Source organism: Patiria miniata, unplaced genomic scaffold (assembly GCF_015706575.1).
Source record: "Patiria miniata isolate m_02_andy unplaced genomic scaffold, ASM1570657v1 HiC_scaffold_3, whole genome shotgun sequence".
NCBI classification, from domain to species: domain Eukaryota; kingdom Metazoa; phylum Echinodermata; class Asteroidea; order Valvatida; family Asterinidae; genus Patiria; species Patiria miniata.
Window position 1 is genome coordinate 1089883 of NW_024037069.1, and position 288358 is coordinate 1378240.

A 288358-nucleotide genomic window follows, 5' to 3' on the forward strand; every position below is an offset into this window, starting at 1 on the left:
TGCTCAGAAAAAGGGGCACCTTCCGTCGGTGTGAAAGTGAAGGAAAAGTATACTATAAGGTCCCGTTCACTTCGCTATAAACCTTTATGACGAGGAACAAATTATGAATACGTTGTCCACTGGCATCTTGCTCTATGTGTTTCTTCTTCTATGTAGAGAGACCATTTTTTTTCACCGCGAGAGGGGCACTGTTGCTTTTGATGGCCAGTTCAGTGACCACTGTACGTATTCGCGTGAAGAGGGGTCAGTCCATCTTAGGGGGCACAATTTTAATGTTGCGAGCGGGGCACCGTTGTGCTTTCGAGGGGCAGGTTTCCACAGGCTCGAGAATTAGTTATCGCGAGAGGGGCACTATTGTTTTTGATGAAATTTTATTATTGCGAGAGGGTACTGCTTTCAAGGGGTAGGTTTACATCTCGAGAAGGTGCACATTCTTGTTAATGCGAGAGGGGGTACTTGACAATTTTATTTGTAGCGCGGCGATCATAGCCTACTACGTTTTTACAGTGTGAGTTTGAGGGACAGTTTTGTTTTCATCTCGAGGGGGCACATTAACTGCGAGAGAGGCACTTTTGTTGGCCTGGGAAAATCTGGGAGGGGGAGCGTGATGCCCTGCCCCAACCCCCACTGGTTCCGCCGCCCCTGACCACGGTAGCAATGAGAGAGAAGCTGACTTACTTTAATGCAGGCAATAAGGGAACGAACGCGATCAGGGCGTAAGCAGATCAAATTAAGCGGCAAACACAATTTATGCCGTACAGACGGACTTCAAATTGAGCAAAAAAGTAAAGGGTCGTCAGTGTCATACAATGTACATGTACATAACTAGCGGGTTAGCATTGAGAGCATTGACTCAGTGCCTTGGATAAGTCGGATATGCATGTTAATTTGATATTATATTATTTGGATCAAAGCATGGAGTCAAACACAGGCCACCACCACAAGTATGCACGCATGTGCATGATCAGAGCAAAGAAGCGCATGAAGTGCATAACGGGTCAAGAACACTTCCCCTTCAAATTCTGCTGGTGCTTCAAAGTTTTGCAAGGCCTAGCAATTAATGTACCAATGTACTTCCGCCTCAATTGCCCACTATGCGCATGCGTGCATTAATTATAATTACATGTACAAAAGTGTCTCGAACTAAGCAGGAAAAAACGAAGCACACACTCGCAAAAATCAAAAACAATCAACAACGGCCTTGAGAGAACGTGATGCGTGCCTTGTGGATTCATAACGGGTCAGTGCTCGCTGACAATGAATAATAACGACGCTTTCTAAGTGATCGATTTCATCCCTGCGCTACCTTTGAAATTTGAGAGAGAGAGACAAATCGAACTTTTGTTTCAGATGCGGTGCAGGGAGCAAGGTTACCTGATATATGGGGTATACGCCTTGTAATCACTTGGAAACGGACCGAGAGAGAAAAAATTACTTAAAGTGAACGGTGCGCTTGCCCCATTATTCCGCCTGATTCAGTGAAATGGTATTGAACGTTCGGGGACAAAAAAAAACAATCATAAAGGGTGCGGTGGTTTTAAAGGTATAGTCCATCGATCATTTGTAATCCACATTTTTCCCTTTGAAGCAACAAACTTGCTCAAAATCTAAAGACGGGTGCTGAACAACTAACCTAATGAAGTTTCAGCTCAGCTTCAGCTGCATATTCCGAGAAAAACAGCATTCTAGGATAATCTCGATTTCAAATCAAAAGTTGCTGAATCATGTTTTGAATTGTGCCTGAATTCAGCGTCCAAGACACGTTCTCACTTAGCATACGTGCGTTAGTAACGGAATCGAAACCCCGAACATATTGTGCATTTGTTTTCTCAAAATCTGGCATTAAGCTAAAATCGTCACCGTTTTCACAAAGAGCCACATAATGTGGATTTTGAAGAAAAAGCGTTTTCGAGATAATCGCAAATGAAGTTTATCTTATTTCAAAACTGTAAAAAAAACCTCCTCTTTCCAACAACTTTGTGCAGTAAGGAAACCTTCACATGATTTTATGAGAGCTTAAATTAGATGGTGATTTTATTCGGAGAACGTATAGAAATTTGAGAACTTTTTTTCTATAACAAATACTGGTCAATTGGGAGCGGGGTGGATAGCGATCTCAACCGCCCCCTTGTTTCGCCTTTCGGACACACGGGGAAAGACCACCTCCCTTGGGGCCAATAACTGTGTTCCTTACTCCGTCTGTCCCCCCCCCCAAAAAAAAGCTTAAAATTGGAGAAGACAAAACAAGATTAATTATTGGATTGGGGCGAGCTATAGAGGTCATCACCCCTTTCGATTTAATAGGTGACTGTCCAGGGAGTGAAGATATGCACATTTGTATGTTTTTAAATCGATGTTGTAGTCTATTTCTTTCAATCTATACGGATCCGTGCAATGATACATGTACAAGTATTAAAATAGAAAGGACCAAAATGGGACGAAAGAGCGCCCCTAACGTCAAATGAGGCCAGCCCCCTCCCCTATGGATGCACCCCGTATAAAACATTTCCTTGGACAGAAATCCCCATACTTCAAAATTATTTTTGAAATGCTCACGGAACTCTCACAGGTGTTCAGGCTGCACAGGAAAATGATGATCACCATGGCAGTCATCTTTCATTTTCTTTTCAATTTCCTGGTGATGGGTTGACTGATGACTATTTGGAGAAATTCTCACCCACAGAAGACCACCCCTAAAACGAGCGATGTTTCCCAAATTGGAAAAGTATATAGCTATTTTGAAAAAGGATCCCTCCACAACATGGCTAAATAGCGCCACTTTCGGACCCAACTGCATCCAAAATGCTCTTGGAAGCCCCATCCGATCCAGGCCAGAGGTGCAGTGTGCCAAGCTTATGTCTTCAATTCCCCAATTTCATGGCTCTCAGAATGAACTCTCTAATGTAATAATTTGAGTGAATAAGCTCGGCGGACGAATTTTTGTCCTATTTACTGGGGTGTACCCATTTTGGTTCCCGCCCTCATAATGAAGTCCGAATGTTAATGGAGGGACCGGGAACCAGTCTACCTCCTACTTTCAGAAAATTTGTTTCTGGATACAGCAACTATGTACGGTACCCGCTGCTATGTACATCAGATTCGAACCAGCCAACCGATCCCGTTAGCTCAGTGGTCGAGTGGTAAGACATCTGCACTAGAAAGCAAGAGGTCGTGGGTTCGAGTTCCACCCGAGTGATTTTTCCAAACTTTCACTCGGGAGGTAACACACTGAGTATACAGTGTTTAAACGTCGTTGAAGGGAAAAAACCTAGATGTAATTTGATGGATACAGCAACGATCAGGACCCCATACAGGGTGAGTCAAAGAAAGCGAAACCCAAATGTCTGGACCACAAAAAAGGTGTGCGTTCTTTCAGCAAAACGATCCGTGGACAGAACTTTAAAACGGTGGTTGTGTTTAAAATTCCGTAACTTGAAAAGTACATGTATGATTTGAATGATTCTTGTACTAAAAGAAAGCTTATGAATTGGGCTTTCCTATCCTAGATTTTGAAAGTGCTATCATGCAGAACTTCACTAAAAAAAAAATGGTCCCGACATTTGGATTTTTTTTTACTCGCCCTGTAGTTTCCCCACCCGCATATTGGACCGTTGGCAGTTGACCCCTGTGACGACAGTGAGTCCTACCCCATTCCATTTTAGCCTATCCTGACATAAGGAGGCGGGGTTATGCTAAATATTTTCAAATTACGATAATGCTTTAACATGAGTAAAGAAATATGATTCAAAAATTTTGTTGTGCAATGATATATTTATTGAAAAAAAAAAATCACTAAGTGTAATGTGTGTAAAATATTTCATTAATTCCGTTATAATTCAAAATGTGCAAGGCAAACTCTTTGTATCGAAATGTGGGCCGATTAAGAAGTGACTCTCCCAGTTATTATTACATCTGAAAATCAGCTGTCATTTCGTTACAAAGTTTCCAGATTTTTACTCAATTTGTTTCTCGGTCCCTATAATGTACAGGGCCCATTCCAAGACAAATATTCCTTAGAAGTCACTACAAAGTGAACAGTTTAAAAAAAAAAATACCTGTTGTGACCTCAAAAGCCATGCCATGTAGGGCCTACAAGGAATTTCGTCAGTGAAGGTAACCGAATTCGAAAGTTCTACCCTTGAATTTGGAGCAATTGCCAAAAAAACTAAAACATTTTCACCATTCATAGTGAAATCCAAGATGAGTTTGCAATCTTATAGAACCCATTAATTTTACCATTTTTTTTTTAAGTATGTAGCTACAACACGTCTATAACTATTTCACAATTAACATTTCAGATTTGTCCTTAATAAATTTAAACACATGACAAAGTACAATAAATTCACAAATTAGGACTGGTGTCGAAACCATTTCTGTACCTACTAAAAACTAAAGACAAATGCTATTTTTGTTCACTAAACACTGCATACTAAAATAGTGCTCCATCAGATTTTTTTTTTTTTTGCAGTTCCAAAAAAGTAGATAATTTCTATATGCTCTAAAATATATACTGTACTATTTCCCTGCCAAGTCAAAGTCGAGACACGAAACGATAGATAAAAACCATTAAAATTAAAATACGAAAAGTATACAGCAAAACTTCTGTAAACAAAAGGAAAAAACACCACACCAAATTCTGGGCACGGATAACGTGTACTGTATAGTGCGAATCAGATAATAGTAAAAAACGACTGTATTAATTTTGCCGAACCGCAAAATCGATTTCAAATATCTATGACTGAATATCTTGTTTAACAGTTGCATCAAAATGCACGACAGCAAACAGGAACATCTGGCTCATGTAGAACTCATTCACCACAAATATCAATTTCAAAATGAAAACCAGTTTATACGCGAACAGCCCGTCCTGTGTATACCAGTACCAACTTATTTATGAATTGAGGACCGTACAATATTTTCATATTCAATGCTATTTCTTTATCACAGGGGTCAAGGGCAGTGCAATGTCAGCCGTGTGTACAAACCATATAAACGGGCTGGGCCTACTGTGTACACGCTATGGAACAAATGAAATGCATGCATTGCACATCACTACATGTACATGTACATTTACATACCGAAATGGAAAGTTTATGCTTGTGTGGATATTGTAATAATTGTCTCCAATTCTAAGATTCATTGAAAGCAGTTTAATAATTATTGAAATACTGGGTTTAATACTTGCTAAACAGGCTATAGTTGGTTTTTTTTTTTTTTTTGCTGAAATGTTTCAGTCTCACCAAACAGCCAAAGAGGACCACTCCTATATTTATTTACGTCCGATGCCATGGGTTTTAAGGTCTTCCTCAAACCACGGGACGGTGACGACTGAAACTGATCCTTCCTGGCAGGTCATGGAATGATGCAAAAAAGTCCCGGTCGTATTGAAGACGAATTCAGATTCCAAAAGAACAGTTACTGTCCGCGCTCTTGTCTGTAGATTTCCGACGTCGAAGCTGAGCCTGGGTTGACCGATGCGATGCAATCATCGTGGTAATGCAATCATTGTGGTTATCAAAGATGATGAATTTCTTGGAGAAGCTCTTCGATCACCATGATGTCGAAGAAGATATTTATTGGTCTATAAGGGCAGATCATTGAACCATGAAGTTGAGTGGGTTCGGTGTCACGGTCTTGGCAATTGGGTGTGTATCGTGCAAGACCTTGTTGATCATTGATGTTGATATTGTTCAGGATGCAGGAGGAAGGATCCATCGGAGTTGTGGGCAGACGATGACGACTAACAGCAATGTTAGTGGGGCTGGGAGTGACTGACTTGATGCTTGGAGTTGGACTTGAGCTAGAGAGGCTCAGGTTGGATCTGGTTGATTCGTGTAGACAAGTTCAAGGTACGAATGGGCGACGGATGGCACAGCACACATGATAAACACGCCCAGAATTCAGGTTCACTCCACACGAACACTATACTAGTTCAGCCGGTAGCCCCCAACTTGTTGTAGAGAGCTGTTTACTTCTTTTTACTGGTCTTCGGCTTGGCTGCTGCCTTCTTAACACCCGCTGTTGCCTTGGATTTCTTGGCCTTTTTGACTCCCCCGGCTTTGGTAGCGCGTTTCTTAGCTGCTGGTTTCTTAGCGGGCTTCTTGGCAGAAGCTGCCTTCTTCTTACTAGCAGGCATATTGGAGTAGTCGACGTAATACCAATCAGTACCAAACGAGAGGAAAAAAATGCACCAAAACTGGTGACCGTTATTGTTCTATGGGAAGGTCCGTTCAGTTCAGCGCCGAATTTTGAACTGGCGTGTTTATTATGATCACCGAAATATTATAATAAGGGGACGCTACTACAACTTGCATGACGCTACGGTTTGGAGGTCAGTCATTTGTTGTTTACTTGCAACTGGGGAACCTCTTTTGTTCGTTGATATTGTTGACCGTACACACGCGCAGTGGCCTCCCTTGGAGATTACAGCGTCCTTGGGAAGCATGGACAACGAGTCATGGATTATAATGGTAATTCAGTTACGAAGGCGAGCGGTGGTGCGGCGGAAACCAAGCGCGGAATATTTTGGGCGGGATTGCCAACCGACATTTCCATATGCTATTTATTTGCCCGCACGGGTGGTTTATGAGTGTCATAGTGCTGGCAGTTCTTTTGAATTGAGAGGGTTTGGGTTGACGGTTAACAATTGATTGATGGATTATGAAACTGTGGGGCTGATATCGACTTGGATTCCAGAACAAACCGAGTGAAAATACAAGAAAAGTGTACGGAAAATGAAATTATGGTTGCTCTTCGAAGTAAACGATTTGCAACGAACAAAAAATATCTGGTATATCACATTTAATGAAGTAAATGATGATTATACTCTTCGAAGTTATTGCTATAAACGAAATATGGATTTTTTTGGTGCATCAAAGAGATCGACATTATGGAACCTTATGGTTTAAGCATATGGACTCGATCACTCGATGTAATCGTTGGTTTCATTTTGTGAAGAAGGCCAATATCATGCTAGAGCTTACTGTCCTGTATAATGCAGCAGAAGTTGTGAGTCGGAACATGGGCGTCGCAGGGGCCGGGGAGGGGGGGGGGAAGGAGCCGCCCCCCGGAAAAAGGGGGGGGGGGATTAAACAAAAATAGAAATGTATTCGTGCATGCCAAAATCATCTGCAACCCCGCCATCGCTCCGATTTACGAAAGTGCCAATTAAAGTGCATGGGTAGAAGAAAACCGTATGAAACATATTTGAGAGGCGTATGAAAAAGATTTTTTTTAAGGAAAAAGGAGGGCAAAATGTAACGAAAACAACAGCTGTTTCAGAATATGTACTCCGAAACAGCTTTACAAAAAAAAAGGAAAAAGAGGTGCGAAACAATATATTGCTGTTAATTTGATTGGGGGGGGGGGGGGGGCAAATGGTCCCCTGCCCACGCTCGGAAAAATGATAAATTGTGAATATGTTGAAAAAATTTAAGGAATTTTTGGGGAAAATGTACTTTGCTCCCTGGAAAAATCCTGGCGACGCCCATGACTCGGAAGTCGTATACGCATGGGCGTTGCCAGGATTTTTTCTAGAGGGGGCAATTAAAGCACATTTCCCCCGAAATCCCTGCACTTTTCCCAGCATATTCTCGATTTATCAGTAATTTCGAGGGTGGGCAGCTATAGGGACATTATACCCCCAACCCATTAGATTCACATCATTATGACTCCGCGCCTCTTGTTCTCCCCCCCCCCCCCCTTTTGGTCTTATTATTTTTTTGCTTTTTTCCCTTGCCCCTCCCCACCCCTGGCGACACCCATGCGTGTATACGGTGGGGAGGCCCCGGATATGTAGTTGGACTTGACTGCACATATCTAACCGGCCCGCCGACGGCCGTATGACGGTAGCTCACTATTTTGCTGTCAAGTATACATCCCATAATAGGCCCTATATATTATCGTGACGGAAGTGATCATTTATTCGTCTGATTTTACCAGTGCCGAAGCCTCATCAGTTTATTAAAGTAGTAATCTGTTCTCCCTTTATAGACCCTGGAGGTGACGTGAGGTGTTCATTTCTTGGCTCTTTGGGATGTTAATGGTGGTGAGAGGGCGTTATGTTCACATACCCTTGAAAGTCAGGGATTCTGCGCTCCATACACATTTGTTTTCCCGGCTCATAAGAAAATGTTACATAAAAAACTGCAGTTTGTGTGTTATGTTTCTGTTTAAATTTTTAAGTCAAACAAAGAATTTGTGTGGAGAGGGCTTTAAACCTGCGACCTCTGGATACCAACTGAAATATCCAGACATTATCTTGACGCCTGGCGGTTCCCCATTTGTTTATTATATTAAAAAATATTCTTTAAATGTTCTTTATAACATCCTGATGATGGTATTCTTAGGCCAAAAAAAAAAGGTCTCCGGTTTCTGGTATGCGCGCGCGTCGCCGTAGCCATGCGCGTCGGCAAAATGAAAAAGGTTTTTTTTTCAATGAAAGATGATGTCTCAAAACCGCCAAACTCACTGGTTTGACTGGAATCCTGCTGCTGCACAATTTTAACGTGTTTTTAGATTGGGTTATGGTCGAGAATAAGCTTTATGTGGCCTCTCTGGACTCCCATATATTTGCACTAAAGTTTAGTCGGGCACCATTTGCAGTCATCAGCCGACATTTGAAGCAAAAAAATCAGGTAAAAAAAAAAAAAGCCGCGTCGCCGCACCACTTTTTGGGCAAGCTCCATACCAGAAACCGGAGACTTTTTTTTTTGGCCTTATGGGTCTTTATACATATATCTTCATTATAATTATCTTCATTTATTCTTTTTGTGGCTAACACTGGTGTTCCTGACCACCATCCTTAGCTAGAATAGATGTATGACGGCCTGTAGGGAAAGGTGCTTTCAAAAAATTTATTCATAAAAACGGGGGGGGGGGGCAGACGAATAATTTACATGCACGCTGAATATTTGGGAGACGCTTTTCAACATCACTATTTTTCTCAAGATTTGCGCCTTTTTTCGTGCGATGTCTCATTGGAAAGCTCACAACTAATGTAATGCTAGAAAATTATCAATTCTATTTAAAAATCTTGTTTTCAAGGTGTCACACTCCATAAGCACGTACACACCAACTTTATTTTGTGTAATTTACAGAACCAATAAATAATGCACCCGATTATCTAATCGTCACAGCTGGCCCAACCGAAAGCCTCTTACCTGACTTCAGATTGCCTCCCAATTTCAGATTGCCACCCAAGTTCAGATATTCACGGCGAACCCCCAAAATGTCCAAAATTAATGTTCAATGTGTAAGATCGTAATGTTGCCCTCCAAAGATGATTTTTGGAGGTTTATCAGCTCCAGGAATGCATAGTTCTCTGTTTTTACCTGTGCGACATAATAATACAACAGACGGTTCAATTATAATTTTAAAGGAAACACGGTTCCTAAATTTATTGTAAAGAGAATTTATAAATATATCCAGTGAGATTTTTGAAATAAGTTATCCTGATGCTCAGCCCAGCCTGTTTTTGACTGGGAAAAAAATCCTCTCTAGCTCCTCAGGCTAGTAATGCACAGATGGTATCGATCATGTCCCCCTCCCTTCCCCCATGAGCTGCCCCATTCAATTGACGCCGCTCCTGCCTAGGTCTACCCCCATTTCTTTTTCTTTTAATATGTTTTTCAACTTTTGGCGAAAAGTGTGTTTAAGGAATTGGTTAAATGTGTGATTTTTTGCTCAATTATTTGATTTGTTTTGAGAACATGTTCAGTGGCGTAGCATGGTCGTTTTTAAGGGGGGGGGGACACTTGGGACAATCAGGGCGATGCATGCGCCGCTGTGCAATTTAAAAAAAAAAGTACCCGGAATGGCAGATGGCGCAAAAAAGGGCACAACTTTTCTTTAAAAAAGGCACTTGTTCAGAAAAAAAAGGCACCGTTCTTTAAAAAAGCTGCATTCTTTACAAATTATTGGAAGCTGGCCGGGGGTATAAGCGGTGGTGAAAAAAAGGGCATTTGAATGGAAAAAGGGAGACTTTACAAAATATATATTTATATTTGTTTGGGGGGGGGGGTGGGGGGGTGGGAAATACCCCTCCCCCCTCCCCCCCTCCCCCACCCGCTGGCTACGCCTATGTTGTAGTCGGTCATAGCTTGCGCGAAAAGAAATCGCTAGAAATCGGCTGATTCGGACTTAGATAAAATCTGTAGTTGGGACAGATTCAATTCTTAGTCGGGTCTATGTTGAAGTTGGGACCGGGATGAGCAGCACTGCTCCACGCTTGTGCTGCAGGGGCTGCGCTGTTGCAAGGAAACCACTTCTGCATCCAAATTGATCATGAAACGCATGCAAAGCTGAAGATTTGACGTTGACTTCGTGAAGTCAAGGTAAGTTACTCATGGCGTACCTACCATGGAGCCATAAATATTATATTGTGTTGTCTAAATTAATTAATGCTATTGCTAAACCCTGTGCTAAACTAACTAAGACCATCCGCAATGGCAATGTAATGCAATCATGGCAATGGCAATGGTAACCGCATTAGAAAATGTGTGAGGGCGCTGTTGATTTGGTGACCCTTTTTCTGAATTCTAGGAAATTGTGATTAATTTTGATTTTTGTGCACATGCATACTGTTCTATTTAATTTCAAATATCAGAATTTTTGACATCATGATTGCCGTCTGCCAAGTGCCATTTAAATTTTAATTATTGAAAATGAAATATTTAGGCTAAACATGTTAACCCTTTCATGCCCACATTGTTTATTGACTTGGCTCTCCCCAGGACCAAATTGTTTGCTCAGTCATGCGGAAATCACTAGAGCGTGAAAAAAATGAGCGCGAGTCTAAAACTCAATTTTTTCAACCCAAATGTTCACTGCCAAGGAGTGATTAAAATCATAGGTGTTGTGTGTAAAGTTTGTTCCTTGAACCTTACTCTTTGATGTGATGTAAAAATGAGGTCCATATGTGCACATATTAGAAAGTTATGCCTTTTTGTTCATCTGGTCCCAATTATCAAACTGCAAGCCATTTCACCACATGACCAAATGGCACTCCATACCTCAAATTGTGCGTGGATACTTCTGAAGCACTTTTCTCATTTTTTTGTAATAGTAACACTATAAATAAACCACACCAAAAGAAAGATCCGAAAACACTCTTTCCGCTGGTATATAGTTGATGTATGGGCAGCCAAACATATCAACATGCCGCCTTTCTGAAAAGTAGTGAATATGTCTGTGTTGAGAGTGTTTTGTGTGTGGTTTCCTGGTCAACTAAAGTCGCCCATGGGAACCAGCAGGGGTGTAGTTCTTGTCGACAAAAGTCGCCCATGGTAAGGAAAGGGTTAAAGCATGAATAAAAACCAATTTTTTGAGAAAATGTGAGTTTTGAATTTGAGCATTTCAATCATATTTCTGCACTCCTTTTTGTCTGCAAACATGGCAAAAGAATTATCCTGGAGTCACCATATTGGCGCAGGTAACGCTTGCAACCCGCGCGCGTTGTCCAACGCAAATTGAATGGGAGTGCGTCGAAATTGATCCTCGTCGTTTTCTTTTAGGTGGACTGACGATACCCTTTGCATTAAATGTACACATTTCGGTGTCTCAAAAAATCCCTGGTTTCAATCCATTTTCTTTGATAAGCAGATTCTGATGAATTTGTATTTTTACTATTATGTTTCAGTTTTTTTCCACAAAACCACATCAAAAAAACAGTGTAGAAAATATATAAATATATTCAAAAAGTATAATTTGCCGAATGTTCCCAAATTTTCATGTAATTTGCTGAGATGAAATTTAATTAAGACAATTAAATTTCTCCAAAACCATATTTATTATTTATTAGGCAGTGGATATTTAGCCGGAGACGGCAAACCTTTAGTAAATGTTAGCTTGCCGGATATGCGCTGAACATGCGCAGTTACTGTTTTTTTGTACTTAGACATTTTTCGGTGACAAATTTTAGTCTGGCTCCATGCCAACATTGTCGTTGTAACTTTGGTATTCACAAGATGGGAATCAGACCATTTTACAATTTTGGGCTTTATTTCCCTTTTAAAGAAAATCCTCCAGAGCCACAAATCTGAAAAAGAAAATGTAGGGAAATGTGGGGAAAAAAAAAAACTTAAAAATTTTGCCCTCAGGGATCGAACCCGGATCTTCCTGCTCATGAGATCCGTTGGTTATCTACTAGGCCACAGGTGCTACACAACCGTTGGTGGTAATTTAAAATATCTTATAATTCAGCCCTATCTTGGAGAGTACAGCGCCCTCTGTTGATAGGGATTGTCGCCGGCAATATATCCACTATCTATTTATTATGACTAAATGTACATGTAGGCCTACATACTTTGTTTTCAATTTCTTTTCCCCATCTTTTTTCTATAGTTAATTCTATCAGTTATTTGACATGTACATGTCCAAATGACGACCTTCAAGTTTTTAGTTGATAGTTACTTTCTGAAATTGACCTTTTTGCCTTGTGAATCATAATCACAGACTGAAAGATCGGATCTGCTCTAAAATTAAACCCCCGAATTATGCCTTAATAGCCACCGGCGGGGGGCCTATCCGTGATAATGACACAATGACTTCGTCGACCCATAATGCAAGGTCAAATTCATGTGCGCTAGCCGGCCAGGAAAGTGATTCACAGTCTGTTAATGACCCGTGGGACGTGTAGTCAATTAAGGTACCCATGATAGAACTTGAAGGGTTTACCAAACTGCGGGTTTGTTTTTGACGTTGGCTCCAGGATCTAGCATTTTGGGGCCCTTTGACTTGGTTGACACTGGCTCAGTATATGTAGGAAAATTATCTGTGAGAGAAACATCCATTTCTGCGGTGTGAAGCCAAGTTTTGTGGAATATCGCAGTTTAGATTAAAAGCTTTTGAAGCCACTTGAGTCGAAAGTCATGACTAAAACATAGCCGAGATTTGGGAAACGCCCTTGAAAGGGCGGCACATGAGTGATGGGAGGTCTCTATTCCTGTCCGTCTCAGCCGCGTTGGGAAGAAGTCGGAAATCATTGTGCTTCCTGGGAGCTGAGAGGGTCCGTTTCAGTGCAGATCTGCATGCGCTCTTGAAGCTTGGAGAAGAACAAGAGATTTCGTCGGCTTTCCATTATGCTTGGATGTACTGGATGGCGTGCCTTTAATGACTTGAGATGTACAACTGAAACAAAGTATGTGTGTTGCTTGTGGAGTGTCCGCTTTCATGCCATATTCCTTGGATTGACATGAGGATCGATGATAATTCTTCATGCCCTCTGTTGTCAAGTCCTGGGTTTGGGGACTGCATAACCTGTCTTCAAATGTGCGTTAATTTGCTGTTTGTATTTGACAGACCGAAAGAGGGCCTGATATGTGACTGAGGTATTCGCCAGTTATTGTTTTATCCATTGCTTGTACGGTAGTTCACATGCCTATTATCAACCTTACCAGGTAAGTGGAGATGAAACAAGGGCAGATCAAGTGGTTGGGGTGCCTCTCCTCTCCCCCCCACCCCCCCCCCCCCACCCCGACTTGATCAGTTTTAAATGTTAATGGAAAAAAATCCCAATTTTCATTTACCTCAGGCTTTCAAGTGTTCCTACTTTTCCTACTTTATTGCTAATTTGTATTTTATCCTTGCTCCTTCGTTTTCTACTTTCTTTCTTGAAATTGCTACTATTCCCTACTTTTTTGTCCCACAACTCTGAAAAATAAAATCTCATTGAATGCTTTTCATAATGGTGTTACACACTGTCTTCATAAATCAGAAAGTGAATTAAGGGCTTGGGCGCAGGAGTACTGCAACTGTATCCTTCCAAGAGCTTAGTTGAGGATGGCGCACAAGTGTTATGATTATAGAACAATGTAAATTGAGGCTTATGATGACCTGTGGACATGAGTGAGTACATTGTACAACAAAAACTACTCCTGAAAGCCCGCAAAAGTCCTACAAGTACTTTGATCCTGATTTTGTCAAAGTCCTACTTTTGTCCTGTTTTTTATTGTTGAAAATTTTGAACTTACTGTTCTCCTATTTCTTTCACCTGGGTCTGCTTGAAAGCCTGTTAGGCCAAAAAAAAAATAAGTCGGTCTCTGGTCAGCGCGCGCGTCGATTTTATTCATGCACGTCAATCTTTTTTTTCTTCCAAAATGTTCCGCGGTAGCTCCAACAGCGCCCTCTATTGCCACACCTCTTCAATTGTTTTTACCAAAGAGCACCAAGGAATGGGAAATTGCACCAAGGCAAATGATCGAGAGCACCAAGGCAAATTATGGAGGACACCAATGTACATGAGGACACCAAAAAAGCAAAATAGTACCCCACCTTGTCTGTACAATCCAAGCTTGAAAAAAAAAAAAAATTCCGCATCGCCGCGTCAATTCCGGAACTTTGGTCTGACCAGACACCGAATATTTTTTTTTTTTGGCCTTACCTTAATAACGTCATCACTTTATATAGCAAATATTGATTCATTGCTAAAGGAATTTGGTCAAATAGGATCATTTGCCTTTCGTGCATTTTATTTGTTTCCAATAATAACACCACTCCAAATTCAAAGAAGAACTAATGTTCAAAACCTTACCTGTTAAAGTTTCAGCTCACAGTGCATAATTAACAAAATTGTGAAAAACCACGCACAACCTTTTGATCACGAAGAACAATTTCGTGATTGATGGAAATCACCTACATTTCTTGATTTCATCTAAATGACAACAAGCCAGACAGAAAATTCCCACAGGGTGTTTATATAGCACCAGTAGGCCCACAATCTTCAATCCTACTTGTACTATATGTAAGCTTTTTGATAATAATTCAGTACATTTGTAGATTACTTTTTGGGATAAATTTATGCAAACAGTCCTAAACGCCTTTAGTGTACAATGAAAAAATCCCTCGTAACTTGGGATCCCTTGCAAGAAATTGAGCGTCGGTGGAACGTTGTGCATCACCAGCCTTTTTTATTTCAGGGAAAGGGGTGTTACTTTTGATGGAAGTTGAAATGCACTATTAACTTGATGATGTAGGCAGTGTGGGCTCAGCCTACGCAATCCAAAGCTCTTAACTGGAAATGATCTTCAACCAGTTCTTTTGTTTCCTACTTGAGTCATGTTTTAAGAAATAGAAATAGACAAGTTCATATTAGTGTAATCCTTGACATGCTACTGCTAGGATTTGCAAGTGTGCCATTTCATGGTTGTCGCCCTCGCTGCATTCAAAATAGATCATACAGCCGTGGACTAGCATCCCACCCAAGCAAAGCTGCTTTCTGGCAAGGGGCCATGCAGATATCGTGTACAAAAAATGACTACTTTGTTTTTCGTGAACATTGTTAAACCTCCACATGTAGCCTCCTTACAACAATGTTATGCACACAAATATGTGCTCTGATCTTCTTCAGGTCTCCTGAAGACGATACTGATCAGAATGTTGAGTTTGTGTACAACCAACCGGTTCAGGACCACATCTTCCCAAAAGAGATTTCCACATGGTGTTACCGTCTTACCGCAAACCTTCACAATTTTCATTCTACCACCACGCAAAGTTTCAAATCTTACTTTTGGGCCTATAGGCCCTATAGAACATACACCATTTTTTTCCTTTCTCTCAGCCTTAAGAACAACATTCATAATAACGCCTTTATTTTCCATTCGAAAACTAGGATCCAACATGACTACCCAAATTACATGTGACAAAAGAGTAACAAACAAATGCCATGTTCTATCTCACTGCCACATTATTCAAATGACAGGTCTTGTACTGTTGTCCCTTTTAATGTGATACTTCATACAGTATAAGGTCGTGATGTGAGTATATATGTAGTTCTGTTAATTGTGCTGCGTCCGTGGGCATCGCAAGGGGGGGGGGCACTTGGCCCCCCTCCTCCCCCGGGAAACGAAAAAAAGGACAAAAAAAGGATTGCTGTTAATTTGATGGGGGGGGGGGGGTGGTAGGGCAAATGCTCCCCCGCTCATGCTCGGAAAAGTGATGAATTGAGAATATACATTGTATAATGAAAAAGTTAAGGAATTTTGGGGAAAAATTTGCTTTGCGCCCCCCCCCAGAAAAAATCCTGGCGACGCCCATGGCTGCGTCCACTTTCTCCTGGCATTGCCCATAGTCTTTTGGGGCGTGTAGGGTAAATGCACTTTCTGCCACTAGAAACAAACAGGAGACAGAATTTGTGGGTGAGCTGATATGAGTAGGATTTATAACTTTCTTGATAGCAATAGTGTCAGGCCAACGGTAACCAAGTTTAATTCCAGTGTGTCAGTCAGTTTTCTGGGCTGTCATTGTGTGAGAGCTTGCTGAGCTCCACCCTGAAATGTTCCCCTTAATGTGTGAAGTTCTATGCGTCACTCCTGATAAGAAACTTCCTTGCAGAGTCTGTTGCCAATTACATGTACGTGAAAAAAAATTGCGGTTGGAGATTGAAAAGACTTGTTTTCCAAGTTGGACACTTCAATACAGGACTTGACGATAAGGCACATACCGGTACACCCCTTGCACGTCAGTGTGTGATTTTTTATTTGAAGAATATATTCTGAAAAGAAACAATTATTGTTTTTTCTTTTTTTTGCAACTTAAAATCCACAAGAAACTCATCTTTATTGGGCTGGTAAAAGAACACTTTGTCGCAGTGTGATACATGTAAGAGGAATTCTTTGCACACCTGGCTGTTATGAGTTCATTGTTTGGAGGTTTTTCATTGCTTTTGTGAGTTTCTTGAGATACACGTACATTGTATATTATTGAAATTCTTTGGTACGGTATTTTCTCTGACTGTACCTGTACAATGTATAAAAATCCATGCAACCTACATTCTTCTTTCTTCAAAAATTGCTGCTGCACACATGGGCGTCGCCAGGTTTTTTTTTTTAGAGGGGGGCAAAACATATTTTTGCCAAAAATGCATGTATTTCTCAAAATATTCTCGATTTATCAGTTTTAGAGGGGGCAGGGACATTCCCCCCCCCCCCCCCAACCCATTAAATTTACACCACTATGACTTCAAGCCTCTTTTTCTTTTCTTTTTTTCTCTTTTTTTCCTTCCTTCCTTTTTTGTTTTGTTTTTGTTTTTGTTGCTTTTCCGAGTGGGGGGGGGGGGGGGAGGCAAAGTGCCCCCCTTGCCCCCCCTCGCGACGCCCATGGCTGCACAACTGTTTTACTTTTTATACTGCATGTGTAATTATGATTTATTTTCAGAATCCCCTTCAGAAAAAGTATAGAAATCAAAAAGAGATTAAGTACTACCCATTATTCAGAAATGAGTTGAGCACTTGGGTAGGCTAATCTGTAAATCACAAATAGAAACCATTACTTAGGTCATGGGTCAGTCTGTAAATGTGATCTTTTTTTGGTGTCCCTGTAACACCTGACCTTAAATTTGTAATTGCCATACAAGTATAACTAATATTGACTTCAACCTTTTGTTTATTTGTTTGGAAGGAGATACCAGTACATGTACACGTATGTAGAAGGCCTTAAGAACGTGGCCTGAATAATTTACAAAACAGATGAAACGGGCTGTGACACAAACAAATATGGACCCCCAAATTTATGGAATGACCGTGGTACCATGTGCCCTGTCACCAACTTGTAAAAATTGTATTTGTTCCCGAATGACACGTGCCCACGAGCATGGCACTACCTCAACAATTGATGTCCTCTAAGTTCTTTGTGTTGTAGTGACCAAATAGGTCTGTCATAAAACATAGTCAAATTCAATTGTGTTTCCTCTTTGGTTCTGTTAGCGCGACATCAGGTGCGCCCAAGCGGGGCTCAGCCATGGCTGTCCATACTGAGCAACCAACGCAGCTGGCCTTCCAAGAGATATTGGGAGTCTTTAGCAACAACATCTACACGGCTGTCGCAGCGGACACATACTCCTACAGTCCGGAAGAACAAGTCATTCAGGTCGTCTCTATTGATGTTTCAAACACTGACCCACTGAGTACGACACTGGATGAGAATTTGGAGGACAATTCCGTCATGGGACCGACGACAGATAGACTGTCGGGAGAGATGGATTGCACGAGGGTTCCGGATTCGACAGTTCAGGAGGGAACGTTTTTTACGAAGCCTGAAAACTGGGACCCAATTTTAAGAAACTCGGATCCAATGTTGAGAAACTCTGATCCCTTGAGCTCTCTGGATCATCTTGAGAAAACTGACATTGACCAGGATGATTCCAGAAACTCAGGTTCATTAAGCATTGTGGATCCTCTTGATTACAATGACCCGTTAAATACTATGGAACCATATGCAGAAATACTGAAACCGCGGGGCTTGTTTTCCCAAAAGACTGAAATCGTCAGCAGTTCATCTACTGAAGCGATCGTCAACCAACCAACTTCAAACTTTCCTGATCCCACGAGGATTTGTGATGCATTGCCAGACATCCCAGCTACAAAACCGGTTCCGAACTACGTGTCTGTTCACCGAAAGCAGCCCGAGAAGTTGGCAGTGACACCGGAGAGGGACCAGCGAATCACGCGGGTCGCCGCCATCTTGCGGGGGGACTACGGGCACAGCAACACGAATCAGAGCAACCAAGATGGGCTGGGCTTGTTAGAATACATCGATGATGGCTACTCCACCATCAGCAAGTACCGCGACGACAAGGAGGATGACGGCAACGGCGATTGGCGACAGCCTCCCGAGATCTCAGGAAAACAATCCGAGTCTGTCTTGAGACAGCCCAAGAGTCACGCGTCCGGTCCCAGCAACAGCAGCAGCACAACGCGGCTCAGCTCTTGCGCATTCGGACTGGAAATCAACACTAGCAGACAGAAGCTCTTACGTGACGATAAGGTTCTCTCTTGCACCTTCTCGTATCTTGGCTCTTGTCCTTCCAATTTTTTTTTTTGGATCTGCTCCTGCATGTAGTTGCCTGCTTTCCCACAGCATTGCCTCAATCTTGTATTTTTACCACTGCCTCCTGGAACCCGCATCTTTAGGTTCTCCACTTTATTTTACGTAGTCTTGTGCACTGCCATTCTGTTTTAAATTGCTGTTACGTTGTCTGTTTAATGAACCTTAGATTATCGTTTTTGAAATGTTTCGATAAATCTCTTCTGTCCCCTTTCCCATTTCTAGAGTCTTCATTTCCAAGTCTAAGATAGATAGATAGATAGATAAACTTTATTAAAATCCAAAACTGGAAATTACATGTTGTCGTCTCTCATTAAAAATATAAAAAATTCAACATACGCTACAATATTCAGGAAATAAATACACAATCACATCAAAACATTACAATTGCACACAGTATAAAGCACTAAAAACTTTAGAGCGTAAAAAAGCACATGTGAAATTAATGCAAAACCCATTCCCAAAGTAGAACCAGAATAAAGGACTAAGTATAAAAATTATGTCAAAAACTGTGAAAACCCGTTGCTTCTCAGATACCAGAATAAATTAATCCTTTGGATAAAAATCATCTTGTAAAATCATCATTATGACACTTAATGGCCCTGCCTGTGAAAAATGAAGAATATCGGTTTGTGTGTGCAACCACTGGTCTCTGTCTTCTGCTGCGTGGAATGATGTTATCCTTAAATCGGTTGTGGAGCGGATGCTCAGCATCTCCCCACACCAGTTGTAGCTTGTCACACAGCATGCAGTGAAATAACATCAAGTATTTTATGCATTCACAAAACTGTAAAAGAAAAGTTAATTGAAATTATCAACTTTTGTCTGCATGTTACCATTATGTGACGGTGTTAAAAATGTCTTTTTCCAAGGAAGGACACATGCTGCTCAACTGTTTTGATACACAGTCCCGTTAAATCCAAAAATCGTTTGTCTTTCAGCAAGAATACCGGTTCATGTAAGTCAGCATGTTTAAGTCAGTGTTTTGTAAAAAAAAGGTTAAAAGTTGAGAGGTGGAAAGATATCCACAGTTTTTTGGGATCACCTCTTCCGTGTTTTCTGTTCAGGTCCCAGTTTGAATAAATTATGAATAAAATTGCATGTTGGTGTATGTACAAATGTATGATATGTTTATTTGAGCATGTCTTGGCATGCAACTTTGTGTTTATGTAGAAATAATTGCTAAATTATAATTTTTTTACCCTTGCCCTAATACGTGTTTTTATATATGCCCTATATACAGGGTGAGTAAAAAAAACCCAACGAATCCCCATTGTTTTAGTGAAGTTCTGCATGTAGCACTTTCAAAATCTAGGATATGAATTAAAGCCCCATTCATGTCATAAGCTTTCTTTTAGTACAAGAATCATCATTCAAATGACTCATGTACTTTTCAATATAGGGATATGTGTGAATTGTTTTTGTTTTGCTGAAAGAACGCACACCTTTTTTGTGATCCGTGGACAGAACTTTCAAACGGTGGTTGTGTTTAAAATTCTGTAACTTGAAAAGTACATGTGTCATTTGAATGATTCTTGTACTAAAAGAAAGCCTTTAAATTGGGCTTTCATGTCCTAGATTTTGAACGTACTACATGCAGAACTTCAATAAAAGTAAAACAATAGTCTCGACATTTGGGTTTCGTTTTTTTTTTACTCACCCTGTACATGACCCCTCAGAAAATTTCCAGTTGTCATGAAAACAGACTTTTTGTTGATATGCATGATTGTCTCTTATGGACCGTTCCGGTACATGCACATACATACTGGTACATGTACATATATGTATTTGGCTACATGTACATGTAATAAATAACACAAACAAGGAATGTGATGGAAAAACCTGCACAATTCTGTTAAAATATGTACGTTTTTCTGTTTGCTTTATTTTTTTATGGGGGGGGGGGGTGGCAGTAAAAAAATGCCCGTGTCATATTTTAGTAACCTGCCAACTGAAGTGTCAACAGTTAGTGCTTATCACATTCCATTGTATCATGGAGGAAGTGTTCTTATTCCGCCATGAATGATGATTGTATATAGCTCCATTCATCATTGTACGGGTTCATTTTTAATGCGGACTACGTCATGGGGAATTCCTAGTTGTTGCAACACTCGGTTATTCCCAGTGTAAACATAATCCTATACCAATAACCATGCTCAGTGTTCCCAGTGTAAACATAATCCTATACCAATAACCATGCTCAGTGTTCCCAGTGTAAACATAATCCTATACCAATAACCATGCTCAGTGTTCGTGTATACTCACCACAATTGTACCGTTGTACTTGGAGCCGTTTTACAGATGATTTACATGTACATGTAGACTTTGGCATTAATTGAAAGCAGAAAGGTTGTCAGTGTGTACTGGTTCAACAAAATAAATTGTGGTTTCAAGTGATTTTCGAAAGGTAGGAATTACTAGGGTAATGTACGTACATGTACGTGTTCATGTATTTGTACATGTACTGTGTACATGTACCGGTTGGTGTACATGTACATGTACATGTATTTCATAGATAGAGCACAGAAAGAACAAGAAATATTTGCTTAGCAGTGCAGTAAATAAGCAACTAGCTTATATTGTATGCAGTTTGGAATGCTTAAGACTGGTTCACAGTAGTGCACAAATCCGCTAATAGCTGATCTGCTTATCACAGGAAATTAATTAATTAGTGAAATTACACGCATGTCTACGGTAGCGGCTGCATGCAGCCACTTCCCATAGACTCATGTGTAATTTTAAGCCGTCATCCAAATAATTTGGACATAGCCCTACATTGTAATTTTTGTGCAGTTTAGATGTATGCTTGTGACTGGTTCCCAGTGGAATTTGCTGAGAGCACAGAAAATACATATGTAATTTGCTTTACAAAAACAGCTGGGAACCATGCAGCCAAAATGTTAGATTACGAGTCGTGCATTAATAGACAACCTACATGTAGCTAGACCTGCCATTTGGCTGAAATTTCCGTTATTAAAAACAATGCGTCCTATCCAATTCGTTAGTGTGACATTTAACCCACGCCCACTACACATTACATGTAAGTAGCATTGGAACCAATGCAATTGGAAGTAAACTTGAGGGTTTATTCCATGGGCGTTAGTAATCAGTGGTACGTGCCCGTGTGTATGACAAAGTCACTAACGAACCGGATAACTGTTATGTTACGCAAACGCTCATTGTTAGCATGTGAACGCGTAAGGGGACAGCCGCACGGCGGGCGCGGGTTATTACAAACCAAATGAGTGTTCAGGTACATTTGTAACATTGACATGTGTATTATTTTTCTATCGGAAACAAAATGCAACGGAAAAGTATACTGCAGGTCTAGATTGTTAGATGTCTGTGGTTGCAACATTGGCTGCAGAACTCAACCGTGCCTTTCACTTGCACGTACATGTACAAAAAAAAGTACTACGTCACCATGCATAATTTTTTTGTTTAGGTCCGCTTTGGCACCCTGGATCCGCGTAAGATGGAGGACGTTACAAGCTCGGTGTTACGTAATGGATGTTACGTGAACCCATGGGACACGTGGAAGGAACCGTCTTGCGGCAGTGGTTTCAAGTTCATGTGCACGCGCAGTGAAAGACTGCCTTCTAAACAGGTAGGATTGGGAGGGGGGGGGGGTGGGGGGTGACGGATTGACACAAACCGCTATTGAAGTATTTCAGCCGAAGAATGTTCTATTTGAAGCTTTATGCAATGTGCAAACACGGTTAATTTCATTCAGTCAGTAGGGTCAGTGATGAGTGTAATTATGTTAACCTGCAACATACAACATACACATGTTTAGGACTAGTTGCCAACGTTAAAAAAACATCGGTAGTCACTTTCTAAATAATCTACTAGTCTCGTTATGCTGCGACTAGTCATTCCACTTGGCCGTGACTCACAGTTACAGTGTGACTACCGATCTTTGCCCTGTGACTTACCGGTAGTAGTTGCACTGCACTGCACGGTAACTTGTAAGTCCGAATGACCAAAGAAAATGACCAGAAAGTTTGTACCCCCATGCATTTGCAATACATGTAGACTGCTTTCACTTCTTGCCGCCAGTCAAGATGCATCGTCACGCTAACAATACGGCATCGTCAAGCAAACAAGCAGAAACGAAAGTCAACCAAATGCTTCTAATAATGGGGTAATAATGATGTAGCGCCTTGAGCACCAGTCCTGGTGGATACCGTACGTGCGCTTTATAAATATCCACTATTATTATTATTCCCTATGCAGATAGGATTTTAAACTGTACTTCATAAATACCTCAGACAGTTTAGCCATTCCCATTGGTCGAGAGCCCGTCACGTGGCCGGTATTAAACGGATGATAAAGACATGGCTAGCTGGTCTTAAACACTTTTCCAGTGTCACAATAAAATGTGGACTCCTAAAAATCCAGTGCCTCTTACCGTTTCATTGGTTGAACGTTCACAATCCTCACGTAGGCATGCGCAACACTACAAGCGAGACAGAATTTTATAGTTCTAAATTCAAAACGCAACACCCCAGGTGCGTTCTGCGTGACATCGCGCAGAACATGCTACGCGCGCGTCAATCTCCATAAAAGGGTTGTTTACATCTTACTCGCCAGCTGAACACTCCATTATTTTGCTAGAGGGGTTTTTCAAAAAGCATGAAGTGAACTTGTTGAACAAAATCGGGATTTTTTGAACGAATTATTTGATATTTTATTACGGATAAGGTATTTATGAATGGGAATAAATAGGTGCTCGGTCGGTATTTATCACTCTGTTTAATACCGCTTAGAGTCTGGGTGCTGATAATTACCCTCGCCTCCGGCTCGGGTAATTATCAGCACCCAGACTCTAAGCGATATTAAACGAGTGATAAAAACCTCCGGAGCACACATTTATTCCCTTATTGAATGTGCCAAGTGAATTTGAAAGTCTAACAGTTTCAGGTAGGGAATTAGCTTGAGAAAGTGATTTTTTTGTAAATCAGTGATTTAAATCATAGTGATTTAAATCAAACAAACAGAGTACGTAGTTGTGTACTCAAAATGAAATAGTTTTTAATACAACATTCCTGCCAACATTAGGCAAACATGGAAGACATTTGCGATGGCCTTTAATTCAAAACATCCCTTGGTGAACGGTGGCTTGTGACTCATTTCCGAAAGCTTGGTCACATCATCGTCAGCTCATGTTATTTCTTGACAGTACATTTGTGTAACTACCGTCTTAGTAAGCTGCTCAGTCAAAAGTAAAAAAAATAAAAACCCTGATAACCAACCACCTACACATATTTCAGTTTAACCAAACAATTAGTGCATGTACCTACCGGGGTAGTATAGCACTTAGTATTTTCCATCATAAATTAATAAAACCATAGAGTACGCCTTTGGGAGGTAGAGGCAGTATTACAGGCAGGGCAGTTTGGGGCGGTACAGGGTTGAACCCTTTAACGTTCCAGAATCGGCAAAGCTCCTAGGTTTTGCAGGAGTTGTGATGGATTCAGTCTGAATGGCAAAGTTCTCATTGCTTGTCAAGCATACGCTTACATTGTACGTTCTACTTGTAGTGAGAGACCAAGTTTTATGTTAATCACGTGTGGAATGCGCATTGGAAGAAATTTACACAAAAACGAAATAGGGATTCAAATTAAATAGTGTTCCAGCTTCTGAAAATACACCAGCAAGATTCAAGAATGTGAATTTAATATACACTTTGCCCTTCACCAACATGATTTTTATAAAAACTGTACGCTCTGTATTGTCTGAGAACTCATGAGGAAAAATTGACAAGCTTAAATACTTGGGCAGGACATGAGCCCATGATCCTCAAGGTGCCTGCTGCTACATGTACATGTAACTAAATGAGACTGGTGCAGAGGCCTAGCAAAATGAGCTAAGTGATCAGGTGGTAAGACGTCTGCACTTGTAAGCAGAAGGTCATGGCTTGGAGTCCCACCTGAATTTAGCTAAAGCCATGAAAGCCCTCGGACAACACCAAATGTACATTGTTTATAAAGTGATGTTGGTGAAGGGCAAAACCCAATATTAAATTTATATCACCATTATGCAAAGCTTCAGCCTACAGTTGTGATTCATGAATCTGTTTTAAATCTTACAGGAGCTTGATCTGAATCTACCCGTGGTGACCCCTGACTTTAATAAGATTTGTGCCCCGCCCAGCTCTGGCATCAACGTCACATGGTTTGGGCATGCGAGCCTCCTGGTCCAATTCGACGGCGTCTCCATCCTGACCGACCCCATCTTCAGTAGCTTCTGCGGGCCGGCTTCCCTAGTGGGCTACCAGCGCTACCGACCGGCGCCCTGCACAGTCGACCAGCTGCCCAAGATCCACGCCGTGGTCATCAGCCATTCTCACTACGACCACTTGGACCTACCGACGGTGAAGCAGCTCAACAACCGCTTTGGCAAGGACCTGAGATGGTTCGTCCCCATCGGTTTGAAGGACTGGTTCATTAAGACTGGCGTAGAGGACGTTATCGAGCTGGACTGGTGGCAGGCGAACTGCATCCCGTCCCACAGTAAGGTCGCTTTCACCTTCACCCCAGCCCAACACTGGTCCATGCGCAAGGGCTATGACAGGAACAAGAGTCTGTGGGGGAGCTGGTCTATCATTGGACCCAATCACAGCTTCTTCTTCGCAGGAGACACGGGCTACTGCGAAGCATTCAAGGAGATCGGGCAGAGGTACGGCCCATTTGACTTGGCTGCCATCCCCATCGGAGCTTACAAGCCTAGGTAATGTACAAGTTTTTCATTCCCATTTCATTAACCGTAACCAGCTAGGGTACGACATTTTGGCTGAAAAAACCTGCAGCGACATGCAACACTTGTCAAAATGACGAGCCTGTTCAGAGAAGTGAGATCCATCAGGTCAAAAGTCTCTAGGCCAAACTGCCTCAGAGTCTGTGGTTGCTAACTGCAACATGATAAACCTGTTACATTGTTAAATGAGACTAGCTTTTCAGAATTGGCCGTTTATGGGCTGGTGTCGATGGCTCAATGCAGCAAGGTCCCACAGACAATTACTCCTGATGATGGACTGTGTTGAATCTGGTAGGGTTAGGGTTAACAGCTGTTCATTCTGTGATCCACAGGTTTTAGAAGTTGGAATTTTTATGCCCCGCGGCGAAGCCGAAGGGGCATTCTGTTTCCGCCTTGTCCTTCCGTGGGTGGGTGTGTGTGTGGGTGGGTGGGTGAGCTTGTCTTACATACGCAGTGTGGACTTCCGAACAAAAGACGTCCACATAATGTAGGTAGCAGCGACGAAGTGTGGACTTGCCCACGTCCACACAGTGTTTCCCCATTTCTGGAAAACAGGTTTAGAGGCATTTTTGGGTTAGGTTTATCTGTAGCAGAATGAAGAGAAACACTAAAGGGAATCATTGAAAAAAAATTGGGTTGTAAGAGTTTTCACAGTTTGAGAAAAATTAGTTTTTCCACTGGTGTTCCTTAACTACACGAAAAGAAAGGAAAGTCCACACTAGGTATGTGAAACAAGTCTGGGTGTGTGGGTGGGTGTGTGTGTCCGGACAAATCTTGTCAGCGCGTTAACTTGAGAAATACTTAACATATGAACTTCAAATTTGGTTTGTGTATTGTTCTTGGTAATCCTAACAACCCTTTTGCATTTGGGGCCGAAAGGTCAAGGGTCAAGGTCACAGTGACTAAAACAAAAGAAATTTTGTCAGCGCGATAACTTGAGAAATACTTTACATATGAACTTCAAATTTGGTTTGTGGATTGTCCTTGGCAATCCTAAGAAGCCTTTTGCATTTGGGGCCAAAAGGTCAAGGGTCAAGGTCACAGTGGCAAAAACAAAAGAAATTTTGTCAGCGTGATAACTTGAGATATACTTTACATATGAACTTCAAATTTGGTTTGTGGATTGTCCTTGGCAATCCTAAGAAGCCTATTGCATTTGGGGCCAAAAGGTCAAGGGTCAAGGTCACAGTGGCTAAAACAAAAGAATTTTTGTCAGCGCGATAACTTGAGAAATACTTTACATGTGGACTTCAAATTTGTGGATCGTTCTTGGTAATCCAAATAGGCCTATTGCATTGGGGGTCGAAAGGTCAAGGGTTAAGGTCACAGTGGCTAAAACAATAGAAATCTTGTATTCTGAGATCATAGGGATTAGGGATTAATTCATATAAAACCTACAGAAGACACTAATGCTGTCAATGAACGTTTCATGTGACCAAGGTACATGTAAGTTGATGTTAAAAGAGTGTTGTTATGTCATGGAAACAGTCACGGTTGCGGGGCATTTGTGTTTGTAAACACACCTGACTTGTTTTTCAAATAATGTTGCCGCAAAGTTTTTGTCATAGATTTTGGACGGACTAGTTTGAAGTTGGTTATGTTGGTGGTGCCATTTACACAGTTGTAATAGGTCACATGCAACCACGGTCAAATCCTGGGACTAAAAAACAAATGGGAGGGCTCAAGCCTTGACGTAAAAAACATATGACACGTAACCATGACTGAATTTCTGAGCTGCACCTTCGCTAAACATTCACAAAACACGAAGTCAGTTTGGAATGCAGATTAGAGTTTTAGTGCCCACAACACTCTTTATTTTCCTCAGAGCTTTCTTGAGCCCCCAGCATGTCAACCCGCCCGAAGCCGTGCAGCTCCATTTGGACATTCATGCAAAGCAATCCGTGGGCATCCATTGGGGAACATTCCAGCTGGGAAAGGAGGTAGGTACCAGACCACCGATATGTATGGACTTGGTGCAGGACGAGTAGATGGTGCCTCGTCACCGCTCGCGGCACGTTGCGTGTTCATATAAGTTTGAGCATGCATGGCACAAAGTAGGCATCATTAATTTCATTATTATGCGCAGATGTCATATCGTCTTGGTTTGAGTGCTAGGCATACAGCCGCAACGCGTTCCAGTCGCTCTCTCAGGACAGTGTAAATTGTAGACCTTTCCTTCCTTTGTTAGATTTGAGCGCCATTTTGTATGGGTTGCCACAGAGTCATAAATTCAAACTGTGGTTCGCAAAAGATTTGGCCTAAAAAGTCAATAATGTACTTTAATAATTATACTTTTTTCTTCAATGTTGACATTCCGTAATATGCCAACCTTTCAAAAAGAGTCTATATGGACAGTTTGCTTTTCCTATCATCAGAAGACTCCAAAAACATTGAGTTTCCACCTTCCAAAACGTTGAGTTTCCATCGGTTCTTCTCAGAACAACACAAACTCACAAAAGCGGGTTTACTTAGATGCTGTGCATGTCACCACGATGTCATCCTTCTTTCAAAGACTTTGTGATTGATCCATCATCCATCTCATGTCTTGGCAGGGTTACTTGGCCCCACTTGAGGACCTCAAGATTGCCCTGGATGAGGCCCGTCTGACGGACCAGGACTTCTTCACCCTGAAGCACGGGGAGACCAGACTGTTGGCAGAAGAAGAGGATCAAAGAGGAGAGTGAATCCACCTGATGAGATCCCGATAGCCACGTTTTTGGTTATGGCTAAGGACAATGGCGCTCTCATAACGCACAGCCATGGTCAAATGAGACAACATACTCATTGCGACATGGCTTTTATTGACACATTGACACATTATTAACAGTTTTTGTTCAACAGTTTACTTAATGTATGGTATGTGCCTCTTGCGCAAAGTGCTCAAAATCTCCTTATATGGAAATTATCACGTGCAATGTGGTGCAGAATGCAGTAATTGTGTTTTTAAAAGTGGCCGGTATTTTATCAGCCATTTAAAACCACCCACGTGACAGGCTCATTACCAATAGGAAATGGGTAAACTGTCGCAGGGATTTATGTATGTATATTATCAGTCAGCATATATATCTCACAATTCTCAAAATGTACACATGTAAATACATCCTGTTCTTGGAATGGATATTATTTTTTTTACCCTGACTTTTCCGTACCTTATTACAAAACTATAATTGTGACTTTGTACGTTTTTTATTCTTTTTCTTCGAAGTTTATGTTTTTGATCTTGAAGGAACAACAATTGAAGCAAGTTATTGTGGTAGCTTTAAATTTTGTAAACTTAAATAAGATACTATTAATTAAACAATCACAGTAACCCTTTCAGTTAAAAAAAATACCCTAAAGATAGTCCACCTCCATATTCTACACCCCTAAATACTACCCGTTTTTTTTTTACAGGGCAATAAAAATAGCATCAGGCATTTGTTTGCATAAATTACTATCTGTTAATATTTGCCATGACAATTGGAAAAGCAAGGTACATTTGTTTGTAACAAAAAATCTAAAATGACTTGAAGACTGCAACATTAGCTAAAATACAACCATGATTTTAGAGAAACACTAAAAATTCAATTAGAATGAGCAAAAACCTACTTTTCGCAATCGAGAGATTCAAAAAAATGACCAAAAACAAGTGCCAAAACTTAAACAAATCCAAATGCCACAAATGAAACATGTGTACCATTTTGAAGCATCTTCCTGTATTTGGTTTTGTTTGAAATATAGTTTATTTCTTATAATGTTCAACATAGCTGTTACTTTCAAGTTAAAAAAAAAGAGAGTTTATTTGAGTATGCCGGGCACCATGGTGTTCCGAGCCAGTTTCTGCTAGAGCAATACAAATTGATGAACAATTTGACTTTATAAATTATTGTAGTGACTAACTGATTCATTTTATGAGAATTGAAATTCACTTTACTATTAATCATAGCTTTTACGAACACTAATGAGTTGTCTAAAATATTCATCTATACGGATCCGGTACCTCCACAAACTGCCTAATTCTAACTATTTCTTAGCATTAAAGCCATATTTTTGTGCGATTCAAAAGAGCCCACCTTTTTGATGCTCAATATGTTACTCATTTAAATATGTACAGAAAAAAATCAACAAGAGTTTAAAATGAACCTGTTTTAAAATAGTCCTTATTAAAATGTGTGTTTGTGAATGTATATATTTTGTGGAATTTCCAAAATATGCAGTTTGTGAATTGAAAACTGGTTGTAAATGCCAGAATGTTGCTTAAGCTATGGGCAGCTGTGCAATTACAGAATGTTTTCAATTATCTGTCGAAAATGCTGTTTACAGAAACTTTAATTGTGAAGCTATGCTAATCAATTGCAGCTAAACTATTAAAAATAAACTATGTTGATTCAGTTGCATAATTAAAGCTTGTTCCTATGATGATATGTGTTCAGTTCATTAAGGTAACCCCTCATTTGTGCAGGAACTAGATCTGAAGGGGATTCGTACATTTCAGTGTGTGTTTTTTTTTGTCAACAGTTTTTTTGTAACAGCTCAGTGGAAGTATTCAAAACTTGTCTCGAAAGTGGCATTAAAAGTCGCTATCATTCTAATTGCCCATACTACGGGGTTTTTTTGGGGGGGGGGGGTGTAGGGGGCGCACCCCCATAAGAAATCCCCCTAGCTGGCTATTTTAATGCCCAGTGTTTTATTTGTTTAACTCATTCCAAAAAAAATTATGAGCAAATAAAAAAAACCCCTAGAGACTCCTTATTTCTTAAAGTATGGTATCTGAACTGTGTATTATTGTATTGGTACATGCTTACTTATACCATAGAGCAAGGACCTTGCTCTATGCTTATACTGCTATAAAAATCAAATCAAAGTGGTTAAAGATATAGTCCATCATTTGTAAATGTGCATTTTGTTCGTTTGAAGCAACAAAAGGGCTCAAGATCTAAAGAAGGGTGCTGAACAACTAACCGGATGAAGTTTCAGCTCAGCTTCAGCTGTATATTCCGAGAAAAACGGCATTCTAGGATCTCAATTTCAAATCAAAAGTTACTGAATCATGTTTTGAATTGTTTTGAATTGCAGCTTTACACGCGACGTCGCGCACTGATCCGACGAATTATAGCAACCGCGCGCGCGTGTGCGTCTTGCCAAGTTGCGCGCGCTTCGCCGAATAACAGGCGAACTACTAATTTAAATTTTCCTGGAAAGGCCTTCTTTCGTTGATTACTTCAAAATGACAGCTTTCCAGAAAGAATAATTTCACAGGGAGTTTAGTTCCCTTACTATCTTTTAACCTAGTTTGTTTTTCAACAATAATTACGCCAGTTACTTTTCGGATGGCTGCAAATGATGGACTATTATCTTTAATGAAAATAACGTCAGCTGGTAATACAAGTACGTTGTGCCTAGTCTGATATTTCCACAAATGTAACAATGCCTTTAAATTGACTAGTGGTTTGAAGTAAGATAAGATACAGTCGAGACAATCACAAGGAATGTCTGAATTAACAGGAGATGAACAATGACAAAGGAGTATTGTTATTCATTGGAGTAGGCTGACTTGAGATTGGCATTGTTGACTACTATAGGAAGGACTCGATTTTGACCGACAAGAAATTCAAACAAATGCCCGTTTTTGTGTGTCATTTCATTTTTGGGAGTATGAATTATTACCATATACTTTTCAGTTGACTTGCAAGCTTGAAATTCCTGGGGGAGCACGTTTTGTGTAAATTTAATACCCACGGGGTCCAATAACAAAATGATTGTAAATGTGACGTTTTCTGAATGTAATAGCAGACCTAAAGTCCTTACTTCTCATTCGGGTTTGTCCGGTAAATAATAAGGGAATAAATGTGTGCTCGAGAGGTTTTTATCACTCTGTTTAATACCGCTTAGAGTCTGGGTGCTGATAATTACCCGAGCCGGAGGCGAGGGTAATTATCAGCACCCAGACTCTAAGCGGTATTAAACAGAGTGATAAATACCGACCGAGCACATATTTATTCCCATTCATAAATACCTTATCCGTAAAAAAATATCAAATAATTCTTTCAAAAAATCCCGATTTTGTTCAACAAGTTCACTTCATGCTTTTTGAAACATCCCTCTAGCAAAATAATGGAGTGTTCAGCTGGCGAGTAAGATGTAAACAACCCTTTTATGGAGATTGACGCGCGCGTTGCATGTTCTGCGCGATGTCACGCAGAACGCACCTGGGGCGTTGCGTTTTGAATTTAGAACTATAAAATTCTGACTCGCATGTAGTGTTGCGCATGCCTACGTGAGGATTGTGAACGTTCAACCAATGAAACGGTAAGAGGCACTGGATTTTTAGGAGTCCACATTTTATTGTGACACTGGAAAAGTGTTTAAGACCAGCTAGCCATGTCTTTATCATCCGTTTAAGACCGGCCACGTGACGGGCTCTCGACCAATAGGAATAGCTAAACTGTCTGAGGTATTTATGAATGTTTCATAGAAGATCATGACCTAGTTATAATTAATACGCCCTCTAGCTGTCTACAGATAGCAATGGACCGATCCAGTAAGCTCCGCCCAGTGCGCGCGTGGGCAAATTAACACGTGCTCCTCTCCAATGCCACACTGCATTTTCCTTCCGCGCGCATCATACGCGCGTGCACGCATGTCGGACTTTAGTGCACGCACGTCGGACATAAATCACGGCTGTGATTGGTCAGAACACCATGGGGCGGTGCTTACTGGATCGGTCCATTAGTCATCGTCACGCGACACACTGCGCGCGCATAAACAAAGGGGATTTCCCGCACCAGTTAAAATTGCAAAGCTTCCTTCATTTTACAGGACAAATCTTGACGAAAACGATAGAAAAATGGTAAGCAATGTGAATATTTCTCAAGAAACTAAGTACTCTCGGTCTTCGTCGTGCTCTACATGGCAATAAAGATTGAACAGATTTGCTTTCCTTCACGCCAACTTTAACTTTGATTCATTGGAGCATTGTGGTTGTAATCAACTCCCTAACTTATTGACATCTTATCTTCATTGTCCTCCGACTTTATTAGTCCACGTTGTATGTTGGTCCATGTTTTTCGTTATTAAGTTTGATTGTTGTTTGTTGTATTATGCCTATTAAATTTCCCTGTAGTGTTTGCTGTAACCCCGTGAAAAACAACCAAAATAGTATTTATTGTGATTGTTGTACTCTTTGGACTCACCTGAAATGTACTAGTCTCGATCTTATTGATCACTTTAATTTAGCCCAGGATGATGGAAATTGGTTTTGTCCCCAGTGTCTTAGCACTGCCCTCCCATTCAATTGGCTTGATTCTCATGAATTTGATTCAGTGATCACTGACTTGAATTCAAGTACAAATTATTCAATGAGCTTTGAGACCTTGATCGACCTTGATCTTGATTCACTTGAATTACCAATCGATGAAGATCCGGACAACCCTATTATCAGAAATTCGTGCTATTATTCACTTGATAATTTTATTAGTCATTTTAATCATGACCCTACAGATAATTTCTCACTTTTGCATCTAAATATTCGAAGTTTAACTAAACACGTTGATCAACTTAAGACTTGTCTCCATCCCTTAAATCATAATTTTTCTGTTATTGGATTGACTGAAACCTGGTTAAACGAAAGATCATGTATGAATCAATGTAATATACCTGGTTATTCGTTAATATGCAAAAACAGAGACGCCAGGATTGGTGGTGGGGTCGCAATGTACCTATCCACAGATTTACACTTTATTCCCAGATCGGATTTGAATGATATAGGTAATGATTCTTTTGAATGTACATTTGCTGAGATTATTACTTCATGCAATACCAAGAACATAATTATTGGAGTTGTTTACAAAGCCCCGAATGCCAACGCTGAAATTTCTTAACATGTTCTCAAACTTTATTTAACCAACTTACTAATGCAAATAAACACTGTTTTATTACCGGTGACTTTAATTTAAATTTACTTAGTTCAGACAATAGTAGACAACCGCAAGAATTTCTTGATATAATTTACTCTTCTTCTTACTTACCATTAATCCACAAAACCCACTAGGGTAACAACCACATCTGCCACACTCATTGACAACATCTTTTCAAACATCTTACCCCAACCAAAATCTGGAATTATTATCACTGATTTGTCTGATCATTTTCCAATATTTACATCTTTTCCATTTAAACTAAAACGCTTTAACCCCCAGCATATAATGACTCGTGATTATTCAAGTGAAAATCTTGCTAACTTTAAACATGAACTTTCCTCATCTGATTGGAGTTTAGTTTTAAATGCCAGGGAAGCGAATTCAGCCTTCAACAATTTTATAGATATTTTTAATGGTGGTTTAGACAAACATATAACTTCTAAACCGTATAAATCTAAATCATCTAAATTAACTCCCAAGTGCCCTTGGATCACTGTCAGTTTATGCAAATCAATTTGCCACAAGAATAAGCTTTATCGTAGATACATTGCCAGTCCCTCCAATTTTAATCGTTCCAGGTACGTACGCTATAAGAACATACTTACTAACGTTCTTCGTATTGCTAAGCACAACTATTATAATAAACAGTTTCAAAAAGTTAAAGGTAATATTAAAAACACATGGAAAATTATCAATAGTGTAATTCATAATAAGCAGCAATCCAAAATAAATACCATTCATATTGATGGTGCTAACATCAATAATCCTCAGTTTATTGCCGACCACTTTAACAATTACTTCATAAATATCGGGAAAAACCTTTCTAGTGTAATTAATTCTAGTGGCCTGAACTTTACTGATTACTTATCAAATCCAAACTCTAACTCTATTTTTTTATCTCCTGTTACAGAAGAAGAAATAGATGATATTGTTAGTAATTTGCCCAACAAAACAAGTGCCGGCTTTGATCTAATTAGCAGTACATTGATTAAACAAGTGATTCTGGCAATCTCCTGTCCTCTGACCTTCATTATCAACTTTTCTATTTCAACTGGTGTTGTGCCTGAGAAAATGAAGATTGCTAGAATCACTCCCATTTTTAAAAGTGGCAATCCCACAATGGCAAGTAATTATCGACCAATTTCAGTTCTTTCTTCATTTTCTAAGATTATAGAACGTGTTGTTTATAAACGTACCATAGAATTCTTTGACAAACACTGTATAATTTCGGATAATCAATATGGATTTCGAGCACAACATTCCACTACACATGCTATTATTAAATTAATTGACAAAATAACAACTGGTTTAGACGCATCCTTTTCTACTATTGGTATCTTCCTGGACCTGTCCAAGGCCTTCGACACAGTTGATCATGACATCCTTTTATCTAAACTGGAACATTATGGAATCAGAGGAGTTGCCTTGGACTGGTTCAGGAGTTATCTTTAGGCTAACCGTCAGCAATTTGTATCTATCAGTGGAACCTAGTCTACTTATTGTGAAATATCTTGTGGAGTCCCACAGGGTTCTATTTTGGGTCCCCTTTTATTCTCTATATACATTAATGATTTTGATAAGTCCTCAGATGTATTTTCCTTTATTCTTTTTGCTGCTGACAGTAATTTATTTTATAGCCCCAATGATGTAAATGTACTTTTTGATACGACAAATTATGAGTTGAAAAAAGTATCTGCCTGGATTAAAGCAAACAAGTTGTCTCTTAATATTAAAAAAAACAACTATATGTTATTCAGTAATAGGAAGTACCGTCAGCCGTTTCCAATCCGTATTGATGATACTTATATTATAAAAACTGATTGTTTAAAGTTCCTAGGTTTGTATATTGATGACACTCTTTCTTGGAACAAACATATCAATCACATTTCTACTGTTATTTCTAGAAACATTGGTATTATATCCAAGCTAAAATGTACTTTTCCCCAGGATATCTTAATAATGTTGTATAATACCCTTACTGTACCTTATATTACATATGGAATTCTTGCATGGGGTAATAGTGGTACTGGTCAAATTAATAGAATCCTCAAATTACAGAAAAAAGTATTACGTATCATTAACAACGTTGACTTTCATGAGCATAGTAATCCACTTTTTTATAATTGCAATACTCTAAAAGTTCATGACATTTACTCTCTTCAGCTGGGCTCCTTCATGCATCAACTTAACACTAACAGTTTACCCAATTCGATTTGTTCTATGTTTTCAAAAAATTATGATACGCACCTTTATTTTACAAGACAGTTCAATGAATTTCATCGGTCTCACGCACGTACTGCAATCTCTAAGGCAACTGTAAAGCATGAGGGTCCCAAGCTGTGGAGCTCGGTTGATTTTTCCCTAAAAAATATCTCCAGTCTCTCGCTCTTTAAGCACAAATACAAAAATTAATTATTGGAAAAATATTTAAGTACTTAAACATTTTTTTTCACGGGGTTGCAGCTGCATGTTATTCGAATATTCATGTCTGGTGTTATGTCCTTATGTTTTAGTTTGTGTGTGTAACTTGTAATATTTTTGTATGATTGTAACTGGGGATCTCTACTCGACAAGCATTGCTTTTTAGGGATCCCCATCCACATATTTTGTATACATTTAACTCTAATCGTCTTTTTTTTTTTATGTGGAAAATAAAGTGAATTGAATTGAAATCTTCAACGCTTGAAATTACTCAACTGAGCCACTATAACGTTACATGCTGCACTAATAAGGGAATAACATAGCCCAGGTGGACTCCCTTTCCTCCCTACGTAACGTAACGGAGGGAGTCCAGGGTATGAAGTGCTCAAAACTGGCCAATATGACCAATATTTTCAATATTTTTATCTTGTTGGAGAAGCCAATTTGTACGTCGTAGTATTCTATGTGTCATTAATTATTGGGCCGCTGGGTTCAGGAATTCCATATGCGATGCTGACCGACCTTAATCAGGAAAATAAACTCTAAAGCAACGGTAAACTTGTACGTGTTTGTAGACTCTTTTCATCAGTTTCTCACCGCCGGTTCTGAACTACGTGTCTGTTCACCGAAAGCAGCCCGAGAAGTTGGCGGTGACGCCGGAGAAGGACCAGCGAATCACGCGGGTAGCCGCCATCTTGCGGGGGGACTACGGGCACAGCAACACGAATCAGAGCAACCAAGATGGGCTGGGCTGCTTAGATTACATCGATGATGGCTACTCCACCATCAGCAAGTACCGCGATGACAAGGAGGATGACGGCAACGACGATTGGCGACAGTCTCCCGAGATCTCAGGAAAACAATCCGAGCCCGTCTTGAGACAGCCCAAGAGTCACGCGTCCGGTCCCAGCCAAGGGCGGATCCAGAACACAATTTGGGGGGGGGGGGGGCCAAAACAAATTTTGGTCCCCCAAAAAAGTGGGTCAAAAAAATTACGGCGTGGGGTTCGGGGCCCGCTTAAGGGCCCCGAAAATTTTTTTGATTCTAGATGCTCTGTGGTGCGATCTGAGGCAATTTCTGACCACTTTAACCAATGTTTTTTTGAGGAAAAGATGGTGGTGTACTCATTGCCTGCCTTTATTGCGATGTCACCAAAAAAAAATTGGTTTCGTTTTTTTTTTTTTTTTTTGGGGGGGGGGGGGGCATGGCCCCCTTTGGCCCCCCCCCCCCCCTGGATCCGCCCTTGGTCCCAGCAACAGCAGCAGCACGACGCGGCACAGCTCTTGTGCATTCGGACTGGAAATCAACACTAGCAGACAGAAGCTCTTACGTGACGATAAGGTTCTCTCTTGCACCTTCTTGTATCTTGGCTCTTGTCCTTCCAATCTTTTTTTCAGATCTGCTCCTGCATGTAGTTGCCTGCTTTTCCACAGCACTGCCTCAATCTTGTAGTTTTACCACTACCTCCTGGAACCCGCATCTTTAGGTTCTCCACTTTATTTCATGCGGTCTTGTGCATTGCCATTCTGTTTTAAATTGCTGTTACTTTGTCCGTTTCATGAACCTTAGATTTTCGTTTTTTAATTTTTTTTTATTATCTCTTCTGTCCCCTGCCCCATTTCTAGAGTCTTCATTTCCAAGTATTTATGCAGTGAAATAACATAAAGTATTTTATGCATTCACAAAACTGTAAAAGAAAAGATAATTGAAATTATCAACTTTTGTCTGCATTTTACCATTATGTATAACACTGTTAAAGCTATAGTCCATCATTTGCAGCCATCCGAAAAGTACCTGGCGTAATTACTGTTGAAAAACAAACTTGGTTGAAAGATAGTAAGCTAAAGGGAACTAAACTCCCTGTGAAATTATTCTTTCTGGGAAGCTGTCATTTTGAAGTAATCAACGAAAGAAGGCATTTCCAACGGTGATTCTTAAGAAGCACCGTAGGAAAATTCAAATTAGTTGTTCGTTTTGTTATTCGGCGCAGCGCGCACAAGTATTGGAACGACGCACACGTGCGCGCGGTTGTTATAATTCGTCGGATCAGTGCGCGACGCCACGTAGGCCCCCTATAGCTGCAATTCAAAACAATTCAAAACATGATTCTGTAACTTTTGATTTGAAATTGAGATCTTATAATGCTGCTTTTCTCGGAATGTACAGCTGAAGCTTAGCTGAAACTTCATCAGGTTAGTCATTAGTTGCTCAGTATCCTTCATTAGATTTTGAACACTTTTGTTGCTTCAAACGAACAAAATGCACTAATTACAAATGATGGACTAGGCCTGTAGCTTTAAAATGTCTTTGTCCAAGGAAGGACACACATACATGTACATGCTGCTCGACTGTTTTGATACACACTCTCGTTCAATAAAAAAAACAACAGTTGAATTTCAGCAATCTTTGTACATGTCAGCATGTTTAAGTCGGTGTTTTGTAAAAGGAAGTTTAAAAGTTGAGAGGTGGAAAGATATCCACAGTTTTTCGGGATCACCTCTTCCGTGTTTTCTGTTCAGGTCCCAATTTGAATGAATTACAAAATTGCATGTTGGTGTATGCGTTTATTTGAGCATGTCTTGGCATGCAACTTTGTGTTAATGATTTAAGTAGAATTCATAAATACCTCAGACAGTTTAGCTATTCCTATTGGTCGAGAGCCCGTCACGTGGCCGGTCTTAAACGGATGATAAAGACATGGCTAGCTGGTCTTAAACACTTTTCCAGTGTCACAATAAAATGTGGACTCCTAAAAATCCAGTGCCTCATACCGTTTCATTGGTTGAACGTTCACAATCCTCACGTAGGCATGCGCAACACTACAAGCGAGTCAGAACTTTATAGTTCTAAATTCAAAACGCAACGCCCCAGGTGCGTTCTGCGTGACATCGCGCAGAACATGTTACGCGCGCGTCAATCTCCATAAAAGGGTTGTTTACATCTTACTCGCCAGCTGAACACTCCATTATTTTGCTAGAGGGATGTTTCAAAAAGCATGAAGTGAACTTGTTGAACAAAATCGGGATTTTTTGAACGAATTATTTGATATTTTTTACGGATAAGGTATTTATGAATGGGAATAAATATGTGCTCGGTCGGTATTTATCACTCTGTTTAATACCGCTCAGAGTCTGGGTGCTGATAATTACCCTCGCCTCCGGCTCGGGTAATTATCAGCACCCAGACTCTAAGCGGTATTAAACGAGTGATAAAAACCTCCGGAGCACATATTTATTCCCTTAATAATTGCTAAATTATAATTTTTTTACCCTTGCTCTTATACATGTATGTATGTTTTTTATATGCCCTATACAGGGGTGAGTAAAAATCCGAAACGCCATTGTTGGGACCATTGTTTTAGTGAAGTTCTGCATGTAGCACTTTCAAAATCTAGGATATGAAAGCCCCATTCATAATTATAAGCTTTCTTTTAGTACAAGAATCATCATTCAAATGACTCATCTACTTTTCAATATAGGGATATGTGTGAATTGTTTTTGTTTTGCTGAAAGAACGCACACCTTTTTTGGGATCCGTGGACAGAACTTTAAAACGGTGGTTGTGTTTAAAATTCTGTAACTTGAAAAGTACATGAGTCATTTGAATGATTCTTGTACTAAAAGAAAGCCTTTAAATTGGGCTTTCATGTCCTAGATTTTGAAAGTGCTACATGCAGAACTTCGATAAAACAATAGTCCTGACATTTTGGTTTCGTTTTTTTTTTTACTCACCCTGTACCGGTACATGACCCCTCAGAAAATTTCCAGTTCAGTGTCATGAAAACAGACTTTTTGTTGATATGCGTGATTGTCTCATATGGACCGTACCGGTACATGCACGTACACACTGGTACATTTGGCTACATGTACATGTAATAAATAACACAAACAAGGAATGTGATGGAAAATCCCGCACAATTGTATTAAAATATGTACGTTTTTCTGTTTGCTTTATTTTTTTATTGGGGGGGGGGGCACGGCAGTAAAAAAAATGCCTGTGTCATATTTTGGTAACCTGTCAACAGTCATGACATCGACAGTTAGTGCTTATCACATTCCATTGTATATACCGTAGCTCCGTTGTATGGGTTCATTTTTAATGTGGTACGTCATGGGGAATTCCTAGTTGTTGCAACACTGGGTTATTCCCAGTGTAAACATAATCCTATACCAATAACCATGCTCAGTGTTCCCAGTGTAAACATAATCCTATACCAATAACCATGCTCAGTGTTCCCAGTGTAAACATAATCCTATACCAATAACCATGCTCAGTCATGTCAGTGTTCGTGTACTCATCACCACAAATGTACATTGTACTTGGAGCCGTTTTACAGATGATTTACATGTACATGTAGACTTTAATTGAAAGCAGAAAGGTTGTCAGCGTGTACTGGTTCAAGAAATAAATTGTGGTTTCAAGTGGTTTTCGAAAGGTAGGAATTACTAGGTTATCACAGTACGTGTTCACTGTTACATGTAAGTTCGACGTGTACATACACTGTACACAGGTACATGTACATTTACATGCACATGTATTTCATAGAGCACAAAAATTAGCCAAGCACAGGAAATATTTGGTTAGCGCAGTAAATAAGCAACTAGTAGCTTATATTGTATGCAGTTTGGAATGCTTAAGACTGGTTCACAGTAGTGCACAAATCCGCTAATAGCTGATCTGCTTATCACAGGAAATTCATTAATTAGTGAAATTACACACGTCTACGGTAGCGGCCGCATGCAGCCACTTACCATAGACTCATGTGTAATTTTAAGCCGTCATCCAAATAATTTGGATGACATAGCCAGTAATTTTTGTGCAGTTTAGACTATACATGTATGCTTGTGACTGAATTTGCTGAGAGCACAGAAAATACATATGTAATTTGCTTTGCAAAAACAGCTGGGAACCATGCAGCCAAAATGTTAAGCATTTTAGATTGCTTACGACGAGTCTTGCATTAATAGACAACCTGCTAGACCGGCCATTTGCCTGAAATTTCCGTTATTAAAACAATGCGTCCTATCCGGTTCGTTAGTGTTCACTTCAGTTTAACCCACGCCCACTACACATTAAGTAGCATTGGAACCATTGGAATTGGAATTAAGTTGAGTATTTATTCAATGGGCGCTATTAATCAGTGGTGCGTATGTGTATGACGAAGTCACTAACGAACTTGATAACTGTTATGTAACTTACGCGAACGCTCATTGTTAGCACGTGAACGCGTAAGGGGACAGTCGCACGGCGCGCGCGCGTTATTACAAGCCAAATGAGTGTTCCAGGTACATTTGTAACATTGACATGTGTATTATTTTTCTATCAGAAGCAAAATGCAACGTATGCAGGTCTAGATTGTTACATACATGTCTGTGGTACGTTGCAACATTGGCTGCAGAACTCAACCGTGCATGTCACTTGTCACGTACAAAAAAAAAGGTACTACGTCACCATGCATAATTTTTTTTGTTTAGGTCCGCTTTGGCACCCTGGATCCGCGTAAGATGGAGGACGTTACAAGCTCGGTGTTACGTAATGGATGTTACGTGAACCCATGGACCACGTGGAGGGAACTGTCTTTCGGCAGTGGTTTGAAGTTCATGTGCACGCGCAGTGAAAGACTGCCTTCTGCACAGGTAGGATTGGGGGGGGGGGGTGGGGGGGGGGACGGATTGACACAAACAGCTATTGAAGTATTTCAGACGAAGAATTTCCTATTTGAAGCTTTATGCAGTGTGCAAACACGGTTAATTTCATTCAGTCAGTAGGGTCAGTGATGAGTGTAATTATGTTAACCTGCAAACATACACATGTTTAGGACTAGTCGCCAATGCTAAAAAGCATCAGTAGTCACCACTCTCAATTTCTAAATAATCTACTACTCGTTATGCCGCGCTAGACATTCTACTTGGCTGCGACTAGTAACAGTTGCACTGTGACTTCTGATCTTTGCCCTGCGACTTACTAGTTGTTGGTTGTCGTGGTTGTACTGCACTGCACGGTGTGTAAGTCCGAAGCAACTCCATGTATACATACATGTAGTCCGTGAATACATGTGCTTGTGTAATGCAGCACGCGCCAACGGTCACACAGTGTGACAGCATCAACACACTGTATGCCAGTTGTACATGTAATAATGGTACACGTGCAGTGGGCAGTGTGGTTTCACACAAAGACATTTTGTAGGCATACCTGTACAGATCGAGCAGTCTTTGAATTTCTTAAAAAACCCCAAAAACAACAAATCTTGGAGAAATTAAGAAAAAAAGGCCAGAAAGTTGGTACCCCCACGCATTTTCAATACATGTACCGGTAGACTGCTTCCACTGCCGCCAGGCCCATTTATGCGAGTGCGCACATACATTGGAATAAATTTATAAGTATGAACAGGTCCGTTGACTAGAGGTGTATTACTGGACAAATACCGGTAGTGTTACTAAAAGTCGCAACTACCGCTAGTCATGACTATTAAAATTCGCTTGTCGCCCATGCCTACACAAAGTGACATGTTGAATACCTTTTGTTGCCCCAGCTATTTTTATTACAAGTCAGTGAGTAAAACATTTCAGTGGGGATTAGGAGGATAAGTTTTGCCAACTACATGTACATGTACATGTATGTAAGCTCAAAACTGTAAGGAACATTAGAAAAAGGTTCAGGTACACGATCTAAACAAATTATGCCTTGTTTTTTCTAAATGCACATACCGAAAATGTACTTTGTATGGAAATTTGGACGAAAAATCCATGCCGATGTAATTTGGGGATTAAAATATTAAACTGGGATTTAGCTTCATAATATTACCATCAATTGTTTAACTACGAAAAAGAAGAATAGGTAATAATAATAATAATACTACTTAATAATGAAAATTTATAAAGCGCTGGTGTGTGATGTACTTCTAAAACTGAACACCGCCCTCTGTTGGTTACATTAAAGTTGACCTTTCGGGGTTCACCAGCTTGTTCTGAAATGATCGTGTTTGTGTGAAGTTACTCTAGTTAACTAGACATTTGTGGCTGCTCGTCAGCGAATAACTTTACATGGTGTCAGAAAACGGATCATAAAAGTTGCAATGTCAGGCCTGAAACCACCGGGACAGTTGCAGCTGGAAGGGAACTTGGCGAAAAACTGGAAGGAATGGGTGCGTTCATTTGAACTGTACGCTATGGCAACGGAACTGCAGAAGAAACCGGAGCCAGTGCAGTGTGCAACGTTTCTGCACGTGGCGGGCCCAGCGGCACAGCGTGTATATGCGACACTGACGTTCGCGGACGATGAGAAGGACAAACTGCAAGTACTTAAAGCCAAGTTCAAACAATACTGTGAACCAAGAGAAACCCGTCAGTACTGCGATACATGTTCAACTCGAGAAACCAGAAAGTGGATGAGCCGTTCGACACATACTTGACAAACGTGAAATGCCTGGTGAGGGAATGTGAATTTGGTGACATTGAGAATTCCCTCCTTCGAGACAGAGTTGTGTGTGGTGTAAAGGACACAAAAACACGAGAAAAACTGCTTCAGGAAGATAATTTGACTCTGGAAAAGTGCATCAATATCTGCCAGGTCAGTGAAATGAGCGCCACACATGTGAAAGCCCTACAGGCTGAACTGGATTTGACCCAGCAAAGACAGGAGGTTAACCGGGTGACGTCCACTAAAGCCAGACTTCCGACCAGAGCTGCAAGTCGCAAGGAAATGTCAAATAACAACGCAGAAAATGGGACAAAGTCACGGTGTGACTTCTGTACTTACGTACACTTCACAAACCGCTGTCCTGCAAAGTATGAGCAGTGCAACTCGTGCCATAAAGTTGGACATTTCAGCAAATCGAGAATATGCAAAGCCCAGCACAAGTCGCGACCAAAGATGGTCAGGGAAGTCAACGAAAGCAGTGATGATGATGAGGACAACACCCAGTATGATGTCGCCGGTGTCAACCTACAGGAACCAAGGAAACAACTCGAGGACCTCATGATAGACTACATCGCTGGACAAGAATCAGGCGACTGGACTGAAACCTGTCAAATTGGGAGAAACAAGGTGGACTTCAAGCTTGATTCAGGATCTCAAGCGGACATTCTACCAGAAGACTGTTTCAAAAACACTGGACTGGCATTGCTTCCCAGTAATGCATCTCTCAAATCCTATTCAGGGCACAAGATTAAGGCATTAGGAAAGACCATAGCCAATTTGAAGGTTGGTACAGGTACCGGTTGCACCACACAACAAGTTGTTTTTCAAGTGGTAAGCGGAAATGTAAAACCTATCTTAGGTCTGAAAACATGTCAAAGGCTAGGATTGATTAAGAGAGTAAGAGTAGATGAAGTGGTTAGTGGTAGTGCGCAAAATGTGCCAGTGCATAGCAACATCACGTTCACAGAACACAATGATTTGTATGAAGGGCTAGGGAAACTGCAAAACCACGAATATGAGATTGAATTGAATGTAGATGCCGCACCAGTTCAGAACCCTCCACGCACTATTCCTTACACATTGCACGACAAAGTGAAGGCTGAATTAGAGCGTATGGAAAAACTAGGGGTCATTGCGCGTGTGGAAGAGCCCACAGACTGGGTCAGTTCCATGTCAATAGTTGGTAAACCGGATGGCAGTGTGCGCATTTGTCTTGACCCGCGAGAGCTCAATAATGCCATAAAGAGAGCCCATTACCCTATGCCCACCCTCCGAGATGTTGCAGCGCGCATGCCACAGGCTAAGGTGTTTTCAAAGTTTGACGCTACAAGTGGTTATTGGCAACTTCCTCTCACACAAAGAAGCTCGTACTTGACAACATTTAACACACCCTTTGGAAGATTTCGATATATGGTTCTACCATTCGGCATTTCGTCGGCAAGTGAAATTTGGCAGCGCGCCATGGTCACTGAATTTGGGGCACTTGAAGGGGTTGAAATTGTTGTCGATGATATCCTAGTTTGGGGGGAAAACACAACTGAGCATGATGAGCGAGTAGCTAAGTTCCTGGAAAAAGTCAGAGAATCAGGACTTAAACTCAATAGGAAAAAGTCTGTCATTGGCACAGACAAACTTGAATATGTGGGTCATGTGATTTCTGCAGAAGGACTCTCACCAAGTCCAGCGCGTATCCAGTCTGTATTGGAAATGCCAATCCCCACTAACAAACATGAGCTTGAAACCTTTCTCGGCATGATCACATACGTTAGTAAGTTCATTCCCAATCTTTCTGAAATCACTGCGCCGTTGCGACAGCTTACCGAAAAGCAAATAGCTTGGCACTGGGATGAAAAACACACAAAAGCCGTGGAAACACTCAAGCATATTATAACATCAGCACCAGTACTGATGTTATATGATGTGAATAAGCCGGTCAGCTTGGCCACTGATGCATCCAAGCATGGGTTTGGATCTGTATTGATGCAAGATAATAACAGACCAGTGGCATATGCATCGCGTAGTACTAGTCCTGCTGAAAAAAATTACGCGACTATTGAAAAGGAGATGTGCGCCATTCTCTTTGCGTGCCACAAATTCCATGACTATATCTTTGGAAAACAGACAACAGTGATCACAGATCATAAGCCATTGGTAGGAGTGTTCCAAAAGCCATTGCATAAGTTGAGCCCACGATTGCAGCGTATGCGCATGCACCTACTGAGATATGACCTCAGTGTACAATGGCAACCAGGTAACACAATGTTTGTGCCAGATGCGTTAAGCCGCATAATAAATAGCAGAGGCGACAACATCTCAGAGTTTGATGACTCGCGGGAAATCAACATGATTTCAAGACAACTCCCAATTACTGAGTTACGATTGCAGCAATTCCGTGAAGAAACAGCCGCGGACCCCACACTTGCGAAGGTCAAAGGTCACATTATGAATGGCTGGCCTGTTGATAAACACCACTTGACAAGTGATGTTGGCCCATACTACGCAGTCCACAATGAATTAGTGTTCTGTGATGGCATTCTTTTTCTTGGCAACCGGGTTGTAGTTCCGCGAAGCATGCAGAAGGACATGCTTAAGAAAATCCATGAGTCTCACCTAGGGATAGTGAAACTCAAACAGAGAGCACGAGCCATCTTATACTGGCCGGGCATGAATTCGCAAATTGAAGACACGGTAGCCAAGTGTGCTATCTGTCAGTCAAGTAGGAAAACTCAACCTGCTGAACCAATGATACAACATGACATACCTGACAGACCATGGTCTAAACTAGGTGCAGATGTGTTCCACTTAGGAGGAGTGAACTATCTGCTTGTAGTTGACTACTACTCCAAATTTCCAGAAGTACAGGCCTTGCAAGATCTCACAGCCCATTCGGTCATACATGAATTGAAAATTATATTTGCCCGCTCCGGTACACCAGATCTGTTGATTACTGATAATGCAAGCCAATTTGTATGCGAAGACTTCAGAACTTTCCAAAACATGTGGGAGTTCAGGCATGTCACGTCTAGCCCCAGGTACCCACAAAGCAACGGGCAAGCCGAGCGCTGTATTCAAACAGTGAAAACACTCATGAAAAAGGCTAAGGTGTCTGGCAGGGACCCTTATATGGCACTGCTGGAATATCGCAACACACCCCTCGATGGCACAGAGGGTTATGCACCAGCACAATTACTCAATAGTCGCTTGCTCAAAAGCCGACTTCCCACTTCATCGACTCTTCTTCAACCACAAGTAGTCCCACCCATGAAAGCCAAACTCAAAGAGAGACAGACTGTGCAAAAACACTACTATGACGCAAAATGTAGTAAGCCAAAGCGCACACTACACACTGGGGAACAAGTTAGATTCCAATATCCGCACAGCCAATGGGTGTTAGGGAAGGTGACAGAAAAACATGATAACCCTAGAAGCTATATGGTTGCGACACCAACTGGACAGGTGTATAGAAGAAATAGGCGTCACATTGTTCACTCCAAAGAACATGCTGACATTGAAGGGAATTCATTGTCTCAGCCCAACCTAGTCTCTCCTAGCACACAGAATGAAAATATCCATCTGACTGCAGAACCTGAAGAACCAAGTGAGACAAAACAACATAGTGTAAAATATGATAGCGTGACTGTAGGTCAGACTACTACTACTAGAAGTGGCAGGGTAGTAAGACCAACTCAAAAACTTGACCTGTAAGCTGAAGTTGTGCACCAAATTGCATGGACAGTAAATAACAGATTTGTGGCTTTTTCAAGATGGTCTAAATTCATGTACAAACGCTTGTGCTTTTTTCAAATTTGCTTTATTTGCTTTATTCAAACACCTTCCATAGTTCTCTAATCCTCCCTTTTGTAAATCACATTTTGCAGTATTCCCTTATAAAGTTCAGTAACACTTTGCTCAAGCTTATTGTTTGTTTCCTACATGTACATGTAAGTTCCCAAAGTTCAACTTGTTTAATGTTTACTTAATTTGTATGGGGGAGATGTGATGTACTTCTAAAACTGAACACCGCCCTCTGTTGGTTACATTAAAGTTGACCTTTCGGGGTTCACCAGCTTGTTCTGAAATGATCGTGTCTTGTGTGAAGTTACTCTAGTTAACTAGACATTTGTGGCTGCTCGTCAGCGAATAACTTTACATGGTGTCCGCCACAAGTGGCGCTCATGGCGCTGCACTGCATAGCAACCAAAAAAACCAATAAGAATAGAGAAGCACCTGGTTGACTTGACCCTCTACCCGTCACGATGCATCGTCACGCTAACAATACGGCATCGTCAAGCAAACAAGCAGAAACAAAAGTCATCCAAATGCTTCCCTATGCAGATACATGTAGGATTTTAAACTTTTCTTGAATGTACGAAGTGAATTTGAAAGTCTAACAGTTTCAGGTAGGGAATTAGCTGGAGAAAGTGATTTTTTTTTTAAATCAGTGATTAAAAGAAATCATCCATAGTGATTTAAATCAAACAACCAGAGTGCATGTACATGTGTACTCAATATGAAATAGTTTTTAATACAACATTCCTGCCAACATTAAGCAAACATGGAAGACATTTGCGATGGCCATTAATTCAAAACATCCCTTGGTGAACGGTGACTTGTGACTCATTTCCGAAAACCTGGTCACATTTATTCCGGGGGCAAAAGGTCACGTTCATCAGTCATCGTCAGCTCATGTTATTTCTTGACAGTACATTTGTGTAACTACCGTCTTAGTAAGCTGCTCAGTAAAAATTTAAAAAAATAAAAACCTTGATAACCAACCACCTACACATATTTCAGTTTAACCAAATCATTAGTACATGTACCTAGTATTACACTTAGTATTTTGATAAATTAGTAAAACCATATAGTACGCTTTTGGGAGGTAGAGGCAGTATTACAGGCAGGGCAGTACAGGGTTGAACCCTTTAACGTTCCAGAATCCGCAAAGCTCCTAGGTTTTGCAGTAGTTGTGATGGATTCAGTCTGAATGGCATCGACACATCGCCTTCTCAAGCTTCTCAAGATAGCTAGGGATTCAAATTAAAGAGTTGCCGGCTTCAGAACCCCCCCCAGCAAATGTCAAGAATGTCAATTAAATATTACCCATCACCGATCGTAGGATGGAGCTGGGAGTGCGCGCTCACCTACCTGCCGCCTCGAGGAAGGATCGAAATTGGAAACGGTCGAGGGCAGGATAGTGGAGAGGGAATACGCACAGGAACGCTAGAGGCGCACGGTTCACGGGATTCAAAGGCTTTTCCCCAGCCAGGCATCGCCGTGCTGCCCAGCACTGCCTTACAATAGAGCCTAATGCGAAGCTACCTATATAATTAAGAGGCTCATAGACCAAAACTTACTTATTAGCGGCTAACATTATAATTTAACGAGAGGTCCATCAAATGACATGATTCTGTGTAAATAAATCAATCAGTAATTGAGATCAATGACTGTTTGTGTAGTGTCTGTCCTTGTCCATTTTGGAGGTTGAGAGGCGTGGGTAAGTGCCGCTACGCATATAGGGCGGTATATTTCCATCAAAATGGGCCTGCATTCCCGGTTGCTGGGGGTACTGATCCTAAGCTAGGTTGTCCGGGTAAAGGGCAGATCGGGTCACAGATATTCCCGCCACAATGCTGTATGCGCTTAATTGTCCGAGAGCTTGTTAGGAACACTTCACAAGCTACCCAGGCAGGGCTCGAACCCATTATATCAAGGTGCCTGCTGCTAATTAAATCAGATTCGAGCAGACCCTGGCAAAAGGAGTTCATTTCAGTGGTCAGGTTGTAAAGACGTCTGCACTTGTAAGCAGAAGATCATGGAATGGAGTCCCACCTGAACGCCCCCGATAACACTTAGTATACCACAGTGTTTATATAGTGACGTTGGTGAAGGGCAAAGCCCAATATCAACTTTACATCCCCGTTATGCAAAGCTTCTGCCTACAGTTGTGATTCAAGAATCTGTTTTAAATTTTACAGGAGCTTGATCAAATTCTACCCGTGTTGACCCCTGACTTTAGTGCCCCACCCAGCTCCGGCATCAAGGTGACATGGCTCGGGCATGCGAGCCTCCTGGTTCAATTCGACGGAGTCTCCATCCTGACCGACCCCATCTTCAGTAGCTTCTGCGGGCCGGCTTCCCTAGTGGGCCACCAGCGCTACCGACCGGCGCCCTGCACCGTCGAAGAGCTGCCCGAGATCCACGCCGTGGTCATCAGCCATTCTCACTATGACCACTTGGACCTACCGACGGTGAAGCAGCTCAACAACCGCTTCGGAAGGGACCTGAGATGGTTCGTCCCCATCGGTTTGAAGGACTGGTTCACCGAGACCGTAGAGGAGGTTATCGAGCTGGACTGGTGGCAGGCGAACTGCATCCCGTCCCACAGTAAGGTCGCTTTCACCTTCACCCCAGCCCAACACTGGTCCGGGCGCAACTACTTCGACTGGAACAAGAGTCTGTGGGGGAGCTGGTCTATCATTGGACCCAATCACAGCTTCTTCTTTGCAGGAGACACGGGTTACTGCAAAGCATTCGAGGAGATCGGGCGGAGGTATGGCCCATTTGACTTGGCTGCCATCCCCATCGGAGCTTACAAGCCTAGGTAATGTACAAGTTTTTCATTCCCATTTCATTAAACCTAACCGGCTAGAATCGGTATATATTTTGGCTGGAAAACATGCAGCAACATGCAACACTTGTCAAAATGACAAGCCTGTTCAGAAAAGTGAGACCCATCAGGTCAAAAGTCTCTAGGCCAAACTGCCTCAGAGTCTGTGGTCGCCAACTGCAACATGATAAACCTGTTACATTGTTAAATGAGACTAGCTTTTCAGAATTGGCCGTTTATGGGCTGGTGTTGATGGCTCAATGAAGCAAGGTCCCGCAGACTATTACTCCTGATAATGGACTGTGTTGAATCTGGTAGGGTTAGGGTTAACAGCTGTTCATTCTGTGATCCACAGGTTTTAGAAGTTTCATTTTTTTTTTTCAAAAAATGTTGCCGCAAAGTTTTGGTCATGGATTTTGGACGGACTAGTTTGAAGTTGGATATGTTGGTGGCGCCATTTACACCTCTATTGTAATTCTCGAAAATAGGTCACATACAACCACGGTCAAATCCTGGGACTAAAAAACAAATGGGAGGGCTCAAGCCTTGACGTAAAAAACATATGACATGTAACCATGACTGAATTTCTGAGCTTCACCTTCGCTAAACATTCACAAAACACGAAGTCAGTTATGAATGCAGATTAGAGTTTTAGTGCCCACAACACTCTTTATTTTCCTCAGAGCCGTCTTGGGCCCCCAGCATGTCGACCCGCCCGAAGCCGTGCAGATCCATTTGGACATTCAGGCGAAGCAATCCGTGGGCATCCATTGGGGAACGTTCCAGCTGGGATTGGAGGTAGGTACCAGACCATCGATATGTATGGACTTGGTGCAGGACGAGTAGATGGTGCCTCGTCACCGCTCGCGGCACGTTGCGTGTTCGTATAAGTTTGAGCATGCATGGCACAAAGTAGGCATCATTAATTTCATTATTATGCGCAGAAGTCGTATCGTCTTGGTTTGAGTGCTAGGCATACAGCTGCAATGCGTTCCAGTCGTTCTGCAGTGTAAATTGTAGACCTTTCTTTCCTTTGTTAGGTTTGAGCGCCATTTTGTATGGGTTGCCACAGATCATAGTCATAAATTTAAACTGTGGTTGGCAAATGATTTTGCCTAAAAAGTCAAATATGTAACTTAATAATTATATTTTTTTCTTCACGCAATGTTGACATTCCATAGTATGCCAACCTTTGGCAAAAAAGAGTCTATACGGGCATTTTGCTCTTCCTATCATCAGTAGACTCCAAAAACATTGAGTTTCCACCTTCCAAAACGTTGAGTTTCCATCGGTTCTTCTCAGAACAACACAAACTCACAAAAGGGGATTACTTTCACACGATGCATGTCACCATGATGTCACCATTCTTCATATTTCAAGGACTTTGTGATTGATCCATCATCCATCTCATGTCTTGGCAGGGTTACTTGGCCCCACTTGAGGACCTCAAGATTGCCCTGGATAATGCCCGTCTGACGGACCAGGACTTCTTCACCTTGAAGCACGGGGAGACCAAACTGTTGGCAGAAGAAGAGGATCAAAGAGGAGAGTGAATCCACCTAATGAGATCCCGATAGCCACGTTTTTGGTTATGGCTAAGGACAATGGCGCTCTCATAACGCACAGCCATGGTCAAATGAGACAAAATACTCATTGAGACATGCTCTTTATTGACACATTTGGCTATGGATATGATTATGACTGTGGCTATGTTAATTTGGTGGTGCTCTAATACATGAACAGCTGTAGCAAGATGAGACAAACCTCATTGAGATATGGCCTGACACCGTGACCATTATCGACACTCTCACTTGGCTAATAATGACTATCGCTGTAGTGGGGCGCTTATAATGCAAAACCATATCCAAACTGAAACAACAAAATTATGCATTCAGACACACCCAGAAACACTCCATCATTATGAGCACTTTACCCACTCAGATCCTCCAGGAGTTCTAGTAGGATTTTTAAGACTCAAATATTTTTGTCTTTGGAAAAAAAGCTATGGTTTGCAAATAAAATGCCCGTGGTGCTGTGAAGAAGGTGCCGTGCAGAAATGCCCAGGGTAGGGTTAAAGTTCATTGCAACAGTGATGATATTCTTGAAAATGTACGCATAAGCTCTTTGATTTTTTTACCCTTGTAGGATACTTTTGTCTGAACCCAAAAGGCATTGTTTGCTCTTCATGCATTTTGTTCTTTTCCAATATTAATACCACTCAAAATCCAGAGACGAATGTTCAAAACCTGACCTGTTGAAGTTTCAGCTCAGTGGATATTACACTTTCTATGAAAACAGTAAAAAAGAAAAGAAAAAAAAGAAAGCTGTTGCACAACATTTTGATCAAAGAACATGGTTTTGTCCATAGAGTCTCTGTATTTCCTAAAATCAGTCAATTGACTGAGCGTTGCACATCACCTACATTTCTTGGTTTCACATTGTGTGTAGTGCTGGTATTAATGCAAGTTAGCTTTTTGATAAATGTTTGATAGATTAATTACTTTTGGGATAAGTGCAAATGAACCTATATGCCTTGAAGTCTGAGTTTAAATTACTCTCACTGTGTTTGTTTGATAAACTCGAAAATTCAAATGTGTTGCTAGTCAGAACCAGTTTGAATGTTTACTTGGTTAACCAGTATTTACTTGGTGTGAAGTTTGTGAAACATGTATTTCAAAAATGAGTGTATTGTCTTCACTTTAGACTTAGCACTAGCAAAGGCACACATTTTTACGATACATTTTGTACCTAGTGTGGACATTCCTTTGTTTTCGTGTAAATAAGAAAAACCTGTGAGAAAAATTTGTATTACTCACACTGTCAACACTCTTTCCACCCAATTTTTTTCTATGATTCCCTTGAGTGTTTCTCTTCATTTTGCAACGGATATACCTAATCCAAAAATGCCTCTAAACCTGTTTTCCAGAGAGGGGAAACCTTGTGTGGACGTGGGCAAGTCCACACAACGTCGCTGCTACCTGGTTTATGTGGACCTCTTTTGTTTAGAAGTCCACACAGTGAATGTAAGGCCAGACAATAAAAATTAATTCTGCTTCCGGTTTCCCTACCTACCCTATTCTGACAGCCCCCCCTTTTTTTTTTACGGGAAAAATGAGAAAAAAAAACCCAAACCAGCAATTTCTACCTTTTACCTTTGACACACAGACGCCTCCATATGATCGTGCACAAAAAAACGATGGCCAAAAAAACAAATTCCCTTCCTACCTAGCTATGCTATTTTATAATATCATGTAATCGGAAGCAGAACTATTTTGTTTTGGCCTTTTGCTTGTACACAGAAAAAGTACGCACAAAAATGTCAAACAAACATGGTTTAATTGATCCATTGGTGTTAAAAAAGTCCTGATCCTTGACCAGTCTGGGAAATTCACAGGTTTATGCCTTATTTATCCACACAGCAAGGAACCTGGCTGTATGGTTTGTCCAAACCACTTTTTTAATGGGAATAAATATGTGCTTGGCCTGTTTAAATAACAAGTACGTACATCTACGTTTAAAACCGGTTAGAGGCCTGGTCATTCGGCTTGGGTCGTTATCCACGGCCAGGGCCTAATTTCATAGAGCTGCTTAAGCAGAAAATTTGCTGAAGCACGAAAAACATTGCTTAGTAAAATTAGGTTACCGGCCAAAACTCCATGTGATGTACAATGCTTGTGACTGGTATTTAGCTGTTGTTTACTTAGCATAACAATCGCATGGAGTTTTGGCCGGTAACTAACCTGATTTTATTAAGCAAGACGTTTTTGTGCTTAAGCAAATTTTGTGCTTAAGCAGCTTTATGAAATTGGCCCCAGGCCCCTAGCCGGTTTTAACATACTTTGTTTAAAACCGGCCAGGCCCATATTTATTCCTATTTATAAATACTGTTCAGTCAAAAAGTCAAAACAAGTCAAAAATTCACAAATCTCTTTAACAGTTTTGTTCAACAGTTTACTTAATGTTTATGGTATGTGCCTCTTGCGCGAAGTGCTCAAAAACTTATATTGAAATTATGGCGTGCGATGTGGTGCAGAATGCAGTAATTGTGTTTTTAAAAGCGGCCTGTATTTTATCAGCCATTTAAACCACCCACGTGACGGGCTCATTACCAATAGGAAATTGGTAAACTGTCTCAGGTTTTTATGTATGCATATTATCAGTCAGCATATATCTCACAATTCTCAAAAATTTACACATGTAAATACATCCTGTTCTTGGAATGGATATTATTTTTTTACCCTGACTTTTCCGTACCTTATTACAAAACTATAATTGTGACTTTGTACGTTTTTTATTCTTTTTCTTCGAAGTTAATGTTTTTGATCTTGAAGGAACAACAATTGAAGCAAGTTATTGTGGTAGCTTTAAATTTTGTAAACTTAGATATTAAAGTTACTATTAATTAAACAATCACAGTAACCCTTTCAGTTAAAAAAATACCCCAAAGATAGTCCACCTCCATGTTCTACACCCCTAAATATTACCCGGGTTTTTTACAGGGCCATAAAAATAACATCAGGCATTTGTTTGCATAAATTACTATCTGTTAATATTTGTCACGACAATTGGAAAAGCAAGGTACATGTAGCACATTAACAACTCAACATTTGCATAAGCTTTCGTAGCTTCAAATACTTCACTCTTCCAGTTGTTGTTTTTTTGGCCAGACTATGACAGCTGCCCGCCACTTGTTTGTAACAAAAAAATCTAAAATGACTTGAAGACTGCAGCATTAGCTAAAATACAACCATGATTTTAAAGAAACACTAACAATTCAAATAGAATGAGCAAAAACCTACTTTTCGCAATCGAGAGATTCCAAAAAATGACCAAAAACAAGTGCCAAAACTTAAACAAATCCAAATGCCACAAATGAAACGTGTGTACCATTTTGAAGCATCTACCTGTATTTTATTTTGTTTGAAATATAGTTTATTTCTTATAATGTTCAACATAGCTCTTACTTTCAAGTTAAAAAAGAGAGTTTATTTGAGTATACCGGGCACCACGGTGTTCCGAGCCAGTTTCTGCTAGAGCAATACAAATTGATGAACAATTTGACTTTATAAATTATTGTAGTAACTAACTGATTCATTTTATGAGAATTGAAATTCATTTTTTTTTAATCATAGCTTTTATGAACACTAATGAGTTGTCTAAAATATACATCTACTATGATCCGGTACCTCCACAAACTGCCTAATTTTAACTATTTCTTAGCATTAAAGCCATATTTTTGTGGGATTCAAAAGAGCCCACCTTTTTGATGCTCAATATATGTTACTCATTTAAATATGTACAGAAAAAAAAATCGACAAGAGTTTAAAATGAACCTGTTTTAAAATAGTCCATATTAAAATGTGTGTTTGTGAATGTATATATTTTGTGGAATTTCCAAAATATGCAGTTTGTGAATTGAAAACTGGTTGTAAATGCCAGAACGTTGCTTAAGTTATGGGCAGCTGTGCAATTACAGAATGTTTTCAATTATCTGCCAAAAATGCTGTTTACAGAAAGTTTAATTGTGAAGCTACGCTAATCAATTGCAGCTAAACTATTAAAAATAAACTATGTTGATTCAGTTGCATAATTAAAGCTTGTTCCTGATGATCTGTGTTCAGTTCATTAAGGTAATCCTCATTTGTGCAGGAACTAGATCTGAAGGGGACTCGTACACACATTTCATTTTAGTGTGTGTTTTTCTTGTCAACAATTTTTTTAAAACAGTTCAGTGGAAGTATTCAAAACTTGTCTCGAAAGTGGTATTAAAAAAGTTGCTATCATTCTAAGCCTATACTACGGGGTTGCGGGGGGGGGGGGGTGTAGCTCCCATGGTAGAAAAACATCGGTGGAATAGAAAAACCAAGCCAGCCTGCTATGGTCTCAAAATATATCGTCAGACCCCCTAAAATGACGAGGATATGTTTTGACGCACTTGCATTCAATTTGCGTTGGACAACGCGCGCGCCTTGCAAGCGTTATCTATGGTGACTCTTCGCTCGTACCCCCGCCTCCGCTCGTACCCCCCGCCCTGCAAACAGGACGCTGGTCAGGGCTGACGTCATCTGAGCTCTCACAGCCGCTTACTGCAATAAACAATATAGGGCCGAGTTGGTTGCACGTGTACGATACGCACCATTATTTACGAAAAACAGCCGTTCGTACACCCCAAGAAGCACGCATTTTCCAGCTTAAATCATTAAGCCATTCAGCTTAAAGTAACCCCATCGGAAGGAATAAACGATAAACTTACTTCTGGTATCCAGTCAGGATGCCTATCATCCCTCAAAAAGAGACAATTTTACCCGCAAATTCCAGCAACCATCACCCTCTTTCAGGCACATCGACAGCAAAAAGCGGAGAGAGCGAGCGCGAAAACCTTGACAAGTTGTTACCAAGGACGAGCGCGTAACAACCAAAGATCCCATAGCGCCGTAAGGATCTTCATTTTAATTAACCAAAAGTATAAGATGCCCCCAAAACTATTCAAACAGATTTAAGAATCTATTATGTATATAAAGCCAAATTTCCCTTTTAATATGAAGTACCGGTATAATATTTTCCAAAGCTTGCAAAAGCAGGTACTATATTCTAATGGTTGAGAATGGATACAGTTGTTTACATGGGTGGCATCTGCCCTGCCAGATAATAACATTAAAGTATGGACACAAAAATCAATGAAGTCTAATCCAATGTGTTAAAGGGGAAAATACCCCGTTCTCCCACAGAGCCTAGTCTGATATTTCCACAAATGTAACACTGCCTTTAAATATTGACTAGTGGTTTGAAGTAAGATAAGATAATAGTTGAGACAATCACAAGGAATGTCAGAGAACAGGAGATGAACAATGATAAAGGAGTATTGTTAAAGTCATTGGAGTAGTTTGACTTGATCGAGATTGGCATTGTTGACTATTTAGGAGTAAGGACTCGATTTTGACCTACAAGAAATGCAAACATTAGCCCGTTTTTGTGTGTCATTTTATTTTTGGGAGTATGAATTATTACCATACTTTTCGATTGACTTGCAAGCTGGAAATAATTCCTAGGGGAGCACGTTTTGTGTAAAATTAATATTCACGGGGTCCAAAAACAAAATGATTGTAAATGTGACGTTTTCTGAATGTAATAACAGACCTTGAGTCCTCACTTCTCATTTGGGTTTGTCCGGTAAGTAATGTTTTATAGAAGATCATGACCTTGAATAATTATTAACCTTGTAAAAACGCCCTTTGTGCTGTCTACATGATAATCAGTGACGCCATCGTCACGCGACACACTGCGCGCGCATAAACAAAGGGGATTTCCCGCACCAGTTAAAATTGCGACGCTTCCTTCATTTCCACGGCGAATGCCGAGTAAGAGAGAGAGAGAGAGAGAGTACTTATTTCCAGACACTTACGCGTACTGTACTGCATAATTTTTGTTTAGGTCCGCTTTGGTACCCTGGATCCGCGTAAGATGGAGGACGTTACAAGCTCGGTGTTACGTGATGGATGTTTCGTGAACCCATGGGACACGTGGAGGGAACCATCTTTCGGCACCGGTCTCAAGTTCATGTTCACGCGCAGTGAGAGTAGACTGCCTTCTAAACAGGTAGGATTGGGAGGGGGAAGGTGGCCGGGGGCGGGGGAGGAATAAGGGAGACAGCCTGGGGAGAATTTGAGAGAAACTGACCAGAAAGTTTGTATCCCCGTACATTTTCATTTGACTGCTTTTGCTTCTTGTCGCCAGGCCCATTGATGCGCATGTGCACGTAAAGTTGAATTTAAAATAGGTCCATAATTGACCAGAGGTATATTTCTGGATAATTGAATGTGGTATACTACATGTCACAACTATTTTGTTTCGTGACTATTGAAATTCATGAGTCACCACCCCTACACAATGTTGCCCCAGATATTTCCGTGCCAGTTTAGTGTACATGTACATGTTAAAAGATTTCAGAGGGGATTAGGTTGATAAATTATGTCAATTAAGCTCAAAACTGAAACTGAAAGGAAGGTTAAAGGTTCAAATACATGTACCTTATGATTTAAACAAATTATGCCCTCCCCCTAAATGTACATATACTGAAAAACTGAAACTGAAAGGAAGGTTAAAGGTTCAAATACATGTACCTTATGATTTAAACAAATTATGCCCTCCCCCTAAATGTACATATATTTACTTTGCATACTTATCATGTTGACAAAAAATCCATGCTGATGAAATGTGGGGTTTAAAATGTTAAATTCGGATTTAGTGTCACTAACAAAATAAATTGGTTAACTACAAAAAAGAAGAAGAAATAGCTAGAAGAAGTGATTAAAATCGGTGATTAAAAGAAATCATATAGTGATTTAAATCAAGCAACCAGAGTACATGTACATCAATATGAAATATGTTTTAAACACAACATTCCTACCAACATTAAGCAATTAACATCATTTGGAAGACAATTAATTGTGATGGCCATTAATTCAAAACATCATTTGGTGAACGATGACTCGTGAATCATTTCCGAAAGCTTGGAAACATTTATTCTGGGTGCGAAAGGTAATGTTCAATCATCAATAATTCATCAATCAGCGTCAGCTCATGTTATTTCTTGACAGTACATGTAGTAAGCTGCTTAGTAAAAACTTTAAAAAAAAAATTAAAACCCTGATATAACCGACCACCTACATGCATTTCAATTTAACCAAACGTACGTACGTATCCCTCGTCAAAATAAAACTGGAATAAAACATGTTTGGATCCTGTTGCAAACATGTTTTAAAAAAAAAACATGGTTTGAAACGATTGTATTTGGAACGGCTAAAAACAGGAACAAAACATGATTTGAACAGGCTAAAAACAGAGTACAAGAAAATAGTTTTCAAACAGTTTACTGTTTTCTTGAAAACAGGATCCCTCTTCTAGAAAACAGGATTAAAACATGTTTCATTCCTGTTTTAAGAAAACAGTGTGAATGCATAATTATGTACAACAAACATGTATATACAAAACAGATACAAAACATGTTTTATTCCTGTTGTAAGGATATATCCTTTTTGAAAATTTTAAGGCTTTCTTTAAGAAACAAAATTAAACTGTTTACTCAAAAGAGGTCAAAATATGACATAAAATCTGGCTCAAACATGTATTTCAAAATTCAAATGCAAAATAAACCTGCTATCACGATCATCATATTTTCTGTACAATTGGATCCACCATTTCCAATACTTGTTAGCAAAATTATCAAAAAGATTACTATGTAATACGCAGTGTGTATATCGTACAGGTAAATGAAACTCCTTTAGATTTCCTCTTAAAAGGTCCTAAAAAGGAGAAGTACACCGAATCCAATTAAATAGAGCCTGAAAGAATGCCGTTTTGACTTTGAGCTTCCGGACCCCTCTCGCGACCCGCCTATTGGCATTTTACTGGGTTGGCCTCTTTTTTTTTTGCAACATTGTTGATCAATTATTTCTAACCGCTAATCACAGCAAGAAGCACAATAGACTTTGGAATTTTATCTTGGCATTCCACATGAAAAAAAAAAAAATATATGAGAAATCAAGTGGAGATTGGTAAAACGAACTTACGTACGACCTCTCACATCCGGCATTTTCGTACCGGTCTCTTTGTGATGGTATAAACCATCTGATTTTCAATGTACCAAAAACTATTCAAAATTTTAGATTGTTTACATGTTATAATTTTCGTGTTCACTCAAAGGGGTCCGGAAGCGCGCCACTAGGAAGTCATGTGGTTGCTGAGGCAAAGCGTCTGCCGTTGACAAGGGCGGATCCAGAACACAATTTTTGGGGGGGCCAAAAAAAATTTTGGTCCCCCCCAAAAAGTGGGTCAAAAAAATTACGGCGTGGGGTTCGGGGCCCGCTTAAGGGCCCCGAAAAAATTTTGGATTCTAGATGCTCTGTGGTGCGATCTGAGGCAATTTCTGACCACTTTAACCAATGTTTTTTTGAGGAAAAGATGGTGGTGTACTCATTGCCTGCCTTTATTGCGATGTCACCAAAAAAAAAAAAAATTGGTTTCGTTTTGGGGGGGCCATGGCCCCCTTTGGCCCCCCCCCCTGGATCCGCCCTTGGCCGTTGATCACGTACTTAGAAGCTATAGCAGAGCAGTGAAATTCATGCAACACAAAAAAACATGGCCTTTTGAACGTTGTGTTTCTCAGAAAATATGCACAGCATGATTGAAAAGTTAAATTGTAACGGAAGAAGAAATTCTAAACTTCATGTCAGTGAAAAAAAATCGCCGTCATCGATTCCGAAATGTCAATACTGGTTACTGGTATAGCTGACCTTCAAGTCTGGAAGAAATCGTTCGAAAACTTCCCCAAATCTGTGTATTTATATCAATTTCTAGGAATTTTTCAAAATAGTTATTTCATGAGTACTTGAACACTTAAATCATCTTCAGTATATTCCGAATTTCAGCTTAATCTGTTGTTGCAAACGCTAGTGTTACAATTTGAACCATCTCCATGGACAATTTGCCAATTGCCAACATAAAGTAGCGTGGGACCTCATCAACGAGGTTAGTGGTCGTAAAACTGCAAAAAAAGAGAGGTCAGATTAAAGGGAAAACACAAAATGAAAGACTGGATGCTTGGCACTCTCACTTCCAGCAACTACTTGGAAATCCACCAACAATCACAGATGTAAATGAAATTCCTGACCAAGTGTATGATGAATTTAACATGAGAATAGATGCCTTCGATCACGAGGAATACAATGCCGCAAAGAAGGACATCCTTGAGGGTAAGAGTCCAGGAGAGGATGATATCCCTCCAGAAGTACTCAAAAGGTGTGGTCTGGATGATATCATTCTCAACTTCTGCAATATGCTGAAAGGCAGAAAACCAGATCAGTGGTCACTTCTCAACCTCATAGAAAACAGGTCAGCATGCTTCAATAAAATCTAAGAAAACAGGTTGCTCAGGATAAAACAGAAAAAAACAGCTGGGGCCACAATTACTAGGTTTTTTTTAATCTAAACAGGATAAAAACATGTTTTTATGCTGTTTTATAATACAAAAACAAAATAAAAACATGTTTGAAACAGGTATAAAACAGGAATTTGTTCAGAAATTTCCGCAAGGTATAGTCCCAAGTACTACACTGTATTTTCCCCCTGATTAATTCACAAAATCATATAGTAATTAGGGGCGCTTTTGGGAGGCAGTGGGCGGTACAGGGTTGAATCCTTTAACTTTCCAGAATCCGCAAAGGTCCTAGATTTTGCAGGAGTTTGATGGATTCAGTCTGAATGGCAAAGTTCTCATCGCTTCTCAAGCATACGCTTATTGTACGTTCTGCTTGTAGTGAGAGACGATGGAAGTCAGTGTTTTATTTTAACCACATGCGGATTGCGCATTTGAAGAAATTCACAAGATAGTAAGGGATTCAAATTAAAGAGTTGCCGGCTTCAGAAAAAAAAACCCCAGCAAAAGTCAAGAAGGTAAATTTAATATTACCCATCACCGATCGTAGGACGGAGCTGGGAGTGCGCGCTCACCTACCTGCCGCCTCGAGGAAGGATCGAAATTGAAAACGGTCGAGGGCAGGATAGTGGAGAGGCAATACGCACAGGAACGCTAGAGGCGCACGGTTCACGGGATTCAAAGGCTTTTCCCCAGCCAGGCATCGCCGTGCTGCCCAGCACTGCCTTACAATAGAGCCTAATGCGAAGCTACCTATATAATTAAGAGGCTCATAGACCAAAACTTACTTATTAGCGGCTAACATTATAATTTAACGAGAGGTCCATCAAATGACATGATTCTGTGTAAATAAATCAATCAGTAATTGAGATCAATGACTGTTTGTGTAGTGTCTGTCCTTGTCCATCTTGGAGGTTGAGAGGCGTGGGTAAGTGCCGCTACGCATATAGGGCGGTATATTTCCATCAAAATGGGCCTGCATTCCCGGTTGCTGGGGGTACTGATCCTAAACTAGGTTGTCCGGGTAAAGGGACTACAGATCGGGTCACAGATATTCCCGCCACAATGCTGTATGCGCTGAATTGTCCGAGAGCTTGTTAGGAACACTTCACAAGCTACCCAGGCAGGGCTCGAACCCATTATCTCAAGATGCCTGCTGCTAATTAAATCAGATTCGAGCAGACCCTGGCAAAAGGAGTTCAGTTCAGTGGTCAGGTGGTAAAGACGTCTGCACTTGTAAGCAGAAGATCATGGGATGGAGTCCCACCTGAACGCCCCCGATAACACTTAGTATACCACAGTGTTTATATAGTGACGTTGGTGAAGGGCAAAACCCAATATCAACTTTACATCTTCGTTATGCAAAGCTTCTGCCTACAGTTGTGATTCAAGAATCTGTTTTAAATCTTACAGGAGCTTGATCAAATTCTACCCGTGTTGACCCCTGACTTTAGTGCCCCACCCAACTCCGGCATCAAGGTGACATGGCTCGGGCATGCGAGCCTCCTGGTTCAATTCGACGGAGTCTCCATCCTGACCGACCCCATCTTCAGTAGCTTCTGCGGGCCGGCTTCCCTAGTGGGCTACAAACGCTACCGGCCGGCGCCCTGCACCGTCCAAGAGCTGCCCAAGATCCACGCCGTCGTCATCAGCAATTCTCACTACGACAACTTGGACCTGCCGACGGTGGAGCAGCTCAACAATCGCTTCGGAAGGAACCTGAGATGGTTCGTCCCCCTCGGCATGAAGGACTGGTTCACCAAGACTGGCGTGGAGGACGTTATCGAGCTGGACTGGTGGCAGGAGAACAACATCCCATCCCACAGTGAGGTCACTTTCGCCTTCACCCCAGCCCAATACTGGTCCATGCGCAACTACATCGACAGGAACAAGAGTCTGTGGGGGAGCTGGTCTATCATCGGACCCTATCACAGCTTCTTCTTTGCAGGAGACACGGGCTACTGCAAAGCATTCAAGGATATCGGGCGGAGGTACGGCCCATTTGACTTGGCTGCCATCCCCATCGGAGCTTACAAGCCAAGGTAATGTACAAGTTTTCATTCCCATATCTTTTAGCCTAACCCGCTTGGGTACGGTATTTTGGCTGGAAAACCTGCAACATGCAACCCTTGTCAAAATGACAAGCCTGCCCAGTGTAGCAAGATCCATCAGTTTAAAAATCTCAAGGCCAGACTGCCTCAGAGTCTGCGGTCGCCAACCGCAAGATGATAAACCTGTTAATACATTGTTCAATATGTGGCTAGCTCTCGTTGTTTTAGAATTGAAAGTTTATACGCTGATGTTGATGGCACAATGCAGCAAGGTCCCACAGACTTACTCCCGATGGACTGTGTTGAGTCTGGCAGGTTATGGCTATGAGCTGTATATTGGGCAATCCACAGTTGCCATTTCTGAGGTTTGCAGCATTGCTAGGACTGGCCATGTCAGACAAACAGGTTTAAGGCTGCTGACTGGCATTCTTAAGACATTGACTAATTGGGAGACGACCAACAAAATCATGACAGGGGGCTGTGTAGTTCAGTTGGCAGAGTGCTGCTTGAGTGCTTAGACGATCTCAGGTTGAAATCCTGCTCAAGCCAGAATTTGATGACCTCATAAGTTCATATTCAACTGAACCTAGACAGTTTCACTTTCTGGTCTGTTTGAAAGTTTCGATTCCAAGTAAAGTCTTCTATGGTCATAAATAAATACGAAACAAGTTGCAGTGTTAAGTAAACATTTGGTAATTTTTTCAGATTCATTTTTAAAACATCTATTCAGGGTAGATATAGATTTAAGGAATTGGATCTGTACAAAATGTATATGTCTTGAGAAGGCTGTAAAAAAGAAAGAAAGAAAGAAGATATTGCACTCTGAACACTTTTTGAACTGAGAGTTTTGGTTATTATATTTCCCTTAATACCAGGGATGTAAGTGAGTCCATCACAAGTCCCTGCAAGTCTATCACAAAGTCCTCCGGCCTGTCCCAATTTAAATCAATAGCTATTGAAATGAGCTTTCCTTTGTTATTGTTCATCCACTGTTACTTGTGACCGGACTTGTGATGGACTGGTACATGTACATCCCTGCCTTAAACAGATTTGGCCATTCCTTGACGTAAAAAACAATTTCTGAGCTGCACCTTGGCTAAACATTCACAAAACACGAAGTCAATTTGGAATTCAGATAAGAGTTTTAGTGCCCACAACACTCTTTATTTTCCTCAGAGCTTTGTTGAGCCCTCAGCATGTCGACCCGCCCGAAGCCGTGCAGATCCATTCGGACATTCAGGCCAGGCAATCCGTGGGCATCCACTGGGGAACGTTCCAGCTGGGAAAGGAGGTAGGTACCAGACCACCGATGTGTATTGACTTGGTGCAGGACGAGTAGATGGTGACTTGTCACCGCTTGCAGGAGCTTTTTGGAAGGGACACGTTGCGTGTGTGTATAAGTTTGAGCATGCATGCCACAAAGTAGGCATCATTAATTTCATAATTATGCGCAGAAGTCGTATCGTCTTGGTTTGAGTGCTAGGCATACAGCCGCAACGCGTTCCAGTCGCTCTCTAAGGACAGTGTAAATTGTAGACCTTTCCTTCCTTTGTTATAGATTTGAGCGCCATTTTGTATGGGTTGCCACAGAGTCATAAATTTAAACTGTGGTTGGCAAAAGATTTGGCCTAAAAAGTCAATAATGTACCTTAACAATTATACTTTTTTCTTCACGCAGTGTTGACATTCCATAGTATGCCAACCTTTGGCAAAAAAGAGTCTATATGGGGAGTTTGCTCTTCCAATCATCAGAAGACTCCAAAAACATTGAGTTTCCACCTTCCAAAACGTTGAGTTTCCACCGGTTCTTCTCAGAACAACACAAACTCACAAAAGGGCATTACTTTCACACGATGCATGTCATCATGACGTCACCATTCTTCATATTTCAAGGACTTTGTGATTGATCCGTCATCCATCTCATGTCTTGGCAGGGTTACTTGGCCCCACTTGAGGACCTCAAGATTGCCCTGGATAAGGTCCGTCTGACGGACCAGGACTTCTTCACCCTGAAGCACGGGGAGACCAGACTATTGGCAGAAGAAGAGGATCAAAGAGGAGAGTGAATCCACCTGATGAGATCCCGATAGCTACGTTTTTGGTTATGGCTAAGGACAATGGCGCTCTCATAACGCACAGCCATGGTCAAATGAGACAAAATACTCATTGAGACATGGTCTTTATTGACACATTTGGCTATCGATATGATTATGACTGTGGCTATGTTAATTTGGTGGTGCTGTAATACATGAACAGCCGTAGCAAGATGAGACAAACCTCATTGAGATATGGCCTGACACCGTGACCATTATCGACACTCTCACTTGGCTAATGACTACTGCTGTAGTGGGGCTCTTATAATGCAAGACCATATCTAAACTGACACAAAAATAAGGCATTGAGACACACACAGAAACACTCTATCATTATGAGCACATAATCCGCTCAGATCCTTCAGGAGTTTTAGTAAGATTTTTAAGAAATTCACAGGTTTTTGCTATGTTTGTCCATACAGCAAGGAAGCTGGCTGTATAGTTTGTCTAAACCAGTTTTTCTAACGGGAATAAAGTGACTTGGCCTATTTTAAACAAGTTCGAAATAGGTTAGTGGCCTGGTCATTCGGCTTGGGTCATTATCCGCGGCCAGGCCCCTAGCCGGTTAAACCGGCCGGACCCATATTTATTCCTATTTATAAATACTGTTCCGTCAAAAAGTCAATAATTCACAAATCGCTAATGATTTTGTTCAACAGTTTACTTAATGTTTATGAAACGCCCCTCTTGTCATGTCTATGGCATGTGCCTCTTGCGCGAAGTGCTCAAAATCTCCTTACATGGAAATTATCGAGTGCGGTGTGGTGCAAAATGCAGTAATTGTGTTGAAAAGCGGCTGGTATTTTATCAGCCGTTTAAAACCACCCACATGACGGGCCCTTGAATAATAGGAATGGGTAAACTGTCTCAGTTATTTACAAATATATTTTATCAGTCAGCATATACCCCACAATTCTCAAAAAATGTATAAACACATCCTGTTCTTGGAATGGAAATTTTCGTTTACCCTGACTTTTCCGCACCTCATTACAAAACTACAATGGTGACTTTGTACGTTTTGAATTTTTTCTTCAAAATGTTGTTTTGAATCTTGAAATAAAACAACAACAATTACAACACGTTATTGCGGTAGCTTTACATTTTGTAAAATTTGACAAGCTATGTTTGATTAAACTGCTTATGTTTATGGTCGAGAATAAGCTTATGTGGCCTCTCTGGACTCCCATATTATTTGCACTAAGTTTAGTCGGGCACCATTTGCAGTCATCAGCCGACATTTGAAGCAAAAAAATCAGGTAAAAAAACCCAAAAAAGCCGCGTCGCCGCACCACTTTTTGGGCAAGCTCCATACCAGAAACCGGAGACTTTTTTTTGGCCTTAGGTAACACTTAATCAAAACGAATAAAAGTTTGCATAAGCTTTCGTAGCTACAACTACAGGGTGACACTAAACAAGCGGAACCCAAACCCCCCAAAATATATTTCATATTTTAGAAAAGTATGTAGCACCAAACATAATGACTGGAAAGCCATTTTCATAAGTTACTTCTATATGAAAAAAAAATACTGAAATTGCCCAATCCGTTCAAAGAATATCACAATTTAAACGCAATGACCCTAAAACCTGTTTCGTCCAAAAAAAAAAAAAAGCAGTTTATTGTGTAATCCGATTGCTTGGAACTTCAAAGAAAATGACACGGAATACTTGTTTCAACAACAATCAACAACTGTAGTACACAGAATCCTTATTCACAACCATGGTAGGCAAACAATATATGATTTATAAAATCCACTTAAAAAAAGACGTTCCTTCAAAAGGACTTTGTGGAATAATTTTTACTTTTAAACTGAGGTTTAATTGCTGGTGACAATTGTGACGGCGATTCTTGAAATCCGACATTTTTGGACGAAAGAGGTTTTAGGGTCATTGCGTTTAAATGGTGATATTCTTTGAAGGGATTGAGCAATTTCAGTAATTTTTTTTTATCTTAAAGTAGCTTATGAAATTGGCTTTCCAGTCATGACTGTGTTTGGTACTACATATTTTTTTTACATATGAAATATAATTTTGGGGGTTTGGGTTCCGCTTTTTTGACTCGCCCTGTTCTTCACTTTTCCATGTGTTTTTGCCAGACTATACCACGGCTGCCCTGCACTAATTTTGTAACGAAAAAACGACATGAAAATTGAGAAGAGCAGCACTAAAGTATGTTGCAGCATAGAGTAATGCCAGAACTGAAAAAAACTTCCTTTATGACTAGAAGACTGTGCACCACTTTCGATGCTAAAATACAATCAGGATTGTAGAGAAACACTCTGCAAAATGAGATGAACAAAACCCCTTCATTTCGAAGTTGGGCAATTCCACTGATCGGAATTATATACCCCAGTGCCAAAACTTAAACCAAAAAATTAAAATGCTACCAATGAAACATGTATCATTTTTGAAGCATCTATGATGTTACTTTTATTAAACTGACAATTAGTTCATAAGGATACCAAAAATGAGTCTATTTGAGCTCGCCAGGCACCATGGTGTTTCGAGCCGTTTTCTACTAGAGCAAAACAATTGGATGAATAATTTCTCTTCATAGGCCTAACTTATTTTGGTAATTAACTGATTAATTTGAAATCCACTTGATGATTATAACTTTTATGAACACTGTTGAGTTGTCTGAAATGTCCATCTATGTCAGGTACCGCCATGGAACTTCCCAATTCTAACTATTTCTTAGCATAAAAACCACGTGTTTTAGTGATTGAAACGTAACCATCATTTTGATGCTCTAGATTTTACTCATTTAAATATGTGCAGAAAACTCTAAAAATCGACATGAGTTTCAGATGAACCTGTTTTGAAATAAGTCCTTATGAAGATGTATGTTTTTGAATGTGAATATTTTGTGCAATTGATTCTATTTCTGCAATTTGTGAATTGAAAACTCATTGTTAATGTCAGACCAATGCTTTCGCTATGGGTAGCTGTGCAATTAGAGAATGTTTTTAATTATCTGCTAAAAATGCTGTGCAGAAACTTTAATTGTGAAGCAATGCTAATCAATTGCAGAAAAACTATTTAAAATAAACTATGTGCCTTCAGTTGCCGAATTAAAGCATATTCCTGATGTGAATAGATCTGTGTACGTTTTTATTACGGTAACCCTCATTTGTGCAGGAACTAGATCTGAAGTGGACTCGTACATTTCAGTGTCTTTTTCTTGTCAACAGTAGTTTAAACAGCTCAGTGGAAGTATTCAAAACCTAATTGTCTTGAAAGTGTCATTAAAAGTTGCTAGAATTATAATTGCTCATCTCTCTTTTCGTATGCACGCATGCGGCGTAGGTACGGGGGGTGGGGGTGGGGGGTTGGGGGTTGTAGCTACGGGGGGTGGGGGGGGGGGGTGCACCCCCATGAAAAATCGCCCCCAACTGGAAATTTGGCAACCGGAAACAAGTACATGCCTTTAAATCACCATTATTAGCGGGTTGTTCATAATTCAGGTTTGACACATTTTGTTTCTGAAACCCTGCCGTTTTTCGCGATTGGCTGTCTTATAATGTCGGTGGAAATAGCGCCGCCTATTGTCTGAAATTGACCATGATTTCGGTTTTGAACAGCGCCCCATGGGAAAATGTTGTCCAGCCCCCCCCCCCCCAGCCGCCAGCACACTTTTTGATTTTTACGGAGGCCTGGTGTCTGGTCAAAAAAACCTGTCTACCTTTTCGCACGGATTAAATTGGGCGCCCCTCCACTGTAACATCCAGTCCAGAATGATTGATAAATTGGGTAAATAGGGCCGGTTGGGAGGGGGTCATGCAGATTGGTACTTGTTCTACCCCCGAAGACAGACTCACAAAGGGAGAACAACAGATCCTTTCAGTCCTCGGGAGTTGGGTCTTTTGTTCAAAACAGTCATCTGTAATAGGTTTATATGCCTAGTCCGTGGGAGAGTGTTATATTACAGGGACAAAGGAAAACACAATGCATTGTCCTCGGGAGTATAGTAAAACGAGAGCATTTGTTTATGGTGTAAATCGAGGACACACACACGCATCATCATTGGTGAATCGAGGACAGGAACCAAATCGAGGACGACCAACGAGAGCTGTTGCGAAAAAAGTACCAAACCAAGGAAAAGGGAAGAGGAACAAAATAAAATCCTCGATTTACACCATAAACAAACGTGCTAATGCTGGTGGGGGTGTGGGTGTGTTTGTTTTATGGCACACTGTTGTACTTTCGTAGGCCCTCATTTTTTTTGTTGGCCCCTAAATTTTCCGTAGTCCCGGATTAGATAATCCGGGCCTGCCTATAGGCTATGTTAGAAAGAGAAACTGATCTTTTCCATTCGGCCTTTGGGTTGAAGACTTTTAATGCTAACTGTTGAGAACCAAGTCAATAAGTACATGTATAAATACAATGAAGTAGCAATAATACAATGTTTATAACGCATGCAATTTCCCTGGAAGCCATGTAAAGGCGTCGGATTTGATGTACCGCGGGGTAGGCTAAGAACCAATTTAAATTGTTGGCAAAAGCCGGCATAAAGAGCTATGTCTTTTGAATTGTGTGAAAGTGTGATCTGAATGATAATATGAAAACTATACAGTTATACTTTTATCAAAAAAACGAAAAGAATAAGCTATGCTAAAAGTAATTAATATCACAATTAATATGGATAAGTTTGATGTGTGGATAAAATAAACAGATAAATCAAGAGGGTGCTATACATGTCATCAGTGGGTTACCAGTTGAAAGTTTTTTTTAGGAACAACTTGATGTACACACTGTAACTGGTAACTGAAGCGTCAAGAGTTCTTGTGCTCAGGCGCGGTTCTAGAACCAATATTTTGGGAGGGCTAGCACGGTGGATCCAGAATTTTTTTCCAGGGAGGCGTGCTGAAATGTTGACCGGTTATTTTCCAGACACTAAGGCCTCCGAAAATCAATAGGGGGGGGGGGGGGGGGGGGGGGGGCTCTTGCCATATTTTCAATGTGGAGCGCCAATAATCATCATTCATTCACAATATATTAACTAATGCACCCGGCTATTTCTTCTTTAGGTGGAGACTGTTCGCATGTACATCATAATCCTTCTTTTTGCTAATGCATTTTATTTTTTACGGAATTTATTTTTTTGGGGGGGGGGGGGGGGGCTAGACAAAATTTTTGGGGGGCTACAGCCCCCCTAGCCCCCCCCCCCCCCCCGTAGAACCGCGCCTGCTTGTGCTTATCTCATTCCATTGTATACGTATAGCTCCAATCGTCAGTACAAAGGTCAATTTATATTTTAACACTCGGGTATTCCCAGTGTAAAAAAGAAGAATGCTCTACCGATGACCATATACATCTAGCTGTTTTTGCACTCACCACAAATACTCTTGGAGTTGTTTCTTCATAGCATATCGCATGGTAGCTGAGAAACCTTGAATACTGGCAACCCGTGGTTCAAGAGTAATTAGTTGTGGTTTCACGTGACTTTGGAAAGGTAGGTATTGTGATGATTGTGTAGTACCGTTGCCATTAGACTCGTAAACATTATGGCCCACATAGCCATTATGTGTCGTCATGCACTGTCTGGATTTTCGACAGCCCCGAAGAGACCCATTTACAGTTCCCAAATGTAACAAGCACACGGCTGGTCTTACGTACCTACGTACAAGAGGTTACCCAAGAAATCCCGTTGGCTCAGGAACTGTCATTCCCCAGAGATTAGAGGGGAAAATGGAGCCATTTGCCTGAAATTTCTGTGATAAATACGTTGCGCCATATGAATTATAACCGTCATGTTATGCGCCGACGTTCATGGTCAACGCATGAACGCGTAATGAATGAGGGGACAGTCGCACAATGCACGCGAATTATTTACGACAAAGACGGTTTAGGCCTATAGGGGAAAAATCGGACAGTCCTCTGACGAAAAATAAAAAAAATGAAAGGGAAGTGTACAGCAAGTATTGCTCAGAGGTCATGGTGGGGCGCCCTGCCGCTTTAGCTAGGTAAACGCCCAATTTAATAATGATGTCGTCGTGTTTCAGAGGTCACTGTATAAAAAGATACCCAGTGTTTGCTATCTGGTTCGCGTAAAGCCCGGTTCATACTTCATGCGAAAGCATAAGCGAAGCGAAATTTGTGACGTCAACAATACATTCGAAGCGCGTCTACCATTGTTGACGACATGAATTTCGCTTTCGCGTGAAGTATGAACCGGGCTTAACATGGCGGTTAAAAATACACGCGCGCTCACCACTGATAACTAGCGCCATTATTGGCCGAACACTCCCCAGTTGCACTTACCTTCGGTTCCACTGGTTCCAATGCTATATACGCCGTGTGCAGTACACATGGTTAAGATGAAATGACGTCACACTTAGTACAAACTGGATTTTGCTATTGGAAATTATATAAATGGCAGATCTACATTTTTAAAGATGTCTATGGTTGCCAGGGGGGGGGGGGGGATTTAAATGCCCTTTTTTCAACGGGCTTACCCCCCCCCCAAATAATCTGTAAAGAGTGCCCTTTTTTACGAAGTGCCTTTTTTCTGAACAAGTGCCCTTTTTAAAAAAGAAGCTTGCCCTTTTTTGTGGCATCTGCCGTTTTTGGTGCCTTTTTCAGAATTTCGCACATGCATCGCCCTGAAAAGCACCATATATTGGCCATTTGTGGGTACATAATTGTCGGTTTGGAAGAGCGCCCCCCCCCTTCCCCCGCTTTTTGATTTTACGGAGGCCAAGTGTCCGCAAAAAAACCAAACCTGTCTACATTTCACAACGGATGTGCAAGTGCCCTTTTCAAAAAATGTTACCCCCCCCCAATAAAAATGACCGTGCTATGCCCCTGGTTACAATATTCGTTGCAGAACTCACCCGTACTTATTTCTAGTCACTTACTACTGCACATTTTGTTGTTGTTGTTATAGGTTCGTTTTGGCACCCTGGATCCGCGCAAAGTAGAGGACGTTACGAAGTCGGTGCTCGAACATGGACGTTACAGGAACCCACGTTCATGGGACACATGGAGGCAACCGTCATTTATCACCGCTATCAAGCTCATGTTCACGCGCAGTCAGAATGGACTGCCTTCTAAACAGGTAAGATTTGGGAGTTGGATCGGGATTGGGTTGGGGTTTGGAGGGTTGGTATGGGGGGGGGGATTGTTATTGGAATGTCAGATTTAGGGGTACGTAAATGTACATACCGGCAGCGGCGGCGGAACTGGACTTCCAACTGGCAGGAATACTAAGTCACCAGCGCGGTTCTGCTAAGCGTCTTTCACCACATTTTCGGCAGTAAATTCCAATGGAAACATGGCTGATGGACATACTCAACGTACAAGCCGCGATTTAGCTGTGTTTTTCCGGGCGGTTAATGTGACTAGTTACAGCGGGACATCGGAGAGTATGTTAGTTTTAACTGAACAGCAACCCGATCCCCGCCACTTCAAAACGTCCAACTGATTTTGTCAGTCACATCCTGGTAAGTCACAGGGCCACTCTCATCGACTCGACTATCGCCCATTTACTTGGCCTTATTTTCCACACGATCCTCGCCAATGTGAACCAGTGCATATCGGACAACGGATCCGCGGTTTCCTTGTGTGGTATCTCCCGGAAACTTTCCACATCGTACCCACTGGATCCTCCTAGCTGCCGGAACAAACCCGGTGGAAGGTTATGTTTCCCTGTCTACGGAGCATTACGAAACTTATAGGGACGCGAATGCTGAACACCAATTGTTCCCCTCGTCGGGCTAAAGCACACGACAGCTTTACATTGACATGTCTTCGCTCATTAGGACAGGGACCATGCTCCAGCTTTGTCCCGGGATTCTTCACGCTCCCGCTCCCGTTCCAATTTCCGAATTTGGGTGCGTTCCGGGACTCCGTCGAAATTCTACATTGCTCGGACCACGGGCAACTGCATGCAGGGTAATGCTACCTGGCTATTTAAGAATCCATTCTAGCAGTCCAAATACCTCCGCGGCCGCTGGCATCTAATCAACCTGGTGAGTCACATAACAGCCTGGCACCTCAGATCAACTATGTGAAGATCAATCAGCTTCCCGAAGACCGAGCGAGCCGCTAACGTTTCGCTAAGCATCTCAGGCTCATAACCATGCAGCCGCCACAGATGCGCCTAGCATCTTCCCATACATGCAGCCTGAGGCACAACCTGTCCTACAAGCACATCATGCACCAGGAGATTCGCTTACCTTGCGCCTAGCATCTCAGGCTCAGCCCCACAGATGCACCTATAGCTCCTTCCCAGGCTGAATCACGACCGGTCCTACAAGCACCTCTATAGCTGCTTTCTTTGCGCCTAGCATCTTATATGCTCATAACCAGCCCCACAGATGCGCCTAGTATCACAGATGCGCCCAGCATCTTCCAAGGCTGAAGCACGGGAATGTCCCACAAGCACCAGGAGACCAGGAGCACCGCCAACGGTGTGCCTAGTATCTCAGGTTTTACATCAAGCCCACCAAACCAGAATCATAATAACACCGAGGGTTCTCTGCCAGGGTGTGGCTCTAACAGAGATCATGCATGTTGGAAAAACATATCCACCTTCAATCATGACTTGTGATCGGTCTGCAGCCAACAGATCCCGTGAGCCATCCTCTTAGGGCATATCTTAGCAGCCTTATTTGATCGTAGCTAGGTTCAGTTACGACATTAACTCCTAGGCTTCACACTGCATGCCCCATCGCCTTGTCTAAGCCCATTCCGGTGCTACTCTGCATTCGTATGTATAAGAGGGACCGTTTTTCTGTAATGGAATGTCCAAAATATGTGGGGATTTGTTTTTTATTCTAATAAGAAAAACTCACCTCCGACACCATTCCACCCAAAAAGGGGGCGAGTTACCGTTATTATTCTGGGACATGCAGTGTGTATGTGAGGTGACGCAATGTTCTGTTGTCAACGGTGCAGTTCATCATTTGTAATTTGTGGATTTTGTTCGTTTGAAGCAACAAACGTGCTCAAAATCTAAAGAAGGATGATGAACAACTAACCTGATGAAGCTTCAGTTCAGCTTCAGCTGTATATTTCGAGAAGAACATCTAGGATCTCGATTTCAAATCAAAAGTGTTTATTTTGTTTGCTGTTGAGCAAAGGCATTCCAGCTGACTTGAGTGCTGGACATGGAAGACATCTGCGATGACTATCTATAATTCAGAACAACCTCAGTGGTGAACGGTGACTCGTGACTCGTTTTTGTTTTTAATCGGGCCGTTAATTCGGACGTACTTTAATAATGAGCTGCTGTTAAAAAATGAATGTGATACATGCGCATCACTAATAATCTGGCATATGTAATGAGTAGCTAACAATAATATTGACAGACAAAACTAGGTATCGCCGCCCTATTTATTGTGGTCGGACTAACGTTACAGATTGCTCAATAGAGATTTAAAGGTAGAGTCCATCATTTGCAGCCATCCGAAAAGTAACTGGCGTAATTATTGTTGAAAAACTAACTTGGTTGAAAGATAGTAAGGAGACTAAACTCCCTGTGAAATTATTCTTTCTGGGAAGCTGTCATTTTGATGTAATCAACGAAAGAAGGCATTTCCAACGGTGATTCTTAAGAAGCACCGTAGGAAAATTTAAATTAGTAGTTCGTTTTGTTATTCAGCGCAGCGCGCACAAGTATTCGAACGACGCACACGCGCGCGCGGTTGTTATAATTCGTCGGATCAGTGCGCGACGTCGCGTATAGTTGCAATTCAAAACAATTCAAAAACATGATTCAGCAACTTTTGATTTGAAATTGAGATCTTAGAATGCTGTTTTTCTCAGAATGTACAGCTGAAGCTTAGCTGAAACTTCATCAGGTTAGTTGCTCAGTATCCTTCATTAGATTTTGAACTTTTTTGTTGCTTCAAACGAACAAAATGCACAAATTACAAATGATGGACTCTACCTTTAAGATTGTGTTTTGAATTTTGCAGGAGCTTGAACGGACGCTTCCTATGAATGTCACTAACGGCACTGTGATCGGTAGCCCGCCCGACTCAGGCATCAAGGTGACATGGTTTGGCCACGCAAGTCTCCTGGTCCAATTCGACGGCGTCTCCATCCTAACCGACCCCATCTTCAGTAGCTTCTGCGGGCCGGCTTCCCTAGTGGGCTACAAGCGCTACCGGCCGGCGCCCTGCACCGTCGAAGAGCTACCCAAGGTCCACGCCGTGGTCATCAGCCATTCTCACTTCGACCACTTGGACCTACCGACGGTGAAGCAGCTCAACCGCAAATTCAAAAGTGACCTGAGGTGGTTCGTCCCCAGCGGCATGAAGAGCTGGTTCACTAGAGCCGGCGTGGAGGACGTCGTTGAGCTGATCTGGTGGGAAGATACCTGTAATTACATCCAGTTAGGCCGAGACACTAGTACGCGGGTCAGGTTCTTCTTCACCCCGGCCCAACACTGGTCCATGCGCAACGGCATTGACACGAACAAGAGCCTGTGGGGAAGCTGGTCTATCTTGGGACCCAATAACAGGTTCTTCTTCGCAGGAGACACGGGCTACTGCAGCAACGTCTTCAAGGAGATTGGGCAGAAGTTCGGCCCATTTGACGTGGCTGCAATCCCCATCGGAGCTTACAAGCCTAAGTAATCTTTATATTGTACCAATGTTTTTTTTTATTACCAATACGTAGGAGATGAATGGGCGATCCGCAGTTGCCATTTCAGAGGTTTGCAGCATTTCTATAGGATTATGACTAGCCCTGGCCATGTCAAACAAACAGGCTTATGGCTTCTGACTGGCACCCTAAAGACATAGATTAATTACGAAGCCACCAACATAGCGGGCTACAGTAGCTCAGTTTGCAGAGTGCTCAGGCGCGGATCCGGAGGGGGGGGGGGGGGTTCAACCCCCCTGCTCTGGCACAGACACAAACAATTATGTAACAAATATGGTAAAAATAAAAAAGGAAATTCTGCGTTTCCGCAACAATCGGAAATAAAACAATCTGACGGGCCTGAACCCCCCTCCAAAAATTCCTGAATCCGCCCCTGGTGCTGCTGGAGTGCTTAAATGATCTCAGGTTGAAATCCTGCTCATCCCAAGCCACTTTCTGTTGCTGAAGTTCGTGACCTCATATTTATTAAAATTGAACCCAGACAGTTTACTCTCTTTCTGCATCGTTTGAAAGATTAAATTCCATTCATTTAGAGTTTTCTGCTTTCATAATTAATATTAAACAAGTTGCAATGCTAAGTAAAGATTTGGCAATTTGTACGGAATTTTTTTTTTCTACACTGTATTACAGAAGGGTCGAAACGGATTTGCTGCATTTGGTTCTGTCATGAAACAAACCATCGAAATAATTTACGTGGAATTCAGATCGGGGTTATAGTGCTTATTTTCAACACTCTATATTTTCCTTAGGGCTTTGTTGAGCCCCCAGCATGTCGACCCATCCGAAGCTGTGCAGATCCATTCGGACATTCAGGCGAGGCATTCCGTGGGCATCCACTGGGGAACATTCGAGCTGGGAAAGGAGGTAGGTACCAGACCACTTATTTATGTAGACTCGGTGCATTAGATGGTGCCTCGACACAATGTAAGAGTTCTTGGTATCCGCTCCGTTCACAAGTACCCCCTCACCGGCAAAGAAAGTATAGTTGGGGGTGACCGACAGACGCCATCTTGCCTGACTGCAATTTTGCCACTGCGTGTACATAGTACAAATCCCCTGGTGTTCATCAGTACGTGCGGCAGGCATAAGGAACGGTGCGCGTCAACCAGCTAAATGTCCCGCCCATGGGACGTCGTTGCTAGGTAAAGGGGCGCCCCCTTTGTTGGCGCACGGAGCCCATAGGGAAACATTGTGTGTGTGTTTAGCTTGAGCCTGCATGACACAAGTAGGCATCATTAATTACATTATGAATATGCACGAATTCGTTTTGTATTGTGAGCACTATAGGCATACAGCTGCTAAGTCGCTCTCTACAGACAGTGGAGACCTTTTGTTTGTCAACATCGAGCGCCATTTAAATCCGGATTTTCCAAAACGAATCACACTTTTCGGTTTCAATTTGGAAAACCGGATATTCGAAACCAACCTTTATAAAAGTTGAGGCTTTCAAGAAACCAACAGGAACTTCCCCCAACTTTGCTGTTTCACTGTTTGTTCGTATAACTGTGAGCTGAATGGTAATTTCCTTTGAAATCGGATGACAATCATTCAATTTGAAAATAAAAAATAGAACCGGGTTTTGAATTTCTCCCATCACTATTCCTGACATCAGCATTCTTTTCGATTAAAAGATTATATTCATTTAAATAATTTCTTACTGGCTCTTGTGTCTTGTCAGCATTACTTGGCCCCACGAGAGGACCTCAAGAAGGCCTTGGAGAAGGCCCGTCTGGACGGCCACAATATCGACTTCTTCACTCTGCAGCATGGCGAGACCATGCTTTTGGCAGACAAGAAGACGGGCAACAGAGAGGGTGGTGGCGAATCCAACTGACAAGACCACGATATACGTTTTTGCCTGTGGCTATGCTTGATGACACTGGCACGCTGATGCACAGTCGTAGCCAGTGATATGAATGATGCTCATCGAGACGCCATAGAAATATCTAAATAAAGTACTGGAGAGGTATAACTTGTTGACACAATAATGTAACATGCTATGGGCAGCTGTGCAATTAGAGAATGTTTTTAATTATCTGCTAAAAAGGCTGCCCAGAAAACCTTTAATTGTGAATACATTTTAAATGGTTGCAGATAAAGGTGCTTGAATTCAATAATTGTTGAAAATCATTAAGCACATCAAAACGTTAAGTCCGGATGTAAATTTCTTTACGGTAACGCTCATGATTGTGTGCAGGAGCTATAGGTCTGAAGTAAACGGAAATTGTAGTGTGTCTATGCTTGTCAGCATTATTTAAACTGGAAATATTCTACAACTTGTTTTTGAGTGTCAATTAAACGTTGCCAGAATCCTAATCGTGAATCTCTGTGTGCGTAGTTTGATTCACCCGGATCCTTAAAAGAACAATAGTTGAAAAAAATAAATAAATAAGGTTCCCCGGTTTCGTTAGGTAGCTGTTTCTTACAGTGGTGCGGGTGTATTAATTATGAAAATCGGAAGCCTTTACCCTTATGATCGATTTAACTCTCTCACGTGACCGGTCACTCTCCTAATGATCATTACTTAGGCATGCGCAATACTACCAATGATTTCGTATTCCATAGAGTCCTAAATTCATACTACACCGGACTGGTTTTTAAAAACTAGTCGGTATATTATCAATCGTTTAAAACCACCCACGTGACGGGCTAGGAATGGGTAAACTGTCTAAGGAATTTGTAAATGTATTTTTCAATGCCTCCTTATTGAGCCCGCCCACTGCGCACGTGGGCAATTAACATGTGTTCCTCTCCAATGCCACACTGCATATTCCAGCCGCGCGCGTCATAGTTTACGAGCGTGCTTGCGATCGGACATTTTGTGCATAATCACGGTTAGCTATGATTGGTCAAAACACCATGGGGCGGGGCTTACTGAATCGGTCAATTCAGTGCAATTAACCTATCGCGGTAGAATCGCGTCAACGCAGCTTGTGAAATATTGTTCAACTACATGGACGCGGAACGCGCACATTCTGAGACAAATAATATACAAATATAACATGGTTTGAGGGTGAACAATCGATATTCGCTCCCCGAGGTATTGGAAGTTGACAAACTTGTTCCCGAGGCGAAACTAGTTTGTCAACTTCCAATACCGAGGGGAGCGAATATCGGCTGTCCACCCGAAATAAACCATGTTATATTTGTTTTATAGGTTTTCCCGGCTATTTTAACACTTGTATCACACGAATTCCCTATATCGATACTTTAATTTCGTCCTCGAACATCGCCAAGCTCAATTCTCAATTTGAATTTCAAAAAGCCACCACTAGATTTCATTCAATGTTCAGTATAATTCAAATTGTAAGCATTCCGATTCGTCCGAAATCTTTGAAATTCGTCTCGTGAAGCAATCGGCGTTGAATTGACAAAGCAAATTCGTTTTTTGTCAAAATTAATAAACAAGGATAAATCGCAACATAAACATACTTATAAAAGGCCTTTTTGCCAAGTCCAATGCTAAGCAAAAATACTAGATTGTGTACCAATAATTTACATGCAGGGCCCCCAGGGAGAACAGATCCTTGACAACTGATGGAGCTACCCTGGTAAAATAACACGAAATAAATAAAATAAATAAATACAAAGACGCATAAAATGGTCTAATTCGAGATGATCCTTGTTTTAAAAGTCGAAAGAAGAACCGCGAAAAAGAAGAAAATATATAGCGGCTTACGTAGTCGTACATTGAAATGCACTTCGCTGCGAGAATACTGCACATTTTAAATAGAATGAAAAGATAAGGGGTACTTCAAAATTATACATGTAATATTGCGATGAAAGTTTCACGAAATGAAAAAAGAAACGATATTACAATTGAAAACAACACTGTTAATAACTTTATACAATGTACATGTACTAGGAAAAACGTTATTCTGTATACACACTAGGGAAATCTAAACACATTAAAAAGCGGTCATGAATACATTCTTGACTATTGTTATATAAAAAAGGTATAAATGTCATAAATATTATATGTAAAATATGTTTTAGAACATCAATATTGAAATACTTTTTTACGTATGAATGTGTAAAGATTAATAAATTAAGATTGCAGTTTAGGCTGAACGTGTTAAATTCGTGACAGCAAAATGCAATACTTCTACGGATGTTTACAATTTATACTAAAATTGCTCCTCATATAAAAAAAACCCCAAACTGTTGAGAACCTTTTTTTCTCGGCAACAATAGAATACTACTGTGAATCCTGCACTCAATGAAAAGCTTGTTAAGGTGCGTGGGCGCACTTAGATGCTGCATATTCAGCTTCATTGGTAATCCGCAGTATGCGTGAAAAATAGCGGGTACCAATAACACTCAGGTCCAAAATCTTGTTCTGAAGCAGGTGCAATAATTCGAACAATCTGGACTGTACACCATTTGTTTTTTTAGTAGACTTGGCGCGCCTTTTTATCTTCAAATTTGGTATCGCCGTTTTCTTTGAAAGAAAATCGCAGCTAGTTAGTTTTTTAGTATGTTGTCTTTTTCATTGAGAACTTTGTTCCTTTTTGTAAAGTGCGTCCTCAGATACCCTTTGGTTGGCAGGTAACTCTTCGGAGCCCTCTGGGTTAATGAAGTCCTCGGAACACTCTGGGGTCGATTCCTCATTGGAATCCATACGGCTAAATACACCCTCGGAGCCCCATGAGTTGGAACCCTCTTTAGGTACGTCGGAACCCTTCGAGGAAGATATATCTTCAGATGCCCTTTTGTTTGATACGTCTTCGTAAGTTTTGTCCTCAGATCCTCTTTGGTTTTGTTCTTTCTTTGATAATGATATTTTGGCCCTGGTTCCTGATGCTGTTTCACTCGGGATTTCCAATGAGGGGTCATCTTCAGTTTCCCTCTGGTTAGGTGGTGCTCCTTCCTCGCTTGCCGGCCTGGAATGTGTTCCAAATGAAGATGGTTCGTCATCCGGAGTCCCTTGATCCATACATGAATTGGAAGAGTCATCCCTACCGATCTCACAATCGCAGTTCAACCCTCGAGTTGCTCCTATCTGACTTGGAAGCTCGTCGGGGACCTCGGAGTCCTCATTTTGGTCGCTCTGAGTTTGAGGTCCGCCTCTCAACCTCCTGGGCTCTCCTGTCAAAGTCTCCAAATCCCCCACGGGCCTCGAACATTCCCCGGCCTCAGCAGGCTCCATCTGTATTATCACCGGAGTCGGCATGTCCTCGGTTGATTTGATTGCGTTGATGAGGTCCTCGTAGTGTGGTGGGAGCTCCAAGTAGTTGCTTGGAGGAGTAGTCCAATCGGGGTTTTCGCCCAGACCAGTGACCACGGGGTTCTCGTACACGGCCTGGTAGTATCCGGGTGGGTCATCGTCTACAGGCGCGTTTGCCTCTGCGTCCGGGGCACTGCCAGCTCTTGCCCGACGCCGGCGCCTTCTCCTGACCCTTGCACGGTCTGGGGAAACGAAAAATCTCAAATTAAACATGGCAGGTGTTCAGGAGTTTCTAAGTGAAAAAGCTCCTCATGGTTGCTCGACTATTTTTTCACGAATCGGGCTCTGTGTTTCTAACTGTGCACGCAGTCAACTAAAGCTTTCTTAACCCAACAATCCCATCCACTCTAAAACCAAGACTTGGGTTTGTTGGAATATGTTAGGATGAGTACTGCACTAGTAAACTGATTATGCTTTACATGGGGTTTGGCATACCACGAAAATGAGTCCGAGAGTTGTTGTGTACACTTTACCATAATGTTGGAAGTGGCCTGAGTGAGGAAGGTTCCTAGCAAATCATTATAGGGGGTGAGGTTTCAATAAAGCACACATGATAAGACGAGATGCCATTGCGTCCCATGACTACACGTACATTGTATACCATTCAGAGATGTTTCAAACTTACAACTTCTCCATCCGTAGCCACAGATGATGGTCCACGTTATCATGGGCATGATGCATACCAGAACCAGAATGGCCACGCTCACAACTGTGTTTAGGAAAGAAAACAGCAACATTTTATTGATCCCGTCCTGCAAGGCACGTATTCATAGCGTGCCAGCGAAGGTTAAGCGAAGGTATATTCACACTATTTGCACGTCGGTAACATCATTCGACGCTTAGGGGCGCTGTCCAACATAATGCATGCTATATACTGTATAGCAATACTTTCAAGGTATCGTTTCGGTTTGCGGTAACACCATGTGGCAATAACTACTGCTTATAAGATATTAGTTCTGAAAAGAACTTGTCCTGCTTATTATCAACTTCGCTAAGTAGTTTTTTGTTCTGATTAGAACAGTCCTGATAAGAACAGTCTCCTGACGATGACTAGAGCAGGCTAGTCGAAACGTTGAGACCAAAGACAATTTCGTTTAGAACTTACAGCAGGACTGTTCTTATCAGAACAAAAAACTACTTAGCAAAGTTGATAATAAGCAGGACAAGTTCTTTTCAGAACTAATATCTTCTAAGCAGTAGTTATTACCACATGGTGTTACCGCAAACCGAAACGATACCGATACCCCACCATGCAAAGCCTCAAATCTTATAATTTCAAGGTATCTTTCCTATAGCTTTATCATTACAATATTTACTTAGATCGTCTTCCTATTTCCCCTCCCCGCTTTGCGACTGCCATTTGTTTTGGAGGGGTGGTATCAGGGGTGCGTGGGGGAGGGTACGTGCCCCCTTGCCCCTCCCCTCGCGACGGCCATGCTAGCACAGGAGCTTTTTATGATGCCCTCAATATGTTTAGTAATTTCGGGCTAAACAAACGCGTAATCTTCCGCTGTTGGGTAGGAATATTTTTTTTATCATAAATAATATCTGGACTTCGTGTTAAACCAATACAGGTCCTTCTCAGAACCACACAAGTCACACAGATAATCATTGACATGGTGTTACCGCAAATCTAGCTCCCATTAATTTACCATGTCGACCATGTACATTTTTATGTAAACCCTAAAATCTCATTCTTACCCGCAGTTTCGCACTTCGGACCGGCGTATCCACCTGGGCATTCACACGTTCCATCCCCAAGACACACCCCGTCGTTCTTGCAGTCGGTCAAGGTAGAATTACCACACACCTCTGGAAAAAGGGCAACAGTGTAAGTATGAAAAGGAGAGAAAAAATTAATGTACAAGGGAGATGCTTAATTTTTTGTTTGTTTAGAATTTTGCAACTATCTCTCTCTCTGATTTGCTGATGGATTGGCAAGGTGCTATAGCTAAACGCTCTTCAATTAAGACACGTTTAGTTCAGCATTGATGTAACCACGAGCATTATGGCAGGTGTGCCGTCCAGTATCAGCACCCTGTGCACCCACTTTTTGTCTTTTAAGACGGCATTTCTTAAGTCGGCACTTTAAACATTTTTCATTCATAGGTATAGAATTGAATTTTAGAACTTTTTAAATTTTTTTTAATTAAAATGCATTGACCATTTCATTTTTAAGTCAGCACGTTAACATAATTTGTCCATCCAGTTATTATTAACTATTCATAAATACCTCAGACAGTTTAGCCATTCCTATTGGTCGAGAGCCCGTCACGTGGCCGGTATTAAACGGATGATAAAGACATGGCTAGCTGGTCTTAAACACTTTTCCAGTGTCACAATAAAATGTGGACTCCTAAAAATCCAGTGCCTCTTATCGTTTAATTGGTTGAACGTTCACAATCCTCACGTAGGCATGCGCAACACTACCAGGGAGTTAGAATTTTATAGTTCTAAATTCAAAACGCAACGCGCCAGGTGCGTTCTGCGCGACATCGCATAGAACATCATACGCGCGCGTCAATCTCCATAAAAGGGTTGTTTTCATCTTACTCGCCAGCTGAACACTCCATTATTTTGCAGGAGGGATGATTCAAAAAGCATAAAGTGAATTTGTTGAAAATCGGGATGTTTTGCACGAATTATATGATTTTTTTTTACCGAAAAGGTATTTATGAATGGGAATAAATATGTACTCCGTCGGTATTTATCACTCTGTTTAATGCCACTTAGAGTCTGGGTGCTGATAATTACCCTCGCCTCCGGCTCGGGTAATTATCAGCACCCAGACTCTAAGTGGTATTAAACAGAGTGATAAAAACCTCCGGAGCACACATTTATTCCCTTATTTAAGAATTTGCTTGATTTTGTTTAATGACTTTCTTGAGTTATTGTTAAGATGATTTCGTATTTGTTTATTAGATGATTTTAACAATTTGTATTTTACACTTAAAGCGCGTTGAGTTTGTATGACTATCAAACAGCTGTGTAACTTGTGAGAATGAATTGGTATTATTTTCATTATGATAACAGACCGAACAGTCTGGACAGGTGTCAACAGATGATTGGGCGTGGTTGTGAAATATAATCATGCGTTCATTTGGTAATAAACTGTGATTGTAAGAGAATATGGGCGCTGTAACGACTTTGTGTTGGGGGGGTGCCGTGTTGGGGGGGGGGTGCCGTGTTGGGGGGGGGGGGTGCCCTGTTGGGGGGTGCCCTGTTGGGGGGGTGCCGTGTTGGGGGGGGGGGTGCCGTGTTGGGGGGGGTGCCGTGTTGGGGGGGTGCCGTGTTGGGGGGGTGCCGTGTTGGGGGGGTGCCGTGTTGGGGGGGTGCCGTGTTGGGGGGGTGCCGTGTGGGGGGGGGGTGCCGTGTTGGGGGGTGCCGTGTTGGAGGGGTGCCGTGTTGGGGGGGTGCCGTGTTGGGGGGGTGCCGTGTTGGGGGGTGCCGTGTTGGGGTGGTGCCGTGTTGGGGGGGTGCCGTGTTGGGGGGGTGCCGTGTTGGGGGGGTGCCGTGTTGGGGGGGTGCCGTGTTTGGGGGGTGCCGTGTTGGGGGGTGCCGTGTTGGGGGGGTGCCGTGTTGGGGGGGTGCCGTGTTGGGGGGGTGCCGTGTTGGGGGGGTGCCGTGTTGGGGGGTGCCGTGTTGGGGGGGTGCCGTGTTGGGGGGGTGCCGTGTTGGGGGGGTGCCGTGTTGGGGGGTGCCGTGTTGGGGGGTGCCGTGTTGGGGGGTGCCGTGTTGGGGGGTGCCGTGTTGGGGGGTGCCGTGTTGGGGGGTGCCGTGTTGGGGGGTGCCGTGTTGGGGGGTGCCGTCTATGCCTACACAAAACTCAGCTTTTAATCTAGCTTTGTTTAAATTCACTGACCCAACTACGGTAAGAACACCCCCCCCCCCCCCCCCCCCCCCCCCCCCCCCCCCGTTTTCGCTGTAAAAATATAGACTGTTTTAAAACTTTATTTTTGGTTTTGAAGCACACTTACCTGGTTCCAAACACAGATAACGTGCAGTTAGGTGTTTCTTAATGTTTAGTTCTGTGTTTTTTTGTCTCAAAATGCCAAAGCATTAGTTTTTATTTAAAAAAAAATAAATAAGATAGTGTGCTGCTTCAACTTTATCCCAAAAGAGGTGTAAAACAGTCAATATTTCAAAGCCAAAAATGCAAAGTTTCCATACATTTGTCTGTGGGTGGCTAATAGAGGCTAACTCTTTGTAATTTAACTCATGTTACCTGTGGCGGATGACTGAGGGTAGAGTAGCAGCAGAAACAGGAAAGCGTTGAGTATCGAGGGTGTACGGCCAATGCACGATAGTGACATCATACAAGTAACGGTATTACCAGTAACTGAGACAGGAATTATGGTGGGTGCCCTAAGCACCTTTGCCTAACAAATTATGAATTTCCGTGTGCTGATTTTCAAGAATACAGGTCAACTCGTACGCGAACCAACTCGTACGCGACCAACTCGTACGCGGGACAATTCGTACGCGAACCGACTCGTACGCGGACCGACTTGTACGCGGACCGACTCGTACGCGGACCAACTCGTACGCGAGTCAACTCGTACGCGTGAGTTTAGACTGTTGGTTTGGCTCACATGGACAGACGAAATTAGGTTCGGTACGGTAGGTCAGCATAATTTTACCTTTTCTGAAAGGTTGAGATTTTCAAATTAAATGTAATTGATTTTTGAATCCGCCAGTGCTACCTACATTCGCGTTTTTTTAAGAAGAATTCTGCGTTTAATTGTTTGTTTGTTTTTTACAAGTTCGCTTGATTGATTGGGAAGTTGTCTTCGCGATAACCAGTATGATTGGTTCACAACATAATACCCCTAATTGATAAAAGATACCAACAAAACCGCTACTATACTAGCGGCAAACATGAAAGCTTTAACACACCCTTGTTACCACGTTTACGAAACAATACCCGAGCGCAACATAACACGTACGCGGCGTCACAATCACACTTCAGTGATTCTAGCTGTTGGCTTTCTGTGGCAGCGGGAAAGCGCACCAGGCATAGGGTGAAGTGGACTCGGGGAAAGCACTGAAGTTAGATAACAGTTTGACATTTTTGAAATCAAGGGGAAAATAATGATAGACACAATGTTTTTTTCATCTTTTTCTAGCTCGTAAAAATAGTTTTCATTTTATCCCGGACCATCGCACCAAATTAATACTGGCCATCATATATTTTGTTATGCTGCAAACAGATTTAACATGGCTCAAAGGATAGAATAAAAAAAAGGAGAGGAAAGACAATGGAGAGGGCAAGGAAGGCTGGGGAAGAACAATAATTAAAAAAAAAAGGAGAGAACAATTACATTGGGGCGGAATGTGCAGGGTTCGACCTCAACTTCTTGCACTAGCCAGCCGGGCTACTGGCCCACGGGCATTTCTACTAGCCCGCATTTTTTTCTTATCTCAGATACAAAATGGCGTATTTTCAAGCGCAATTCTGAGGGAATTTTGTCGGTGTTTTTGATTAACAGATCAGATAATTTAACCCTTTACAATAGTTGATAATTAGACACAAATTAAAGGGGTTTCCTTTTTGAATTTTATGATTTTTTTCTTTCTGTACGTTGATCTTTGCCGTATCCCAATAATTTTTCACTCGCACGCGCGCCGGCCTGGTTAAGGAATAGTTTGACTAGCCCCGGCCGCCGCTGTTTTGACAAGCATTTGGTTAGCGGGTTCACGGGTTCACTCCCAATCACACACAACGGTCACACATTGAACTACGGACTACCCATTCTTCCGTCACACTATTCCCAATTCTTCCCAACCATGCCAACCCAATCCTCGAAACCACTCCTATTTCGGCCCGCGTACGAGTTGGTTCGCGTACGAGTTTTCTTGCGTACGAGTTGGCTCGCGTACGAGTTGGCACGCGTACGAGTTGGTTCGCGTACGAGTTGGCTCGCGTACGAGTTGACCAATCCGCGTACGAGTTGACTCGCGTACGAGTTGGTTCGCGTACGAGTTGACCTGTTTCCATTTTCAACATGGACGCCAGGTTATGGTCTTGTCGCTGGTTGTGTTGTGTGTGTTTACGTGAGGGTTTGAGCATAACCAGCGGCAGCATGCCATTGTTTGACTATCCTCGAGACAACAAAAGGGGTTAAGGCCCACCATGGAATGCATCAGTGCACACACTGAATGCCAACACTACAGATCGTTTTTTCGTTGGATCTCCTTTATGTAGCTTACATGTACGTAATACTCATGGGCGTTGCGAGGGGAGGGGCAAGGGGGTACTTGCCCCCCCCCCCCTGGAAAAGGGGGGGAAAAAAAAGGAAGAAAAAAAAAAAAGAGAAAAAGAAAAGAAAAGAAAAAGAGGCGCGAAGACAAAGTGGTGTAAATTTAATGAGGGGGGGGGGCAAAATGTCCATGCCCCCCTCTAAAACTGCTATATCGAGAATGTGTTGAGAAATACAAGCATTTTTTGGCAAAAATTTGTTTTGCCCCCCTCTAGAAAAAAATTCTGGCGACGCTCATGGTAATACTCTCTAATTTATACCTACTTTTGCCTGAACCGGAATAACCATTCTACTTCTCTAACTGACTTTACTGACTGAATGACTGACTGACTCCCCAACTGACTCCCCGACTGACTAACTGACTCCCCTAGTGACTGACTGACTCCCCTATTGACTGACTGACTCCCCAACTGACTCCCCGACTGACTAACTGACTCCCCTAGTGACTGACTGACTCCCCTATTGACTGACTGACTCCCCAACTGACTCCCCGACTGACTCCCCGACTCCCCTATTGACTGACTGACTTCCCGACTCCCCTAGTGACTGACTGACTAAGTGACTGACTGACCATAACCGACAGGCCATCATCGATGTCGTATAGGATACTTGGTTGGCAGGGTAATTTGGAGACGGATCTGGAATTTCCCCATGTTTTTTCCCCCAATTTTTTTTTTGGCGGGGTTCCATCAGTGGCGTATCCAGAAAGGGGGGGGGGGGCACTTTTCCCCCTGGCGGATTTTTTTGACAAATATTTTTGTGTCAGCAATTATTTCAATAAAATGGTTAGAGAGTTCTGACATTAGTCCCAAATCCCCCCAAAAGAAAAGAAAACCCGCTCAAAAAACATTACAATGCGCCGTGAAAATGGGCAGAATTTGCAGCTAGTATGCATAAAAATGATAAGTTTTGAAGAACGCCCCCATTTGGAAGATGGGTACCAAACCCGCCCGCTTTTTGATTTTACGGAGGCCAAGTGTCCGGAGAAAAAAATATGTCTACATTTCGGCGCGGATGTGCGCCCCCCTACCGGAATCAACAGCTGGATACGCTACTTGTTTCCGCCCATCCCGTTTATCACTAAATCATGCCTTATATTGAATGTTCAAATGTTACTAGTGGATTTCCAAAACGCGACATGCCCATTGGAGAAAATGTGACAATTTGTACGGTTTTGAAACTTTAAAGAAAAAAAATCCCTGTATGTTCTGCTTTATTGTATTCTTAAGTTGTATTTATATAACAGCCGTCGAAATTGTTTTTGGAAATAAAACATAATCGCGTTTTGGAAAAAAACTCCTCGTTTATATATATGTGTACTATTTCCAAAGTACCTGTATTTGTATGTGTTAATGTTCGTCGTCAGTTTCACCAATGATGCACTTTTCCCTTGTGAGTTTTACTTTGCCCAACATTATTTAATACTTTATAATTTTGGCAGAGCTCCAATGGAAACCGGTTTTAATGGGAATGAACAACATTTGCTTTTGCTGCAATTTCAGAAATAAATGGATTTGGAGGATAAGTACGTTATTGCAAATATTGTTAAACTCACTTGTTTCACATCTTGGGCTTGTAGATGCTGGAAAAAAAACACAAGAAAACCAATCACGTTCTCGTAGTCTGGTTCCTGAACCTACTTAAGATGAAACTGAGCAATTTATAGACATAGGGGAATTGTAAGGTAAGAGAATCAGTCTAGCAGGTTTGTAACCCTTCACGGGTATGTAATCAATTGCAAAGAAAATGCGCAATATCTAAATACGAAAAATTAGGAGTAGTTTTTGAAAAAAAACACAGTTTTTTCCCACGCTGGTCGGCCGACCAGCGTTGGAAAAATACGATTTTTCTTAAAAATGTCAGCACACAGGAGCCACGATTTTGCAGGATGCTTTAGACTGTCTTTCCCTAACAATCCAGTGAGATATTGCGTGATAATTTTTATCATTTTGATTTTTTTTGTGCTTGCAAATGTTGTATCTTCCCTTTAAACAGCTTGGGCATACTCTTGGTAAAGTGTAATAAATTGATACTTTGGGGTCCAGCTCGACCAGCAAGTAAGCCTGGGAAGCCTGGTCCCGGCCGGATAGACAATAAACCGCATTCGAATCAGTTTTTTGGTTTATTTTAAATTTGGGTTTATTTCCACTTCTTAGCACATTAATTAACAATGAAAACTGGCATGAAAAGGAATCCAGTATACTGCAAGACGTAAAACATTAACAAATAAATAAATCATTTCTTTGGACAAAATGCATTCTCAAATTAAACCCTTAAGAAGATAAACAATATTACAATAAACCAATAATATAAAAATTAAGTTGTTGCGTACGATTAAGAGTAGGAGTATTACACCATCGGCATGGCTAGAGGCCTAGTTGGGCAATAGAATTATCACATAAATCCCTAGAAATAAACTTTTTCATTAAATGGCCGAAACACTTTGGGTTCGATCGAAAATGCGACGATGGGTATTACACATTATTTACAACATAACTATGGAGGTAACACAAAATGTATACAACTTTGCATCAATATAATGTCAAAAAAAAAATACTCGGTCTCTGGTCAGCGCGCGCGTCGATTTAAATCATGCGCGTCAACCTTTTTTTCTTCTTTAAATTAACACGGAAGGTACAACAGCGCCCTCTATTGCCGCACCTCCTCAAATTTTTGCACCAAGGAGCACCAAGGAATGGGGAAATTGCACCAAGGCAAATGGTAAAGGGCACCAAGGCAAATTATGGAGGACACCAATGTATAATGAAGACACAAAAGAGCAAAATAGTACCCACCTTGTCTGTACAATTCAAGCTTGAAAAAAAAAAGCCACCAAAAAAAAAAAAAAAAAATTGAAATTCCTAAGAGTCATCCAGTAAAAATCCCAAGAATTCCCAAGGCAATGGAGAACATTGTACAAAATGAATTTAACAGAGCACGCAGTGGCCTAAAACTATATAGAATTATGATATTGTAACAACCAAAAATCCCAAGATCTTGGGATAAATTGCAAGAGGTGCCTGCCTAATAGTGTCCTCTTCGCACCTATCTCACTGACTCCCTGACTGTCACTTTTATTTATTTATTCATTTATTATTGGGCGAACAAGATATGAACATTAAAAGCAAACAGACCCGAGGATTTCTCAAAAGCAAAACAAATCACTATTTTTAAGGGATCTCCAGACAACAGGTACAATACAGACATTAAACAAATATACTTACATATACATAAATAGACAAAAAACATTGACATAGGACAATTTTAAAACAACATCCAGTCATTCAACGTATAAAAAATATTAAACAAAAATATATTTATTCATGTACCGGTGTACGCATAAAAAGTCTCAAGTTCAAAATTTCACAAGAGGAGGGTGCCACACAATAAAAATAACTAGATACATGTATATTTAAAAATGCAGAGATAAAATTACATGGATAGACCATTATCTTGATGCGGCCATCTTGATTTCCTCCCACCCAAATCAACGCAACCAAAAACGAGGCCGGAAGGGGAAAAAAACCGGTTACCCTTTGCACAAAAAACATCACCACTCAGCACTGTGAGCTCAGCACTTGTGGGAGGGCAGTGCTATCGTATAGGATTACCCTGTTACGTCAATGAATGGGCTAAATCCGAGTAATTATAGGCATATGAATCAATTGAGTATAATTTTGTGCGCTCTCGAACCATGTTTACTAAGTTTGGCTTGTCTTCAGGGTGACCGTAAGGTAATGGCAAAATTCTGCTAGATGCACTTCAAAAATCTGCTAGATTTAACGAATATCTGCTAAATCACCTATTATTACGCGAAATACATTATAAACATTTATACTCACATGCAAATGTTATGAAAAATGCCCTTCAACTCAACAAAACAAAAATCAATTTTAAATGGTATAAAAAAAGTTATAAAAAACGGTTTCAACAAAACAAAAATCATAAAATTTCCATAACAATTCTGTCAAATCTAGCCGAAATTCGGCTAAAACGGTCACCTTGCTTGCCTTGTCTTGGTTGCAGTTTGCTCTCTAGGCCGGAGCACTCTCGGTCAAATATATGAAGAACAAAATACCAGAGATTTCAATCTTTCTATTGAAACGAAAACAAAAGTGTATGTGTTTACTTGATGTCGCAAATGAAAGTAATCCACAGAGGACATTCTGAGGAGGATCTCTAATTGATTAAACGGAAATTCGACGAGAGATTCGCCAATTGGGCTGCACACCATTCGTTGCAGCCTGCATGAATGTATATAGACTGTGCAGTCAGTACGATTGGGTCGATGAAAGCTCAATGATTGCCTCAGTATCGCAAGCCGAGGCAAACTAATGAATTGGAGAGATTTTCTTGCAGATTTGATTATCCGGAGTGTTAACTGAAATAAAAAAAACACATTGGCAGTCTTTGAAAGATACGCTTATTGACTCACCAAGATTATTGTCTTGTTTTGAATGCTGAATGAGGTTTATTAGGTTTTTGGAGGAATTTGAAGTCAAGAAACCATTTTTCTTGTCCTGATATAATAACTTTCTTGTACATCTTCTATCAATAGTGCAACCGTTTCGACCTTTAATACCGATTTCAGCGCAACCTTTTCGACGTTGTTTTTTCCTGTCGGTCTTTTTCTTTGATTTTTTTTTTTTTAGGGGGGGGGGAGGGTGAGCTACAACTTTAAAGTCCCATTTTTTGTAAAGGTCTATTTGGGAACAGTAGCACGAACAACAAGCACCCCAATGAGCACCATCAAACAAAAATATCAGGATTAAAGAGTAATGGACCTTTTGCGTTTCACAAGAGGCAAATGGTTTGTGTCACCTGGGTGGGCATGAGTAAACATTCTGCGCATTCATTGATACTTCATGTAAATTGAAACAACAAAGAATACCCTCTGATGCATATTCCAATATTCAAATCCAACTTTTAATATTGAATTATTCGGTTGAGTACCGGGCGAATTAGAACAAATCAACTTTAGCATTGATATGCAAATGAGACACGGTAGAGCGGTTAAGGGCGGGTAACTTGAATAGGGAGTGGCACATGCGCGTTTACGTGTTTGGATTGAAGCTAGATTACTACACGCTTGCGAGCAGCAACGACAACACGCAATTTTGTAACACCGGCAGTTGTCAAGTTTTGTTGTAAAATCAAAGTTGTTTAACGTCTCAAACAGTTTATTATAAGATATGAACATTGCTACCCTTGCCAGAAGGAGTTGTCTTTAGCTCGGGTGTACGTTTCCACTTTTCCAAATATGGTTTTTAGTGTTTTTTTTGTATCTGGCTGACTGCCAGATACAAAAAAAACCCACTAAAAAACACAGCAAATCTCTAAATTCCAAAGAGTGAAATTAGAGACTAGACGTTTTAGGGTGAAAATCACTCTCATTTAAGATTGAAAAAGTCTGAAAAAAAGAACCACTTCAGTCTTGAGTCGAGTGAAAACTCGCTCTTTACGATTGAAGGAATTTCACTCTAAAACGTCTAGTCCCTAGTTTCCGACTGTGGGAGTGAATCTTTACTCGAATGGAGTGAATTTCCACTCTTTGGACTTTAGAGTATCAAACGTTGTACAAATTCAGAAACAGCCATACCAAATGTAAAAGACGAGTGTTATCTCATGATTATTTAATTGAATGGATAAAGGCTTTGACGCCTAAAGAATAGTTCTGTAAAGCTTGCTTAGGCCTATATCAAGACCTTTAAGGTTCAAATTATTGAACGATCGCACCGTAATTAAAACACTGACATACCTGGTATAGTCATCACAGCAATGAGATTAAATGTATAAATGTGGTACAAATATTTATAAATAACCATAACAAGTGCAAAGACGAGTGTCGTCTCATGGTTACTTCTGTATAATTAATTGATTACTCAAATATACCTAATCAGAGGCTCTTACGCCTAAATGATACACTCTAGTTCTGTAAATATTGTCTCTATCAAGTCTTTAAGGCTCAAATTAGTGAACAATTGTAATTAAAACAATGGGTGATCATACCCGGTTGCTGTGGCATGCACAAATACCAAAATCAAAAGTCCAGATCAGAAATTTGATTTTTGAACAGGACAGCATTAGCACGGAAAAATATGGAAAGAAAGTGTAAAAAGTTCGCCAATTCTGTACCGCAACAGGAAGAGACCCACAGTTTCAGACGTAAGTAATGTATTACCGTGGTATAACGAAACAATAATTGCCTGCTTTGACGGAGTCCATGGGATGTTGAACACACCCTCGGGGCAAATGTCACCCTCGGCTTCGCCTCGGGGGCCATTTGCTTCCTCGGGGCGTACAAAACACAATTTGACCCTGTCACAACAGGGTTACAATAATAATGGCGCTACGTGATCACTTGTGCGAGTTAGTTGTGCAGAACACGTGCCCTGTGCCCGTTCCAATTAGAAATGAAAACGCGTATCGGGATACGCATGCGACTCGCATAATAGATTTCAATTACAAAAAAAAATAAAAAAAAAATAAAATAAAATATAATTCCCGATGAAATAACAACGTAAATGGGGATTGAACAGGCGACTTTTTCTCCAAAGCCGCAAACGTATCTCGGACTCGTACAATTTGTAATAGTCCCTTATTACTTGCCCTTTGTAAAGGCCCTGTCAGACTGTCTGCGATCATTATATGCGCTCCCACTGCGTCCTGGAAAATGGCGGGGGCGCAAAAACAACTACTAGATCGCAGCGACAACTACATGTTAGGTTGCCTGAGGGGCGCCGGAGGGTCTTAATGGTCTCCGATGAGCGCCAAGGTTTTCAAGCAAGCTCAGAACAATCACAACACCTCTGCACTCAAGCCAGGGCGCCGTAATGACGCAACTCGGGCGCTGTGTGAGCGTGAATCGTGCGACATCGACGTGGCATTGACGCAGCTTAGGCGCGAGGCAGTCGATGTAGTCTCCATGAGAGAGTAACTCGACTGTGATGAACTTACAATAAATAATTTTGAAACTGGACTGTGTATTGACCGTTTTGTCTTGGTATTTAAACAGCGCAAGTGACGTCACGTGAGCGTATTCTGGTCGGATAGAGAGCGTGACGCGAGCTACTAGGACGTATCAATATTGTAGACGCAGTGACTGCGCAGCAGCAACGACTAGATCGAGTAATTGGGCTTGACAGGGGCCATGGGCGTCGCCAGGATTTTTTTCTAGAGGGGGGCAAATTTTTTTTTTGCCAAAAAAAGCTTGCATTCCTCAACACATTCTCGATTTATCAGTTTTAGAGGGGGGCAGGGACATTTTGCCCCACCCCCCAACTCATTAAATTTACACCACTTTGTCTTCGCGCCTCTTTTTTTTTTTTTTTTGCTATTCCGGGGGGGGGGGGGGGGGAGGGGGCAAGTGCCCCCTTGCCCCCCCCCAGGGCGCATACAGAGCGAGTTGAGCGCATCGTAAGCGCGGGATGAGCGCAATATGAGCGTAGCTTGAGCTCAGTCAGTCAAGGTATTTTTTCTCAAAAAAAGGATTTTTATGCATTTTGACGATATTATTTCACGGACAAATCGACTAAAAATTAGGTCATGAAATTTCCGGTTTTTTTCGAGAACGACGAAAGTCTCCCAAATGTTGAGGTAATCAAATGAAAGAGTGAACCTTCATCTACAAAAAGCTCGTGAGCGTAATGTCTATAATATTTTAAGAATTCGATGTATACCTAATGTTTCCAACAACTTCCATTTTTCACAACGCGAAAAGATCGTCGCCATTGTAAAGCATAAAACGAGGAACCCAAACACGGTGTGACCTCGTGACCCATACGCCCACTGATTGGTCGAGCTCGCGCTCGAGTATGGCCTGCTTAATATTCATAAGTCATTCATTGCGCGAATAGCGCGTGCTATTCACAATGTTTTCAGGCCAACGTACGTCGGCGTACGTTTACACGCGTACATTGTGATTGCAAATCATGAAATCTCGCAAAAGTCTTCATTTTTCAACTGGCGATTTGGACCAAACATTAGAAGTCTCCTGCGCGTGTTTCACATGAAAATGAAGCGTATACTTTCCTCTATCCACTAAGCCTTGTCATTTGTTTTGGCCTTTTTTAAGAATCGAATGTACACCTAAAAACTATCGGTCCTCGATTTTGTTGATAAAAAAATATGATTTTGTTTGACAGTTATTTTTGTTATCAAAATAAACACACGATTTCAACTTTTCACTTATTTAGCCATCTTGGCCAAACAGTGCATGTATCGAGGCACTTTTTGTGTTTTTATGTAGTCTCGAATAAATCTCGTAAAATCTCGCGTACGCTTTAGGGCCATGCATGCTTGACCTCGGGACGAGAAACTGAGGTCAAACAAGGCTGTGTGCGTGACACGGCTACTGACTGAGCTATTTTCTGGCCACTCAATAAAGATTGTTAAATTTATTAAATATTTTTGGTCGCCGTAAGGTCTCCTATGAGAGCGCATATAATGTGACAGGCCCTTAACCATTGACGATGTACTTGAGCATGTGGTCAACAGTGGAACGTCTACGTTTGGCCTTAGAGTCTACTTTGCAGAGTATTTGTGCAGACACCCCATACTACACTCAAAAAGCTGTTCCAAATAAGTTGGAAGGTGGTATGAAGTTGAAACCAGAAACTGACTGCAGCAGGATTTGAACCAGTTTTGGCCAAAGACGCTAGTGATCGAAAGTCGATCGTGCATGCATATCTAAAGGCACGACTAGACCAGCGTGCCTGCTCGCACATAAGGGCCTGTCACATTATATGCGCTCTCATAGGAGACCTTACGGCGATCAATTTTTTGTTCATAAATTTAACAATCGTAGCGAGGACGCAAGAAAATGACAATTTTCTGTCTCAAAGAAGCTCAAGCTACGCTCATACTGTGCTCTTCCCGCGCTTGCGATGCGTTCAACTCGCTCTCTATGCGCCCATGTCAAGTCCAATTGCTCGATCTGGTCGCTCCCGCTGAGCTGTCACTACGCTCTGCTCGCTGTTGATACGTCCTAGTAGCTCGCGTCGCGCTCTCTATTCGACCAAAATACGTTCATGTGACGTCACTTGCGCTGTATAAATACCACGACAAAACGGTCTATACAAAGTCCAGTTTAAAAAATTATTCATCGCAGTCGAGTTACTTTCTCATGGAGACTACGTCGCCTGCCTTGCGCCTAAGCTGCCTCAATGCCTTTACAATATCGCACGATTAACGCTCGCACAACGCCCGAGTTGCGTCATTACGGCGCCCTGGCCAGAGCGCAGAGGTGTTGCGATTGTTTTGAGCATCTTCAAAGACCTTTGCGCTCATCGGAGACCATTAAGACCCTCTGGCGCCCATTTGGCGACCTATGTAGTTGTCGTTGCGATCTAGTAGTTGTTGTTGCGCCCCAGCTATTTTTCAAGGACGCAGTGACAGCGCATATAAGATGGCAGACAGTGTGACAGGGCCTTAACGTCTTGGGAACCCTGTTAGTAGCCGTTTAACCTTTTCTTATTTTTTCCCCATAGCTTTCCAAAGGGAACCAATCAGCGATCGCGATATGGTTTATAGTCAGTCATGCGCGCAATAATGAACGTTCGGCGCTGAACACTCAGCCTTTTCTTGGGAAAGTTTATAGTCCGAGCGACAGTTGTAACCATACGCGCTACGTGCGGTGATCGAGCATCGCTATATTAGATATGCAACGCAGTGATACTACTGCTACTACTACTAATAAGATCAAAATCTTACAGCGCAAAACATAACCGATGGAAATATCGATGCGCTTTACAAAAGAAACAAACAATGCTATAAACAAAATAACTATGGAGGTCATAAGCCTGATAAAATAGATGAAATGTGAGAGCAGTTTTGAACCGGTCCAGTGTGTCCACAGTTCTAAGAGGGATAGAAACACTAGGCGTTCCATAGCCTAAGTGCAATGTGTGAAAATGCCTTGGAGCCATATGACTTGGTTCTGTGTGTTGTTGTAGTGAGGAGCCCCTGATGAGATGACCCGAGCGCTCGTGCAGGTTGGTATTGAAGGAGCAGGTCGCAGATGTAGCTTGGAGCTTGTCCCTTGAGGGCCTTGAAGGTGAGCAGGAGAAGTTTGTATTGTATGCGCTGTTTAATGGGTAACCAATACTACCGGTATCAAATGGGAAACCGCCGCTTTGCTCGAATATATTAATATTTACACCAACGGTCTAATTTAAATAAAACGGCCACGCCCCCATTGCTGCAAGATTCCCAAGACGTTAGTGCGAGAAATTAAAAAAGCAAAACAAAAACAATTGTGCAAGGGCGCTCTACAACAATGCAACTATCGCTATTGATCACTCAGGTCTTGGGCCAAGACCAGATTTAAGCCTGCGACCTATGGAACACCATTTCGACTTCCTATCAGAAGAGCTATCCAGCTTCAGATTCAGGCGTCTCCAAACTTGTCTATGTTGACTTTCGAGGGTCGTGAGTTAGGAGGTTATGTGATGTATTTAATTATGAGATGGAAACTGTTCAGCAAAATTATTATTTGTATAAAACTCACGTCAGTTCATGGCAACAGGTCTCATCCTCTGCTTGAAAGTACGCGTCGGAGTAGCGACGATTTCATGGGTATCTTCGACAGTCTACACAGCACGATGCAACGGATAACTGTCTTGAAATCTGGGTGACGGGACGCATAAATCATAGGATTCATGCAGCTGTTGGAGACACAGATCATGCCCAAGAAGGGAATGAACTTCTTGGAAATGTCTGAGATGACGGAGACTGTCACGAAGTAGGGTGCGACGAGCACAAAGAACACCAAAACGACCAGAAACAAGCTGCGCGTGATGCCGACACTTCGGCGAGACAGGTGCCTCCGATTGGCCGGCTGTTCCCGGGTGGCGTGGGAAGCTGAAGAGGACGGACTGCTTCCTCTCGGCACTGGGTTGTTTGCAGTAGATACCGACAAATGGTTGTTTGCTGGAGGAGGTTCATCGGCTGGTAGATGTGGCTGCCGGGGTGTTCCTGGTCTTGCAGGTAGCCTCATGACTCCACCAACCACAGCGAGGGGCTGGTTGGGAATGACGTTCACTCTCCTTCCTTGTCTTCGAACTTTGAAGAAGATGGACGCGTAACTTGTAAGGATACACAAGACTTGTAACGGGTAGTAGAGGGACACCGTGATTTTGGAGAATGTACCGGAGCCCTGGGCTGTCGGGTTGAAGGAACATGTGCTCAACTTATCATCGTACTCGTAAGAGCCAAACTCAGATACAATCGGCAAGAGTCCGACTACCAGGGGGATGAGCCAGGTTAAAGCGACCATTGCTGCCAGACGATAATGATTGCACAACCAGACCCGGTCACCCCGGCTTTTCCGGCGGGTAATCAAAGCGCGATAGACGGCGATTGACGCAATGTTATTTAGGCTGCATCCGATGCAGACGATGGCTGTAAATCCCTGCAAAGCGCAGAGACTATGTGAAACGAGAAGCCTTTCCCTGTTCTCGCTCAGCACTGCCAAGACCATGATGGGCAAACTCAGACAAGTGAAGAGGTCTGCCACGGCCAAGTTGACCACAAAAACGTTGGTGGTTGTGCGAGGTTTACGGGAGAGAACCACGGCCAGCAAGACAGAGCTGTTACCCAGCACACCGGCGATCGAGATGAGACTGTACAAGGCGGCTAACAGCTGCTTTTCGGCGTAACTGTCATAAACCGATAACACGGAACTCACATTGTCGGCTGAAGCTGGCCTAACGCTTGCCATTCTGTTTTCTTGTGCTTACTTGCAGCAACTTGGATCAGTACAGTACATTACATCATATCTTGAGTTGTGGCTAGGCAATGTCGTATCCGTCGAATATAAATGCATCTTAGTTACAATAAAAGCCTGAAATTCGACAAGGCACCTCTGGTCAACTCAGTGATTCGTGATGTGTCTTGCGCCTGCGCGCTAAGCGCGAACGCGCTCTGGCTGAAATTACGGATACTGTCAACTCAACATTCAGTTATATATCTAAGGTTGAAATACGGTCAAACGTCGTTACGAGCAGCTCGCATTTATAACACGTCATACACAATTTACTTACTGTTCCTACGTGTCTGAGAAATAGAAATAGAAGTAGCTACCCGCACGCTCGGCGCACATAGAGGCCTACTACTACCCGCAATTGCTTTTCTACAACCAAGTACAGCCCTGTCCATAATGTGCGCATGCGTCAGTTGGTAATGGAATGGTTCTCGGGCTTAACTTCCCTTAAAAAAAGTAAATCTATATAAGAAAGTATATATGGCTCCCCTGGCTCCGCCAATGTTCCTGAATTCAAGTCATTGCAGCTACAGTTTATTCATATGTAAACTTTGGCATGTCGTCAACTGGCAATGGATCTGATGATTGATCGTTTAGATCCTTGTGGGACAAAGGCCGTTTTATTGATTCAATCTTTATTGAATGGATTATGTGAATTCAAAGAATCGTGCATAACCCTCGCACTAATGGTGCACTTGGCCAACCACTTAGTAGTGTTCGTGTCCAATGTTCCTCAGACTGTCACAATAGACAATATCTCATTCCACTCACACTTTTTAACATCAGGCCGTAGGCTTTAAGACAGTTGTTTGTATTAAATGTCAATTTTTCAAATGTCATACGGTGTTGTCCCGTCCATTTCAATGTCTATTGTTAACTGCATGGGCTTCATTTGAGTCTGCAGTCCGCAGTTATGACACATTAGACTCTGATGATCCGATCAAAGCGTCATTTCTGTAGCTGCTTTTATTTTTAAAGTTGTATATAGTTCCTGTCGTGTCTCGTGAAAAAAAGAGTATGAGCAAGCCTAGTGAGGCTGGTCCCACTAGTCTAAGTCACAAGTGACGGGGAGTCGGGCAGTCAGTCGGGGAGTCAGTCAGTCAGTCAGTCAGGCTTGCTTTAAACGTCGAGCTTCTGCCGTGTCTAATTCAAATAATGACCCAAAATGTGAAATTATTTGAATTAGACAAAAATCCAACGTTGCTTTAAAGTTGACCTTTAAAGCAACTGCCAGCTTTCTGCCAAAAGTTCGTAAAAAAATATATCAAGGGTGATATATTTGAACAGATTTAGCAATTTCAGTAATGTTTTTTCGTCTAAAAGTAGCTTATGAAATTGGCTTTCCAGTCATTGTTTTGAAGCTACACATTTTATTAAATATGAAATACAATTTTTGGGGTTGGGTTCCGCTTTTTTTTGACTCACCCGGTATGTGAATGGTTTCCATTTTGTCAATATCTTTGTTTAAAGGGTACCCATCAAAGTTTCGTTGATTAGATGTTTTGATCCCGGCGCGGCCCACGCGTAGTTTTGTCCACTGAACTCGATCATCCTCTACTTGAAAGTACGCGTCGCAGGAACGATGATTTCATGGGCATCTTTGAGAGTACAGCGGATAAACTAACTGTCTTGTAATCCTAGCATTATTTGAACTACATGTATTCTTAAAAACCCTTGGGCATTCACTAATACAGACAGGCCTATAAAAACATGTTGCCTGTGGATACGTGTATGTCTGTGATGATATAGTACATAAGCCTACATGAAATATTCATGGTAGCGAACGGTGTACCTGTGCTATTTTGTTTTCCATCAATGTCTATTTTTACGAAACGAGGAATAACAAATTACCATGGAGATCGAGTGAACTCCTTTATGTTGGGGATTAGAAACGAGAACGTCTCCAATCTTATTGAAAAGCTGATTAGAACGGAAAGCTTCGGCTCTATGTAAGATAAATATAAATATTTTAACCGAGCGTTAGTTGAATTTGTATTATGGGATGAAATCTTGCTTAAGCCGTTTGGATTCCCATGCGGTTTGCACTGTCGTATCTGGCCCGCGAATCTTTTTTCCCAAACGACATCCGTTTCCCATCTTCTATTTGGTCCGTTACATGCATATCTGATGCCTTGTTCTCTACAACACAAACCCAAGATAGGCTTTACGTCTTGTGAGAAAGGTAAAACGAGAAGAAGTGAAAAACGCTCACTGAGATTCGAGCTCGGATCATCTGATTAGAAGTCAGGACTACAATGTACTTCCAACCATTCCACGAATCAGCTTGCAATCGCCGGTGATTTAAACACCATTATTCCTTGTTATATAACTTCTATACTATAATTCCAAGAATCTCTGTCTGTCTGTTTGTCTGTCTGTACTTCGATTATCTCCAGAACTCGGCACTGTATGAAGTTGAAAATCGGCGGGTGTATTGCTCGGGACCCCAGAATGTGCAGTGGCAAGTTTGAAGTTGTTTGTAAGAGCGGTTCTCGAAAAAGATGCATAAAAGCTGTACATTGGCCCCATGCATGATTTGGCCTGCTTGTGACGTCGCAATTAACACTACGCGCGTAAAGTTTTGTAGACAAAAGAGACGCGTATTGCCCCATTTATATTAGTCTCATAAACCTCTGTGTGTCTGTGCCATAGCATAGAGATAGCTAGCTGACCTCCACTGGGGGACTTTTCCATTATCAACAATGGATACTTCACTGGGAGGGGGGGGGGGGCGGCGCTATTCCATCATCACTAATGGGTAAATAAACTATAGCACACTTTTCTTCCTCATGTTTTCCTACTATAATTCGAGGAATGTCTTTGTGTCTGTCCACATGTATAAACAAATATGCGTTCAACCTGTGACATCTCTAAAGCCCTGGACATCATGAATATGCATAACGCAGTGGGAGCGCCCTCTTTTGATATTGTCCGATCTCGTTTTGGAAACAAAATGTCGCGGCCCTGTCAAATGCTCGTAGGGGGGATTTTTCTGAGGGGTCATTTGCCTGCACTTGCCTTCAAATCAATGAAAAGCTCTTTTTTGTCTACTCAAAATTCTAAATTTGGGAAAGCGCTGGGGAGACTTCCAGTGGGGGATCGAAGGATGGATGTGCCCCTCTGTCTCTCTTCAGGGACGAACCAAGGTATGCAAGGTGGCCATGGACCCCACTCGAGGAGCACGAGTATGCCATTGAACCCCTCCGCTCAGGATTTTGGGAGAAGCAAAAACTTGCTTTTTGTAGTATAAAGTTTAGAGAAACCATTCAGAAAGTGAGGCTCAAAGAACTCCTTTATTTCCGCAATTTGAACCAGGGTAAAGCAGCTGTTGTCCCTCTCTTCGTAAAGTCAAACTTCCCTGGAACAGAATGATGCAGAACAAAATACAGACTGGTCCCTGCATCCACCCCCTAAAAATCATGGGGACCGGTAGCTACTAGTTCCCATTCAGTGGCGCACCCAAATGGGGGGGGGGGGGGGGGGGGGAAGCTCGGGGGGCTTGAGTACCCCCAAGAGGTTGTCAATTTGTAGTCCCACGATTTAACCTTGGTGATATGTATTTCCTATTTTCGAGTAGTATAATAGGGTTGTCAATGGCGCCACCAATGTCAAAATATCCACTCCCCGCCGCCCCCCCCCCCGAAAAAAACCCCAATTTTTATTCTGCGGCCAAAACTTTTGGGCAGCATTTTTATAAAAGAATTCAAATTTCTAAAAAAAAAATTGAAAAAAAAATTGTGAGCCCCCTCCCCAATGCCAAATCCTGGGTGCGCCACTTGTTCCCATTTGAAGCCATGGATTGGATCATCTCTGCGCGTGTGCAACATTACTGTTTGTTTTTCAAAAACGATGTGCGCAACTTTGTGCGTGGGTGACATTTTTTCAACACACGGGTATAAAAAAGCCAGTGTCTCCACGTAGGCAACTTTCAAGCATTTCAACTGCATAGGCATGTTAGGTTTCGAATACTGAAAAGTAGCGCCCCTCTCTTCAATTTAGAGTTGCCAGAGACACTTTCAAATTTGACGAGAAGGGAAGCTCATCACTGCAGGACGTGTCGTGCATGTGCAACGCGTCGTATATACAGCCGCCGTGCGCCCCAAGGGTCATCAGCTCCGAGTCAGAACAGTCCGAACCAGTGGAGTTGTAGTGATGATGATGCATCTGCTATTTCCGACCTCAAAATGTCCGTCAGCCATTCAATGGCCTTTTCCTCAGCTTGGTGCACTGCCTCCCCTATTCAGGCGGGTGAGTAGGGCTGTGATCCGGACTAAGACATATTGAGGGCGCCCTTTACAAACTCTAAATTTGAGGGCGTGGTCTCCCAATCAGTTCATCAGGGTGGTCAAATTTATCAAATTCCCGTTAATTTCCATAAAGCGATTGCGCGTGTGTGGCCGAGGGCCCTATTTTAAGGAACCTATTCGTGACCAGGGTTTTTGCTTCCCGAGGAGAACTGCACGGCGCGTGTGGGCGAGCCTAGAAACTATATACGACTCGTTATCTGAAATTTGTGAATCCGTATAGTACTTGAACGGCTTAATAGGGCAACGATGTGTAATTATAACCTCACGTATTCATATGTCTACATTGATTGAAAACTTTGACCCTTGTTGTCTTTTCGCAGGGTGAGGTCAAGATAATGCTTGCTTTTATTATGAATCGAACTCGATTTCGTTAGCACTCACCCCTATTTAAGGGAGGTGGTGACCTCGACTTTCTATAACGTCTCATAGGACAGAGTGCGCAGGGTCAACACTTCAGCTTGGGCACGACGCATGCGCAGGGAATGTACGTGCAACGACCATGGCGGCGACCCACAGTGCTTAATGCGGTTCCTAACGAATGTGGGTGAAATAGATCAGCGGTCACTGATCGTGCCTTAACCAGGGCGCTATGTTAGAGCAAAGTATTTAATGTCATGGGAACAATACTGTATTTCCAATCTTGTCGGCTGAGGCAAACTCAACACATGGTGCCAGATTAAAGATTGAAATGATACTTAACTGCATATCACAGGCTATAAGAAGGTTCTCGATATAACTACCCTTTAAGATTGAGTCACTTAACTTGACATACTATACTTAACCATTTTTTTTTTTGGGATTAACCTTTGTATACACCCTGCACATCGATGATTTCTATTTGATTTTCACATTGCCTTGTTCAGTTTCGATCACTGAGTTTAAAAGCTCGACACCCCCCCCCAAACCCGCCCATCTGAATACGGAGGTAAAAGGAAAACAGACAACGCTTAAATTAACACTCATAAAATTTCACAGTCCAGCAGCTTTACTTATGGGAAATAATATATATTAATGAAAAATAAAAAAAAGGAAACGATACAGTGAAAGACATTATTGTAATTTAACCTATTGAGAATCGTCTATATACAAAAACCACTATAGCACTACTTAAATAACCATGTTTTAAGAATTAATAAGTCTTCAAGAGTTGTAGTTATTGCTATGCTTATTGTCGACGACTGTTGTCTTTTGTGTGTTGTAAAGCTTGTAAGAAAATCTGACCTTTTAAAAACCTACTTCAGGGACTGATTAAAAGTTTGCAATCACTGATTATGGCGCTCCATACCTTGTACTTTTATCTGCAGTTAACTATTTAGCAGTAACTGCGCAGCAAACAAATGTGGGAAATAATTGTATAAACTGCGGCCTTTGGAATCATAATTACCACGGAAGTAGATTACGGAGACAGAAATCAGGCCGTTTGCCAAATATTTGTGGTCGTTTATTTACTTTGGCTCAGGTAACAAGTGGTCATGCCCTGTTACCTTGATAGCACTTTGCGTTCTTTTTGTAATTGTGTAAGATCTCCGAAACAATTTGTGTTTGGAGTTTGTATCAAACCTGAGTCTGTGCTTTCAAGGGACATTGATGTGGTCTCTGACTTAAACTTGTGATTTTCCATTCTGAAGGTTTAGGGCCATGTCAGTGGGGTTAGAACTACCCGTCATTCTGAATCATAACAGATATTTTGAATAGACACTAAATGTGACGATCTTCGAGGAAAAGTTGGACTTTTTCAAATAGTAATAACATTTGAAGCCCAATATGCGTTCGCGTATACCAAGGAAACGTTTGTCATGCCTTTTTTTTCAGGCTGTGCCAGAAAACTGAAAGATTTCATCCCAATATGACGCATTTAAGCAGAGCCGCTCACGAGGTTTAACGGCAGTTGGGTATAAAGGGATTATTTCCAAAAGCCCGAATGCTGTTTTCTCTCATAATTTGCGTAATAAACATAGATCGTCTTCTAATAATCGCCCTTCTAGCAAGATGGCGGCTTTTTACGCCAAGTCGCCCTCTTTTGAAGTTGGCTAACTCTCTCGTTCAATTCACGCTCTGAATTCACGTTATGGAACCTGTATGTGGAAATTGCTGGCCGAGATGTTTCCCTTGTATTAGCTGTAAAAGGAATTAAAGATACAGTTTTCTTTTTCCTCCCTTCGCAAGTGCAAGCTTCAAGTAAAGCCCAGCTGGAATATAATAATTTTCTGTCAGTGTCGCTAACAAGAAAAAAATGGAATGAAATATTTTATAGAGGATGGAATTTTGCGTCGGAGAGATGTAAATTATATATTTGGTTTTTGCTCCTCGTCGACTTCTAATCTTCGCCCGAGGTCCTACATAGCAAGATGCGATGATTAGAACTTTTTTTGCAAGCCCTCGAAAAACACTAAGTATACCGTATTTATAAAATAATGTACAAAGTGATGTTTTGGTAAGGCGGCGTCAGAATTGGGTTCGACTGGCATTAACCGGCAATAGCAAGTGGCTTTAGACGCCCCTTAAGTCGCATAATCTTGTAAGCCGTAGCCTCTTTATAAAGCCCCAAACCCATTCAATGTACAATTGAATGGCGCACACTTGGTAGTAGCACATCTTTTGCCATAAATTGTGTTCGGTATGAAAGCCCGTAGCAAACCGAACGCTAACTAATACCCAGGCATGTAATCGGAAGCAGAAATATTGATCTTTTTTGGCCTAACCATGGTCCAAAATAAATTCCGTAAAAACCCCCAAATTGTATTAGCAAAAAGAAGGATTGTGATGTACATGTGTACATGCGAACGGTCTCCCCCTAAAGAAATAGTCGTGACAAGGGTGCATTTGTAGTTAATATAGTGTGAATGATTTTAGGATTTTATTGGCGCTCCCCACCTATTGATTTTCGGAGGCCTAAGTGTCTGGAGAAAATAACCGGTCTACATTTCAGCACGCCTCCCTGAAAAAATTCTGGATCCACCCTGCTAGCCCCCAAAAATATTGGTTCTAGAACCGCGCCTGGTAATACCCCATTTTCTATATTCACCCTTAACCTTACTCATGGTTTTGCTGTCCAAAACGGTAAGTACAAATATAAACATTGTTTGGTCCATACCACACTTGTAGAAAACAAACAAACAGAACACAAGTTTTGAAATTCACGACATACCACCCAATGGCCACGCGAAAAGTATGGTAAAGTTCACTCTCCATTGTTCACTTGCCTCTAATGATGATAAACTGACAAGATTTGGTTGCCTCAATTATCAACAGCCTGACTTTTGAACGTTGTTCAGGGAGATAAAGAATAAAAAAAACCGAGCAGATTGTTCAAAGTTCGGTGCCGGTTGAGATCAGTAACTTGCTGCACCCGAAGTGATTGGTTCAGTTGCGTCCCCAGGTCAGCACGGTGACAAGCTCCCGTGGATGGTAGCAGCTTAAAACAAACTTTAAGGGTTTAAGGCATAGTGGCCGATTTTGGGGTGGGCGTGCCCTACTTAGGCCTTTGTGACTTTTCTCCCTTCGTGGCTGCTACGGGAGAACTTCAACATTTGATTGTTTGGATTTGCTTTCGTGTGACTTTCAGCCACTCCATTTTGCATCTGATGCTGTAGGGAGAACGCCAGAGACATTCAGTGGAGAGAGAGAGCACATCAGATGTAAGTTGAAAGTTATTGTTAAAGATTATGTAAGCCTACCTTGAGTGATAGGTTGGATAACGGGAAAGCACCGCGCGAAAGTGATATTTGAAAGCCATGCCGTGTTGCGTTCGTTTATGGAGTGAATCGAGGACACACACGTGCAACATCATCGGTGAATCGAGGACAGGAACCAAATCGAGGACGACCTCGATTAGAAAACGCGTACAAAACCAATGAGAGCGGTTGCGAAAAACTTACAAACAAAGGAAAAGGGAAGAGGAACAAAAGAAAATCCTCGTTCTACGCCATAAACAAACGTGTATGTATAGGTAAAGGTTTGCTCTATGTGGTAACGTCGCCATGGCTTGCTCAATGACCGTTTTTACCAAAGATGGTAGGACCACGGATGAACAGGCCTATTCCTCGGACAATATAAAGGATTCGTAAGGCATCGTATTGAGCCAATTGGAGCTTATTATCAAGACTCAAAGAACTTTTGTGATTCGCCGACGTGCTTCCGGTGGTGAATTCTGCTTCAAAATGGACTTTCCGACGAAAAGAATGGCTATGACATCAAACAAGTAAAAATCATAACTCTCAAGTTTTCGCGTTTGTGTAAGATTTTTGTGCAATGAACTAGAAGGCTGCATAGCTGAAATCATAAAAATAGCGGATAACAAAAATTGAGAGTTACAGCTATCGTTGCTGTTGTATTTACGAGAATGTGTTCAAGGCTTTGGAATATAAAACAAAAAACGTAATATAGGCCTAATCTTATTAAAATATCAGGAAGGGGTTGAACTGCACACAAAGTAATATAATACATGTACATGTACAAGAGTTGGTTAAATAAATTACAACCAGTTTACTTACACATTATTTCGGTTGTCCATGTTATCTTTGTTTAAAATTAATAATTTTCGGAAAGCTAAACTAATTCAATGTGACACTTCCCTTTTGTAAACTACATGATACAGGGGCAGCGGAACCGGGGGGGGGGGGGGGGGGGGGGGGGGGGGGGGCTCGGGGGCAGACGTGCACGGACGTGCCCCCCCCCCCCCCAAAAAAAACAATCCCAAAATGCTGGATACGCTGCTGCACCGACGGAAGACGCCTTTTACTAAGCAAGTGCTCTTTTATGATTATGCCTCCCATCGTTTGAAAACAGTTCCGCCGCCGCTGTATAAATGACTTTGATCTTTTCTTGCCACAAGTGTTCCTCCTGCTTGAATTAAAGGGATTTGAATTGACTTTACGTTATTAAGCGGCTCTCTCCCATAAGCCCTTGTAGTATACGGAGTCAATTATCTGCTCTGAATATGCCTTCGAATTCCTTTTGGAAGTTAAGCTTATTCCATGGAGAGATGAGTTTTCAAAAACACCGTCGCTTGGAATGTCTATGAAAGTGGGAGAGGTTTGAAAGCATTTGTACATGGGATTACCAATTCTAAATGCGATACAAAAATATAACTTGAAAAGATTTATCGATTGAAATCCCAACGAATTAATGGTGAACCTTCTATCCAACTACAAAATGCCGCCTTCGCTTTCAACACGGTTCACATTTTGTAACCCTCACCTCATTTTAATCAGTCCTAGACCAAGTTTGCAGTTATTGTTTGTAAGTCATTTTTTGCCGTCAACTATGACTACAGTAATGGAGGTAAGGTATACTGTTGGAAGCTGATAGACAGTATACCATTTAGTTCTAATATTATAATGTGGAATTTCTTTCACGATATATAATATACTTAATCCACTTTAACAAAAAATAAAACCCGAGCCCTCCTGCCTCCCCTCTAAATGGTTCAGGATCCGCCCTTAATTATTATGTAACAAAACAAGTTTAAGGTTCTTGCATTTACCATTAATTTTAACGATAATGTTAGACTTTCCATTTCTGATACATCCAGGAAGAAGGAGCTAGTTACATTCATTGTAGCACTGTTGTCCGCAAACTAGGCGGTTATGTTTTATTTGCTATTCTTGTCCCGTCTGATTATTTGGAAAAGGGAAAAGAAAGAAAATGATCCATCTTCACGCGTGGTTACAACTTCGGATTACAAGTGATGGACATCATCTGCAAATATACAAAAATAAAATTGTCAACATAATTATGGTGAACTATATCCCACTTGATGTCAGCTAAAATAGCATCATGCATCCAGTGAAATCGTCGCGCCTAGTCTGCTGTCATTTTCGAGAGAAAGCAAAAAAGGAATTCCCGTCATTTCCTTGCGATGGTTAGCACCAAATACTGCCCCAAATTGACCGAATTTAGTTAATTTGCGTTTGATTTCATAAAGTGAATGAGACTTATTATTTTTCTGAATGATAAACCAGGGATCGTACCACAAGAATGTGTAAATCCAAATGTATTGATAAACAGTTTGAAGGGAAGGTCACTAAAAATGTAGATGTTTTTTGTGCGTGTGTGTTTTGTAAACAGTTTTCTCAAAAAGTGTGATATCTACTGAGCTGAAATTTCGGCAGATCATTTTTAATAATAATATTGAATTGTTGTTCCCTGAATCGGGGAAAAATATACATTCCTGCACTAGGTGTCCAAGACATTTGAACACAAATATCATAATATTAAGGTCTAGAATCATTTATTCCTTTACTGAATATCTAATATGTTTGTCATGATTTACAAAGTCAGATATACTCTTTTTCAGCTTTAAGGTTTTAGGAACAACTTGATGTTTATTTTGCATTCTATCGCATACGCCGATGGGTCAGACTGATACCCAGATTGCCAGCTTTGATTTCTTCGTCTTTTGCTTCGAATAAAATTGTAACAATTACGGTTAGTGTTTGAGCTTCCTTATCTTAAAACCTCTGAATGGGCGAAATCAACCTAGGTCCTAACCCGGACTTTGTTTGTTTCCAACCTCAGATAAGATAATGTTACCCATTGCCGAGCAAATCTGGTTCCTTTTGTCAGAGGCTACATAATTGATACAACTTTGGTTTTTACCAAAGAGAACGTAAGCGGGGGCAAGATAGTTTCAGATCTCAACGCTAGATCTCAGGTTCACTGGCACAAAGGTTAGCCGCTTGAGTAAACAGTTTTCATTTTGAAACAGGTGAAGTCTAGAATGGTTCACGTGCCGTGTGTTTCGGTACACCAGGCTAGAGGTCAAAAGCTAACGGCTTTTCTGTGCTTCTGTGCACTGTGCACTTTGTCAGGCGGAAAACACTAACTGATATTGTGTATCTTCGAAACTGCTAATTTTAAAGGGAAAATACAAAATTTGGAAACATCGAAAAATAAAACTATTAAGTTTTTATTTTTACAAAATACCTTACTAGGATGTTGGTAAATGACAGTCTAAAGCATCCTGTAAAATATTATGGCACCTGGTGTGAAGTCATTTTCAAGAAAATTGTTATTTTTGTGTACATTTCCAACAGTGGTCGGCCGACCACCATTGGAAAAACCTAACTATTTTCAACTACTGCTCCAAATTTACCATTTTTTTTTCAGTCCAAATTTTGTTTGCTATTGGTCACATGTTCGTGAACGGGTGCAGGCCAGCTAGACTGGTTCCCTTACTTTACAATTTTCCGGCATCAATACATTGATCCATTTCATCTTAAGTGGAGTCAGGGAACCAGACAACTTGAACAACTTGAACACAAAACTTCAAACATGTCAGTGTAACAATATTTGAGCTATTATATTAACCCCTCAAATAGTTCATTTCTGAAAATTACAGCAAAAGCCAATGATGTGCATTCCCTTTAATAATGCATCCAGGAAAAAAGAAATTCTAGAATGTTGGTATTTCTCTATAATTTTCTTTAACTGTACCTTGAAGGTCCAGTCACTTGTCGTTGGTTAAAGAGATGAACTCTCTGTCATGCCAATTTTCTTTGAGTGAACAATTAACAACCCAAGTAATTGCTTGGAAATGAAAACAAAAAAGGAAGACAAATAATTCCTTAAGATTTGGAAACAAAGATATGTTGCTCTCTGAGCATTATCTGACGGGACACTCCATCTCCAAGATTGCTTTATCAAAACTTGACGATACTAATTACGTGACCAGAAAAAAAGTCCAGTGCTTCCACATAAATTCTCCGAATCGAGGGTACTCTCATGCAGTGGCTGAGGGTGCATTAGCCTCCCTCATCCCTGCTTTTGCGGAATCAGCCCCCAGCCCCTTCCCTAAATCAGGAAAATAACATAACCACTGATGCCCCGATGAAGACAAACTTGACATTATACAGGGCGACCCCTCAAAAAAATGCAACTCCGAAACGTTTGAATTTTTTTTCTGAACTGTGATCAGTGATGTTTGTTTTGTTACATGAAAACAGCACGTCGGCTTGCTGAGAATATGCTAATCATGTAACACAACTCAATTTCGGTCCATTCCAATGGCGTTACCACTGTTAAGGGATTTACGCAGACAGCTGTACATATTTGTGCATGAAATGCATGTAGCGCATTATTCATGTCCTAATCCTTATAAACAACACGGCATATAGTGTGACCATAGTACAATGAAATTGATGGAAACACCTTATATTACCACCTGAACAGATATCTCGTCCTTGTAAGTTATATTTGAAACTTTTCAAGTGAAAGCCAATTGCACAGCGGGCAGCAACATGTTTCATTGTTTGAAGCACCCTCGGAAAGATGAAAAATCACTTCTTTTACCTAATTAACATTTTTTTCAGTAACCCCATATGCTGCCTTAATGATCTTTTCAGTACTTGAAAGAAAAAAAATTAATCTGATATCCAAAACATAAACATTCACCGATCACGTTTTGTAAAAAAAAAGGGCAAATGTTTTAGTGTTGCAATTTTTTGGGTCACCTTGTTCACCTTGTGTTTATTCAAACTTTATTCTTCCTTTTTTACTTGTTACCAGATTTGACTTGAAATTGTATTAGAAAATAATATTTCAATGTGATTATTATTTTTTTACTGATATCCTGCAGTCATATTCGCCATGGATCCGATGTGGGAATGGTTCTGCGGCAAGAACACCTCTTACATCTTGGGCTCCTCGCCCACCCCGATCGAGCAGGGGATCAACAACACCTGTTTCGTGAACGCTCTGGCCACCATCCCCCATGCCGGTTTCGTGGTCGTGGCCTCCCTGATCCTGCTTGGGGTCGGGGTCTGCTCCAGCTACCGGGGCTACAACACCCGTTACCTGCTTCGAATGCCGGGCCACACCTTCCGATGGATTGTGAGCGTCTTCCTGATCTACATCCTCCTGGCAGGGTTGGGTGAGGGGCTGCTCTCCGATGCCACGTACCAGGCCTGGGACCTGCCGACCCAGCCCCACCTGTACGCCGGCTCTGCCCTGGCCATCGTCACCACTGTGATATCCCTGATCTACTACCACCACATGGAGCTGTGGGAGCTACCCGGCATGGACTTCCTCCTTCTCCTCTATTGGATCTTGGGGTTGATGGTAGAGTTGCTGCGAGTCATGAACCTCTACCAGATGGATTTGGTTGACGTTACCATCATCCGGTTCGACCTCTGCTGCCTGACCATCCTCGGGTACACCATCTTGATTTTGATTGATCTCAACATCATCCGAGTCAAGGTAGGCCTGAAAACACTTTAGACAAAAAGGGGCAAATGACTACACAATGGCGTTACAATATGTTTCTATTTTTTGGGGAGCTTTAAAATTTACTTCAGTGAACAAACAATAATTAATCAACTTTGACAAGAATCAATTTATTTCTTTAGTGACAGTAGAGTTTAACACTAGCAGCTCCTATACGCTAGTAAACCCAGAGTGCACCCGATTTGCTTGTTAAAATAACAATTCTGTTTTGAGTTACTAACTATCAGTGCACTGACAAGAAAGTGCACAAGAATAACACACGAAGCACAACCCCAGGCTGGACTCGGACCAGCTGATCCACAACCTGCGGAATCTGAGGCCGATCTTGAGTTTAATGCTCCAGACGCGCCGTGCATTTAGGTTGGACACGTAGACCCTTCCTAGCACGCTATCACCTTACATTAACGGGGAGTCGGAGACACCCTTCAATGGTAAAGCACTGTAGGAGCTACTGCACAAAAGTATAGCTGTTATAATGCATTAGCTATTGAAATGGGCCTCCATGTATGTTCAGCGGTAGCGTGCATTGAATGGTCTATCCTTACGCCAGACCAAAACGTCCTTTTCCAACCACCCATTTTTCACTGAACAGGTCTTCGGATTGTGTCAGAGCGGCCCGGTCGAGTTCCCGAAGGATCTGATGAACCCTGATGTTGAGTACATGTACTACTACGTCAACTTCATGTCACAGCAGTTCTTCTGGTGGGTCAACTGGCTACTGTCCCTGGGCTATAAGCGACCCTTGGAGCTGGACGACCTAGGAGATGTTCCTGAGCGGCACGAAGCCAAGTACAATTTTTATAAGTTAAAGAAGGCACTGAAGGTTGAATTGGTAGGTGGTTTTCCGTTTAGTTACCGTCTCAAATAATTGTGCTACCAACCCAACCCACCCTACACCATCCCATTCCAACCCAACCCAACCCAACCCAACCCAGCCCAACCCAACCCAACCCAGCCCAACCCAACCCAACCCAACCCAACCCAACCCAACCCAACCCAACCCAACGCAACCCAACCCAACCCAACCCAACCCAACCCAACCCAACCCAACCCAACCCAACCCAACCCAACCCAACCCAACCCAACCCAACCCAACCCAACCCAACCCAACCAAACCCAACCCAACCAAACCCATCTAAACCATCTCCTTGTTCCTCCTGGTTCGTTAGGAAAAATGCGCCAAGAATCCTGGGACGATTCCCGCAATGTGGAAGCTCTACTTCAAAGTCTACGGCGTGAAACTGATCGGGGCTGGCGCCTTGAAGCTGGCATCGGACTTCTGCGAGTTTGTTGGACCACTTGTCATCGGAGGCCTGACGAAATACGTCTCTACTCTTTCCTACCCATCGGACGGGCCACCGGTATGAAATTCTATCGCAAATTAGTAAACAGCAGTAAAAATTACAACAAATAAGGGGAACATCGTGGTTAGACCATGTTATAATCTTTTATATATAATACGGTACCGGTATGTGTTTTTCCGAGAAGACCCTGGTTGCACCGCAAAGTTCCTTTTAATAAAAAGCAAAAACAAATTGAAAACACCTTTGTCAGTCTTCGGTTAGACATGTAGGTTGTTGCCAAATGCATGGGTCCACACAGCTTAACAAAATCTCATGCTAGAGTAAATTTTAGGGTGGAATTTGTTGTTGATCTGAATAAAAGGAAATACAATATGGATGCATAGGTCTAATCAGGCTTGAGCACTCGTTGCCTTCTATATAGTATCTGTTTTAAAAGTATTCCTATATAGACATGGGCCTTTGGGAGTCATTTTACATATACATCCCAAATCAGGATAAGAGATAAGTAGAAATATCGACTCGAAATTCAGAGAAATCCTCTAAAGGGTGATTTCATGCGTGAATGCCCCTTTTAAGGACTACCCCTGTAAAGTGGCGATTTTAGAGACACGGGCGTCTGCAAAAGTAAGGAAACAGGTTCTAGTTCCAATCAAGCAATCCTGTGAATTCTCCCAAGCAAGGTCATCTCGGGCAGCACTGTGTATGTATAAACAGTGAATAAGAAAAAATTACGTCCATGAACGGCTAAACCTTTTAAACTGAAGAATTGATCATTGTCTATGTTGTCATAGGATCCGCCTCACCGTGTAACGTTCAATGAATTCTTCGGCAACGGTTTCGTCTTGGTGGTCTTGCTGTTCTGCGCCTACTGCATCAAGATTGTCTGCCTGCAGGGCCACATGCACCGAGCTATCCTGCAGAGTATCAACGTGCGGGCTGCGCTGCAGGTAGGCTTCATTACCAAATTTATGTTCCGTGGGCCTTAGGCACCAGTGTTCCGTAGGCCCTACTCCGAACTAGGCACCAGCACAAATTCCATGTCTATGCCAAGCTGTATTGAAACAAGCCAGTCCAAAATGGTAGCTCTTAAAACCTGCTGGCACACAGTGGTATGTTTCGTAGGCCCTCAATTTTTTCGTAGCCCACCGTATTGGATAATACGGGCCTGCTGTTGAGGAGAAGACAGAAGACAATGAAGAAAATAATGCTGGGGGGGGGGGGGGAACCTCGGAAGAATACTTTAGGGAAAACCCACGGAATCAGTTAGGACCAGTAAACCCAATCCACATGTGGACCAGGGCAGTGCTCGCGTTCATTTTTATACCGGCTTGATTTAGGTGGGACAAATTTTATTAAAGAAGCTTTGGAGTGCATAACTTTCAGGTAAATCTTGTTTATGTGATACTAAACATGATCGATGCAGACTATTGGTGGCGCTCTTTATTGCTAATGTTTTATATCCCTATTTAAAAAGTGCACGCGTTTCTCTTTCGTTGTTTTCCCAGGGACTGGTGTACGAGAAGTCCTTGCGCCTGTCTACCTACGCCACCACTGGAGGCATGATGACGGTGGGACAGATCACAAATCACATGTCGACCGACGCCATGAACATACTCTTCATGTTCCAAACCATCAATTACATGTGGTCCATACCCATGCAGGTAGGTCGACAGAGGACACCCTTTCTCACTCTCAGTTGGAACAGTATGGGTATATGTCGTGTCGGTGACTAGCCCCGCTCCATGGTGTTTTGTCCAATCACAGCCGTAATGTATGTCTGGCATGCGCGCACGCACAACTGGAACATGCAGTCTTCATAAGCATTGGGGAACATACATTGGGAAAGCGCACATGATTTATGACCCACGTGTATAGTGGGCGTGGCCTAATGGATCAATCTACAGGGTGTATCAAAAAGGAAACCCAGATGTAAATGTGAATTATAAAAAATCTAATAAATATTTTCAAATATGTTAAAGATCATGTAAAACGCCACTGTGTCCTTTTAAAAGATACCTTGATTGTGTGTCTGTGGCCACCGGATGATTGAGCATTCGTTGTTGATCCGTCAAGGGTCAAAACCTGTACTGGGCCAAGTTTTACCTGGCTTGTTATGCACAGGTTGAAATGGACTAGACTTCGTGCGGAGCTTTGTGTGGAAACTGGAAAGAGTTGGCCACGTTGAAGGCATTGGGCCATGAGGGGTCAACCTCAACAATAAGAGTGGTTAAATCACAGTTTTGAATCAAAGGACTTCTTCCTTCTTTAAATTGAGCCATTCCACGTGCACAGAGTGCCAGTTACCCTTTTGAACAAAATTGGCCCAGGGCAGGTTTTGACCCTTGACAGAAAAACAACAAATGCTCAGTCATCCGTTTCCACAGACACACAATCTAGGTATTATTTTAAAGAGGACACATTTTGTCATACTGTGAACCCTTATGATTAGGCTGTATCTTTGGTCATAAATGCTCTCATTGATATGGGCAGTTCCAAGACTTGGAGACCAAACATTAAACAGTACGTTGCTTTTCGGCAAGGAAAATTCACACCAAAAATATGTGAGTTTGATGGGCTGTGTGCTGTGACTTGATGTCGTCTCAACCTCAGTCTGAAGTTTTGATGAGGGGACAATTATATGTTTGTATTTCCTGAATTTTCATTAGCGTCAAAACAACCCATCAAAGTAAGGATGAAAGTGATATGAAAACTTATAATATATCGAGTGCTTACAGATTAATTCATAACCATCATCTTATAGGTCAGACGTGTGACTCATCTCTTTTGATCAGGCCTCAGTGTTTTGACGAAGAGGACACATTTTGAAATGCCGCATTATGCATTTATGTAGATTCCCACGTCACGTGGAATCTCTCCTATACAATGGACCCATCCAATTTCGGCCGTAACCCCGCCCACCGTTGGTTTAGGCGCAGTAGATGTTTTGCAAGATTATAATTCCTGTTGATTTGTAAAACAAAAAATGTTTTGCTTGATTTCTCAGGTGATAATCATCTTGATCCTGCTGTACGTGCAGATGGGAGCGGCCGCTCTGATTGGTGCTGCCTTGTTTTTAATAGTTTTCCCCATCCAGGTTAAGATCGCTACGATCATCAGCAGAAGCCAGAAACAACTCCTGGTAAGCTTGGAATACCGTATCAATAACTCCCGTCAAATATTGTTGGTGAAATGATGAACGTTTGCATTGGCGTTCTTTTATATTATTTCGTCCTTTTATATTATTTCGCCCTTTGGACACAATAAGATGGCGTTTTTTGTTCTAACACAAATTTTATTCAGTATAGCGCCCCATTAATGTCCGACATATCTCAAAAAGGCTAATGGATGAGTTGAATGACAGTGATCAACATACTATATTTTACCAACATTTACATTTTTTTTTTTACAATCACATTATAAGCGTCATCTTGTAGAATAGTCCAAATTCTATATAAGTAACCTTACCGAGAGATCTCGTCAATGTGAGCGAGATCTCGAGAGGAGTCCATGAATTCCAATGGGCTGATGACCTCCTTTTAATCTATGTGTTTTAAAAGACACACTCTGACGAGCGCATGAAGCAAGTCAACGAGCTGCTGCAGGGCATCAAGTTGCTCAAGATGTACGCCTGGGAGGATCTGTACTGCAAAGGCGTAGAAGTCATCCGTGAGAAGCAGCTGCGCTCCTTGCTCAACGTCAGCGCTGGCCTAGTCTTCACTAGTAAGTCGTGAGAAACATTACCGGTAGAGGGCGCTAACAATATAATGCCATAGTGCTGTAAACAGTGCCATTGCAGAACTGTCAGCCGTACTAGTAGTACATGTATTGGCTTCGTTGCACTCTCTGTTTTTCGAAACCTTTAATTTATTGAAAAATTTAATGGTACATGCAAGTTTTACTCACCAGGTATTCAAAGTGTAATAGCAGAGAGAAAAGTAAAGAAGATGTAATTATAAAGTTTGCGGGTAACACCATGTGGAAAGAGATTTCTTCTTGGAAGAAGTGTGGTTCTGAAAAAAACCCCGGTTGGTTAAGTGTAGGACTCGACGTTTCGGACAGTGTGCTCTGTCCGTCCTCAGGAGGTTAACTCAAGTCTCCGCCATGCAATGCTTCAAGTCATATATAAAGAAGATGCACCATTGGACGGGAAGTAGATATTGAATTTAAATTTGACATGCAAATTTATGCCCCTCGGATATTTAAGAACTTCATTTTCTGAAAATGAATGGGCAGGAATGCAGTGTAATATTTGGTAAGCAGCCCCATGCTAAGCAAGAAGTGTGCTAAGTGCAGCCAATTATTTGGTTTGTTAAAAAGGAAAATACCAGATTAATTGTCAGTCAATGTATATCCGAGATTCTCCCTTGACTTTTTGGATAATACATTTGGCCCAGAGCTGTTGGTTGATGAATGAAATTGATTATTATCATGTATTTGTCTTACAGTATTCTTCACGGCTGGCACTCCGGTTGTCGTCACCCTTGTTGTAAGTAACTGTTCGCAGAAAGCGAATTTCATTTTTTCTAAGGATGTTTTCTGAAGGTTTACTTGAGTGAGAGACGCCATACTTGGACATATCATGTCAACATATATTTCGAGACACTCTCCGCAATGCACGCCTTGTAAGTCTAGCACACCATTTAGCTCATTCCAAAAGGTTCTCAGATGATACACTCAAAATCCGCAATAAGCCAAAATGTGGTAAGAGTTCATTTAGGGTTAGTCAGATGGCATAAATGGTAGTCCAAATAACGATATTTTCAACTCAGGTTAAGTGACAAAACTATTTGAAAAACAAAACCACGGCTGGCATTTTCCTTTGCGACTAGACTTACAGTCAGCTTCCAGAGCTAGAAAAAAAAATCGGAATTTTGATGTACTATGACGAAATACTAAATTAATATAGCCTACAAAAGCGAAGCAGATTGCATTTGAAATTTTGTATTTAACCCTGTGTTTTGTTTTGTGTTGTCTTGAGGTCCGACGTCAAGTACACTCTAAAATCTGTGTTTAGCAATTACACACAATCTTGCTGTCACTTTGTAAATATGTTTAGAAGCTAAAATTTAAGTGTTCAATTGCTAAACAACAATGTTAAATCGCTAAACACTATCCATCCTTACTCTAAACAAGTCATCTTTAGTTTTTAAACATTTTTACAAACTGAAAGCAAGAAAGTGTTTAGAAAGGTGTTCAATTGCGAAATACAGTATTTTGCAGTTTAGATCTGGTACACGGTACCCTCTGGAAACATGTGCACAATAGGGAACAAAAGATTGTATACGTCTCCACACAGCAATTTCTATAGGTGAATACGTCTCCACAAGGTTATCACGAAAAAGATAAATGGATTTTACTCAAAAACTAGGAATTTCCAAGGTGTGTTGATTTCCAAGGTGTGTTGAAATTAATTCTGGTTAGGAGCATTTCGAAAGTACACTTTAAAACTCAATAACTTTAGTACACAAGAAAAAGAAATGACTCCACAACTATAAACATTTCAGTATTTGTGTTTTTGTGCATTCCAATTCATTATTATTATTTCTTACAGGCCTTCGGCATCTACACCCCTCTGACCGGCAACACCCTGACTCCAGACATCACCTTCTCGTCACTGTCTCTCTTCAACCAGCTAGCCGTGCCGCTCTTCCTGCTCCCATTCTCCCTCTTCCTCCTCGTCAATGCCATCGTCAGCACCAAGCGACTGGCCGAGTTCTTCGTGGCGCCCGAGGTGGAGGGGATTGGCGAAGACACTGATGAGCTGGAGGAAGGCGAGGAGTGCCAAGAGGTAGCGACAAGTTTGATGTATAGATTGAATTTTTTGACTGTCTGGCTTACTAAAGTGATGAGGGATTAATTGATTATTGATTGATTGATTAAATGATTGATTTATCGACCGATTACCGATAAATTGATTGCTTAATGATTTATTGATCTATCGATAAATCGGTCAATTGATCGATCAACTGATTGAAACATTAATTGATTAATTTATCAACCAACTAATCGATCGATCGATTGATTGATAGTTCGATTGACCGGACAATTGATCAGTACATCGATTGATCGATTGATTAAACATTGATTGAGTGAACATTATTGGCCGATTAGCTGAACGTACTGGTAAATTTTCCGGCTGACTGAATGACTAATTAATCGGTTTGTTGATTGATCAATGACTGACATTTAATAGACAAACGAGATATCCAATGACCGGGTAATTGCACGATTGACTGAATAATTATTGATTGATTGATGAAAGATCGATCAGGGATGGAAAGATGAGTGGATTGATCGTTTAATTGATAACTTTGATCAATCAATGCATTCATTCATTCATTAAATGGTTTATTGAATCAACTCATGTCTCGCAGCTAAGGGCTGAATTGAACATGATTTACAGTAACGGGACAAAAAAATAGTAATCCCATAAAATACCATTAGGCCTATTAACATTAAAATAGTAAGAAGTCGAATCATGTAAATACCACATATAAATCCAGCTTAACCTTTACATGAGTAGTAACAGACAAACAACGGGCAGACTTCAGAACTAATAAACTATATAAATGAACAAACTACTTAAAATGAACAAAGACTTAACTTTCGGAAGACTTTCTAAGGCATTCAATGTTTATTTTCTATTTTTTTCCCCGCCAGAACGGCGAGACCAAGAAACTACCGATCGAGTCTGCCCGGCAAGCCAACTTTCACCAGACCAGCAGCGCGGACGAGGCCGACGAGGAAGAAAAAGACGAGAAGTCGGGGCTCCTCGACGGCTCTAAGAAGCCCCCAAAGACCGACTATGGCTCCAACGCCCTGCGTAAAGCAATGGGACTGGAGAAAGAAGAGCCACTGGATCCTAAAGTGGCCTTCAAGGTATAGACTATAAGGCTATATTTTTGTGAGCGTATGAGGGCACTGTATATTTGTAAGTTAAATGTGCCAAAGAGTGGCACATTTAAATTAGGACTGCAATCGATGTATCTAACGCGCGACACAGTGCTTAAATTTTGAAAGTTTCTTTTTGTAAAATCAATCCTCGCGGCCAAGGGTTAGTAAAAGAAGGCGCACGCGCCTGTGGAGTAGAGGGTACGTTTTACCACTAGGGCTGCTGCGGTTCGCGCGCCTCGACTTGTGAGTGTGGTACCACCTCAGTATGGCTTCTAATTAATGATGTCCGCCAAACTGGCGAATAAAGGTACCTCTCATGACCAAAGGAGCCATTTCCTCATCGCGGCGTAGGCCTCGGCTCCACCTCTAGTTCTCGCTGCAGAATTATTCCATGGTTTTTAATGTCCAACAGCATGGATGAAAGTCATCCTGCATCAATATGTTTTTCAGATTTTTATTAAATTGCAGATGATTTGTGTCATTAATTATTGGTGAATTTAACTTAGTTAGGCTGAGCTGCCATTGTCTTAAAAAAATAATAGGTGGAGTTAGATGTACGTTCCATTGTGCAGGTTTACACTTGTTATTGGTACTAAAGTGTTGATCGGTTTTCCACCTAGGTCTCAAGGGGTAATTTCCTGTGGGATCCGCAAGGCGCTCAGCCTTGTCTGACCGACATCGATGTTGAGATACCGAAAGGTAATTTCTGATGTTTTCTTCAAGGGCTATTATTTTTCTTATTAGGGACAGAATTTTTTTAACAAACCACCGTTGGATATGCATACATATAATTACCTCTTTGTTTCAATTTTTTTGTAATGAATTACCGAACATTGTACCAAAAGAGAGACGTTCCCATAGACTTGTGCACAAACATAAACCCTCTCATAACTAATTTGAAAATACTCTCCTGCCTTCCAAAACTATTCAATGTTACCTTTAACGAGCCAGGGATTCGTTTTAATAGCTAGAGCCACTTGCGACAACAATTTTTGTTCAAGATATGGTCGTTAAAACCTTAGAGAGACACTAAATGCCTTCCTAATGACCAATGTCTCACTATAATGTGTAGTAATTTACCAGACGGTGTGTGTTTCCCTAGCAGTCTATATATGTATAACTTTGCTACCTATTTGTGACTCAAATGTTATTTTGTCTCTCAGGTAAACTGACCATGGTGGTAGGCTCCGTAGGTAGCGGCAAGTCATCCCTGCTTGCTTCCATGCTGGGTGAAATGACAACCGTCTCCGGTCGGGTTCAAGTCGGGTAGGTCCAAAAAGATGTTGGTAGTAAAAAGGCGGCACTGATCCAAAAGGCCGGAGTTGCAATCGATGTCAGGCGCGAGGCACTAGTCATTCAGACCCAAGTCAAGTTACAGGGTTTTTAAATGAACAGTGACAATGATAATAATGTACTACTTTTTGACGTGACTTGTGACCTGGGGCCAATTTCACGGCGCTGCTAAGCACAAAAATTTGCTTTGCACAAAAAAGTCTGGCTTATAAAAGCAGGTTACCAGCCAAAACTTTACGTGCTGTATATTGCTCGTGATTAGTATCCAGCTGTTGTTTGCTTAGCATGAAAATCCCATGGAGTTTTGGCTGGTCACCTGCTTTTATAAGCCAGACTTTTTTTGTGCTAAGCAAATTTTGGTGGTTAGCAGCGCTGTGAAATTGGGCCCGGTTTGTGACCTGTCTTTTGACCTGACTTGTGAATTGACTTGCGATTGGCTTGTGATTGACTCGAATGTAACTCGAAAGGCTCACAATTTTAAGGATATTTTTTTTTACAGGGGTGAAGAAGTGTACACCACACACAAGAAAACTATTCCAAGGAACAGATTGAATCAAATTAATAGAATGTTGGGCGCCCTGGGACAAACTATTTTTCGTTTTTGTATCTCCTTATTTTGCTTTCGGGGGAAGGGCAAGTGCCCCCGTTTCCCCACACCCTAGCTACGCCCATGAGTGGAAGAACGTTGTTCGAACGAGTTCCCCGATGGACATTCCTACTGAAGCAGCTCTTGCTGACGCCATTCCCATATCACGCAACTTTTTCTGAACAATCACCCTATCCTGGGTTTCTGTGTCTCAGCTGAACAAATTATTCTCAACGAGACAACTATTATTAGTAGAATTATTAATAATATGCACCTGTTTGAATATATTTTGTACAGCGAGAATGAGACGATTGCTTATGCAGGACAGAAGGCCTGGCTTCTGAACGCCACGATGCGTGACAATATACTGTTTGCAGAGAAATACAGTGCCAACAGGTAAGTTAAGTGTTACCAAAGTGGAAAAGAACCGATCACTGAGAGTTGAGCAACATAATTGGAATCGTATGGTCTAACACAGTTTGGACAAGTCAAGAGGGTAAATTCAGACCTCGTTAGTCGGTCTTCAGAAAACGCTGTATCCCACAAATCAAAACGTTGATATTTCAACAGAAACAACAGAGAACAAAAGGAGGAAAGTGGTATATATTGGTACCCCATGTAATGTGTAAAAGAGTTCACAAATGAGTTAAAATTCTTCACAAGAACCGGCAATTGTTGCTCTACTCTGTTTTCTATGAAAGATTGGACAAAATATAGACTGCATGCGCTGTGGGGCCTATTCTTGTCAAAATATGTAAAATTCTACATTATATGTTAATTGTCGGCCGGGACAACATTGCTCAACATGAACATGTTTACCAAGGTGGAGCAATGGAGATACCAAGGTGGAGCAATGGAGATACAATACATGTACCAGAATTGGGAGTTTATCTGGAAACCATTTCCTCTTAATCATGCAGGTACAAACGTGTGATCGAGGCATGCGCCCTAAAGCCGGACATTGATATCTTACCTGCTGGCGATCAGACAGAGATTGGAGAGAAAGGAATCAACCTGAGCGGTGGACAGAAGCAACGAGTCAGCGTAGCCAGGACCATGTATTCCAGCAAAAGCGTCATCGTGCTGGTAATGCTGGATTTGAATATTCCTTCGTATTTTATCTGAAATAACAGAAAACTGCGTATACAGGGTGTACTAAAAAGGAAACCAGATGTAACTGTAGATGATAATTATCTTGTAAGATCGTGGCTTCCGGTCACATCGAAACTATTGGCAATTTCAAAGTCAGTCGGTAAGAGTCAAAACTTTTTTCATTACACTTATATAGCTGTTAAGATATTCCACTTCTGCAAACTGCCTACTAGTACTGACGTCAGTCAATCAACCTTATAAAAATTACTACTATTGATTTTATTCTGTTTTTTTAAAACTGAAATTGAACATAGTACCCATTACAGCGTCAAATCCATCTCCGGTGACAATTTCTTGATACTTTGATTTTTTTTTGTTTATTACTCTTTTTCCTTGAACAGGACGATCCCTTGTCTGCCTTGGACGTGCATGTGGGCCGTACTCTCCTGGAGGAAGGTATCAGCAAGTGGCTGATAGGACACAAGAAGACGGTCATCCTGGTGACTCATCAGCTGCAGTATCTCAACAGAGCCGACCTGGTAAGTAGGCCACACCAGCAATCTTCAATACACTTTCTGCATAAAGCAGTATCTTGAACCCCCCCATAAATGCAGTTACATTGAAAGGTCCCCTCATGCGTATCCCTACATGATGGCTGCCGCGCACAAGGTCTATACAGGGTGCACTGAACTAATTCAAGTGAGAATTTCTACGCGAGTCATTAGCATAAAAAGTGCCCACACAATTTCTTTTGAAAACGGAGACCGTTTGGCTTTAAAAACGGTGGAATTGTGTAAATATACCCAAGGATCAACTCCCTGGTTTTTGGGCTTCCATCTGAGGGCAGGCTTGATAACATTACGGATGAAAAATGGGTCCTATTTGCCTGTGAAAGTGGAAGGATGCCACTTGTAAAATGGCTACATGCAGGCTTGGGAACTATCACTTTTCGGGAGGTGATTTTATTTGGGTGTGAATATTTAAAAATGTTATTGGCTAATGTACCTAAAATTGAAAAGAAATGAAAAGATGAAAGACAAGACAATATTTTAACTTTTGTTTGAGAAACCTCAGTGATGTTGGCTTGCAACTTATTTGGCCCTGAACTTTGTTGATTTTACACTGTTTTCAATGGGGCTTAAATTAGTACAGAAAAGCTGGAGTTGGCGCTGCAGGTCGATCTTTCTTTTCCGCAATGCATCGTGGGAAAAGTTGACATCCGATTGTTCATGTTGTGTCAGGCTACAAGGGTTTAATAATGATTTGCTTGAATTAAGCCTTTTTCTCAAAAACGAAGAAGGCATAATAAGAGCATTCTTTGTATTTTTCTTTGGTTCTCATTTTTGACCGACCCTATTTTGGGCTTACGACCAAGGGGAAAAACCTTTATATTACCGCCGACCCTGTCTGGGACCACATTAACAAAAATAAATGGTTTTATAATTATTTTCAGTGGATTGATTCTAACTCATGAGAAAGTCATCACAATAACAAATGTAGAGACAATGCACACTTGGCATCGTTTAAGTTGGCCATCTGTACGGGTGCAACTGCAATTGTTGTCTTCAGATTTATTTTTTAACCGACCAATTCTAATTCAGAAGCAAACAAAATATGACAACCCTTGAAATAAAAAGGAAAGCCCTAACGCAGAAGAATGGAGTGTTTGTGCTACCACAAGTATTGGTCATAAGTCATAATGACGTAGGTTTGTGCTTGACAATAGTGACGTGAAGTGTCGTCACCTTTTCGAAGGGAAAAGTATCGATCGTATTTCATAGGTATCATTCTTGAGAAAGGTTTGTTATATTTTTATATGCCATTGTTGCGTTTATACAGATCATAGTCATGAAGGACGGACGGATCGCAGCCCAAGGCGACCTGGATGCCATCATTGCCGCCGACCCGGACATGTACAGCGAGTACGACCAGGCCGTCAAAGCCGTCAGCGACATGGAGTCCGAGAGCGAGAGCGGCACGGAGACGCTGCTGGAACGGGAGGCCCTGCGCCGCAAGTCGGCCCAGCTCATCCGGCGCGTGTCCGCTCAGAACGTGGTCGTCCAGCCGGCCGGCAAGTTTGAAGGAGTGGGTGAGTACAAATGGCGACAAAGGCGGTCGCGTGCACCTTATCAATTTCTCTTTCTTAAGATAACACTGTAGTAATTAAAATTTTCAAGCCCATCACGACTTAATTTACAAGCCAATACTTAATACAAGTAAAAGGGATTACCCTTAACCTCCAAGGCATTTTTTTTTTAGCTAAGATGCAACCTCAATCCTGCAAAATCCTCCAAATACCTCCATGTAAAAAATGTATACAGCCTGTTGTGTAATTGCATACAATCCTCTATTATTTTTTGAATGTGGTCCTTGGAAGGGTGACCACTGCCTCAATCCTGCAAAAACCCAAGCAACTACTGTCATGTTGAGGCAGAACCAGTGACATCCTGGAGCAGTGGGGACTGGGGATGATTTTAAATGTAACTAAGTATAACATGATACGGTTAAATGCAAGATATCGGCAGTTTAGTCTGCGAATGTCTACTTGGTCTACATAGGTGAAAACTGATTAATATGGACAAACAAATAATAAACTTGTCCTTGTATTAAAAAAGAATTCGGAATTGACCTTGAATATCAAAATTATGAGCGACTGGACTAAAGATCGACTGCTGGTACTACCGTTCGGAACGACTTCACAGTTAATAATGTTCAATCGATACATTACGTTCGTCTGTCTGCAACCTAATTCTACTTAAAACCAAATATTTTGTTCCACTCGAACCTCTCCGAATACATTTTCGGATTGGCGCGAATTTGGAAGGCTAAAATTTGGAAGGAAAACTAAAACGGGAGTGTGTCCAATTTTTTTTGGGAAATTAATATGTACATTGTTTTATAATAACAATCATAGCGGGTTCTTATAAAGCGCTTTTAATTGAGATTAAAGAGCTTTACATCATTATTACCCCTGATCATTGGGCCTTTGAAACATTCCAAATACAATCTCAGCTCCCTGGGGAGTATATACTCCCGGTATGCAGCTCGATGCTGCCATATCAGCGCAAGACAGCTAAAATCAATCGCAGTTACCATCTCTGCCCTCACAGGTCCCCATAGACTCCTGGGTAGGGAGAAGCGATGAGTGCCAAAGTGCCTGGCCAAAAGACACACGCACCACAACCCCAGACCGAAATTGAACCCACAACCTGCAGAAATTACCCGCCGACCACGAATTCAATGTCCCAGACCACGAGGGCCACAACACTCCACTCTATTGTTTTAAACTTGCGTCGGCCAACAGCGTATTTGTACACATACTAGGCATATCTTGGTACAACACTTTTAAAGATGAACAATTGTTGGCTTTGAACGTATTTCCCTCAATTTTTTTCCTTCTTCAGATGACAAGGAGTCGGGTGTCTTGATTGAGAAGGAGGAGATGGAACGCGGCTCGGTCTCCTTCAAGGTCTACGGCTACTACTTCCGGAACGTGGGCATCCTGCTGAGCCTGGTGACTTTCTGCTCCGTCCTGCTCCTGTCCGGTCTTCAGATCGGCACCAACTTCTGGCTCTCAGCTTGGTCCGAGGCAGGCTTGAGTAACGAAGTAAATGTTCATTTTCAATTATTTTCAAAACATTTATTTCCTCTTCTCTGCGAAAAAAAACCCCCAATTAAAGGTATAGTGAAGGCCTAATAAATAACATGGACAAGTAGCGGTTGCAGCACATACAAAGCACAATTTGTGTGAAGTTTGCTGAATTACTAAGGACAAAGAAGCATCTAGTATTTTCAAGAACAAGCAAAATTATTTTCTATCCGAATTTAACAAACTTGGATTACCACAACTCCCTTAATGATTGAAATAAAAGCACGTGCAAATATTGCCTACACTTAATCAACACAACCATATTGATCTATTTTTAATAAACCGAGCCATTCCGGTGTGATATGAATATCGGACTCCTGTGAAAATCGGACTCCTTTTTCCTTTTATTGGTTAAACCCTCTCACGTCCCTCTCCTTATTATTCAATTCAATTGGACATTTATTCTCATATTGGTGAAAATCAAAGGAAAATAAACAATTACAGATCACCTATTTAAATCAGAGATAATCAAGGACTTATTGAAGAAAAGAAATATGATATGAATCTTTTATTACATTAAAGCCAAATCACAAGTTATATTGCAAGCGAAATCAAAAGTCATGACACAAGTCTAGTCACAACTCACAAATAACATGAGACGGACTACGACAAGGGGATACCTTTAGTTCTAACCAACAGTGAACTGGAGTTGGGTTGACTTATGATCGACTTGATACTGACGCGAGATGACTTGTGTGGCAGTGTTGTTGTCAAGTCAATCACGAGTCCATCACAAGTCCCGCCAAGGACAGCTCAGTTTAGATTCAAGTAAACCCAGGAATGCATTTGCCACAGTACGGTTCATTTGAAAAGCTTGAGACTTGACTTGTGAAGGACTTGTTAGGACTTGTGAGGACTTGTGATTGACTGGGCTACAGCAATGGTGTAAAGACTTGACCGCAACTCTTGTAAAACAAGTGATGGACTTGCGAGGACTTGTAATGGACTCGTTATAAAGACTTGACCACAACTCTTGTAAAACCTGTGATGGACTTGTGAGGACTTGTGAGGGACTGGACTACATATACAACACTGTTGTAAAGACTTGACCACAACTCTTGTATAAATTCCATATTTGAGTTAATTGGCTGAAAATGGCCTTCAATTTCCAGACTGGATCCAGCAACACGAAGTACCTGGCCGGCTATGCAGGTCTGTCCGCCTCCCTGCTCTTAGTCCGTTTGATCTCCTCGACCTCGCTGATTGCGGCATCCCTAGTGGCCGCAAAAACCATCCATCAGCGGATGCTTCGGAATCTCATCAAGGCCCCTCTCAGGTAAGCCTGGAATTTTGTTATCATTTTAAAGTGTTATCAGGAAAACAGAATGAACACTTTATAATGGTCGTACTCTTACAAAGATGTAGTCGGATTTGAATAGAACAAAGTCATACTTGACTAGCAACTCATGGTCTGCTGAGAAATTTTGTATATACAAAGTCAGACATATAATTGACGATTATTCAGCTGAAGACCAGCGTTTTTTTTTTTACGTAGTGACTACCTAATCACTATGGAGTACCATGGAAACCAGTCAGGACCTGTGTTACCTGTGGTATATTGCCATTGTCTTAACAGTGTTCTGATTATTGTTTAATACAAAAAAATTCTTTTCAACGAAAAGAGGGTATACGTAGGCCATGCCTCTAAAAACTTGAGATATAAATACTGTTAATTCATTAGTGTGGGAAAAGGTTTCTATGGAAGCTCGAAAATCAGTAATTTTGAGTATTTTTTTTAAAAATGTATATTCAGTCTTTTAAGCTATACTTTAATACGCAGAGAAAAAATAATGTTAAATTTTGATTGTTTTCCCCCAGATTCTTCGACACTACACCAATTGGCCGCATCCTGAACCGTTTTTCCAATGATACCACCATGATCGATTCGGTAAACATTACAGATTTAAGCTAGGTCGGCATTCCCACTTCGCATGCGCACAGGTCGATTGGACGATTTTCATTTTGTGCTAAATAATTTCGCCATATGCGTGCAAAATCAAAGTGGGTACCAGCGAAATTGAAGTAAAGTTGTTCATCGGACGTTAGTACAATGAAAGAAAATATAGAGACAACTACTTTTGCAGTAAATGGTTCCGACATATTTTGCGAACTACCTTTCTCATTGCATGAATTCATTTTTGCAAATTGTAGGTTCAGTTACCAATGTGCATCAACTGATGTACATATTTAGGCCGACTTTGGTGTCTACCCTGATTTGAAAATCATCAACTTGCGATGTTCACTACTGAGTTGGAATATCAATCAACCTTATATGGGACACTTTCCAAAACTTAGGTGACGACAGACTAATAGTCCCTTTGGAAGGAGTCATGGGCATGCGTAAATATCGTGCAAAACAAACCCAGGGTGTCTCTCTGAAAAAAAAGCATCCATCGAACGTACGGCTACATGCCCCTTGGTAGCTTTTATGTTTCAATGACGGGCGCACCGATTGTTTTTCAAATTCAACCTAAGAACTTTTATTCACTGTTGTTCACCATATACACGAAGGTTCTGTCTTGAAACTTACTTTTTTTTTCTGGATTCCATCCTGCAGAAACTAGCCCAGACATTCAACTCAACCATGGGCAGTTTCATGGCGTGTTTCTCCGCGGTGATAGTCAACACTATCGTCATGCCCTACTTCTTACTGTTCTTCACCCCCATCGCCATCGCCTATTACTTCTTGCAGAGTTACTTTCTGTCATCCTCCAGGTAAAGACAAAGATGATAAATCTTAACCAAACTAAACACGGGCAATTCATGGAGTTGCTGACCCCATCAATATTGCTAAACATTAGAAATCATTTGAATTAGCAAAATAAGGTGATGAGCTCATTTGCCGTAAGATTTTACTCGATATCACGGAGCTGCCTACCGCAGGGATATATTGGTATCAGAAGGTTGCTAAGCAGAAAGAAGATATGAAATAAATTTTCTTGGTAGTGAAAATGAAATGGAGAGCTGCTTAGTTAGAGACCTTTGCTTGAATGTACTTAGTTTAGCCTTGTCATGTGAGTGAATTTGATTGTGATTGTTTCTTATAGCTGATATTTGCTAACCAAGCCATATATCTTCTTAGCAGTATTTTCTGCTCAGCATCTCCTTGCAATTAGGATAAAGATCAATCTTGACTTTTGCGGACGCTGAAAAAAAATTAATTTTGATACAAAATTCTATGTTGTTTTATATTGTTTATGTTTTATATACATTTATACATTTAATAATTGAAAAGGCTGAGGCAGAATTGCTGGAAGAGATTTGGTGAAACCTTTTGGTTTACGGTACCTCATGGCTTTTTAATGCCTGGGCAACCAGACGATGCAGGCGTAAAGTTACAGCAAGTCCAAGGGCCTCTTCTAAAACATTGAATGTTCTTAATCTAGATTGACAAAACTGTTTTTCCATACTAGGGAAATGCAGCGTCTTGACAACACCAGCAGATCGCCCATATTCGCCTACTTCTCGGAGACCCTGAACGGACTGACCACCATCCGTGCTTACAAGTAGGATTCATTGAAAATTTCGAAATTGCTTCGTGTTTTTAAAACAGCCTCACTTAATCCAAGCTTCTATTGTTTTCTACCATTGTTCTCGTTATATATTTTTTTTTAATGATTTTTGTTTTTCGCTTGCTTGTTTGATTACAAGTTTTCCTTTCAGCTGTTAGATCTGTTCACTGGTCTTCATTCGCTTTTGTTCATTATATTGTTGTAGTTTTGTCTCCAGTTTTGTTTAAAAAAAGGAATGCCCCAGCATCGAATCCCACCGATCTTATGCCACCTTTTTCCCAAAACGTAAATCGTGTTTAATCAAGTCTTCCAATGGAAATGAGATTCACCATTTCTTTCTGATTCTTGGCTCTGGAGAATTTGTTTTAAAGAGGTCTGAAATCAGAGAAACACTTTTTGAAAGCTGATGCATGCGTGCTATGGTCAGTGACTATGCTTGGTTGCAGAACAAAATTGCCTCTGACACTGATTTTGTCTTGCTCCAAAGATATTTCGTCTTTGCGGCTTTCGTCATTCATTCACAGTAACGATTTTCCTTTACGTTACTCTTTTTAGCCCAATCCCTTGTCAGCACCTTCCTCTTTAAATACGAATGTGACTGAACTCCCCCACTCCCCCTGCAAAAAAAGGAAAGAAAAAAACCCACTCACAACTTGTCAGAGCTACTCCTGAGTAATGGGCCATTCAACAGAAATTTTAACGGAAATCAAGAAGGGATACAATATTTACACTGGGAGATGTAGCAAAGTAGAGCAAATGCCTACATGTTTGCTACAGCATGTAAACAAACAATAAGAAAAGAAAAATAAAAACCGCCCAAAAAATATAATTCCACACTCATTGCAGGGTTCATAATTTTCAATCTGATCGTCTTATGATGCCGTCATGTATATAGACATTTAGGGAATTTTGCTAGCTACATTTTGTTACCCCTTTTGCTACCGAAGACTGTTAATCGTCCAAGAAAGACAACAGTTTATAAAAATTGATGCAGTTTGAAAAGATTCAAATTTAAAGAGTAGGGGAAATTGCTAAGCGTTAACACACACGCCCGTAATTGGCCCCTTTCTAACAAAGCGCGGGTATTTCAATCGCGTGCTCCCATCGGTATTCCTTGTCGTACGTTTCATGCAGTGTGACATTGTCACGCAGCAATTTCCACTCGCGTACTCTATAATTTCCAACTTTTCAAACTGCATCATTTTTCACAAACCGTTGCCAATGTTGGAACAATTTACAGACTTTGGGGTATCAAAATGTAGCTAACGACATTCCCCAAAGGTATATATCAATGATGTTATCATAAGACGATCATATTCAAAAAGATGACCCCTCCAATGAGTGTGGACTGTTTTTTTTGCGGTGTTTATATCCATCTCGTCTTTCCTATTAGGAGTCAGAAGCGTTTCTTCAACACCATCATCGAGCGCATCAATAAGAACCAAGTGGCCTACCTGTATCTGCAGACCGCCAACCGATGGCTTGGAGTTCGTCTGGTAAGATAATGGACCGTCCCGATATGGACCGTTCCAGTCATAAGCACCTCCCACTTTTACTTCGTACACATTTCTTTCAGTGCTTTGGATGGAACTCGGACCGAGCTATCGCAGTCACATGACAAAAGGTCTTGATCTGATTGGTCAATGCGCACTGTAGCTCAATAGCGGCCCTTAACTTTTCCGAACATTGTATTGAATATGGCTGTATTTGCACATAAATATATACATCAACTTCGCATTAGTTGTTCAAGTGTTCAAAAGTTTCAAATATTGTAATGTTCGAGCTTTCTTTATAAAATGCAAAACCAGGCACCAAGTCTTCTTTAAGATAAATCAAATCGTTTGTACTGTGAAGTAATCAAGCCTTTAAAATGTTTAGTTAAGTCAATATATTTACAACGTTTAATTTGTCTTAATACATTGTGTAAAAATCCACTTAGAGTCATCAATGTGTAAAACAGCCTTATAACTATAACGATTTTGAAATCGCTATTTTGTTTTCTCAATTAGGATTTCATTGGTTCCCTGATCGTGTTTACTGCCGGTATGACAACCTTAGTTGGTGCCCTGACTCTGGGCTTGGAGCCCAGTCTTGTCGGACTGGCTATCACCTACTCGCTCCAGGTAAATATTCAAAAGTAAATAAAACAAAAATGTCCTGGATGGACATTTTTATGCCTAACGTAAAATGACCAGCCTACATTTATAGAACAGATACCTTTTAAAGGTAGAGTATATCATTTGCAGCTATCCAAAAAGTAACTGACGAAATTATAGTTCAAAAACATAATTGGTTTAAAGATAGTAATGGCATTAAACTACCTGTGAAATGAATCTTTCTGGCATGCTGACATTTTGAAGAAAACAATAGAAGAAGGTCTTTTCCAAACACGCGTCTAAAGATGCATTTTGAAAATGTCCGTCAGTAGTTCGTCCTTCATTCGGCCAAGCCGTGAATGTGTGCGCGCAAGTGTTGACACGACTCGCGCGCAGTTGCTATAATCCGACGGTTCAGTGCTTGACACTGCGAAGCTGCAATCGGCTGAATATACGGGCGCAATTCAAAACATGATTCGGCAAGTTTTGAATGAAAATCGAGATCCTAGAATATTGTTTTCTCGGTATATACAGCATTCACTGAGCTGAAACTTCACCAGGTTAGTTGTAAAGCACTCTTCATTAGATTTTGAGCACTTTTGTTGCTTCAACCGAAAAAAACCCATTAGTAACAAATGATATAGTCAACCCTTTAAATGGTGACTATTTTGAGTAAGGTTTTACCTATTTTAGGCTGAAGTTGAATCGCTGCTTACATTTAGATTTCATTAACTTTGATCTTACAAATGTAGACATTCCCCTTTACACATGAAAACAATTAGACAAGATTAGGTAAGATACTGCCGTTAGTTTTGTGGTAGTTTTTTAAACAGTTATCTGTAAATAATAATCATTCGGAGTTCTCCCGGGACACATTCCTTATGCATGGCAAAACATAGTAAATGGTGCATTCCCACTTACTCGTCATCAAACATGAATTTCTTGGATAAATGCACAATGCAGCACCTGTTGTATGATTGATTTGACTTCTTTTATAGATTGCCGGCTTCCTCAACCTCCTCGTCCGAGGCGTGGCAGACACGGAGATGCAGATGAACTCAGTGGAACGGGTTGCTTTCTACTCCAACGTAGACAATGAGCAGTATGAAGGTAAACATGAAGCACCAGACGCGGTTCTACGGGGGGGGGGGGGGGGGGGGGGGGGGGGGGGCCTGGGGCTGTATCCCCCTCCAAAAATGTGTGTAGCCCCCCCATCAAAAAAATCAGTAAAAAAATGGCAGTAGCCAATTTTAAAAGTTGACGTGCGAATTATCTCGCCCCCCCCCAAAAAAACCCCGTATCCACCGGGACAGGTCCTCAAGGCGCTACATCAATATTACCCCTGCTCATTGGGCCCATGAAACATTCCAAATACCATCTCAGCTCCGTAGGAGTATACAGCTCGATGCAGCCTGTTAGGCGCAAGGACGCTTCACAATAACCATACATATCACAATATCACAATAACACAATAACCATACATGGTATTATAGTGTGCATGATTGTAGGATTTTATCAGCGCTTCTCATTGAAAATGTGGTAAGAGACCCCCCCCTCCACCTATTTAGTTTTGGAGGCCTAAGTGTCCGGAGAAAAAAACCGGTCTACATTTCACCCCTGCTAGCCCCCCCCCCCCCCCCCCCCCCCCCAAAAAAAAAATAAATAAATAAATAAATAAATAAATAAAAAAAAAAAAAAATATATAGGCTATAAAACCGCGCCTGTGAAGCACCTAACATTCGGGTAATTTCTATCAATGTTTTCCTGTCCCTGTTACATCTGACATCTATGACTTTATAATTCTGATGCGCTCCTTATTCCAGTCGTCCTCCACGAGTGATTACGAACACAAAACCAACAAATAAAACAACATTTGAAGTACTTCTTAATGATACTTGAATGGCAAATTACAAAGTACCCAGGTAATAAGGGACAGAAAAAAATACAACAATTTGGATCCTCAATTTATAGTATGACCCATCTATAAATAATAATGCAACATAAACAATTATGCATAATACTGAAAACCCACACAAAAGCAATGATGTATTTCAGTACAGCTTTCCTAACTGTTTTATTCCACAAAAAAAAAACCCACCCCAAAACAAACAACCGAACCACATAACCCCGCGAGGTCGGCACCAAGAATGGAATTGTCAACCAGATAAATACATTGTACTTAATTGGCCGGATGTGCTTAGAAAAGTAAAACAAGAAGTGTATCGATAATATTTGTAGCTCTAAGAAGAACCTACGGAAGAAATGAACTTTCGGGAAAAAATATACACCGCCTGTCGCACGTGACTTTTGTGGTAACTTATAGTGTAGCAACTTCCAACACGTTTTGGGCGAATTCGTCCAAAATGATGTAACATTTTACTAGAATTCATAAACAGAGTTTCCGGTAATTTTTTTCCTGTGGGATGCGGTTGTCTACAATGCACCATCTTTGTGCTTTGCAGAAAACTATGTATAGTCTAATATAAAAATGATACAACAATTTGTCACATTCAAGCCTTTTGTAATTATTGAGCAACACACAGAGAAACAGAACCTATGTTCACAGTGATTGTACAACAAGTTATAATAAATGTTAACAATGAGTATATATGCTTCATGTAAAATTAATATCTGTTCATTACTTTTTTCAGGGAGGGAACCCCCTGACGATTGGCCCAAGAATGGCCGGATTCAGTTCGACCGGGCGTCCGTCCGCTACTCGGCCGATACCGACCCCGTGCTTCGAGCCGTGACGGTGGATATCGCGCCTGGAGAAAAGGTTAGATTTACCGGTCCAATAAGTCTCGATTCATCACTGTTCTCAGCCAAATATAATCCCCTTGGCAAATTTTTGCGAATCAAATTATCTTTCCATAATGATTGGTAATTAAAGAAAACCCGGACAATACTTGCCTACGTTGCTTTCACAATTCAATTCAATTCAATTCAATTAATTTATTTTCATCATGTAAAACATAAAACTCGACTCCTCGTTCTGCTTTGTTAAAACATTTACATGTAGAAAGACACACAAATCGCATAAAAGAGTAACCGAGTAAGAGCAAGGGTAAAGATTACAACCGGGAAAAGGGAACAGTAAGAACTATAGAAAGACTGGAGGAGAACAAAACAGGCAGAAGGGAAAGGGGAAACAGAACTTATGAGAGGTATGGTAGAAATTGGAAAAATAAAAAGGGATGTGTGAGGAGGGCTGGATAAGTACAGGAAATTGGGAGAAATGAAACGTGATAATCTGGCTACACTATAAAATCACATTTACAGCACAGCATAAAAAGGCATTTATCTAATATAAGTCTGATTAAAATATGATATGAAAAGGAACTGTGTAAAAAGGAATGATTGTGTCGTGTTGTATTAGAGTTCGATTCACCTAGCTTTTTTTCGCGTTTCACCCGTACATTGTTATTTTTTAGCACTACACAATATATTTACTTTTGAATGAGACACCAAGCAAAAAAAAATCACCAGCGTTTATTAATGGAATAATTAAATAAAAAGTTCAATTATTTGTTGCCCGGTAATAACTCAGGCCATTTTTTTTGCGTCGTAGGGGCAAAGGCAAGCCAAAATGAAACGTCCAAAAATACGTAAACAAGTAGTTTTCTCGTTGAGATGTTCAATACAAATTGCATATTCGTTCATTAGGGGGACCCCCCCCAAATGTTTTGAAGAGCACAGGTACGGACCTTTAAACAATCCGTAAAATATATCTGGATTTTGCTTGAACGTCCTGAGTGGATTGAGTTAGTGACGATTTTTTTTCGCTGGATCAAACTTTAAAGTTTCAGATTCTGGGTGTACTAATGTCCAGAAATAGTACTTTGATTATATCGCCAAAACAGGAAACAGGACAACAATAAACCTAACTATGAATACATTAATTTGTTTTAGGTTGGAATCTGTGGCCGTACGGGAGCTGGTAAATCTTCCCTGACTCTTGCTCTACTACGTGTCATCGACATATTTGGAGGTATGAGAAACATTGTAATCGTCAATCAGAATTCTTTTTTGGGAGTAAACGGTATTGATGTCTTAATAATCAACCCATATTGTTTTTCATAGTAAAAAAAAACCAACTGTCCCTTGCGGTTTTTGTGCCAAGTAATAATTATAAAATCTTGGGATAAACAGATATGTGTACCAATTTCCTTACTTGTATGTATTATTTTGTCTGTCTATATAGGCCTATATACAGGTAGTTATTATAAAATGTTTGAGATCGTGTTGGTTATCGGCAAATGCGAATGATGTCTTTCAAAAAGAATCTTGTTTTGCAGTATCAACCCTTCTAATTGCATGATATAAGAATGGGTGCCTTAATCATTTATAACAAGAATGTTGAGTTCAAGTTATATTTCCTATGGCATTCATTCAAAGTTCAAACTTGTCCAGGCGCGGACCCAGCCAGCTTGGTTAGGGGTTATTGTACACTATTCTGTAATATAGTGTTAATAATCGTCGGATTTGAACAGCGCCCCCATTGAAGTTATGGTACGAGCCCCCTCCCCCCAAAACTATTGATTTTCGGAGGCCCAGTGTCCTGAGAAAAACAAACAAACAAACAAACAAACGTGTTTACATTTCAACATTTTTGGCTGTTGAACCCACCCCACCCCCTCCCCGCGAAAATTCCTGGATCACCATTTGTCAGAAGTGGAGAGTGTACAGTCAGACGGAAATGAGAGTATTATTATTTCATGTTTTCAGTTTTCTTGATATATTCCTTTTCCTTGCTTTGACCTTCTACCTTTGCTTGAATTTCAACAAACTAGGCCTACATTTATTACACTTGATTACGCCCCGCAGGTCGCATTGTCGTCGACGGTATTGACATCAAATCGGTCCCGCTGAAGACACTCCGAAGCAAGCTGTCCATCATTCCCCAGGATCCCGTGCTGTTTACTGGTACCATCAGGTAATCACCAATTCACATTACGAAACCGAGGATAATATGTAAAGATTGCAGTGTTCAAATATCCTCTTTTTACTCAATGATAGGTTCGCCCGTTACGTCATTTTCATAAAGAGATTTCCTTTTTTGTTTTTGTTTTTTAAATTATAACAACATGTTAATTGCAGTGTTGTAACTATCTGGGCCTCAACAGGATGCCCGTGCCTTTGCGGGTGCCCGGTAAGAAAAAATTGAATTGAACTAAATTATATATATCATTTGCCTTCAGTGGTCCCCCTTGAAAAAAAAAATGATGCACCCCAAGTGGCCCCCCCCCCAAGATTAACCCTAGTTATTAACCCTGGTTAACTAACATCCGTAGTATGTGATTCACGTTGTTTGAGTCATTTATACAGCCTCATCAATCGCTCAAATATATGGAATATCGACCATGGTCGAGGGTTCGAATTAGCATTTGACCTCTGTCTACTTTTCTATATTCCAGTATAGAATGTGGCTGGAGTCTGTATCAATGTTGTACTAACCACTATCATGTTTTTAATTTTTTTTTCATCGACAGGGGAAATTTGGACCCACTTCACGAGAAGACCGATAGTCAGTTGTGGGAATCCCTCGAGATATCTCAGCTCAAAGACGTTGTGGCTGAGTTGGACGGTGGACTGGGTAAGGACTCAAGTTAGAAGAAAGATGGCGATTGAAAGTGGAGCGCGCAACCAAGAGGTTTCAGAGTGGCAAAAGCAGAGAGTTTGAGGCCAACGCATTGGAAAAAAACCAACACAAAAACAGGCCATCGGCCTTTAATAAGGTGTTTTCATTTCTGTTTTGGTCGTACGGTAGGATTTTTTTTGGTGGTCACAGGTTACTTTAGGACAATGAAGGAAGATGTAAACCTCGGGTTTCTGTAGATAATTGTCTTCTTGCTGATGTTTCTTTCTTAATGTTTGGTTCGCCATTCTGTTTTTGATTGTGTATTACAGATGCCCTGGTGACTGAGGGTGGTGAGAATTTCAGCGTTGGTCAGCGGCAGCTGTTCTGTCTGGCTCGTGCCTTCCTGCGCAAGTCCCGCATCCTCATCATGGACGAAGCCACCGCCTCCATCGACTTGGAGACGGTAAGATTTACTACAAGGAAGCCTAGCTGTGCATATAACGATCGTTCTGGTCCAAGACTACAAAATCAAATCGTGGTATAGAGGTATATCAAAACAATAAGGAAACTGTAATCACCATTCAGGCGAAGTCATGTTTCTAGTCCTGAAAAAGAAATGCACGAAATCTCAGTTACTTTAAGCATAGTGTCCAATTTCGTTGAGCTGCTAAGCATTGGTTAGTTCTTTCATCAGCAAAGCAGAAAAAACGGAAAATCAGTCAACAGTATTACACATGACTTTAATTTTGTCTTGTGTCTTATTTGTGCAAAGCAAAAACATTTGTGCACTTTTGCGTATCAGCTCCATCGAAATTGGCCCTGGTCTCTTCCCTCCTTTTGTTTATCTCGTTTACCGATGGCTTACCAATGTGACACTGAGCACAAGTAATGATGTGGCATTGCACTTGGGAAAAACTGATTGAAAGAATAACCAAAATTGAACTGTTGGAGAAAACATAAACATTGGTGATGCAAGCATGGTGTTCCCGACCTTTCTTTGTACATGCAGTTATACAATAGGTTGAGTCTAATTTCCCATTCCGTTTTGCTTGATTTGCAGGACAAGCTACTACAGAAGGTGGTCATCACTGCCTTTGCTGACAGAACCGTCCTGACTATTGCAGTAAGACATTCCGTTTTTATACTTTAATATTTACTGAACGGGAAAGAATTTCAACCAAAAAATAGCCTCACATAGTGTGTGTATAGGAGACGCCGCACCGACATATTGTTCCTTGATTTCTTCGAGCGTTTTGTACACAAATTGTAAACAGTGTTCATGCGTCGGTGAAGGGTAAAAAACCTAATATTGATTTACATCAGCCCGACGAACATTTTATGAAGTGTCAAAAAATGGTTAATTTAAACATGTGAAAACTTAATGAGTAGTTAAGTGTCATCGACGAAAGATTATGCTTCCTTGTTTTGCAATCACGTCGGAAACTAGACAGGATTCCAGTGTTTGATATCAGACCACTGAAAATCTAAGCCATTCGTGTGTTGCCAATTGCAAGTTATAACACATGAATCACAGTTCAATCACAAATCGCCAAATCTCAATCGAGTGCCGATAAGCTGTTCAAACGGTGACAGCCTTATAGTCCGAAGGTTCGATAGTCCGAAGGACCCATTAGTCCGAAAATAGAATAAGGTTAATTAATCCGAAGGCTCGATAGTCCGAATAGAAGATAGGTTCATTTTCGGAAGAACGAACCCCCTCTTATGGGAAATGTGTGCATTCGGATTATCGAACCTTCGGACTAAAGAACCTTCGGACTATCGGGCGGCCCCCGTTCAAACAAATTTGACAAGACTTTGTCGCTGTTCACATCTTGTCTCTTGTGGCCAGACTTGCGATTGACTCTGTTAATGATGTAATAATGAAGAGAGTAAAAATAGTGTTTCTAGTTACAGCATTTTTTCTTCTTTGTCTTCAGCACCGAATCGCCACCATCCTGAACTCCGACAAGATCCTGGTCTTGGACGAGGGCAAGGTGGCCGAGTTCGACTCACCCGACAACCTGATGCAATTGGACGGCAGTCTCTTCGCGTCCTTCGTCAGAGACAAACAATAGAGTGTCGACGAATCTCCCTGTACCCCCGGGGCCGGGGGAGACTTAGGTTGCCGGAAAAGAATCTCAACATTTTCCGGCCGTCGCAAATTTGAAAAAGTGGGAGACACTAGAGGGCGTTTTACATAAACAAAACTTGTACTTACATGTACATAGCCCTTTCAACCCTCTACCACCATTTTCTGCCGTGGAATTTACTTTAGATGCACACTACAATCTTTGTTGCAATACTTCTCTTTTTAGCTGTTTCGGCACGCCAGCCGAAACATCTCTTGTTTAAACTCGCTTTTGGTCGTTGGCCGTTCCACCACCACCACTGCCCTGTTGCTACGCCACCAGAAACAGTTAGAAATGCATACGGTAGTAAGAATGAGCGCGGTTAGAGCTTAGTTGAACAATCGATTTGTACATATTTCACCCATTTCACGGCCATCGAATCAGTTTTTTCGGTTGTTTTGTTTCCTTTCTTTGTTTTTCTTACATTTATATCAGTGTTAAACATATATATTCAAAGTAAAATAAGTATAAAGGAAACTGAAATGCATGTACGTATACAAACTGAAATTGCCAGATATTCCAAAACTTTATATAAAATTGAAAATATTACAAACGTGAAAAAAAGATAAATTTGATTTTGTTTTTAACGGTTGTTTACATAAGGTCCAACATGCTCTTCTGCGGTCTGCAGTTGATTGAATATTTAACCATGTTAACATGAGAATTATTTTGCCGGATTTATTACAATGTAGGTTACAAAAAAAGTGTTGATAATTTTTAAGATATAACGGCTTTGTCCGTAAAATACGCTTAAGGCTGTGACGTCACGAAGTTTAAATTTCACCGAGATTGCTCTGAACCTTAAAGTGCATTTAACAAGTGTCAATTGTAATCAATTATTCATATGCTATTGTGCTGTATATTCCGAGTATGACTAACCGATAGCTTTGGACTCTATGCATGAGTACCCCCTCAACGGTGAGAATGAGGATGAGCGCAAGACCAAAGGACCAGTTCGTGCAAGCTGGTACGCATACATATTAAAGATAAGTTTTGAGTAACGCGTGTGAACCAGCGAAATGTCCTTCGCAGACTCAGCTTCTTTCGATTCACAGCGCGCCCTCCTTCGTCCAATGCATGGAGTCCTTAGAGGTGACGTCACGTTTCTCAGTATTGTTGTGGTAGTTTAGTTTATTAACTCCGCCAAGGAGGTTATGTTTTCATCGGATTTGGTTAGTCTGTTGGTTGGTTGGTTTGTCTGTTAACAAGATAACTAAGAAAGTTATGGACGGAAATGCATAAAAATTTTTTTTTTACAAGTGGTCCTTGGTGCAAGTACAAATCGGTTCGATTTTGGAAGTGATCCGGATCTGGGTCCGGATCCAGGATTTTTTTTTAAAGGATTCTTCACCATTTATGCGAGCATTTCTGTTGGGTGCACTGACAACATGGCGGCGAATTGTTAGCCTTTGCAGAGGTTTGCGCTCTCTGAGTGCTTTGTAGCTTCATCATGTAGTAAAAAAGTTGGAACTTAGAAGTTTCAAAAGGATCCATTCGTACGTTTTAGTTTAATGTAAGTTACTTTGCTATATTTAAAGGAAAAAGCTCAATGTAATACATGTACTTAAGAAGATGCTTATTTGAGTGAATAATTCAACAAAGTAATAAAAAAAGGCATTTCAAGTTAAAGGTAAAGGTTTTGATTTTAGGATATCGATTATACTATAAACGTTTAATTGTTGAATCTCTTTCTTGAAAGAAATCATACTGCAATAACGTTTGCAAAATGCAATGATATTAACAACAATATTTGCTAGGACTATTTGAACCGCATGAGTGTTTTTGTTTTCAAATCGATTTCAAAAGCCGCAGCAAGCTGCTGCCCATATAATTGATTTTTTTGTCACTATTTACATCGACAAACATTTTTTTAAAAGCAAATTACGTCATTAAAAACAGTGTTCAGCACCTGCATCACAGGAATTTATGTAGAAGCTGTTATTAACGTTGAGATTAGTTTTTTCCTGCAATCGTTTACTTAAAATTAACGTTTAATTGACAATTTGTAACTTAGGATGAGGTTTAAATGAAAAGAAAAGTGTCACTGGTTGGAATTAATAGCGTTATCAACAAGATACACTTTTGGATTGTAGTGAGCATTGTCTTATACGCATTTGTCTGTCACTATCAAATGTTAAGAACTAACCTGTTCAGTTTTCAGCTCGTAAGAGTTTGAGGTATAGAATATCACTTAGTGGATGAAAATTCGCAACTTGGGACTTTCAAAATTATGATTCTTTTGGAGACCATACAATTGGTTACAGGTTTGAGTACGCAGTTTTCAAGTAAACAGGCACACAACGCATAATGATAGCCCTAACCTTGTGTTAATGTAATTAGCTTTTAAATACTTAAAATTATAATTTGATCGTTGCTTCGAATAAGGGAAATCAATAAAGAATGTTTAAAAATCACATATTTGTTTTCGTTGTCCCTCTGTGTATATGTCAACGTTTACAATCGCAAGTATATAGTCCTGTTTTATATGCCCATACCTTGCTGAAAAATTCACACAATCAATATCCCCCTTTGGTGCCGAATTGTGGCAGAGATATATTTGAACAACCTTTAAAAAGTACTGTTATCTTTAACCTAAAAAATGTTTTATAAGGTAATGTGTGCGAAGGTTCACGTGGGCCCACATTAAACTGCTGAAATTCGGACTTTGAAAAGTTAGTTTTAAGTACCGCGATACGTAACGTAAATAAATCTGTAACGTATCCTGGTCCGTTACATGTAATGGCTCATAACTTGTATAATGAAACTTTTTGTTTTTTTATTGTGTATTCTTCTGAGATATATTTAGGGTTGAAGCTCCGCGTTTGTTTAATGGTGAGGGGTAACAAATCAGTTATATGAAATGGAGTATTGGGGAACGCTTATGTGAGTTTTCATGGACAACCTCGTCCACAAACATTGGGTTATGAAACATTGTCAAAAATGTGAAGCGATGCGTAATATTCAGTAGAGCTTGTTATTGTCAAAACGTTTGTCAGGTCCTGGTCAGGGTCCTTTTTTTTATTGAAATAGAGGTTACTTCTGTTTCATTTTCGGGAAGGTTGAAAATATTCTAATCCCTTTGAAAATCAAGCTTTGAAAACACTATGTGATAGTTGATATTGTGTAATACCAGGGGCTATTAATCCAGGTCTGGATCAAGAGGGGGGGGGGGGGGATTATAGCTACCAAGAGGGGTTTTTAGCAGTCATTTGCTGTGTTATTCTGCATGATTTTGCTATTTTTGTTTTGCGGCCAAGATGGGGTTCAGACTCCCTAATATCCCGCGTCGGAATAGTGGAATAGGGTTCGTGGCTCACGATCAGAGCTAGAGGGTCAGGCATTTGAATCCAGCTGCTGGCCATATGTTGTGTCCTTTGACAAGCCACTTCACCCCCATTTGCCTTTCTCCACAAGAAGTATAAATGGGGACCGGGATTTGCTGGGCAGTAGCCCAGTTATGGACGGAAATGCATAAAAAACCAAAAGTTTTTACAAGTGGTCCTTGGTACAAGTACAAATCGGTTCTATTTTGGAGGGTGATCCGGATCTGGGTCCGGATCCAGGATTTTTTTAAAAGGATTTTTCACCATTTATGCGAGCATTTCTTTTGGGTGTACTGACAATATGGCGGCGAATTGTTAGCTTTTGCAGAGGTTTGCGCTCTCTGAGTGCTTTGTAGCTTCATCATGTAGTAAAAAAGTTGGAACTTAGAAGTTTCAAAAGGATCCATTCGTACGTTTTAGTTTAATGTAAGTTACTTTGCTATATTTAAAGGAAAAAGCTCAATGTAATACATGTACTTAAGAAGATGCTTATTTGAGTGAATAATTCAACAAAGTAATAAAAAAAGGCATTTCAAGTTAAAGGAAAAGGTTTTGATTTTAGGATATCGATTATACTATAAACGTTTAATTGATGAATCTCTTTCTTGACACAAATCATACTGCAATAACGTTTACAAAATGCAACAATATTAACAAAAACGTTTGCTAGGACTATTTGAACTGCATGAGTGTTTTTGTTTTCAGATCGATTTCAAAAGCCGCAGCAAGCTGCTGCCCATATAATTGACTTTTTGTCACTATTTACATCGACAAACATTTTTTTAAAAGCAAATTACGTCATTAAAAACAGTGTTCAGCACCTGCATCACAGGAATTTATGTAGAAGCTGTTATTAACGTTGAGATTAGTTTTTTCCTGCAATCGTTTACTTAAAATTAACGTTTTATTGACAATTTGTAACTTAGGATGAGGTTTAAATGAAAAGAAAAGTGTCACTGGTTGGAATTAATAGCGTTAACAACAAGATGCACTTTTGGACTGAAGTGAGCATTGTCTTATACGCATTTGTCTGTCACTATCAAATGTTAAGAACTAACCTGTTCAGTTTTCAGCTCGTAAGAGTTTGAGGTATAGAATATCACTTAGTGGATGAAAATACGCAACTTGGGACTTTCAAAATTATGTTTCCTTTTGAGAGCAAACAATTGGTTTCAGCTTTGAGTACGCATTTTTCAAGTAAACAGGCACACAACGCATAATGATAGCCCCAACCTTGTGTTAATGTAATTACCTTTTAAATACTTATTATATATTATATTATAATTTGATCGTTGCTTCGAACAAGGGAAATCAATAAATAATGTTTCAAAATCACATTTTTGTTTTCGTTGTCCCTTTGTGTATTCATTCATTCATTCATTACGGTTTATTACACATCTAAAATATCAAACAGCAATCAAAAACTAACAATGTCTGATTTACAAGTTAAAAACAAATTTATTTACAAAATAAAACAGAAAAAGTTGGCTTACAAACATAGGTCAACGTTTACAATCGCAAGTATATAGTTCTGTTTTATATGCCCATACCTTGCTGAAAAATTCACACAATCAATATCCCCCTTTGTTGCCGAAATGTGGCAGAAACTATATTTGAACAACCTTTAATAAGTACTGTTATCTTTGACCTAAAAAATGTTTTATAAGGTAATGTGTGCGAAGGTTCACGTGGGCCCACAATAAACTGATGAAATTCGGACTTTGAAAGTTAGTTATAAGTACCGCGATATGTTTTTTTTTATTGTGTATTCTTCTGCTATATATTTAGGGTTGAAGTTCCGCGTTTGTATAATGGTGAGGGGTAACGATGAATTTATATTAAATAGAGTATTGGGGAATGCAGATGGAAGTTTCAGGGACATCCACAAACATTGGGTAATGAAACATTGTCAAAAATGTGAAGCGATGCGTAATATTCAGTAGAGCTTGTTATTGTTAAAACATTTGTCAGGTCCTGGTCAGGGTCCTTTTTATAAAATTAAAATAGAGGTTTCTTTCTGTTTCATTTTGGGGAAGGTTCAAAATATTCTAATCCCTTTGAAAATCAAGCTTTGAAAACACTATGTGGTAGTTAATATTGTGTAATAGGGGCTATTAATCCAGGTCTGGATCAAGAGGGGGGGGGGGATTATAGCTACCAAGAGGGGTTTTTAGCAGTCATTTGCTGTGTTATTCTGCATGATTTTGCTATTTTTGTTTTGCGGCCAAGATGGGGTTCAGACTCCCTAATATCCCGCGTCGGAATAGTGGAATAGGGTTCGTGGCTCACGATCAGAGCTAGAGGGTCAGGCATTTGAATCCAGCTGCTGCAGTGGCGTAACCAGACTTTTCAGTCTGGGGGGGCACAGGGGGGGCACCAGCATTTGATGGGGGGCACTTAAGTGGATACGGATCGCCGTCCTGGGGGAGGGGTCTAAGGGGAGGGGGTGGAAAATTTTCGCATACGGAGGATGGGCTAGATGCAAAATGGTGCCACATTTGCAGCTCATTTGAAGAAAATACGAATTACTGTGCTTCTTTGTCCTTATGAAAAACCAACTCAGATGATGGGAGTTGAATATAACAAAATATATATATATTTTTTTACCAACCCAAATCTCAGATGGAGGGGCACTCGGGGGGGGGGGGGCACTAGGTTTTCCAGGGGGGGCACGTGCCCCCCCCCTGGCCCCCCCCCTTGGCGACGCCACTGAGCTGCTGGCCATATGTTGTGTCCTTTGACAAGCCACTTCACCCCCATTTGCCTTTCTCCACAAGAAGTATAAATGGGACCGGGATTTGCTGGGCAGTAGCCTGCGGTGGAGTGGCATCCCAGCCAGGGGGACACAACTATTCTCAGTCGTTTCATGCAAAGGAAACCAGAGCTAAACGAAATCCTGATGGGCCACATTGGCTCCCCACAGGCTACTCCGCCGTACATCCGCCATTGGATAACGTGGATAAAGTTGGGGGAGGGGCCAATGAGGTTCAAACGTCCACACAGACTTCCAGCCATAGCCCGGTCTGTTAATTGACTTTAATATGAGTTCACCACTCCTCTGTCAAGTCTGCAAGTTGGCAAAAAGGGCCCACAGACATTTCCTACGCTATTTTAAAAAGGTGGTTAATTCTTTTGCGACCGACCGCCACCTGTAAATGCTACCCTCAAAGCCTACATTTCTTTCAAAGGTTATTTGTGGAAGTTACACAACTTTTTGTGTGTAATCTACGGGTCAGCTTGTCATGTGAACCCACGCACCATTGTTTCCCGACACTTGAACGTCAAACCTGTATACCGAAGTCCAAGGTTGTTTTGTCCTTCGACGTGGAGGATAGGACCACACAGACGCAAACCAAATGCTCAAGCTACCACAGAATGCTGGGCTGCACTATCAGTAATGCATACGTTTCAGTAGTTCAAGCCAAATTGAAACTACCTGAATAGAAGTAACCACTCTGTGCTCCCTACTCGTACTACAGTCACATGCTTTGGTAAGATTTTTTTTGCATAGCCTGCAGTGATACTTGTATTCTCTGTTAATCGTTTTGTTAGAGATAATCCTTCTGAACGAAGGCATAATTTTGAAGGTTTCTTTTGCAGGTTTAGAAATGTTACCTTGGTCCAGACAAAATGTAAGATGTCTTCAGTTATATTTGCATTGTGTATCACACACATTTTCCTCTTGTTTCTCTGTACTTGATTTAATCTCGAAACCAAAATTTGTTGTCGAAATTCATTGTATATTTTTTTTAAAATATATTGCAGAGACAGAAAAATGCAATATAAAAGTTGTATTTTGAAGTCATCATATTTTACAATGTGCAATGATTGCTAAACTTGTGCCAATTGCTCTGTTGCAGCAATACAGGGTTATTTTTGAGAACCTATAGGTGTCATGAAACTTTGTTCGCTAGTTGCACTTTATATACTGAGATAATTCAAAGATCTGTTGATATTTTTATTGACAAGGTAGTCTGGCATTTGGCATTGCTTCTACATCATTCATCACCTATCTGTCGAAACTGTTTTCTGCAACTGCACCGCCTTTTGTGTGTTCATAAAAAAAGCTTTTTTATAGAGAACGAACTTCATGTTTGATTTAGAATAAGTATTTAACAGTGTGTCAAATGGTTTTCTCCACATCTCTTTGTAATTTACATAAGCAGAGCCTTTACTGAGTAATCCTGCACTGTAAAACCCACCTGTCGGTCATAATGTAGGTCCGGAGACAGATAAAAAATTCTCCCAAATTCTTCAGGAAACATCAAAGACTGACATTGACGCTGTTCTTTTACGCCTCCTCGCCCCGCCTCGCCGGTTCTTGAGTGTAATGAATTCCAACGTTTGGAATGTTAGACCACGTATGAGATAATTATCTTAGTTTTATTATTAGAATGATGCTACTTTGCCACTTATTATACATCATTTCATTATTTTGATATCTGTTTCAAGCTGAACAAAGTATGGATGAGAAGTGGGAGTGGTTCTGCGGAGTAAACTCCTCGTACATCGAAGAGCCGTTGGATTGGTACGACGACGTACGCAACAACACGTGTTTTGTGGACGGTCTGGTAACCATCCCTCACGCCGCTTTCCTCCTCCTATCATCGCTCATTCTTCTCGTCTTAGGATGCTGCACCAGCTACCGCCGAGTCCACACCAAATATCTCTTAGTCTATCCGGGCCACAGCCTGAGATGGCTGGTATCCGTCCTCCTTCTTGTCATGATTATTGCCTCCATCGGTGAAGGCATCATGACGGATGAGACCTACCAGGCCTGGAAGCAGCCCACCCAGCCTCATCTCTACATTCACAGCATTGTGGCCTTCGTAGCTGTTGGTGTTTCGTTGATTTACTACCATCACATGGAGCTATGGCAAGTACCGGCCATGTCTGGTGTGCTGCTGGTTTACTGGCTGTTCTCACTTTTCAATGAAGTCCTCCGTATCTTGAGTTTGGAGTATCAGCATGAAGTCGACGTTCACATCGTCATCTTTGATGTCACCCTCATCAAACTTGTCGGCTATATCGTCTTGATACTAATCGAGGCTAACGTCATCAGAACAAAGGTAAGATATTGAAAAGATTATACAGTGTTTAGGGATAAACTGTTCGCGTGAACAAAATCAGTGTCGAAGAGCTCCAAGAAGCTTTTTCTTCTTCAAGTGAAACATTACACCTAGCTTTTAGGCTTTAAAACATTTGGTTGTATTGTATATTGCAGTTTGACGACTGAACAAAATATTCCCGCCCATTTATTTTAAAAGAGTGACATTTTGAAGAAACTTTGTATCGGTGATTGAACGACTACGTTTGTGACCAATTTGAAATCGTACATGAAACGGCCGTTGAAGAAGCTGTTGTCATCCTCGTCCAAGGAGATAATAACACTTGAAACATTGCATAGTATACTGCATGGCAACTACTCAGGCAATGTTTATCGAGCCGGTAATGATAAAGTGCAAGATATTGCGGAGCTGCGCAACAAAATTTGTTGTAAAATCTTAGTCATTGAAACCGTCTGAAAAAATTGTGCTGCGAAAACTGCCTCTCTTGCAACTCTTGTTTCGCTTGCTTTTCCCGAAGCTTTTCGGATGCTGTGCCATTACGGCTCCCTTACCAGAGGAACTGAAGAAACCCGACATGCTGTTCATGCACTACTACGTCAGTCTGTTCTCCTCACTGGCCTTCTGGTGGGTGAACTGGCTCCTGAACTTGGGCTACAAGAAGCACCTGGAACTGAGCGACCTGGGCGTGGTACCAGACAAACACGAGGCCAGGTTCAACCACGAAAGGTTCCGGAAAGCCTACAGGGAAGAAATGGTATGTGCGTGGGGCTATTACGGGTACCGTAGTCTAGGCTTTTTGGTATTTAGACAATTATAGCAAAGCACTTTTTTGTACAGGCATGTGCAAACACGTGACGACCCATAGCCATACGGAAAGGTATGGTCAAAATTGGATTGTAATCATGTTTGTTATAGTTCATCCAAATTCTGGAATACCATAAATGTACCTCTGTTTATAAGAAAGATTCTAGCTATACAACAAATATGGTCACCCAAACTGAGGGGTTTACCTCACTAAATAGGCCAAATATCCCCCGCCGAGCTCACGAATTAAAGTTATACACTCAAATATTACACAGTTCTGAGGGTCATGGAATTGAGATATTTGGCAACTTATGCATGGCCTGCACGTATGGCCTGGACTTGGGGCTTCCAATTCATTCTTTATTCTGAGCATTTTGGACTCGCTTGGGTCCTAAATTGGCGCTATTTAGCTATTTAGCCATCTTTCAAAATGGCTTCTTTTCGAGTTTGGGAAAAATCGTTTATTTAGGGTTGGTGTTCCTTGGGTGAGAATTTCTCCAAAAAGTCATTGGTCAACCCACCAAAATTCGAAAATAAAATAAAAGATGACATGTTGATCATAATTTGTGTGCAGCCTGAACACCTGTTAGAATTCTGAGTAGTTTAAAAAGAATTTGAACCATTGGGGTTTAGCACGGGTGTCTATGGGACTGTTATACTGGGGTGGACCCTGAGGAGGTCGAGTATAATGTGGCCTTCGTGTACCTACAAGTTGATGAAGTTTCAAGCGATTAGGTGGTTTTGAAGAATGAAGCTTGAAACTAGACAGCCAAGCACTTTTGCCTTTTTTTTTTAACTATTGGTATAGATGTGAGTGTTATTACAAAGAATCTCCAAAGGGACACTGATTTAAGCTCGAATGCGAGTGCAGATCCTTTTGAAAACTTTTGAACACTTTTATATATCCGGGCCGTGTCAACTGCTTATCCAAAAAAGCTTAAATTTCTCAGCAAACATATACATTTTTCAGCAAACCTTGGAATATTGGATTTGTTTGACATTTACGTCAATTTAGTCAATATACATAATAGAGGTCCTGAATACAACACTGCCTGTTGGTCATTCCAAACTAGATTTGATAAAAATTACAATTTAATTTCTCAAAAATAATAAGCAAGTCTTCACCGAAAATTGCTGCTTCTTTCTGCATGGCAAATTAAATTTGGGGACTGCACTGGACAACATTAATAGTTACAGGTTTGTATACAGCGATTAGGTGATTGTGATGAGAAGCATTCTTAAACTGTCCAAAACAGTAATCAGGAGATTTCAAATGAATATTAAAGGGGGAAAAAACTGATTTCAAACCGTAAACAAAATTTCGGCAGGTGAAAGCTGAGAGCAAAGGTAAGAAGGCGTCCCTGTACAAGGTATACGTGAAGGTCTACGGACGGCGGCTCGTAGGCGCGGCGGTGCTGAAACTCATCGGCGAGATGTTCTTCTTCATCAACCCACTGGCCGTCGGGGCGCTGACGGCCTACGTCACTAAACTCCAGTATCCACCGGAAGAGACGCAAGTAAGTCCGAGTTTGAAAAGGTCACTGGGATCAGTTGCAGCTACCAATAACAATGAACCACCAAATTAAATTCAAATTTTGCGAATAATGCCCCATTTGCTCAGGATCGAATTGTTAAAAAACACACGCATGTTTTCAAAGTTTGTCCGAACTACAATTCCTATATTTATAGCTGTTGATAGTAAAATCAGTTTAAAAAAATCGTCTTAAAAATGATCTTTATTGCTTTGAAAAGGCAATAAAGATCAAGCTCTTGAGGCTAGATGCATTGAAGGCGATTTCTTAGACGCTGGCATAGACCACGTCAGGAATTGACAAAGTAGCATGTTAAGGTCACGTGACACTGCCTTTTGATACAGAATGAACCTTAGCAAAACCCGAAGTTCCCAATGACAATAACGCTAGGGCCAGCTTATAATGTATAAATATGCGTAGATTTTAGCATCACTACTAGTCAACAAAACAAACGACACTGGTAATGATCAAGATTTGTTCACTGACCCAAAATGAAGTTTAGGTTTTCTTTTAACAGACCGCAGCACCACATCACATCAAAGTGGAGGAGTACTTCGAGAATGGTTTCGTGCTGGTCGTAGTCATGTTCCTGGCTTCCATGGTCAACTTCATCTGTTTGCAGACGCACTTTTACATCGCCATCATCGAGGGTCTCAACGTGCGAGCTGCTATCCAGGTTCTTTGCTTTAGTAGTTGGTCATAAACAATAGGAAAAGTAGCAATTTACAATACCCAAACGACACAAAGAATGGGACAAAGATCAAGAACAGACCATCTGTCTTGAAGGTTGACACAAGAAATTGACAGATTTGGTTGAGGTAGATGGAATGCTTTTCTGCCCGCGTCCGAATTCGGAAGCTGTCGCTCTATTTTGAAAAAAAAAAGTCGGCAAACATTTTTTTCAAAATGGTGGTCGGAGCAGATTGAACGGCTGTTTTGTAACCAATTTGAAATCGTATCGTACATGAAACGGCCGTTGTAGAAGTTGTTATCATCCTCGTCTAAGACTTTTATAATATATGAAATATTGCATAGTATATCGCATGGCAACTACTCATACAATGTTCAATTATGGTAAAGTGCGAGATATGGCGGAGCTGCGCAACCAAATTTTGTGTGTGAAATCTTAGTTTTGATGCGAAGACTGCCTCTGTTGTAACTCTTGGCGGTGCGCTTTATGTGAATCCAATTCAAAATATTTCAATATATTTCAAAATCCAGACAATGGTGTACGAGAAATCGCTGCGCCTGTCCACTGTGGCTACAACGGGAGGCAAGATGAACATGGGCCAGATCACCAACCACATGTCGACCGATCCCAACGCCATACAGTTCATGTTTCAGATGTTTAACAACCTGTGGGCTATCCCAGTGCAGGTAAATGCTTTCATACAGTTTTCCTCCAAAATCTGTTCTGTTCTGTTGTATTGGCCTATATCATTTGTATATCATTATCATTTGCATTCCGGCGGTCATCGTTGTTTTTGGTATTATTTAAGTAAGTGAATACAGATACACAATAGGCTTAATACTTATGCAAATCACCAGTTGTAATTAGTTGTAATACAAAAGATCCTTCATGAATAATTCACGTTTGCGGTTGATCATTTCACACTCTTGTGGCCAATCAAAGTCCATTTATTAAGCATGCAGCTAAATACGGCATACTTTATGTCCTAGCCGTGAACTAAGACATGATTTATGTCCAGATGGGTTACCCTGCTGTGATAGGTGCATCGGCACATCATGCATTAACTTTTAATGAGCCAAATTCAGATTATTAAGCGCTTAACAACGTTCGTTAATTAATCACGTGCGAACGTAACTTATGAATAATTCAACTCCTGTATATTACGCGCAGCTGACCGTGAACCTGGTGCTGCTCTACGTCCAGATGGGCTACCCTGCTCTGATTGGTGCATCGCTCTTCCTCGTGTTGAGTCCGGTCCAGTTTAAGATCGCCGCTCTGATCGGCAAGCAACAGAAGAAACTCTTGGTAAACGAAGAGAAAAAAATCAACATTTTGATCACAAAACTAGCGGTTACAACTAGATTCGAAAGTGTGATTGGATCCCGGGAAATAGGTCTTACAGAAATTTGTATTGCGCTTTTGTTGGAGACAGCATTCAATGTAAATAAGCTTTTAAAACTTTTTTTGCGTTATCCTTGCTTTTTCCACTGTATGAGGAATTCCTATGTTTTATTCTTATTTTTATACGATTTCAGATTTATTTTGTTGTGTTTTGTTAAATTTTAAATTATATTAAATCTGCATCATCATTGTGTGGAAATTGCGAACAAATCGAATCGAATCAAATCGAATCAAATCGAATCAAATCGAATCGAATCGAATCGATTTTGCTTATTTCGATATATCACACAGAATTTTGCAAAAACTATATGTACAAAAATTGGAGGGTCCAAAAAACCCTCAAATGCTCCTCCTTTGAAAATAAAACTTCAACGTAAGGACGGTTTTCCTGGCACAAAAATTAAGACAATTGAGTAAGAATCAAAATATGATCTGCAGGTTTCATTTGTAACTATTACCTATTTCAGCAATGCTCCGACGAACGCCTAAAGAAGACCAATGAGTTACTGCAAGGGATCAAGCTGCTGAAGCTGTACGCCTGGGAAGGACTGTACTGCAAGGCCATTGAAGTCATCAGGGGAAACGAACTCAGACGGTTGCTCAATATCAACATGGGCTTTGTATCCACCAGTAAGATTGAACTATGATTTATCTATTAATTGAGTTATTTTCTAAGACAAGTCCTCTTTATACGGAGGGCCCACATGTATGCCTACACACAGAATGTAGCTGAAAAACATTTTGTTACTCATATTAATTAGTTAAAATTCACATCCGTTTTTTTTTCTTTCAGTCCTTCTGACGTTGTCTACGCCCGTATTTGTCACAATTGTGGTAAGTGAATTTTTTTCGCTTAACCAAACCAACCAACCAATCCAAAGTTTATTTTATTCACGTCTTTTTGTCGTGCTGGTGGTGACTCAAAATTCTGAAATGGTTTCCTTTTTCTGTTTCATTTGGTTGTTTTCTTTGCCGTAATTCATCTTGTCATTATGATGTGATATTTCCCTTTTTATTACGTTTTATGAAAGCCATAGTCGGTTGTTCTTGCAGTGTTGAGCTTGAATCTGCACATTCTCTTCGTTGTTTGGTGGGAATTCCTCAATGACTTGCTGTCATGTACTGAAACCACAATGAATTCTGAAGGAATCTACCAACCGTTTCTACTGAAGTAGCTGTAACACTGAGCTTTATGTCTAAAATGACAATATCGTTTTGCTCATGAATATAATAATTTTCATTAGAATAAAAAAAAGGCATCAAAACATCCTATAAAATGGCAGTATGAAGACACAAAGGTGCCTTTTCAAAGAGTTCTTTAAAAGAATTATACTGCATGCACCCGTTCAAGCATAGCTTGCCTAAAAAGAATTTTTGCTTCATTTTCGATTCTTATCTTAATCCAGGGTTTCGGAACCTACACCGCCCTAACCGGTGACAAATTGACCCCGGAAGTGACCTTCTCGGCCCTGTCCCTCTTCAACATGCTGACCATGCCGCTAATGATGCTCCCAATGAGCCTGCTGATGTTCATCAATGGCGTCGTCAGCACCAACCGAGTCCAGCAGTTTTTGGCGGGTCCCGAGGTGGAAGGTGAAGACGATCAACTGGAAAACGGCGCCGGAAAACCGCAAGTAGGGCTGTTACGTATTTTCAGTTAAGCACTTTTAAGCAACCGACAATAGGGAGGTACAGTTGGAAAAAAACAACAACACATGCTATAGAGCGACCTTTCATAATTTGTAATGGATTATGGAAAGCCATTTGACTTAATACTAGAAGTTGCAGTTGTGATTCAATGCATTCGTCAGAAAGAAGTAGGCCTATCTGTGAGTTTTTTGGTACGCAACAAAGCGCCATGATATTATCTATACAAAATATATTTGTGTGTCCACTTCATAAGAAGGGTTCCAATATAGTATTCAAATTTGATATTACTGCCTCTTTAACATTTTTTCCCTATAGGATTCCTCGCATTACAGTTCGGGCCCATTTAGCTTTTTTGGTTTTTGTAGTGCAATTTGTTAGTATGCATTTTTCATGCCATTTCTTGCTGCATTACAATTGTATGTATGTGTGTCGCTTTCTTTGGGACTATACAGTAAATCGTTATGCATAAATAGTTTAAGTAATCAACATCATTAGGTTCAATTTTTCATACTCCATACATTACAAAATCCTTTAACCAATAAAGTGAACGCTTCAAATGACATCCGATGAACATTTGCCTTAAATATTGAAGGTATGGAGATAGAGTAAAACTCTGAGCTCATGAAGAGGCGTATATATCTACAAAAAATCCTAATGTAGAGTTATTTCCAAAAGTATGGAACTTAAAAAAGAAATTGGAGCCAATGTTTTCATGTTTTAGAGGTGTGGCTCACTTTCTAAATATATTTATTAGGTTGATACGGCAGTAAGATACCGGAAGCCAGACCTCGTGATGATCCCCAGCAGCGCCAGCGAGTTGGAGGATGAGAAACCGGGCACGGAAAGGTCGAGTTTGCTCAGTACAGACGCCAAGGAACGGAAAGCGGCTAGAGGCAGCAGGGAGCCCAAGTACGGATCGGCCGCCCATCAGGCAAAGCCGTCTCAGAACGGATCGAGCAGCAGGAGACTGCCACATGGTGTTGCGATCAAGGTACATGTAGTTGCGTTAAAATGACGATGTCTTAAGCGGATAAATTCGGATAGTGGCCTATTATAGGATGGTCCAAGGTATTGTTAAAGTGCTTTATTCTGCATAATCTTAGAGTTTTCACGCTTGTATTATAGCAAATGTGTGCAAAACGTTAGAAGTGCACATTTTGAATAATTGAACATTATATAGGGATCACTAATGCCGTAAATTTTTCAAACGTTTGACGTGAAATCCGAATGTTTTTCCCCCAAACTATTTCAAAGGCATAATATATCTGAGTTTTGTTTTTCACTGAAGCATCTTTTCTATACGGCTATTTCTTCAAGCAGCACTGATTTTCAAAATGTGGACAGTGAAATGATATGCCTACACTCAAGGCGCAGTGAAAGGCTAAACGTAATATCAAAATTAACACCTAAAGTTATATACGAAAGGTAATAATGATAGCTCTAAGAAATGCATAAAGATAAATATAGTTTCAATACTGGTGTAATGTGAAATTTGGACTCTATGAAACACGGACTTATTGACTGCGGTGCGCATGCCTCAGTGGACAGAATTAGAACAGGGACAAGTTACGGGTGAGAGTTGTGGTAAAAGAGACCACATTTCACAGGAGTAAAAATTCATACAACAACTCTTCGTGACTCCTCTGTTAGCCTTATGGCACCCAAAACCCGCATAAAGGTACTGATACAAATGCATATATTCCAGTTTTCCTAATTGATTTTCAATACTGATTTATCTGTTGAAGATTTCCAATGGCAGTTTTCTGTGGGATCCCGATTCCGGTACGACGATATTGTCGGATATCAATGTGGAGATACCGGAAGGTAGGACTTGAATCTCTCAAAACTCAGATTGTAAAGTCACTCAACAGTCTTCACCAAGAAATTCTGTTTATCGAAACGAAATCGCCTGGGATATGGATAAATATTATTTGAATAACTGTTTATAATAATCGTTCCTGAAAAGCCCCAGATAGTTGTTTCAAAACTCGGTTTTGCTAAGCGCACGGATGCTGTTGATTCTAAAAGCCTTTCAGTAGTGGCGATGTCAAACGAAATAGATCACAAATTGTAATCATCAAGGTGTTATTAATCTGCAGGAAAACTGACGATTGTCACAGGACAAGTTGGCAGCGGGAAATCATCTTTGCTGTCCGCCATCTTGGGAGAAATGACGACTGTATCTGGAACGGTCCAGGTCAAGTAAGCACTCTTCCTGACCGTACTTTGTTTTGAACTTTGAAGATTTTTTTGTATCTTGTGATGATTTGGCAGTACCAATTTACCTTTCATCTTTGATGATTGAGGCGACTTTATCATTTTTTTGTATGACAGGGATAGGAATCAGATAGCCCTAGCCGCTCAGAAACCCTGGCTACTGAACGGCTCGCTTCAAGACAATGTTCTCTTCTCGCTGCCTTTGGAGGCCAAGAGGTAGGGCAGCCATTATCCCAATTGGTATGAGAACAATGGGGCATCCACCAACCATAACTGATTGAAACATGCACACACCACCCAGCGTTGATTAAACCCACACAAAATATTTTGAGATTTCATTATAGACATGTCACACGAGTGGTTATGGGCACTTACGGGAGACGGTTATCAACAGGCAAAAATCTAAATCCGGGGCCATGCTGTTTGTGAAAATTACAAAATGTTTAAAAGAACAGCTACATTTTACAAGCTCACGAAAATCAAGGAAAAGGAAGAAACATCGGTTAATCTCTCTGGGCTAGTGCGGTGTATTTAACATGCTATAATAACCTAGAATACTACGTCTTGAACTGAGGTTCGTTTGCTGAACTCAATTAGCTCAATTAGCTCCGACCTCTGCCAGTTAAACCTCACGTGATGACTCCCAGTATAGCAAAATTGCAATGTGCTCATTGGAACCAACCTCAACAAGTCGTACATTAAACCTCAAGACAATGAACCTCAGCTGTGCTGACAAACAGTGAGATCCATAGCAGTAAATAACAGAAACTCAATTACTATAAGTTCAGAGGAGCCAACCTCAGAAAATGTAAGTTCCCATTGCCGCCAAAGTAACAATGGGTTTAATCACACCTGTGTTAAAATCCTACAAGATTATTATACTCAAATCCTGATAATCTATTGAAACCACTGAATAAATTATTAAGTGACACTAATGCAGGTATAGGCGCGTCATAGACGCTTGCTGCTTGAAGCCGGACATTGACATCTTACCTGCCGGTGATCAGACAGAGATTGGGGAGAAAGGGATCAACCTGAGCGGTGGACAGAAGCAACGAGTCAGCGTGGCCAGAGCCATGTACTCTGAAAGGGATATCATCATAATGGTAGGCTATAACTTCATCTTAGATTTGTAGCAGAGGTGGTGGCAAGTATTCACGAGCCAGAACAAGCCATTACAAGTATCAAAATCAAATAGTATTGTAGTCGAGGTGCTTGTGATTGATCATATGTCATCACAAGTCCCTCTTACCTGCTGGCGATAAGTCTCAAAGTCAAATAATATTGTATTTGAGGTGCTTCTGATCGATCATAAGTCATTACAAGTCCATTAAAAAATCTCGAAGTCAAAAAGTGTTGTATTCAATGTGCTTGTGATTGCTCACAAGTCATCACAAGTCTCAAAATGTGATCGAGGTGTTTGTGATTAATCGTAGTCCATCACAAGTCCATCGCAAGTCTAAAAGTCAAGCAGCATTGCATTTGAGTTGCTTGCCATCGATCACAAATCAACACAAGTCCATCACAAGTCTTAAAGTCAAAAAGTGTTGTGATCCAGGTGCTTGTGATCGATCACAATTTATTAAAAGTCTATCATAAGTCTCAAATCAAATAGTGTTGTAGACGGGGTGATGCTTGTGATGGATCAAAGGTAAGTTAAGACCATTACAAGTTTATCAAAAGTCATCCAGCCCCAAGTCAAACCACAAGCGGATTCTTGCAGAGTCTTTTCTGTGCCGTTGCTCTTCCCCTACATACCTGGTTCTTGTGACTGATTTAAGACTGGACCCGGATTTACTTGACTTTATAGTCTCGACTGCAACTTTGGCTTGTCATAAGCCAGTCTGAGATTTTTAACCAATATAAGTCATATCTTTTCAGCAAGTGAGGGCGCTGTATAAACGACGCCATTTTCTGGGTACAATCTAAATAAAAAATGAAACAATTTATTACTTTTACTCCAATCTCAATTTTAAATATTGTTAAAATAAAATTGATGTTGAATTACAGTAACTTCAATTGACGTAAAATACATGTTTATTCCCTGAAAAGATTGCGTCGTTACCAGTGCTCCCATTTGATCAAACTGTGATCTAATGGTATTTCTATTTGTTCTCACTTTCAGGATGATCCATTGTCTGCTCTTGACGTCCACGTAGGGAGTCATCTATTGAAAGAAGGCATCATGAAACTCCTGGTCAACCACCGACAGACCGTGTTGTTGGTGACTCATCAGCTGCAGTATCTCAACAGGGCTGATATGGTAGGTTAATACCGACTCAAGGCTGGAAGCAACAGCCGTTTCATCATCGAGGTAGTTTAGACTTTGGTATTAGAATAAATGTCACAAATGCAAAAAATATCCTTGTATTACCAAGAAGACGATAGTTGTTGGCCAAGCAAAGGACATGTACGATGTTCTCATGCATGCATGCTACCTGCAAACATGCAGAGTTGTATGAATCGTGACTCGGGCTCGGACTCGGACCGAGTCCGGATTGAGTCCCATTTTCCGTGACTCGGACTCGGACTCGAGTCAGGATGACACATGATGCAGACTCCGACTCGACCTGCCTGAATCGGGACTCTACCAAAATCACAATTTAATTACAGTACAAATACAACTTATTTGAAGACGACCCTTTAACGAGCAGGCGAGTCAGTGCGTTGCAGGAGACACATCTAATTTCTTTACATACACAGCGCGTGCGGCTCATTTTTTTCTCTCCGATAGTACTGAACTGTGACTCGTTACTAGTACTCCGACTCGACCTTTGTGACTCGTGACTCGGACCCGGACTCGGACTAGATGTTTGGTGTGACTCAAATACAAGTCTACCAAAAATGTCATGCTTACTTGCTAACTTGCTTACCGATTTTCTTAAAGCAAGAACCTCACACATGAGATGAGTAGAGGTTTGAAGATGTGTACGTTAATGCCAATCTTTTGTGATGATATGATATCCTCCGGAATAACCGTTTGTAAGAGTTTCTTGATATTTCGGGCAGGATATTCTACGGAAAATGCATTCAGAAAGCAACACCAAGTCTTTACACAAGAGACCAATATTCTCATTACGTCATCCGCAAACCTTAATTTGGTATTCTTTCCGTAATGTAGATAGTATCTTTTTTGACAGATTATCGAGATGAAAAACGGCAAGATAGCTGCCATGGGGACATTGGATGACATTATAGCCGCGGACCCGGAGATGTACAGCGAGTACAACAAGGCCGTCAAGGCCGTCAGCGAGTCCGAGGCCGAGGCAGAGCTGTCTGGGTACGAGTCCGAGGCCACACGGGAGGAACGACTGCGTCTCCAACAGCAAGTGAAGACAGCGGTCCTAAAAAAGCAGCCGTCCGTAACAGGTAAGGCACGGAGGTGGTGGTATGGCTGGTCTGGATTGGCTTTCACAAGGAATTGCTAGACACTGGGTAAGTTTTGGGCACTCGGCCTTCAAACGCTCCATCTGGCAGCCCTCACTGTCAACACTGACTCGATTGAGAACTCGGATAAATTTTGTTTAACTTATAATTTTGAATAAGGCGCTCAGGAGAGCTGCTGTTGGCGCACGTTCGAGTAACAAAAGAAAGAGTAACGTCTGTCACAAGCCGATGTGGCCCATCAGGCCGACGTTTATCTCCGGTTTCAGTAGCATGAAACGAATGAGAATATTTCTAATCCTCCTGAATGGGAGGCGAGTCCATCGCAGGTTACTTCCCAGCTAATGCCGGTACCCATTTATACTCCTGGGTGGAGAGAGGCAAGTGGGGTGAAGTGGCCTGCCCAAGGACACAACATATGACCAACAGGTGGATTCGAACCCCTGACCCTCTGATCATGAGTCACGATTCCATACCACTAGACCACACTCCCCACATTCGAGTACCCGTGAAAAGTCAATATAGGTTGATCCAGTGTTGTAGTGGAGGTCAGCAGTCCATCAAAAATCAATACCAAGACAGCAAGTCGCAAATAAGTATTTACTTTCTTTGAGTTTAGGCACTCTCCTGAAGACGGTCAGAGCATATCGACCGGAACGTCGAGTTTATTCCTCTGGTTCTTTTCAGAACCATTCTCTTAGTTGAGAAAATTATTCGCACATGGTGTTTCCGCAAACCTTTCATTATTAAGTCTCAAATCAATTTACAAGTTATTCAGATGAATTTTGAAAAGCCAGTCACAAGTCTTCCAATCCAATTTCTTCCCTATTGCTCATCCCTGTAATACACGCAGCCAAAGAAGAAGTTTCTCCCTTCCAATATTTTTTTGTCTAACTCAAAAACTAATGTGCCCTCTCGCTCAAATAATGACTAATCAGTACACAAGTTCAAGTACAGACATTCCTCAGCAATCCAGCCATACTCTTTGTTTGGCCCAAAACAGTGATAATGTGTACGAATGTATGCAATTTGTTACAAATCATACCGGAAACGATTGCACTTTTGTAAACGTGCAAGTTGTGGTTCACACTCACCTTGCACGTATACAAAAGTGCAACTTTTTTTCCCCAGTACTATTTATAATAAATTGCATAAGTTTGTACACATTATTGAACTGTTTTGGGCCAAACAAAGAGTATGGCTGGATTATTAAGGAATTTCTATACTGATTAGTTGTAATTTGAGCAAGATGTGCCTAGTAGTTTTTGAGTTGGACAATAAAGTATTAAGGGGGTACTTTCTTTTTTGGTGAGTGTACTTGTGACTGGACTTGACTTGTAATTTAGTTGTAACCAGAATGGTGGTAAACTTGTATAAGGGAAGTAAAGTCCGAGATCCGTCAACAGCAACACGCAAGCCCGTTATGGTCAATGATTAGACTGGATTGCAGTACCCGCATACAGGGTGGAATTCGAACCTGGGTCGATGGATCGCCGGTAAGTGACTTAAATCTTTAAATAAGATTTGTTTGTTCTTTTCCACAGGGCAAAAGGGTGTACTCATGGAGAAGGAAGAGATCGAGCGAGGCTCGGTATCCTACCGCATGTACATTCACTACGCCAAGAATTTCGGCGTGCTTGCCCTGATTCTTGCGTTTACCTTTGCGGGGCTGTACACGGGCTTCGCCATCGCTACCAACTTCCAGCTGTCCGCGTGGTCCGAGTCCGGCCTCGGGGTCTCGGTGAGTGAGAAAGAATTCAGGAGAAGTTGTATCGGAGGGCAAGTTGATAACACCCGTGGCCTATTACTAAGGGGGTTGTCAACGGTGGAGCATGAGGGAGTCCTCGCTTGAGAGCTGTTCCCGGTTGTGCACCGTCGTGTAAGAACTTGAAGCATAGCAAAGATCAGACAGGGACCTTAAGTGCTCAAAACGAAGCAAAAGAAGATCAGGCCAACTTAACTCACTCTTTAGACAGCACATTTTAAATCGGCAAAGAAAAGGTCCTCAGTATTTCACCAACCAAGTTTGAATCCTAACTTCAATTATTAAAAGAGACTTTTCTTCTATATTTGACAGTGGCTTGCACATGAGAGGGAAGTAAAGTGATTTCAAAATGAGGCAAAAGACTAGACTTGTACATGATGTCCATCCATGGTCCAACTAATTGACAAGACTGACTTCTTCATTCATTGCCATTAGTCTGGTGCCTGACTATGGATAAATGTGTAGAAGTAGTGACATAGTACCCGATATCCTGGATATTTCTTTTGGCACAGTCAGCTGACAGTTGATTGATGCAGTTCTGAAGAGTTGTTGGACTGGTTGTTCTAGATGTCAAGTCTATTTTTTTGTATTGTATCATTTCAGTACCTTCACTTTTGGGACTCCCATACACATGTATTTAGAGTCCCAAATTTTTGGACTTGGTGCAGAGTAAGAGCACCCCCCGACGTGCCCCTCCCCAGCAAAGGGGATTCAGTTATGCCATTGGATAACACTGACAGTAATTTTGGCATCTCGTACTGGCTGACCTCAATTGACTTGAATGTGGCCGAATTTAGTAATGATATACCTTAATGACGCAGAATTCAATCTAGACCGAAAAACGATTTAATCTGATGATTGAAGATGCGTTGTTAACGTTAGAGTGTTCTTTTATTGCGTCATAACAGATTTGTTATAAAAAGATATGCCCTAATTAATGTTTGAGTGATCTAACACTTTCTCGTACAAGGAGTTGCTATGCAATTTTAATAGTCCCTGGTGAGACTGACCTAGAATGTGGATGTTATTTGGCCAAATACTGTTCCGGGTCAAAAATGACAACTTTCCGGGTCAAAATGGTCCTACTATGAATCATTTTGGATCACACACGTTACCAACGTGGTACAAAGTGTCACTTTCAGTAAGAAAAGTAGTAATTTGTGACGCTGAAAGTAATCCTATCGGGCTAAATTGGGCCCATATTCCACGTCATATCGGACCAGGCACCCTGTGGAGTGTAAGCAAGTATTAAAAGATACGAAAACGATCAATACAAAATGTATTATGATGTAACAGACATCGCTCCATACCCGGGGATACAGTTAAGTTGGGCTGAACAATAATTAATGAACCTTCCCATTAATCCCGCGCTTAAAAAGTGCATCCGTTTACTTGAAAATGTACAGACAAATAAAGAAAAACCAATCATGTCGTTTTCCCACAGAATAGCACCATTTCACAGCTTGACGAATTCTTCGGAGTCTACGTTGCTCTTGCTGTATCCAATTTACTCTGTCGACTGATATCGACTGCCATCATCGTCTATGGCGTGCTGCGAGCGGCCCGGATGTTCCATGAGGGTATGCTTCGGAATATCATCAAAGTGCCGCTTAGGTAGGACAACACTGCACATAGTAGAGTTTTTGCTTTTTTTGTTTCTATTTAAAATTTCCATAATATTTTACTTGTTGGATACTGAGATTTCCGTAGACCGAATTGCGGGTTAACATTGTCCATCTTGTAGCGCATAAGGCTACACGGCGTGTCTCAAAAATGTAGTAGTAAAACAACATTTTTTTCGACAAAGTATTTCTTTGCCCTTTAAATTTGTTCTGTGTAATTTTGACCTTTCGCTTAAAAGTTACGGCAAAGCAGGCAAAGACTGTCAAACTATGTTTTGACCACACTTCATGCTTGGTATCTGATGAAAAGCTTTCACATACCTTCTTTGTATGCGAATGCCCTTATAATCTGGTATACACCAACTTGAAATTTAAGTTATTTCATTTAATAAGCTGAATCTCTGGACTGGGGTTTCCAAATGAGATGGGATAAAAACCCGTTGTGTAGAGTAGTTGGGTCATTCTATAAATTTGGGGTCCAAAAGTGTGACATTTCGGCGTCCCTGTTATACCCGACCTGTGTGTGATATCTTTGAAATTGACTTCAAACTATTTCAAATTGTTTAGCATTAATTTGCATTACATTATCACTCTTGGAGGTACAAGGCATGAAAAAAACTGATGTCAGATGTAACAGGGATACCACAACAAATTGGACCCCGAATTTAGAGAATTACCCATTTACTAAATCTTTAGACTCTATACATACGTTTTGTAAAAAGAGAGTGCTATTATTTTTTGTAATATTTATGGATTGACTGCAACTTTTTTTTATTGACACACGTTGTCAACGCCATCAGAGGTCTACATACGATTCACGCTTGTTGTATATCAATCAGTGGCGAGTAAAACTTGGGTTCAATTTGTAGGGGCCACATTTGGGTGCCTCATCTTCTGGGAGAGGCACTCATTGGGTAGAGAACAATGACACAATCCTTTGGATTTCCCTAAAAAAGAGTGAACATTATTTTTTTCTGTTGTGATTTATTGTCATCAAATCATGGGGTAGTATGAAGCGAACCGCTGTTGGTTGGAGTCATCATTCATTGCCATTACAAACCCACATTCCGGTTCAAAGTTAGGATGCAACATTTCGTTTGATGACAATGTGCCCCATGCACCGATGCGGACACCAGATGTCGCTGAATACCCATCCGTTGACATTGACTGATAATGCAGTAACTAACTGATAACGTATCACTAACCGATAATGTCACACAAATTGACCGATATTGTATCACTAACAGATAGTGTAACAAAAAATGACCGATAGTGTAGCAAAGTGTTACTACACTATCCGTCAATTTTTTGTTACGTTATCGGTTAGGACTGATAATGTATCAACAATTGACTGATAGTGTAGTACATTTTACTACACCTAGGTCAATTTTGTGTTACATTATCAGTTAGTGATACAGTATCGATTAATTTATGCGACATAATCGGTTGGTGATACATTAGCCATTAGTTACTACATTATCAGTTGTAACAGACTCCATCATCATCACATTCAAATTAAAAATGGGCTCTGACACAACTAGATAACATAACACTGACTTTCTCATTTTCTTTGTGGCAGGAAAAATGAGCTTTTGGATGTCGTGCTGAGGATTTTGTTAACGGGTGCTACTTTAATCTTCTTTTATTTTTTTTTTCTTCAGATTTTTTGACACAACCCCAATTGGGCGCGTTCTGAATCGGTTCTCCAGTGACACATCACTAGTTGACATGGCAAGTCTAAAATATCCATCCTCTTAGAAGATTGTCTTAATAATATTTTGCTATGGGCCTACTGCAGATTTTTGTTAATATCTGAATTAAGCACATGAAAAAAAAAACCCACACGCTGACGCAAGTGGAAGCGACTACAACAACAAGCAATCGAAATATCAACTTTTGCAGTTGTTTAGAATACAATGTACTAATAATATTGATACACAGCATTGCAAGGCGCACAATATCTGAAAAAGTATTCATTCAAAGACGCTGGTTAGAGAAAAGTCAATGTATGTGAAAGTAAAGGTCATGGTTGAGAGAAAAACCGATTAAGGAGGTTGGTCTTTAGGTGGCGTGTGAAGAGAGATAGTTCCTGTATTGCACTGAACTCGTCTGGTTGTGAGATCCAGAGACGTGGTGCAAATCTGGAAAATGCCAAAAGGAGTCCTCTGGACAAAGAGTATTGGATGATGAACTCAGACCTGCTCTCAGTTAATAATCATAATAATTATAACAATAATTATAATAATAATAATCGGCATTTAAAAACGCTCTTATTAGTATACTAAATCACAGCGCTGACAGTATTATTATTACCCCTGATCATTGAGCCAATTAAACATTCCAAATACCATCTCAGCTCGATCCCTGGGGAGTATACAGCTCGATGCCGCCTGTTAGGCGCAAGCAAGCTTATTCAATCACAATAACCATCTCTGCCCTCGCAGGTACCCATTTACTCCTGGGTGGAGAGAAGCAATGAGTGACAAAGTACCTTGCTCAAGAGCACACGCACAATGACCCCGGCTGGATTCGAACCCACAACCGGCAGCTTTACCCACAGACCACAAATCCAGTGCCATTGACCACGATAAAGTGGAGCTAAGCCATGAAGAGCTTTGAATGTGTGTAGGAGAACTTGGTAGTGCAAGCGGGGCTGCACTGGTAACCAATAAAGTTTGCACAAGATGGGTCAGGCCTTTGAGGCGTTGTGTGAGTGTGTGAGCGGCAGCGTTCTGGATAAGTTGGAGGCGTTTTATCGTAGACCTAAAAATGGGCTGTTGCAAATATCGAAGTTGGATAGTATATGAAAGCATGAATGAGTTGTTCTGCAGCAAACGATTTAAGTTAGTTTCTGACTGATGCTATACTTTATAGATGTATGTATGGAAGAGACCCGTTAGTCAAAGTTCATTCACTTGTCAAGAATGACACCAAGAGGGCTTCAGAACAAGGAGTCATCTGTGTAACTTCTATGTGTATGTAAGAGTGGTTTTACTTTGCGTCTCAGGAAAGACTCCAAAGTCTAGTCAATGTAACATGAATGCATAAAGTTTACATGTCTCAATATACATCTCCAATATCTGTTTGGTTCTGCGCGACTCAAACACCAATTGAACGAGTCTTGAACGATGTATTACTACCCCTACTACTATCCATACTACTATCCAAAGCCTTTAAATTGGACTAAAATTACTGGTTTGACGGTGTCATTTGACAAATAAATAACATTGGTTATGAGCTCAAAGTCAAATAATGTGAATTTCTATCTCTGTTCTTCTTTCAGAGAATGACGCAGACAATTAACATGTTAATGAGCAGCTTCCTCAACGTTCTGTCTGCCGTGATAGTCAACACCATCGTCATGCCCATCTTCATCGCTTTCTTCATCCCTGTGGGCATTGTGTATTACATCCTGCAGCGGTACTTTCTGGCGTCATCAAGGTTGGCTTATAACTACAAAACCCTATCCCGGAATGCTGTTAAACTAGCTAAATAATGAGGTTTTTATTGTATATTTTAACCGGTTTTAAAAGTGCTCCAACCAGCGTATACTGCGCGTTAATTTTGGCGCAGAATGCAGCGATATTTTACCGGCGGTTTAAAACCAGCCACGTGACGGGATCTCGACCAATAGGAATGGGTATTGTGTAAACTGTGTTCTGGGGCTCTATGAATTTGGCCTCTGCTTCAAGCCTTTTATGACAAATTTAAGCATCCTTCTAACATTGAATTGCACACTTGAATATTAACGAGAAAGTTAACCTTCAGAGATGAAACGACAGCAAACCCAAGTCCACTCACATGAGTGATGTAGCAAAAATTCAAAAGAATAAATTGCAGCCAATACTGGTGGTGTTATAGCGCCCTCACTCACTCACTCGACCTAGCGCCCTCACTCGACCTATTACTTTGTTTACATTGCAGGGAGCTGCAACGACTGGACAGCATCAGCAAGTCACCTGTATTTGCCTATTTCTCCGAGAGCCTGAATGGACTCACCACAATCCGTGCCTACAAGTAAACAAAAACAATGATATTGAAAACATTGAAAACAATGAAAACATGAAGTCAGAGGTTTAAGGAAAAAAAATCGTGTGTGTTTGAACATGGGCGTCGCCAGGATTTTTTTTCTTGAGGGGAGCATAGCTCTCTAAATCCTTGTACTTTTTTTTAGCATCATTCTCAATTTATAAATTGTCTTAGAGTGGAAGGGGGGAATTGCCCACCCCACCCCCATTGACACACATGCGGACGCCCATGTTTTTAAGTGTGCATTAAATTAACGGAAATATGACTTCGCACCTCGTCCTCTTTTTGTTCTTCTTGTTTTCTCCTGTGTGGTGTTGTTTTTGTTTTTCCGCTCCCCCCCTTGGCTGCCACCCTCGCGACGCCAATGCGTAAACATTTTGTAATTCAAGGACACAAATGAGGAAACTCATTTTTTAAATGAGGACATTTACCCAAGTGAAGACAGTCGTCGTTTGCAAAAGTGTACAAAACCAATGAAGTTTAAAAAAGAAAAAGAAAAAAGAAAAAGAAAACTGAGGACACTATGAGGAAACTCCTATTCCGATTGAGGACATGTGATCAAGTGAGGACAGGTCTCGATTGGAAAACGTATACAAACCAATGAGAAATGCTACGAATGACAGATGCTGCGAAAATACATGTACAAACAAAAGATTACCAATATAGGATGCCCTAAATTTACATCATATACAAACGGGTGTTTTGTGTGAGAGTGGATTGAGTCACTTTTTGTTTTGAAATGTTGATGTTTTGAAATGGCGATTTGAAGATTGCTAAGTAATGACTTGACTTTCGCATGAATGTCTTCAAATTTCTGTTTGTGCTTAGGTGCGGTGCCCGTTTCTACAAGACTGTTGTGGAACGCATCAACAGTAATCTGTCTGCCTTCTTGTATCTACAGCTGGTCAACCGCTGGCTTGCTATCAGATTGGTAAGTAAACGGATATGCAATTATGATATAGAACATCAGAAGATAATAGTATAATCATATTCAACTAATTCTAACTTTCATTTGGTCACCTTAGCATCAAGTCACGCTTGTAACCTTTCTGGTAAACGAGTGGCAGAATATATGCATTTAGTCGACGTTGAACATGAGTCTTTTAATGACCGCAAAGAAGTGGTAAGTACCAATTTTGCAAAATTGTCTGAAATCTTTTGGAACTTCAAAATGCAAAACGACGTAATCTAAAGAGTGTAACCCTCTAAAATATTTCAGCCCTTCATAAAATATATATATAAATATATATAGAAGCCGGGCCTGTCTTTTGGCAACTAAAGCAAAGTTGCTCTTTGTGAACCCAAATAATTCAGAATTATTTGGCATTTTGTGTCTCGCAATTGCAGGATTTTCTTGGCGCACTGATAGTCCTCATTTCTGGTATGACGACACTTATCGGAGCATTGACTGCTGGTTTGGATCCAAGTCTAGTAGGGCTAGCCGTCACCTACACGCTACAGGTGTGTATACCCGAGAGTCAACAAAAAAATGTGTCCCTTGGTAACCGTAATTAAATCAACCTTGCATTAACCATGTTACTTCTTATTCTTACATTGTTTTTGTAAATTAACCAATAAGTTGAGAAGAAGAGCATGAGCAATTTACAATGGAGACTTTATATGAGGAATTATATTTAATTCAATTTCTGAATGAGTTACATGATGACATCAAAGTCATGCATTACATGGCAGCTCACCATATAAGGCGACAACATTGAAACTTATGCGTATGCCTATTCATAAAAGATTACATCCTTGTTTATCTAGCAACATTTTCCGTAACAAGTCAAGCATAGAATGAACCTCAACTCCAAAGAACTTTAAAAGCGATCATCATCACAATAAAACTATACCGGTTTCCTGGGTTGAAGTCAGGGCCATCTGAAGTCCATTCACAAGCTATTATTATTATTCTTCTTAATGTCATTACTATTCTTATTTATTCGGCTTAAAAAAAAACCCCAAAATCACAAAATGCAAAAAAAATAACAACAATAAAAGCCAGAGGCATATGCCTGGAATTGAAAAAAAAAACCGGTGACCCAAAGGCCTGCAGTTCCTATAACTCTCGCTGCACACAAAAATACAAACATATACATATCTATACACAATTGAAAACACCATACATTAAAAAAAAAATTATTTAAAGAAAAATACAAGAATATTGAAAAAATACAAAACAAATATATACGGTATATATAACTAACAATAAGTAACAAGGGCTGAAAAGTGACAAAGAGATGCTCTTGTCACAGTTCATTATAGCTACCAACTTGACTCGGAACTAGCGATTGACCTGTGCATGATATAGGACTTGTGATCGCCTATTTGTACCACTGACGATCACATTTTTGTTCAGGTCGCTGGCTTCATGAACTTCTTCGTACGTCAGGTCACTGAAATGGAGATGCAGATGAATGCAGTGGAACGAATCAAGCACTACACATCCGTTGAGAATGAGCAGTACGAAGGTAGGACAGTTGTCGGTCTCCAAAGTCTATGGCTTTGCGAGCAAGCAATTACACATGCGTTTATGGACGCCGTTGAATCCATTTCCATTGACTCTCATAGACTCTTATATTGAGTAATACACGGTATTACTGTCACGCGTGAAAGCAGCCACGGGTGCTGTGAAAGGAGAAGCCAAAATATAAATTATTTGGAATCTTAACGAAGAAGAGACTTTGGCCTATGCATTTTGAACTTGCACTTTAACAAGACCAAAGTGGTTAGGGTTTGAATATAATTAATGTTAACACAGGTTTTGAAAAAAAGACTGAAGTGGGGCAGAGATTTCATGTTTTACATTTCATGTTTTACATTGTGTATTCTTCACCGTGTTCAGGCAATGATCCGCCGCCGGATTGGCCGCAAGATGGCCGAATCCAATTTGACCACGTGTCGGTGCGCTACGCCATCGACACAGACACCGTGCTGGACGACATCACGGTGGATTTCAGAGCAGGAGAAAAGGTAAGACCTTCTTATAGATCTGGTTAAAAAATTAACAATCAGAATCAGAGCTAAGTTATGACAATTGTAACATATGCCATCCAGTCTCACTCGATCAAAACGAGATCCAATCTTCAATAAAGGGATTCGTGCTTCCCGATTCATTACGCTTGATCTGACTTGTGGTGTAAAACCTGATTTGCTTAACTAAAATTTCTTCTACAGACAGATGTTTTCCCTTCAAAATTCGCAAGCAGTTATCCGCTGCTGTGATGTTTCTCCGGTAAAACAGAGATGGGTACAGAGGTTTTGAAAAATTTAATCCAACGTATCCAATGCAATCATCTCCTGTAGGCGCGGGCGGACTGACGTCATCCGATGAAAACTTGTATTCATTTGCAAACCAGTTTTCATCGGTTGCTATGTATTACCATTCATCGCTCCAGACTCAAGAAGCATTGAGTTTTAAGTAAAAAGGTCTGAGCCAATGTAAAAATACAATCACGGATGTTCGTGCCCACCTTTAATTATGCATCTAATCAAATTCTTTGCCTGCCTCTACTTTGCCTGCTGCTACTCATTCTCGAGTGACCCGCGAACAGTGCGCGTGAAGTGCAGCTGGGTGAAAATTCAAGGTTGCAACAACCATATTTTTAACTCCGAATGAAAAGAATGGAAAACTAATGATCTTACGAAAATAATTCAAATCCCAGAACAACAATAAGGGTCAGTTTTGAAGAGCGCCTCCATTTGGATGATATACCAGCCCCCCCCCCCCCCGCTTTTTGATTTTACGGAGGCCAAGTGTCAAATGAAGGCGTCATTGCATTTGAGATCGCATGTTTCGTGATTTTATTTTAAGATTGGAGTCTGTGGACGTACAGGAGCCGGCAAATCGTCTCTCACGCTGTCTTTGCTTCGTGTGATTGACATATTCAAAGGTAAGCCTAATTTGGCTGCCATAAAAACACGGAACTGATAAAAAAAGCAAGAAAAACCTCCTGACTTAAAAAAACAAAATTGTATTGCGAGTCAGAGAACCTTCAGTTTATTTTTTTTTTAATCAAAGGACAAGAAAAAAACCCAACTGGTTAACGAAATCAAGTTCCCTCAACCACCCCAACAATTAACTGCTACATCTTCGCCCAAATAGAACATTGCACAAAGATGCACGCCAAATAACTCAACATTTGTCTGTTCAACTGTTTAAAAGAACTTAATTGTGAAACTCTTTCTGTTTATTTGTTGGGTTATTTTTGTTGAAATATGAACAGGTCGCATATCGATCGACGACATCGACATCAAGACTGTTCCCCTGACGACCCTGAGGAGTAAACTGAGTATTATTCCGCAGGATCCTGTTCTCTTTACCGGAACAATAAGGTCAGACAACAAATATTATAGGACTCTCCTACTTCAGATTTTTTTTCATCGGAACTCAACAAGGGAGGGTATTATGAGTCACTTGAAACGTTTATTTTTTAAGTTTTACTTTCCAAATTCAGCAAATGTTTTTGGTTGTGCACTGATATCAAAGAAACGCTGTCTTCATTTTTACATTAGATGAAGCCTAACTTCTTTCCGAATTGAGGAAACCACTTCTTTTTTTACGAGTGAAATTCAAACTTCGTCCTCTTTTCTTTCTGAAATTGACTGATTTTCAAGAGGCAATGATTCGGCGATAAAGGCTGCCTTAAAATATAAGTTGGTTGTTATTTTCAGAGAGGTTACCTTTTGTTAACAGGAAGAATTTAGACCCGATCGGTCAAGTTGGTAGTGACAAAGACCTGTGGCGCGCTTTAGAGATTGCGCAACTTAAAGAAGTCGTGTCATCATTGGACGGTGGTCTAGGTGAGCTGTGGCGGATACCACTTATTCGTTTTTATTAGTTCCTGTAATAGATATGTATCAAGTAAACAAAATGTGAAGTTTTGTTGACCTAAACTTTCATTCATTTATTCACAAACTTCATGTGTCCTATATATTTCCACACTGTTCTTTAGTAGGCATTTCTTGGTATTAAAATACTCTCTCTAATTTCCAGAGTGAAAATTCACTCCAGTCGGAAAGTAGGGACTTGACGTTTTGGAGTGAAATTTTTTCAATCGTAAAGATCGAGATTTTACTCGAGCTTCGACTGAAGTGGTTCTTTTTTCCAAACTATTTCAATCGAAAATGAGAGTGATTTTCACTCTTAGAGAGTTGTATCAAAGCTCATGCGAAGTAACGGCGGCTTTATTAACAGCTTTTTGGAGCCACTGAAAGACTTGAAATTCAGGGGCTTGATTTGAAGAATTGTGGTAGTTTGAGCGGAAAGCCATAGCAGATTAGAAAATGTAATTGCAGCGACGTAACTAGGGTTAAACTTCTTGGGGGCACCTGGGGTTTGCAAAATTTGTTTCTTTTGGGGGCGGGTCTGAAGGCAAAATTCCCCTAGGGCCTTTACTTTTTTAAAGGATTCTTCACCATTTATGTGAGTATTTCGTTTAGGTGTCCTGACAATAATGGCGGGAAATTGTCTAGCATTGGTGGAGGTTTGCGCTCTTTGAGTGCTTCCTAGTTCTTATTTTGTTTGAAAACAGAATACATGGTGACCGAGGGCGGTGAGAATTTCAGCGTTGGTCAGCGGCAGCTGTTCTGTCTGGCTCGTGCCTTCTTGCGCAAGTCCCGTATCCTCATCATGGACGAAGCCACCGCCTCCATCGACCTCGAGACGGTAAGACTGTCTGGAAGAAACTAGGATTCTCTGATGGACTTTGTAAATCTGATCCAAAGTGATCAGTTTTGGCCTATTTGCCTCATTGGAGTCAAAACGAGTTACAGGTGGAAACTGTCTTACATGACATTGTGAGATTACACGCTTCCCCTTGGGCCTTTACTTTTTTTCATGAATAACAATTAATAGGCCTACGTATTTGAAAGAAAGGAATTAGAATGGTACCCAGTGGCGGATCTGGCTTTCAAGAAATGGGCGGGGGTGATATAAAAGGGGGGGGGGGGGTTGAATCTTGCGTACGCCCTGCTAGGGGTTATAGGGACGTGCCCCACGAACAGTTTTGGAATCTACGATGCTTTCTTCTACATTATAAGTTATTTCGAGAATAAGTTTCGAAACTTTAGCATTCCATTTATTATTTTTGGCCCTTTTTTACTAGTTTCATCAAAATGTCCTTATTGCCCATCATTGTCCCAAACATTTCAAACAAAGTATGATATATGAAAGTGTCTTTCTTTTTTTCTGACAATGCAACCAAGGATTCCTCAAAAGTGCTCTACGCACTGTAGACCGAAAATCTGACGAAAGCTCTACAGAGAGGAGAAAATGAGAAGAAATTACAGTTTTAGAGGTGGGAGGAAAAGCCCAGAAGAATATTCTGGGTGAAACCCGGGGAATCAGGTAGGGACTGAAAACCCAGTCCACATATTCGCCCAGGCGGGATTCGAACCCGGGTCACAGCGGTGGAAGGCGGTGAAAGTAGAGCCACGCCAACTTGACTCCCCATTTGAAGCAGTATACGGCCTACATGTATCTTATTTTCACAAATGAGTCTTGTTGGTTTTCGTTTTTCCCTTGCAAAAACCTACAGGACAAAATTCTTCAGTCCGTTGTGGCTACTGCCTTTGCCGAACGCACGGTGCTAACAATAGCAGTAAGTATTTACCGTATGAGTAAGTTTAATTACTTGAAACGTTCCACAAATTTACAAAAAAGGAATGTGCTGATTTGTGAAAAACAGTTTCCTTTTGATGCAACCGTACAAGTAAGCAACCTTTTTACCCAAATTATTCAACAGTGAGGTAACTTCATATCAATATTGGGCAAACTACATGACCCAACAATGTTTACTCGGCATTTTTTTTTTTTTTTACAGCGAACTTACGATGTTATTGTATTTCTCATCCGTTGTAATTTACTATGTTTACTTTACTCCAGCATCGCATCTCGACTATCATGAACTCGGACAGGATTTTGGTTCTCAATGAAGGGAAGGTGGCTGAGTATGGAACGCCGAGTGAGCTTCTGGAAAATGAGGATGGGATTTTCGCCTCCTTTATCCAAAACAAGGACATGTAGAAACATCGGTTATGATTACTAATTATCATTACGGGAAATGGGTCATTTGGGAGACATTCCCATAGACTTATGCACAATTTTTTTCCATCTTTAATGTCAACTAACCCCAGGTTGACCTAATCCTACCCCCACGAATTTCGGTATAATACCACGAGCAATCGCTGTAGCCTATTTGCGACTGTAACAATTTGCCTCTAAATAGTAGTTGTGACATTAAAGTACACATTGGAATATATGTCTCCCTAATGTCCAGTGTCTCCCTAAGGAATGACTAATGACGAAACATTGTCTCACAAAGATACCAATGAGTCATTCATTGGTTCTGTTTTATAAGCTGTTACTTAAAAAAACTGGTTTGCTGTATAATTTTAGCGATTCCAATTTACTTTGTACAAACTTACGCTCGATTGCACAAGATTTTCTTCTGTAATTAACCTTTTCATGCAACTTGAGGCTGGAACTCAAATTGTGATCGCCGTACTTTCAGACTGGGGCAATATACTCGTGTTATGAAGGAAAGTAAATTTTTACCAGAACAGGTTGGTTGGTTACCAAATGAGGCAGAGGCAAGTAGACCAAGGAAGGAATTAAGCAAAACGTCTAGAAAATCATATTTTGCGCGCTCCTCCTTACTTAGATCGCTGTAAAATATTTCTGCCAAACATAATAGTAAAAAAAAAGGAAAAGGTGCCAAATGCTGCCCCTTTCCAAAGAAGATTTTCCGCATGTAGCGCCTTCCAAATCTAAGGTATGAAAACACACATCTGACACGCTTTCGTTTAGTGAAAGAATCAGTCAAATCACCCGTGTACTTTTCAAGTTATGGAATTTTAAAAACAAACAGCCTTTCGTATTCCTAACCACGGATCTCACTTTATAAGGTACATGAAACTTCAGTAAAAATAAAACCATGTCGAATCCTGAAAATCATATCAGAATAATCCCATAAGTCTCCGGGGTAGCCAAGTAGAACGCAGGGCAAAACTATAAACTCTTGACATTATAAAGCATGTTATTGTAACATTGGAAGCAGCAGGTTTTTAAATATATGAAATGCTAAGTGCTATTTACCATGGTTGTAAGAGTATTCTGATATGTTTTTTTTTGACAAGTGAATAGTTTTCGTGGTGCTAAAATGTCACTTACTTTTCAGTTCTGTTGACAAGGTAAAAAAAAGGTGTTTGAGACATGACCGATTTGAGTCATTCTTTCACTAAGAGAGAGAATATTAATTTGGCTTTCATATGATAAATCTGGAAAGTGCTACATGCAGAACTTGTTTAACATTAACACCATTTGGCTTTCCTTTTTTTTACCCACCTGTATACGAATTCTGTACTTCATCCGAAGGTAAATGAGCCACCAAGTGTACGTAGGTTTCAGTTCCAAGAGTTAACAGTTTTCTTAGTTAATAATATCATATACTATATCATATATATACTCACGTATTCATATAAATTATGTAACTGACATAATGATATTAGACAGGCCTACGGCAAGATTTTTATTTTTTTCCTTCTTACTATTAAACACGTCGCTATAATGATTAAAATATCAAATTCATCGCGTACCTCAGTTGTACTTCCAATATTCTAAACCCATTTTAATATAAAAAAGTGGTCAAGTTAAGTATATACACTTACCGACTTAGGTTATTTGGAAAGAACTAAATAACAATCCGATGACTATCATTCACTTTTAAACGTTGAACACGGATGTATGCCGACGTGCAGCTTAGAAATTATGGTAATTGCCATTTCTAATGATACACCTTAATCGTCTGGTATTTTGTTTAAATTGTAAGCTTTGCCAGCTCAGCCAGGAAAAGGTACTGTTACCATTTCGTGAAAAGTAAATATATTCAAACCTCTTTTGCATACAGTTTTTGTATGGGCTCTGTGCACAAGTACCCTATCAACAGCCAGAAAAGGAGAGTTGGGGGTTACCTAGACTGGTTCCCGATCCATCCGCTGCGTATTCCAAAGTTATTGGAGGCGGGGATTAGTCTGCAAGACCATTGCAACGTAGGTAAAAACGGGCCCTCTTTGTTGGCGCATGGAGCCCATACAAAAGCAAAAAGTATGCATTTTTAACTCATGATTTTGTTGTATTGTATTCGCGTATTTGTTCTAAAATATGGACTACATTGTATTTTGTATGTTCATTAAAAACAACAGAGTCCACAGAATTCTATTAACTGTAAGTCAATATGCATCTGTGATTACAATAATTCGGCGTACTCTGCTCATTCATGGGCATTTTGGGGTAGTCCTTTTCGATGGCACTGCCCGGCTAACAAGAAACGGTGAGTCAGCGTGTCAGTGCACTGAGCTACACAGAGTACCAACGGCTTGCTCTCTCTCTCATGGACCAGCCCCCAAAACGCATTGCAATTTACCATGCCAGATATTGTATTGGCGTACGGCTGAGACGATAATTGTGCTAAACAGACTGATATATAAACGGATATGAAACCCTAGGCTAAAATTACCCTGCTCTTCTACCATTGACCGCGGTTTGCATTTGCATAAAGGGATAAGGAAATAACAAGTGCGAGTGCACAACAAGCATTGGCGAAAAATTTGACGCCGATAGGATATATGGAACATCATACTTTTGGTAAATTTTCAGGACAGACAGACACCCTGACCGACCGAACGAAAACCAAGGACATGGAGCTTAAAAATCGAATCCCGCCCAGCTTGGGACATTTCCTCCTTCTGGATACCGTCCGCCTTGTTCGAGGAAGATGTTGTACAACGCAAGTGCGAGAGCACAATAAGTGGCGATAATGCAACAAGTCTTGCGTGAAAGTCTTTCATGGAATCGATCAAAATGAACCCTGTCAGAGCTGAAACATGAGACGCGAAAAATGCGACACCGATGGCACATAATTATAATGGCACACCATATCTTTGGTCAATTTTCAAGACAGACAGGCCGACCACCAAATGACATGTAGAAGCTCCTGCAGCTTAGAAATGATTGGGAGAACTGAAATTGAGATTTGAAACGCCGATATTTTTTTTATGGAATTACCAAATAAGAACTGTTTTTGCTCATAACTTCATAGATTTAGGAGACTGCCTGTATTCGTCGATAGATTCTTTGTCTAAAAAGTATTGTATTCCCGAGCTCAATGATACCGAACTGCAGAATATTGTGGATAACAAAAATGTCTTCAGTACTGAAAGTTGTCCACAATGCGGTATAAACTCTAAGAATTCGCTGTATTGCAAACAAAACGAACTTTTCTGAGGGTGAGCAATAACATTCTTTTGGTGAACAGGACAAGTTTCAAAGTGAACAGGACAAAGTTTCAAAGATTTTATGCCTACAGAGGTGCACAGTGCAATTTGGCAAATGAATATGTATGAGGTATAGTAAAACAAAATGATTTATTTCGGCTGGATAGTCGATATTAGCTCCCCTTGGTATCGGGGAGCTAACACCGACTGTCTACCATCAAACCATGTTAGATTTGTATATCAATTAAGAACTCATTTCCATCTGATGAAGAAAGTAATAATTATGGCAAAAATATGTTATGAGGAATCAAAAACATAAATAAATATGATTAAAATTGAAATGTCAATTAAGCCAAAAATGTCAATGCCACGTAGCGACGGAATGATGCACATATACCGACGGTCAAACATCTAGCAGTTGCATAAGAAAAGAAAAAAAAGTGTACAAGACACAGCAGACTCTTTCCCGTTCCAGACCTCGGACCACCAGTTATTGGCTGTAATCACCCCCAGCTGTTATGATTCCATCATGTGCAATGTGAGTATGTGACGGACATAATAAAATCAATTACAGTCTACACGCGAGGTCTGGCCTGACGGTGCACGTGGTGAAACAGAATCTACATGTACCATCTGCCGAGAGAATGAAAAAAGTGCATATTACACGGAAAATACTTTTCAGCTGCTTATGTTGGTTGGCTGGTAGGTAGGTGGGTTGGTTGGTGGACAGTTTACTCGGCCATATCTTGTATTTTTTTCCCAGGGGCCCTTTAGCAGGTAGTCTGAACATCACCCGTTCCCGATCCCCACGGGGCCCATCTCCGGTCCGGGTAAACGTCTGATAAGCAAAGGTGACGTCATTTCATTCGGAAATCTGGACTTAGATTTTAGTTTGATTAATTTCGATGCCACGTTGTTATACGACAACCTGTGCAAAAATATACTCATCGTGGGCGTCCTGTTTGACGCCCGCGAGGAGCTTGCATTACGCGCGTATCGAAGGCGCCCGCTGATTGGTCAGTTGCTTGAGGTCATACGCAGTCAAGTTGCATAAATAATCGCCGAATCTGCTGACGTGTTGCACTTTAAGCTTGTTAAGCTTGTTAAGCTAGAATTGGAACTTTGACTGATGCCGCTTTGGGGGGGGGGGGGGGGGGGGGGGTGGTTGCTTAATCAAACGAGATCGAGAGCAAACAAAGAGAAACTTAGCATTTAAAAACACATACATGTAAATCACACACACAGTATGTTACGCAACAGAGCGCAACTATAATTGACGCGCTGCACCGGAAAGGACAAAATAACCCGTCAACAATTGAAACCAATTTAATGGCCCGATCTTAAGAATACGATGAATGGTTCTTAGGTTTTGAAATCGAATGTTACTGTAACAAGTAAAATAGCCTCGTGGTTAAATTGCTGACCCACGGGAGAAGAATCGGGGGTTCGATCCCGCACTTGTCATTTAAGTTTTCAACACGCGCTGTCCGATACTTTCTATAAAGGATTTGATTTACCGTCCTAAAATACCAACAGTACCTTAGCTTAATCGGTAAGCACTGCTGCTGGTAGGCCTACTGTCCGCGAGTTCCAGGTTGGCATCTTCGTACAGGTTTAGGGCATGTGGTCAACTCGGAGGATCAGGGCTTAGGGTGCCGCCCTGTTCCTCCCTCAGCTCTTTGCTTTTACATGGTGCCTGGCCCTCCGAAGTCTTGGCCGGGACCGCCAAGATCCCAGAAGAGTCCTATGTGGGAGCCGGTAAGGGGCTCATTGAGTTAGAGTCATAAGTCCGTGCACCTGAATGCTTGGTCAGCACATAACTTTTTGCTTTATTCACCACGTTTTTTTTAACACATGCAATCATAATTCACTGGAAATATTTGTACCTTTTCCCCCGGAAACAAACAAAATACAGTCTCCGCATTTAGCTTATAATGCAATGTTCAACAAGATTTAGTGAAGTAGTCAATTTGTGAAAACAAAATGGAAACATAATACAGAGGTCAACGAATCTGCAAAAAATGTGTACATGATAATGCTATTTTACCTTACGCGATCGCATCCACTTAAACTATTACAGTATCACTATATTTCTCCAATCGTCATAAATAGTTAGAAGGAAATCTCTGATATATCGGTAACTCTTATTTCTGTAACACGTTTTGAAGAATATTCAACCTAAAACCTTTAGCAGTTCCACGATATTTGCAGGGCGATTAAATTTCGGGTAACATTACAGGCCCGGATTATCCAAGGATAGTAGGCACTGTGCCTAGGGCCTACGAAAAATTCGGGGAGTACGAACAAATCGAAGGCCTACGAAAATACCGCAGGGTGCAAACCCCCCCCCCCCCCCCCCCCCCCCCACATAAATAGGGTTTCCCTGCACACACATCCGTACGCAGAGAATTTTTAAAACAAGTCGAGGGTGTCTTGGACAGCCATCTTGGAAATATGCAAATAAGGACATCGTGGGACATTTTTTTTTTGCTGCTAACATAAACATTCTTTAACTACGTGCCCAAGTGACGCTAAAATAATTTTGGTATATGGGAACCCATTCTATTCTGCCGTACTGTTTCATGTCACTCCGGGCAGATTAATATTACGTGGCTATTTCAGCACAAAAAGTTGCTTGAATTTGGGATACTTCGCTGTCATAAATTTCTTTTCTTTTGTGATTCTTTGTTGTGGCAAGAAGCCAATGAAGAACCCTTTCTCACAAATGTTTTCGATAAGCAAATTTTGTCTTATTGTTAAGTGTCTTCCTGAAATGAAAAAAGAGAGAAAAGTTACAGCAACAGCGCGCTCAGTAGTCCGGACAAGAAGGGAAAGTCTTTAGTATAGAAGTGCACATTGCAATAAAATTAACCAAAAAAATTATGTCAAATGTGTAATTTTATTATATATCAGAGTAGTATTAGAATAGTAGTTGCAGAAAATGTATTCCTGAGAAAATTCATTTCACGGACCCTTTAATTAAGAAAGAGAGGTGAGAATATACGGATTGAAGACACCAGATATGATTTACGCCGAGATAATTCAGAATTGTACATGCAGGCAGTCTAAAAACACGCTTGACAAAAATGTGAAAGAAAATGTTTACCCATTAATGAAGAGGAATTCCCGATCAACCACTTACTATACTGGCTCAGACAAAATGAAATGAACAACGCGATATTTTGATATTTTGAATGCATCTTTTACAGTGACGAGTGAAGCTAAAAGACTAGACAATGTTGGGATAGTGAAATTGAATGATTTTTTTTGGATTGTCGAATGACAATCTGCGTGATCTTTCAATTTCAATCAAAATTGAAACAGCTACGGCATTAATTTGGATGAAAACTTCATGAAATTGGCAGGGAAAACCTATAGTAAAAATACGTAGCAGTTATTAAAACAAGTGCAAATGAGATTTTATGCTATAGGTTGGCATTTTAGACATATTTGGTGAATGTTTCATACATACATGTATATCCATTGCAGCACCAATTTGAAGTAAAGGGCGAGTAAAGAACACGCTACAAAAATACTCTGACCACGGTTCCGTGGTTCACCAAATTTCATTGAAATCGCGAACTGACGTTAAGCGGTGTAATAGCAAATCTAGTCATTGTCGTGATAGTGACTGACTCACTTGAAATTATAAAGGGCGGATCCTGGGCGGGGGAACGGGGGCCATGCCCCTCCCCCTCCCAAAAAAAAGAACCGTTTTTTTAATGTAACAGAGAAAGGCATAAGCACACCACCAGGTTTTCGTGGTCGAAGGAAAATTTGTCAAAATGGTTAGAAATTGCCTCCGATCGCACCACAGAGCATCAAGAATCAAAAAAAAAAATTAAAAAAAATGGCACACGCCGTAATTTTTGGGCCCACAATTTGGGAAAGAAATTTTGTTTGCCCTCCCCCCAAAAACATGTGCTCTGGATCCGCCCTTGGAAGTTATTGACACATTTAGAAAAGGCAAAACAATCCGCGTGCACACTGGAAAATGTGCCACTTTATTGAACTACTGACCACAGCACTAATTTAAAAAAAAAAAAAAAAAAAAAAAAAATGTCCCCCTTTCGCGACGCCCATGCTAACAACCCCTTGGATTCCGGGTACAAAAGTGGATACAGAACCACATTTTCGGGGCAGAGGAAGGAGGATGGGCTCGAGTGTTTCCACCCCCCCCCCCCAAAAAAAAGGAGGGTTCGGAGTCTGGTGGTTACTACGCAAACACCTCCCTAGTGGTTATTTCGCACAGGTCGGAGTGGTTGGCTTAGTGACCTCAATTTTAAAGTGGGCCTTGTTAACTAACCTGAGGAGATCTTGGTGCTCAATTCTCTCTTTCAAAGCTTGGGGGAGTATCGTCCACTATTTCCACATTGTAATATTAAAACCAAAAGGTACAGGCCTATTTTCAGTTATTTCTTGTAAGTTTATTACAAGAGATATCTTTAACACTGACCCTGCCCCTGGATTCGCCAATGTTTGGGTAAGTTTAAGAGCGACTGTCTTGCTGTCGTTTATTCTATTATAGGATTTTTAGGAATGCAGACAACAGCCGTCTAGAAGATAGCAGTTTTTGTTCAACGCCATAAGGGTCTTGATTACTAACAAGCCTTTAAAACGGGACATTGTACCAACCGGTTTTGTTTTTATCATTGTGCAACCGTTCTTTTATTGAATGCAACGTCACGCGCCAGCGATATTCATTTATTTCAATAAATACAATGCATATACAAAGCTTTTATTGTACTTAATTCATTGCATCTCGTCTGTACTGTTTATACCCAGGCTTCGTTCTGAATTTTTATTATTCGCTTATGTTTCTGAATACAATATATATTACAATAGTGAGTCATCCTTCAGTTTCGGTTTGGTGTTGGTTTCCTGTACCTTATTATCTCACCATGAAAGGACACCGCGTAATTCCCAGTGTCGAGTATTTGAGTGAGCATGTTCTTTCTTCTAGTGCCATTGCTTAAAAAAGCAAATAAACCATTTGAAGTTCTACACGAATTGCGAGGATGGTTTACACTGTTTCTCGAACAGTGGCTGGCTGGGCTTAGATTTTTCCGGTCGCTAACATCGGAGTGCTGTAGTTACTGAAAACTAAGGGGGAAATTAAAAATAAGCCTCTAATTTAAGTGGCCTTCTATGCATAATCTGATTATGTCCTTGGAAAGGACGACCTACTACAACGTCTATGCCCGCCACAGAGCGTGACAATCAATTCAACGTGCCTCAGTTAATTTCCTAGCGCCCTTTATCACAGCTTCGATTCCGATATGGCAGACGGTATGTTGGTGAACCAGATTGACATTTTGTGTGGGTTGCATGTCACAGGGCAGACCATTTCCGAGGCTTACTTAGCTGTCATGCGCAGAGACGAACTTGGACGAGAATGATATTCAGTACAGCGCACCGTATGCCTGGCATACAGAATCACTGGAGTGTGCATTGTGGACTCAGCCAGTGCAATAATAATTACTATTGACTGTCACGACGAGTGCGTGTACTCTGGCTCGGTCTGTTATCACTGCCGGTTCCGATCGATCAAGGACAGTACTGCGTATTCGTCTACAGATCAAAGACATGCTTGCACGTTCATTACAAGCTGGCGAAAACCTTCAGCAGTAAATCTTTGTCAGTGACATTTCCAATGGAGAGCGTGGATTTTGAGTCCTACAATGACAGTGGTTATGTGTTGGACAGCACTGTCTCGCCTGGTGTCGAGGAACGGGACAAGTTTACCGTCTTTTTGGGAGTGCTCTTGTTTGTGTTGTCGGCTGTTACCATAATAGGGAACATAGCCACGATCTTAGCGTTCAGGGACAGCCGTGATCTGCGCCATAAGACCACCAACCTGTTGATTTTGAGTTTGTCATGCAGCGATCTCTTGATTGGAACCACGGGGCTGCCCTTCGCCGCTATCACCTTCACCGCGGGCGACTGGCCGTTGGGTAAGCCTGTCTGCATCATCGGTGTCTTCGTCTCCGTGTTGGGCGTCTCCGGCGGCATGTACACCCTGACCGCTATCAACCTGGACCGCTGGCTGCTGGTTTCCCGGGAGTACTCCTCTTATCTTCGGATCCAGTCGCTACGGAACGTCAAGCTGCAGATTGCCGGTGCCTGGGCCTTGGCGCTGCTGATCAGCTCCTGTGAGATCCTGGTCTGGATCGCCGGTGGGGTGCGAGAGGTGGAGGACACCATCGACTTCACCATGGAGTGCCGGTCGCCGGTCCGGACCGACCTCCGGTTCGCCTTCATTACCGGCTTCCTCCTCTTCTTGGTTCCCTTCTTTGTCATGCTGGTGTGCAGTCTGCGGTTCGTGGTGCTTCTACGTCGGCGTCTGCGGAAGCCCAAGGCTAAAATCACATCCAGTCGCCTCCCATCCTCACCATCCGCCGAGGAGAATGGTGTTGGTTCCCGGAAGGCATCCCCAGGGGCGAGTCCGGTCGAGAGTGAGCCAATGACACCGACGAATAATTCCATATCAGCCGATGTGGCTACGACACCGGAGTCGAATGATTCGCACCCAACAAGCACGCAAAGCTCGAACACTGCACACGCAACATCGCCTACAGAGGCCAAGAGGAGATCCTTCTTCCCCCATCGGAAAAACCATCAACCCAAGACAAACTCCAAGAAGATGAAGAACCGGTACATGAAGCCGGCCATCCGACTGGCCATCCTCATGAGCGTCTTTACCTTTTGTTCCCTCCCGTACCCGTTCTTCGTCTTGATAGCAGATACTAAATGCGAGGACTGTGAGCCGCTCTTGGTAGCCAGGAACCACTTGTCGAACCTCCTCCTGGCCAACTCGGCTCTGAATCCGTTCCTGTATGCAATCATGCACAGAAAAATCCGACGATACCATCAGCGGAAATTCAACTCTATATTTTGTCGACATAAAAGAAATGTAAGCATTTAGGGTACTTTCGTTGTTGTTTGTAATTGACTGGACAGTGTAAAGTGGCAATAAATCGAACCTATTGGCATGTGATTGATGCATTCGTAAAAGAGCATACGACAGATTTTCACTTAATTAACAATGTTTCTTCTCAGCTACGTGAGCTAATAACAAGACAACCATTTGATATAAACTTGTCGTTCATTTAAACTTGTATTATTTTTTCCCGTCTGGACAGTAGGAAACGTCAGATATCAGAATAGATCATAAGACAAACTATTTCTTGAGGTTTTACACATATATTCAAGGTAGACAGACGTCAAATTCACAGATACAATGAAACAAGTGTTACACAAATCGTATTTTATCAGAAAGAAACAGTAGCCTTAAACTACTGCATACTGTTCAAGCGACAGATTATGCTAATCGCGTCTGCATTATGGCGACACGCCTTGTTGGGGCGACAAATTGGTCTGGCCCTTTTGCTAAAACGACCCTAAGAAGAACTGGATCAGTTCCTCGTGGTCCAAAACATAAGTATACCGAACTTCGTGGAGGCAGGATAAGGTAAACTAGCGTTAGATGACATTTTAGGTTTTTGCACAAGTCTATGGGAAAGTCGCCCTATTATAGCATTCAGTGATTATTATATTGGGATCTGTTTGCCAAAACTTAAATACAGAAGCTTGAGATTGCAGGCACACTATTTAGATACATTTAAAAAAAATATTTCTAAGAAAACTCCAATGGAGAGAAAAAAAACGAAAAATGATCTTGTTCTTTTTACAGCAAGAAATATTAATATTTATCTTGATTGATATAAATGTAATTAACTGCTGGTATCTAGACTTAACCAAGTATCAATGCATAATGAAACAAATACAACAGAGAGTAAGTATTGTGTGGCAATCAATAAGACTAATTAGGTAAACATGAGTGTAATTTGCGCGACACTGCTCCGTGAAAAGATAATAATGATCGCTGTGGGTTGTGCAATTAGAAATTAATTGATAAAGGAAATTAACATTCGGTCTGCTAATTGTTGCCAAGAATCGAGTCAGAGGAACACGTAATTAGTACTTGTATGTACAGATACCCTTCCGTAGACAGTTACAATTGTAATTACAATATCGAACAAATTATTCAGAGATAATTTCCAACTGTAATATTGTCAACTGTCTACCGTTTATGGATCTTCAGTGTTTCATTTGATGCTTAATACTTCACCCAATAGACCTTATTTACTAGGAAGCAATTTTCGATCACGTTCCCTGAATCTATTTTATAAATAGTAAACTGTTGCATGGGATAATGCTAGACTATTTTATGATCGGAGTACGTGCAAAGCCCCACTACATTATTTTATTTAAATGTGGCTTGACACATCAGGGTATGTTTAATCACAAATATTAACTAATTCATCAGAGCAGACTGGTATTTGTAATGAACTTTTATTTTCATTGCTTTCATTTCTACTCACAAGTTCCAAAAAACGAAGAGTTTACCTCGCTTTCAATTTTAGTATGTCCGACGCGTGAATAAAGTCTATTCCGTGTTTTTGAGATTGTGTTATAATTATTTGCACCTCGTGTACAGTTTATAGAGTTCGTTGTACTGAAATTCTCCTTAATTGATTCTCTGTAATGATTTCACTGCAGGCCCTTCATCAATTATTCATTGTCTTAACATGGTTGTCTCTGTGCTCGAACAGTTATCCCAATAATCAGCGTAATATGCAGATTTGTAAACAGATGTAACTTACAAAGAAGCTATGATTTGCCGAATGGCCCTTTTCTCTCTCGTCTTTCACTTGATTCTTAATATATCAGCATTTTCAATGTTCAAATTATGAGATGTTTTGTTTTAAATGCATCTCATGTAAAGTTAAAAGGGTATTGAAGTTCTTTTTAATTCCCTCTAATGATCTCACTCTGGGCCGTACATCTTGATACATAATTATGACATGATTGTCACTGCGCTTGAAAATAAATTTACCCCAAGTATCATCACATTGGACATTTAAAAAAAACCCAGATGTAACTAGCAATGAAATTATAATTTGCTGAATGATCATTGTATCAATCTGGCTGCAGAGACTTAACATAATTTTCTTGATTTTTTAAAATTATGATCGGATTGTTGCTTTGTAATATTGGTGGAAGAATGGCATTTGTGTTGGGAACCATGTGAAAGTTAGACTCTGTCCGACAATTTGTGGTTGGGAAGGAATCGGTTATTAGAGTTTTATCTGGACGATTCAGACAGTGTACCCTTTCTATCTTCCAAAAAGGTGCCATGCAGGTCTTTCACTAAAGTCGATTTATTTGTATTTCCTTGATTGATCCTGCGCTTGAAAATTTTGGCACAATTTTCGAGATGTATGCATTCGGAGGCTGTGAAAGGTTAGGATCCGTTTTTGTCCCTGACAAAAGATGCAGTGAGTCCGTCCTTTTCTAGAAGCGAGCTGGGCCTGCCGTATACTCGGCCAGCCTGCTCGGGTGTTGTCCGTTTCCCCGATACTGGTGATGTGATGCTGAAACGAACCGACAGAAATCAAAGCTAAACCACTAAAGGAAACACCAATACCATTTCTGACAATTTTCTGGTTCATTAATTAAATAACATTAGGTTTACACAATTTCATTTAACTTATACAAAGAATTATTTCTATTGCCGAGAGTTACAAGACATATCTGACAGAAGATAGTCATAGAGTAGATTACATAAAGGACGTGCTTAAATAAGGAGGAAGAATAATTGAATAAAAACAAAGGAAACTGACAAAGTGCAAGAAGGAACTAAACAACAAAATCACCTTTGGTACTGCGGTCACGTAAGGCCGATTTTCAGCACAGTTTGTAGTTTGTACTATACTGCGTCAAAATCAATTGACATCTTTGCGATTTAAAAAAAAAAGTATCAATGTGTACAATACGATTTGGGTAAAATTTTACAAAGATGCTTAGGTGGCTTTAACGCATGTCATGAACCGACGGGCATGCCGATATAATGTGAAATTAGAACTCAATGAAATGCAGACTCACTTGTTGTATTGCGCATGCTTGGGTGGACAGAATTGAAAATAAAGGTAAAGGGAACGAACCTGTGTTAACAGGACCGGAGTGCCCATCTCTCTGTCGTTAGCGATTGGGCCAGACTCATATGCTGCTGTGTGGAGATCGCAAAACCTCCTCCACAGCGAGTGTTACCTTTCCAGCATTGAATAATGCCGTTACCCATTGAACACCTGGGTTCAGAGGAGTAATTGAGTTAAAACGCCTGACTTAAAGGCACAACACGCGTGGCCAAGGCGGGGCTTGAACCCATCACAACCACACGATCATCAATTGTGTGCTTACACTGCTAGACCACACGTGACAGAATTAGGATCGGGGCAAGTCATGTTTGCAAGTTGGATTCCAAGCAAGGATTTTATGAGAGTCCAAATAAAACCTTCAAATGTGACATGGTCAGCTATTGGTTTGTGGCTTCTGATCAGTTCCCTTAATTAAAATGAGTAATTGGGATAGCGTCAACTGGAGGGTGGATAGTTCAGTTAATAACGCGCTTGAGCTAGCAGGTGTTATTCCGATCTAGCAAAATGCTTCGTTCAAGGTGATGGTTTTTCAAAAATGAACACATTATGTTTCCTTGTGGTTTGCATATTCGGCTGCAGCCACCTGTACTGATGCATGTCTGTGCTGTACTATACTTCCAGATGCCAAAGTGCATTGGAAACAGAAACTAGGCTTCCGCATCCGGTCAACTGACCTTTATTTCCGGAAATCTGCTGTGTCAAGTTTGTTTTGGCGGGAAACGGAAATTTCGCGAGGTAACAGGTTGATTTGTGCAGGCTGCATATACTCACTGCAATAGTCAATACTGTCCTTGCTGTGAAGGAATTGAAAAAGGCATTTTGCAGTAACTTGCCCTGTGAAAGAAATGCCAGAGGAAATTGTGAACTAAACACTGTGCTAGCCATTAGGAACGGAAGCCTTTAACGGGCACTCTCCTCTGTGTACGGTCTTTCTTTAAAAACTATTGTATCATCTTAAGCTCATTTGACTTCAAACAATGTTAATAACAGCACATACACGACATCCCACAAAACGGCCCACATAAACAAGTACGGGTTTACAAGTTACATATCATTCAGGCATTAACAAAAGTAGTGCCTTAATTAAACAATTAAAGGGACACTGGGTCCTGGAACAGCCCTTGGGCTACAAAACGCGATTTGAACAAAAAGATGCTTATCGGTAAGAACATTAAAAAGTAGGATATAAACATCCACATAACTATCCTTTAAAAACTGGGCTTTTTGTGTTATTCCTGTATTATGCGTGCGAGATCGAATTTCAGGGTCTACTTTTGCGACTCCAAAAAGTCGAGCTGTTTGGGTGCTAGTTGTGATTTCATTCATAAAGTGTTCGCCTTTTGCGGACGTCGAAGAAAATATATTTTGTGCATTGGTGATTGGTCACTGCTGTTCCCGAGACAAACGTGTATATCTTAAAAAACAGGCAGAGGCAACGACAGGAAAAATGTATTCGCGCTCCGTCGTGTCCGATGTAAACAGCCGGTTTTTTCGTCTTTTCTCGGGAACGGTAGGACATTAGGTTGGTTTCCTTTCAACCAGATGTTTGAAATAGGATAAGTAAACAATCCAAAAACATGAATTTTTCGAGGATTTCAGGACCTAGTGCCCATTTTAAGCAACTATGTAGTTTGCTACGGCATAAAATAATATCCATTCACGCGCGGCCGAAGTTTATCAATGCAGCTATTAATAATGCAGTTATTTCAACACAACCAAGTGGGTTTGTGAAAAAATCTTTAATTGAGAGTGTATTCTCACCGCTCTCAGTCACCTGAGAATCCAAATGACAAAAAATGCGTACTTAATTGGGCAACTGAAAAAAGTAATCTGGCCATTAGAATTTCGGATGATCTTTGACATCGTAGAAACGTAATAATTATTATTTATACATGCAGTTTGTAAAGTTATTATATTTTAACAAAAACCTAAACAAAACCTCGCTTAGCACCACCACTGCAAACCAAACCCCACCTTAGCTGACTTACCTTGTCCCTCCAATCATAAGCCCATTCCCTATAGCTGACTTTCCAAGCCCCTCCCTGAGCTCGATTACTAAGCCCCTCCCTGAGCTCGATTACTAAGCTCCTCCCTTAGCTTGATTACTGAGCCCCTCCCTTACTGACCTGCTGAGCCCTTTCCCTTTCTAACTTATCAGGCCCTCTCTCTCAGCTGACGGACTAGGCCCCTACCCTAGCTGACTTACCACGCTCTTTCCATTTCTGACTCCTCCCTGAACTCGATTACCAACCCCCTCCCAGAGCTTGATTCCTGAGCCCCTCCCTTACTGACCTGCCGAACCTCTCTTCCTTTCTAACTTATCGGGCCCTCTCTCTCAGCTGACGGACTAGGCCCCTACCCTAGCTGACTTGCCACGCCCTTTCAATTTCTGAATCACCAACTTCCTCTTCTAACTAACTTATCAAGCCCCTCCCATGACGGATTCAACAAGCCTCTCCCGTAAAATGATCCAGCAAGCCCCGCCCCTAGCTGATTTACCAAGCCCCTCCTCTAGCTGAGATATACCACACCCTTAAGTTGATATATTTCCTAAGCTTCCTATACTTTATCCAATCTGTTTTGATCTTGCGGATTTTGATTTGTTTTGTTATTTATAAAGAATTGAAAACACGATTTTTAAATCGTGACGAACAAATTTGATATTATATATTGGTCCTATCCTGTTTTGAGCGAAATTCACCAGACTTGGTAATTGTTCTTATGATAATGGCAGAAAACCCCATAATTAATCAAATTCCGGTGACCAAGACAGCCAGATAGTTCCTTGGCAAACAACGCCCGGTCAGGAACCATGGGTCACAGCTGATATCCTAGATCTGTGTGATAAAGAAAGAGCTAAAGAAAAAGAAAAACGAAGTAGAAGGGGCACAGCAGTACAAAGCCATTAATCGGGAAGTCAAAAAGGGCATGAAGAAAGCAAAAGAGAATTGGATAGAAGAACAGTGGAAGGATATTGAGAAAAACCTACAAAAGAACAATAGTAAAAAAGCTTACCAAGTTGTAAAACACCTGACAAACACAAAGCAAGGGCGAGTTACCGCCGTACAGGATAAAGCAGGAAACTGTCTTACAGAAGAACAGGAGGTTCTAAAGAGATGGACAGAATACTGCTCGGAGCTGTACACCCACAGGGCCACAGGGGATCCAGAGGTACTGAATGTCCCTCCAGCAACCAACACGGACAACTACCCCATCCTTCATGAAGAAGTGGAGGCAGCGGTGAAATCGCTGAAAAAAAGGAAAATCGGCAGGAATGGACAACTTTCCAGCAGAGCTGGTTCAGGCAGCGTATCTGACGGACACCCTGTCCACTTCGCTCGTATCCAATTTTTTTTTTACATTTTTTTTTAAATTTTTTAATTTTTTTAATTTTGTTTAAATTTTTTTGTTTTACAGTTTCACAGATTTTCTTACATTATAACGCTTTTCAACGAAAAATGAGCATTTAGGCAATGAGTGGGAATACTAGAATAGTGACTCAGTCTTATTAAAGTGACCGTTTAAAACCCTGCAGGATCGTGGCCGTGATGACTTGCAGGTCACAGGTCAAGCAAAATCTATTCAATCTATTCAGCGTCCTGTTTGCAGGGCGGGGGGTACGAACGAACTGGTCTACCTGAATACTGCCCTCTTGGGTCCATTCAGGGGGAGGTTCTGAACCTAATATTTCGCTCAACATTTGAAATGGTCACAACTCAGTCAAAATCATTCAACTATACAAGAAATCTGCAACAACAAAGTTGCCATCTATAGTGATTAGAACATGAGAAAATGAAACAAATAAAAGTGATCTTGAAAATCCTCTAATGAAACACGAAAAAAACTACTCTTTAATATTTATTACTAGCTCGATGTTGTCGAGTTTCAAAAGTAAACTCTGTGAGTTAGGTTTTAGGCATGAAGGCTTCAATCTGAGCTACTTTGCCGTGATCATTGCTGTGCATTATTCACACCTCCATATTCCTCGTTCTCCTCGCACGTACGTGTAGTGCTTGACGGATTCCACCCCGTTCATTTGCATTTCCGTGTCGTCACGCCACGTACAAGAACGTTCAGGTAACTGGACATCTTAAAAAACGGGAACAGGTTCTTGTCATTCAAATCAGATACATAAAAATACAGTAAAGCGCCCTCTTCGAGAAAATGCAGGGCACTCAATTACGGCAAATCATAGCTAGATAACTGGCCAATCAACATTCCTGCCAAATTGGAGGCATCCCCCTTTCAGCCAATATATGTTTGATAGCTACAAGACATGGTTGTCCAAAACCAAGGATTTTTCCCCGCTCCATTTAGGTTATCCAATTCACTACAAAAAAGAAGGCAAGAGCTTAAATAGTGTTAAGTCGAATTAATATTACATATTCATAATATCGCCCAGATCAACTAACGTTATTTCTTATGGCTTCAAACATGGACATTTTACTTAAAGAATCTATAAAGGAAGGTTCGAACGTGACATAGATGTCCTTAGCCCCATGATGAAATAACTGTAAATTCACTCAATATATATGACAAAGTTGCCAAAAAAAAGTATCAAAAATCCTAAATCAATTTCTTAAAAAAGAAGAGAAATACATATATTTGACGTTCTTTCTGAGAGGTTAGGTTCCCCTGAGAACGACCCCCCAAAAGTATTCCTTCGGTCTTTCTTCTTAATTTCTTACATCTCGCTCAAGGAAAGGAACATCCAGATCCGGAAAATCCCTGACCTACGAAGTGCGCTGAAAAGCCACAACAGAGCATGCAGTTTACTTCCACTTCCAAGTTATTAGCTGCAACACGCACGCTTTCCTGTAATTATTACAGCCATTGTTCTGAACGCTGTGTCATTTCCCGTCCTTTGTCAGGTTTATTGCCACCAAGTGTTCTGTGTTTGCTGAGCTCACTGTGACAGAAATTTTCCTATTGCTCCGAACGATGTTCTGTTTTATTATGTACGGGTGCTCATTAGTAGTGTAGCTCCAATATCTGTTGCATTGTAATACAAATAATGCGGTGTCCACTGTTTGAATAACCCTCATTGTGCAACAGCCGGTCTATTTGAACAGTGTAGGGAGCTAAATTGTACTGAAATTATGACCAAGGATTAATTAGGTATTGATTATAAACTCGAATATTCAAAATTGGGTTTCTGTAAGTCTTTGCAAGTGGCTGATATTGACCCGAGCCGATATATCTATTGATGGATTGTTCAGTCTTTTCCACAATCCCTGACATTGTTAGAAGTTTTATAATAATATCAATGCCCTGCCAGTTACCAATGGTGTGGAAACGTTTCAACGTGGGAAGCGTTTAGTTATACGTAGAACATAGCTCATAGCCTGAAGTGTACAAGTCTCGCCAGCGCACGATCACTTTTCATGTCAACGCTAGGTACCAAACACTGATTCGTCTAGTCACAGACTCCCGCATAAAAATTTACTAAACTGTAATAGGTGTGATCGATTAATCGAACGTTGAGGTAGAACCTGTCTATTTGTTGTAAATTGTAATGTTTTCCTTACTTCTCAAGTCATCATTGATTCAACAGCAGCAACAAGAGGTGCGAACAACTGCAACAAAACATGAAGAAATAAATATATTTTAATATGAGATCATTTGTTATAAAGTAAACCCCTCGACTGGAAGCAGAAGCACAAAAAAACATAAAAGCGTTAGTATCGGTGAGCAACTAACTCGAACATAGACAGCACTACTTTGTAAGGGTTGCTTGGTAGACGATTTTGTGGATAAGTCAATTGAAGTAACTATACATTTACATATACTCCATTAACTCCGCGATTTGGTCACTGTCGTCAGTCCAGAAGATCAGAACATACTGACTAAAACGTCTTGTTAATACCGCTGTTTGCAAGTTCTCTCAAGTTTATTTATTCTCTCCGTTCCACCGTACAAAGCTTCAATTCACAGGATGATGGGCAAAATATCTAGGCTTTCATTTTCCAACAAGTCCCTGTGCACCGGACGACAGCTTGGCCCGCCGTTCTAATTGATACATGTATTAAACCATCACGACAATGGCACGCCATCGTGGTTTCTACTTTCAACCAACACTTCTTCAAAGTCACCGATGCGAAGGCTTGATCGGATCACTATCGTGTTTTTTTGGTAATTTAATGATGCAATGAAATACGCGTTTGAAATTACATGTACATTATATCGTTGACTTGAGTCTTTATAGCGCATGGATTTTTTTTGGTTCAAACACAAGTAGGCCTACGACACGCTTCTGATATCGAATGTGCGAACTGCAAATTCACTATCTGCTGAAACTCCCTGCTTGTTGTGGTAAGTAGTTTTACGTTAGGTTTTTCTTAGCCTGACCGTCTGTTACCCTAGACCAGTCTATGAAAAGGTTTCCTGGGTACACAAGGGCGTAATATGAACGTTTAAACACTGCCTATGGGGTACCGGAACAATGGGAGGTACCCCACAAGGAATGTCCACCGATTTGCGGGGTACCGTTTTGGTACTCCACATGTTTTTCACGAAATAGATATATGGATTTTACTCAAAAACTAGGAATTTCCAAGCTGGGTTGATTGGTCGCAAAAAGAAGAGTTTTAGAAAAGAGATATTAAGTCCGAATTTCAGCCCAGGAAATTAATTCTGGTTAAAATAAGAGCATTTTGAAATTAGTGTGCAACATCGCAAAATTTTAGTACACGAGAACAAAGAAAGTACCCCACTTCTACGCCTGTGTAAGGGTGTGTGTATGTGAGGGGGGGGGGGGGGGGTATATCCCCCCTGTGTATATCTAACACAGAACCGGATTGTGAATTAATGCGCATGGGTGTGTCTACATGTGTGTATAATTTTCTATTTATTTGCATAATTGTCCAATTGTAAAGATTATTGTCAATTTGTGTGGATTATTGCCTATTTTGCCGATTTGTCTTTTGCCCCCGAATGGCTGCCCATACCCCCCCCCACTTTACGCCACAGTGAGTACATAATAATTTCCCTACAAAAAATATATAGCTGTTCATAGATGTATATGAAACGAAATGAAAGCATATGTATAAAGAGAATTGCACAAATTTCCGTGGTTCCCCAACTGAGCCACGTAAAACTTACACGAAGTTTCTGTTATACATGTCCATATTTCGACGACAGTTTCATCCATATACTCACGTCTAACACAGAACAGTCTCTGTTATAATTTGAAAACACTACAAATATAAATCGTGTTAGATTTCACAGAAAACATAAGTATTTTGGATCTAAATACACATATTTAAGTTCGTTAGATTCCTTAATTGTTAATGTTTTATTTTATATAGATAACTATCATAATGTTGGGTGTGAAGTCCTTTCTGCTGTTTTCCTTGTTCATCAATGTCTTGGTGAGCGGGTACCAGGTAGAGCAGCGTTACTATTTGGAGGAACACGCCCGTCAAGGGGTACGTTTAGAGTCTGGTACCCAGGGAGGTCTCAAATTGCAGACTCCCTCCTCTAGTGATAATTATGCACACCGTAGAATACTAAAACAGTATTAAATTTTGAAACGGGAAAAAAATGTGATATGTATAGGCCTATAATAAGACAAAAGACTATCGTAAATTTGATATATCCTTGGAAGTTAAAGTATAGGCAAAGACCAAATTCAGCCACTTGTTATAGTGCTAACGTGTTTTGTATTCATGTGCCAAAAGTGATGTCAAATGCTGGTAGAAGTCCAGTGACACTCGGCCACAGCTTCTTTCAGTTTGTTTTTGTGTGTGTTAATTTCCTACATAAAGTTAGTGAATGCAGTGAGCATATTAATCAGCGCATACTACAAGTTTTGTCAGGTCACGTTAATTTTTCATGTGGAAGTCCAATAAAAATGGCACGGCAATGGCATCCCTCACGTTGACAGAGCTTGTATCGTTGGGCTGGATGATGGCGAAACATTGACGAGCGATGCATACCCTCGTGCCCTAAGGTTGTCTGCCACCGAGAGCTTTAACATCGCAATTGCATTCCAAAGGGAAGACATCACCCCGTTCACCGCTGCCGGTTTCTGGGCAGAAGGAACTAAATTTATACGATTTCCCGGCACAAGAGAATCCAAAGGTAGTGCACGTCTTCGATAAAGGATCTGGCGGTCTCATTCTACAGAAAACTAACAGATGCATTGTGATTGTTCACTACCCACATGGAGGCGACCGGATCTTTGCAAACAATGTTGTTCAATCAGCTGCTGAATATCTGGAATCAGAGGGATTGTAAAAAGGCACAGATGCATTCAAGGCACGTAGGTACATTTGCAAATATCCTGAAGGTGCCTATTAGTTCTTGCTCAAAGTCCTAGCTCAAAGTGAAGATAACACTATATTACGAAATAACCAGTGAAATTATTCTGCCTGAAATGGTATGATTCGAAAGAATAACAATCGCCTGTGCGTCGTGTCAACGCCTGCGCGTACCCATTCACGGACTCGTTTAATAACAATCCAACTATAATCGGAAATTTCCAAAATGGCGCCACTTGACGAACCTTTGTAAATTGCTTATTGTTTTCTTAAAAATGACAGCATGCCTGAAGTAATAATTTCACAGGGAGATTATTACCATTACTACCTTTAAACCAAGTAAGCTTTTCAACGATAATTTGGTCAGTTACTTTTTGGATAGCTGCATATGGGCTACTCTACCTTTAAAGATACAGTCCATCATTTTGCAACTATCGAAAAAGTAATTGACGTAATTATTGTTGAAAAGCATACTTGGTTCAAAGATAGTAATGAGACTAAACTCCCTGTGAACTTATTCTTTCTGGCAAGCTGTCATTTTGAAGAAAACAATAAAAGGCGGCCTTTCCAAAGGTGCGTCTAAAGACGCACCTTAAGACATTTCAAATGATGCGTCTCAAGACGTCTCAATTTTTTTTTCCACGAAACAAGCGCAAGCGTTGACAAGACGCGCGCGCAGTTGCTATAATTCGTCGGTTCAGTGCGCAACATCGCGTAGCTACAACCGGCTCAGTGAGAACGCGTCTCGGACGCTGAGTCTAGGCCCAATTCAAAACATGACTCAGCAATTTTTTTATTTGAAATCGAGATCCTAGAATATTGTATCGGAATATACAGCATTCAATGAGCTGAAACTGCATCAGGTTAGTTGTTCAGCACCCTTCTTTAGATTTTGAGCACTTTTGTTGCTTCAAACGAACATAATGCACAAATTACAAATGATGGACGCTACCTTTAAGAAGGCGAGGTGACACGGGACACGTTTGTAAAAAAAAATCACCGTAACATCAAAACGGAACTACCATTTCTAATTTTTTTGACAACACTGATCAATGGAGAAAAAAAATTAAAGCAGAATTCTAATTCATAACAGAATTCAGCCTTTTTTGTAATTAGGCCAATTTTGTAATTGGCCTAAATAGGTCATGATAATGCTCGGTCCATCTCCCAACCCGGTCACGAGAAGTACGGTGACCCAAAAACTTGCTAGTGTAAATCTTCAGTAGATTGAAAATGAGATTCGGTTGATCCCGGGAACGAGGTTGGGGCAGCTTCTTCCCCAAACGACGTTACAGTAAACTTCTTAAATTGAAAACCACGAAGCCACATTATAAATGAGACAATATTCCGGCTGAATTTGTTTTTAATGGCAAATTAGCTCAAATGTGCATAAAGCCATTAGTTCAATAATGTTTTAAAAAGCAAGCTTTCAAATACAGTTAATATTTCATCATATAGGTGATTAAAAACATACTTTAAAATGATTTTGAATACAATTAATACTCTTATTCAAAATACTTACAATTTGATAATTTTGGCAAGAGGCAAATTCTCCTACGTAAATAAACACAAGAAATTTCATAAAGAAATCAGTCATCGTATTGTGGGAATCTGGGGATTTCCCCGTCAGGTAACATTGGAACTTCATTTGCATATGACATTTTGACCCACCCACACGTGCTGAATTTGAGCGATTCACAAAGCAGTGCCCACCAAGAGTTTGGCCAACGATTACAATGTTTTGTTTGAAATATACCGACAAATACAATCTATGAAATTAAAAAGAAACACAAAGCGAACAATTTTTGACCTCCGAGCTTGCGGGATCGGATGGCTGGTACGAATGGGATGTACATTACCCCGACGCAAATTCAATCTTATTAATAGTTTCATAGCGGTACCCGCTGCTACATCCGATTCGAATCAGCCAACCGATCCTGCAAGCTCGATGGTCGATTGGTAAAACGTCTGCACTAGAAATCGGTGGGTTCAAGTCCCAACCAAGTGGTTTTCTCTTACTTTCACTAGAGAGGTAACACACTGAGTATACAGTGTTTATTAAATTTACATCACCCCGACTCAAATCTAATCTTATGAATATTTCAGATATCAATATGATAAAAAGCAAGTCTCTTGAAGGTTCTACACAACGGACATCGGGAAAAATACAAAATAATTTTTTTACTTTTGAAGAAACAAATTTAAATCTTCTTCCACTATTTAAAATAAAAATCTAATTGTAAAATACATGTATTCTGCTTAATTGTGCGGATTTTTTTTTTTATTAAAGCTGCAGATATTTCAGGGAAAAACAAACTTTTTATAAAGGCATGGATAAAGAGATGACGATTGTAGCTTGTGCAATACCCGTTTCGTTTCCCCCTGTCGTTTCGTTCCCTTGTCTTTAGACCTTAGCCAAAGCTTGCTCGAGATCCCGGATCAGGTCGTCCGCATTCTCTATGCCAACACTGAAAGAGAGAGAGAGAAAAAATACGTGAATTGTATCTGAGAAGTGGGCAGCAACTCTTGATTGAAAAAATCAAGATACATTGTATGGATCGAAAATTTGATATCGAAAATGACACAATGTTCGTAATGAAATTGGAGGTTCGGACACCCGCCCTTTAGATTGCTCAGAATTGCAAGGACAGTTGATGGGACATCTGGCTTGCTAGTAGATATATTCATGTTGGGTACGGATGCAATGTTATCGCTAATTGGACAAATTGTTTTGTAATAAGGGTATACCACCATTCCATATATAAATGGATGTGAATCAAATTAGGTTTTGCCCTTCACCGACGTATAAACACTGTATACTCAGTGTGTTACCTGCCGAGTAAAAGTTGAAAAAAAAATCGCTCGGGTGGGACTCGCACCCACGACCTCCTGCTTTCTAGTGCAGATGTCTTACCACTCCGTACCACCGAGCTAACGGGATCGGTTGGCTGGTTCGAATCTAACCCGCTGCTATGCACATTTGATTCGAACCAGCCAACCGATCCCGTTAGCTCGGTGGTCGAGGGGTAAGACATCTGCACTAGAAAGCAGGAGGTCTTGGGTTCGAGTCCCACCCGAGTAACTTCAACTCGGGAGGTAACACACTGAGTATACAGTGTTTATACGTCGGTGAAAGGCAAAACCTAATTTGATTTACATCACCCCGACACAAAAATCCCATCTTCTTAATGGATGTAAATCGGCGAGTTTGTCTATATACCATCAATTGCAAACAAAAAATGTCAGAACTGAATGTCCAAACTATCATTTTGCAAGAAAGCTACTTTTTGATAAAACTGGTGTAAGAACATCTAACTGCAATGGTACAGTAAAAAAAGTGCATGTAATCCTTGGGGGTTAAACAATAAAACCTTATAGGCATATAATAATGACGATATTACCTGAGTCTGACGAGGCCGTCTGATATGCCCCCTTTCTGCCTGTCTTCGGATGTCATGAGCTCAGGACCGTGGGTCATAGTGGCTGGATGCTCGATAAGGGACTCGACGGATCCAAGAGACACGGCAAGGGTGATCAGCTTCACCGACTGAAAAGTAAAGCGAATTATGACCTTGTCTATTCACTCTATTGATTTGAAGCGTACTACTGCTGCTGCTTTTGCTGTTGATGTTGTGGCTATCATTGCTGCTACTGCTAATGCTATACTGCTGTTGCTGTTGCTGCTGCTACTGCTGCTGCTGTTACTGCTGCTGCTGCTGCTTCTGCTGATGTTGCTACTGCTGCTGTTGCTGTTGTTGCTGCTGCTACTGTTTCAGCTGTTGTTGCTACTGCTGTTGTTGCTGCTGCTGCTGCTACTGCTGCTGTTGCTGTTGCTGTTGTTGTTGCTACCGCTCCCGCTACTGCTGTTGCTGATGCTGCTGCTGTTGCTACTGCTGCTGCTGCTACTGCTGTTAATGTTGCTGCTGCTGCTGTTACTGCTGTTGATGTTGCTGCTGCTGCTACTGCTGCTGCTGCCGCTGCTGCTGCTGCTGCTTATATAGCCTTTTTATCCCAAAAGTCTCATAACTAGGTGACCCAATGTAAAACAGCGCCCTCACCGAACTGGGCACCAACCCCAATGGGCAACCTTTTACTTCATGGTTCATTTTCTACAGAGTCTTTAGCATATGATACATTAAAAAAGTAATTTAATAAAACATAAGTTAATAGATAGAGCTAAAAAAGAAGTAAAAACATTGTAGACAATGTCCCTTTTAATACCTACATGTAAGGGAAGTAAATTAGTTATAATTTAGAGGTAAACATTTGATCACAACACTGGAGAATGACGCGGTGTTGGGATCACGTGTCCGTAAGGTCAAGGATGCAACATCCGCCTCGGTAAATGTACAGTGAAAGGGCGCTTGAATTGGTCTATACAGGGTGACCCCCTTCCCATGCAACCTTGAAACATTTGCCTTTTTCATAAACGTGATCTGTGAATTTGTATGTTTTTGATATCAGATTAGAGCTGAGAGGTTTTTTTTTCAAATACTGAGAAATAAATATGAAAACAACACATTGGGCCGGTAGGTGAGAAAATGCCAATTATGGAACAAAACTCCTTTTTGGTCAATTTCAATGACATTACCACAGATACGAGATTCATGCTGTACCTATTTGTTCATGAAATGCATGTAGCGCAGTGTGTCCCAGTAATCCTTACATAATACGAAAAGAGTACAAATGCATTTGACAGAAATACCTTTTATTTTCTAAATGAACAGGTATGTTATCCTTTTTAGTCCTTATTTTAAGCCCTTTTAGCATCATAAATACGTCAAAATATTAAACAAAATTGGACAAATAAATGAACGCTAGTTAATTGTGGTAATGCCCTTGGAATGGACCCAAAATGAGTTGTGTTTACATAATTGGTATTTACTAAGCGACCCGATGTGCTGTTTTGAAGATTTTAATCAGTATTTGAAATACAACATTATCAGCTTTAATCTGATATCCAAATTACAAAAATTCTCAGGGCACGTTTTTGAAGAAAAAAAATGCAAATGTTTCACGGTTGCATATCTTGGGTCACCCTGTATACAGAGCATGTTGGATATTTGCTGTCTCGTGTTGGACAGGAACTTACATCGACCAGTGTCTTAGCGCCTTGCAGTCCGTCTGCAACCTCGAAGACGACCATTCCACCAAAGGCTGACATCTGTTTCTTAGCTACCTCGTGTTGGGGATGGGACGGTAGGCCAGGGTAGTACACCTTGCTGATCTGAGGAAATGTCACCAAAAGGTATGTGGTAAGCTGTCCAGGCAAATTGATGATCATAAAACGAAGACAGCCAATGAACTTTAATTACCTTGGGATGTTGCTCTAAATATTGCGCAATCTTCAGTCCGTTGTGGCTGTGCTTCTCCATTCGTAGGGGCAGTGTGCGCACACCGCGCAGCAGCAGGAAAGCATCGAACGGCGACTGCAAGCAAAAGTTGGAATTCAGTAGGCTGGTATTTTCGTAACTTTCAATAAACTTAGACTATTCCAAATACATGGATATCAGCAACCGAGTTGCAACCAAGGGCGGATCCGGGGGGGGGGGGGGCCCAAAGGGGGCCATGGCCCCCCCCCCCCCAAAAAAAAATGAAACGATTTTTTTTTTTTTTATGTGACATCGCAATAAAGGCAGGCAATGAGTACACCACCATCATTTCCTCAAAAAAAAACCATTGGTTAAAGTGGTCTGAGTTAACTTGGTTAAATTGCCTCAGATCGCACCACAGAGCATCTAGAATCCAAAAAATTTCGGGGCCCTTAGGCCCCGAACCCCACGCCGTAATTTTTTTGACCCACTACTTTGGGTGACGAATTTTTTTTGGCCCCCCCAAAAGTTGTGTTCTGGATCCGCCCTTGGTTGCAACCAAGTCACTTAAAAGCCGTCAGAAGTCAACCACATTATCACCCAGTCTCAAGTCAAGCTATTCAAATGAACTGACGAACTGTGACAGAGGAATTCCTTTGCCACTGGTCATCTCCTGCCAAATTGCCAAACAAAACAGGAAACATGAGCTACTTCATGCTGAAAATGTCCCCAAGTTCTAATCGTCCAGGTTTGCATTCTGGATTCTGGCAATAATATTAAAGCCCTGTAGTAAAAACAATTAATTGATTGCAAGTTTTGAAAACAGCCCAGATGGGATTCGGACCCGCTGCTAAAAGACACTTCGAACAAAGTGACTTACCAGACAGCATCCCGTCTGCTTCAGAAACTCACCGACCCCAAACAGAATCTCCTCATCCCTAGTGCTCATAGAACCAGCCAAGATGTCACTATGACCTCCTATGTATTTGGTACTGGGGACATGACCAGAAAACAAATGGACACCATACAGGAATGGTAAAAGGCACTATGTGACCACTCACCAGAGCTGCTGTGTAGGCAACTGGTTTTCGTAAATGCAGTACTTTGTATACCACCTCACCGATATAGATAATGTATCTTGATTGGCTGATGGCATTAACTTTCACATGGCATGCACTATTTTTTACTCTCTTGTTGTGCCCAGCCCAAAAGACTAGACAATGGTTGCCTCGGTCTGAAAACAGTACTATACGCATCACCAACGTAGCAACCAGAGGTATGTGTGCACATGCATGGGTACGGGTGTGCGCGTTGCAGGTATCGTTCCAACGTGCTAGAGAGTTGGTTTCAAACATTCCATGAAGGGGTAGTTTGGAAAAGTGCAAGTAAATTTTAAAGTAATTTCATATTGTAATAGAAGTACATTTTTGAATGGAGTTTGGTTAAATTTATCAGATATCTCTGAAAATCAAACAGAGTCTGTAGGTGAGGCAATATAAAACAAATACTGACTGCTTTAACTCGTGGTGTAGTAAAACTAGCCTCCCTCAGTGATCAATGGAGTGTTCCATTTCCAGAGCTATACGCTCCGTAGATCACCTCGGGATGCTGGTTTTTACCACACCACTCGAAGCAGTAAATATTTGTATAGTATTCTTCTTCCGAATGATCATAAATCTGCAGCATCGTCGCTTGGGCACCCTGCATACAGCATCAATGACATTCAAGCATCCTCCACATCTCATTGTTACTACTAATAAGATGGTTTTTCAGCTCACTTTAACTGACATTTTGTGGGGTTTTGGAGCCGTACGTACTTCTGAATTTGTATACCCTTACAAGGCTATTTGCCAGGACCCTTCCTGTATTCTCCAAAATCTTACATACTGCTGTAAACTAGAGATACTGAAGAAGAAAAAAAAACCCAGCATGGACATGGCAAGACAAATAGCTTGAATTCTCAGAACAAAAAACAGCAAAATATGTTAAATGTTAAACTTTATTTAAACTTTTGTGGACTATACACACTTAATATCTAGTTCGTTTCAAGTCAGATTTGAAAGTATAACTAAAATGATTGGGGGAACATAGCAACTTCGTACAAAATACTAAGCATGCGATTGATGTGTGTAAACCGAAACAAGTAGGAAATAAACAATGAAACAAGTAAGCGTCTGTCCCTTACCAACTTTGTATGGAAATATCCACTCCGAGCTCTAGAGGGCGCTGCAGATACGGTGAGCCGAAGGTGGAGTCCACTATGCTGATCGCCGAGGGAACGGTCCTGGCGGCATCGGCAAAGGCCTTCAAGTCAAGGACGCCCAAGCAGGGATTGCATGGGGTCTCACCGTAAAATATCTGAGGGAAAAAACCAGCAATGCAAGGAATGTTTTGATGTACATTTGTAACTGTTTCAGTTTGGCTCACTATGCAAAGTGTGTTTTCCCTGAAACAACTGTTAATGAAGTCCGTGGAGAAATATCTGAACAGTCTATGGAATACTGAATATATTTGATACTCTTGAATTTTTTATTTGGATTATAAAATATGGTAGTGATTTTTTTTCAACAACAGAGAAGCATGTTCTGTAAACTAGAGTTTGCCAAAAAAGTGCAACATTTAGAAAACAAATAATTAAACTGTTTAATTTTTTCCCGTAATTCAATTATATATTACTTTAAGGCCTGACTATTTCTCAATCCACTCCTTTTTACCCCATTCCATTTGGGTCCCTAGATCCAGAAATACAATCAATTAAGTGCAAGGGTGTACATTTTACTTGTGCCACTCTCACCTGGACATGCAGAATCTGGGTTAAATAGGCATTGAATACACCCATGGGCGTCGCCAGGATTTTTTTTTCGGGGGGGGGGGGTCAAAGCACATTTACCCCAAAAAATCCTTGTACTTTTCGTGGCATATCCCAGCCAACTCCCATTGACACCCCTGCAGACGCCCATTTTATTCAATGTGTATTATATTAAAAGCAAATATGACTTCACACCTCTTTTTTGGTTACTTTGTTGTTAATTTCTTCCGTGTTTTATTTTTTTTTGCTTTTCCGAAGGGGGGGGGGGGCGCCCCGCTTGCCCCATACTGGTGACGCCCATGGTGACATCACAAATGAGAGTGGCCCAAGTAGGGGGTGAATTAAGAAATACTCAGGTTTTAATGTAATATATAATTTTACTGAAGAAAAAAACGGTTAACAGTTTTAATTATTTGTTTTCTGAATGTTGCACTTTTTTGAGCAAACTCTGTATTTTAGTAGCTGAAACTTTAATTCATCAAATGCTACAAGCAGGAGATGTTTTTATATGCATGTTTTGTGCACTGTACATTTACAATACGTTGCTGAAAGGCAGCCCCGAATTTTTCTTCCAGTAATATGGAATTTGATTTTTTGCTCAAACAGAAATTTGAAAACTCAAATTGAAACGCTCAAATTGACTCAGCACTGTTGAGGTGAAAAAATAATTCATCTCAAATTGATTTCTATTTCCGTTACAAACCTAAAACACGAGAAAAATACATGAGCCACATGTGATGAAACCCTTGAAATAAAAGGAGAATAAAAGAAAATACGGGACACATATCGTTGATAATCACCTTGGTGTTTGGTTTGATAGCATTTTTGTACCCCTCAATGTCGCATGCTTTGACGAACGTCACCTCAATGCCGTAGTTTGGCAGCATGCTTTTCATCAAGGCATACGTACCAGAGTACACAGGATCTGGCGCAATCTGAGATGGAGGGGCACAAAAAACAATGAAAAGATTAGCCAACGAGAAAAGGTTGCCATGGGTCGGTTTTAAGATAGAAATGAAGTGTCAACCTAAAGCACCTTTGACCGAAGCCAATGATATCAAGAGTTGTCAGCGCTTCGGTTATACAGGTTGTCCAACAAAAACACCTTAACAGTCGAATGGGACATGTTTTCAGAAACTAGGGGTCGTATTCAACATCGTGTCTAATATATTGCCGAGTAGGTTTAGTTGGTTTCATTAGGATGTTTAGTTCAAAAGATACAGCAATCACAAATCGGGACTTGAAAAAAACACTTGGGCCCGCTTTTTTATTTATCAAGTTTACAGATCGATGCCGGTAGACTAAGTCACCAATTACTCTTGAACAAAGGAAATAAATCCTTTGTGTGTTTCTCTAACTGCGCTTTCTCACTTTCAAGGAAAGTTTCCCAAGACGATTTTCAACCTTTGAGTTTGATGAAGCATAGCGTTTGTTTCAATGCATCAATTTGAATGAAATTGATATGGTAAGTTGGTTATTTGACTTTAAGAGGTAATTTGAAAATATTCTAAAACTCACATGCAATATACCTTTATTAATTGGTTTTCGACTGGTTCTTTTTGGGACAAGCTGGATACCTGTTTTGTACATATCTTATACAGTTGAAATCAGACAACAGGAACATTCAATATTTATTACAAAATGCTACAATCGAATATGTAATCGAATAATGAATGTTTTGCATTCGTGCTTTGGTGGAAATATTATCATTCGTTGAAAGATGGAATGTTCCATTCAACTCGGCTTCACCTCGTTGAATGGATCATCTTTCAACTCATGAAAATATTCTCACTATTGCACTCATAAACATTCATTATTTGTATACTAATGCACGATTTGTTAGTTATATCTCAAGCACTGCACTCTTAACACTTTTTTTTCGTTTCCCCTCAACTTGATACTTTGCTTTATAGTTGCCTGGGGAAAGGTACATATTTTGAATTTGAAGGATAAACAGGATTTTGAAGGAATGTAGGATGAAGTTACAACATTTCTCCTTAAAAATTGCCAAACCCCAAAACAGCCCCTTAAGGACTGGTGTATATCTCCTCTAAGTGAAATAACCATCAGTGCAATGTGAAGTATGATTCCTAAGCTTTCGAAGGTTAAACACACTCAGGTCTACATCAAATGATTAGGTCTACATCAAAGGGCCACACACAGGTCTACATCAAAGGCCATTATGTCGATAGTGTATTACCACATGGTCGCCGGTTTTCAGCAGGGTCAGTAGAGTGGTTGTAATGGCTCCCATGCCGCAGGAGAACACCAACGTGCCAACACCGCCCTCAAGTGTATTGATGGCGTGAGCGGCTGACTCGCAGGAGTGGTTCGCGTTCCTGCTGTAGATATAGCCGTCCTGAGAACGAATAAACCAGACATGCACTCACTATTAATAAGCCTATATTTTTTTGAGGGGGAGGGGAGATGGCTATTTAGGTCTGCTTTTCTCTTTTCTTCGGCGCTCCAGTTTTTTTGAACTTCGAAATCAATTATTGTCCACATATTTATAAGCAAGCAAAGAACTGCTCCGACAATCAAACTCAATATTTTGTTGCATAATGGTCGATGCCACACAATAAACACACTGTGTGTCCCTTTTTTTTATCTAAACCTTTTTACTTAGAATATTTATTTGGAAAGCAAAATTCAAAGATATGCAAAACATGAATTTGGTTAATTCATTTACCACACGTGTATAATTATGCCTTGACATGAAACCATTTTACAGTAGCGAATTAAACTAAAGTTTCAATATTCAATTGACACAAACTTACAGAAAGGTACTGCTTACGTTATTAAAAAAAATACATATTTTTTTGCGTGTTGCTATTTTCTGTGACTTTTTTGGCTATTTATTATTTTTTTTGGGGGGGGGGAGGGGAAGGGGGTTGTAAAAATTTTTGCAAACTGGGCCAGAATACGTTTGAAATGGCACTGTCTGGGAGAAAAACGTGTTTTTTTTCTTTTCTCAACCAAATCATTTTATCTGCCGTTCGCCAATGACTTTGTCCGCATGTTTCGATTGAGTACATGAACTATTTCCTGAGAACGCCAGATCATGTTCTGCAAATAAATGTCCAAAAAACTCAAATACCACGAGCAAAGTCATCAAACATGATTAAATACCACTTAAATGATAACTAATGGAAAAAAGAAAGATTTAAAGGCCAGATGTACTGAAAACATAAAAAAGTAAAACTTAAGTTGAAAGGAACGACTACATGAATACTGTACAAGCCCCACAAAACTTAAACAATTATTCTTTCAGTAGCCTATACTTTACGTAAGTGTAATTTGACCCAGATATTACAAACATAAATTTGCATTAGTTGTCCTTATAAAGGACAATGACACATCTCTCCTTGGGGTCATGGCGTTTCGTCTTACAATTCGCAACCAAATTTCATGGCACTGCACAGCTTTGCTACAAGGTACTGCGACAGTTACAAATTGACAGGAGACTAAACCTAGCTCTGAATAACTTACTCTTAAACATTCCACGACCTCATCCACTTTGCTGATGCTGAAGGTCGTGGCCACACTGATGGATGGCACCAGGGGCGTTGTCAACTCCAGGCCCTTCAGCTTGGACTGGGAGCACACGGCCTTCGTCTCAAGACGTGTCTCCGAGTCAAAACTGCGCATCTCCTCATCCCGACGCAGCTCTGTTTTCGGGTCCTTGACTCCGCCTGAATCTTGGAAGCTGGAGGGAACCCTCTGAGGTTTTGGAGCATTTTCCATTCTTGGGGTTTCTGGAATGTGCCTGATGTTGCGGACGTGAAAACAATTATGTATTCCATTTGTTTTGCCTTTTTGGCAAATGTCTTTCTCTTAAACGTTCAATACTTAAATATTACACTCATCATTACAACACACACGCCAAAGCAAATGCGGCAAAATTGAATGTCGATCGTACTTTATGAATTATGCATTTCGAAACATGACTGTATTAAGTAAATTGAGGGCGCACTGTTAGCAACCAAATACAACGAAGAAAAATCCGGTTCGCTGAAAATCTGTCAGGTTTTCGCTCCAAATTTTTGATTATCCCAATCACGGTTTCAATAGTGGGTGCTAAAGGCAGTCTCTTTGTAGCTGATGTGCTTCGTGGGATAATGAATAGTTCAGATATTTCGGGGGACTTATCGAACAAAGACAATAAAGAAAATGTCTGTTTGGTCAGATCAAGGCGCCCCCTGGCCGATTGCCGTAGATTTGTGTTGTTTATTTACCTCTTAATTTCTTTTTTCCACTGACATCTTTTTCAAAGCTGCAAACAATAGAAACTTTACGACTGCACCCAGCTATTGGTGGCGGAGTTAATAAGCGTGGCATTCCGATAGTTGAAAGAAAAACAAACAAACCTAATGACTTTCCCAAAGTAATCTAATAGTTTCATTCTCGTATTAAACTATAACTAAACTGGAAACCAACAAAGCCTGGCCTGATGTGAAGAATTAACAACGTCACCCTGAGGTCGCAGCTTAGTGCTATAGCGCCGATTTGTTGAAAGTACGATTGCGCGTTCAAGAGTATACAGGTTGCCCCCAAAATGTCCCTGTAGAGGGTTTACAGAATTCTCCTAATTTGTGAAAAAAAATTCAAACTCAATTATGGAATTGATCAGCCGAAACAAATTTTCATTGGATTCGGTTCAGTGGTTTTGAAACAAAGGCAATTATGTAACTCCAGTCCAGTTTGCTCCATTCCAATTTTGACAATACATACATTGAGAGCGTTCACAATGTGTTTCTGTTTTCTCAGGCCTGCCCCTGCTCGATGTTCTGATTAACTTTGAACGGTTTTAAGAGGTGTTTGAGACACTCCTTTGTTATAATTAAAGAAGATATTTTATGTACGTAACAAATAGCCACAGTCAACAATGAGAAATGTCAATAAAAGTATGCCTCCTGTTTAGTTTAGTAATTTAATCAAAAAGCCAATTTAAGATAAAGGTGCTTGAAATTATGCAAAACAGTACTGTGTTACATACTAGCCTTTATTCGGAAACAGGTGAACCGCATCCGATGGAAATTTTACAGAAAAGAGTACAATAAATATGATTCACAATTTGTAAGAAAAGTAGAAATAACATTAAATTTTTCCCCTCAAATTCTGCTGCAATCCTGAGAGGGACATTTTTTTTTATTGGGGTCACCCTGTACAATGTATTGTCAAATATGGAGTGGACTAGTGTTACACATGGCCTTTGTTTCAAAACCACTAAACCGAATCCGACAAAAACAAGAACAAAATATTTGGGCTCATCAATTCTATAATTGAATTTGAAATTTGTTTTCATAAATTACGAGAATTCTGTAGAATCTCCACTGAAACTACACCACGAGATAAAACAGTCAATATTTGTTTATAATTAATTAAATATTTGATTTTTAATTATTAGGATTTGGGATATTTCAATCTTCTTGTAGATGGCTGTTGGAGCAGGACAGTAGACCTGCATAAATTTGACGTCCTGAACAAGAGAGGGCGCTATTTGTGAAGTGCGTGCAGTTCAGTAAATAGCTAGCTGTGTGTCAACAAACATGGAGTGATACCATAATTTGCACGACACATGTGAGCTTGAGTCATTTCAAGCTACAATCCCGGCCAAAATGGTTTGGAAATAACCTTAGCCTCCAACGGTCACCAACTCCCCCCCCCTCCCCCGGTCAATGTTGTTCTCTTCAGCGGATGGAGCACACACCGCGCAATGACAGACAATGTTGTTCTCTTCAGCGGATGGAGCACACACCGCGCAATGAGAGACAACATTGAGCGGGGGCTGGGGGGTTGGGGGCCCAGCGAGATTTGGCCAGGATTGTAGACTGGGTCCAACCCGGGTAGGGTAGCTGTACCGATTCATCCTGACTGGGCGGAACGGGAGCTGCACTACGACCGGGAAACGTAAGCGCCAGTGGTCCACAGTACCGGTACTACCTAACTACGCACGGGACTGACCCCGACGGCCATCTCATACAGACACACACCCCGGAAATGCCGGAGCTGTGAATGGACCCAAATCGGTAACTGTCGTTACATCATTGTGATAACATTCTGAGACAGAGTATGATTCTTGATCGCCATTGTGGAATATTATTATCCTAGTTGCAAGATTTGAGTTTTGTTTATACTTTTGTGAGCTTGTCAAATATTTTGTTTGAGTAGAACAACCCTTTCTATTTTGTATTTGTTTTGCAGCCTGTGCTAGCTTCACATTATCTGCCAATTATGTTATTACCCACGAATACAGATCACAACATGTGAAGGTATATAAATGCATGTGCATGTATACAGTTAATTTCTGGTTTTGAGTTATTTGGTTGTAACTGCATGGTTTTCTTTTCCCTGTTTTCTGGTTCATTGTGATTAATTATACTTTGCTATTTATGACTGCACTGCTTTAACTTGGTTTGGAGATTTCTTTTGCATGTTTTGCAGTTGAGCGTCTGTGAAGTAATTGAGTTGAGACTTTGCTTTTGAGATATTAATTTGTGCATGTCCTCAGTTACTATTTAAATATTTTGGTCATTTATTTTGTTATTTATAATACTGATAATTCAACTTCGTTCATTTAATTTGGTTGATTGTTTATTTGTTTCTTTGATTGGTTTTGGTTTAGTTCTTTTGTTATAAATAGTTATTATAATTCATGGAAAAATTTCCGTACTCGGCCACAACTTTTTTTCAATTAATTTTCAAGCGCCAAAAGTTGTATCCTTTAAGGTTATTCCCTCCACTTTCCCATCTCACCCTCTTCTTTCCTTATTTCTATTTATTTATCAGTCACTTACTTCATCGAGATTCGAACCTCGGACTCTTGCTTGCAACACGAGACTCTTAACCGGTTGTCCGCGCACGATCGCTGTTGCGATAATCATTCTTTGGACGTATTTGAAGTAGCCATTGAAATAAACTAAATATTCATGAGAAAATAAATATTCATAATGACGTATTTCACTATCATTGGCCGGCTCGTGCGACGTCATGGTTGTCGATGTCATGCGTATGACGTACCACTGTCTGTCAGCCACTTAATCAGTTTTGACCGGCTGCTTCAACTTAGTTCTGCACGACGGGTGCATCCAAAATGGGCTCTAAAAACACATTTTGCCTAATATTTTTTTCTCGCATTAACACAGCTTCCTGGATTTCTCTTGGGTGAAATCACAAGGTAAGGTGAAAATTGATGTGTTTAGCGGCAGGTAAAGTTGTGGCCGAGTATGGACATTTTCCCTAATTCATTTGAATTGATTTGTCCTTGTTGATCATGTCTTTCATCCCGGGGTGGACTAGCGACCCAGAGCCAAATCTTTTGCTCCCCTTTCCTTTTGGGGGATTTCTGTCTTCGCATGATAATGACCCCAAAGGTCATCAAAAGTTCGCCCACGTACAGCGCGCACGTGAGCGTAATGCTGTATAGAAGCAACGCCTCACAATGTGTACAAGTACAAATTGAATACAAAATCTACGTGTACAAGTTGTCACACGCGGGTTCTGTGAATCAAAGTTTAGGCAACAACAGTTATCCAAAACCAATGCAAATTGGTCTAATCCAAGATTAATCCTAAGTTTCAGTTACTTCTGTGATCCTTTACGATACACACTGTTCATTCATTTTACCCAAATCATGATTTAAAAGCAACATAAAAACGGGCTATTTACCGGATCGTTTCTGGCTATCCTGCACTTATTTCAGGTAGAGTGCATAAGAGAACTGTACTTTCTAAAAAGGTCGCCCTCTTGGGCTCAGAGGTTGACACTCAAAGTGGGAACCTCACATTATTATGAAATGTGATACTGCATATTGGTGGGATAAGATTGTAACATTTTTACATTCGAAAACAATCATATTTTCGTAACTCGGCGCGACGAATCGATTATGTGTTTACCCCAGCCACCGCATACAAAAACAAACGCTAATGTAATGCAAATGCAGACACATGACTTTTCCTGATTTGCAGACGTGTTCAAAAATCGCTCACATGCAAATGATCCAATACCAGGGTGAGAGACAGGCCCGTAGGAAGCTAACATTTATTGGTCAGGCTCATCTCAGGGCAGGGAGCTCAGTTGATGCGAGCGCGTAGCGCGAAGCCCTAACGGCGTCGGGTTAGAGGCCCGCTTAAGGGCCCCGAAATTGTTTGGATGCCAGACGCTCTGTGGTGCGATCTGAGGCAATTTCTGACCATTGTAACCTTTTTTTTTTTAGCTATCATCAATTAAACATCATTTTGAAGTTTGGAGTCAATTATCTTTTTATAATTTTTTTTTTGCGTGAGAAATCCCATGTCGGCGTTAAAGCATGAGAATAACCTGAAATGTGTGAGTCTTACGCTCAATGTGTTAGAGTTGGCAGGCCTGCAGAGGCGGATCCAGGATTTGACCCAATCCCTCCCAAATATAACCAAAAGCCACTCCCCCCCCAACACTATGCATGTATACAGGGAATTTTATTCTTCGTAATTTGTACAAGACACATTTTGGAGCACTGCACAACTGCAAGTTTAACCAGTATATGTCACTTGATGAACTTTACATAAATCGTCAAAATTAATTCGTCAAAATTTAGCCTATCGTAGTGAAAAGTTTTGGACATTTGCTCATCGCAAAACTTTTTTTGGATCTAGATGCTCTGTAGTGCAATCTGAGGCATTTCCTGGCCGCTTTCCCCTGACTTTTTGAATGAAATGTATTCGTGTTTTAGTGGGTGGGTCATCAAAGATGATAAATTACATCACAAGCATCACATCAAAACTGTAGCTTGACTCTCTTTCTAGATTTGTGCTCTTTAGCTTGATCCGGCCATATCCATGATTGTGTTTACAGGGAAAGGGCGTAATCATACATGTCGCCATGCACTACATGTTAAGTTAAATGGAATTTAACCATGAATTTTAGTTTTCCTCAGACTTGTACTTGTGTTTTCTTAAAAAGAAGTGGTTTTCTAGCTGAGAAAATAGCAAGGAAGAACCGGTATTGTGCAAGCAAAATTCGGGGAATAATCTGTTGATATTAATATCTTGTTGGAAAATTCCAAAATCATTTCAAGAAAGTTGCCGCTGTGAATCAGAGTTTATGAAGGGACGGAAAGTAGGATTTGCTATCAGCATCAACAGGGCCGTTCCTCATTATTTACCTTTTATGGGATGTGAATCAAATTGGAGGACGAGAGGCTTTGCGGGCTGATGTATTTATTAGAAAAACATTTTTTTTGCAACCAGCTTGTAGGGAAGATTTCCGTTTATTTGAGACTTAATTCACCGGTATGGATACCAGTGTATGTACATGATTGAACTGCCGAGCGTATTTGTTAAGTATTTTTTTTCTAAAAAAAATACATCAGCTCGCAGAGTCTCTCATCCTCCAATTGATTCACATCCCATCAGGTAAAGAATGACGAACGGTCTTGTTGATAGCAAATCCCACTTTCTGTCCCTTCATAAACTCTGATTCACGGCGGTATTAAATTACTTTCTTTGAATGATTTTGGAATTTTTCAACAAGATATTAACTTCAACGGATTATTCCCTGAATTTTGCTTGCACAAAACTGGTTCTTCCTTGCTATTTTCTCATTTAGAAAACCACTTCTTTTTGAGAAAACACAAGTACAAGTCTGAGGACAACTAAAATTCATGGTGGCGGCCAATGGCCATTCCGTTTAACTTAACATGTAGGCCTAGTGGCGACATGTATGATTACGCCCTTTCCCTTTAAACACAAACACAAAAACAAAACAAAACACAAAAACAACACAAGAAAAATTTGGGGGAGGGCAACGGGGGCCATGCCCCCCCCCCCCCAAAAAAATGGAACCCATTTTTTTTTCAGTGTCTTCGCAATAAAGGCAGGTACTGCATACACCACCATCTTTTCCTTAAAAAAAATGGTTAAAGTGGTCAGAAATTGCCTCAGATCGCACCACAGAGCATTTAGAACCCCCCCCCCCAAAATCCAGCCTTGGGGCCATGCAAGGCCTTGTATACATTAAAAAAAAGATAGGAAGATAGGCCTGTTATTATTGGTACGGCCATAGCCGTACCTGCCGTACCGCTTCCTACGGCCTTGGTGAAAGACCAGGTATTAGTGGGCGTGTAAGCTCTACACCCTGGGGACGAGGTTGATACAAATGCATATTCCAGTTTACCGGGAATCCCTGTATATCTTTGCTTTTGAAGATCTCGACCCGGGACTCCTAGCGATCCAGCAACTTCACCAAAGAAAGAACCAGCTTTGTTCAGGTTCATACTGTTACACTTTGGACATGATAATAAGTACATTCTCTCCCAGAATACTTTACAATTTGACGGAACACACAATGCCAATAGTATGAATTCCAAAGGGAAATACACAGCCTCAAAATATGGTACTTACCACAAATCGGAACCGGTAGTACGGGGAGTAAATAATAGACTGGATCATTCCAGTCTCTCCGCTATATGCTCTTTCCTTATCAGGGGTAGGGCCCTCGAACTTTGATCGAACCACTCATTTTTTGGGTAGATATAACCTTTGATTCTTTCAAAGAGGGCCTAATATTCTTACTATGTTTGAATTTGTTTAATACACGTACTGTGTCGACAATTAACCCTGAAATGTCTGGGCCATTTTGATTATCTCTCAGCCGGGGGGGGGGGGGGATTCCGGCCCCCCATAAGATATCGGCCATCGACTGACGAAAAATGTTAAAATCGGTACATGCATAGAACAACTTGTCATGAACATACACAAGAAATTTCATGACTATATATAGCTCAAAGGGTTTTGGAATTATGGCTAATTAATTATTCATATACATGAATGGTAATTCTGCTCTGTGTTCACAAAGTATATGGAGAAATTAAGTTTTCACGGCACGTAGCGCCGGAATCAATTTCGCTTCTAAATCTATTAAACTGAGCGGGAAAACCGCAAATCTGCTTTTTGCGTACCTAACGCTAGGGGCGTCCTTCCTTTCACCTTTTTTTAAAGCAGACTGTCCTATCTTCATACGGTCTGTACACGTGAACTTTAAGATATTTTTGAGAAAATCTTCTGAAGCCTGCTGGCGTTTGTCCCCATTTTGAAAATCACGGGACCAACAAACAAGAATATTGTGCTTTCAGCGCATAGTTAATCTTTTTTTTAGCTTAGCACGTAGCTCAGGGTGACCGCACACAGTAAGTTTTTCGCCTCGGGAGGCGAAAGAAATCAAACAGGGGAGATATTTGCCTCACGGCCTAGCGAGGCAGGAAACTCAGCAAAAATTCACCGTATACAAGAGAATATTTCGTGAGCTACGTGCTGAGCAAACGGCCTCGAATGACTTTGCTCACCACGTACCTCTAGTTTGCCGCGAGCGTTAGGGGATAAGAGAAACTTGGCCCTTACACATCAGCTAGTATAGTATTACAATGACTGGAAAGGTTTTATTGTACATGTTGTCCTATTTCACATTGTGGAATATTCCTTCCTCTATGGTTACATCAGGCTCAACTATGTACAACTACATGTAACAACTAATAAGTTTTAATCTTAACTTGTGTAAGCTGACATTGAGAGTCATTTGTGACAAATAATTACAAGTGAAACACAGTTATTTGTTTTTGGAGTGCTATAACAAGCTACGAACCGTAGCAAACATGGGGTCTAAAGCAAATATGGGGTCTATGTGCCAGGCTATAGCTACTTTTTAAAAAGCAATATTTGCAGAAGTCTCCAGACTATCCCAAACTCACATACATTTAAGGTTTCCTGATCTTATTTAATTGTCCTGATTCTTCTGTTCTGACGTCCAACATGCATGACCAGGAAATTCTACATTGGCACTCTACCTTTAAGATATTGCAATTAAATCATTTTAAATTTAAAGCTAGAGTCCATCATTTGCAGCCATCCGAAAAGTAACTGGCGTAATTATTGTTGAAAAACAAACTTGGTTGAAAGATAGTAAGGAAACTAAACTCCCTGTGAAATTATTCTTTCTGGGAAGCTGTCATTTTGAAGTAATCAACGAAAGAAGGCATTTCCAACGGTGATTCTTAAGAAGCACCGTAGGAAAATTTAAATTAGTAGTTCGTTTTGTTATTCAGCGCAGCGCGCACAAGTATTGGAACGACGCACGCGCGCGCGCGGTTGTTATAATTCGTCGGATCAGTGCGCGACGTCGCGTAAAGCTGCAATTCAAAACAATTCAAAACATGATTCAGTAACTTTTGATTTGAAATTGAGATCTTAGAATGCTGTTTTTCTCGGAATGTACAGCTAAAGCTTAGCTGAAGCTTCATCAGGTTAGTTGCTCAGTATCCTTCATTAGATTTTGAACTCTTTTGTTGCTTCAAACGAACAAAATGCACAAATTACAAATTATGGACTGTAGCTTTAAAAGAAAATGTAGTTTGTCATAAAATGCCACGAACACGAAGAAAAAAAAGGATACAATCTATGCAGCATAACGCAAGAGTGCACAAAGTGAATATAAATACATACATTTTTATTAGTGAATTCTAAAAAAAAACAGGAAGAAGATATAATCTGGGAGAGCGAATTACTTTTTTTTTTAAAACTACCATCACACTAGTTGTACAACATACAACGTATGGACACGAATATAGAAACTAGCCTGTTTTTTTAAAGCATTATCTACCAATGACATTATGCGTTGCAGGTGTCCCAGAGGGGTAACTTTGTCAGTAACAACGATTACACAGCAGGTTTACTCCAGCCTATCCCAACGATACAAAACCATAGCCATCTTACTCCGCCTTAACACAACCCTAACCTTCGCAAATCCTCCCACATTGGATTTGCAAAATGGGAAATTTTGCAGGATTGAGGCAGTGGTCAGCCCTCCAAGGAACACATTCAAGAAATAACGAAGAATTTTGCAGGATTGAAGCTGTATGCTTTTTTTTTTACATGGAGGCAGTTGGAGGATTTTGCAGGCTTGAGGTTACATCCTAGCAAAAATGATATTACATCTGCACTTGTTTTATAGTTCAAGACAAACGTGGGCCACCCGCATTTCGCCATAATTTTGTTCATTTCAGTTCTCTTAAATGAACACATTGTCACATACTATGGTCTCTACTGTTAAAAATCGTTTCTTTGAACAAGCACCGTATCCGGTACTCTCCCACAAACTAGTAAGAAATCTCGGTGCGATAAATCGGTTGAAGTTTCCCACTGCCCTACAACATATTATATTGTTTTTCAAGAAAGCTGTGCAAATTATTTAAAACAAAATTGCTTGTCAAAACAGCTATTTTTTTCGTACAGCTTTATAATGTAGAATTAAATTAGCGAGATCCAACGACTTTACTTTCCCATTCAATTATCAGGCACTCATCAATATATTGTGTCTGTTATTAACAACCAGGCATCAACATCACGCGGTCCTATTATTGCGGAATGATATATGTATTTGATTTGGATTTCTTTGTTATTGATACTTAAACCTTTTCCTTAGGCTTGTATTAATTTTGTTTGTTCCTGGTGCTATTTTCGAGTTTCATCGCAAAAAAACATTTACTTTTAAATGCGACAACGACCGAAAACAATATCTGTCCATGTTTAGTTTATACTGAATTATTATTTTACAATTTAAAATGTTTGGTTGTCAGACAATATTTGTCGTTCTTAATGTACGACCGGACCGGGAGCCAGTCTGCTCGCAACGCGGATCTGTTTGTACCCAAAACAAAAACCTTTGTAAGAGTTTTGCAGACGTAAAAAAGAAGGTTTCTTTGGTTGGAATCAAATATAGTAGAAAATATATTAACTGAAAAAGAGCATTGGAGAGCATTTGATTGAAATCGCTTTATTATTTTGTTCTATTATGTTCAAAGCACCACTAAAATAATTCTCATATATTTACAAGGATGAAATCTACTTTAAAAAGTATAATTAAACTAATACCGAAAACCATGGGCGTCGCCAGGATTTTTTCTAGAGGGGGGCAAAAAATTTTTTTTGCCAAAAAATGCTTGTATTTCTCAACACATTCTCGATTTATCAGTTTTAGAGGGGGGCAGGGACATTTTGCCCCCCCCCCCAACTCATTAAATTTACACCACTTTGTCTTCGCGCCTCTTTTTCTTTTTTCTTTTTTTCGTTTTTTTCTTCTTTTTTTTTTTTTTTTTTTTTTTTGCTTTTCCAGGGGGGGGGGCAAGTGCCCCCCCTTGCCCCCCCCTCGCGACGCCCATGCCGAAAACCTAAAAAATACGACCGCTTTAAATCAAATCACATTTTGTGCATGATATTTATTTGCATACTAATCTCACATGTTCATCTGAATGCTGGCCTTCTATGTGAAGTAGCAAACATATTAAGCAAAGGCGAACGATGTCACGACATGGTCTATCTACTTGTCCTTGTCCCGGACAAACGAAGCAAAGATCCCGTCCTCCATCGCCATCAGCTCATCAGGTGTCCCGTACTCGGCCAGTTTGCCCTCATCCAGTACCAGAATGCTGTCCGAGTTCAGGATGGTCGAGATGCGATGCTAATTGATAAATATAGAGAATAATAATAAAAATAATTATCATACAAAAACAGAGAGAAACCAACAAGTCAGCGGTGTAACTAATCAAGGGCGGATGGGGGGGGGGGGGGGGGCAATGGAGGCCATGGCCACCCCCCAAAACGAACCCATTTTTTTTTTTGTGCGAACACCAGCCTCTATTCCCGGCTCAACAAAATTTGGTTAAAGTGGTCAGAAATTGCCTCAGATCACACCACAGGGCATCTTGAATCAAATTGTCTTCAGGCCCCTTGAGCTGGCCCCGAACCCCACGCCGTAATTTTTTGGACACACTTTTTGGGGGACCAAAATTTGTTGTGCCCCCCTCCCCCCCCCCCCCCCAAAAAAAAATTGTGCTCTGGATCCGTCATGGTTACTAATGGGAGGTGGGCCGGTAGAGGCCGCGGCGGGCCCCCTTCAAAACATGCTCCCAGGTTAGTGCTCCCACTCGGAATTTGGCGGTAGGTTAAAAAAAAAACCTTAAAAAGCAATTAGTTTTTCCTCCAGAAGATGAGACACTAATGCTCCACCCCTCTGCAAACTGGAACGTAGTTACATCAGATTTCCCTTTGACCTTGTGAATTGCAAATTCATATTATTTTCAGTCTTGTTAATCTATAATTCCAGAAATGTCTCTGTGTCTCTGTGTATTTCCATTATTTCCAGAACTGGGCGCTGTATCAAGTTGAAAATCGGCAGCTGTAATGCTCATGACCCCAAAATGTGCAATGCCAAGTTTGAAGTTGTTCGGATGAGCGTTTCTCAAAGAAGCTCCTAAAAAATTACATTTTCCGGAGTCCTAGACCATACGTTTGTGTGTATACATACCGCGCAACGCACTGCTGCATTTTTACCACACCACCGGTACGGGTTAACACACGTGCAAATGGTGTTCAGCTGTTTGGGCTCGGCCATTGCTTAGAAGGGAAAGATCGCGTAACGGTGAGCTGGGTCTCGACCATTTCTTGAAGGGGACGATCGCGCAACAGTGAGGTGGACCTCGACCATTTTTTGAAAGGCACGATCGCGCAACGGTGTATGGCGCTCTATTTCACGGGTACGGCACTCTCTACCGCCACGTTTGCGGGTCTACCGGAGGTCAAGCAATCTGTCCGTTCCAGACAGGCACGTTTTGAACGGGCACTGCACTACACTAGTAATATAACAATTGTGGGAAAATTCATTCAAAACGTACCGCTATTGTTAGTACTGTTCTCTCAGCAAAGGCTACCTCTACAACCTTTTGAAGGAGGTTATCCTGCAAGATAAGGGAACAACGGTAGGTTATCAGTACCAAGCGCCCCAAGCAAAATTGTGGTAAACGCTACGTCTCATAATTGATATTAGTTTTGCTGACTTTACTTGAAACTTGGTAGAAACCTGTGTAATCGCACACAAATTTATAGTGCATCCAATCCTTGCATTTGAATTTTGAGCCTTGGTCTTGGCCATATTTTACCCATATTTCTCACCGTTTCCTGGTCCATAGAGGCGGTGGCTTCGTCCATGATGAGGATACGGGACTTGCGCAGGAAGGCACGAGCCAGACAGAACAGCTGCCGCTGACCAACGCTGAAATTCTCACCGCCCTCGGTCACCAAGAAATCTTAAAGACAGAATGTTTGTCGGAACTTAGGCACCCCACTCCGCTGTATTCAAATATTATCCATGATATCATTGAGCTACCATATGCACAAATTATATTTGCTAAGCACAGACAGTTGTTGATAAGCAATACACGGTTACTAGCCAAAGTGTCGTGCAGTGCATATTGCGTTTGGCTGGTACTCAGCTGATTAATGCTTTACACGGCTATCGGCTAAGCAAACTTTCAACTATAAGCAGCTTGACGAATTTGTCAAAGCAACCCCAATACATCACATTCTTGGCAAGGCTCTCAAAATATTTTCAGATTTCGTCAAGGTTTGTAAATATGAAGTGTCAAATATAAGGCACGAAAACGTTTGAATTCATTAATTGACTACTAGGTTTTGCATTAAGACATACACGAACCGAACTTCAACAAAAAATGGTATATATACGACAAATATAGATGATTTCAGCCAAAAGTAACAATAACTAATGACTACAACGCTGCCACAAATAGTGAGATATAAGCAGGCAGCAAAGTAGTCGCCTCTAAGCAGACAGTTAACTTTAATATCCTTTAATTTCGCTAGACTGACAAACTAATAATCACGTAGTCTAAAGTGACTTACCAAGCCCGCCCTCTAACGAAGTCACTACATCTTTCAGTTGGGAGATTTCTAGGGCGTGCCAAAGTTCCTCGTCAGTTTTGTCAGATGAAGGGACAGGGTTCAAATTCATCCTGCGCACAAAAGTATCGTCTCATGGTCTTAAAAAATGCAACTCGGTGCCACTTTATTAATGCTACTTGCTTCACATTCTCGTCTCTATAGATATATTTAGTACAGGTTTTACTGACCTAATTTACTAACAGTGTAACATTTTTTTCATTACGTTTTCCTATATAATCACTAACATTACTGTAGCCTACCTTATTGTTCCGGTGAAAAGGACAGGATCCTGTGGGATAATGCTTATTTTACTCCGGAGAGTAGTCAGGGGAACAGACTTGATGTCAACTCCATCTATCAAAATGTGTCCTACACAAAAAAAGATTAAGGAAATGTTACTGGAGTAAGCGCATACCTATTCTTTCAGTTTATAATTTTGTAAAAAATATCTGCCAATTTGTGAATTCGCATCCCCCACCTTTTTACGATTAGTGATTTCAATTAAAAAGACCTTACCTTGACAGATATCGATGACTCGAAGCAAAGCAAGAGTAAGCGAAGACTTGCCAGCTCCCGTCCGTCCGCATATGCCAACCTACATGCAGAAGACGAAAGTAAGAATTACCCTAGATTACTCGCTGAAAACAAAGTAAAAATACAATAGTTTCTTTCCAACTGAACCAATACGACTTTTCTTCAACCTTATCTGAAATTAATCGTTTTTGTATTTTGATATATATGACATTGCCTTAGAAATGTTTTTAAAACCTTTGCAAACATGAATGATTCAGGAATACCCTGGTCACAGTTCATTTAATAGCTCAATATACTCGATTTAAGTTGACAAGTGATTTAACAGTGATTAACTTGTGATAAACTTGTATAAGGGACTTGTGATTGACTTGTGGTGACTTGACTAACAACCCTGGCTTTTAAATTGTAACATTATCCTATAAATTAGTCCGAGGAGCTTCAATTTTCATTTATGCATTTGAAAACGTTTGAGAAAATTAATGATTTGCGGTTGTTCACTTTGTTGTTTCGCAGCGTTTGTCCTCATGAAACTTGACGTTATGTGGGAAAAGTTAGCAGGTTTCCCGACTTCAAAGAGGGTTGTTTCTCAAATGTACCTCTTATGACTTCGGACTTGATTTTTGGTTTCCTATACGATAACCATACTTCAACCGTGTCAGGTTTACCTTTTCTCCAGCTTTGAAATCCAGCGTGATATCGTTCAGCACAGTGTCTGTATCGATGGCGTAGCGCACCGACACGTGGTCCAGCTGGATACGGCCTTCTTGCGGCCACTCCGGTGGTGGATCCTCGCCTGAAACCGGTATTATTTGGGGGATTTGTTGTTAATCTTAGAAACAGGTTTTTGTATTGATGATGCCTAAATTGGATAAATTACATGACACATGAGGTAATGCACAACTGTCCTAAATTTGTCCTCGAAAACTTAATAAATGCTAAAATTTATTTTGAAAGTTCATTTCAAAGAATATCGTAATTTGTGGCAAAGGGTATTTGTTTTCTCTAAAATTTAAACAACAAATGAAGAAAAAACCCAAAGAGTAGGCAAATGGCATTGTTAGACCTCACATTTCAAGGGACTGGAAGGTCATTTTCCCCAGTAAACCGACTCTCAGATAAGCCCTAACTATGTCACTGCGGAAAAGAGTAATTATCTTACTGCGGAGAAGAGGAAGAAGAACTGGTACATTGAAACATATTCCCATTCCGAAACTGGCTAGCCTTTCCTCATGTTTTCATAGAATACTGCGCAGAGGCTACCACAAGTCCATTGCAGTCACATCACAAGTCTGTCACAAGTAATTTGCGACAAGTATATAGCGGGGGATGAACAGTTGCAAGTGAATGCCTTCGTCACAGTTCATTAGATAGCTTCTGAGTTAGCTTGAGACTTGTGATTGACTTGTGATTGACTTGTGATTGACATGTGATTGACCTGTGATTGGCTTGAAATTGACTTGTGATTGACTTGCGATTGACTGGTGACTGACTGGTTACTGACTTGGATTGACTTGTGATTGACCTGTGATTGACTTGTGATTGACTTGTGATTGACATGTGATTGACATGTGATTGACTTGTGATTGGCCTGTGATTGACTTGTGACTGACATGTGACTGACATGTGATTGACATGTGAATTTATGAGTTCTTTTGAGAACATGAATTAACTCTGGGATACCATTCTATATGCTCAGAATACAATATAACAAGGCAACGCGAGCCAAGTAAAGCTGGTCCCAGAGTGCACAATGTTTCACTCACTGGATTTTCAACGGCTATTCACTAAATGTCTCTGGCATACACAAGTAGCCATATTTAGCCTTCAATCGCCAACAGCCAGGCTAATTCACAAAGACAGACAATTAGTCTTTTAGTTAGGAAGTCAGGTTATAAAGAGGCCGGCTCCATCTGTGACCAACAAGAACAGGGTAAAAGTTAATATTTTTAGAATGATGCAAAATGCCCCATCGTTCATACCATCATAAGGTTCATTACTGACGCCCGTGTAATACTTTACGCGTTCAGTGCCGTTCATCTGCATCTCCAAATCCCCTGCCATTCTTGTCAAGCCGTTCAAGAATTGTGCTATCTACAAACGTAAAGATAGAAAAGACATTCTTTGAATTGGCTCTTCCTAGGCAATGGAACACCGAGAGATATTCCTCAAAAGTAGCGTGTTTGGCATCACTACACACTTTTCTGTTATTTCCCATCAATTATGCAATCACTGTCCCCAAATCAAACGTACGCTGTCTTTGTTCTCTGCACATATTCCCCTTTTCACTTTAATTGCAGTACCTGCTGCTTTTTGTATATCAGCAGATTCAAACCAGGCAACCGATTCCGCAAGCTCGGTGGTCTAGTGGTAAGACGTCTGCACTACAAAGCAGGAGGTCGTGGGTTTCGAGTCCCACCCGAGTGATTTTTCCCACTTTCACTCGGGGGGTAACACAATGAGTATACAGTGTTTATACGTCAGGGAAGGGCAAAACCCTTTTCTTTTCTCCTCTTTGTGGTATTGTGATGGGGTGACTTGTCCTGCTGGAATTCATGGGTTTTCATGGATTATCACTTGGGGTATTTCTATTACGTCCTCTCAAACCGAACAATTCACAGGTGAATTCTCCCTGTAGTTTTTTTTCCAAGCTTTCTGAACTATAATGTGTCTTTACACTTGTCAGGAACACTGAGCTACAGGACCAGAAAGAACTCACAATCGAAATATAGTTAAGACACCGACGATTAACGAGACGCGGATTCACCTGCAATGTGTATGTCAAAGCTAAGCCAACCAGACTCGAAGATAGGTTCATGGTGAACGCACCAACCAGGGTAGCCATTCCAGCAATTAGAACCGTCGTGGCACCTAGGAAATCCTGAAAGACAAATGCACACCAGTAAAGATCGTCATTTCCGAATACTGATTTCCTCTATTTATGGGCGTAGATAGATAAGGGTCATTCCATGTCAGACCAACGCACTTTTTTACCTCATGTCTTCCGATTTTGATAAAAATTGCTGTGCTTGTAGGTCCTAATGAGCAATGAATACACACCAATTTTTAGCCCGATCCGACCTACCATGTGGTCAGGGTAGAAGCCACAAAAAAATGGCATTTTAGAGTAAAATACCACCCTTTTGGTATAAATATATCAAAACTATGGCAATTTTCATCAAATATATGTGAATTTGGTATTAAAATAATGAGGATTGCATGCTCAAATCACTTCTTTTGTCAAAATTAAATTTTATGAAAAGTAGGTCACGTGACCTTTAATATGCTATCGTGACCTTTGACCCAATTTTTGTAATAATGTATCATTCCGAAAATCAACGAAATAAAAATAACTTGCTAGAGCATGTCTTCCTCTATTAGAATCTACTAAAAATCAGTTGGGGTCTTCAAAATTTACAACTTTACGACTACTTTTGTACAGTTGGTAGGTTACAAATGAGTCAATTTATAGACTTTACATAAGAAATACACCAACACAACTTACTATTCTGTTTCTTAAGTTACTAACATTTAATTTTAGTAACTTAAGAAACAGAATAGTAAGTGGTGTATTTCAAATTAATCTAGATTTTTATGTATCAAGTACAAAGCCAGGAAAAACAAAATTCTACCTTCTGATTCCAAAGAAACTGTCCAATCAGAATATCTGGACTCGGAAGTGTGCTAACTACTAACAGTAACCAGGCCTTCACCCAGTACAGCGGACTCACGTCCAGGTGAAATTCATCTCAAAGGAACAAAATGCCAAGTCTGTGAGAGTCATTAAAGTTCAAGAAGCACAGTGATGAATGAGTAAGGTAACTTTGATTGTAATATTAAGTATTATCTTCAAGCAAACTTGAATCCTAGACCCTGATTAGTCCATCTATAGCAACAACTGTGTGATTTTATATAATATTGCACAGCTATATTGCACCCCAGATATTAAAAATGTACGTGTACATATGTTGTGTTATTTCCTGCAGAACGGACCAATACACTACATGTATGCACGTACATCTTCACCGCGTGTACGCATTTGATATCAAGTTTGCTTGAAGATAAATTGGTTATAAATCCCACTTTCGCTCGTGGAACACGGAATTATGTAGTGCATCGAGTGGCATATGGGTCACAGCATCATTGCATTATTTCATATTCCAAGCGCGCTCGTGGGATAACTAATTATCAGTGGCACCCAGGAGGGGGGGGGGGCTTGAACCCACCCCAACATTGTCAATTTGTTTGTTTGATTTTAGGCTAGTTTTTGTTGGTCCAATCTTTTACAGAAATTTGAACAAAAAACGATTTATGACCCCCCGCCCCCCCCCCCCACCAAAAGCCAAATCCTGGGTGCGCCACTGCTGATAATTTACACTATGAGTCTGGTTAGACCTCATCAGCCCTCAGAATGAGAAATTCACAAACCAAGATATATTTTAGTAACTTTAGAAACAGAATAGTAAGTTGTGTTGGTGTATTTCTTATGTAAAGTCTATAAATTGACTCATTTGTAACCTACCAACTGTACAAAAATAGTCATAAAGTTGTAAATTTTAAAGACCCCAACTGATTTTTAGTAGATTCTGATAGAGAGAGACATGCTCTAGCAAGTTATTTTTATTTCGTTGATTTTCGGAATGATACATTATTACAAAAAATGGGTCAAAGGTCACGATAGCATATTTAAGGTCATGTGACCTACTTTTCACAAAATTTAATTTTGACAAAAGAAGTGATTTGAGCATGCAATCCTCATTATTTTAATAACAAATTCACATATATTCGATGAAAATTGCCACAGTTTTGACATATTTATACCAAAAGGGTGGTATTTTACTCTAAAATGCCATTTTTTTTGTGGCTTCTGCCCTGACCACATAATAGGTCGGATCGGGCTAAAAATTGGTGTGTATTCATTGCTCATTAGGACCTACAAGCACAGCAATTTTTATCAAAATGGGAAGACATGAGGTAAAAAAGTGCGTTGGTCTGACATGGAATGACCCATAAGTGCTCTTCTGATCCCTGTCAACGGTGACCGTTGACAAACCACTTGAAATGATAATTCCATCAAGATCCGATGATGTGACCCTTGGAGTGTCTTCTGTCAGTTAGTTGCTACTTTCGTGAGAAGTCGCTACCAGCTGTTCTTTTCTCATTGTATACTCTAAAAAGTCCCGGGCCAGATTTGATACGGGTCAAAAAGACCAACAAAATGAGTCAAAGAAGTTTCATTTTGACTTTTAAAGTGTCATTTTGACTTTTAAAAGTGTCATTTTGACCCAAAAAAGAGTCATTTTGACCCGGAAAAGTGTAATTTTGACCAAGAAAAAGTATCATTTTGACCCGGAAAAAGGGTAATTTTGTCCCCCAAAATTGCATTTGACCCGAAATAGTGTCAATGTGACCCGAAAAAAGTGTCTTTTGACCCAGAAAAGTGTCAGGCCCTACAGGACCCAGTGTCCGGGTCAAATCTGACCTGGTACTTTTAAAAATAATAACAACGGGTTTTATAATAACGCTTTGAACTAAGATCAAAGCGCTTGATATTATCATTACCCCTGATCATTGGACCAATTAAACATTCCAAATACCATCTCAGCTCCCTGGGGAGCATGCAATTCGATGGTGCCTGTTAGGCGCAAGGAATTCAATCACAATAAGACCTCTACCCTCACAGGTTCCCATTTTACTCCTGGGTTGAGAGAAGCAATGAGTGACAAAGTGCCTTGCCCAAGCGCACACGCACCATAACCCCAGGCTGGACTGAACCCACAGCCCGCAGAATGCCCCAGACCACGATGCAACGAGGCCACGGCACCCCACACGACTTGTTACAGTGTAATCCCTTTTATAGCTTCTATGGACATGTACAGGACAAAATCAGATCAGTTCTCAAAGATATCGAAGAAACTAAACTAGAAAAAAGGCCAGATGATTGTCTAATTCTCCGCAGTGTAAAAACACTATATGGCACCGTTGATCAAGAGAATAACGGATGTTGAAGTGCACACAAGGCACAGGATTTTATCACAAGGCACAATATGGCTCTCCCGTTTACCTTATGTTAAACTCTTTGGATCATCACATCGCATCAAGGATTCCCCCCCTCTCATTTCAAACATCCGTTTTTGAAAGGCACACTTACCAGTCGAATACAGACCCATCGAATGACAATTTGCAGGTACATGAAGGCCGACAGGTTCCCGTTGATGCGATCAATCAGAGCCTTGAAGAAACGACCACCCGCCCTAAGTACAATGGTATCGTAAATCGCGGACTTACCAAACAATGCAGTCAAAATATATTTGAGTCCCACAAAGACATCTTTTCACCTTATTGAAAATAAAGCATGAAATACGGAAAACAAATATGGCACCCAAAACGCAGATCTCCGTGGTGGTGGTGGTGGTGGTGGGGGGGGGGGGGGGGAGGACTAAACCCCCCCCCCAGCCGCAAAAAAATGAAAAAAATGAAAAACCATGAAGAAAAAGTAGTACATGACTGGCCCCTCTTTCCGACAGCTTTACCATCTTGAGGCAAAGCTGCATCCGCCTCTGATTCATTTAGGAAACGATATTTAAAAAAAAGGAGGAAACAAAATTACCACATTTTTGGCCAGTATTTTGTTTGACTTTACTTGTTATTGCTCACACAGTCTTATGTTCTTTTCTTTGGAATCTAGCCAACGTGCATGAAAAAATATCCCACCTCCAAGCACAAGATACCTTTTTCCTTCTTTTTCTTCGGACGTTTCTCGCATGTACCATTTGTTAGTATGACCCTTTTTGTTCTCTTCACATCGATAACACAGCCTTACCTGTAAGCCCGAATCGTTGTCAGACCTGTGAGGCTTTCAGAGAAGAAGGCGAGGACGGGTGACTTGCTGGTACTGTTCAGTCGCTGTAACTCCCTGTTGAGAAGTCAAGCCAAGACCAACGTGCGATTGCAGCACAGATTTTAAAAACAGCAAGAGCTTCCCATCTAGAGTGCGATGCATTTTGAACGCGTGATATTTTTGCTGTAATATGTAAAATCTCATAAGTCTTATGTACCGCTACTTATGTTGTGAACGAAGTGAACACAGAATAGTAATTATAAGTGCAGATGTCCATGGTTAGTTGAGCCATTAAATAATGTCCTAGGAAAGGAAAGGAACATTGTGACAATAAATTTATTTGCTGACCATAACAAAAAATAACAAAATCTGAGGTGTTGCCACACTAAACGTTCCTTCATCGTAAAATCCTCTGCATAATTTGTAAAAACTAGCGGGATGAAAGCGCGGCACACGTTAATTAGGTGGAGTCATAAGTATACTATACTGTTTACTTTGACCTAAATTTGCATGTTCACCCCAAATGAGCGTGGTGAGCCTTGGTGAAGCAATTTTGCCACGTTTTATTATTAACGTTATGCTTTTCTTAATAGCGATCCGTTTTGGAGTGTTTTCATAGAGATAAAGTTGCATTATTTAACTATTCAAAGCCTGAAAGAAACAAATTTGCCCCCCCTCAAAAGCCAAACAAAACCAATAAATCATGTTTTCAAAAAAAAGCCGAACACAACAAACAAATAAATAAATCATGTTTTCATGTGCCAACCGTGACTTAAGAGGATAGTGAAATCGGAGCATATTAATACAACTATGGAGCTATAAGAAATCTCCATAAACCTTTGCAATTTGTGTTTCCGCACACTTCCTAAGCCTTTTACAAATAACAACGTGACATACAGACATCAGACAGACAGACATCTGACAGACAACGTAGGACCTTTTAATATAGGATGCACGCGGACGGTACTAAACAATAGGTGTGTTGGACATGCGCCCTATTCGTATATCCAGCTCAGGAATGGCGTCTTGTTGGTCTCCCGATTGGTTTAAAAGACACAACTTTAACTGACAGAAATCTGTAAACTATTATAAATATAGTGTGGTGTATACACTCTAAAAACTAAACACTATCTTGCTATCAATTTGTAAACATGTTTAGATGCTAAACATTATGTGTCCAATTCCTAAACATTAGTGTTCACTAGCTAAACACTATCCATCCTTACGCTAAACATGTTAAGTATTTAGCATGTTTACAAACTGATAGCAAGAAAGTGTTTAGAAAGTGTTGAATTGCTAAACACAGTTTTTGCAGTGTACCGGTTGAATCATGGTGGACTAACAGCCATTGAGGACTAACACCCTTCTTGGCTGAAACAGTAACCAAAATAAAGTCTCATTCACTGATGAAGTCATTGTTTGTAAAGTCCCGAAATTCTTACCTAGAGGATGCCAAGAAGTACATTTGCAGGACAATGAATGCAATGGCAACGGGGACAAAGAATGCGATGAAGATCGGCATGACGATCGTGTTGACAACCACAGAGGACACCACGTTCAAAAAGGTTGCAATGACGACCAGGATTGTCTGGGATATTTTCTGAAAAAAAATGCAAATTATTGAAGTTTTGATTACACTTTAGAAAAGAGGAGTAAAAAAAATGAAGAAAAACCGCACAACTACTAACAGCCATAGGCAAGGGCTGATCAAAGGCTGGGATAGCTAAATACCGAATAAATATAGATATTATGGCAAAAAAATCCTAAATTTCCAGGAGGACAAAATCACTCTGTATCACACGTCTTGATTCACTGTTTCAGGCCTTTGGTCTTTTAATGCGTTTACAGCAACGCTTCAACCACTTGCAAAACAAAGGCTTTTTGCAATTCGTTATTATAGTTATTATAGTCACTGCCCTATGAATGTTCTCAAAGGGGATAAATCTCGAAGAGCTCTAATGAAAACACCTACCACATCTATCAGTGCGGTGTCGTTGGAGAATCGATTCAGGACACGTCCGATTGGGACAGTATCGAAAAATCTGGATCGAAACAGAAACTTTAACATTTCAGCTTTGAGAAGCATATTGAAAAAGAGCGAGATATAGTGAAAAATTAAGTAAATCTCAATCGGGTCGGGTTTTTTTTTTCACGGGACAACACAGCGCCTTATTCTGTAAGTTAAAAAATCCACCCCAACCCCAAATGTTAGTGTTTATCATTATATATACAATATTTTTCGCTGTTGCTTTACAAGCCATCCCCATAAGGAATACGAAAGATATTCCAACGTTGTATAGCCTAATCCATCACAAAAGTCAAATCATAATTACATTCATCTGACGTAAAAAGGGGGTGAACACTAAAGAATACTCTTGTCACAATTCATGTGACTTGTGACTTTGTGACTTTGTGACGTAACTTGTTGGGACACGGGCGGACTTTAAAAAAAATCGTTTCAAGTTCTGGCCTTGAAATCTAAATATCGCCATACCAATGCAATTCTTTAAATTCCCAGTAAACACTAGGAGGAAATAGCAGTTAGTATGACATGTCTTCAGTTGAGATAAACCAGTGTGTGCCTACACCCAAGTACAAATCTTCACATAGAGACGTATATACAGTATGTCCCCAAAAAAGTTGATTGTGCAGATGCTCCTAATCCTTGGTCTGAATTCCTATGAGTTTCATTTAATTTCAGTCAATCATCACTACACAATTATCAGTTGACCACAACACCATTTTTGGACACTGTGACCAAGTTCCTTGCCTTATTCAATTTCAGTGCTGTTTTAGGTAAGCTGTGTAAAATCCTTGATGTTGTGAAAAGGGCTGCAGTTGAGATTGGAATCATTTGCCTTGCTATCAGTCATCATGGCAAGACCTCAGTTTAATGCTCCAGGGCAAACGATTCCAATCCCAAACGCATCAGCCTTGTTTTCACAACATTACGCAGCACTCACCTTCATTAAGGCAAGGCAATTGGTCATAGTGTCCAAAAATGTTGTTGCGATCAATTGACAATTTTGCAGTGATGCGTGGCTGAAATTAAACTCACAGGGGTTTAGGCAATGGATACGGAGTATCTGCACAATCGAACATTTCAAAATTCAGGTCATGGTTTTGTAGTTATTTCGGAAACAGTCAGACGGATACTTTACTTGGGACATACTGTAGAGTCTGGTGGCACAGATTCCATTAGCTATTGGACCAAGGTGATCGGATCAGTAAAACCGGAGAAGAAAATCTTCCAACAGCCAACCTACCTGAGAGGGACTCTAATAATATTCCGCAACAACCTGTGATGTAAGCCTTTGGCGGCCCGCATGATTCCCCAGACTAAACAGGAAACGGTAAGTATCCGGCATACCAAGTACCCTATCTCGTAGGCCACAAATATCCCAAGGTATTGCTCGACTTGCTGATTGACGTAGGTCTGAAAAAATATTAAAAATAAATGAACTGTCTGCTATATTCATGCTCAAATATTTAAGGTTTACTAAACGCTGTGCGTGTATTCAGCAGCGACACCGAAGAAAGCGAGATATCTGAAAAATGAAGGAACAGAAAATAGAAATATAGGGAAACCAGCTGCTTGCGGGCTATTTTCACTCACAAATCATCGAGTATCTCACCTCAAATATATTTCCATGTAGTATATCTTATTGGCCATCAGCCTGGGGGTTTGGTCAGTATCAAACCAGGGCATAAATGATTATAATGAGCATGCGCACGGTATACCGCCCCTAGAGTGGTAACAAGCATTTTGATGGACATTTTGAAAAAAGGGTGAAAACACCCAAAAACCTGCCACAGCTGCAATGCTATCACATATTTTCCAACTCCGAAGGTGTATACCTTGCCAAAAATTGCTATGACGATTATTCCCCTCGTTTGATACCGGTGGCCAAAATAAATTAATAGTTTCAATACAGCGTCCTTTCTAATATAGTTCACCGACGGCTAATCATTAAAACAAAATCCTCAGGTATAAATTTTATAATGGTTCCGTAATTAAAGGTAATACACAACATTTGTAAACGTAACCCTTGGAAATAATTGTGAAATTATTTATTTGACATAAATTGAATAATTGTCTCAAGCATCTTGTGAAATCATGGCACCCTGTGTGCTGTCATTTACAAGAAAAGTGGACATTTTTTATAAATTTCCAAAGTTGGTCAGCCAACCATCGTTGGTAAATAACTGACTTTTTTTCAAATACTGCCCCCACTTTACAAAATTTAGTTAGTCCATATATTTTGTTTGCAATCGATTACACATCCATAAACTGTGCAAGCGTTTCCTGACCTGACAATTTCCTGATATCTATAAATTGCTCCGTTTCAAAGAAGGGTCAGGGAACCAGACTACAAGAACAGCATTTTTTTCCTAGATTTTTCCAGCATCCGTGAGCACAAAACTCCCAGCAAGTCAGTGTAATAATATTTCATATAAAAACCGACCCCCAAATCTGACCAATTCTGAAAATTAGAGCAAAAGCAAATGTTTTTTTCCCCTTGTATACTCCATTCACATGCTGGTTAGACAATTTATGCATGGAAATGAAATTATTATCTCGGAGACTGTTAATAACTGAGGCAAGAAACTGTTTATTATAACAGATTATTTTGATACAATCATGTGGATTTTGTTTTTGTTGGGAGGGGGAGGGAGAATTGTTACTCTCTACTCACTATATTGCCAAGACCGGACTCAGACCATTCCGACAGCTTAAAATTGGCAGCAATGTTGAGGCCCGCGTACAACCCGGATAGGCAAGCAGCGATGAGGGCAATCAACGGGCCGAAAATCTGGCCGTAATACATGTAGATCTTGTAGGACACCGTGCCTCGTTCAATCTCTTCCTTCTCCATCAGTGTTCCAGCGGCGTCTCCCTTGAGCCCTGTATCGGTGAACGCATTCTCGTTGAACAGGGCAAGAAAATTACCCTTCAAAACCTAGTGTTTTACTTATAAACGCTTTTGTTGTAACAATGTATAAACATTAAATGCAAAAAAATAGTTAGTGGCCTGACGTTTCGACCCTAGCAGAGTCTTTCTCGAAGGCTTAAACATTTTCTTGCTTTTAGCCTTCGAGAAAGACTCTGCTAGGGTCGAAACGTCAGGCCACTAACTATTTTTTTGCATTTATACCATAGGTCCTTTTGGTTGGTAAGCAGTTTGCAACAGCTAATTCTATTTTTAATGTATAAACATTATAACACGTTTAAGAGTCTCAATTTTGGGTCGCATTCATTATGCAGGTATCCATGTACCAAAAACAAAGTCTCGAACAGCCGATTGAAGTTTTGCAGATGTGTAACAGAAATTATTTTACAGAGTGAGTAAAAAAAAAAGGAAAACCAAATGGTGCCCCTATTTTTAAAAGAATTTTTGCATGTAGCGCTTCCAGATCTTGGATATGAAAGCCCAATTAATAAGCTCTCCTTTAGGCCAAAAAAAAAAGTCTCCGGTTTCTGGTATGGAGCTTGCCCCAAAAGTGGTGCGGCGACGCGGCTTTTTACCTGTTGTTTTTTTTTTACCTTTTTTTTTTTTTTTTTGGCTTTAAATGTCGGCTGATGACTGCAAATGGTGCCCGACTAAACTTAGTGCAAATATATGGGAGTCCAGAGAGGCCACATAAAGCTTATTCTCGATCATAACCCCATCTAAAAACACGTTAAAATTGTGCAGCAGCAGGATTCCAGTCAAACCAGTGAGTTTGGCGGTTTTGAGACATCATCTTGTATTGAAAAAAAAACTTTTTCATTTTGCCGACGCGCATGGCTGCGGCGACGCGCGCGCATACCAGAAACCGGAGACTTTTTTTTTTGGCCTTTGTGCAAGAATCATTCGAATCGCTCAAGTACTTTTCTAATCATGGATTTTGGAACACAAACATCGTTTTTTAACCTTGTCTCCGGATCACATTAAGGTACGTGATATTTATGTACAAATGAAATTATGTCGTATCCTGAAAATTATATCAGAATAATCCCAAAGTCTCCGGGGTAGCCGAGAAGAAGGCAAGGCAAGACTATAACTCTTGACATTATAAAGCATTTTATTTAACATTTGAAACAGCAGGTTTTCAAATAAATGTTATGATAAGTGCCAGTTAGCATGGTTATGAGAATGTTCTGATGTGTTTTTTGATATGGGAATAGTTTTGCTGAAATATCGCTTACCTTTATTGCGATTAGTGGACAAGGTTGAAAACGGTGTTTGTGTTCAAAATTCGATAACTGGAAAAGTAGGATGAGCGATTCCATGAGCTTATTAATTGGGCTTTTATATCCTAGATCTGGAAAGCGCTTCATGTAGAACTTCTTCAAAAAAAATAGGGGGCAAACCGCAGCAGAAGTTGAGTTGCGATAGACGCGGCTACAACGTGGTCGAGCCAAAGGCGTGTAATGGCGCCTTAAGGCCGGTTCATACTTCATGCGAATGCGATTCGAATTTGACGTCACAAAGCGAAATCCCCAGATTTGAAATGTGTTCATCTTTTGCAATTCGCATTGCGAAAACTTGCTCTGACGTCACAAATTCGCGTTCGCGCTCGCTTTTGCGCCGAGTATGGACCGGCCTTCTGGCTGCTGCCAAACGACCCATGCCTAACAACGGAGCATAGCAAGGTCGAAAGTGCTGAACTTTATTTTGGTAATGAGACAACTTGTGCTCTACTTTGGTCCGGACTTGTGACGGACTCGACCAACAAACATCACCTTTGGATCGGTGTCCTTCTGTCTTGACCTGCCGTTCCATCAGCAGTCGGTCCTGCTTCATCGATTCCGACTCGTAGCCGGACATTTCCGCCTCGGCCTCGGACTCCGTAGCCAGCTTGACCGCCTGGTTGTACTCCGAGTACATGTCCGGGTATGCCGTGATGATGTCGTCCAGTGTGCCCTGGGCGACTATCCTACCGTCTTCTATCTTGATAATCTGAAGAAATGCATGTCATAGATAATCAAGATGGTTGAAGATAGCAGTGTAAGAACAGGGCCTCGGTCTCTCATGAAAATGCTAAACTGCAGACATCTGTCTGTGCAAATTCACACTAAAACAAGCTGTACCAAGATCCACCGTTGAAATGGATTTTGGAATGGATTTTTGGAAAATAAGCTTTTATAAATAGGCAAATACGAGTCAGCTTGTGCATACCCCAGGAAACGAATTTGAAATCAGATATGTGATAAATGTTTGCCAATTGATTAAATCGAATCCTTGAACAACTTCTTTCCCTAAGGCCTTTGACAAAGTTGAACGAACGAAAGGACAATCTGAATTTGAATGAACTTATTTATCGAAAGAATAGTGTAATAACAAAATCAAACGACTTTTTTAAATTTTCGAATGATAATATAAAGGAGCATTCATTTAAAACAAATTTGAATGGGTATCGTGTTAAACTGAACGATTGTTTTGCTGAAATTGGCCGGGAAAAACTATATATTGTACATTAAACACTGACGCATTTGCTGGCCACCAAATCATCAAACAATATTTGACGGTGAAATTACGGTAAAAAAAACCACCAAATATGGGCGACGTGTAAGCTTGGCCATATTTCAAACTTCAGGCCTGAAAGAAATTGACGAATACACGAACAAAGGAATTGAATTGGTTGTTTTCTACGGGTATCACCTAAGTAACAAGACATGGATCACTGTTATGGGCTATAAACTAGAAAGAACAGAGGAGAAGGAAACTAAATCAGAGTGACAGGACATTATCTGTTCACGTTTCTTATGAATTATGAAAGGGTTTTGGTAAAAGGGAAACAAGAACCAGGAGTGAATTCCTGCAGAGTGACGCGGAACAGAGCAAGTTCGTTCTGGAACTATAGTTAACGATCGAACCGTGGTTGGTCAACGATGCTTGTATTAGTGGTGATTATTTGCCAACATTAATGAGGTTGGTTGGTAAAATGAGGCTGACAACTTTTATGATCATTGTTTGACTCGAGGAACTTTAGCGCGTCACAAATCAACCATTAGTCGACCACCCATGGTGCTTGATCGAACTTGCTCTATTTGGTTTTGGTGATTTTTGGATTTCACCCAAATCAAACCAAGGGCGGATCCATTTTTTTTAATGTGACATCGCAATAAAGGCAGGCAATGAGTACACCACCATCTTTTCCTCAAAAAAACATTGGTTAAAGTGGTCAGAAATTGCCTCAGATCGCACCACAGAGCATCTAGAATCCAACACATTTTTCGGGGCCCTTAAGCGGGTCCCGAACCCCACGCCCTAATTTTCTGACCCACTTTTTTGGGGAACCAAAATGTTTTTTGGCCCCCCCCAAAAATTGTGTTCTGGATCCGCCCTTGAATCAAACAGCGTCCTCCTACTGCGTCTTTCATACCTCAAATAGGCTAATGGAGGAAAGGTTTGTGAAGCTTACCAGATCGGCTCTGTTGAGGTACTGCAGCTGGTGCGTGACCAAGACCACGGTCTGTCGGTGGCCGAGAAGGAACTTGCTGATGGCTTCCTTGAATAGTTGGCTGCCAACGTGGACGTCCAACGCGGACAGCGGGTCATCCTGCAGTTGTGTAACCGAGTTCAAGTCCATCACAAGTCAATTCACAAATCCGGTCACAAGAAACAGTGGTTGAACAGTAACAAAGGAATGCCTTGCCACAGTTTAAAGCTCGTGATTGGATTACTTGTTAGGACTTGTGACGGACTCCACTACAAAACTATCATCCTGAGATCTGATTACCATAACATGCATGCAGTTTGCTACTTCATGGCAAAGTGGATACCCAGTAATAACGCCAAGTCACACATAATCGCCCATCAATTGCAGCAGTTGTATAACTATGGTCCATTTTTAAGGGGTACCTAGGGTCCTAATTATCTTGAGCAGGGCAATAAATGAGTGTTCAGGTTGTTTCAAAATCTCCGCTAGACATGTCCGATTTTGTCCTCTTTGTTGGCTGGGGACTGGGGATGGGTTTGGACAAGAAGGATCTCGGTGACGCTCTGAGGTACTCCAATAATTGCAAGTCATCTGGAACCAAGTCCAAGTCAAAAGGTCAACTATGCAAATGATCTGTGTCAAATGAATATCTTCGTCAATGATCATCCCCGTTACCTGTGCCTTGTCTCGAATGATCCTTTTCACCTTGAATAGATCTTACGCGTTACGGCCATCTTAGAGGGCGTCTTTTGTTATTTTAATTCAGTAACAATGAAAACACAAAATGTTCACCCATGCATATCCCGGCAGAACAAAGGTATTGTCCTATTTACAAGATGGCTGCCTCTCATATTCACACTTTTATTAACTTATAAACCCATAATAATGCAAACTGGTTTGGAGCAGTAGGTGGAATACAAACTGTAATATATTGTACACTTCCGGAACTATTTAACTGAATGTTTTACATATAGATGGACTGATATTCAAGTATGTGATGATATCATGCCATATGAGCACAATAAGCTACCGTTCCACGAGGGCAGCTCCATGTGTATATATTTACTCACCAGAATAATGATGTCTCTGCCGGAATACACGGCTCTGGCTACGCTGACCCGTTGCTTCTGGCCACCGCTCAGGTTGATTCCTTTCTCCCCAATCTCTGTCTGATCGCCAGCAGGTAAGATATCAATGTCAGGCTTCAGGGCGCAGGAGGCAATCACGCGATGGTATCTGACGAGATAATTGTACGTTCTTTGAACAAAGTTGTACGTTGTAGTTAAAACTTCGCACGGTCCACACATAATGGTTTGCGACTTTTTCACCTCAGAAACCCCCACCTTAATGATTTACAGTCGATCTCTAAATTCGTAAGTTCTCAATATATACTGTTCATAAGTTTAACTAGGCCACTGTTCGGATATAGGTACGAAGTTTGAACAAAATGATATAGCTTAGTGTTGACTGTTCAGTTAACAGTTGATGGAGACTTTTCCTTTAAATTAGAGATTGCCACATGAAAGATAAAATATTTTCAAGATCACCTTTTGGTATCCAATTGAAGTGAGAACAGAACATTGTCTAGCAGGGTGCCGTTAACCAGCCATGGCTTCTGGGCAGCCAGAGCTATCTGGTTCCTATCTCTGTACAAATATAGACAAATCAAGACACCCATTAGGCACTGACGCTGTAAAAGTGATCACATTTTTATTAGAAGAGGTAAGGCAAACTGGCAGATCAAGGGCACACACCGACACATCTTTGGTATTTTTGATAACACATTAAGAAGACGGCTCACTCTACATCGTACGGATTGTGGCCGAGAGGTCAGGGTTCATGACTCTTGATCAGAAGGTCAGGGGCTCGAATCAAGCTGCTGGCCGTATGTTGTGTCCCCGAGCAAGCCACTTCGGCCCAATTGTCCCTCCCAATGATCCATGCACTCAGGAGTACACCAGGATTAGCTGGGGAGTAACCTACGATGGAATGGCGTCACATTCAGGAAATACAATGTATTCAGCCGTTTCGTGACAAGGAAACGGAGATAAACCTTCCAAAACGTACCTCCAAAAACATCCTCGCGTGAGTATAATTGGAAGCTACATTGGCTGGTGACATATTTTAATTTACTTTCATTATATTTCACGCATTTCAACACAGGTCCCGAATCATCTTTATAGGAATTTTACGTCTTTCTATTTGTGTACAAAATGAAGCCAATCAGAAGACAGGTTTTGCTTTTTGATACATTCCGAGTTGTAGTCAAGTAATAGACACAAGTGAAGATGGAAGCAGCCGAATCCAATCCTAATAGACGTGCGTATTACTGCTAGGTCCCAGCCAAGTAATGGAACGCAGCTGTAACATACCTTAGTTGAACTGATCCAGAAACAGTTGTCATTTCACCCAAAATAGCGGACAGCAAAGAGGATTTGCCGCTACCAACTTGACCAATCACAATCGTAAGTTTTCCTGAAATAAATAAGAGGTATTTTTTTTCAAGGCAAAGTTATAATACAAACTCAACAAAGAATGAAGATATTGTTTTACTGTTGCTTCTAAAAAAAATGGACAATCCAAATTGACAATGCATCTGGCTTTTGTCTGAGCAACAAAAAAAAAAGACATACCTTCCGGTATTTCCACGTTAATATTGGAAAGCACGGGCGTGTCTGTTGCAGGATCCCAGAGAAAATTGCCATTCGAGATCTTCAAAATAAAGATAAATTTTGATTAATTTGTTATTTCAGTTGCACGTTTAAACAGGCATTACAAATGTTTAACCTACAGACCTATAGCAGGTTTTTTTGTACGGCTATAAAATCACCGTCTTCATCAGTCAAACTGTGCCACAGTAAGTCGCAAAAAATGCGTAATGTAGCATTTGTCTATGGCAAAAGGTACAACGAACCCAACCCATCAAAGCTGCAGGTTTTGTTTAAATCTATTGGGATAGGTACAGTACCCCTAGACAAAATCTTTTACATTGGGTTTGGCATACCTCCAGAAATCAAGTCCATCTGTGTGTGTACAACTTCCCATGTGGGTGTTGAAATTTGCCTGAATGGGTACGGTTCCTAGTAAATTATGCTGGTGAGTTAGGTTAATCTTGCTGTGAGCTCCAATTCCAGGAATGTACCAAGTTTCACAATGCACTGGTTGGTATAATGATATCAAGATATTAAACGGGGGCACGCGGGGGCAAAGAAATCTTTTGGGGGGGGGGGGGTGGCCCCTACCCCTGTAGTTACGCCACGACAATGCCTAACCATTACCATTTGTACACAAATTATGTGTGAGTAATTTAGTGTCACTAAATTTGTTTAAATCCGCATGGCCGATGCCTCTGCAAGAACGCCACGCAGTGTTGTAGTTGAATCTTACCAAGTTTAATACAAGTCCATCACATGTGGTAGAGTCACAATTAATCAAGTGTCAAGTCAAATCACAAGATATTGAAATGAACTGTGACAAAAGATTCCTTTGTCATTTGCAAACCCCCTGTTACTATGTGACAGGACTCGTGAAAAATAACTTTCCATTTATTTGTGACCGGACTAGTGGTGGATTTGAAAGGCACCAAAATCACATGTTGGTATACCTTTATGGCAACGCTGGGTTTCATTTTCTGGGGCGAATGCTTATGAAAGATGATGTCATGTAGTGGGCTCTTGCTAGTTTCCCCCCTACGACTGCCACGATTATCCGAGCTGAGCAAGTACGATCTCTCCGTGTCGGCACTGTCCTTGTATTCCTCTACATTACTGCTGTTGCTAAACAAGTCTGGGTTCTGGTCGTGGATTGCGCTGTTAGCCTGCAGTCAATAAAAAAGGACCAGATCATTCTTCCTCAATTCATTAAAACTACCACTTGCATGAATGAAGTAATGTGCGTTGCGTCCAAATTATGGATGGTTCCAAAGTTGCAATAATTGTTTCTTTTTTTTTCTTGTATTATTCTGAAAATTATGTGTTTTCTCTATCTACAATTTTGATTGGCTTATTTCGCTATTGTACTTAAGCGTTCAGGCTTTGCCTTGGTATAGTAATGCCCTAATGCAATAGTGATAAATACCAAGTTTACGTTGATGAAGTGTAAGAAAAAGCCTGTGAAAGCTTGTTACCCACGCTCACTTTTGTAAACCTAATGTATACCGGTATGTCACGGAAGTATAGTACCGGTATTTAAGGAAGTGCAGCGTATTATGGTCAGAGTTTTCTGCAATGATCAATGTCATTTACATTGCGGTTGTAATCGGAAGTGTTGACGCCAGAGCACGAGCTGAAAAAAGTGAACATCGCAAACTTTTGTATTGTCAGTCCCGAAAAAGTTGACCTCAAGTACATACCGCCCCCTCACGTTGACCCATGCTACGTTGACCCCTGCTGTCGTTCGGCACCTCCGCAATCTCAGGCCCTGCAAGGAATTTCTGTACCCGGCCGGTGCTGACGACGCCATTGATGACAAACAGAAGGGAAACCGGCAGGAATATCAGCGGCAGAAAGAGCATGTTGAAAAGGGCTAGGGCGGAAAAGGTCACATCCGGGTTGAGCGGTTTACCGGTGAGGGCGCTGTACGTCCCGAAACCCTGGATTGCAGAGGGTAATACGACGATTTAAAATATTGATGCAATAACTTGAGACTATAATGGTGATTCGAACATCCTGCCATCTAATCAAGTCAGAAATCTCGGCATTATCTTTGATTCATCTCTATCCATGGAACCTCACCTAACATCAATCTCTAGATCAGTCTGCATGTCGATCTGTAACATCGGACACATACGAAAATATCTTGACAAACATACAGCTGAAATATTTGTTCACACTTTCATCACAAAAATGACATGGGCAATTCACTATTGTAATGGCATTAACCTCAATCAACTAAAGCGTTCGCAGCGACTACAAAACATCGGTGCCAGACTAATCTCTCTCAACATTCTCACATCACTTTTGAATTAGCAGATCTCCACTGGCTTTCAGTATCATGCAGAATCAAATACAAACTTGGCCTATTCGTTTACAAAATCCTCCACAACAATGCGCCGGAGTATCTCATCGACCTCATCCACCCGAACTCAACAGCACGCACCGGACTCCGCTCCAGTGAGCTCATGATGCTTCATGAGCCCATGACCTACACTCTTTGGGGTGACAGATCCTTAACTGCAGCGTCAGCCCGAGTGTGGAACCAACTCCCTCTTGCTATCAAATCATCTCTATCCATCACAACATTTAAGACAAACATAAAATCTCACCTGTACAAACAAGCTTACTCTAACAACACAAAATCCGAACTTGACTTTCTCCTCAAGCGCCATGAGCGCCTTTTAAGGCGGATACCGGCGCTTTAGAAATGTTCTTCATTAATATTTTATTATTGTTATTAAAATTATTTATAAAGTAGCTTTCCACCATAATTTAATATGAGGTCTTTTTTTTTATATTGCAACTCACCAGAATTGTCACAAAAACCGGTGTGGAAAAAGTCGAGACAACTAGGAAATAAAACAACACCATAAATAAGCACATTAAACCATTTGGTTTGAAATCTAGCTATCCAGAAGAAAAAGATAAGGTTATGACATCAGCAAAATGCATATCAGAAATAAGAGCACCCTTTTTAGTACGAGCACCACTTACAACAAACACTTCCTCTCAGTTGGTGCCTCACTTTTACGAACCCTTCTTAGTACGAGCTCCACGTATAACAAAAACTTTTGACAATAGGAAAGAATTAACAACTTGTTTCGTGTTAACAGTCCTTGTATTACTTTGTTTCAAACCAAAGAAATCGTGCACTTTCAAATATTTACGTGTGCAGATGTAGGCAGCGCCGATCTTGTACAAGTAATGGAGTTCATTTCCCCTGATGACTTCGATGGCCTTGCAGTACAGTCCTTCCCAGGCGTACAGCTTCAGCAGCTTGATCCCTTGCAGTAACTCGTTGGTCTTCGAAAGGCGATTGTCGGCGAATGACTTCAAGGTTTAACGAGAGAGAGGAAACTCATGAAAAAATTGTCTTGAATGCGGCCGAAGATGGTTGGAAACATCTATTATTTTTGTGTTTAATCTCAAATGGCCAATCAAACGTAAAAGTGCTATCCCGTGACATAAATCCTGGCCATGATGTGGATATATCCGCCTGTTTTTTTGTTGTGGGGGGGGGGGGAGGGGGGATGGGCCGCAGGTTTATCCCCAATATATATATTTTTTTTTTGGGGGGGGGGAAGGGGGGAGATGGCTACTAGTTCATCCCCAACATATATTTGTACTGGCCAAAAATATACTGTGATCACGACGTCCACTCTTAAGCCCGCAACACCAGAAATATATTTGCTAATATTTAAGCGAATTGTAAAATTAAAAGCAACAAATGCAATCTTTAAACTGAAAAATAATCAATGTGAAACACCTGAAATGGACACACAATTAGCACTGTACAATAGGTACACACTATGTATGCATGTAAGATCTGCTGCTGCCACATAGGCCCAGTTGTCACAGTGGAAAACATAAGCAATATTCTTGAAATGAGACTTGTTTCAGTTTTTTTAACCACTTTTCCAGACACTTGAAGGTCAATTCTGACATCACTACCGTTGAGATTCCAATTTCTCTTTGAAATTCCAAAGCTAAACTCACAGGATGGATTGGTATCCCTCACCGTTGCGTTACTTAAAAACAGAAATGAACCAAAAAAAACCCCAACTATATACCAGCCGTTTCTTTTCCTGCTTGCCCATAAACTGAGCGATTTTGACCTGACACGGAGTAGCTACCAGGAACACGCTGGCGGCAATCAGGGCTGAAGGTCCCATCTGGAGGTACAACAAAACCAGATTGACCACGATCTGCGTGAAAAGTGTGAAAACAACAAGAACTGTCAAAAGCGCAAATACTTGTTTCAATATTAAATGAATTTATTTGAAAAAAAAAATGGGTTCGTAAATGTTTAATACACAAAGGTTATCCGAACCTGAATTGGAGCAGCAATCGCCATGTTGATATTTTGAAACATATACTGGATGGAGTCTTGGTCCACTGACATGTGGTTGGTGATCTGACCCATGTGCATTTCGCCGCTGGAGATGGCGACGGTGGACAAGCGCAGCGACTTCTCGTAAACCATGGCCTGAATATGGGGATAAAAAGAGGATAAAAGTCCAATCATAGTAATACACCAACGAGCCTTATAAAAGCTTTTGTGTAGAGCTATCTTTGCCAACACATGGTAGGCACTTTTGCCTACCACGAGTTAGATATCGATGGAACGTCAATGTTGCAAAAAATAAACAATAGTTATTAATTCTTCCAAACGTATCATTAGGTAATTGAAAAAAAACCCGACAAGGACTCAATAAAAATGCCTTTTCCTTACATAAGGATGGTGTTAATATGCAATTTTGGGCAAAAAAGCTTGACAACCACAGCTTTAATTCATTTCCTAGTGTCCGCCTATATAAAATGGCCCTCAATGTTCAAAAACGGAAGAAAGGTCTATACATATCTACACAGCAGAAACACTGCATTACTTCGGCTCGGGCGTGACTGCAGATTTCAACAGTTTGATTGTTTGATAGTAGCAATGGTTGGGTGGTAATTGTCGTATACGTAATTTTTTGTATAAGGTCGTGTGGTTATTCTCAGAAATCTCTCAGCTATCTCCCAGATATCTGATTTATTCATTCCAAAAATGATATTGTATTATTGGTGGAACTACAAAATTTGCATTCAGTTGTGTAGTCTGACTATACTGTTTTCAGTATACATATAGACCCTGTGCATCCCCAGCCATCTTGGATGTATCGAAGACGGCTAGTCATACATGTTCCTGTGCAACAAAAACAAGCACCTCTAGCGATGATCTACACGAACAACAAATACAGGCATACTTCCACTGATTATTACCTGGATAGCAGCACCCACATTCATCCCCTCTATGATGCTGATGTAGAAGTGTGTTTGCAGGCAGACTGAGCTTGCCAATGCAGCAAAGAACATGACCATAACGAGCACAAAGCCATTTTGGAAGAACTCCTCGACTTTCACATTGTGTGGAGCGATCGCCTCAACAAAAATCAAATCAGTTGCACTTAGAATTGGGTTTAAAAATGTCACTAAAGACAAGAAGGCGACATGATAAAACAATCATACCTTAGACTGATGGGTCTCCTATACCCTGGGTCCTTTCTCTACTGAGACTGCAACCCCACTGTTCCACTTTATTGGGCACACCAAGCTTGCTCTGTGATCCTAGCTTCTTGGCATCCACACAGGATGCAAATTCACACTTCACGCTACTAAAGTGTTTACTTTCTTAGAGTTTAGGCACTCTCCTGAAGACGGTCAGAGCATACTGACCGGAACGTTGAGTTGATACCTCTGGTTCTTTTCAGAACCATTCTCTTAGCTGAGAAATTATTCGCACACGGTGTTTCCGCAAACCTTTCATTACATAGTATCTCCACCATGCAAAGCCTCAAATCTTACTTACGATAAAACAGAATGCAACTGTATAATAGGAGGAAAAAACGACTTTCTAAATGCAAGACACACACCAACAAAACATGTTATATGACACAAGAAAGTACACTGCACACATGGAAACAGTTCAACGTCCAACATACCTCTGCATTGTTGGCCGGGGTTTCGATGGTCTGCACGTAGACCGTTACCAAGCCCAAAACAAGGGGCCCGACGAAGTTCAAAGACTCTCCCAGCAATTTCAGTACTCCTGCCAGGAGCATCCGTCCGCCGTATACCTTCCAGTAAATCTTAAAAAGCGATGCCTGCTTTCCCACCTTACGTGCCTTTTCCTGAATCAGGGAGAAAAGATTAGTGTATTTAAGGCGGATATGTTTCTGTGGAATCCCTAGCTTCGTCTTTCTCCATTTCTACTTCGAAATTGTTCAAGAGAGACTTAAATATTTAAACTAAGTCAAAATACTCTTCCATATTGGCCAACATAACTGAACCAGAATGTGGATCTTGATTCTCAACAATCTGTAGGGTCCTCTTTTTTGACATCGTCTTCAAAGGTCTGTATGAGTTCTCCTGCTTTTGTGCTCTAACTCCTACTAAAACAAAAGCCTCGGAGCTCAGGCTTGATTTGTCTCAAATTGATTTGTTTCAGAAAATTGTTTCTACTCAAAAAAGTATTAAGTTGATTCAAAACCCACCGCTTCCTCCCTGAACACATTACGGAACCTATCATGGTTAGCTTTGGCCTTGTGCCGGTCTGGTACCACGCCCAGGTCACTCAACTCCAGGTGCTTCTTGTAGCCCAACGCCAGGAGCCAGTTCACCCACCAGAAGGTCAGCGAAGAGGCGATGTTCACGTTGTAGTGCATGCACTTCAGGTCGGGCTGTTTGAGGTCGTTGGGAAGTCCTTGGTCGTCGTGCCGGTAACCGCATAACTGGCAAAACAAAATGTGAGTGTACCTTGCTATTGCTGGATTGTACCTTGTTGTTGCTGGACCCGACTGACCAGCCTCTTGTCCTCTGTGAGGCTGACTGACTGACTGACTGCATCACTGAGTTTAATAACGTCCTTTACTGAGACTTTGGGTCCATAGATATAGTCAATGCAATAGTTGTCAGTTGAAAATCAAAGTATGCACAAAACGTGAATCAACTTTTGGTCAACTATTCACCCCCTGATTACATTCAAGTATAAACACTTTTTAATGGATGAATGTCAGACTTCTAACATTGTTTCCGGATCTGTAGGTTTTCAACACAAACAGAACAAGTGGTATTATGTTTCTTTTAAAAGGCATATTTATTACAGCTTACCTTTGTCCTGATGACGTTCATTTCTAGAAAGATGAACAGGGCGTATATTGCCAGTTTGATGATGGTTAAGTCGAAGAGAAGAACGTGTACGTTGATGTCGTTTTGAAGTTGCAAGTTGAGAATGCGGACGACTTCGCAGATAAGTGAGAAGATCCAATAAACCATCAGCAGTACAGACATGGCCGGTGTCTGCCACAGCTCCATGTGATGGTAGTAAATCAAAGAAACACCAACAGCTACGAAGGCCACAATGCTGTGAATGTAGAGATGAGGCTGGGTGGGCTGCTTCCAGGCCTGGTAGGTCTCATCCGTCATAATACCTTCACCGATGGAGGCAATAATCAGGACAAGAAGGAGGACGGATACCAGCCATCTCAGGCTGTGGCCCGGATAGACCAAGAGATAGTTGGTGTGGACTCGGCGGTAGCTAGTGCAGCATCCCAAGACGAGAAGAATGAGCGATGATAGGAGGAGGAAGGCGGCGTGAGGGATGGCCACCAGACCATCCACTAGACACGTGTTGCTATGGAAGTCATCTTCGATGTATGAGTAATTTAACCCGCAGAGCCACTCCCAGTTCACCGCCATGCTTTGATAGAATGTCTAAAATCTACCAGAATTTGAAATCACATTTTAGTTCAAATCACATTTTAGTTCATATTATATTTAGTCCTAGATACAGGCGCATTTTTTTTTACCGTGCAGTGCAAGATCGTCAGTGCATCATATCATGCGTTTGAATGAATATTGGTACTGAACAGTGCAATTCAAAACCCGATCCACATAACACGGCAGCGTTTTCAAATACACACAAAGTCAATATCGGTTCCAGTACAGGGTCCAAGTTCTATATTCATGTTGATAAAAAAAAGGTGTTCTAATTTGAACTGGTGTTTCACGTGCCCATACTACTGTACTCGTTATCTTTGCTGAGTAAATGTTCAAACTTGCGTTTGGACCAAAGCTATTCAAAGTTTGATAATGTTATCCTGCAAGGTCGATAAGTTCAAGTTCAACGGCAGGTAAATGGCATAGAGACACCCATGGTTTAAACAAAAACACTAAATATGGCATGGTCAAAATGTTACTGGTCTATGAAAGCACTAGCGCAATAACAACTCATGTCACTTTTGCAGGTATCAGAGGCCCGGCCTATAATTCTCTTATTTCCGACGGACTGACTGACTGACTGACTGACTCTCGTAACTTACCCTGGTTGTTGACTAGCAGACTTTTTTGTCGAGTCACCTCTCCTGAGTCCGAGTCCCAGTTTCGAGTTATGCAGGTCGAGTTCAAGTCCGAGTGACGAGTCACTTTTAATAATTATACATATATATCAGACATTAACTTAAGGTAGCCTACTGCCGAACCCTATATGTTTCAATATTTTCACATCTTTTTTTCTTATAACTGAAACTTCATGTAGAATAAGACGAGGCACCAGTGTCTGGAAAAGATAATGGTTACGTCTCGATAGTCCGACGTCCCATTGGTCCAACGTCTCAATGGTCCGACGTCCCAATGGTCCGACGTCCCATTGGTCCGTCGTCCCATACTGTGTAGTTTCACTGGTTTAGGTTGCCTAAACCTAACCCGAATCCTATGGGGCGTCAGACCAATGGGGCGTCGAACTAATTTATAGACGGTAGCACACGATTATTTTTCTGTTGTATTTCCTTTTATTCTCTAAACATGAATAATGATCGTCAAACCGTGGTTTTTAGGGTTTTTAAATTTGTTTTGGTGACAACATGCAGAAGTCTAGTTTCAATTGATTAAGTATGTAGGCCTACAGAAATATCTCGTATTTAATATATGAAGGAAAAACATGACAAAGCAAACATTTCTTTAAAAGTAAAATAGAAATACAATTGAGCATACTATCAACAAAATAGTTTTCATTATTTTTCATCTTTTTAGATTTTACTTGGCCAGCCATCAGATGGAAACTTTAAGAGACAAATATTGTTAACCTTTTTACAATGTTCTCCACATTGAACTGTTTCATTGTTTGAGACAAAGAAGGCGATGCTACAAATTACTTCCAATCAAATGCCAAAAACGCATTTACGGTCAACCCTTTTGTCATGGAAAAAAAATCCGAATTATTTCAAGTAAGAGACTAGCATATGACTATAGCCACAATAAGCAACAGACTATAAGGTAAAATTTAAAAAAAATGTTCGTAGCCTCTCTTATTGTTTCTTTAACACACATTATATTATCATAATTAAAAAGACGAAGACGAACGCCGATACAAATTCAAAGAATCACAGGTTGAATTTCGTTATTTTTCTGATACGCATTTGTCTTTTTTGGGCACTGTTAGCACAATTTTTGTATAGTTGCCGCTTTTCAGAATTTTTTTTTACATAAGAGTATTGTGAGGTCCCATCTTTTATAAAAAAAATCCTCATTCGCAACTTCTTCTGAAAGTTATGTCTTCTAAAAAATCCTGGCTTAGAAAAAACATTCATATCAATTTCTAGCCTTTTATACGCCTTTTAATTGTACGTTTTTTTTTATAATGCATAACTATATAAAGGGCCTATTTTTTTCGAACAGTAAATATGAATATTCATGACTGACACATGGAGTCTTACTCCTTTTTAACATATATTTTATCCTCGTGAAAAAAAACCGTACATTAGGGGCTATTAACAATGGTCCACGTGTGGGATATAATAAGAACAATTTGTTGTTCAAACGCCACTTTGAAGGGAATGCATAGCATTTGCTTTGGTTGCAATTTTCAGAAATAAATGGATTTGGAGGATTTATGATATAGAAAATATTGTTTAACTTACTTGTTTCACGTTTTGGGCTTGTAGACGGTGGAAAAAAACCAATCATGTTCTTGTAGTCTGGTTCCCTGACACCACTTTAGATGAAACGGAGAAATTTGTAGACTTTGGGGAATTGTAAGGTCAGAGTCTCAGTCTGGCAGACATGTACCTCTTCATATGTGTGTAATCAATTGCAAAAAAAATGCAAAATAACTAAATATGATAAGAAATAGGAGCGGTTATTGAAAATAAGCCAGTTTTCTCCAACGCTATTCGGCCGACCAGTGTTGGAAAATATTTTCTTGAAAATGTTAGCACACCAGGAGCCACGATTTTACAGGATGCTTTAGACTGTCATTCCCTAGCAATCCAGTAAGGTATTTCGTGATAATTTGATCATTTCGTTTTTTGATGTTTACAACAAATGTTGTATCTTTCATTTTAAGTGGTTATTTATTCGAGCATACCATACATTGTAAAAACAGTGTTTAGAGTTTAAAAAGTTTTTAAAACCCACTTTTTTAACATGTTTAAATCCACGACATTTTTAAGTTTATGGATGCCTGTGACATATTAAGGCTCGTACGAAGGCCCGTTAGTACCATCTGGTATAAATCGTAAAAGTAAATAAAATGACTTATCAGGTCAAGTCAAATGATAGATTAAATGCACACTTTTATCACATTTACACTTTCATCTGTCTAAGAAAGACGAACATTAACATACATATTTGACTTTAAAAGTTAGTATTAAGGGTACTATCAAGCTTTAATACATGTCTCAGACTAAACGTGAAACAAATGCATACCGAAAGTGTTTAAAAGCTAAGGACCATTTTTACAATGTGTAGGCAACAAACATTTCACATCAACATTTTATTGTGTGTGGGTTTAATAAATTGACCAAACAAATGGTCCCCATTCAGCGAGAGGTTTTACTGATTCTCCAAGGATTAGTTGTCCTTGTCTCTGACGAACGAGGCAAACAGTCCGCCCTTCTCTATCAGCCCGTTAGGAGTACCGTACTCGGCTATCCTGCCCTCATCAAGCACAACGATGGTGTCAGAGTTCAAGATGGTGGTGATGCGGTGCTGTTGGGAAATACCCGTTGAAATGAAGCAATGCCGGTATAAAAAAATACCCGAAAATGATGGATGAATGTGTTAAAGCTACGAAATCTAACATTGTGTAAGAGTGCTTTGAGCAACGCGAGATCACTGTACACTTATGAAGCCTCCTTCAACGGAGAAACAATTGTGAACGCTGAATTGTACAAAGCAACTGCCCTTTGACGGATTATTGGATTATCCGAAAAATAGCTAGTGCAACACTTTCGCCATTGAAGGGGGCCTTCGTGACCGAATAAGCCAGTTCGGTATTTCAAAATAATCTGGTGGATACGGCAGCAAGACTCGACGATTTTTTTTTTTTTTTTTTTTTTGGGGGGGGGGGAATATAACCGCGGCAGATAAATCGTCACCGACACCACGAACTGACACCCGGTGGTCAGCGTTGCAGAAATACAAATCAGAGAAAAACGCTTTGAAAGGTTTGACACGAATTTACTCAGTAAAATAATCCATCTATCTTAGAGGTTTTAGTATCACTTAACGTGAAAATGCTTTAACTACTCCATTATAAACTTTAAATTGTGAAAATTTGCTTAGTTAATTAGCAATTAAATGATTAAGATGGGTGTCAGTTCGTGAAAACCAAAATTTATGTGTTTTCGGAGAGTGCGTGCATGCAATAGCGTTAGAGAGTGTCATTTCGTGAAAACGAAAATTGACGTGTTTGGGAGAATACGCGCACACACTGCGCATGCGTGCGCGCACTCTCCAAAAGCAGGTCAATTTTCGTTTTCACGAACTGACACTCCCTAACGCTATTGCATGCACGCACTCTCCGAAAACACGCAAATTTTGGTTTTCACGAACTGAAACCCTGTGCAGAGTCACTTCGTGGTAACAAAAAACCACAAGAATTCACCAATTTCTTGAAAATTCATTATTAAAATTTGCTTATTTTAGATGATTTTAGCAATTTTAACTTCGTCATGTTAAACTTCATGATACAAACTGCTAATATCGGCAATAAAAAAAATAAAATAATTTTAATTTTTTTTTTGTACACATGTGATGCAGAGGGTGTCATTTCGTAGTGTCGGTGACGAAATGCACTCAAGGCTACGAGGGACGTAGTATTAACCAAATCCGCATTTTGTGCAATTTTTCGGGCAATCGACAAGAAATGGAACTTTCGTTTGCACAAAAGTTTTGACACACTAGAGACCTAAACACACTTCGCTGTCCAAAGCGTTTTTTTTCGCAAGAACTTTGCTGGTACCCTGCTATGCTTTTGCAAGCATACGATGACAACATTATCCCAAAAGAAAAATCAGCAAATCTTGAGGTGTACATGCGCAGTTCCCGAACTGGCTTATTGACAGCGTGCTCGTATAGTCTATATAAACAACAAAAACATGATATAGTTAATGACTTATGCTTACCGTTACACCACGTTCATTTCATATACTGACAGTATTCGTATCAAGGAACTTAATTATACAATTCCTTTTCAACATCTCTTAGTAAGGATCGTTTCTTGATAATAAACTTACAGCGATAGTCAGCACAGTCCGATCGGCAAACGCCGAGGCCACGACGCTCTGCAGAATCTTATCCTGTGCAGAAAAAAAAGGAATTGTAAGAAAACAACATTATGATTGAGACATAACTCCGTCAGAGATAAGAACAATCAAACCAATGTAGCAATACCAAGAATTCTTACAGATTTGTATTACCCAATTTCATAAGATTCATGAGAAAAACAGCAATTCTCTGAACTTTCTATCGACAGTCTTACCGTCTCGAGGTCGATGGAGGCGGTGGCTTCGTCCATGATGAGGATACGGGACTTGCGCAGGAAGGCACGAGCCAGACAGAACAGCTGCCGCTGACCAACGCTAAAATTCTCACCGCCCTCACTCACCTCAGAATCTAAGGATCGGTAAAAAGAGAGGCTTGTCCAAGGTACAGCATGCGGACTGGATTATTTTAGCACTATGTAAAAATCTTTAAAGAGACATTGAAACAGTAGGTCCAACGTAGACCTGAACGGTCTTTTCATTGTTTCTATTAGTGTGGTATGTATGTCTTCAGATTGAAGGTTCTGACCACGTCTATCCCATATAGAAACTCGTTTTCTTTTTAAGATCAATCCATGGATGTACCGCAAACCGATACCGGAACTGATGATGGGTAGTTTGAATAAAAAAAATGCTCAAAATCTTTAATAGGGTGCACAAAAGATAACCTGTTGAAGGTCTAGTTCAGATGTTATTAGGTTTTGTAGCAGCTTTTCGTTGTTAACGCGCGTAAAAACCACCTTCACTTTTTCTTCTTCCAAACCACTTCAGGTGGAATAATTTGATAGTCGATACCAGCTCTACCGTCACCTTGAGCATGTTTCTGTCATTAAGCCCACAGGATACAAAAGCGAAAACTCCAACTTTATTTAAATATGACAAAGCTTCACCTATGAATAGTGACTCAACGTACACAATAAAAAAATGACCAAATAAACAAAGGGGAAAACAAGAAACCACAATTGAACCGAAATAAGCATCGCCGGCTTACCCAGACCGCCTTCCAATGCGCCAACGACCTCCTTGAGTTGGGCGATTTCTAAGGCATGCCACAGCTCCTCGTCGCTGGTAATCTGGGCGATTGGGTCCAGATTCTTTCTTTAAAACGGTAATCAAAAATTAAACTTCTTCTCAATGAGAAAGAATATTTCTCGAAAGGCTGTAGTTTATGAGCGGATGAGAGGCAAACAACGGTGTTGTAACTTTATTGCAATTAAAAAACAACAAACATTATGTTTATTTTGAAGCAAGGCTTGTTACAACTGATAATGTAGTAACCAACGGATAATGTATCACCAACCGATAATGTCACACAAATTGACCGATACTGTATCACTAACCGATAATGTAACAGAAATTGACCATGTTACTACACTATCGGTCAATATTCGTTACATTATCGGTTAAGACGGATAATGTAACAACAATCATAGTGTAGTACATTTTTACTACACTTTCGGTCAATTTATGTTACATTATCGGTTAGTGATACAGTATCGGTCAATTTGTGTGACATTATCGGTTGGTGATACATTATCCGTTGGTTACTACATTATCAGTTGTAACAAGGCTTCATGTAAACTTACGTCAATAAGTTGAATTCCTTTTCCATTCCCAAAGCGGGTCAGAAATATGACCTTTTTGATTTAATATGCATTTCACCAACTATTGATGCAGATGATTATCGTCTAGGCACTAAATATTCACAGAGCACTTAGTACACTGGGGCGCATACCTAGGTTTCCCAATACCGATGTGCCCCGAAATCCCTACCCTTTAACCCTAACCCTAACCTAACCCTTATCCTTAGGATTTCGGGGAACATCGGTATTGGGGAACATAGGTATTGGGAAACATTGGGTAGACCCCAGTACACAGTGTGAGAAACTAGATATATAAACTTACCTTACTGTTCCTGTAAACAGAACAGGATCTTGAGGAATGATGGAAATTTTACTTCGCAGAGTTGTCAGCGGAACGGTCTTGATGTCAATACCATCGATTACAATGGAACCTGAATCGGGGGAAATTATAGAGTCCTTCTAAATCACAACAATGTCCATATAGGTTAATTAAATGCATGGTTTCTGACGTAATTTTGGAATTCACCGAATCAAAACTTTGCGAGTAAATAATTGCTCCAAGCCGGCAAATTACAGAAGGGATACAAAGGTGACACAACGTCCAATGCTAATTCTCTCAGAATATTGAGAGCATGCACAGAGCACCTCAGTGTGGTACAGGTCTTTGCTCCTTTTGTTTTCAGTGAGGGCGTTCTGTGCAAGCCGTGAATATTATGGGTTCCGTGCGCCAACAAAAGAGGGCACCCTTTTACCTAGCAACGACGTCTCATGGGCGGGACACGTACATTTCGCTGGTTGACGCACGAAAACTGTTCCTTGTGTGTGACGCACGTACGTACCAGGGGATTTGTACTATGTACACGCTGTGGCCGCGCCTCGCGTCAAAATATTGAAGTCAGGCAAGATGGCGTCATTCGGTCACCCCCAACTGTACCCTCTGTGCCGGTGAGGGGGTACTTGTGAACGGAGCGGATACAGACACTAATAATACTCCACAACTAGAAAGCGCTCAGAGAGCGCAAACCTCCACCAAGGGTGAACTAGTCTCCATCATATCGCTAGCACCCCCAATATAAATACTCGCATGTCCACTGGACTTCCATGTTTTACTCCACATTTCCCACTCCCCCATACTATCAAATGGTCGAGTCCATCGACCTGTTGGTTTCAATGGTGTATGCGTTATGCGCTCATAGACTGCACACATAGCATATTCGCACATACAACATGGTGGAGAATTTAAAACAATTTCTGCATCCAGACCCAGATCCCGATCACTTCCAAAATCTAATCGATTTGTACTTGTTCCAAGGACCACCCCTAAAACAGATTTCATGAAAATCCATCCATAACTTTTGAGTTATCTTGTCAAACAGACAAAAAAAACAACCAACCAACCAACGCCGATGAAAACATAACCTCCTTGGCGGAGGTAAGAAAACATAACCTCCTTGGAGGAGATAATAAGTTCAAAAGGGTCCTGCTGATTAAATGAAGATTGTGAGAGATGTGAACCCAATTTTGAAAGTTCCTGCTATACTTGTAATGATCCTGCAGTAAAAGTTACCATCAAAGATGTCAATGACTCGAAGCAAAGTCAGCGTGAGGGAAGACTTCCCGGCCCCAGTTCGTCCACAAACACCAACCTGAAATTAAACTACTTATCGTCATTACTAAGTTTGAACAACTCTTGTCTTAAGTCTACTTTTCCGCATTTCTTGCTTTTACTACTAGACAAAAGTGAACGCACATTTCTATCTGATTTGTTTGAATAACTAGTATTCTTTTGGATTTAAAACACACAGTACGCCTACTGAAAAAGCCGGAGTCCGTCCATTTTTTTTTCTTCTGTGGGTGATGGAAAAATCACTTGTCCCTTTATTAAGTTGGTGCACAGTAAACTACCATCGTGCAACATTTCAGCGTTGGAGTGGAGTCCTTCACAAGTCCTCTCAATTCCAGCATAACTCATCTAGTCTTAAATCAGTTCACAAGCTCATCAAATTTAATGTGGGAAAAAAATGCAGTCCTTTGCCATCGTTCATCCCAATCTTGTGGCTGGACCTATGAAGGGGCTTGTCATACACTTGTGATCGGACTTGTGATGGCCTACAACACTGATGTACTTATTTGTTAAACTCCCCGACTTTCCAATCGACCGTTTTGGTTGTTTTAATAGAAAGATTTTACACAGGCTTTTGGAAAGCATTAACCATGCGAGGCACCATCGCTTTATTTTAGTTGGAATCCACCATAGTACTGAACTTTTCAGTAAGATGGTGCATGGGTGTTACGGTCTTACACAATCCCTTCAAGCGGCGATTTTGTGAACATAATCCCTTCTCATAGTGTCCAAATAGATGGATAGAGGCCCTCTTCGCTCAAGAAAACAATTTCAAGCCAAAAATAGTGTATACATGCCCAGATTACCTTGTATGTGGTCAGACTCGTGCGAACATAAGTTCGAGTTTTAACTCCCTGCTTTTGTGTCTGGCCACCCCCTCCCCCGTCCACCACAACAGCCTGAGGCTACATGTATAGTGCTAAACAGGACAAGAACCACCTGATTGATGGCCTTGTGATAACAGCAGCTATACTTACAATACAACACAATTACAATGCTAAACGTGACAATACAAATCATATGGGCCTGGGTCTGATCTTTGCCTCATCAATTCTGGATCGAAAGTTCAACCAAGGTTAAAGGGGCACTCACGATGCGTTTTAGCTATGTCTCAATACGGAAACTGTTGAGTACGAATTTTTTGACGAACAAATGAGGATGTAATCAAACATTATTTTAAAATGTACTGATGACATTAGCAGCATACTGTCGCACACCAAAGAGATAAAAACTTTACCGAACGTTTGGGCATGTTAAACGAAGCTCCCAAAACTGTTTTGGGACCCTTAAAAGTAGCTAAATACTTTGGGGGCATTGTTTCGATTTATTTCGTCGGCAAAGCTCGTTTGCCCTCTCTGCTACTCAAGTGGTTCTAAAAAGGCTTGTAGTCTCACCTTTTCCCCTGCCCTGAATTTGACAGAGACATCGTTTAGGACTGGGTCGGTGTTTTTAGCGTAACGAGCCGAGACGTGGCTCATTTCGATGTGGCCACGTTGTGGCCAGTAAGCCGGCGGCTCGGTACCTTCACAGGAAAATAGAGGGGAAAAAGTTTTAATTTAATGTTTTGCCATTATGTCCTTAAGTGGATTATGAATAGGTTTTTGTACACAGTCCCTTTCAAATACCGCTTCTCTCCGTTCATTCTTTAGCGATTCAAAGCTTGCATATATAATGCTACTACTTTTCACTTGTTTGGTATTATTTCAGAAGTGAGGTATCAATGAATTCTCCTAGCAAGAAAAAAAATAGCTGCTAAATTTGACCTTCCACAGAGTGACAAATTCTCCATGAGAGTAGAACGGCGCAGGGTGCTGTGTTTGAATAAGCATATGCATGTAAATAGTTTGTACCAACAGTTGGAAAAAAATACGGACTTTGAGTGTTATTTTAACCTCTGTTTTCAAAAGGGTACGATTTATTTTACACTATATACCTTCAGATACTTACCATCATCAGGTTCGTTCTCCACGTAGGTGTAGTGCTTGATTCGTTCCACTGCGTTCATTTGGATCTCTAGCTCCGCCATGGAACGCACCACCATATTCAAAAAAGTTGCCACCTGAGAATTCAAAATACAAATTAATATCGTCATTGAACGAGCGATAATATTTTCTGCTAAAGACTTCAATTTCTTTTTCTGAGATTGGTATGCGTTCGCATCACACTAGGGCCTCAAATTGATTAAAGCGCACTGTGTACCGTTAACCTTTTAGTATCGCAGCGAATGTTTGCTGGCGTTATTTTCGCTTTACTTTCGCATTCGCGTGAAGTATGAACCAGCGTTTAAAATTGCACGATTCTTAGTCAAAATGGAAATGTTCGATTGTGCAAACCATTTGTGCAAACCATTTGTTTGCACAAAGGTTTGCTTTACTGGAAGCAAACCATTGTGCAAACAATGGTATTCACAACGGTTTGCATACTCGAATGGCGTCCATGACGATTTCGCAATTTATATCGAGTTCCCCATCTTGCGCCTTCGGCGCTATACGATCTTTGATTGTGACTCAATTTGGTTTTGGATGACTTGTGATTGACTACTATAATAGGCGTCGCGAGGGGCGGGGGGCAAAGGGGGCACTTGTCCCTCCACCCTGAAATAGCCACCCCCCACCCCTCCAAAAAAAAAGGAGGAAAAAAAAAAGAAAAAGATAAATAAAAAGAAAGAAGACGACGAGGTAGGAAGTCATATTCCTTTTAATTTAATGCACATTTAACAAAATGGGCGTCCGCAAGGGTATCAATGGGGGTGGGGTGGGCAAATACAATAGGCCTAAGTATCAGGGTCTTGAACAAATGGTCGAGTGATGTCTAGCACACGTTTTCCACGGCCGGTGATTTCTCCCTTCGCTGCTTTCTTGTGAGAGCTTTGCCCCCCTCTAGAAAACAAAATGGCGACTACTATACGCACTTGTGATGTCTTATGATGGATTTGACTACCGCTTTGCTGTAGGTAAAACAGCATGATGGGATTGCGCCATAATGTGCCAACTCCTAATTAGTTATACCTGAAGCGAGTAGGAGACGGCCAGTCCCACGTAGCTTGGATCCAGTTCTATGGTGAGGGCGCCCACTAGCGTTGTCATTCCAGCAAGGAAAATCAATAAGGCGGCGATGAAGTCCTCAAGTGATGCAGAAAAAAGGGAAAGATGTTAATTCGATGAATGTGTGAACATATATACGCTTACTGGGGTTTTTAGTTTTCCCGACATGGAAAGTGTAAAAAGTATGCTTTATGGAACGTATACTTGAAATTTCTGTTCATGCAATTTTAATTCTAAGAAAGTTTCTACACTTCCGGATAATTCCTAATGTTACAGCACAAAATGAATTCATTCAAAGCGCAAACAACAAAAATGCTCAGTGTATAACCCAATCAAAAGCATTTCCCCCAATATTTATATTTTGTCTTAATACGACAAAACATCACGTTGAGTATTCTGAATGTTAGTTTTATGACACAAGGAAGTACTATATATCAGACCAATATATAGGGCAATATGTCAGACCTCGTGGTGGATCATAGGTAATTTCATTCGAACTTACCAGCCGTATACCAAGCCATCGGGTGGCTACCTGGAGATAGAGAAAGGCTGCCAGATTCACGTTGATTCGTTCGATGATTGTGTTGTAGAATCGCTCGGATGCCCTGTCGTAACAATTAACGTTAAACCATAAAACATTGGTAAGGCCCCCCAAAAAAGTCTCCGGTTTTTGGTATGCGCGCGTCGCCGTAGCCATGCGCGTCGGCAAAATGAAAAAAAGTTTTTTTCAATAAAAGATGATGTCTCAAAACCGCCAAACTCACTGGTTCGACTGGAATCCTGCTGCTGCACAATTTTAACGTGTTTTTAGATGGGGTTATGATCGAGAATAAGCTTTATGTGACCTCTCCGCACCCCCATATATTTGCACTAAGTTTAGTCGGGCACCATTGGCAGTCATCAGCCGACATTTGAAGCAAAAAAGACTTTTGGGGGAAGCTCCATACCAGAAACCGGAGACTTTTTTTTGGTCTAAGAGGTTATCGCAAATATCCGTCCAACATGTATTATAAAACTGGGTAAATACAGGCAGGCACAAGGTATTTTGCCAACATTGCATAATTAGCAAAATAACCACGATTATACCTAATCACTAAATCACCTTTGAAAATAAATATTCAAGTCTAATCAATAGGCCTCTATAAAACGCAAGAAATGATGCAAAATCGTATTTTTTTGTGTGTATCGTTTCAGTCACACAAAAATGTATGATTCTTATAGGTAGAGCGTTCATCAGACAATGTCAATATTTTTGGGGGCAATTCTTTAATTTTCACACCCTATATTACTGCTTGGGAAGGGAGTTGAATGACAGAATCAGTGGATTTATTTTTTACGGCTGCAAAACTGAACTATTGGACATTTACTTGTATGCCCGAATTGTCATTAGTCCTCCCAGGCTCTCCGAAAAATAGGCAAAGACAGGCGACTTGCTGATGCTGTCCAGTCGCTGTAGTTCTCTAAAAAGAAAAGTAGCAATTCATATCTTCGTAAAATCAATGGAAAAATACAAGTCTGAGTAATAATTATGATAAAACTACCCTGGCACCACGGAAACATTCCACGGCATCCAAACGGTTAAGTGAGAACATGGCTTTTTAACTGACCTGTCTTATTAGGTTTTCGCGAGGGTACGCATTTATATTTAAGGCACGGCTTTTACGAATGGACGAAGTTCTTTGGTGATTCATTTATCTGTGATCAATTGTCCTGTTTCGCAATTACCGACATAAACACCGCAAACCAGAAAGTCCACACTCATTGGAGGGGTCATAATTTTGAATCTGATCGTCTTATGATAACGTCATTTATATAGACCTTTGGGGAATGTTGTCAGCTACATTTTGATACCCCGTATTGACAACGGTTTAAGAAAAATGATGCATTTCGAAAAGTTGCAAATTTAAAGAGTAGGGCCTACGCGAGTGGAAATTGCTGCGTGACACTGCCCGAAAACAAACGGCAGGGAATACCGATCGCACACTGCTTGCATGCATTGGAACACAAATTAGCCTACGCACCTCATAGCTCCAACGCCTCATAAGTCGGACGTAGGATGAGGCGTTGGACCTATGAGGCGTCGGACTTCGAGAAAACATCGACTACTGATTCATTCCAACATAGTCTCAATAAGGTTTAGTATACCTAGACGACTCCAGGAAGAACCTTTGTAGGAAGTAGAAGCCGATGGCGACGGGAACGAAGAACGCGATGAAGATCGGCATGACGATGGCGTTGACCACTACGGCCGAGGACACCCTCAGTACGGTATTGACAAACATGTTGATGGTTTGTGTCAATCTCTGTCAAGCAAAAACAAATATGCATGAACCTTGTTCCCCGGGTGTCGAGCAGTATTTTCCCATGCTACCTGCTCTCTCACCATGGTATTGGATCATTCGCGTATCCAAAAATATTGAAACGTATGCAAATTAGGCTCCCTGTCGGCGGGCATATAGTCTGGTTGCAATACTTAAAAATCACATCTTCGTCACATGCACGGTATAGTGTTTTTGGTTCTACATTTAATAGCTTAATTGGAAAATTCATGCATTGAAAGGCTTTGTCATGTTGCTGTCTGTACGTCCGCTTTAACTGACCAATAACAAGCCTGAATCTTCGAAGTCAGTCCGAAAGATTGAGCATATAGCCAATACGACAATAAAGCCCAGGTTTGAGAAACGGTCTTCATCCTCATCCAAGGGCAAGTTCGATCAAGGACCTATGGTTAACTAAAGTAATGGTTGGTTCGTGACGTATAGCGCATGCGCACTGAAGTTGAAGTGCGAACGACTCTAGTTGAACTATTGTCATGTCAACGACCGTGAGAAAATGGCGGTCGCACTCGCACGTCGGCTAAAGATGTTTTTCAACACTTGATGTTTCTGTTTATTTAAGCAAATATTATTGACTGTGTTGTTGAAGGACACCTGACATAATCGTCGTTATTATTGTACAATGGTGACAAAAGACTCGTAAACTAACATGGAGAAAGTAGTCTTAAGTACTCTTACGTAGTTTACGTTTTCCGCCATTTTTGATAGTTGGTCCCCTCTACAATAAGCTATGAAAAAATACCATTGGTAACCAGCTATATATTTTTGGGTGACCAGCCGCGATAGGCTGGTCCTGAATAGGCGACTAGACTAGTCCAACAGTGGACTAGCGTGCATTCGATCAGAGTCAGTCGAACTATGGTTAACCATGGTCCTTGATTGAATTTGCCCAAATTTGGAAGTTGCAACTGAGGCTGAGACCACCAAAGACCAGCGCCAAGTGGTGTATGGAACATTCGCGCTTGAAATTCGAAAAGTTCGAAATTCGAAAGTCCATCATTCTTTTCTAAGGGCGGTGCCTTGGTATAAGCGAAGGCTTGATAAGGAGATGAGTATTAAAATGCGACACTTGGTCCGCGTCGCGTCCAGAATGTCTGCGTTTACACCGAATGATTTCGAAGGTTTTGATAACAATCTGTATTGGAATCGTACGTCATTGTTCATGTTTTCGATACTTACAATATCAATAAGCTGCATGTCGTTGGAAAATCGGTTCAGAACACGCCCAATCGGAGTCATGTCAAAAAACCTGTCAATGGGTTAACAGGAAGATAGCCAATTAATTGAAGAAAAAAAAACCCAAAACAAAACAGTAATTTTGTTACAATTATAAAAGTAAACCTGAATTTCGTCTGTCGCAATGACCCATTACGGAAATCTGCGTGAACTGAGAATGGGAGACAATTGATGCTAAGTTTTAATTGAAAAAGGTCATTTGAATTAACAAAAATCATGCTATGTTCTGAAATGATGGAAGTACCGTGTGTTCACAGATTTCAATAAATGTGTCACTGCTTTCCTGAACAGTGTGTCCCAGAAAAAAGCGGGCCCAGACAAATCAGCGGCCATATCTAAAGAAATATTCACGTGATACTTAATTTTTGTTTCGTATTTTTTCATGGTATTGATGCTGTTAATTGCCTGTGGAAAAATAAACTGAATTTATTGAAAACTTTTAAAGCCAGCCATAACGAGAAATGAAATTTACACTTTTTTTGCGGCATTAGCTTGTGCTGGTAAATTAGTGGAGAGAGGAAGACCACGAACATGTATCACACACGAACACATTTCTTTGCAAACAAGTAGAGACTATATGTCTTTATTTCATAACACATTTACATGTAATGACATAGTCTCTTCTTTTGTTATGAAATAAGAAATAGTCTTCGACTCTCCCAAAAAATGTCAGCCATGATCAATTATATAAAGGTTGACCAAATGTGGGCTCGAGCTCTGTGCCTGTTCCCTCCCCTTACTCTAAAATTGAAAAGGCAAAATGAGCTTTTTATTTGCGAAAAAAACCCCCATTGAGTTGCCCCTTCTAAACACATTGATCCCTGCTTCAAGCAGCTACTCATGAAATTGACCCCAAGTACGCCAAAGTCGTTTAAGATTTTCCCGTGGACTATTACCTGAGCGGAACTTTGATGATGTTTCGTAGTACTCTTTGGTGGAGGCGTCTAGCTGCAGTCAGTACGGCGGCTACCAGCGAGATCATGGACAACACCCTGGCTGCCAAAGTGCCCAGCGAGAGACCGACGAAACCAGGGAAGTACTCCTCCGTCAGATCGTTGGTCTGTTGTGGCAGAGAGGGGAGAGGGGACCAATGAATTATTGGGGTGCTGCGTGTGCATTAATTTTTAGCAAGTTTAAATTTAAACCTTATTGGTTGAAGGGTCGGAAATTAAGAGCGGGCCGATTCACCGCGGGTAGACACATTCTGTCCAATGAGAGCGCCTTTGGAAATGATCTTGGTCTTGGCTAGACGTGGATGTGTGTCCGACAGTGGTCCCTGACGTGCACTGTCAAACCGCCTCGGCAGAGGGCGCCAATACCAACAAGACAAATCAATCACGGCCTGTGGAACTTTGGCACTTGTACATAGTGTGCTTAAAGGTAAGCGCGGAAAGTATGAGGTCAAAGTACCAAAATTCGCAAGATTGGATTCGAAGTATCTGGTTGATAGCGCCCCCTACCTCCGTTTCGGCTTGACTGCACTTGTTACAAATGATATCAGGACCAGCTACTTTAGGAAAACAAAACAGAACTCCAATCTCCGACCAAGACGTCCTTGGATAGGTCGGTGAGCACGAGCGAGCACGGAGTCAATCTACAATACTGACCTCATTTCCCAGCCCCGCCTCCGACCAATCAGAAAGCCAGAAGTTTGTGCCGATACCCACTCCAGCATCTGCGAAGGCCCAGAGGCCCAGTAAGAATATAAGCAGCCAGCCACAGTTGTTGGCGTAGTACAGATAGACGGTGTAGGAGACCGAGCCGCGTTCCATCTCCTCTCTCTCGATTAGCGCACCGGCCTCGGTGTTGTCTCCCACTACCAAAGACAAAAAAGAATAAGGTGAAGACAACTTCCAAGAGTGTCTGTGGCAAAAGGCCATAGTTTTTTAGTAAACGAGGGTGCTGTCAGACAACATTTTGGGACTTTTTCAATTTTTTTTTCAAGTTCAATTTTGAAGTACCGTTTTTCTCCAATAAACGTAATATCGTTCAAATTGTGTGTGTGTGCAAGTGATTCAGCATGCAGTGCTGTGAACTGGAACTGTAACTTTTCTAGTTTGGGAACATTTCTACTGCAAAAAGATTCAACAGATACTCCATTAACAATTTGTTTTTATGTGCTCTTGTCTTAGGTGATATTCTTAAACTTCTTAATAAACTTTTTTTAAGGGACATTATGTTTGTTTCTAATACTTTCCAATTGCCTTCGTCATTTATTTCCGCACTCATGCATATTGAATTTTCTTTCTATGTTTGAAAATGTACCTCATATTATAATATTCTATTTTACCAGAGAGTTGATTTGTTTTTGTTGCAGGTTTGCTTGTATCTTTTTTCAGAGTTTGCCCTAGTGTTAAGTGCATAATTATCCTTTCCTTTTAGCCTTCGATTTTGTAAAATTGATATTAATTAGTTTATATGTTAATGCAGGGCCCTAATGAAAACAAATTTTATGCTGTTTTGGTCTACCCTGGATAAATAAAGGAATAATAAATAAATATGTGGTGTGGTAGGATGGTTATCAAAATGGCGATTGCCTTCGGGACTATCACTTGTGTGGGCATCTTGTGCGATAATAAGTGGGACTAATTGGTGTCTATGGTAGTTTATCTACCGTTCATTCGCGAAGCCCATACCTTTAGATATCTGTTTGGAGAGCGTCTTACTCTTGACTTGCCGCTGGAGACGCAGTCGTTCCTCCCGTGTGGCCTCGGACTCGTAGCCGGACAGCTCTGCCTCGGCCTCGGACTCCGTGGCCTGCTGCACCGCCTGGTTGTACTCCGAGTACATGTCAGGATCGGCGGCGATGATGTCATCCAGTGTTCCCTGGGCGGCTATCCTGCCGTCTTTCATTTCAATTATCTGTTGTGCCAAAAGTGATAACGAAAAATCCAATTAATAACACAGTTGCAACATAATTGAGTTACATTAAACTGCAATATACTAAGTGCCTGGTCAGTGAAAACACTAAATGCAAACGTTTTCTTTAATCTAATTTTTGTAAGCAGATGAAAAGTGTGATGTTATTTCCATCACATCTCCCGAGATCATTATTACAAAGCTATATGTCATATTAACTTTTTCATTTATATGGACGATCGAATTCGCGGGTTGGAGGTTCATTTTATTATTTGTGGTTTTACATTTCATTTGATTTATTTTAATTGAAAATATCATATTGCACAGGCAGGTGTGAGAGCCCACAATGTTGCGAACCAAGTCTTTCTGGACGTCCAATTCTAAAAAATAATTGTCTCAACATAGATCTGCATTGTTTCGAATCAGCATTCGAAATGTAAAAAAAAAAGGCTATAACTGTTGGATTGCCGACAAGTCATACATAAGCACTACTATGGAATAATTTCTTGAAAAACTCAAATTTTCTCACCAGATCCGCACGGTTCAGATACTGGAGCTGATGGGTGACCAATATCACTGTGTGTTTGCTATTGACCAACAACTTGATTATGCCGTCATGGAAAAGATAGCGGCCAACGTGCACGTCCAGGGCCGAAAGCGGATCATCCTGTATGCAACCAGAATTTAAAAATTACATTTGAAAAATACAATTAAACGAAATTAAATTGGTAAAATTAAAAAGACTTCCAGTTTCAAATAAATTGCAAGTGATTGTCATGCGAACAATCACACAGAAGCATACTGTGTTCATGTCAAACAGCCAATTGCCAATTGGTAATATTCCTACATTGCGTCACTACTGAAACTGATGTACTTTGCCGTGGTGTAGGGATTCCCACTTTGTCCTGAGCAAATTTCGAATTTACCCAGATTCCCACATTGCGCGTGACAGCAACACGGCCTAACGATAGTGAAACTGGTTAACTCGTTTTGTTATTTTGCCCTCAGTGTCTTTTTAACGTGTTCGCATCCAGCTATGGGCTTCGGATTATAGCAGCTCACCAGAATAATGATGTCCCTGTTTGCGTACATCGCCCTGGCCACGCTGACTCGTTGCTTCTGTCCACCGCTCAGGTTGATTCCTTTCTCCCCAATCTCTGTCTGATCGCCAGCAGGTAAGATATCAATGTCCGGCTTCAAGCAGCAAGCGTCTATGACACGCTTATACCTGCATTCATTACAAGGAGTGGGGACGAAAGTGATTGTAGTTATGTAGTTTTTAGCACTCTTTGTCGACGACATTGTTTTGAATCCAAGATGGACGCTCAGACGTAACATGAAGTAATCATTCGCCATCAAAATAAGACGGCTTCTGAAGCTCTTGTCTCGATCTCTAGTCTACCGTTTCTCCCGTCACATCTTTAGCCGTAGTAGCCCTGAACACTTCGAACACAGGCTAATGGCTCTCCGTTTGGTGGCTATACAAGTACAGCGGCTCCCAGAGGCAGATAGCATACCCCTCCCAGTTTCGGAATTCCTCAAGCTAAAGGACCCAAAATTGTGGCACTATTGATGATGTTTAGTAATTACTTCGTGACAAACTAACGCAAGTTCACTGAATATCTTTATCATGATGTTTCTTTTTTCATACGCAAATAAATTTGAAGTAAAATGGAAGAGTTACCGACAACGACTTTGTTATCGAAGCTTTTTAAATAGCTTCTTCCCAAAAACAAATTATGCACGGTTATCTAACCCATCACTAAATGAGATATTAGAAGTGATTTGTACCTTTTGGGATCAAGCGGCTCAGAGAAGAGTATATTATCCTGCAAACTGGCATTCAACAGCCACGGTTTCTGGGCTCCCAGCGCTATACGAGCTTTATCCCTGCATCAAAAAAGAATGACAGTAAACAATGAAAATGAGAGATTTAAAGGCATTTTTCAATTTCTACACTGATTTTCAATGTGTTTAAGTTGTTCCTAGGATTCTTGATTTTTTATTTCCATGCGTCGTCGTATATATAGTTTATACAAGTATAATACATTTTCGTACAAGGCGAAACAAATTTGAAATGTAACACTCTTTCTGAATTTTTTCTCATCTTAATGATGGCTATTTGTAGAAACTTTAGAAACCAATACTGCCTACGACACAAGCACGGTTTTGCTGAGATTACTCGAATTAACGCAACCTGTTTTCTGTGATAATGAAAATGATAATACAGTTCTATGTCGGTATTTTTTCGCACAGTTTGCATTTTGTTTCAAGGAGGAAGTGCATGGCTGAGCAAGTTTTGATTATACATTATCTTACTTTATTTGCACAAAGCCAGATACAGTGGTCATCTCACTCAAGATGGCTGCCAGAAGAGACGACTTTCCGCTGCCTACCGCGCCAACCACAACTGTCAGCTTACCTGTAACGAGTTGGAAATAGATCGATTGAAATTCGCGATAACACGATACAGATTATCAGTTTTAAAACTAACAACAAAGTTGTCGAGATTCGTTAGAAAGGTTGACAGGTAAACTTAGCCGACGGGATGTGGTCAGTGCCGGAGTTGACAACAGAAGAATAAAATCGTAAACATTGACAAATTGACCACAAAATGTTGATTCATAAATGGAATATTAAAATCAAGCTTTGACCTTCTGGAATTTCAACGTTGATGTCCGAAAGTATCTGAGTACTTGAATCTTCGTCCCAGAGATAGTTTCCGCGAGATATCTGTGTTCAAAGAAGAAGAAAATGCCCGACACATTTGAAACAAATGTGACCAAAAGGAAAAAGAAGTTTTCAACAACTAGCTCTTGAATATGACCCTAAAGCTAGAGAAAAAAATCAACCGTGAATTCTTAAAGAACTCATTCCAACAATAATGTTAAAAATATTAATTTCACTGAATGCTATAAAAGGGTGACACTTCCTGGCGTCCTGCGCCTGGCGTCCTGCGCAACTATGAAACTTACAAGGCATTCAACCCATCTTCTCTTCCTTGAAATCGTTTATGAGAATCAGCGCTTATACTTGCCAGTCACACTTTAGATACGATCGCTCGTAGTGCTTCGGAAATTGACCTCCTGACGTCATTACCTTTATGGCAACCCCGTGCTTCAGTCGCGTTGTCGGCTCGGCCTTGTGCCGTTTTTCCTTCACTCCGGCGGCCGCGCCGTACTTTCCCGATGTCCTCTTTCGGGCTGCCTTGCTGTTGAGCAGGTTGGATCGCTCCGTGGAGCCCAGGAACTGGTCCTCCTCAAACTCGCTGGCGCTGCTGGTGATTGTGACCTGGTCCGAGTGCTTCTTGAAACCCACGCTGACGTTGTCCTTGGGTGGAAATTGAAAACGGAATTCGAAGACCTGATAATTCAGCACTTTTCTTGGTATACGGAGTTTGAACCACAGAACATTCCTGGGTGGCAGTTGCTACAACCATTAACTGATTGAAAATCGTGTCAACAATTGATTAGAGCTTTTTATAAATTCAGAACTGATTCAGTTTGAAAGAAGATACTGGCTTTATCTTGCAATGTTTCTTTTAAAATGATTTCTTTCAAAATCGTTATCTTTTAAAAGTCATCATTAATCTCTCAAAGTTGATGTGGCCCTATAAGTGTACAACAGGCCTGAGTAAAATTGAAAGCCAAGTTTTGAATAGATCTACATCCAAGGTGTTTGCAGATGATACCTTTTACTTGAATAACTTGATACCTAATAAATTATCTATACAACTACAGGACTAGTGGTTCACGCAGTCACCACATGTTGTTAATTAAACACAATTTTTGAAGTGTATGTAAACAGAACAAGCGAAACGCAGACTCACAATTCCCCTTTGCTCATCAGCATTCTGAGAACGTGGCTCCACGACCCGGCCGTTACTGTCCTCGATCTCTGGGGCCAGCAGGAATTCCTTGACTCTCTTTCCGCTGACCAGGCCGTTGACCAGGTAGAGAAGCGACATAGGCAGGATCAGCAGGGGCATAGTCAGCATGTTGAACAGGGACAGGGCCGCAAAAGTCACCTCCGGTGTCAAGGGTTTGTCGGTGAGGGCGCTGTACGTCCCAAAACCCTGTAGTAGATTATGTCACTTCATTTTTAAAAACGAAATGGATCACACATTTTGCTTGAAAAAGGGTACATTGAAATGTTTTGATATACTGAGTGCGGAAAAAACAACAACAGGCGACCGAATAGCTGGTGACACTGCCGTAAGTCAGATAGCATGCACACATTTTGAACAAGTAAGAAGTTTACTGAGTTCAGCCATTTTGTTGCATAGTATATGCTTTATGTAAAAGATCTATTTTAACGATTGCAGCTGGTTTGTGTACACTTTGTGAAATGTTAAATCTGTCAAAACTAACTTACCACAACATTCACCAAGACAGGCGCAGCAGAAGTCAGTAAAACTAATCAAAAAGACGAGAGGAAGACAACATTATGTTTTCTATTCTTCGTGAGATATTAACCAGCTATTGGCTATTGGCAAATATGTACAAAACCTACTTGTAAAATATGCTCACACGTAATATTAAGTTTGGAAGCCTGTTAAACAATTTTGTAATGATGGTAAAGGATAAAGAAATAAACAACATGGGATAAACTATAATTGTGTTGATGGGCTCATTTTGAAACCACACGCATTTATTGTTTTTGTGGCAGAAAAAAATTCTTGGACATTTCTCCCTTTTATTAAATAAAAAAGCACAACAGTTGGGTTTTTGGGCGTTGAGATCGGGCTTTTTGGCTCTTGTGTAGGGTACATAATAATAAGGAGAATTTAGTGTCAGTTAGTGTTAAATATAATCTTAGGTTGAAATAGAAACGGAAGAGTACTTGTTGTGATTAAAAGGATGTTGATCTTGAGCAAGAAGTAGAGTTCTTTGCCCCTGATGACTTCAATGGCCTTTCCGTACAGTCCTTCCCAGGCGTACAGCTTCAGCAGCTTGATTCCTTGCAGTAACTCGTTGGTCTTCTTCAGCCGTTCGTCCGAGCAAACCTTGGAGGAAGAATAAGTTGAGAAATGACTCTTAAAAGCACCAAACGTTCACAGGTACGTAGATAACAATGACAGGGTGCAGGGTGAGACATTCGAAGGGACTTTGACGGTTGCACATGGCGGAGCAAAAAAATCATTCAAGACTAGCCGCTTACCAGCATTTGTTTCTGCCTCTTGCTGATCATGGTGGCGATTTTGAACTGGACTGGGCTGAGTACCAGGAACACACTGGCGCCTATCAGAGCCGCGTAGCCCATCTCAAGGTACAGTAGAACCAGGTTGATGATAAGCTGTCAATGAGGTAAGCCCCAAAATGAATTTGCTTATGATAAAATGATAAAAGTCAGTAACTGTACAATGTAGATTAACTAATAGATCATTTTCACAAAAAGTCACCCCACGTCTGATTTTTCTTTAGATCGGCCGATCGGACTTGCAAACGTACCTGCACCGGAATGCACCACAGGTTATTGAAATTCTGAAACATGATCTGAATGGCGTTGGGATCGACGGACATGTGGTTGGTGATCTGGCCCATGTTCATCTTGCCTCCCGTGGTAGCCACAGTGGACAGCCGCAGCGATTTCTCGTACACCATGGCCTGCAATCAGAACAAGCAATTTATCCTGTTTATATTCAGTCTAACCTTTTAAAATCATATGACCCTAATCATCTGTGAGATATTGCAAATGAGCAATTTTATATCAAATATTTCCAAAGGCACCTGTTTTAGATGAGAAAAAAATGGTGCCATAAGTCCAAAAAAATGATATTTTGTTTATAGAAATCTAAGTCAAACGTCAGTCCACAAAACATAGTCTATAAAATGATAAAGGATCGGCACGAACAAAAAAAAAAAAAAAAAACTTTGAAAAAAATCGTCAAGCGTTGAAAAAACAAAATTGGGCGGGCCAGGGGTGGTCTTCAGCCTATTTAGGGCTACATCTTCGTGTATAGAAAGAAACACCTTCCATCATAATAATAATAATAATAATATTTTGGGAAGCTAATCATCCTTACTCACAGCTGGTATGCTTAATTGCGAAGGACGCGGCTACAACGTGGTCGGGCCGCTGGCACTAAAGGCGCCTATGGCTACCGGCCACATCGACCCATATATGACCACGGAGCACAGCCTGAGATCGAAAGTGTTTGATTTTTCAAACCGGAGGGCCCGGAGAAAAACCCTCGTGGCACAGGAGAGAACCAACGCGCGCACAACTCTACTCACATGCGATCCGCGGCCAGGATTCGAACCGTGGTCACCTTGGTGAGAGGCGAGCGCTTTACGCACAAGCCACCCAAGCCACCCAAGCCACCCATGCCACCCTACTTTATGGACCTCTTATTATACCTTCATTACTTTTTGGGAAGACCCCCGATGGTTATGTTCACGCTTTCCAATCGGGAACATTCCTCCAATCATGGACCCCATTGTACTCTAGGTCCACTTTTGAAAGATACCATTTTTGGGAAGAGTTGGTTTTATACGCTTTTCATCTGTGGACCTTCATCTATACAGTCCTCTATTGTTAAAAGGTCCTCCGTTGAATGCGTATATCTTCTCATACCTGTATTGCTGCGCGTAATTTGACGCCCTCCATGATGCAGAAATAGTAGTGTGTCTGTAAGCAGAAGAAGTTGATCACGGAAGCGACAAGCATGACCATCACCAGCACGAAACCATTCTCGAAGAATTCGTTGACAGTGACGTAGTGTGCAGGGTCCGGCTAAGCAGTTAAAAAAATAGTCACTAATTAGTTGACACATTAAACCCCATAAACTCCAAATTATTATGTTTTATTAGAGTTAGGATTTGAAGGTTTGCATGGTGAATATAGCAATGAGATAAAGGTTTACGGTGGACCATGTGACACATACTACACACAACAAAGGGGCTGACCAGTGAATGCGCGCTGCATTTATTAGGCCAAACAGGTGCTTGCGCATTACACAACCAATAGGAATTGGCTTAGACGTTGTTCTGACGGGTTAGTGGGTGATATCGGTCAGTCGTGATAGCGCCCTCTCGCTGCGGCGGGTTATCGCTGCCTCGGGTTATCGCTTTACAAACCATTACTACGACGTCTAGCCCCTAGACTTCGGCTGACGCCGCTTACTGATTATTTTTTTCGTGCTGGCAACCGGGGTTCCCACGTGTCCGGGTAGCAACGCGCGCCTTGACTAAAGGCTTCATTAATTGGCAGGGGATCCTGTATACTGCTGGTCTGCACTTGGATTCTGCCGTTCATTATGTAATTGCAGCAGGTCCTAGATCTCTGGGGTGCTGTGTGGGAGAACTGTGTGGAAGTATCTTATGGTGTAGCACCCCTTCATCGTTAGTGGCCCTAGTCTCCCGACGACGGGCGCAGTATACTGTCCGAAACCTTGATTTTTCCCCGGTTCTTTTCACAACCTCACAAACCCACAAAACACATTTGCCTTATGGTGCCACTACAAATCGTTATATTATTAAAGTTATATGTGAACAGCGTAAATGCATGGCTGCAAACTTGGGATTTTTGGCTCATAACTGAAATTCAAAATTCAACTTTTCAATACTATAAAAAAAATCGTTTATAAGTTTGACACGACGTTCAGTGTCCCTAAACAAAACCTTAATCCAAAGCCTTTTAAAGTTATACACGAGTCGTTTCAATCGGAAAGTTTGTTAGTTGTTTATTTTCCCCTGAAAGCAACTGTTTGAGGCTTTGTTTGCGGTCCATGGATCCGAATCAAAGTGGAGACTCTCAAAAGCGGTAAACTAAGTTCCGAAGATGTGCAAAAAGCGTTTACTATAATTTTAAAACTATTTGTTGTAGAGTGTTAACTTTCATTTGGATTTTATTGTTTTTACGCAAAGACTTCGTCTTAATTGGCGAGTCAAAATGAGTGGAAACTCAGTTGACGAAAGGATGTGACGCCAAAATGTGAGTCATGAAACAAGGTCTTTACCTCTGTCTCGGAGGGGAACTTCAATTTGGTCGCGTAGGCCGTCAGCGCCCCCACGGCCACTGGGTTGACAAAAGCGAAGACCTCGCCGATGAGTTTGAGAACGGCCGCAGCCATCATTCGTCGGCCGTACACCTTGACGTAGACCTTCCCCAGGGACGGGCTCTTTCCCTTCTTCCTCGCCTTTTCCTTGATGCAGGTTTTGGAGATAGAAAAAAGGTAACATGTTCCATTGATGAATAACATTCACGAGAAACTAAAATGGTTTCCAAATCGCGGTAACATATGCTTTTTTTGTCCAGAGATGTTTGGACCTATTCTTGGGAGATTAAGACCGAATTTGGGTCAGTGTTGTGCTTCAATGCAAAAACAACAATAACTCCTACAATATGAAGCTTAGGGTATTTTCTTCTCGTTGGAAACTAAAGTCTTCCACAATGGTTTTGAAAAACCGCTGGATAACTTATAACATAGTCGCTCTATCCCTCTGCAAGGTTCTAAGAGTGTTTCACAGAAGAGCGCAAGGGGGAAGCATGCCCCCTCCCCTTCGACTTTTAGAATGTGCCCCTTGCCGGTGCTCAATTGTGTGTAACGATAATACGGACTGCTGGCAGTAGGATAGCTCTATATTAACGGCATAAGCTTACCACACTAACTCATGAACTTGTAAACCTTTAAGGCAATTGAAATATGTTTGGAAACCAGGCTCGAGTATTAATTGAATACAAAACAAGACAATTAGACAAGCCTAGTAAATCTGGTTGAAGAGCGTACACAATTCTATTCAATTGACTCAGAACCCGATGTTTTGTCATGCATCTGGTGTACACAATCGACCGGAAGTAACCAATTACGGGTTAATCCTATACGATAGCACCACCCGATGCTCTTCCTTAGCCATCATCAGACAAAATCAGTGAGTCCACCAGTCAGTGAGTTAGTAAGCGAGTCAGCCAAGAGTCAGTGTGTCAGTCGGGCACAAAGTGTATCAGTCAATGTGTCAGCGTGCCAGTCAAGTACAAAGAGGAAATGACTAGGCTGGCCCCTCTGAGACCAGGACCGAAATTCAAACACCTACACACCAGTTCTTCCATAAATGCTTTGCGGAATTGCTGGTGGTTGTTCTCGGCTTCGTGCTGATCGGGCAGCGTGCCCAGGTCGCTCAGCTCCAGGTGCTTCTTGTAACCCAGCGTCAGCACCCAGTTCAGCCACCAGTACATGAGCGCCGAGAACAGGCTGACGTAGTAGTGCATGTAGTACATGTCGGCTCGCTTCAGGTCGTCCGGAAACGGTTCCTCCTTGTGGTACCACCCGAAGAGCTGGGGCAGGGGAAAAGGGGTGAGGGATTTGTGATTGTCTAAAAGAATCGCAGGTGTAAAGCTACAAAACTCTTGATCAGTTTAACATCAGACGACCATTTGCTGAAATATTGCTGGTACTTCTGCCAGCTGATACAATTCGTCATCGTTTTCGCGAAGGAACTGGCGTGTCAAAAAGTACATTTTTTTGATTTGGATTTGTTTGTCACTATTTTGCTTTTAAACATCGTACTTAACCATTCTGACTTGTTTCCGTATTCAAAACAGCATTAACTTGTAAAATACATCAATGATGCCAGGGGCAGGCATCTTGATAATTGCATTTTGCGTCATCACGAAGAGACGCGAACATGCCTGCCCCTAGAACACGTACAAAAAGAATAGCACGGAAAGGCGTATAAATAAAAGCCAGTTCATACTCGGCGGGAAAGAGAACACGAATGCGAATTTATGACGTCATCAGGGCAAATATTCGCGTTGCGAATTCGAAAAAGTTGAACAGATTTCAAATCTGGCGAATTTCGCAGCGAATGCTTTTTGAAGTCAAATTCGCATCGCATTCCCATAAAGTATGAATCGGCCTGATGATTAATAGCAGGCAAACTGAGATTTTTTTTTCAAAAATGGACGGGCATCTTAGTTACATTTTCAGCTGCGCGTGCGAAAACAAGGGCACCCTTCCCTATTAAACAAAGGGCGTAAATGTGGGAAAACTTGAAGTTTCGTTTGCACGAAGGAAATGGCATCTTTACTAATTAATTTTGGCTAATTAACCACTGTGTTAATTCTCATTAGGCCTACTTGGTTCATATGAAAGTTTACCTTGCAAAGAATTATGTGAAGGTTTCCTTACTGCATACAGTTCTTGCAAAGTACATTCATGTAGTAAGTTGTGCAGTTTTTAAATAGGAGAAACTTCTCTTGCGTTTATCCCGAGAACGGTTTTTCTTCCAAATTCTCATGCCCGTCCCTTCATGAAAACGGTGACATGTATGACGCCATTTTTTTGGCTTTCAGAATAAATTTCATCTGGTAACGTTAGAAGTTTAACTTTAATAATCAGAGGGAAATTGTAACGCAATTACCTTTGTTCTGATGACGTTAAATTCTATAAGTACCAGGACGAGATAGATGGCGAGTTTGATGAGGGTGAGGTCAAAGACAACAACGTGTACGTCGATGTATCCCTGGTACTCCAAGCTCAACATACGAAGGACTTCATTGGAAAGTGAGAACAGCCAGTAAACCAGCAGCACACCAGACATGGCCGGTACTTGCCATAGCTCCATGTGATGGTAGTATACCAGCGAAATACCAACAGCTACGAAGGCCACAATGCTGTGGATGTAGAGATGAGGCTGCGTGGGCTGCTTCCAGGCCTGGTAGGTCTCATCAGTCATGATACCTTCACCGATGGAGGCAACAATGAGGACAAGAAGGAGGACGGATACTAGCCATCTCAAGCTGTGGCCCGGATAGACTAAGAGATATTTGGTGTGGACTCGGCGGTAGCTGGTGCAGCATCCCAAGACGAGAAGAATGAGCGATGATAGGAGGAGGAAGGTGGCGTGAGGGATGGTCACCAGACCGTCCACAAAACACGTGTTGTTGCGTACGTCGTCGTACCAATCCAACGGCTCTTCGATGTATGAGGAATTTACTCCGCAGAGCCACTCCCACCTCGAGTCCATCTTTTACAACGCTGAAATAAGCGCACAGTAAGCTACATATATTACATATTGTTATCATAAGCTTTATCTGTCTTTAGATATACGGCTTGAGATAAACCCAAATTATACCTCCTTTTAAAACCGTCACATCGCTTCATCGATTCTTCCAACATTCACCCGTAAATCTAAAGAAATTCTTATCACACGGGTTTATCGCAAACCGCTACCTGTTGATAATTAAACTTTGCAAATTTCAAATACTATTATCTGAAGTATTACAAAAATGTCATGGCATGACTGTTACTCTATAGTCTGAAGGTATAGTTCGTCGATATCAAACAGTTGAAGGCACCTGAAATACGTTGTCCTAATCTTTCTTTAAGAAAAAACTATACATGCTTCTCTCCACCCAGGAGTAAATGGGTACCTGTAAGGGCAGAGATGGTTATTGTGATTGAATTAGCTTCCTTGCGCCTAACAGGCTGCATCGAGCTGTATACTCCCCAGGGAGCTGAGATGGTATTTGGAATGTTTCATGTGCCCAATGAGCAGGGGTAATAATGATGTAGCGCCTTGAGCACCAGTCCTGGTGGATACGTGCGCTTAATAAATACCCACTATTATTATTACATTACAATAAAAAAAACCCCCAGATTTAGTTTCAGTAATCGACTTCAAACAAATCAAGCTCAGGATTTGTTTCATAGGATTCTAAATGAGAAACCTACCGTGATTTTAATCTTCGAATTGTTAAAACCATAGTTTATACCGAGCCAATCACGAGTCAATCACAGAGCTTCAAACTGACTTGATACTGTAGGACTTGTGATTGATTTGTGGCGACTTGTGGTTACACCAATAACATTACAACAAGCCACAGTTTTTGTTCATGTGATGGATGGGACTGAGCGTGAAATTCCTTTGCCCCCATAAAAAATAAGCTGGGCCTATATAAATGACTCGTTTAATTTCTATATTATGCTGTTTCACCCACCTTTCCTTGGTGTAATTTTCTTAGTCAATTAAATTAATTAACAAAAAGAGAAATATGTACTTACGTCATGCAAGCCCTCTCAGCTGCATGCAAAATGGGTGAACTGGCAATATCGTTGGACTTTGCTGCCATCACGCACACGACCTTTGTAGCATTTTTGCGAGTTTGGTATCGCGCTCTGCAATCACTGTATTTGACCGTGCCCCGTGCTACAAAGCCAGGGTCATGTGCCCAGGTTCATGGCAACGAACTTTGTAATCGCGAACAGGCCTATTGGCACAGCCAAACAAAATATATCAATATTTCGAGTGGTCTAGCTTTGTAAACATGCGATGGGCATGGGCGTCACCAGGATTTTTTTCTAGCGCGAGGCAAAGCACATTATTTCCCCAAATCCTTGCAATTTCGCCGCCATGTTTTCGATTAATCAACTTTTTGAGGGTGGGTGGGTGTGTGGGAGGGGGGGGGAAACAATTTGCCTACTTGCACCCCCATTGACATCCCTGCAGGGGTCATGTTTTTGTTTTGTTTTTGTTTTCCAAGGGGGGGGGGGGACTGCGGGCGATGCCCATGGCGCAGGGGCTTATGTTCGGAACTTCGGTCTACTAAACGTTCAAGGGCGAACCCAGAACCAACATTTGGGGGGGGGGGTGTCAAACCGCCAGCCAGTCACGAATTCGAAAGGGGTTTACTTATCCGTAAAAGGAAAAGGAATGAGTAATATCAATTTAACAACCGCTTTCACCCCTCTTCTGCTTTTAAATGTTACAATAAAAAACACTTTATCATCAGCAATGATCTCGTCAGCGATGACATAGCGACCATTTTTATTTATCAAGATTTTATTGAGAGGTAAAGGAAAAATAACTTTTAAAGGGAAACGATGGCACTTGAACAGGCAGTAGGAAGAACATCGAGCATTGTTACTATAATTGTGGGGGAGGGGGATGACCCCGGCCCACTTAGACTCGCTGAAGTGGACTCGATTACAAGCGGTCACACTGTTGAGAGGTTAAGAATACATTTCCCGGCCAACAGATATGAAAATTGCGCAAGCTGCGAGAACGAATCACCTTGACACGTGTGGTATATTAACCGCTGAACTTTGTCAAGTTCAATCCGCATGAGGGCGCTATCATGTCTAACCGCATCGGGTAGCGGATCCACGACTTTCTAAATTTCTTGGTTGGAGGAGAAAGAGAAATTCATGGTAAGGCCATTAAATAACTAGAGGCCTGAAGCAGTGAATTAACATAAGCTATTATTGAGTGAAGAAGTTAATCAGCGAACTTGAGAGTTTTTTTCTTCTAATTGTGTGAAATAATTCACACAATGATCAATGGCGAGGGGTTCAACACAAGGAACTAGAAATGAACAAAAATCATTCACTAAACGATTTCCGTTGATTGTTTAGGTAACCCTACAATTTGGTTCCCTAAAAGCTACCTCATTTCCTGTAAGGTTATGTATTTCCTGTCACATGAAACCGGTTTAAGTAATAAACAATGCAAAAAAAACACGTCACAACGAATGAATCGTCCAAACAAGTTAAAAGAAATAACAAAAAAGAACCCCGTTTTAACATCCTGAAATTCCGAAACTGAAAGTTAACCATTTCCTGCAATCGATAGCTTTGTTTTCGGTATTATTTTGCTTGGCTCGTACTTTCAATTTCGTTTATCTTTTCTCTGTAATGTGTGCGACAAACAAATCAGACTTGATGGGATTTTCCTTTGGAAGTTTTATGACACAAATACAGGTTAATAATCTCCATTCTTCGTACTCGTATTTTTTTAGACTATACAAACAAAGAAAAAGGGGCTTAACCCTAAAAGGGCCGGGTTATTTTGACCATCTCTCAGCTGGAGGGGGGGGGGGCGGATTCCGCCCCCCGTAAGATCTCAACCATTGAGTGACGAAAAATTTTGAAACTCGGTACATGCATAGAGCAACTCTTCATAAACATACCCAAGAAATTTCATGACTCTAGGTCAAAGGGTTTTGGAATTATGGCTAATTAATTATTATATGTACGAATGGTAATTCTGGTCTGTGTACACGACGTATGTGGGAAAATTTTTCGCTGCGCAAAAACCCCTAGTCCGATTTTTATATTTTTTTTGCCTCAAAAGATGCGCAAGGCTCGAGGCTAAAATGTCATAACAGCTCGGGTCGCGGAATTTATTTAAAAGGCTATTGCGGAAAAAGTCGAGGCGGGGGGGGGGGCGGATTCCGCCCCCGGCCCTTTTAGGGGTAAACTTGTGTCTGACTATATACATCTTAGCATAAACTATAAGCCTATATGAAAACTATTATGATAGACATACGTACATGTACAAAACTGCTGGAATTAATTCTTTTTTTTACAAAATTCAACTACATGGCATAAACTACGTTTATTACATTCTTCTTAATCCGATACTGGTTAATAATATAACATCCAGGGAAAAGTTTTTATTTCTGGCCAAATAGAGAACTTTTTGTCATCTTACCAAACTAGTCTCTCCAAAAAATTAACTTAAAGTTATGAATATTTTTGTTTTGCTTTACTTCGTTCAAGTACAATCTTTGTGTCTGAACTATGGCAGTCCGAGAAATCTACATTTGTAAGTGTTTATTGCGTATTGATAGAGCACACGATACAATTGTTAGCTTTCTATTTCCATATCAATAAAATTCTGCCCACGCTAAGTGAGAATTAGTTTTAGTTTCTTGCGCAACTAATTCCGTCAGTTTTTAATTCTATTGATTTTCGCGCTTTACAAAACCATAATAACAATAAGGTAAAGATATGAATGAAATATTTTTCCAATAAAAAATGTTTCCCTTAATATTTTTTTCAGTCATTCGGTAGCGAGAGTGAATAACTTGATTCATTTGATTAGTATACAGACACACTTTCTTTGAAATATCGGTTCGGCTTAATTCACATACTGTAAATTTATACTGGTATAATGTTTGTACACATACGACTGACCTTTTTGAATGGCGTGAGAAAGTTTTGTTAAAACGTTATTGCCGCCATTTTTTTGCATAAGGTTTGTTACTATGTTTCCAAAGATGTGACAAATTACTTTTATTAATGAAGACCGTTCCCACAAAGTGTGTGGCTTTAGTACAGCAAAGCGCTCTGCATCAAGCCATTATCGACTTGTCTTGTTTCTGCAGTACCTCGAAGTCAGCATATTCTTCTCTCCACCCTCACATGTAGCGTACCCATTGGTAACCCTGGGTGGATATATTTTATTGTAGGACTGTGTTTGCCTAAAAACACAAACACAATGTTTCAGTGAGTTCCAAAACATGAGTTGGACAGAGTTACAAGTGAAACATGCATGCTTCACTCAACAGCATTTTCGATTACATGTCAGCTTCATCTTAAAGTACTCTCGAATCTTCCTGTGCATGACGGCATATAGGAAGGGATTCAGACCAGAGTTGGATAGCAGCAGGTTCGACAGATGATTTCTGACTTGTCTGGAAATGCAGTCGTCACAATCGGATCCCTTGGATAGGACGATGAAGATAGGGTAGGGAAGCGTGCAGAGCGCGAACGCTCCTAAGAGAATCGCGAGTCTCACGGCTGGTTTCACGTACCTGCGTCTCACCTTGGCGCGGGAGAAGGAGCCCGCGCCTCCCAGCGATCCGTCACCCAATCCAAAGAAGGATTTCTTCCTCCACGAGGCATCCATGGTCTTCCGTTTCAGGGGGCGGCGTGGTTCCACGGCACCGCCCGGGCTGAGCGGCGGCTGCTGGTGAGAGTTCGGTGTGCTACTGAACTCGGTGGTTTCCATTTCGCTCGGAGATTCCGAGCTCATCAGCGTGCTACTCGCTACGGTAGGCGGGTCCTTGTCGGCGTCCTTCGGGTGGACCAGTCTGTTGTTGACGACGTCGACTGACCGTCTCCGGGGGCCTTTCCGCTTCCGCAAGCGCCTGCGAAGTAACATGGAAAACCGGAGGGTCGAGACGAGTATGACGAAGAACGGAATGACGAAAAGCAGGATGAAAATGACAAGAATGAATCGAGGATCGCTGCGTACGGGAGACAGACATTCCCTGCTGTAATCCACGGAGGAGTAGTCACCCACGAGCCAGAGAATAGCCTCGCACGAACCGATTAGAAGGGCAACTGTCCAGGCAGCAGCGATGGTCAACTTAACGTTTCGGGAGGACTGGAGCTTGAGATAAGCCGGGTACTCCCTGGACACCAAGAAGTAGCGATCCAAGCTGACAGCGGTGACCGTGTACATGCCGGCCGAGACACCGACCACTGAAAAGAAGGCAAAGGTGACGCAGGCGGCCTTGCCCAGAGGCCAGTATCCGAGACCCGTGTGGATTGCCGCCACAGGCAACCCCGTGGCCCCGACCACCAGATCACAGCAAGACAGGCTGAGCAGCAGGAGGTTGCTAGGCTTCTGTTTGAGAAGAACATTGGAGATGAAGGCAGAGATGGTCATGATGTTGCCGGCCAGCGTGACGATGACCAACAGGAGCAGAAGAATTCCCACCAGGATTGAACCAGCGACTGGTGGCTCAATTGGGCTCGGGGTAGTCGACAGATTGAAGACAACATCATCAAAAGTAGTGTTTTCCATTTTGTTTGGTATCACCGCGGTGCCCCTTTTTCACCACAATCAGCCCGATCAAAAACAATGAGAAACTCTGATAAATGTTTTTTTACTGATCAGAACTTGAAGCACTGAATCACGTGTCCGAGTCACGTCCTGTTTCCAGTCTATGGTTGAAATATCTGAACTCAAAATGTCAGCAGTGTGCTTTTTATACTTTCCAAAGTACACCGGTCTCCTGAAAACCTGAAGCAGGAAATTCCGTACGGTGTAATCGTTTACATTATACTTAACCCGTTTCCTAATTGTCCCTGGAATTTCCAAAGACTTGGTTTGTTTATTTTCTTTTTCTGCAGTTGCCCTCGCCCTGTAAAAACAAGTGGATCGAACACAAAGTTTCATGGAAAAAAATCAAGAACATTAAAAAACAAAAATCCAAACCACCAAAATATGCACATTTTCCATGAAACACGTGGAAGGGGTTGATGGAGACGGTACAATCGATAGTGTGTGTAAACATGCGTTCGTTCTTAATTGCAAAATGTCTGCATGGATGTGCCGTTAACTTTAATACCAGTGGGCAGCAGCAACGTTGTATGCTGGAAAAAACTCTTTCATTTTGCATTTAACCCTTAAAAGGCCGGGTTATTTTGACCATCTTTCAGCCGGGGGAGGGGGGCGGGGCGGATTCCGGCCCCCCTAAGATCTCGGCCATCGAGTGACGAAAACATTTAAACTCAGTACATGCATAGAGCAACTCATCATGAACATACCCAGGAAATTTCATGACTGTAGGGTCTAAGGGTTTTGATATTGTGGCTAATTAATTATTCATTTGTACGAATAGTTATTGTGCTCTGTGCACACGACGAATATGGGAAAATTCAAATTTCACGGCGCATAGCACCGGAAAAAAATCATAACAGCTCGGGTCGCAAAAAAAAAAATAAAATTAAGGCTATCACTGAAAAAGTTGAAGGGGGGGGGGGAGGGGCCGCGGCCCTTTTAGGGTTAAGGGAAGATTTGCTTGTGTGTTAACACGTTAATTGTGTAAATAAATTGAGGACACTTAAAGAATCACCAGTTCTTTTTAAGGAAATGTACCAAAGTGTGACCGGTCACCGAGTGAAAAACATGCACAAAACCAATAGGAGGCGTTGCAAATCTATGACATGGGTCGATTTTACACCATACACAAAAATGACTGTGAATGTGGGCGTGTTCACTTTTCAAACCGTGGACGAACACCAGTCAACAAAAGAGAACCATATCGGCCACGATTCCCAGCATACGTCCACGATTGGGTCGTGTACACGACTGTATGGGTACGGGTGCGGGGGGGGGGGGGGGGGGCGATAAATTTGTGGGCAGAGACAAATGCTTTTTTTCCCTTGGTTTGTTTTTGGCAGGCAAACGGGTTTCTAAGCAGGTGGAATCAGGAGACTATGGCTTTACTGCTTCGGTATCAGAGCACAAGTGAAGTTCAAGGCATATCGATAATCTTGTCATAACGACAGACCAAGTGTTATTTGTCTGTTACTATACGAGGGTTCACGAAATCTTGGCTTCATCTCCATCTTTCATGGCTTTAGACTCCAGCTTCATGATTTGTTTGCCCCGCTTGACTTGCCAGTCTCCAGTACAACATTGGTCCATTCAAGGCCAACAGTTGGCGTATTTTCATTTGCATTCGGTAATAATAGATATTGAATGGGGAACAAAGCCAGATAGCACAGTGCTTGTCCGCATAAACTTCGACAACAGAGGGCGCCACAACGTTTACGCGACCATTCCAAATTAGGCGGGTTCGTCGACCCGCACCCTGCATGCAAAGTTAATAATGTGTTTGTCGGTTCAGGCAAGGCTATATTTTGAAGTGCTAGCTGGAGGTCTGGTTTAACATTTGAAACATCACTCATTATTGCCGACACACAATTTGACGAAACCCATTTGTAATAATTATCCCTCCCCCTTTCAAAGAGTTATTAAATTAAATGTTGAACCTGCATCGCTGTTTGGATGGGACTAACCATCGTCTTTAAAGATATTCCATTCTTCAGAAGTGTAAATTTCATGGTCGTTTAGATTTGAGAGTTTGAGATATGGTGGACACAAAGGATGGTGGAGTTAGAAGGCAGATCTTGGTGGGGGCAAGGGGTGGGGCGAACATGACCCTTACAAATGCATTTGGCTGCATTAAAATGATGAGGTCAACCATTTGAAATGTTCTCTCCATTTTGTTGTTATCGAAAGCGTCAGCAACTCACGATTGCTTCTATTAGTATCAGCATCCCCTCCCTAGACAATTACATGAATACAAACATAATTTCATTGAAGCCAGTTCCGCTTTCACCCAAGCTCACACTTAATAGAAAATGCACTGAGTGTACTATTCACTAAAAATGACCTTTTATCCCCTTTTGCCAGTCATGTACTGTCTGACAAAAAACATGTCCGTGGAACACGAAGAAGGAAATACACACCAAACAAACAGGTATTTCGCATTGCAATATTTACGCATAAACTTGACATGCACTGGAAAACCAACAAGGAAGTGCGCGATATGAAGGCCATTATAGTGCAGGGAAAAATCCAGAAGGCAACTGCGACAGATAAATACCCCCATTTTGACTTCTTCGCAATTCAAAACGATAAAAGCTAGGTTCGGATGTTGAAAAAAACTTACTGTTGACCCAATTTTTTGCGTCACACAAATACCCACTTTTTACTGAACTATAAATCGGCGGAAATATACATTAAAATAAGTCTTCCAAATATCAAAGGCAGTTTAAAAATGACATAACTTTGCTACAAAAAAAAAAAAAAATATTCATATTATTATTATTATAATGTTTCTTTTGCTGAGAAGAGTTTCACCCAAAGATGTTTTCACGTGGTGTTAGAATACTTGCCTCACAAATCTGTTCCATTTGTTTGGGTTTGGGCCAAGGTAATATTCTGCTATTGACTACGGGGAATTGTTGTACTTGAAATTGAACATTCTAAAGCCCAATCCTGGTTATGATGTTTTTACTAGCATAGATGCTGCAGCATTATTGTCGACGTATGTAATACGGGGTCCGTAAAACTAATTACTTAAGCTGATTTTCGAAATATAAATTTTGACTGTACACATGTACTTGCAAAAAAAGGTTGGTGGTTAAGTACCGGTTTATAGTCTTTTTGCTGTCAATTTAAGAGTTTCTTATCCTATTGTTACAGTCTTACTTTTAAATATTTAGTTGTTTAATTTTTATTATGTTCAGTTAATGTTTTAAGCTATAGTGTTAATTTTAAGATTTTTTATCGTCTTAAATGCTGATTGTTTTGTTTATCGTTTTATTCTATTTTACACCAGGAAATTATGTTTTAACTTACATGACTATATGTTTTATTTGTCCATAAAATAATATAATATTGTTTGATTTTATTGATAGCTATTGCTACTTCAAAGTACTCGATCGATGTAGAAATTACCATCCGTTCATAATTAAATACAAATGAGAGAGCCACACAATTGGTGACAAGCTTTCGGTTAGCATAACAAAAAGTCAAAAGTTCAGATGCCTGTTTTTAGTCCAAACTGTCCAATAAATCCAAACAAAAACACGTTATGTTTTAACGGGAGTTTTTGTTTTTGGAAACACCGAGGGTACATTTTAAGCACTTCTGTGTAACTATGATTGGTTCTCACGTTTTGGGTGTCTTCTTGCAGCACGAAGGAATGAGTTTGCTGACATAGAAGAGTCTGATCTTCCTGTGCATGATGGCATAAAGGAACGGATTCAGTCCAGAGTTGGATAGAAGTAGGTTGGACAGATGATTCCTGGCTTCCACCAAGCTCTTGTCTGCGAGGATGAGAAAGAAAGGATACGGCAGCGTGCAGAGTGCGTACACGCCCAGGAGAATGGCTAGCCTCACGGCCGGCTTGATGTACCGGTTCTTCATCTTTTGGGCCTGCCGGTTGCGCCGGGATGCACCTCTGGAAGCATCCAAGCCGAGACCGAAGAAAGACTTGTTCCTTCCGGTCTGGGCCAGGGACGGATGCTTCTTGGCCGCCGGGCGTCCTGGCTTGTTTGCGGGAGTGTCGCTGCTGGAGTCGGCAGTAGAGGTCGTGTCAAAGACGACAGCTCTGAGGGAAGCAGGTGACGCCGGCTTGCCTGATCCGTCTACGTCCTTGCCGTTCACCGAAAGGACTTTGTTGTGGTGGCCGGACTGCTCGCTGACGGTGCTTGAGAGTTCGTCCGCTTTGTCGATGCGATCGTGGTGCGATTTCACCGATGCGCTCGGAGCTCGGGCCCGCTGCCTCCGGAGGCGACGGCGAAGGAGGAAAACGAACCGGCCGGTGGAGAGTACCATAACGGAGAACGGCACGGCGAACAAGAGGACGAAGATGATGAAGACAAACAGGGGATCCTTACGGACTGGAGACCGGCACTCCGTGGTGTACTCGATCGCGTCGTCGTTGACGCCGGAGATCCAGAGGATCGTCTCAATGCTGCTGATGAGGATGGCTGCGCCCCAGGCACCAGCAATCTGCAGCTTGACGTTCCGGGAGGACTGGATACGAAGATAAGTTGAGTATTCACTGGAGACCAGCAGCCAGCGGTCCAGAGCTATCGCCATGACGGTGTACATGGCGGCCGAGACCCCAATGACGGAACAGAAGGCAGCGATAATGCAGACGGGCTTTCCCAGCGGCCAGTAGCCCAGCCCTGTATGGATGGACGCCACGGGAAGACCCGTCGCCCCTACCACCAGATCGCAGCACGACAGGCTCAGGATCAGCAAGTTACTGGGTTTCTGTCGCAGGAGGATGTTAGATTGGAAAGCCCAGATCGTCCCAATGTTCCCAGCCAAGGTAACTACCGAGAGAATTGCCAGTAGCACTCCCAGAAATATCGACAATCCGGTGATCGGTAAAGCAATGTCCGGGATCTCAGTTGTATTATCATACATGTAGTAAAAATCCTCCATGGCTGTATTGTTATTTATTCAAACTTCAACGTCCGAAAAGAGCAATTTTTTTTTCACAAGAGAAAAAACAACAACAACAACATATTCAGCACTTCTCGTGAGTGTATTACTACTCTACCTCATGCCAACACGTACAGTTCTCTGTAAACTAGTCAAGTTCGTCTCCACAGTGTAGCAGTTTCCAGACAAACCTCCCGAACGCTTTTGTTGAAAACCATGTACCGGAACGAACGCAACCAATGTAGAAGGAACACAATCGCACGAGACCTTGGTTATGACAACCTGTGAGTATGGGGTGTTTAATGGTATGTATTAGCACGAAGCCTAATACTTCCGGGTATAGAAGGCCATGCTACCGGATCTTGGGTTTACATATCCGTCTTTCTGCAAACAGCGTGTAGTAAGCGGGAAGTTTGTTGGTGCTACCGAGCGAGTGTTAGCATGATGACCGTTTTAGCTGATTTTCGGCTTTACTTTAACAGAATGGATTTTGGGCAGATTTCTGGCAGAATTCTGCAAAAATTGCAGAAAAACATAGCAAATTTGAAAAAAATGGTACACTTGTTTAAAAAAGCTTCAATCTTTTTAAACAAACCCCTCCATAATGGGACAGGTTGGTTGGTCTTAAGGTGCTGAGGTTCACTGGGAACCGGACTTCAGCACCGTGACGTAAACGCGCATTTTGCCAGAAATTTAAGCAATTTCATAACATCTTTATGTGACTATATATTGTTTATATTTGTAATTTGAGCCTTAATCATGGCAAAACTACAACATCTGCATGTGATTTTTAGTGTTGATAGTGTACTTCGAGTAATTTTGGGGAATTTGGCAGATGTTTGATAAATCTGACAGATTTTTTATATGTATTTAGCAGAATTTGGCCATGACCTTACGATCACCCTGAGTGTTAGATTCAGCAAATGACACACAGGCAGGTGTGAGGTCAGGTGCGCTCACTTGATACTTGCACAAACTTAAAGGTATACTGCCAAAGCTGTGTTTAGCAATATTGAGCACTTTACTAAAATCACTTTATTGCTATCATTTTGCAAACATGTTTGAATAGTAAACATGTTTAGCGTAATAATGGATAGTATTTAGCAATTGAATATTGTCAGGAATTGGACAGCTAATGTTTAACTTCTCAACATGTTTACAAAGTGAAAGCTATATGTGTTTAATTGCTAAACACAGTGTTTAGGACGTGATGGACACCAGTTGCCAAAAAAAAGAATTGTTTTCTGCGATTCAAGGAATAACGATACAGTAAATCTGAAGCGGGCTAAAAAACACAAACGTGTCGAAATGTCAGCTCAGCGTACTTCTGAAAAAACTGTGGGAATGCACTATATGCAGCCTGATTTTGCTCAACGCAAAGCATAGGTTCTCGTTGAAAGCGTGACCATCGCAATTAGGAAATGAAAAATACAGGCGCGAATCCAGAGGGGGTGGAGGGGGTGGGGTTTGGGTTTCCATAGAAACTCATGGAAAAAATGCGAAAACCACCCGTGCTTCGACACCTAAATTGCTTTGGTAGTAATAATGTCCGCCTTGTACAAAATACGTACAGACTGAGCCAGCTTGGTTAGGGGATATAAATTCTGTACATTATTCTGTGATATAGCGTTAATGATCGTCGGATTTGAACAGCGCGCCCATTGAAAGTATGGTACCCCCCCCCCCCCCCCCCCCCCGCTTTTTGATTTTACGGAGGCCAAGTGT

General features: G+C 41.0%; 14 protein-coding genes across 17 annotated transcripts; 7 read left to right on the top strand and 7 right to left on the bottom strand.

Moving 5' to 3' along the window:
* Positions 1-10172: 10172 nt before the first annotated feature.
* LOC119736965 (N-acyl-phosphatidylethanolamine-hydrolyzing phospholipase D-like) lies at positions 10173-30318 on the top strand. Its single transcript, XM_038211011.1, has 6 exons — positions 10173-10334; positions 17700-18759; positions 22265-22426; positions 24914-25551; positions 27404-27518; positions 28131-30318. The coding sequence occupies exons 2-6, from the start codon at positions 17734-17736 to the stop codon at positions 28260-28262; spliced, it is 2073 nt and encodes a 690-aa protein (XP_038066939.1). The 5' UTR covers positions 10173-10334; positions 17700-17733; the 3' UTR covers positions 28263-30318.
* A 7729-nt stretch (positions 30319-38047) lies between these two features.
* Positions 38048-52412, top strand: LOC119736966 (N-acyl-phosphatidylethanolamine-hydrolyzing phospholipase D-like). Of its 2 annotated transcripts, none has more exons than XM_038211013.1 (5): positions 38048-38089; positions 41372-41533; positions 49292-49917; positions 50607-50721; positions 51345-52412. In XM_038211013.1, the coding sequence occupies exons 2-5, from the start codon at positions 41402-41404 to the stop codon at positions 51474-51476; spliced, it is 1005 nt and encodes a 334-aa protein (XP_038066941.1). In that variant the 5' UTR covers positions 38048-38089; positions 41372-41401; the 3' UTR covers positions 51477-52412. The 2 variants fall into 2 exon arrangements, with proteins under 2 accessions (XP_038066941.1, XP_038066940.1); XM_038211012.1 differs by lacking the exon at positions 38048-38089 and adding an exon at positions 39955-40332.
* A 1523-nt stretch (positions 52413-53935) lies between these two features.
* Positions 53936-66084, top strand: LOC119737989 (N-acyl-phosphatidylethanolamine-hydrolyzing phospholipase D-like). The gene is made up of 5 exons (XM_038212687.1): positions 53936-53962; positions 57355-57519; positions 62270-62898; positions 64084-64198; positions 64842-66084. Exons 1-5 carry the CDS (start codon positions 53936-53938, stop codon positions 64971-64973), a joined length of 1068 nt encoding a protein of 355 aa, XP_038068615.1. The 3' UTR covers positions 64974-66084.
* A 1055-nt stretch (positions 66085-67139) lies between these two features.
* LOC119737990 (N-acyl-phosphatidylethanolamine-hydrolyzing phospholipase D-like) lies at positions 67140-78621 on the top strand. Its single transcript, XM_038212689.1, has 5 exons — positions 67140-67166; positions 71884-72054; positions 74918-75576; positions 76358-76472; positions 77287-78621. Exons 1-5 carry the CDS (start codon positions 67140-67142, stop codon positions 77440-77442), a joined length of 1128 nt encoding a protein of 375 aa, XP_038068617.1. The 3' UTR covers positions 77443-78621.
* A 558-nt stretch (positions 78622-79179) lies between these two features.
* LOC119738184 lies at positions 79180-86969 on the bottom strand. 2 transcript variants are annotated; one of them, XM_038212931.1, is made up of 5 exons: positions 86834-86969; positions 85061-85244; positions 82537-82647; positions 81428-81544; positions 79180-81017 (listed from the first exon to the last, which is right to left on the bottom strand). In XM_038212931.1, exons 2-5 carry the CDS (start codon positions 85149-85151, stop codon positions 80098-80100), a joined length of 1239 nt encoding a protein of 412 aa, XP_038068859.1. In that variant the 5' UTR covers positions 85152-85244; positions 86834-86969; the 3' UTR covers positions 79180-80097. The 2 variants fall into 2 exon arrangements, with proteins under 2 accessions (XP_038068859.1, XP_038068860.1); XM_038212932.1 differs by having other exon boundaries at positions 81461-81544; positions 86834-86968.
* Positions 86970-97623: 10654 nt separating this feature from the next.
* LOC119737991 (beta-3 adrenergic receptor-like) lies at positions 97624-98814 on the bottom strand. Its single transcript, XM_038212690.1, has one exon. It carries the CDS (start codon positions 98812-98814, stop codon positions 97624-97626), a length of 1191 nt encoding a protein of 396 aa, XP_038068618.1.
* A 7733-nt stretch (positions 98815-106547) lies between these two features.
* On the top strand, positions 106548-142940 carry LOC119738353 (ATP-binding cassette sub-family C member 9-like). 2 transcript variants are annotated; one of them, XM_038213217.1, is made up of 32 exons: positions 106548-106801; positions 111742-112361; positions 112981-113220; positions 113558-113749; positions 114484-114639; positions 115198-115353; positions 116697-116831; positions 117250-117412; positions 118138-118178; positions 119244-119480; positions 120353-120571; positions 121207-121285; positions 121750-121852; positions 122763-122861; positions 123386-123551; positions 123959-124096; positions 125397-125646; positions 126962-127164; positions 128319-128482; positions 129025-129094; positions 129764-129921; positions 130620-130712; positions 132112-132214; positions 132728-132841; positions 133813-133924; positions 135466-135593; positions 136727-136805; positions 137642-137750; positions 138307-138410; positions 138725-138858; positions 139456-139518; positions 140333-142940. In XM_038213217.1, the coding sequence occupies exons 2-32, from the start codon at positions 111753-111755 to the stop codon at positions 140468-140470; spliced, it is 4755 nt and encodes a 1584-aa protein (XP_038069145.1). In that variant the 5' UTR covers positions 106548-106801; positions 111742-111752; the 3' UTR covers positions 140471-142940. The 2 variants fall into 2 exon arrangements, with proteins under 2 accessions (XP_038069145.1, XP_038069146.1); XM_038213218.1 differs by lacking the exons at positions 106548-106801; positions 111742-112361; positions 112981-113220; positions 113558-113749 and adding an exon at positions 114289-114392.
* Positions 142941-148310: 5370 nt separating this feature from the next.
* Positions 148311-175611, top strand: LOC119737018 (ATP-binding cassette sub-family C member 9-like). The gene is made up of 31 exons (XM_038211080.1): positions 148311-148916; positions 149434-149670; positions 151049-151237; positions 151770-151928; positions 152474-152629; positions 153114-153248; positions 153812-153974; positions 154138-154178; positions 154751-154978; positions 155749-155985; positions 156740-156818; positions 157094-157196; positions 157329-157427; positions 158152-158317; positions 159337-159474; positions 160352-160580; positions 162140-162330; positions 163805-163974; positions 165644-165713; positions 167266-167423; positions 167907-167999; positions 168840-168942; positions 169359-169472; positions 170371-170482; positions 170857-170984; positions 171826-171904; positions 172238-172346; positions 172708-172814; positions 173546-173679; positions 174551-174613; positions 174898-175611. The coding sequence occupies exons 1-31, from the start codon at positions 148311-148313 to the stop codon at positions 175036-175038; spliced, it is 4737 nt and encodes a 1578-aa protein (XP_038067008.1). The 3' UTR covers positions 175039-175611.
* A 7968-nt stretch (positions 175612-183579) lies between these two features.
* On the top strand, positions 183580-186277 carry LOC119738873 (tyramine receptor Ser-2-like). The gene has a single exon (XM_038213848.1). The coding sequence runs from the start codon at positions 183940-183942 to the stop codon at positions 185209-185211; it is 1272 nt and encodes a 423-aa protein (XP_038069776.1). The 5' UTR covers positions 183580-183939; the 3' UTR covers positions 185212-186277.
* A 12518-nt stretch (positions 186278-198795) lies between these two features.
* On the bottom strand, positions 198796-208434 carry LOC119736881 (L-methionine gamma-lyase-like). The gene is made up of 9 exons (XM_038210893.1): positions 208159-208434; positions 206870-207028; positions 205470-205604; positions 204046-204218; positions 202741-202852; positions 201864-201977; positions 201641-201775; positions 199950-200095; positions 198796-199016 (listed from the first exon to the last, which is right to left on the bottom strand). Exons 1-9 carry the CDS (start codon positions 208411-208413, stop codon positions 198953-198955), a joined length of 1293 nt encoding a protein of 430 aa, XP_038066821.1. The 5' UTR covers positions 208414-208434; the 3' UTR covers positions 198796-198952.
* Positions 208435-218864: 10430 nt separating this feature from the next.
* Positions 218865-247622, bottom strand: LOC119737992 (ATP-binding cassette sub-family C member 9-like). Its single transcript, XM_038212691.1, has 31 exons — positions 247035-247622; positions 246419-246655; positions 245867-246055; positions 245148-245306; positions 244216-244371; positions 243956-244090; positions 243053-243215; positions 242694-242734; positions 241583-241822; positions 240836-241048; positions 239865-239943; positions 239604-239706; positions 238779-238877; positions 238302-238467; positions 237214-237351; positions 235527-235748; positions 233502-233702; positions 232071-232240; positions 230777-230846; positions 230247-230404; positions 228787-228879; positions 228115-228217; positions 224731-224844; positions 223946-224057; positions 222632-222759; positions 221949-222027; positions 221693-221801; positions 221394-221503; positions 220647-220780; positions 220370-220432; positions 218865-219156 (listed from the first exon to the last, which is right to left on the bottom strand). The coding sequence occupies exons 1-31, from the start codon at positions 247620-247622 to the stop codon at positions 219016-219018; spliced, it is 4713 nt and encodes a 1570-aa protein (XP_038068619.1). The 3' UTR covers positions 218865-219015.
* A 2601-nt stretch (positions 247623-250223) lies between these two features.
* Positions 250224-276120, bottom strand: LOC119736936 (ATP-binding cassette sub-family C member 9-like). Its single transcript, XM_038210973.1, has 31 exons — positions 275510-276120; positions 274188-274424; positions 273109-273294; positions 271725-271883; positions 270599-270754; positions 270309-270443; positions 269991-270153; positions 269523-269563; positions 268978-269223; positions 268248-268478; positions 267803-267881; positions 267468-267570; positions 266940-267038; positions 266211-266376; positions 265678-265815; positions 264926-265151; positions 263897-264105; positions 263186-263349; positions 262233-262302; positions 260863-261020; positions 260085-260177; positions 259220-259322; positions 258682-258795; positions 257621-257732; positions 257068-257195; positions 255617-255695; positions 254372-254480; positions 253458-253564; positions 252685-252818; positions 252440-252502; positions 250224-250910 (listed from the first exon to the last, which is right to left on the bottom strand). The coding sequence occupies exons 1-31, from the start codon at positions 276113-276115 to the stop codon at positions 250773-250775; spliced, it is 4752 nt and encodes a 1583-aa protein (XP_038066901.1). The 5' UTR covers positions 276116-276120; the 3' UTR covers positions 250224-250772.
* Positions 276121-279328: 3208 nt separating this feature from the next.
* On the bottom strand, positions 279329-281822 carry LOC119737138 (muscarinic acetylcholine receptor DM1-like). The gene has a single exon (XM_038211254.1). The coding sequence runs from the start codon at positions 281681-281683 to the stop codon at positions 280433-280435; it is 1251 nt and encodes a 416-aa protein (XP_038067182.1). The 5' UTR covers positions 281684-281822; the 3' UTR covers positions 279329-280432.
* Positions 281823-284153: 2331 nt separating this feature from the next.
* Positions 284154-286898, bottom strand: LOC119738482 (alpha-2A adrenergic receptor-like). Its single transcript, XM_038213385.1, has one exon. It carries the CDS (start codon positions 286631-286633, stop codon positions 285347-285349), a length of 1287 nt encoding a protein of 428 aa, XP_038069313.1. The 5' UTR covers positions 286634-286898; the 3' UTR covers positions 284154-285346.
* Between the last annotated feature and the right edge of the window lie 1460 nt (positions 286899-288358).

Excerpts from the sequence above, each read along its gene's own strand:
- LOC119736965 (XM_038211011.1), top strand. The coding sequence starts at position 17,734 with ATGGCTGTCCATACTGAGCAACCAACGCAGCTGGCCTTCCAAGAGATA. Across the intron at positions 18,760-22,264 it reads AGCTCTTACGTGACGATAAG|GTCCGCTTTGGCACCCTGGA; the intron begins GTTCTCTCTTGC and ends TTTTTTGTTTAG. Across the intron at positions 27,519-28,130 it reads CATTCCAGCTGGGAAAGGAG|GGTTACTTGGCCCCACTTGA; the intron begins GTAGGTACCAGA and ends ATGTCTTGGCAG.
- LOC119736966 (XM_038211013.1), top strand. The coding sequence starts at position 41,402 with ATGGAGGACGTTACAAGCTCGGTGTTACGTAATGGATGTTACGTGAAC. Across the intron at positions 41,534-49,291 it reads AAAGACTGCCTTCTGCACAG|GAGCTTGATCAAATTCTACC; the intron begins GTAGGATTGGGG and ends TAAATTTTACAG. Across the intron at positions 50,722-51,344 it reads CGTTCCAGCTGGGATTGGAG|GGTTACTTGGCCCCACTTGA; the intron begins GTAGGTACCAGA and ends ATGTCTTGGCAG.
- LOC119737989 (XM_038212687.1), top strand. The coding sequence starts at position 53,936 with ATGGCGTGCGATGTGGTGCAGAATGCA. Across the intron at positions 57,520-62,269 it reads GTAGACTGCCTTCTAAACAG|GAGCTTGATCAAATTCTACC; the intron begins GTAGGATTGGGA and ends TAAATCTTACAG. Across the intron at positions 62,899-64,083 it reads ATCGGAGCTTACAAGCCAAG|AGCTTTGTTGAGCCCTCAGC; the intron begins GTAATGTACAAG and ends TATTTTCCTCAG.
- LOC119737990 (XM_038212689.1), top strand. The coding sequence starts at position 67,140 with ATGAAAATTGAGAAGAGCAGCACTAAA. Across the intron at positions 72,055-74,917 it reads ATGGACTGCCTTCTAAACAG|GAGCTTGAACGGACGCTTCC; the intron begins GTAAGATTTGGG and ends TGAATTTTGCAG. Across the intron at positions 76,473-77,286 it reads CATTCGAGCTGGGAAAGGAG|CATTACTTGGCCCCACGAGA; the intron begins GTAGGTACCAGA and ends GTGTCTTGTCAG.
- LOC119738184 (XM_038212931.1), bottom strand. The coding sequence starts at position 85,151 with ATGATGTCACTATCGTGCATTGGCCGTACACCCTCGATACTCAACGCT. Across the intron at positions 82,648-85,060 it reads CCCTCAGTCATCCGCCACAG|AGGTGTGTGGTAATTCTACC; the intron begins GTAACATGAGTT and ends CCCTTTTTCCAG. Across the intron at positions 81,018-81,427 it reads ATCTCTGAATGGTATACAAT|ACCGTGCAAGGGTCAGGAGA; the intron begins GTACGTGTAGTC and ends TCGTTTCCCCAG.
- LOC119737991 (XM_038212690.1), bottom strand. The coding sequence starts at position 98,814 with ATGGCAAGCGTTAGGCCAGCTTCAGCCGACAATGTGAGTTCCGTGTTA.
- LOC119738353 (XM_038213217.1), top strand. The coding sequence starts at position 111,753 with ATGGATCCGATGTGGGAATGGTTCTGCGGCAAGAACACCTCTTACATC. Across the intron at positions 118,179-119,243 it reads CGGTTGTCGTCACCCTTGTT|GCCTTCGGCATCTACACCCC; the intron begins GTAAGTAACTGT and ends TATTTCTTACAG. Across the intron at positions 133,925-135,465 it reads AGACAATGAGCAGTATGAAG|GGAGGGAACCCCCTGACGAT; the intron begins GTAAACATGAAG and ends TACTTTTTTCAG.
- LOC119737018 (XM_038211080.1), top strand. The coding sequence starts at position 148,311 with ATGGATGAGAAGTGGGAGTGGTTCTGCGGAGTAAACTCCTCGTACATC. Across the intron at positions 159,475-160,351 it reads ATCTCAACAGGGCTGATATG|ATTATCGAGATGAAAAACGG; the intron begins GTAGGTTAATAC and ends CTTTTTTGACAG. Across the intron at positions 160,581-162,139 it reads AAAGCAGCCGTCCGTAACAG|GGCAAAAGGGTGTACTCATG; the intron begins GTAAGGCACGGA and ends TCTTTTCCACAG.
- LOC119738873 (XM_038213848.1), top strand. The coding sequence starts at position 183,940 with ATGGAGAGCGTGGATTTTGAGTCCTACAATGACAGTGGTTATGTGTTG.
- LOC119736881 (XM_038210893.1), bottom strand. The coding sequence starts at position 208,413 with ATGGAAAATGCTCCAAAACCTCAGAGGGTTCCCTCCAGCTTCCAAGAT. Across the intron at positions 205,605-206,869 it reads TGAAAACCGGCGACCATGTG|ATTGCGCCAGATCCTGTGTA; the intron begins GTAATACACTAT and ends CCTCCATCTCAG. Across the intron at positions 202,853-204,045 it reads GATATTTCCATACAAAGTTG|TACCAAATACATAGGAGGTC; the intron begins GTAAGGGACAGA and ends TCATGTCCCCAG.
- LOC119737992 (XM_038212691.1), bottom strand. The coding sequence starts at position 247,622 with ATGGCGGTGAACTGGGAGTGGCTCTGCGGGTTAAATTACTCATACATC. Across the intron at positions 239,944-240,835 it reads AACCCAGCGTTGCCATAAAG|ATCTCGAATGGCAATTTTCT; the intron begins GTATACCAACAT and ends TTTATTTTGAAG. Across the intron at positions 239,707-239,864 it reads TAACGTGGAAATACCGGAAG|GAAAACTTACGATTGTGATT; the intron begins GTATGTCTTTTT and ends TATTTATTTCAG.
- LOC119736936 (XM_038210973.1), bottom strand. The coding sequence starts at position 276,115 with ATGGACTCGAGGTGGGAGTGGCTCTGCGGAGTAAATTCCTCATACATC. Across the intron at positions 269,564-269,990 it reads CATCCTTTTAATCACAACAA|TTTTACTGACTTCTGCTGCG; the intron begins GTACTCTTCCGT and ends CTTTTTGATTAG. Across the intron at positions 252,503-252,684 it reads CCTCCATCGACCTCGAGACG|GATAAGATTCTGCAGAGCGT; the intron begins GTAAGACTGTCG and ends TTTTCTGCACAG.
- LOC119737138 (XM_038211254.1), bottom strand. The coding sequence starts at position 281,683 with ATGGAAAACACTACTTTTGATGATGTTGTCTTCAATCTGTCGACTACC.
- LOC119738482 (XM_038213385.1), bottom strand. The coding sequence starts at position 286,633 with ATGGAGGATTTTTACTACATGTATGATAATACAACTGAGATCCCGGAC.